Here is a 240,773-nt window from a genome sequence, read left to right on the forward strand (position 1 = left end):
CTTGTAGAGGTCTGATTTTAAGCTGCTGCCACATGTGAGTTAGAGTCCTGAGGTTTTCTTGTATAATTAGATGGTCATCACCTTTAAAAATTACCTGCAGATGTCTGACACATTATAAGTTCTGTAGTTATCCATGTGCTCTTGAAAATGCCAACCTGCCGTCTCAGTGCTTGTAATGAATGACTCATCCACATATATATACTCTAAAATATTTCCTTTTGTTAGTGCTGGGGAGTTGTTAAGGCCTTCTATGCATTTCACTGCCCATGGTTCAAGGCATGCCTCTGCAGTTTACCAAGCCTGCTGCACTCTGACAGGTACCCTTCCAGCTGCCCTCCCTCTTTGAACACCTGCCTTGTCAAACTTGTTAGCCCCACACACAGAGCAAAACACATCCAGTAACAAAGGCAAACCTGCCCCATTGAAAATGCCAGTTGAAAATAAGTTTCCACAGCCCTATACTCCGACAGTCCTTTGGAGTAGTCCAGTTTGTCACCAAAGCAATGAAGTAACCATCTAGGTGCTTTGAAAACATCTCACAAGGACTTGCCTCAATTAAAATACAGCCAGTTCACAATGATACTTTCTCCTGCAGTTGCAGAGGCAACCATGTGGAAAGACATACAGTTTGACAAGAAGAGGAGCAGTCTGTGGTTCACAAGTTCTGCCCATTCAAGTTGTGGTGGACAGAATTTTCTGCTCCCTACCTGGCCAGTCTATCTGCCCAAGTTATGGTAGCTATGAGAAGATGAGAAGATGAAGGCTCCCTGTTCAGAAGCCTTCAATATTCACAGCCTGGTACACAAACAAAAATACCAATATCTATTTTAATTTATGTTACTGTGCTGGTCTGTGAACTGTCTCAAAATCTCCATCAGTTGTAGCTGTTCTGGGTGATGAAGGCGCCATCCAACTGACTTCTTCAGTCAACACAGCTTAACCTCACTGTGCTTGTGAGCCCTGGAAGAGCATTTTTGATTTTAAGACTTTCCTGGAGGGGAAGGCTCAGCATAGCTGATGTCACACAGAGATCCTCCAGTGATCTGAGTTGTACAGATGTGTGGATGCCCCACCGTGATTAAGAGCAAATATTTCAATAGCATTTCCCAATCAGCTACTGTATTTTCAACTCATCAGAATACAAAATGAAAGGTTAGTGTTTACATCTTTGAAAAATAATGAATGTTTCCAATTTGTACCACACCAAACTACTGTGGCACCCTGCTAAAATAACTTTTAAGAACAGAAATTCCACTACCAGATGGGACATCCTCACCACACAATGTTGGATGTGACAATTACAAAGTCAGCAGATCATAACAAGTATGTGTACCAGGTCCAAAGGTCCAGGAAGACCCATGTCCTGTCTTTAACACCAGCCAGTTACATTTTTTGTAACTAAAAATATTAGTCACCTTTTTAATTGACAACCCATTTTTGAGTTTATTGTGGAGTACACTAAGAAAGCACAATGTCCCCCTCGACACCACCACCATGTATTGGAAGCTATCACTGTTGAGAAGCAGAAAGCTTCTGCTGTGGGTTCTGTGGTGTCCAGTGTAAGCGATGTGACCATCCACACATTCTGTGCATTAATTATGCGTTGGGAGATCTTGCCTTAGGGGAGGCTTCCTTTTTTTTTTTTTTTTTTTGTCAGGTATGATCAGTGCTTAATGCTTAATGCATATGCAGTCACATATGACGCCACTTCTAGATTTGTATAGAACACAACCATAAATCTCTGCGAGAGGGTCATTCACTTTGGTACCTGTACGTGCCGTAAGTCTTACTTTAGTTACCTAACCTCAGCGTTAGTGAACTCATCTATCATCTCCTTACCAAACGTGAGATATGGCATCAGAGAACCTGAAGCTGAACTGTAAGCTTTTCTACAAGAAACAGAGAACAGTGACATGTAAATGGATGAGACGGAGTCACAAGAGTATAGGTGGAAGCAGAATTGGGAGCCAGGCTGTTTATAGCACTGGGTTAAACAATTCAGAAGTTACAGCCTGAGTAAGATACCTGAGTCTTTGCATGGGCATTGATATTTTTGTGATCTGTGGAAGTCACTTAGCTTCCCTTAGCTGTACATCCATAAAGCTGGGGTTACCAGTGTGACCTTGCTCAGCACAGTGAGAATAAGTGAACAGAAGATGTAAAAGAACGATGGTAATTGCTATTGTGCAAGTAGTCCAGATATATCACAGGTTTTTTCCTACCAAGCCTTCCCAAAATAAATGTACTGGCATTTATAATTCACTTTCCTGAGTTTCTCTCTTACATAAAGCATAGCATCACAAAATCCTTGCAGGTTGAGTACCATATCCTGCATGGTTACAGACAATGAGTGAAAGTGAGAGCTGGAACAAAACCATCAAGGACTTGATCCAAAAAGGAATTGAATGCTCCAGTCCTGTCCAAAGAAAGCACAAGCACTGGTCACACTGAAGCCAGCAAGTCCTTCTTTTTATTTCAATAACATGCTTAAGTGTTTTGTCAGAAAGGAGCCAAGAGCCCTCAGCACCTCACAGGGCTCTGCACTCCCTGTGTTGCCCAAAGTCATGCAGTGAAGCAGCAGCAGACGTGTCATATTTGGGGAATATCTTTTCTGGATTCCCAAATAGGACAGCTGAGAAATTAAAGGTAAGAATGAGAGTCTGTCCCAGGTTTTATACAAAACCCTGTGCACTCTGGAGAAGAATTTGGAGAGCTTAGTAACTGTTGGCTAAGTACAGAGTCAGAGCAAAATTCTTTTCTGCATGCACCTGGTTTGCATGAATGCCAGGCTTGTGCATGTGAGGGAGGCGTGTGCACAACTGAAAAGAGGGCCTGAATAAAAATGACCCCTAATTACATATGGCTCAGCAGCAGGAAAATGCCAGATCTACACATACAGGTGTATATGACTTCCTTTAGATCCAAAATCTGATATAGGACACTAAGGTCTGAATATGGTATCTCTGAATAACTGGAGTGAGGACTTTCAACTTGAGAATGATACTTGTTGCTTTAATCAGCTGATAAAAAATACATTGCCCACTCTGCCTATCGAAATAGAGGCAGGAAAATAATCAGTCATCAATTTAAGACTTTTCTGTGTTGTTCTACTAAATTCCCCCACTTCTGCCTAAACCACACCCTTTTGGGAGTCAGAGGGCTATCACGACATGCACAGAAAACACGCAGAACTGGAGCACAGCATCTGGAGACCAGGAGAGCTGACCCTGGGACCAGAAGCCCTCAGAGCCACTGACAGCCCCACTCAGGTATCCTCTCCTCCAGGGTGCCTCAGAGCTTGAAAGGTCCTTGAAAGGGGGCTGAGTGTAATGTGCAGGCATTCAGCAGCTTTTCATATGTCTTTATCTCTTCTGCTGTAGGAGGCAGTGCACTGCACAGATTTATGGGAATTCTTTCCATGTTCACAACTTATAAGTATTAATAACCCGTCCAAGTTGGAAAATAATACACCATTCCTAACTCTATTAACTACAGAAAATCTGGCTTCAGTTAAAATAAGATCCCCTTTAGCAAAGCCCAATATCCAATAAATATTATATATAAAAAAAGCCAGGCTGCATCTTATCTGAGGTACGGTAACAGTAATGTTTTTGCCTGAGGCACTGCAAACCTCAGGCTTAAGAAGTCAATATGACAGGGTGCAGATGATCACTTGAAAGTTCTAATTTTTAACCTAAATAGTTACCTTTAAGTCTCTTTTTATCTAATAATGATTACAGACAGGCAAATTCAGCAGGCTCACAAATCCACACTGAGACATTAAACTTGTGGGTAACATTAAAAAACAGATTTCTTAATACTTCTGTTTCTGTTAGTGACCTGCAAGAAAAAATGGCATTAGCATTTCTGCCACTGCTATCCAAAAGCATCTCTGAGTTTCCCAAACAAGCAATTTCATCCAGTTATCAATGGTTTTAAAACTATTTGCCTGCTAAGTTAAGACCAAACCCTTTGGTCCCTATTCTGACAAAACTCCTGCTGCAGTTATTTGAGGTCTTTCATTCAATTAACACTTCAGGTTTCAGGTTAAGATCTTCTGAGGTATTTAAATGCCATAGTTACATGTCTTCAGTAGCTATTTGGTACTTGAATACCTAGGTCTGCATCTTACTTGTACATAAAAACTACATCTGTGTTTTATAGTATCTCAGCATCTTTTGGGATTAAATATGCCAAGAGATGTCCTCAGAGTTAATGAGTCTAAGCTGGAAATGCTTCAGACCAGCACAGCCTCACTAGAGCTATAATTGCATGACCCTCATCCTGCTTTAAACTAGCAGAAGTGACTTGCAACATACTCTGCCTTAGCAGGGATCACTCAAAGTCAGCTGCCAAATCTGTTCTATTGCAACCTGATTGGAAAATGCAAATGACTCCAATTTACTGAGAACAACCTGTCTCTGGCCTCAGAAGTTGAATTAACCTGAGAGCCAGTTAATTAAAAGTTAAAATCAGCTATAGTCTCAGGTTCTACTCAGATGCCCTGCACTAGCTACTGTGCCCCTGTTACCACATTTTACCCTTCCCTCTTCCCCTTTGCTCAGGGAACCCACAGTGTGGTCCCCAAGGACAGTGTCGGGGCAGTGGCCTGTCCAGGAGCTGTGTCACAGACCGCATAAAAAATCCTGCCCTCCAGAAAAGCATTTGTCTGTGTAGCTCTGCACAAGGGCAGGGCTTGAGTGGGAATATCTCTACCATGATCCAGAACAGGGAGTTGGCCCTTGGTTACCTATGGGAAGAGCTGGACATGGCCAGTGTGCCTTGGTCACCCATCACAGGAAGACATCTTGGATCACTAAGGGCTTTTTGTTAATTCTTTCATAAATTTATGCCAGTGGGCATGAGACTCTCTCAGTGCCTCGACCTCATCATCTATGAAAAGGGAATGACGAAATGAGTATATTTCATTATGTAGTGTGAGATCCACAGGTGAAAAGAAACCTAGCTGGAATCACTGCAGCAGCACACCATTGGGAAAATCTGGAAATTTATTAAATATCACTCTATCCATAGCTGTAATTATTATTTTCTCCATTTCTGACATCCTCAGAAATTCACAGTATTCATTTATTCATTCATTCATTCAAATTCCCACTTATTTAATTTTGTGTATTAGCCTATAGGCTAGATGCCATTTTAAAGAGTTCAGGGCCAAAATGACCCAAAATTTGCTTTATTTGAGAGTGTGGAAGAAAGTTTTAAGAAAAGGAAGAAGCTAGTGATGCAATTCACAACAGTTTGTGAAGCCTCCTGCACCTACAGATGTTAAATACAGAACATTTGTTTGATTACATCTTTGTTAATCACACTGGCTGGCTCGGTACTGTTTATTTAAGCAGGTTTTATCTGAGAAGAGGAAGTCAGAAAATTATCTGTTCAGCAAACATGCTCTTTTATTTATTTATCCTCTTTGTCTGAGGTACCAGTCAGCTTAGAACAACTGAAAATTAAAGTCAATGGAGAAACTGAAAGGTTTCATATGCATACCAGAAAGGAAACTTATTTTCAGAATGAGATCTGGACAGTTACCTCATGTGAACATGGCCTCATGAATTTGGCAGTTTTGTTGGCTTCCACCCTTCAGCAGAGTTTGAACTCTTTGGTGGATCAGTGGCTTAATTTCTGACTTGCTTTTCTTTGTAATGGTGAGGGAGAAACCTTAAAAATTTTGCAGGGTTTTGCAAGCAAGTGTGAAATCACTCGTTCGTCAGACTTATCCAGAGCCTGAAATTGCTGTATTGCTGTTGCTTTTTTCCAGTTAAGGTCTGCTCTTTGCCTAGTTTGATTCTTATTTTTGTTTTTTATTTACATGCTTTTTTTTCTGTGAGTGGAGTGAGGAATTGCTTAGGATCCCTGTGAATTCAAAGAGAAGTGCACTTTCACCCCAGAGACACACTCTTAGCTAGATTTCACAACAGCTGAAACCCCCAGGGCCAACACTTCTTAGATGAATGATGTCCATTCAAAACGTCAGCCATGTCACTGGCTTTAGCAGGAAGATTTCAGATGTGCAAGGTTTCACCTGGGATGTGGGCCTCCACGGTTCCTGCACACATTGCTTCCCCAGTGATGGTGTTTTTTTCTGCTGGTCCAAATTTTTCAGATTTAATGAGAAGCAATTTTGGGACACTATGGCATGGTTTCAGACACGCGTCACTTTTCCCATACCAAATCTGGCAAGGACAAACGCCTCATGATGCTATCTTTCCACCTTCACAGCAGCTTAGAAAAATTGGTATTTTTCCATATGACAAATGGCAGCTTTCCAGTGAATGGCCTAAAGTTTTGGTTGGTATTGCCTCTCATAGACCCACCAGTTGGGAAAACAAGGAAAACCTCTTGCAGCTTTTGTGTGATGTTAGGTCAGTGGATACCATTGTCCCTCCTGAGTGTCCCACAGCCAGCTCTGCTACACCACATCAGCTACTCACACCCTTGCAGGGCATCATGGATACAAGTCTTCACACTCCCAGCCACTGAGGGTCGTCATTTTAACCAAGGGAGTGGAAGATTTTACACAAGGATGCTTGTGTCCTGGGAAAGAGCCTGACACCAAGCTACAGGCAGTGGTGGGGCACAGGGGTTTGAATACAGCCTGTTCTCCTCTTAAAGGAATTGAGGACAAAAGCAAAGGAGGAGGTCCATCAGGGTGGAGGAAGCTCTGATTTTTATTTTCCATTATAGCTTTCATCTGTGACAGAGGTTTGGACAAACTCAGTGCTTTCTGAGCAGCAGCAGTCATAGTTAGGGAAAAGATATTGTGAAAACCCTGTAAAACTGAAAAATGCATTCTCTCATAACAAGGTGTGAACTAAAGGCTTGCCTGGGTCTCAATATAATTAACAGAATTCTGTGAAATACAAGAAAAACAGTAAGAGAGTTTGATCAAGAAAAGAGATCTTCAGAAATCCATATTTCTAAGTTATGCTAGACAGTTACACCAGGTTTTGGAAGTCTTAAAGCCTTCTTTTACGAAAAGGGTTTGGATTGGCATTTCCTTCAATAGCTTCCTCTCTCAACCAAATGAAGTTTTTAAAGAGTGTCTTCAGTTATGACAGTTATTGTTATGGAGGCTGGACACGTTTCCTGTTAAAAATTGCAGGAAATAATTTATAGGTTTCAGTTTGGACTCAATGACTGTATCTGCAAAATATCTTAAAAGTAGGTCAGAGCTGACTGAGCCCAGTGACTGCCTGGAGCCAAGGTTGGTGCAAGGCTGGTAGCAGAGAGATGTTCTGACAAAACCTGTGCCTCAAGCTCCGTTCTTGGCACTGTGATATCCCACCTCCCACTCCAGGCTGACCACAAAGCACAGGGCCCTTTCTCAAGGGCTCAAACATCTCCTGCTCCCAGGAATATCCACTTTGTAGACAACATGAGTTAAAGATGCCTCCCTTCATCCTTGTTCAGTCCTGTTTTTATTTTGGGAGGGAAAGCAGCAGCTTTCACATTAATTGGAGGACTCAAACTCATAACATCCAACACACATACTAGTCCTATTGAAGTGAACTGGAATTATTCACTTGTGTGCAGAGATTAAATCTCTTGAGAATCTGTAGAAAAATAGAGTCATGGTCTTGAAAAATACTAGAAACATCCAGACTCCTTAAGCCCTTTTCAGTAATTAATTTGCTATAGATGTAGCTAGTTGATTTAAAGAGTCAGATTTACTCTGATTAAAGCATTTACTTCTATGTCTGCAGAAGGAAAATTTACTGCCTCAGGAAAACATAAATGTCAAAGGTGTGCTTGAATATACAGAGTACGGTAGATAGAAAGAAGACGATGTTTTCACAGGTCATGTGCTTAAAGGTCAGTAGGGTTAAAGAGTACTTTTTTTGTTGTTTTAAAGCTGTCATACATGAAGAAGGAGCTGTACTGCTGAAGGGAAAATGGCAAGAGGGAAGGTGCTCTCAAGTCCATGGGAAGAACAACAACCACTCAAAAGGAGTGCATGGATACAAACAATAGCTGAATTTGCCCCAAGACCCATAAAGAAGACTTTTATATAGTATTGCTGCAGTGCCAGAAATTCTGCTTTTCTGTCCTAATGAACATTGGCAGTTTGGGTTTTTTAGACAACAATAACCATGGGTACTCTTCTCTTCATAGATTTGCAATGTCTAACATTGCTATACTTATGTGAAAATTTGCTACATCGAAACCAATCCAGGCAGAATTCCAGCCTCCAGAAGACTAAGCCAGGAATATTTCACCTGTACACGTACAAGTGCAGCGCTAACATTGGGGAGGAATTATTGCAATAAATTGAAGCCAACTCTTGCTTCCAGAAATTCCTGTTGGAATCAAGGCAGTTGTACCAGTGCCTAGCTGTAGGCATTGAGTGCCACCCTGGACCCTAGAGAGTGCCTAGCATATTAGCACAAGACCAGCAGAGATGACAGAGGGCTCCTGCAAGAGACTCATGCCCTTATGGAGGGGTGGCTGGAAATCACCTATATTTAGGGACCTGAATGTCTCCCTGAGTAACTGTAAGAATGGCAGTTTTTAAAGCAGAAATTAGTACAGGGCTTATGAAATTCAGGCTACCATAGACAGAAACATGAATGGGACAATGACTCCCAGATTTTCTGTGTTCTGGAGACTAGATCCCATGTTCCCAACAAAAATGCTGGCAGGGACTGAAATCCTGCCCTGTATTCCCTGTAACTTCAGGTTTTATCCTAAAACACTCTAGGCTGCTGCTGGATGTTGTCATTTTTGAGGCTGCTCACTCAGCAACTCGCAAGAAGTGCTGCAGGATGAGGCCATTAGCCCGTATTTACATTGCCTGGTAATGCCATCAAACATTCTACTTCTAATCATTAGCAATCCATCCCTCCTGCCTTTCCTCTCCCTGAGGAAGTGCTCACAGAACCCGTCTCATGGATTTCTGTTTTTTCATTATTGTTGTAGTCTCCCCGGTTTATCTTTCCCTTTCATTAAACAGCAAACCACAGATACAGTTTCAACCTAACAGCCTGTTTGCAAGAAACTAACCATTCAGGAACAGGAGCACATCCTTCACACATTCTTCAAAAATTCACTTAACATGATTCATTGCTTTATTCTTTGCTTGAAGCATGTTTCACTTACATTAATAATATTTTACCTTTCACTTATAAATTCAAACACAAAACCGGTTGCAGTTCTCCAAATGATCATATACATAAAATATTACAACTCTATTGCTTTTCAAAGGTCACTTTCTCTCCTTTCCCTTAATTAGGATTCAAGATTTCCAACAATGGGCCGTTGCATCAACTCTTTTATGTTTACTAATTCACATCTCTGCTTTTTCACTTTACGAAGAGAAAAAAAGGAAATGGTTTTAAGTGGGATAAGTACACTTTTTTCCCAAACAAAATAAGAAAAGGAAGTTCAAAATATGGGGGAAACAGAAGCAATTGGTAGTCTGATTCAGTACAAATTTATACAATGGGTCTATTAGTTTTTAAAAAGTTTATCAGTCAGTCTCCATAAAGGCCACATTGAGTGAAATGTTATCAGCATTTGATGTGCTGTCCCATGTGCCTGGATGTGCAAGTCAGAGTTCCTTATTAATAAAGCCCCAGTCATGAAATGGATCTTCTCACATCAAAAATGTCATATCAATATCATAACCTTTAAATGTTCTTGTAGGAGCAGTCCTCATTTTGTGACTGATTAAAATAAAGCCTTGCATTTCATTATGAAAATATATCTAAGTTGTTAGATAATACCTGAAAGGAAGTAATTTTTGTCAGGAATGAAAAAGATGTGTGAAATCAACCAACCTATCTGAGAGGACAACAATAAACATAGTGAGCAGTGTTATCTCCTGTAACCTGATTTTGCTGTACCTGAGCATAAAAATCTCTCGTAACAGGAACCATGTCCTTTAGGTCCCACAACAAGAACCTTCCCAAGAGGGCAGAGAGAAAGTTCTTCCAAAAAATGCCTGCTTAAAAAAAAAAAAAAAGGAGAGAGAAAGAAAAATTCCAAAATGGGGGAAGAGCAAGCAGTCCACACACAATGTAATATCTTAATGGTAAGAAATTTTCTTGATGAAATTTGCATTTTTCTGACTTCCTGTGTATATATGTTCCTGGAATTCCCTCTAACCTGGCTCTGCTACAAGGAAAGGGAGCTTTTTGCTTTGGCTATGTATCTGGACCTCAGGGTCTGCCTCTGTTGGAAATCATCTGTGTCCACGAGCAGATGACTCCATTCCTCCCATGTCCTAATCAGCCATTTGCAAGATACTTGAGTTTTCCTGCTGCATCCCTGTGCTTCCCAGCTGGACCACAGCTCCTGGTGTAACACCACTGCCACATACAAGGACAACAGTGCAACAGTGTCTAGAAAGTGGGACCTGGACCTTGTCAACAGCTCAAGGCACAGCAGCAATTTGTGTTCCAGCCTTGCAGACCCTGGTACCTGCAAAAAACAAAGTTCTTGTGGATGAGGTGGCTACGTAAAATTTCCTAATCTAGATGCCAGAGCTTTGCTTGGGAATCATCGAGCACCTTCTCAGGCAGCGCAGTGGCATTTTGGCCCTGGCTGCACCTTCCAGCCCCATGTCTTGAGGCTTTCAGTCCCACTGTGGAGATGATTCAGTGAAGCTGTATCAAAACCATGGCATTTTACAGCCCATAGTAAACCAGACCTGTCTTCAATTTACCTTCATATATGAGCCAAAACCAGTGCCAGTTCTGATGTGAGTCAGAGCTCTGAGTCACCTCCTCATTAATTCCTAGATACAAGTTTTAGCTACTTTAAACCTTCCTCAAAATTCAGTTCCCCCAGATTCCCAGACACTTTAACATCTCTTCTTTGAAGTCCTTCCAGTTTTTCTAGATCCTTTTTGCTAATAGGGTGCCCAGCAGTGAATGTAATTTTGCTTCCCTATATATTTTCTAAATCCTAGCTCTTAAAGCATTAGGGGTTTATATGTGCATATATATTCTATTATATATTATAGTATATCGTATTATATATAATGTGAAGAATTTGCCTTCATATCAGTGATACCAATTTTATTGGGAGAGAAATATTAGCAGGATTTGATTTTGAGTCACCAGCTGTTTTTTCTTTAAGGGTATTTCTTTCTTATTGATATCCCAGTGAATGACTAAAATGTAAAGTAAGTGAAGATTTAACAAAACACTGGGACAATTCATACATGCATAAAATTATATTGGTACAATTTTTTCTGAAGTCTCTTCAAAATGGTTTCAGTTTACTGGACAGATTTCAGGTTGCTATCGTGCAAAACCAGAATGAACCTTCTCAAGGCTCAGATATCAGGCATCTCAAAGCTGCCAATGCTATTTCTTCTATCAAAATCCTCTTGCTGCCAAGCTTGGACAGAGGACGAACAACAGTAATGGTCACAGCACAAGCTGAGTTTTTGAATCTGTGCAAACACTTTTACTCCATACTTTTACAGCGATATGAACAATAGACTTTCATCTGATTTCAGTGGGAATTTGCCCTTATATACACAGACAAGAAGTGTATATATCAGCAGATACCCCTTAACTGTGATAGTTAACATGCTTTGACTCAGCAGAGGTTTTTGCCCCAGCAAGAAAGCTGTGCCAAGATGTGTAATCTAGGTGGAGAGGCTTAAGCAGAGCTATGTCAGAGTTAAAAGAAAACAGAAAAGTTGTACATGAGACACAAATCTCCAATTCTAAAAGCTACCACAGGCTCCTTGGTGATACTGGCCAATCTGCTTAGCCTTTTCCCAGACTCCTAATCAAAATGGAAGTCTTCCTCACATTTTCTTAAGAAGAGACACATAGGACCCAGTGTTTGCCCACTGTGATTTTCTTGATTATGGTAATGACTGTAATTGATTTCAGTGTCTTTGTTTCTGGAATAATTTCTTAGCACTGTTTGGTGTTTGGGGGGTTTTGTTTGTTTGTTTTGGTTGTGGTGTTTTGTTTTGTTTTTGTTTGGGGGGAGGTTTTTTGTGATTTTGGTGGTTGGTTTGTTTGGGGTTTTTTGTGGTGTTGTTTTCTTTTGTTTTGTTTGGTTTTTTTTTAATATTTGTGCTTGCCTAGACACAAGACTTTCCAGGAATTAAACTGCTTTTTTACCAAGTGAGATGACAGCAAAGACCCCTTGTTTGTACCTCACTTCCAGCTGGAAGGAATGGGATTCACACCTCCTTAGGTGAGGAAAAAAATAGGGGAAAAATGCCAGTGAAAACATTTTGGTTGTGGAGAAGGTGCTGGAAAGCAGACGCTGCCCCTGAGCTCCATTCACAGACAGTCAGAACTGGCCTCATGCCATCTCACTCAAGTGAGCATGCAGCTGGTAGCCTGGAGTGGTATCAGCTGTACTTTGGGGGTACCATGCAGTGAATGGTGAATTGAAACCATTCACCACTGCACAGACCTGCAGAAGTTTTTCTGTTCTGCCCAGCACACTCAGGTTAAGAACAACTTGCTATAACCTTGTTATATGAACCTGGAAAAGGATTGTACAAACTTAACAATGTGTTTTAAGATAGTACTACTTCATTATCCAATTAGCTGAAAAAAAATTCCCTGCCATCCCTTACCCTATGATATAGGCTACCTTAAAGACTTGTGCTAATTTTGCACTGGTGTAAATGACAGCAGAAAGTAACTAAAAAAAAAAAAAAAAACACCTCACAGTACAAGGCTGAAAAAAAGACAAAACTCTAATCTTACATTAAACAACTAAGACTGTGAGAGGGTATTCAAATAATCTCCCCAGCCCAATAAGGTGTTGCATGGATTGAGTTGTTTAGGGTGAAAATCTTTGTCTCTCCTAGAGATAACAGATGCTATTAATAACTTCTAGGAGATCAGTCGGTGCTGAGCTACCTCTGGTTTTTTGAATGCAGAATTTTAAAGGTTTAAACAACCATGTTAAAAAGTCCCCCTTCCCTTTGTAAGCTACACAGTTACACACTCTTGCAACCCACTCTGAAACTATTAAACTAAAGGCAAGAAATAGGAAAACATGAGGACTTTGAATAGTGAGAATTTGCACAGGGAATCAAAGAGGTTTCAAGTTCACTTAGTGCAGATGTTTCCATAATTGAGACACACTAGAAAAATGCATTAATGCACAAATCAGTCTTGCCTACAGTTATCTGAACCATAAAAAAATGTCCATAGTCAGGATATAATTCCCTATTAAATCCTATAGGATATTTAAAAAAAATAACATAGGTTCTTTTTTTACTATTAAACTCTTTAGAATTTTTTCCTTAGGGGAGTCCACAGGGAACACAAATGAACCTAAAATCTGTTGACCAATTCACCCCATAACCTCTTTTTATGCACTTGCCCACAGATATTAAGGACCTGAATTTTAATGAGGCCAGCTAAGTGCAGCTGGTGACCTTAAAGATTTATTCATGTCCCATGTAAACCAGTAAGACTTCCTTTGGAACTGGCTCAAGATCCCTTTACTGTATGTGCCCAGATAGTCTTCCAAATCAAGTGCAAATTCATGCAAGAAAAGGCAGGAACTGCACCTACGCGTTTGCTGCTGATGCAAAATACACAACCTCACAAGTAGAGGGAGAACGTGGAACCTCACAGGCTTTTGACTTCTTAAAACTGTAATACTTGAAGCATTCAAAGGAAAGAAAATGTCTAGGACAGATCTGAGGCAACCTACAAAGAATAACTTTTCTGATCTTTCTCATCCTCACTTTTAGGGTCCCACACATGTAAATAAAACTAGCATGCTCTTCTCAGTAGTAAACTGTTAGCTCCCTATCCAAATCGGCAGAGAACCAATAGCACCTTGCTGTAACATCCTTCAAGTTGTCTTTTATGGAATTCTAAACCCCCAGGAGTGATTCCTACCTGCAGGTTGCACCTCTGTTTGCTCCCTGAGAATGCCTCTGGCACATAGCCTCCTGCTGTTATGCTAAATTTTAATAAGGATCTCCCATCCTCAAATCCAAAGGTCAATTAAGATTATCAGGTGCTGGTTCCCAAACATACCTGTTTACCCTACCTCGCTCCTCTAAACGAAGATCAAGCACTACTTTTTTTACTTTTCATCAAGACTTGCCATGATTGCCTTGATGGATCAAAATAATGATACAAACGAGAAGGAAATTGTGTCTCTCTTTATCTCAGCCCAGCGGGAGGCAGATGGATAAGTATGAATAACAAATTACCTCGCAGTGGATTCCACTAATCAGCCCCAGGGCTGGGCTGGTTTAGTGTGAAACAGTTCTCAGCCTTTTGCAGTGGTAGTTCAGGCTTTGGGCAGAGGACCCTACCCCCTAATTAAGAACCTGAAACAAATTGAAAACAGCTGTGAATAATTAGACAATTTAAGTGCTGTTAAGAAGGAATAATTTTTGTAGCCATCGTAATAAATCTTATGCTGTCCGAACCCATACGTTTTATGTGAACTTTTTTCTGCCGGTGGGTTAGTGCATTACTCATAAAAGAAACAGTATCCCTTTTGTTTTGATTGCGCCTGCTTAATAACAAAAGAGCATATCACTATAAGTGGAAGTGTGATGACAAAGAGAATAGCTTTTACTTTCCTTAATTTTCTGTCGTTGTGGTTCAGATCCTATGTCAGATTCCTGGCATGAGAGTTTGGTGGAAAAAAAAGAATTCTTGATTTTGCACTGTAAATAATACCTGAGCCCAAGCTACTTAACATTTTTTAGATTTCTCTGGAAAAATAAATGTCAGGAAAATACTTAAAAATTTAGCAACTGACCCTTTAGCTTCATGTAGCAGATAAGTTCTTGAAGTATGAACTAAGACTTAGAGAAATCTATTTTTCTGTGAAATTTTCCACCTTTTTCTTTAATCTTCCCACTTGTCTGGAACTCAGTTACAGTGTTTCACAGAAAGTAATTTACAGATGGAAATCTTTCATCCTGCACTGCCAAACTATTCAGGGCCTGGTTCAGCAACACATAACTGGCTTTATTATAAACTAGTTCTTTGAACCCTAAATTTCTATTTAATTTTATATTATGTGTGGCTTTTCTGAAGGCAGTGTATCTGCCCACACACTTAATGGTAATGCCATTCTTAAACCTTTGTAGGATCCAACCTTGGCTTGGATAAGGGCATTACTTGAGAACAGGATATGGAAGGAACTTGATTATTTAGAAGCATGCTTTGGCTTTATTGCTATCTTAAAATAGCATACATTCCTCTGTCATTTTGATGGACTTATATCACATAATTCCAATCTGGACACAAATTCTGAACACCCGGGTTTTTTGAGGATTCATGTGGTCCTGTTTTGTTTTTCTTCCATTTTCAGAGAAAAGAAAGCAGAGCTCACTGTGCCAGCCATGTGTTCACAGTATTTTCAACCCACCCAGCAGAAATGCAGCTGCGAGGAAATACCTGGTGCAAAGTACCTGGTTCTGCACTCTGATGGCCTAGATTTAAGTAGAAAGAAAGGAAACAAAGCACTGTGCAAAGCCTCAGAAAATGAACCTTATGAAAGTGGTGTGAGTGGGAGTTAGGGCTGAGATCTCCCATTTCCCTGGCTCATATGGTGACAGGCAGCTCAGCCCTTGCTGCACACCTTCCTGCTGCAGGCCCTGTGACACCTCTTGCTGTTCTGCATCTGCCTGCACGTGAGATCTGTGGCAGTGGCTCCTGTACTTGAAGCTTTCCCCATCCTTGACACTATTTAGCCAAGGCCCTGGGGGCAGGGATGGGGGGAGGCATTTCTTCAATTTTGAATCACCCTTTGTATGGCTTATGCCCGAAGTACCAGTGGTGTATGACCTCATCAGAATGTTCCCACGGGGTGACTTCTTTCCGAGATTTAGACGACCTCACTTCTGTTCTTACATTGCCATTTGTGTATTCTGCATGTGGAACCAGTGGCCCCACTGGGTATGAGGAGCTGAGATGTAAATTTCAGATGTTGTATCACCTGACTTCATATAGCACTTATGAATCTGCTTTGTACCAAAATATATTTGCAGAAGTTGTTGTGAAAAATCCAGGATGTCACAAAGGAAGGGCAATAGTTCTTTCCTATACTTTCTGTGCAGAACCAGGGCAAACATTTTTTATCACTGAAGTTATTTACAACATTCAAGTTCATTTAAAAACAAAACAAAAAAAAAAGAGAAATAATGTTTTAGGTTCTAATGATAGTTTAAAAATAGTAGCACTATAAATATGTATCCCTGCTTTTCCACCCTTCACTTTTCGTTCACCTGCTTTCAAGGGCATATACAAGTTTCTTTTTTCAAGAACCAAGATTGAATGTCTTCCCCAGAAAAGAGATGCACTGATGAGGAGGGATGTGACAGATTGCCCCCACATGAAGCAGGAGCAGAGGAAATGTCAGCAGGGACATACCTGTCTATTCACAGGTGCTTCTCTGTCATCTCTGACTTCTGCTCTCTTTGGAGAACTAATGACTAATGAAGACCTCTAGAGGTTTTCTAGTTTTGGCCTACGATACAGCTAGAGTTTATAGTGGCCAAAAGAACAACTTGATGTTTCAGCAATACATCCTTTGGCAACACTGAATTCAAGAAGCATTTGGACAATTCTCCCAGGCACACAGTGTGATTCTCGGGGTGTCCTACGCAGGACCAGGAGCTGGACTTGATGATCCTGATGGTTTCCTTCCAACTTAGCATATTTTATGATTCTATGATAACTAGTTTAGGCACAAGTCATTAGTCACATCCATGATTGAAGCTTGCTGTTAACCCCAGGGATGACTTCTGGGTGGGTCAGGGCAAGGCTTTAGGGGCAAACAGCCAAATAGAGGGGGAAACAGGTGGAAATTAAAACCAGCTCCTTCAGTTCTTGATGAAGTTGAGGTAGAGGAGGAGCAGTTTTGGTCACCAAAGGAGAAGCCTGCATGTCTGCCCACCAGCAGCCACCCCTGGCCCTCAGCTTCTTCTCTCATAAAATGGGGCTAATAGTTCCTTACACTTGTACATGGCTCCAAGGCTTAATCGATGGAGGTTTATAAGGTGCTTTAGGAGCCTTGACTGCAAGTTGCTGCAGACTTGCTAACTACATTATTTCAAAATAAAATAAACACATTTTATACAATCAGAAGGAAAAAGGAAAAAAATTCACCACCCTTCCTCCCCTCCAAGTCAACTTCTCAGGACTTCTCCAGCATGAGTTATATTGCACTCCTTACTCAAGGTTTCACGAATAGACATAGCTGGTTGGCCAAGAGATTTTTTTTACCCTGGTGTTTATAATTCCAATTGGTGTAAAATTTCCTGATGGTTAACACATCCCGTTACAGACACTTCTGAATGAATGACTCATTCGCAAATAATTGACTAGCTTTGTAATTTGGGAAGTAAAAATCACATTTATGAGTCCCTAGGGGAAGGGCCTATAATGTTGTGCATAAAAAGTAGATAAATCATAAAACCTGATTTTTTTTTTCTTTTGTAAAAGCTTCCATTAGCCTTTGTGAGCACATTAAAGCAATGCCCTCTAAATGTGTGCAGCTGCTTTAAATCACTGGTGCACTTTAAAATCAAGTCTTTTTATATCGTGATGTTAAAATTACATGTTGGTTACTGTAATTCTGTCTTGTTTTTTGTGGGACATCCTTGGATCAGATCTGCTTTTGGGAAGACCTCTCACTTTGCACTAAGTTTTCTAATCTCTGTAAGCAGAACCCTAAGCATTTTGCAGCCAGTGTAAATGGGGTTTATCAGGTAAACAAGGGAGACAAACAGAAAGGACCAGTCAGTGCCAGTGCAAATAGGACCCCATACGCACTTAGCAAATGCATGCATTTTAGGCTGAGCTTTCAAATAAATGTGCAATGTGATTCTAATGGGATTTGACAAGGGTATTTGATGGTTGCAAGGCAAATCTATTATTATCTACAGAATATCTAGTTACAAATATAACTCCCCAAAGGTGGCACTGAAACTACATAATATTTAAACTCCTGAATGAAATGGCCATGCCACTTGCCTTGCCTTTGCAGTCTGAAAGTCCCATACACCTTTATGCTAGCAAGGCCTTTTCCCACATTTTCAGAGTACTGTAAATTAGTTTAGTATGCTTGAAAGAACCTGTAATTGTAACTGCTCTTGTTGACACATCAGCTTGATGCCACACAGAGCACGACTAGGACCGTATCCTTTGGTTTTGCAGCTACAGTGCATTTCAAGTGCTTGACAGGTCCAGCGCTAAGATGTTCTGAATTAGATTTGAATTACAACCGCTAAATGCCCTTGTCAAAGCTTGTTATGCCTGAAACTAGCCATATACATTTAACTGACTATTCCTATGGAAGATATACTGCTTAAACAAAGACATACTCCAAAGTTTCATGCAGAATTGTCAAAATATAATTGAGTTAGAAAAACAACTAAAGCATAAGAAGAGCAATCTTTACTGCCTTTTCCCCCCTTTTCCTTCTTTGAAATAAATCCAAAGGACAATTTCGTGGAATCTTGGTATAAAATAAAAAGAGCATATGCAGTTCCTGCAGAGACATTGAAATTTATACAAATACCAGATTCATCCATACATTGATCCTAGTGTCAGGAAAAGCCATAGCAGAACTTTAGGATTTTACCCTTTGAAAAACATTTCATATCACGTTGCTGGCATTGAAGAGCATCTGGTGCTTCAGGAAGAAAATGAACTAAAGGTAGCACATAGATAAGAACCAGGATCAAGCCTTGAATTCTAGAGGACCCTAAATTCATTCTTCGTCAAAGTATTTATATATGCACACACGTGTATAGAAGCATATACCTCAATGCCCATATGCAATACACAATGCACATATGCAATGTTTATACAATTTAGCCACACATAATAGAAACTTCCTTCTAACCTGCAGATGCTTCCATGATCACATACTGGTTGTACAAGGCCATAATCATACCTTCTTAGGCTAGAAAACAGCAACCAAAGAGCTGAAAGCTGAAAGAAAAGAGTGTGGACCTCCTGCAGACAAACTATCTGTCTCAAAAGCTTTTTGAGCACAAGAAGCAAGACAGATTTGCTTAATCTAAACCCACAAAGCTCCGGAGCATGGAAGAGGAGAAGTTGGCTATTGCATCTGTCGAACATAGGACAAACACAGACATTCTGTGTACGTGAGTTGGCATCATCAGCTTCTCTTCCAAATTCTCCTGCACAAATGAAACAAAACATCTCAGAAAAGATCTGTTGCTTCATCACAGATTTCCTGGTTGAATTTGAAAGTAACATAATTTTCATACTTCTGGAAGTTTTCTAGACTAGAGGGCAGGTGTACACTATGATGTGCTCCTAGGTTTGCGTTTGTTGACCCAACTGGAGACACAGCCTGTGATGCCCCTGCATATTGCTTCTCCCTTTCTTACAATGAGGACTGTGAGCACAGGAGATTTCAGAGGGGCATTACTCACTAGGGAGCCAGCACATCGCAGAGGCATATGTTCAGAAGGACCCCATGTCCTCCCACCCACAGCTGATATGGATGCAGACTCAACATCAGTCCTTTGTTTCCAAAGTAAGGATGAAGGTTGGCTTGTAGATTGTAGTTTCTACGGGGAAGAGGCTATCCGTCCCTGGGAAGTATAAAAAACACCCAGCACAATGGCATGCCATTTCATCTGGGGCCTCTAGAAGGTACTGTAAGACAAACAGAGAGTAATCCTGCCTTGCAGTGGATAAGGGCTAGACAAAGACCAGGGCAGCTGCAGCAGGGCTGTGTTCCCATCTCCAGTGGTGTGGCAGTGCAAGTAGACTGGAAGTGCATATCCAAGATTTCTCCCGTTTAAAGCTGCCCTAGGCATTACCTCAAAACATGAATTCTCCAACAGCAACAACAACTAAAAGATTTCTAACCCATTCCAAGAGCAAAATGGGGCCTGAACTGGTCAAAACCTGCTGACAGCCTTAAGCAGCATGAGAAACCTGTTTCTTGATGGCAGTTGGTTATTTTAAAACTGAGCTGAAAGATTAATGGTGAGATTTTTAAAAAATGTAGGCTCTCAGTGACAGGAACTGACAATTTGCTCATGCAATTTCCCATCGCTCTGTGTGCAATAGGGAGAAACGGGTGGGCAAAATGACACACGGCCATTCTGTGCCTACACTTTTTCTGGAAACCCTAGCCCTGAAAAGGCAATAAGCAAATAAGCAGAGCGTTTATATGAAAGGCAGAAAGACTGAGGCTGAGAGATACATTGATATTCTTTGTTAATTTTTTTATTCAATTAAAAGGCGCATGCTGATTATTTTTAGCAGTGTCCCCTTGATACAATTCAGATGTAAATCACATTTCTGTAGTCAGCTGCTGCTGTTTAAGCAGAAATATTTTGACACTATAATTATAGGGTTGAAACTATGCTTTACATTAGTGTATAAAACACTCATTAAATTAAAATTCTTCCATGAAATCATGAAAATAAACAGTCTGTCTGAACTAGCATCAACAAATTCACAGGATGCTTCTGCGTTTTCTCAGGGCTGGCCTTCAAGTGACTGTGTAACAAGGCCCTTATTTAACTGTGAAGTGTTAAAGGTTCACATTCTTTTGAAGGTCCTATTCTGCTTATTTTTAAAATTATTGCTTTAATTGTTTTTACAACTTGTAAGATTTTAAAGCTATTAAGCCTCAAAGTTGTGGGAAAAATTAAAATGGTGATTATTATAACTTGCATAAGTCTGTGAGATGGCAACGGTACTGCATTTTTTTTCAGGAGTGGATTAAATAAAACGGGTCCATGGCACCATATGTGGCATGGCACACTGGTCTGTTATGGCTGAGAAGCAGGATACACAATGTGTACATAGTACCTCGTGGGATGGAAAAGAAACCAAAAACTGAAGATGTTAATGTGTTAGGGGATCCTTCTTGTCCTCTCTTTTGCTCTTCACACTCTTCTTACCTTTTGCTCCTCTCATACCCATCATGAACCTGATAGTCTTGTAGACAATGAGTCCAACTGTTTGTGCCTCAAAGCCGGCAGAAGTTTTTGGCAGGAGTTGTCAGAACAAGAGCATCCCAGTGATCCACATTGCAGAAGTGGGAAAGAGGACACATGTCTTAGCCCTACCCTACTAACACGGGGCTTAATTTCTTAGGTCTGTTTACTTTTCTCCCCAAGGATGAGAAGTTGCTCCTCGTGAAACTTCCAGGTATCCCAAACAGAGGTAACTGTCCATAGGAAGAGGCAGTCTCCTCTGGCCTAATGGTCACTTTAGAGGGACCCACTGATGGGCAGTGGCATCAGTCCTGGTTACTCCACCACCCACCATGGGCTTGAACCAATCTCGCTGGGTGGGACCAGAGTCAAGAATCCTGAGCCTCTCCCAGCATTCCCTATACATGTTAGAAGATCTGCATATGTTGGCACACTAATCCCTATAAGCCCTGATTGGGTTTTGTTTGTTTCCTGTTCATCTGTACAGTATCACTGGTCTTTACAATGCACTGAGCATGCTGTGGCTGTGCTGGGGCTTGGGAGCGAATGGCACGGGATCTTCAAGATGCAGATGATGTAATCACAGCGGTCTGAAACATTTTTGCTACATCTATATTCCACTGAAATCCACAATTATGGTTGACTTTTCTTTGATTGAAGATATTCCAGAAAGATGGACTGCAATGGTAATTGCACCATTTTATCTAAAGATACGAATCTGAGACTGATCCCTCCGGTCTTATGAAATTACAGTCAACATGTTATTTTCTCCATTTGTGCATGAAACGTATATGCTACAGTGGTTGCTGCGATGTATATTTAGCCTTAACTTGTCAGAACCATCAGTTAAAAAATATTCAAATCCTTCAACCATTTTATTAATCAGGATTATGCACAAGAAAGTCTGTTTCAGAGTGTAAGTTTTAGTACACACTGTAATTCAATAGTAATTTTTTTTTAAATGCTGTAGTTGTTTTCTTTCAGCAGCCACATGGATGATTTTTTTTTTTTTTTGTCCAGTATTACTAGCATTATGGTTATCCCTCCTCTACCACAGGATGACATATTACACATTGGATAGGAATAACCTTCTTTTCAGAGCCTAGATACTACAGTCCGGGGGGTTCAATTAAAGGAAGAAAAATGGTTTATCATTGGAAAACATTAATATTTTATTCTAGCTTCACATTATCATGAAACCTGTGGGGTATGTTTAGCGTGGTTTTGAGAAATCCCACAAATAACTGAGCAGAAGTTACCCTTTTATTTTTGTTCCAGATCATTCCACAAAATAGCTTTAGTTCTCAAATTAGCTAACTGTTAAGCATAATTTTTTTACTTAATATGTTTATTGAGATGGATTATTTTTAACTCTTGGTCACTAGATTTTCATGTCCTAAACAGAATACCATCAGAATTCCTTCAGATTTTTAAGCACTTCATAGAGAAAGTATGAAAGCCCAAAAGAAGAGAAACATTTCTTGGTTAATACAGGCTCCTTCAGAAGAAGAAAGAAATTTTAAAATCCAAATATTTTTTCTCTTGAAAAAAAAATCAGTGCAAAAATTATTTCTAGTAAGCTATTAAAAATATCCAACATCAAATTTCTTGACCATTTTAAGTGTTACTGCCTCTGTTTGGATTACCAGAGGACAGGTGTTAATGAATACTTCTATGTAGTTATAGTTACAGCATACTTTCTATATTCTGCAGTGCCTGCTCAGCACTCATTTTTCCTGAAAACATCACTGTTAGCAACGTTGTTCTCTACAATAGTCCCAGAGAACAAATACGGCTGAACTCAGAACTTGTTTTAAGAAAAGTATTTTTCTAGAAAATGGGACTATCTTATTAAAGACATTACATACATAAAATTTAATGACAAGTAAGTGATGACACATTAGTGTAAGTGTGAGTGTAAACTCTGAGGGCAGAGTGACTTAAAACAGTACCTAGTGAAGGCAACATAAACAGACATAGTAAACACTTGCCACAACCAATGCCAAATAAATTACTCTGCAGTATATATGTTTATACAAATAGTCATTTTGGTGAATTTAAGGCACTTCAGATATTAACCTTACGTTTCAGAGCGGTGTGGCTGCCTATCGATGTCAGAGGATATAACTGCCTGGTCCTACCTCTTCTTGGCACAGCTTTTGGAATATTTTGAGTAATTTAAGTGGAGGCCAACAGTGATTCTGCCCTCCCATTTCCCCTCTGTGACTGGATCAGCTCTAGGAATGCTCAGGTAATACAGAGCTACTCATGGTTGAAGAAGACCAGTGACTGACCACAAGAACTAAATACCCAGCCCCATCTTTCAAAAAAGGCAGTTTGACACCCATTCTGCATTTAGTATCACCTACCTCCTATAGCTTCCTCTCCCTCAGAAGCAACTCCATTTCTCCTACCCACTGGTAGGTTGATCCATGGGTGGCCTCTTACTTAACGAATGATGATGGAGACATTCGAATTCCTCAGTGCCCAAGGTCAGCAGCTGACACAACCATGACTACAGACTTCATCTTCTTGCCCATTCCTACATTACCTGTGGAAGCCCAGGATCTTGTGACTTCCTCAGCTTTACCATGGCTGGGGGACACCAACATAGTCTAAAACATTAGGAAATATTAGCGCTCCCCCTACTTTCTACGTATCCTTCCACATTTCCTTATATTCTCCTGGAAGAAGTTTGCATTCCTTTACCTTCTCACATACAAGAGTTGAAAGAGTAAAATAGGGACTAAGTCCCTGTCCTTCTTAACATCCTAAATGATGACTCCTGCTGCGGAGAGGCTCAGACACCTGGGTCACCACCCACAGCTGGCTCTGCTGGCAACCGACTCAAGGTACAGACTTTGTCCCAGCCGGAAGGTCTTGGTAGGAGAAAGAAGTGGAGGTGGCAGACAGAAAATCTTTAAAAAATGTGAATGTATCACACACACACACACACACTCCCCACCATGGTGACAAAGACTGTTTGTTAACAGAGGACAAGATCTGGCAGCAGACTTCAATTTAAAGCTCACATTTTTCCTGATAATTGGAGAGGTGCCTCAGGCTCCTCTTCTTCAGAGACTCAGGAAATATTTGGTAGGCAAAGAGGGGGACCAGCCCCCTTTTTGTGCCCAGGACTTCTCCTGGACTTGTTCCAGGATGGCTTGCAGGCCAGTTTCCACACTAAACCTTGGCCCAAGAAAAGTGCAAGGGTTTCCTGCAATACCCAGTGGAGAGCAAAGCTTGAGACAGAGATACAGTGTTGTACCACTCCTCTCGCTTGGTAAGACTGTGAGACAGAAATAAACAACTCAAATGTTGGCTAACACGCTCTCAAGTGCCATTGTGTGCCCACCAAGGGGTTTGGGAGGTGTTGGGCTCCAGGCCTGCTAGCTGGTTGCAGGGAAGGTGCCAGACGGTCACTCCTGAGTGTAAGGAGTGAAGTCTCCTGGGCAGCACCCACAAAGGGACATCTGGCTGCCCTTCTGCCAGCAGGCCTTTGGCAACCAGGCGTTAATGGCCATCATCATCTCAGTTGACTGTCCAATAATGAGGTTAGAGCATTCACATTCACTGACAAAAACTTAGGTGGAAACATTACTTAGCCTTCTGGCAGCTAGAACCCCTTCTCTCCACCACCTCCCTCTCCCTCCCTCCCTCCCTCACATCTCCCCAGGCACACTTGCAGCCTCTGATCACTTTATTGGTTCCAGGGGGACAACATTACTTGTTCTTTACACAGATCTCTCTGCCTTCCCTTACCTCTCTTTCTTCCCATCCCCAACTCCTGAATATGTTAGTAGTATTAAATAAGCAGCACATCAAATGGTTTTGAAGCTTCCTCTGGCAAAACCATAAGATCTGCACTGGTAAAATATATATATACTTCTGTCCCAGACTCCCAATCTGTTTCCTTTAAATCCAATAAAATTTATATCATAGGGCTTAAGGGCAGAGGGCTTCATACAATTGAAACTGATTCGGTAAATGCAAAACATAAAAATAAAGTATTGGTATTTGGTATTCCTATATTTCAATATTGCTTTGATATTCCACTATGAAACTTAAACTGGGTTGGGGTTTTATGCATTCTTTATCCCCCCTCTTTTGTTCCCCCACTTTTTCCTTTGAATTTCATCTCTTTAATCACTGGACCATGGATCAGAAATACTTGCAACTTGTTTGTGGATGGCCGAAGTCTAAAGCAACAGCTTGTTTAGGGAGTTATTTCACCATCTGTTCTTGCTTTTTCCATTAGATGGCTGGTTTTACACAAAGATTCATTTTATCATGCTCTCCTTCTCTGTGTAGTGCATCATCTTGTTTCATTTACATACTCACACAATTGCTCACTTATCTTTCTTTTGTGCACAGTACCTACTCATACAGTGATACACTGAGAATGCACATACCTCAACATGCAATATTCTCCTCTGACTCTCACCAATACCACATGTAACTCATTGGAGTCAGAGCAGGGATTTCTTAAAATTGTTCTGGTGGCTGAACGGGGCTGTTACGATCATCTAGTCTGACTTTTGATATAACAAAGGCAGTAAAACAACAAAGGCCAAGAAGCAATTCCTGAACCAAACCAAAACTCTTTGGTTTAGCTGGAAAATTTAACAGATATATGCAGTTTGGGCAATCCCCTACAACCTTGGAGAAGTTGTTCCAGCAGTCAGAGGTAGCTGACTTCTTTTTGTGAAGAAAATATCACTGCCTTGTAAAGTTTCCCTTTGCAGCCACTGATTTGAATTTCTTTTGCACTGATAAAATTAAGAGCTATCTGATATCCAAAATCATCTTTCTGTAAGAGATTTTGGGTGTGCAGGTGGCCTCCAGATCAGAGGGCATGCACCCAGGCTATCCCTCTGAGCAGCACTGAGCTGCTTGAACTATTCCTCTTTCATCTGCAACCATGCCCCAGTTTCTGTCTGACAAAGTAGATAGGTTTAATTTCTTTCAATTTTTGCTACAAAACAGGTTTTGAAGACCTTATCAGCTGATACATTCGTGAACATTTCTCAGTCATAGTCCTCTAACAGATTGACAAGAAATAGTGTTGTAAAGTATTCTCAATACTGGGCTGAGGAAGCTTTTGCAGCACCAAGGTGAATCGCTTGATTTCTGCCTGCATCACACTAACTCATGAGCTCTGCTGTCTGAAAGCAAGGACAGATGACCGTGTACATAGATCACACACTTCTGGTCACTTCAAAACCTTCATATAGCTGGGAAGATGCAGCTTAGACTCCACACAACACGTGAAGTTGATTACTCCAAAGCAAAGAAAGTTGGAATAGCTAAGTTTTTGCATTTTCTTTGTTTACCGTGAGTCTAAAATACATTTAGTTCACAAGACTGTGTAATTAATGTTTATTTTCGTACCATCACCTGCATTCAGTGATTCAGGCATTTCCCTAAGGTTTACCCAAGCAATTTCAAACAGCCATTTTAATTACATATATACATATACTAGAAATATCCTTTCTTTCCTCCAAAACCCAGGATTCTATACCAATATGATCATTTCTCGACATGTACTCCTTTCAGCTTTTAATGTGATATAATGACACCATTTCCATGTGTAAAACTACCATAAGCTGAAAGGCTAACAAGTCAAAGCCTGAAAAGTAACATGTTGGAGCCTTGCACTTCCGGGAGGATGAATGGAGCTGGAGCATGGAAGGGTCAGCCAGGACTTATCCTGGCCCTGAACTAACAAAGGGATTAGATATTAAAATCTGAACGGTTTTAACTTTTGAAAAACTATTTTTGATACAATTGTTTATTTATTACTTAGTAAAATTTTCCATCCAAATAGTGGTATTTGTCAATGAGGTTTTTTCAGAACATCTAGTCTTTATCTTCTCAAGAAAGTCTTTGTAAGGGGAAGATTTGTACTGTTCACTGCTACAAAAGAAAAAAAAAAATTGCTAAACTTTTTTTTCTGTTTCCTGACTAATTCTTATTTCAAGATAATCCCTTTACTTTCCTGGCTTATTTAATGTTATGAACTATTCTTGAAGTCACCAAGAATAACACCTGGACTATGATTTTCTCTTTGATGAGGGTGAAAGGTTGTGCGTCACCTTTCTTGTCCTACTCGGTGGCTGACGGAATTTTTCAGGGTGTTATCTGATACACAGTTAATCTCAGAAATTCGTTTTTTTTTCATGTATACACAGGCATTTTACAGTGGGGGTCTGAAAGGGACAGACTGCCACTTTGAGTCGTATCATATCTGTTTCCTAGTGCAAATTGCTTAACAGATCCACCTATTTTAAGACAGCAAGAAATAAGTTTGACAAGCATTCATTATTCTGAAATCACATATCAAAGAGAGTAACATTTGCAAAAGTACCACAACTTTTAAGGGAGAAGAACTTATATGAGGTATAACCTTACTGCGCGGTGGGTAACAGAAGCATTAATAGGAAAAACCTAAGTGGAAACAGTTGACAAAATAAATTAAAGCACAGCTCTCCAGTGAAAAGTGACTAAAAATGGCATCCTAGGGTCCCATGTTTATTATGTGTTACCAACTCCAGATCAGATTTGCTCAGTGTACAAATAAGGGGTGAAATTCTAGCTGGGCTGAATTCAACTAGAGCTTTGCAGATTACTTCAATGGGGCCAGGATTTCATTTTAAGAAAACTTTTTTTTTTTCCTTTTTGAGCAGTCTGTGGAGATTTGACTTGGAAGATCACAAGGCTGGTTGAAATGTGAAACAGAAAAATCCTAAGGAATTTCAAAATTGTTTCCATTTTGTAGGGTTGAAAGCAGGCCAGTTTTTCACTTCTGTGTTTTATAGCTGAAGATTTTGCATATGATGTTGTCAATCAATCTTCTTATCAAAGATATCACTGGCATGCTTATTAGCATTCTTTTCTGCTAAAAACACAGAATTTGGAAAAATGAAAGATCTAAATGCTCATGCTGGCATTGATCTTGATATGCTTTGTCAATACAAATATCAACAGGAAGAAGCCAAATCGTGGTGTGAAAAAGTCTATTTTTCTCTAATTTTTCTCTAATTATCTTTGTCTCAAGAAAGAGTCAGGTTTTCAAAGAGGGAGGAAGAAAACAGCTTTACAAAAATGGAGACTGGATTGGTTTTACGGGTGCCTTGCGTAACTTCTCAATCTGCAGCCCATGAAGGCTAGTGGCTGCTTGCCTTGGGTGTTTTAACACATTGGAGAAGCCTATGGAGAAGGATAACCCTCCATGCTTCCATTCTCTCTGGCGCTGCTGGGGCTGGAGAGCAGGCTGGGGAAGGAAGTTTGTTTTGCCGTTTCCCATGCTGTGCTCTTTCTGCAGTTAAGAAGAGACTCCAGATTCCAGAGCTGTCAATCTGGCACTTTTCACTAGCACTTGAAAAAATTTCAAAATCTATTAAAAAACTCGATCCCAAATCTGTTGTATGTGAACAGACAACAGCAAGAGCCATATCAAGGGCTTTGATTGTAGGCGAGGCTGGCTGGAGAGAGTCAGTGCTGTGCGGATATTACATTTTACTCTTGATAGTGCAGGACCTCACTGTGCCTCTGTCATCTTTAAGCTGTCTGTTTCCATCAGGGAAAGGTCTTACAAGCACAAAACACATGGGCAGCTTTTCAGCCCTGTTTCAAATTTCTGCAACACAATAAATCCGTTTGTTTTTATTTCTTCTTTCTGTAAACATTTCTCCGTCTTACATAGTAACTGCTGTTTATACAGTGCAGTAAAAGCACAGGTCAGAGCACAATAAGATTATAGTCTTACTTCAATATGTCCAATCTGTAATAAAATAAAACCTTACAAAATATCCAGAGGAACAGTTTGGGGTTCTCTTCGTATTAATGTATGTCGTATGGGAGGGTTGTATTGGGGCATAATATTTTCCACAGCTGTCAGGACTTATTTAAAAAGCAATATCCTTTTTCTGGGATTTTATTTAGGTTCTGTTTATACCATGTGTAGGATTGTTAATCCCATGATGTATGACTCAGTGGTGTATGATTACTTGAAGGTAATATGTACAAAATGAGCTAAATATTTTGGGATAGATCCTTGGGATTGAACTCACTGGGCTCACAATGGGGGGGGGGGGGGGGGGGGGGGGGGGGGGGAGGAGGGGAGATGATAAGGAGGGAACAGAAAGGTAACTGGAAACTGCTTTTTTGTCGTGTGCTTGGCCCAAAGGCAAACATCGGTCCTGCTCCAGTGCATTACCCACTCTCTATGGCCCCTGTGCTCCCTTCCAGAGAGAGGCATGGGATGGAGGCTCAGATGCTTTGAAGGTCTTGAATCGTTTTTCACAGCTCCCTGTGCTATGCCTCTCTGTGAAGTAAGGGACATTTATCCCTCTGCCCTGGCTCTGTTCCATTCACTGGGGCATGCCTGAAGAGGCTGACATCCTAAAAGGCCAGATACGTCAGCTTTCATGGGTGATTGAACCATGAAGGCTGATACAGCATTCTGAGGGCTATTTGACAAGAAATATGAAACATACAGTATGTCTTCAGACTTTAACAACATGAAACATGGGTTCATTTTGTGCATTCTGTGAATGTACTGAGTTGTGTTTTCCATCAGCTGTGAGTCCTTTGACATGGAAAACAGAGGCATACCTAAATCCACGGAGCTAAACTGGCTAAACTCGTCCCAAGTGTCACTTCACTGGCCTTACATCAGGAATGTGTTTGGCCCAGTGACTCAACAGGTACTTATTTTTGCCATTTAGTCAGGTTCTTTCCAAGTGAATGAAAATGAAAGGACACATTAAAAGGCCGTAAAGTAACCTTCCTATTATGTTGTAATTTTCTCTTAGTTATTCAGTATGCTTGGCAACCAGCTTATTTGGTTAGAGAATTTGCAAAGACACCAAGTTCTGTGGTCCCAAACTCTGGGTGCTCCTGGAAAAAAGGTGAAATATGAAGAGATAAGAGGCTTGTTAAGGTGCCAACAGGCCAGAGTCCTGTAAGTACTTGAGTGCCTGCAGAAGGAGACCGACTTCTAAGAGGATTGTTTTAAAGTGCCCATATGCCTCACTGCCCCAAGTCATGCAAGGGCAATTGAGAAGGGAAGGAAGAACTCAAACATCTGAGTAAAATGCCAGGCCAGGAAGATTTAACAGCTGAGATCCAGCTAAGTGTTTTTGCCATTTTAATGCATATTATAGTCAAGTTTTGAAGGGTATGAAGCAGGACAAGTCTTTTTGAAGCACAGTTCCTGAAAAGGACCTCTTAGTTGCTTGGTGCATCACCAGGAGACACCAATGTGAAGCCTTGACATTTCTGAGACCTTGGCCCATCCCAGCCCTGTGGTTACCTTGAATGATGTTTTTGAGCCCTGGGCACACCTCTGCTCTTACAGAGTTCACAACTGCATGGAACTACTAGGAGCACCATGTGTTGCTGTTCGTTGCTGTACAGTGCTGTACAGGCAGGTGAGGAACAAAGAGGCAACAGCAAAGTCGGGAGAGAGGAGATGGCCTCTGTGGCAGAAATGTCTTGCTTTACATGAGGCTTAGGCAACCACCCAGAGAGATGCCTTTTGTGAGGCTGGAAGGTACAGTCCCCTGCACTGTTGCTCATGGGCACTGCTGGGTTTGGTGCACAGACTGACACAGGGGAGAGGGAGAGAGTCCAGATGGGAAACAGCTCATGAACATTGTGAAATGCTGGAGGAGTGCCAGCATGGGACAGCATGGGACCAGGATACTCAGCTGAGTTACCTCAGCATGAAGGCATTGGGAAGAATATGGCCTGTTTCAGAGAAAGTAGATGGCATTGAGACCCTTCCATCTCTTAAAGCCAGATTCAGAAGTATTTACGTATCCCTAGACAGAGATATGAAACCTGACTAGAGGGGAAGGTTGGAAGACATTCAATGCAGCACAGCTGTGGTAGGCTGCATTTGCACACTCCCTAGACGAAAACTAATGTTCAAACTTTGTTTTTATCATGGAATCATATATTAGTTTGGGTTATAAGAGACCTTTGAGATCAACAGGTTTCAACCCCCTTGCTGTGGACAGGGACACCTTCCACTAGACCAGGTTGCTCAAAGCACTGTCCAACCTGGCCTTGAACACTTCCAGGGATAGGATAGCTACAGCTTCCTTAGAAAACTTGTTCCAGTGCCTCACCATCCTCACAGTAAAGAATTTCTTCCTAATATCTGATTTAAATCTAACTTTCAGTTTTCTGTTCAAGCTCAAAGAAGCCATATGGGTAGCCCTGCACCATAGTTGAGGGCAGGAGCTGAGGGGAAATTGTGGAGAGCCATGTGAAGAAGTGGGGAGATAACTAGGACAGTGGGTAGGGTGATGAAAGCACTCACTAGGCTGAACTTCAGTGATACAGGCAGTCATTTCCCTGCAACATCACTGCATACCCTTACAGGCACTGCTCCCCCAGCAATGCAAACAGGAACCTTGATTACAGCTGAGCACTGCTTTGATGGAAAACAGCTCTTAATGGGATTAATTGGAAGACTGCAATTTTCCTCAAAACTGTCAGTATGAGATTTACTCAGCAGGAAAATGGCTCTTAGGGCGAGTGGCAGGGCTTTTCTCACACAGGATGTTGAACACCACAGGACGCTACATGGGATGTTACTGAAGTGTCTGTAGGTGAGAACCCACCCAGCCCACAATGTGTTGGCCACTGGCAATCCAGATGGCATCTGCTGGTTGCTGACACAGCCTCCTCTTCCCTCTTATTCCCAGATGCTACGCTGCATTAAAAGAAAAAAAAAAAAAAGTGAAATGGGAAGCAAAATTACTCTCCCCATGTCAAGGTGTTTGACGGAAAAAAACAGAGAGGCAACATGATTCCAGAGAGAGGGCAACAGGCAGTGGGATGCACCCTTCCTGTGCAGGAACAGCAATGAAGCCTTGCAAAACCAGGACAGTGACCTAAAAATAATACATGTGTTTGATTTACTCAAAAATGCAGGGCAACTGCTGCCTGCTGTCCTGCTCTTCAATCTGAATAGTGATTTTGCTTCCAGTTCTTAAGTTTTCTGTGCCACCATGACATCTAAAAATTTGCATTGCTTCATTTGGAGTTTAGGGAGTATTGTTTGCTTAGGTTTCCCCTCCTCCCCTCCCTCCCTCAACAAAGTGGAGCATTTTACAGTATACTGGATATCATGATATAGGGTAGTTTTTTAGCATAGCGTCTCTATTAACGTACAACCACAGTCAGAAAAAACGAGAAATCTTACGTAGACCTCATAATCTGACATACCTATCCTTTATTAGATATTTATTAGCTATGGGTAAGATCCTTGATTATTCTTCAGTGCGGATAAAAGACCTTGTCTCAGAGCAGGACCTTCTGCTGGATGTTGCACAGGCCTTCCTTTTGGTTAAGGGAAAAGAAAATTACACAGTGTTCTCCAGGCAAACATTGTCTTGCTCTGCCCATGCTCAAAGAAGGCTGAAAGCAATGGGGTTTTGTTAGCACAGTGTGGTAGCTGGGCTAATCACCATTTCAAGTAATTAATAGGGCTACACTAACCATAATTTCTGGTCAAGAAAGGCCATAGCAGAGAAAACCCATGCTTGTTCGAAGAGAGGTTAACGCCCTTCAGAAAATGGGCAGAGCAGGCTCAGATGTAGACAAGCTCTACAAGTGGCTTGCAGATGCTGTTAGTTTAAGGAGGTGAAGGATGCAGGATTTTGTGCTGCAGTTTAGTATTTTTTGCACATAAAAGAGGCTGAAGACCTTTTGAAGCCATAAAGGTGTGGTGAAATCCACAGAAATCAATGGAAGTTTTGTCTAACCTTTCTGTGGGTACTATTTGATGATGAAGGCAAAACCAGAGTAGTATCTGGTGTTGCTAACTCTTGTGGTTAGCTCTTTGGAGTTCCCCCACCACCCAAAACACATGGTTTCTACAAAGAAACCGAGCACTTCCTTGTGTCCCATATTTCCCTTCCCACTTTTCTGTGGAGTTGACTGAAGAGGAACTTGCCTGGAGATCTGGCATTTGGACACTGACTCGCTCATTTGCTCACTCTTTCATTGTGAGCATGTTTTAGGCCCAGTGAGAAGATGTAGTTTCCAATTTTCTGTGTTGTGCAGCAGAGAAAGCAAATTAAACTCCCATGCTTGTGTTTTTGAGGCAAAGAGGTTCCATGGTGTGCCTGGCATCCAAGGGCAGGGGCTTTCCTCTAATTCCCATTATTTGTGACAAGCTCTGGTTGCATGTAAATAACTCCTGCACACCATAATGCTATTATCCAGTAGTGTCTTTTTCTTGCCTTTCAATATCATTGTCAAGTTTATTTACATGGCCCCTTGCTCTTCAGTTAACACCCTTCCAGACATACTATTTTTTTGCTCTATAATTATCTAGCCATTGTAAAGCTGAATTGGCAGACACCATATTGTAATTCTAGCACTTTTAGCCTAATTGGGGATAACCACATCAAGAGAAGATGGTCAGTGACAAATGAGCACTTTTTTCCCTGAAAAATAATGGATAGTTGCTGCTTCAATCACTTTTTTGACAGGTCAACATTTTTATATCTTTTTGAATATATATTTCTACAAGGAGAAAGCTATTACCAATATATCACACAAGCATATCCTGTCCATATGTCTGTTTGGGTTTTTTTTTATCACGGGATATCTTTACAACTCAAGCCAGTATGGGCAACTTTCTGCATTAATTTCAGTAGGCATGTCCAGCAAGACTGCAGCCTCTCCACCTGGTGAAGCAGGACTAAGAACTGCAAGATGGCCTGTGGGCCATGAAAGGGGTCATGAAATACCTTAATGGACAAACCAGAGAAATCACAGACTTCTGGGCTCAGGAGGAACATATGATAACAACAACATAAAAATCTGGGCCTGCTGTCCCTGGGATTAAAGGGAGTTTTTTACACTTTCATCTCATTAATGACATATGGGCCTTGGAAGTCATACAAGTCTTGTGAAATATTAAATGTGCAATGCCTTGTGGTGGCAAGTATAGGGTGCTGAACGAAGGGTAACAGGGGCCATGTCCCCTGCTAGATCTGTTCAAGCACACCTGTGGCATCCCATGGGAGAGACTGTCACCATGCAGCCTGCCCACACCACACTGCCCCACTGGGCATTTGGCCTTCCTTCTCTGTGGTTTTCCTATTAATTCCCTTGGCCAAAGAGATCAGCTTTTGTGAGAGGCAGCTTATTTTGTAGTCTCTTTGCCGGGGTTGATATGATCACAGCACCCAGTGCTGGGAGATGCCAGTACAAATGTTCACCCTGACCAACCCAGCATCCAAGCCCCCTCAGATCCCCATATGCTATCAGAAGAGACTTCAGATTCTCCAGAAACTTCTTGTGACACCCTGAGGGCCACTGGGATGCAAGGAACATTCTTACCCTCAATAGTCTCCCTTCTCACCTCAGACCAGCTTCAAAACCCCTTTGGTCTGTGGGAACCCAAAGCATTTTCAATGAGCTACCCTCCCATTTCACTCATGTTGGTGTCGAGGGCAGCACAAGAGTAAAGGACTCAAATCTTTCATAGGTTTTTAGTCTAAGTGTTTCAACCTACACATCCACACCTCTCTTAAATTTGTCGCTCATTCCACCTTCCAAATTTCTGCATAATCCATTCATCCAATACACCCTATACCAAATTTTTTGCCTTGTCATCTCCTTGTAAATAGAAGGTGTCAGATACACAGCCAACTCATTGGACACAGCTAGGGGAATAGTTTAGTCTTCCCAGTGGAGTAATTAAAGAAATCATCCCAACTAGCCGGTCAACTCTAGTCACACACCTAATCAGCCTGGCTGGAAGCAGGAGGCTTGTGATAAACATGGAAGGGGAAAGGACATACAGGACGTGTAGTCATACATGAAGAATTCATGTTTTTGGCAACTGCGTTCTCAAGGATGCAATGGCAGGAGTCAGTCTGAGAAAAGTGGCCCTAAATACTTGAAAGCTGTTAAAGGGCCTGTGATGGTATCTCCTGCTAACTGCTTCAGGGAAGGCAAATCCTGAGTTCAGCTGGGATTGTGTACATTGTGTCCCCAGCTGATAAAATTGCTATCATACTTTGGGCAGTAACACTCCAGCTGCAGTCACAAGCAAGGAGTCTTGCCCATCCAAACAAGAAGAAAGTTCTCTATGAAGCCACTTTTTGGCAAATATTTGTGTAGTATTGTTCAAAAAATACGGTATGCCACTGTATCTCACCACATACCTATATCAAACTCTGAGCAAAAAAGATCTGATAACCCAAAGCCTAGAGATTCTTCTTTTCCTCATTTTCTTGAAGTTTCTTTTTGCCCTACTTAGGTTTTTGCTGGATGTCAAAAAAAACACAAACTTTCCAAAACAAAATAGTCTGTTGTGACAGTACCCTAACTCAATAACAAGTCTGGAATTTAATTAAAATCTCTTATTTCAGTCCTTCCATGTACAAGCTAGCAATCCTTGAACTTTTCATGAACTAAAAGTCTTTTTGAGGGGCCTGGCAGTTTGGCAGAGGAAAGGATGGAGATCAGTAAACTTGAGAAGTGTACTGGCATCATGGTTCTTGCTGCTTCTTCAATTCTTTAGGGGGGAGAGACAAGAAAAGAAACTTGACCGACATTGACAGACAACATTCATTTTTGCTGTGTCCCTGTGGCAATGTAGGAATTGTTTCTTATCTCTTTTTTTTTGTTATTATTACTATTTAGTCCTAGGATTTTAATGGGCTTTCTTATTTTTCTTCTTCATCTCCACAGGGAGAGTATTTCTTTTCTTTTCCATTTTATTTTCATTTGCTTCACAAAAGGAGCTCTTCATATAAAGAAAGAGGAAACTACAACAAAACTGTTCATCCTAATGTATTTCAAGCATGGTTCCGTGTTTATAGATGACACTTAGCTGTGCTTCTTTTATGTGCTTTAATTAAGTCAAAGTGCAAAATCCCACCATACCCAATAGAAACCTTTGGCTTGGAAGTGCGACTGGAGTCATCAAGGGAAACAAGGAATTCAGTGGAATGAGGTATTCAGTGCATTAATTAGTGTCCAACAGCTGCACTGGAAGTTTGAAAAATGTAATTTTGAGCCTGTGTCTGAAAGGACATGAAATGCTCTTTCCTTTGTGCTCAGCCACACGTACCTGTCGCTCACTGTGTTCACAGCAGGACCCGAAGAGGTGAGGTCAATTGGATGAGGGAACTGATCTGGCTGACAACTAACCCTAAGGACAGGAAAACCCAATACAACCAATGCATCTCTGGGATGATGAGGAGAGGATGGCTGGCTGTAACACTACACCCAGGTAAATGGAAAATAACATTTAAAACATCTGATCTAGGATTATTTGATGCTGTGCATCAGAATATTCTGTTAGCATAGAATAAATTCACTACAGAGTTCTGCATTAGCTCACCAGAAAACTTGTATGTTTAAGTTCTCAAACTCAAACACAAACATATTTCTTCGAAGATTGAAGTCTGCTTGGAATTCATAAAGAGCGTTCTTGTGTTATGGGCTTTAATATTTGCTTTAACATTCTGAAGAATTGGAAGAAAATGTTCATTTACCAAACAATTTGGTGCATTTCATTATGAGAGAGCTGCTTCCATAGGGGTGATTGTCTGCTGCTGTCAGGAGGAGAAAGGCAGCAGGTCTTAAAACTCAGGTAGTTCTGTCTGTTTATTCCAGAGGTCTCAATTAGGTCAGCGTACCTTGTTTGCCAAAATAGGCTGCAGTAAGACTTCCAAGCTGACATTTCTAAAACACTGTAACAGAAAGAACAACTGTCTGACTTGTGAACTGAAATGAGGCTTTTGATAACTGCAGAACTAGAATACATCCTATTCATTAGTGACATTCAAACTGGCCAAGACATAAAACACCAGCATCACTGGTTAGATATCTGCCAGAGAAAGACAAGCCTTGGGAGAAGACATTTTTCAGTCAGTGAGGCTCGTAACTCTGCCCATGGAAGCTGCTGCATTACAAACAGCACTGTTTCCTCTACCGAAGGTATAGTGGAAACATCTCATTTTCATCTAGCTGATCAGACAACCATTTCTTTGCAAACTAGAGTGTGGTATAAAACATTCAGGATGAGGTCTTTAAGAAGATATACATTTTCTTGGACAGTTTTTAATTTTAGACCTCTGAGTCTTATTACTGTCCAGTCAGAGCTTGCTAGCACTTTGAGAGTGCCAGTTTCTTTAGTGTTTGAAGTGACAGCTACATGAACTGTGACATTTTAAAAGCATGATGTCTGCTAGGCACGTCTCAAAAGTTGTATGTGTTTGTTAAGTCCATAAATCTGCATGCTCACTTGTTGCATTACAGTTTTAAATTCCACCTTTTTGCTTCTTTTTGCCAAAAAAAATGTATATGCCAGTGTTTAATATTTCACTGCAAATTTATTATAACTGGAAGAACTCATGTAGTGTAACACTCTCAGACAGAGGGAATGTCTATACTGCAACCTGGAGGTGTGACTGTGACTTGAGCAGACAGCAGAGTAACTTTCGTCTGGCTTGCTGGGTACTGATAACGATGCAGTCATGGCAGCAGAAGGCTGAATAACCCATGGAGATCTGTGCACCTCTCCATTGTCTCCAAGCACTCTGAGCCTGCTGGTTTCAAGCTAGGTTGGAGAGCTTTCAATCGCCTTGGGTTTCTACGGGTGGATAGACACATGGAAAAGGATATGGACAATGGAATATATGGATATAAACAAATGGAAAAAGATACCTTTCCACTAATATTCAAAACACATTAAAATATATTTTTTATAATGGCCAATGGCTATTATGGTTGTCAGAGGAACGTCAGAGAATGGAATTTCAAAAAAAAGGTCAGAAACCAAAATTCTTACCCACTTTTCCTTGGACCAAGGGTCCTCAAGGATAAGGATGAGTTCCTCCTGCAGATTAATAAATGGCTGAAATAAAAGGTTAAAAAATCCTCATGAATGTGAACAAATGCAACTCCTAGCCAAGAAGTTCCCAAGCCACAGGCTGGTATAATATGGAAAATATGTACAGAAAATTTCACAGTATAACACCTTCTTTCCCTAAGCCTCTGCAAGCCACTGCCAGAGAGTCAGGGCTATGGGCAAGATACATTTCTGGTTTGATTCAATATAGCAATAGTTTCATTCTTGTGAAAAACCTAGAAAAAACTTTTTCACTTCCCCACTAAAGAAAATACCCACAAGGAGTTGTCTGAAGGAGTTGTTCCTGGAGCTGTGTTCCTTAAGAAGGCTCAAAAGCTACTTAAGAAATAGAGCTGGGTCTCATTCTGGTTTGTCCTCTGAAATTATCAGCTCTGGGTTTCACAGCAGTCCAAAGAGCAAACATGATCTTGGGTTCAGGAGAACACAACCACAGTGCATGTTTTCCGGAGGGTAAATGCACAGTGTCCCTACATAGTGAATCCCTGATGCTGTTTTGGCTACCCAGTCTCTAGCAGGATACATCAGAATTCAAAAGGAAAAGGCAACAAGAATACTGGAGAAAAGTCCATGGAGGGCAGTAAAAGACAAGGATGTTTTGAACCTTCATACATGGAAGCAGTCAGTGGAAAAAGTACTTTGACTGAAAAGAAATTACTAAAGTGTATTGGGGTGGCTGAGATGAGGAAATAAATAGAAATGTGCCAAATCACAAATGCTACTGAGAAAGTAAAAAGCATAGCAAAAGATAGCAAAAGCTTTGACGTCTTGCAAGATCAAGGAGGAAAGGAAGTCAAACCTACTGCCTTGGGAATGTGCAAAGCCTTGTACCTCTACTCAGCCCTAGTGAGGCCACATCTGGAATTCTGAGTCCACTTCTGGGCTCCTAACTACAAGAGGGACATGGAACTCCTGGAGCAGGTCTAGCAGAGGGCTATAAAGATGATTAAGGGACTGGAGCATCTCTCTTATGAGGAAAGGCTGAGAGAGCTGGGCCTGTTCAGCCTTGAGAAGAGGCAACTGATAGAGGACCTTGTTAATGTGTAAAAATAGTTAAAGAAGGGGTGTCAAGAGGATAGAGCCAGGTTCTGCTTGGTGGTGACAAGCAACGGGACAAGAGGCAATGGGCAGAAACGGATGCACAGTAAATTCCACCTGAGTATGAGGAAGAACTTGTTTACTGTGTGGGTGCACTGGGACATATTGCCTAGAGAGGCTGTGGAGTCTCCCTCAGTGGAGATATTCCAGAAGCATCTGGACACAGTCTTGTGCAATGTGCTCTAGGCTGACCCTGCTTTAGCAGGGAGATTGGACCAGATGACCCACTGTGCTCCCATTCTGTGATTCAGTGATTCTGTGTCTTTTGCTGAACCTATCTGAGTAGAGGTGCTTCAGCTCTTCTTTGGAAGAGGGGAGTAAGGGACCACCAGAGGCTCTGAATTGCCTCAGGTCCTGCTGGGTGGTAAGCTGGAGGAGGCAGGAAGCAGAAGGTACAAGACATGGCCCTGAGGCCATAATAACTTGTGGGAATGACTGTTACCTCTTGTTCATCCAATGGGACTGGGCCAAGCAAGCTTGGAACAATCAAAAGGAGGCACCTTCTCACTCAGGGTGTGATTACAACATGGGATGTTGTAATGTCACTGCCACAGAAAGTAGTGAAGGCCAAAATATAAAAAGGATTCGAAAAGGAATAAAAATTTAAGTGTCTAATAAGCCCTGTGGTAGGGATGTAACCTCAAGCTCCAGGAGTCCACAAGATATGAAATGCCACAATCAGATTGCTTACCAGGAAAGACAACTTCACTTACTCCATTGCTTATGCCCTTTCCTCAGGCACCTACAGACCACTGCAAAGGTCCATCCTGGGCAGGATGGCCTTTCAATCTTGTCTGTTCTGACATTTCTATGTAGTTCACTTCCTAAACGAATGTCTTCCTCCATTTATATTTTTTCATTTCTAATGAAAAACTTTCCAGTGAGATAAAGTGACAATAAACCATTCAAATAATGGTGATCTACAAGAGTGACAGATCTAGGATCAAATAAGTTATATTTTTTTTATGTTGTTTGAACAAGCAGTTATTTTCTGGAGCACAGTACCCACCAGGGTGGGTGCTGCCCTATTAGCTCTAGAGTACATCTGCAATATTGTATATTTAATAGGAAACATGCTTGACAGAGTGGATCAGACTAGTGGTCTACTCTCTTCTTCAGTAGCTATTCCCAGAACTTCACAGGAAGGTGCAAGACATCCCATAACAGACCACTGGGAAATAATTTATTCATAAGAAAACCGTCTCCTTAACTCATTTTGGTTAATGATGTCCTCCCTACTTTGAAGGCCGATACCTTTTCCACTTTGGACCTCTTATTATTCATATAAATTCCTAACCCTGCAGAGTGGTTGGCCTCAGTAATACTTCCTGGCAGAAAGTTCCACAGGTTAATTATGTGTTAATTATTTCCCATGTTCCCTTTAAAATACCTGCATCCAAGTCAAAGAAAATCCTCACCTCCTTTTGGTTTCAGGAGACTCAGGGGCTGTCAGGCCTTGGCAGTTGGGGGTGGCATTGACAAGGTGGTAAGGAATCCAGCTATACATGTAGTTTACATTAAATGGAGCTACTCCAGCTGCCCTCGTTTTTGATAGAGATCTGAGCACTGTAGAGATTTCAGGTTCCCCACAGTGATCCATCACAACTCTAGACACAAACAGAGCTGCATTCTGGGATGTGCAGCTCCCCATGGAGCATTTTTCCACGCAAACAAAGAAGGCATTGTGTGTGTGTTTTTGTGTGCGTGTGTGTGCAGTGGGTAGGGAAGGTGGTGAGTGGGGAGAGAGCCTCAGCACATAGACTGATACTTGCAGAAGTCCTGAGCAAACTACTTCTATCCCACCCCCAAAGTAACTTGCTAAATGCTTGTTTGTATCTGACATGAACATGATGAGCTGGTGCTTTGATCTGTGCCCCTGTGCAGGTTCAGCTTCACATCACACCTACTCTGACCCGCTGTCAATCATTCCCAGCTTTCTCCCTCACTCACCCATTGTCACCCAATTCCAATGTGTTTTTTGTGGGCACAGGGCCATATACAGACACAATGGAGCTGGTCCTGGTGACGGTCCCACAGCTAGTGTGACGGGAGAGGGAGACACAGGTCAGGAACACACAGCTGGTGGTCTCACAGCAGTTTGCAAACAGAGGCAGGGGAGACTGGTGTCAGCCTGTGCTTCCCCCACCTCCAGCAGCCCTGCCTTCTCCCTCCTGTTGATGCTAGTGCTCCCGAAGTTATGGAGTAGGTCAGATGAGGAACCTGATCCAGCTTAAAGCTAATGCGACCTTAAAACAGCAAAATACCCAAAGACAGGCTGTGATGAAAAGAGTTCCCTTGCCTCGATCACTGTGCAGGCTGCAAACACTGCTGCTGGGGTAGCAGGGGTGGGAACACACTGTTGGGAGGGCAGCAAAGCAAGGTTGGATGTCAGTCTACACAGTGGTTAGATTACAGGGACTGAAAAATCATAATTTTTTCACCTCTTAGTCCTTACATTTGGGAAACTCTAAACATGCTTCTGACACAGCCAGCAGCCTTGGGTTTGCACAGCATGCTGTGCACAGATGCTGGTCTGTCGGTGAGGTTGAGCGCTCCCAACGCAGGCTGTGTTGATCCCAAGTGCCCTTCCCGGCACAGGGGCAGGATGTGAAGGGGAATGTGAGATCCAGCAGGAGGCCAGATAAGGGAGCCTTGCAAAGAAAATGAAAACAAGCAGCACAAGGGGGTTTAGGGACATGAAATCAGAAGTGGACGAGGTGAGGGAGAATCAGATTTGCTTTCCAGAGTACACAAACTTTATCACAAGACCTCTGAAACATTATGTGTTCACTGGGCCTCTCCCTCTGGGGACAGTAGCTGCTAGGAGATGGTGGGAGGTGACGCTTGATAGACTGGAGCCTCTCACCCAGGTCTGAGAGACTAGACAAACAAAATGGCCCTGCTAGACAGGATGGACATTTTTTTGCAGACCAGAACACCAAAGCTATTATAGCTGTGCTTAATGTCACCAGCTTTTCAGTCTTATCTTAATGGATAGGAAGACCCTATTTTTAGAATCAGTCAAGAATCTAAGAAGATCAGCTCAAAGAACAGTTTCCTTCAGCATTCAGATTACATTGCTCTGACTTCAAGGAAATAGAATAAACCCAGAGACCACAGTTTCAAAACAGAAACACACGAACAGGGATATTTTAGGATATAATTTTCACAGGTCACAGAGTGCCTGATGGATGTGCCTGAATGTGCGCTAGCATCAGAACTGCTGGCTCCTGACCCAGTAGCCATTTCTTTCCATATTTTTAGATGCAGAATATTTTTTCCATAGTCTTAGTGACACATTAAGGAGGGCAGCACAGGGACAAGGACTGTTGGCAGTGCACCTACTGAAGCTTTCCTAGGGATAGATGCAAAGACAAATTTACCCATTCAAGCTTTAAAGACAAAGTCTGGCCTTTATTCTTTCCCTCTGTAGATGTTGGGTTTTCCTAGCAAGCTAAAAATTATGGCACCTAATTACTTCGGGGAGAACAGTCATTAAGAACAGTATAAGCAGTTCTGCTACACCTTGGCATTAGCAGTGACTGCACTGTTTTCTTTAGAAGCTTCTGAGTGGCAGGAAAGTGGATATAAAAAAGAAGAAATAGAAATTGTACAATATTCAAGCAGACTGTAATAATGTTAAATTCCATTTTAAAGCCCCTAAACTACTTTAAAAACAACAAAAAAAGAGACTGATTTACAACCTGCTTCACAGCTGAAGGGTGGAGTCCAGTAGGAGTATTTGCCTTTGGATATGCTAGTAAAATAACAAACCTATATTAATCCAGTCTTGAACATAACTGCCAACATTTTGAGTGTGTCCGTCTGTTAACAGCACAGCAAAACAGTCAAAACAGACTTTATTTTTAAAAGGAATAAAAAGATGAAGGAACTATTAAGACAGAAGTCAGTTACTCATTATAATGCTTTTTGCAGCAGTGCTTCACTTCAGAAGCTGGAGAGCTGGTGGTTTTCTCTGTTTTATCATCAGATGGCTTGACATGCAAGTCACAGTTGAGTAAGTCATGTATACGCACTTGTAGTGTGTATGTATATATAGATGTGTGCTAAAGATTGAATTAGTAAACCTTTTTGCTTGGGGAAGAAGCATGAGGTATAGACTTATGTTTTAATGCACAAACAAAGTCATATTTTGTTCTTGGTTCATGGGCACCTTGGTACGATCAGATCACCAATTATGTACCCTCATTTGACTAGGTTACCATTAGCTAATGGGCTTTAAGCAGGAAAGCAACTACCTTCAAAGCTATTGAGCTGAACAAGCATGTTTGAATTGCAATATTACATAGTGGGGCACAATTATGATTGGCCAGCAAAAGGGAGGAGAGTTACCTAATACCAGCAGCTCCCATGTTATTCTGCCCTGTAGGAAGAGATGAACTGCCAGAGCTATGTGACTATGAGCAACATGACGGCTCAGCAACATCCCTCTGCAAAATTCAGCTGATCAGATCATGGTGCTAACAGGCTTACTCAAAATTGCTAACAGATTGACGATTATTCACACCACACAGGCTATTACAGGGTCTGAGTCGACATGTCTCTTATGGAAACCATTACAGAGCAAACCATTGGGCCCTATCTTCTCTGTGTAAGTGAACTGAGTTTGACTGACTCAGATGAGGTTCTCCTTTTAACATAAGCAAAGAATGTGACCCTCCTGCTTCAAACCCTCTGAATGTGCCAAAACTGTCACCTTTGAGGGCTGAGTGATCAAGGTTTGATCTTTGCATCCAAAATGCTTCCTTCAGCAAGTCCTTCAAAATAGGTAAAACAAAATAAATTGAAATATTCTAACCCATAGTTAAAAGAAAATTAAATAATAAAAAAGACAGACTTACAGCAAGAGAAAGGATTGTGCTTGATTCTTGGTGCCAAAGCCTTCCTCAGTGAGAAGTTTAGCTTTTGTCTATTTGACACATAGTTGCTGACAGAATGGTGGAAACTCAGGCCTGTCCCAACACCAGTACCTGGCAGCTCACACAGGACACACAATAGGAGGAAAACACCTTTCTGTGACATTCTGGGATCTTGAAGAACCATGTTGCTTATTGCCCTCACCATCGCTAGCAGTTTGCAACTAAATTTTAGCACCCAAAGATGACAGCTTTTCACTGTGCAGGCTACTCTGAAAATGAGTGAAGAAACCTTCCCTCCACAATGTAACTTCAAAGACAAAAAGCAGAAGTCTAAGGGCGTAAGCACATGCAATTATAAAATAGGCTCATTTTGGGTTGAAAATGACTGCTGTCAGCATGCTTTTGTTTTGCTTCATTGTACAGAGAAGCAGCCCTCCACCTCAACACCATTCTCCAGTTACGCTTCTGCTGGTATATCCACATTAAATTCAGGATGACACTGACACCCCAGCTAGCTATCTCAGTCATCTTCAAAATGACAGTTCTCATTTTAATGACAAAAGTTTATAATTACATGATAATTATCTGTGACTTGGGCTTCTGTGTGCTCTCCTCATGTAAAGTAAAATGCACATGCTTCTGACTAGACTGAAGCCAATGGGTCTGCTGATCAATGGGTCAAGGCCAAAGGTATGAGGTTCAATAAGGCCAATTGCCAAGTCCTGCATTCAGTCACAACAACTCCATGCAATGCTACAGGCTGGGGGAAGAGTGGCTGGAAAGCTGCCCAGTGAAGAAGGACATGGGGGTGCTGGTTGACAGCAGGTGAACATGAGCCAGGAGTGTGCCCAGGTGGCCAAGGCGGTCAATGGTGTCCTGGCTTGTATCAGAAATAGTGTGGCCAGTGATTGTTCCCCTGTACTCAGCACTGGTGAGGCCACACCTTCAGACCTCTGTTCAGTTTTGGGCCCCTCACTACAAGAAAGACACTGAGGTGCTGGAGCAGGTCCAGAGAAGAGCAGCAAAGCTGGTGAAGGGTCTAGAGAGCAAGTCCTGTGAGGAGCATCTGAAGGAGTAGGGGTTGTCTAGTATGGAGAAAAAAGAGGCTCAGGGGAGACCTTATTGCTCTCTACAACTATCTGAAAGGAGGTTGTAGCCAGGTGGGGATTGGTCTCTTCTCCCAGGCAGCTAGGGACAGGAGAAGAGGATATAGCCTCAAGCTGCACCATGGGAGGTTCAGGTTGGACATCAGGAAGAATTTGTTCACTGAAAGGGTTGCCAAGAATTGGCATAAGCTGCCCAGGGACACAGTGGAGTCATCATCCCTGGAAGTGTTCAAGAAATGACTGGACATGGCACTTACTGCTATGGTCTAGTTGACAATGATTGAACTTGCTGATCTTGGAGGTCTTTTCCAAACTAAATGATTCTGTGATTCTGTGACTCTCAGCAGCAGCATCAAAGGATCATGATACCAATCCATACTCTAGTTTATTCCATATCTCTGCCTGGGCAAATTACTTAGCAAGCCATTTAACAATTTATTGCTTTGGGGAGAGTTACTTATTTCCCTCTGGCTTTGTTTTCTCCTCTGACACGGATAACACTCAGAACTTGATAAACTAAAATTAGCAAGTTTCAAAAGTACTTCAAGATCTTGAGATAACAGCACACTACAGGTGCACAGTGTGTTTATTCTTAACATTTCAGGCCACTGATCCCTGACCTAGGAGCTGCAAAGCCATAGCTTACAAAGTTGGGTTGCAAGTTCATTGGAAGTACAAATGGCGAGTTAGTGCTTACAGGTAGAAACTGTGACATGAATCCAGAAGTGGTATTGGGACTGAGGTCATGAACCTGGTAGTGAATCCAGAAGAAAGGTCCCTCCGTTTTGCTAGTTGCAGAACAGCTTAAAATAGTAGGCTTTGCACTGATAAATATGTTTCCACTCAAGGCTACAATGCAAAGTCTCACAAACCTGCTTTTCTGTTGAGCTCTCCCTGAAGAACAACAACAGAAAGTTCTGCCTACGCCAGTGATCTACTCAATTAGATTTTACTTCAATATGTGTTAAGAGATTGGAACAAGATTTTAAACAAATGTTTAACCCCCCAAAAAAGCCTTAACAGACTCAAACTGATATTTCCCATGGGTATACATCCTCTAAATAATAATAATAAAAATCTCTGGGACATGCTGTGAATATCAGTTTGGCTACCAGCTTTATTACATGGAAAACTTCCCGGCAGGTGGTTGTAATCCTTCTAAAAAGGATCAGGGCTGGATCAGCAGTGTCTTGGGGAGTTAGGTGCCCATCTCTTATTGGATTTACACTGTGATAATCTAAGTAGAAAACCATTGCTTCTTGGGTTACTTCATTAAAAAGCTGACATTTTGGTTCATGAAGCCATGTCTAACCTAAGCACTTGGCTTGCAGTCTGTTGATTTTCTGGGTTTTTCAATGGTAAAGGACCATCATCTTCAGATTTTACAAAGCTTACTGGTTCTACCTGGGCACTGGAGTCTGTCATAAAAGCATATTTAATTTTGTAGGAACATTATGTTCTAGAAAGTGTTTTTTTGTAGGGTAATTAAAAAAAAAAAAAAAAAAAAATCCCCCTCCCCTGCGAAAGGGTTTTGATTTGTCAAATATAATTTATGCCCACATAAGATTCATTCCTTAAAATAAATACTGAAACCTCAGAGAAAGCCCTTGTTTGGGTTTGCAAAGGGAAAAAGTGCCGTGTAAATGGGAGTGGCAGTTCACTGCAGCCCGAGCCCCACTGGTACCCTCAGAGAGCAGAGCAGCAGACCGGGGTTTTTACTGGCCTCTGTTGTGTCTGTTGAACTGTTGCTCCGTCTTTAGTGAAATCTCAAGCAACAGAAATCCTCTATTAAAACCACCTGCGCGGCTTTGTCAGCCGAGCTCCGTGCTGTCAAATGACTTAGCTTCTTAAGCCAATACAAGTCATTAAGAAGAAGGTGAATTAGAGATTTAGACGTTGCCGATAGTAACTATCTCTGATCAATTGATATCTTCCTCTGATAAAGCAGCACTCCCCGGCCGACCCCCTCCTCTGCCTCATCCATGCAGACCCCGACCACTGGATCTAATTACGGGTGAGGAACACCAGGCCCTCGTCAGCGCTGAAAGGCCATCAGTAGGCCTATCCATTAATAACTCTCCTGTGCGCTGTACATTGTAATTGTCAGACTGCAATTTACAGTAATCCTCCAATGCAAAAACTTAAATAGCTGCAGCTGATTTGAAATTCATACAACCAGTTGAAAGAGAGAAAAACAAGATGCACGGGTTAAAAGGCCAAATTGTGCAAGTGTGTGCGCTGAGTGACAGACATTTTAGTACTAGCCTGGGACCATATTTTAAAAGGTCACTGAAAACTTTTGGCTTGGGCCCTCTGACAAACAATGAACTTTCCATATATTTATTTGCCATCTCTTTGTTTTTACAGCAAGCAGAATAAATGAGTTAAATGACGTTGTGCGGGTCTGCACATTGTCAGCACAGGTTATAAGTCATTATTAAACTCCATCAAATCAGACCAAACCCGGTCTAGGCAATGAGACTAAAAGTTATTTGCATTCCTTCTGTCATAAAAAATCATATCCCCTTACCCAAGACTTTCGTTTCTTTATTAAATGCAGCCACAAGAGTATTTCAGGTCTGGCAATGTGAGCTCAGGAAAACCTACTCTGTATAACTCAGTGTAACAGCTTAGAACCGATTCCACTAAAATGTCCCAGTTGAGTGTATCTGGGCACTCAATCAAGACACACATATTACTTTTAAATAAGATTAGCCTTTATATTTTGCTGCTTAAGTTAAAACTTTTCATGTCATTCTCTCATTTTATGTAAACTCCAACATAATTCTGTTTTAGAGAATACTTCAAACAAATTAAAATCCTCAACTTGAATGTGTCTAGAAAAGCTTGCCTAATAGCATAGCAAGCTGTTTGGTGACACTAAAACACTTTTAAATAAGATGAATTTCCCCTGCGTTGCCCTGGCTTTGTAATTACTGCTGCTGAACAGAATATGCCTTTGGTTACAATGGCAAAAGCAGCGGCTTGTGCTCTGAAACTTATTTGACAAATAACTTACAAGTGACCTGCAACATCTGTTTAAAAAATCGTCCTTTCGTATCTGCCTCAAGTCGAGTTCAGCATTAATTATGAAATGCAAACATATCATCTGGGGCCAGGGGCAGCTTTTACACATACACAAGGCACAGTGTGGGGAGGGGGGTGGGCTGCAGGCGCCTTCCTTATGCCAGTCAAGGGGAAAGAAAATATTTAAGTAAGACTCCATCCCAGTTACCAGCTTGTAGCGTCGTGCTGGTGAGATCCAGTGACACTCAATGATGGGCCTGATCCCAGTGGTGCTGAGCTCCCAGGTGCTCAGAAAGGCATGAGCCATGGTGGGACAGGACTTGGAGAGGTGTGCAGCGATGACCAGGACCCTCAGCTGCCTGGACATCAGCTGGAGCAGTGGGACTACAGCACCTCCAAGACCTGACCACAGGCTTTGCTCACCTGGAAGGTGCCAGCAATGGCTACAGAAGTGTGTAAGGCATGTCAGCTCCTCCAGAGCTGCAAACACCTACTGGGGAGCAAAGGACTCCACACTTCAAAGAACACCAGCAAAAGGTTTTCATAAAACTAATGACAACCTGGTTTACACTCACAAAATCCTATCATGATGGAGAAGATGTTCTTCAGTCTATAAGTTTAAAGCTCTCCTCAGCCCTACCTCTCAATAGTTTACTACTGTACTGCTTGGTGTAATATCAGTTCAGGATGAGATTTAGCTCATAGCGCAAAAGCAGATGGAAGGGTGAAATACAGCACTTCTCTTTTTTTCATAGACAGGAAAATTTTTTTTATAAGTCTTTTTTATGTGGAAGTCAGTAAAAAATAAAAATAAGAAATTCCGACTGTATGTAATCCTGAATTACATTATTTTGGATATGATTTAAAAGCTATACAACAAAGTTTCATTCAAATAACATGTGCAGTACAGACATCCCTTCACATCAATATATATAAATAGTGTAACTACTGAATATAAACTTTTAGAGAACTATTTCATTATTGCAATCAAAATAGACTGCTCCTAAGCTGTGTGGAAGCACATGTAAAATACAGTTGAACAATACCAAAAATATTGATTTCTGCAGCTTTAAAAGATATTTGCTTGTAAGAGATCAAAGGCAGACCTAAAAGTTAACTTTTGCAGGTCTCTTTTCTCTCTGCTGCTTTTTTCATTTACCTTCTTATACATGAACCTAATCAGCAACCAAGCTCAGCCACCAAGTGATAATATTTCTGCAGTTAATTGTGGCATATTGGAGTCTAGTAAGGAATATTATTAAACTGTCCTATAATTCATATTTTGTGTGAAAAACTGCGACTTGAAAAACACCTGCCCAAACAATTCATAAACACACTGCACAGCAAATACCTATGGTAATTCACTGGATTTACAACCGTCATATTATATTAAACATACAGTATCATAATTTATCACCTATTACACAGATTCCTGTTTTAATAATATCTTGTTCTTGTACAATTGCACCTTCTCTCCCAAAGGGTCCCAAAGCACTTTAAAATCATACATACAGGAATTGCTTCATTCACTGTGGAAATACAGCTGCCTCTGGGGTGGAGTGAGGGTTAGGGGAGGAGAGGAATTGTGCACAGCCATTATAAACACTGACAGTCGAGAGACATGGCTGGGGACGGGGAGCAGAGAAACTTATACCAAAGTCTCAGGAGCATCGTATAAAAGGCATAATCACAGTTGCAGGCGAGGGAGGTGCACAGGCAGCTGTGGCAGAACACAGCACAATTCAGAGCATTCCTGCCCTAACCATCACTGGTGAGCAGTCCTGACCGCAGGGCCAGCCTGCAGCCTTCAGCTCCCACCCTCAGGCAGTGGGTCACAGAAAGGGGTGAGCCTCCCCATGGTGCAGCTGCTGAGAGAGTTGAACTGAAGGCTTGAAGGCCCTCTCTCCAGTATCACCACACTGCATTGCCCAGACTCCCCAAAGATAACCCCAGCTGTGTTTCCAAGAAAATGGGAGCCCACTGATTATATACCTCTGCGGTGGGCAACTGAGTGAAATTGTACAAAAATAATGCGATATTAGAAAAAATCAGGCAGATGCAGGGATTTTTGCTAGGTCATTGGCGCAATCAGAATTTGGCTGTCAAAGACTGATTTTACCTATACCACTGAAAAATGTCTGTGCTCCTCAGTTGACTCCAATTGCAGCTTCATCTGCTTCCTCATACTTTCCATAATTGCTAAAGTAGTCTCCTGTGCCTTCATGTCAGCCCTGAATCTCTTCAGGGCTGGTCTCATCCAGGACCTTTTCAGAACCTCTTTGATCATGGCAAGGAATCGGCTTCTGAACATTAGATTAGATTTAGCTTTACAAGGAAATCAGTCAAAAGCTTAAAACTGTCCTCTGAAAATTGCCACCAATGGGCTTACTCCTGCCTATTAGACTGCAACCAGAGAACCAATATAATCTGCTTCTCTTCAGTTTGAGACATATCCCGGGGAAGACTCAGGGCAGAGATGTATTTTCAAAAGAAAAGACAGAAGGTCATGCCAATGTGGTGATGAGGAAGCATAGCTCCAGTGTCGGGTTGAGGAAGCGTAAACAACCATGGCAAGATGAAAAACAGGAGCGGATTTTAAGCTGAGTGATGTCAGAAGGCCACAACTACAGTCTTACCTCTAACAGCAAAACCAGTTTCCCACCTTCAGAACACAACTCTACCATGCCTGCTGCCTGTGGTGTGGCTGGCTCAGAAACTGTACCTTTACTATTGGCACAGTGAACAGACCATGGCTCTTGTCACCACAAGCTTGCTTTGGATGCAAGGCAGAGCTCTCACTGCTGCAGTTAAGACATGGAACCCTCACAGTTCAGAGTAACAAACTCTTCCGGATTTGGTTTAGACATCAGAGGACTAAGTTCAGGGATACTTAAAGCTAAAGTTTGTTGGAAGTGGCAAAAACTGCTCAGTGATTTCTGCAGCACCCAGTGGCCAAGGTCAACCTCTGCTTCTTGCAAGGCTCTGCTTTCATTGGTCTCTTCTTCCCTGTCCCTTCCTCAAGTCCCACTGCCACCTTAAAATTTGATGTTGGAACGTGCAAACTCTGGTTCTGCCTGTTTCCACCACTGCCCAGCCCTCCCTCGCGATGCTCACCCCTTTCTGGGAAGCTAATTTATGTGCTGGATTGCCCAGGTCTGTTCCCTTTCCTCTGTATATTTGAAGTGTCTCTGAATCTTGGCATTTCTTCCAAAATATTTCCAGTCTACAACTTTCTCTATTTGTTGATAGATTTCAGGTGTTTATGCAGGTCCCCCATCACTCCTTGCCTCAGCCACTGCAGTTTCTTGGATTTCCTGACACACCATATCCTATACAAAAAGCAGCCGCTATACATCTAGCATAGACTATGTACTCATGTCTACTTTAGTTCCTACAGCCCATAAGGCTCTGCTGCGTTTATTTAGCTGCTGCATTAAGTAACCCTTCACCTTAGCTAACCTGCCAATACAGCAACATTACAAGGAACTTTGCACAGAGGCTGCTGTATGATTATTTTACACTAATTCAGCAGCTTGCAACTTAAAGTAAAATAAGGAGTCATCTTGCAATGTGCATGCAGAAGGATGTGTGTTTGATTCAGCCCTGCAAAGTGAATGGGGAAGATCTGACTTGCCCTTCTCCTCTGCCTTGCTGTACCTGCTGAGGAGAGTGGCACTCTTTGGGAATTTAGCCCTCCATGGCCGGTAGTGCTCAGTACTCCATGCAGGAACCCTTCTGGCTCACAGATTCCACAGAAAGAGTAACTTTTTAAAGCCAAACAAAGGCATTTGGTCCAGCAAAAAATGGTTCCTAAATCTTCCACAGATCACTTCCCATCTCCACCACCGGCAATTTCAACACCATATTTGAAACAGTGTCCCAGGAACTTTTGCCCTTGTTTTAAGCGAGGTTTTTGCTGGCTCAGCTCTGCTTAGCAGCCAGTTGGCCAGACAGAGAGTACAGTTGCCTATGCCATGCTTGTTTGTATAATGAGATCTCTTTTGCCTGGAGCACATCTACTGTGTAAAGCTGGGAAAGAGGTGATGAGTGTTGTTGGCAGGAACATAATACCCCGCTATTCTAGCTAGAATCACCCTGAAAGCAATAATTTCTTAACTTAAAATTGGTGCTGCAAAATAAAATTAATTGCTATAGTTGTATGAGAGTAGGGCATATCTTAAAACAGGCAGAGAAGTTGTGGAACTCCAGTTCCCAGTAGTGTTGAAGGCGAGTCTGGATGGAGCTCTGAGTAACCTGTTCTAGCAGAAGGTGTCCCAGACCATTGTGGGACAGGGTGGAATTAGGTGATCTTTAAGATCCCTTTCATTCCAAGCCATTGTATGACTCTATAAATCCTAACTAGCAAGCTACTGAGGCTCTAATGGATTCAGGGCGGGTTTCATTCAGACACTTTGGTCTTGTCTGAAGTCAGGTGACTGAAGAATGAATACACAATAGCAAAAATTACTGATTTAAGTGGCTGCAGTATAAAAACATGGAAGCAGATGTTTGTGCTCAACAAGACCTGTGTTCACTGCCCCTTTTTTGCTAATGATGGTAGTTGACAGGCAATGCGTACAACCATAGTGCTGCTCCTGTCTCTACACTGCTGTATAAGTAAGAAACTAGGTCAAGTTAAAAACCTTCCCTAAAACTGACACCAAGGAGCCATTCAAGTACTTAAGTAAAACTGCTTTTTTAAAGGAATATATAATTGAGGACTGGACTGGTGATCCTGCTGTCCCCTTGTGGAACGCAGTGCTTCAGTTAGGTAAGTGAAGTCCACAACTTAGCACCAGTTTTATCACAAATGCTGGAACAGCTGCAGAGTTCATACTCTCCTGCTCCAGCCAAGTGGCAGTAGAGGGGATCGTCCTCACTTTGGCAAGAGACGAGAGCGTCTCTGCAATAACTTGTGATTCCCTTGCCATGCTGCAGCCTGATGAAATCTCCTTTTCTGCTTGTTCCATCATTTTCCCCGGAAGAACATTTCCAGCTTCAGGCTACCATGTGGGATCTCATGTGGGATCCATGTCATCAGCTGAGTGCCAGCCCCAGGTTGGGGAGGAATGGACCTCTTGCTCATTCAACTCACCTCATTTTGAAAGGATGATCTAAGGGCAGGAAAACCAAATGGTGCCCTGCAGCTACTGATGTGGCTCCACTGACAGCACAGAAATGGTGGGAGTTAGCCCAGGTCCTGCTGTCTGCAGAGTGCACACCTGAAGTAGAACTATCATTGAATCATGGAGTTATTTAGGTTGGAAAAGACCTGTAAGATCATTGAGTCCAACCCTTAAACCAGCACCACCACATCCCCAACTGCCATATCCACGTGCCTTCTGAACATTTCCAGGGGTGGTGATCCCACCACTTCCCTGAGCAGCCTGTTCCAACGCCTGACCACTCTTTCAGTAAAGAAATTTTTGCTAAGATCCAATCTAAGCTTCCTCTTGCACAACTGAAGGCCATTTCCTCTAGTCCTGTCACTTGTTACTTGAGAGAAGAGACCGACCCCCCACCTAGCAACAACCTCTTCAGGAAGTTGTAGAGAGCAATGAGGTCCTCCCTGAGCCTCCTTTTCTCCAGGCTGAATGCCCCTCAGCTGCTCCAGACCCTTGACCAGCCCTGTTGCCCTTTACCTTGCCCTTCTCTGGACACGCTCCTCAATGTCTGTCTTGCAGTCAGCTGAAGCATCCTAGATGCCAAAAAAGTCGTGACAAAGACTGCCCTTGTTCCTCCCCTCTAAATTTTGCCCAAAAAGAAAACAGAGCAAGCAGCTGGATATTCACTGCAGTAGGTGGGTTATCTCAGCAGTAGGCAGTTGGTGAATGTGACTCACTTTATTTAAGAGCCTAAAAAAACAGGATGAGAACAGTAGAGACTGCCTTTGCACATCACTGTTTCTTACCTTTTGCTTGACTGGAATTCACACTAATGTCTGAAGGACTTTTGTGTGAAGTTTGAATGCACACAGGCTACAGAGCCCAAGTGGATGTCTTCCCAGTGACTTCAGTGAGAGCTGGACAGGAACTCAAAACTACAGGAAATTTCCAAGTTACCAGAAGAAAATTGCTTAGATTCAAAAGTTAGCATGAGACTTCCAATAAAATGTACATAAAAATTAATGCTGAAAAAATAGTGTCAGGTAAGTGGAGATGCTTAAGAAGCAAGGTAAATGATACTGTTTCCATAAAACTGGGAAGGTCCTTGGTTATTTTGCTTTTCAAAATGAATTTATTGTTCACATTATACAATAGGAAAGACCTAATCATAGCCACAAGGAAAATAAAACCTGCTTACATGTCAGTACTGCCTGTGTCCACTGACATGGAGATTTCCTCTAAGGAATAGATCCTGCACCTGGACTCTGGTAGCAGCATTAAGGAAGTCCAGACAAGCACCAATCCTGCTCCTCTGTTTCTGGACCTGAAGTTATGACTAACTTTGTTACTACCTCTTTTCAGGGCAAGCATATTCAAAAACTTATTCCCTTCACTTCCCAAACTCCTTTTTCTGTACAGTTTTACTTAAGAAGAACAGCAGCTAACCAAACACATCTTAGCTCTATTGAGGCAATTATGGAACACATTCTTGTAATAAGGAGATGAGAAATCAGTAACCTATAGACTCTTCCTCAGACAGACAGTTCCTACAGGGTAAACACTGAGGTTTGTCAGAGGGATTAAAGGCAGCTATCCTGAAAACTTACATCTTGATGTTATAGCCTTAAAGTTCATTATTCCTCTTTTTAAGTCAAGCCTGATGCTTCCTTAGGGGTTAGGAAGAACTGTCATTGCTACATTCCTAAATTAAAAAAAAAAAAAAAGGATATTTTACACTATACAGTTTCAACACCATTACTATTAAGCTGTATTCAAAATCTACAGTAAGGAGGTGATGCTCCCACACTGGCAAAAAGTGTGGTCACCTGCCTTTGAAGCAGAACCTTTACTGATTTGACACTTTGACTTTCTGGGGAGCTCTGGCTGCTTCACAGTACTACCCAGCAAGGGATGGACCACTTCCTTGCACTGGAGTTGAGATGGCCACGCCTTATATCTCATTTCACCACAATGAACAGGATATAATGGCATCTTCAACTAATTTTCATTATTATTTTCAGACCTATTTGCCTGCACAAAATTTGGGGAAAGTAAGTTTTCTGATCCGACTCATTGGATAGAACAGGGGGGATGGGGGCTGTGTTGTCATTCCATACTATGGCTTACTAGCCTATATGCTGCAGCCTAAAGGGCCTTACCCTTAAAGAGCACTCCTCAAAGTCCCAGAGAAAGGTATCACTGTGCCCAACAGCAGCTCAGCAAACCTTTCTCTATAACCTTAGGCAAAATGTGTAGTAACAGTTAACCACAGCAGATGCCAAGCTACTGACTGCTGCACTGCGAAGTTTTCAGAAAGGAAAACTCCTGATCTTTGTCTGGCAGGTCTGCCTTGTCTCCACAGACACATGACACTGATGTGCCAGTCAGAACACTCTAAAAACACACTTTCAATATTCAGGGTAAGTGAAATACTAATGGAAAACAAATAAAAAAATAATTAAAATCGATCTTATTAATGCTGAGACTATTAGCTAATATGAACACGTTATTCTTAAAACATGTGCCGATTGTGCAAACCTGTGTTACTGAACCCTTGTGCTCCCACAGACATTTTGCAGGTAGAATGCTCAACACAGAGATCAAATTGTACCACATACACCATCATTTTTAACCTGAGTGTCCCTTAAGAGTCTTCGCATAGCTACGAAGACAGTTCATCCATCAGAGAAAGGAGACAAGCAAGACTTGTCTTTAAGCCAGGTCAAGAAATATTGTTTTCACAAATGTTTCCACAATTTTTTTTTTTTTATTTAGACTGAAAAGTAATTTTTTTGTTAACTCTAGAAAATTTATGGAGAGATTAAGAGGAATTAAAAACAAAGGCAAAACGACAATACAAGGTGAACAGACCATAACTTTATTGGAGATATACTCAGCTACAATTATTACAAAAAACTATTAAAGGTAATTGTGATCCATAAGGTGCAGATTGCAAACTTCTGCAGCATGATTACAGTATGAATGAATTACATTTTATGTCCCTTAAAGACAGCTGCAGCATGTGATGGTAAATATTTTATTGTCCATCAAATTATATTTGTTATTCATTCTACTTGATTTTAACCATCTTTTCAGTCAAACTATTTACAATAAAAATGCCTGCAATTTCCAATTATTGTTCACAAATGTTTTGCTCTCCAACTTGCTGCTGCAGTAAATTCTGAGTGCATCTACAAAGCAATTAAAGTAGTCTGTGGTTGCCCTTCAAATAAAAGAGGGGAAAAACCCAAGGACTTTATTGGATAAAATTTATTTTTAAGAAATGTAGTTCGCTTTGACAGAAATTAATTTTAACTGCTAGTGGAGTATACTACAATGACCTCTAGATATTTACTAACATAATTCAGATTTACAGTTGATATTTAGATTACATTTCATGGTCATGAACTGTAGTGTTTTAAGTTTAAAACCTAATAGGAAAGTAAAGACATTAAATTCTTGAAAATTAGAGCCATTGGAAAAGGATCAATGTCAGTAATTAAGTACCAAAAATCAAAATGCTTTTTGCTTCTCTCATGTAATAAATACAGAGATTTTCACGAGAATGTTTTCATGGAGAACCCATCCAAAACACACGAACGCAGAATACTGTCAGGCAGAGGCAAGTGCAGTATCACAGCAGATCACGATGCCATTTGTCATTTGTGCTGCTGTGACTGGGATAAAAAGATTTCACTATCTATACAGATAAATGCATAGAGTATGTAGCATATGTTATGTCATATGCAGTAACATAAAAAACCACATTTTCCAGTTAACGGTTCTGTATTTGCTTACAGGGAGGAAAACTCTGCAACATACACGCAAGCACAAGATCTTCAGGTGTGTAAAAGAATGCAGTTCCATGGATTAAAATGATACCACATCAATTTCCACCAGCTGAGGATCCAGTGCCTCACCCCTGGGCCACTATTATATTCCTCCCCAGCACCAAAACTGGTTCTTTACTCATCAGTCACAACATACTATTGAGACTTAAAAATAGTAGGCTTTTTTTCTGTATGGACTTTTAGCAGCATCAAGCTGAACAAACACTTCAGAAGTCACTACTGGGCACTCATTATTCAGACTGAGCACAGATTTAGTTGAGGTTGACCAAGTTTTTAGGGGCTGTCTTTTCCCAAAAACAATATCATACGTGTAATATGTTGGTTTGTTCAGAGATAATTACTGGAGTGTCAGTCAGAGGTCATTCTAATTTTAATTACTTCACATAACAGTAAAATGATGCAGTAGAAAAATAATAGCTTTAAAATACAATCAAGAGTTGTTACACATCTTTGTTGTATTTTTCCACATACAGTAAAAATGCCACAGACGTTACAAATGACCTATTTAAGTTGTGCAAGTAAATGACACATTGCAGGCATTAAAACTATCTTTTTCAAATTCAGTAAATCAGAACAGCAGCAAGGCCAAACCACATTTTTCCTCTCTGTTAAGCATTTTTTCCTTGAAATGAGGTAAAGCATGGTACCAAGTGCAATGCTTATTTGTGCTACATGAACAGAACAGCGCAAAAAAAAAGCCATAAAAATAAAAACGCAGCATAGTTAGGAGGACTGTTTAAAAGTACAGTATAACAGGACTTAGATTAAAAAAAACAAGGTTCATGCCAATTAACCCCCACACTATTTATGATGAGCCTGTGTGGTTGCTTTTGAAGATGGGCTGCAACAGTCCACTTACACTTGTGCTTATAGCATGTCAAGTGACTTCTACCCCAACCTTCAAATGATCAGATTTAGGTCTTTAATAGCATACTCTGTCCAGTATCAAAATCATATCAACTGTAGGGTAAAACACACAGATGCATAACATGGAAACTAATGTGGATTTTCTGTCTCAAAAGGATAAAAAATATTTCAATGAGGTCACACTGGAAAAAATTGCGGCATTTAAAACGCATTTAAAAACGCATCAGCAGCAGAAACTACTTTATAGTCAGCCACTACACATTTCAGATTTCCAATTCATAAGCTTTATCTAGTAACAAAGTGATCATTAAACTATTCTGAAACACAGAGTAAGTTCAGTTAATGTTCTCTGCATCCAAACACTCTGTAAGCACTTTGCTAACAATTACCTGAAACCCCTGAGAATCTACAACCTTGTAACAATCAGTAAGAAACTTTAGGTGTTCAAAGACTAACCTAAATTTTAGTTGTTCATAATGCAATTAAAACTACTTAAGACTTTCTAGATGGTCTGATTTTATCTGGTGATTGATGTCTGGCCAGAAACACAGAGCTGTTAACATCACCAATCATGTATTTTCTCTACGAAACTTCAGTTCTACCAGAAAGAGAGCTACAGTTTAAATCAGTGACTTAAAAAAAAAAAAAAATTCAACAGCTAACACAAAGCAATTTGCATTTGAAAATTTAGACTGTATGTTTTTATTGGTCTATATCACTTAAACTTGCTGGTCTTAAACCTCCTTGTTATATTTTCATGACTGAAGTACCAAACAAATGCTAGAATTTTTTATAAGCTAGTAATTTTAATTCTTGGTCTGACTACTAAAACAAACCACTTTCAAATACAAGAATGGTCCTTGTCACAGAATGAAAAACTACTGAGATAGAAAATATATGAACTTTTGAAAACTGTATTTCAGAAAAGCTTAATGTCTGCCCCTTGTCACTAAGGCATTTATTTTATTTTTTTGTTAAGAAAGCAAGAGCTGACAGTTTTTGTTTTGTTTTAGTGTGCATTTGTGAGGAAAGGAATATGGTTTAAAAGCAGGAAATACAGTATTTATTTGTAATTTAATACGTAAGACACAGCATCAAGTTCAAACTATTGTGCTGGAAAACGTTAAAACACCTTGCTCTGCTTTCTCAAACTTCAAGCATAATTAACAGGGCAAAATTGCAGCAAACCTCTACTGATACTGGTGGGAATAAGAGACCCACAGCTTTTTTAAAAGGTAAATTAAGAGGTATTATAGTTACAGTGCAAAAAATTAAAATTTCAAGCATAATATATAAACATAGCACCAAAACAGAAAAAAACAATGCATGCAAAAAAACAAAAAAGGAAAAGAAAAGAAAAAAAGAACTGAGGTATTTAAGTGAAGAGTGCCTACAAAAATCTAATTAAAGAAGTATAGGCAAAGCCTAAAAAATAAAAGTATGATTTCCCCCCCATACTCCCGGTAGACCAAAACACCAATGAGCTAGTTTCTCTAAATTAAGGACCTAAATCACAGATGTATCAAAAGTACGGCAGTTATATCTCAAACATCAACTTTCATGTTATTTAACAGCACAGCTTTGGTTGATGAAATATGCATGCAACTCTGAAAAGTACAGTAAGAAATTTACGTGGAAATATCTCTAAGTGTAAAGGTGCTCTGTTTGTTAAATACGTAACCAATTGACTATAAAATCTGCAGCATATCTTAGGTGTGATATGTCTAAGGTTATTTTGTTAGTGACAGTTTGCACTGTGCAATTATTCGTTGCGGTTTTCAGTATTGGAACTATCTAGCTTGCAGGTTTGTGTAAAACTGGAATTTTAGCCAAAGACCATATTTTGTTTATGGTATAAAAAAAACTGTAGACTAACCACCTCCTCAGAATTGTTAAAAATAACCTAATTACATATATATGAATATAATTTCTATTATAATCCTGTAATAAGTCACAGCTATAGTAATGAGTTGTACTGTAAATATAGAGCTGTATCACTGTAAAATGCATAACAAAATGAAGGGAATGTAAAACAGTTTGTTCCAAAAGAGATCAGAAAATAAAGATTATTAATGAGGGTTTATTTATTTTTAAGGCAAGAACCTTTTTTTATGCAAGACTGTGTGGCATAAGGAAACTGAAGTTTCACTCTACCAGTATGCCAGCCATTTCAATTAAAATCTGTCCCTAACAAATAAGTGCAATAATGATTGGGAATGCCATCTTAATGTAAAAAGATGACATGTAGAGAAAAAAAAAAAAAAAAGGAAAATAAAAAGGAGAATACTGGCACACTTAATCTTTCTTATACCCAATCATCCAGTACAGTTTATCAACTGCTTTATGACTGGCACTAGTGCACAGATTGAAGAATTTCAAGATTACTATATATAAATCTAGCAACTGCATCAGGCATAAGCTCCCTCGCCTTCTAACACTAAGCAAAGCTGTACTGACAATAAAAGTAAACCAAAAAGACCTGACAACAATTATTCTGAACACTTGCTAAATGTCATCATTAAAGCACTCTCGTGATTAAACAAAGCAGAAGTGAGGAAAGAAGACAAGATTGTGTTTGCGCAAAAAACTATAACTACAATTAGTTCCAAAATTTTATACATGTTAAATGTTTTGTTATCTATTCTGTTATCAAACTTTAAATTCTGTCTTCCAATTTGTTCCTCTCAACATCAACATTTTTTTAATTTGCTTTAATTGTATGTGATTTTTTTTCCCCATTTCATTATTTTTAAGAGGAGTCTCAGCTGTTTGGGACCTGAGGTTGATTTGCTTTGAGGCTTCGTAGTGCTCTTCTCGCAGCTGCAGATTTGGCAATCCTGTAGCTTCTGCCAACACCTTTAAACTTTCCCTTTCCTACAACTTCCACTGTAACTCTGACCTTTCCATCGTAAGTTCTTTCTGCAGGACTGCAAAAATATACACAAGAATTACTTACTGCCTACGGCAAGTTAATGTGAATTAAGAGACCTACATTCTCTTTTCTACAGAAGTTAAAGCAGTAAAGTTAAACAGAAATCACTACATTTCTCAAAAAGCTATGCGAGGAAAAAAAAAAAAAAACAATCAACGGACACAATTTTCATGTTAGATGCAAAAGAAATTACATGTACTTTATTGATACTCAAAAATTCCCAGTAGCTTATGAAGCACAGCTTAGAAACATCTTCTGTCAGTGTATACTAAAGAAAGTATATCCTTACCTAAATTTGGCTGTCTCTGGCTCCATCTCCAGCAGCTCTCGCACCGGGGAACGGGGCACATTAGCAGAAAATTTTTCTATTTGGAAAAAAAAAGGTGGAAAAAAATTAGCTTTGTTCTTTTTGTAGCAGACGGCACTTAGGAATTAATATTTTTTTGAAAGCTGGTAATACCTATTAATGGCCTCATCATTGGATAGTACACTTGCCAAACCATTTCCAAAGACATTCCACTATCCATATAAATGGCACCAGCAAGGGACTCAAATATATCCCCCATGGCCTTTGGTACTTCAATGTCTTCCTCTTTTTCTTCATCTTCTTCCGATCTTCTGAGCTGTTTGCAAATAAAAAAAGACAAGGGTGGGAAGGGAGAGAGAAGGAGAGGGGAAAAGAGAAAAACAATTGTTTTACTTACAGTAAAACAAAGATCTTCAGAAATGTAAGCGCTCTTGAATCCTATATCCTGTGCTGCTTCCTTTGTTTTTGACTGACAACTTTCTACAGTGAAATTGTTCTTTTATTCCCCAATGAAACCAAGGTGCTAGATATATCATTTTTCAAATGTGGGAAAAAAAAATCCCAAACAACATTGTGTACAGAGGACTTTTATAATAATTCTGTAGGATTTCACCATGGGTCTGTTTTTTCCAATAAGAAACAGACTCTGCTCCATCAGTTAATATTAGAAATCTACTCCTAACAAAGGAGAAGTTTACGCATTATATCTCCAAAATAAAAAGACTATTAAAATCTCTAAGTCCAATCTCTGGATGAAAGTTGCATGTACCTTTCCTTACCTTTTTTACCCCTGAAGACAAGCATGAAACAAGCACCACTAAAATAAGTCATTATTAACTGAAAACCAGCAACACCAGACTGAGCACACAGCTATTTAAATGTAGCAGACAGGGTTTTCTTCTATGCTATCAATTTAAGACAAGTCTGTTCTCATTAATAAAACTAAACATTCAGTGCATTTCTTAAAGGTCCTGAGCTAATCTAATCCTTTACTAAAATACCTCAAAAATATGTAATATACATTCACCTAACTACAAACAAAGTAATCTGAAAACAAAGTTTTTGTCACACTCCTCTATATAAAGAGAAGTAAGTTTCTGTCAGTCTTCTCCCCCAGCAGTTATCCTCTCACTCCATTTGGTTGCTATTTGGGGTTTAAAATCTGATTCAGTCCTCTTAAGAGTGACCATAATACTTCATAAACATGTTCCACCCAGTATTTCTACCTAAAATAAATCAAGCAAGTAGTCAGATCTGATGCATAGAACAGTCCAAATGGGAATTTTGATGTTAAAAAATAAATTCAACTGTTTGGAATAGTGCATTTCATTCCAAGAGCAAACTGTAACGCTTTTGAATTATACTGAAATAACAGAAGGAGAGAGAAACTTAGAGCTATAAGGCAAGGGACAACAGATGTTTGAGGAGTAAGATCTGAAAATAAGAAAAGCAGATGATGTGGAGACACACATGGAAACCACTCTAGCTGGCATGAACTGTAGAAACAAAGAGTCTTGCATTAACTCATGAAATAGGAGTTTCAGTAATTCAGTGCCAGACCAAGATAGGGAGCAGGCATAGGGAGAGTGAAACAAGGATTTTATTTGAAACAGCTATCACACAATTTGGTTGCAACTTTGGTGCAAGCTTCTAGACAATTTTTTGCATACTAGCAAAAACTAAGCAACAAAGCTAAAACGCACTACTATGAGTTCTTAAAATAAGTTCTTAGCCTTTCCACTCATACTGTGTAGAAAATAAGACAAGTAACAGTTCGATCCCCTAACATAAAGTAATTTACACTATCCAAATTGCAGTGACAAATTTCTTAGTCAATGTTTAATTAATTAAGTTTTAAATTGTCTATCAGAAACAAAATTACTAAAAGCAAAGTACTTGAGTATTGCTGGAGTAAATGCTAACTTAGTTCTGGAGTATTCTCAAACGAGTATTTTTTAAGAGATTGGTCAGTGTTTCAGAAGACAAACTATTATGGATATCTACCAGATACACTTTTGAAGAAAAGATAAAGTCCATCTCTTCCAGATCTTGACTAGAATTTGATACACAAGGCCTTTGTTCTCATATTTTCAAAGTAGTTTACATAAATATATTAGTTTTAGTACATTCTCCAGCAAATAGAGGTTCATTATCATCAGTTTTCCTGCATAGCACAAGATACGACCTTTGTTTGCAAGTCTTCAGTGAAACTATTTTTCAAGTGGCTTACTCAAAAGATGCATATAATGTTTCCCTGGCTAGCAGATATGAAGCCTTTAGGAGCATGTCAAACATACTTGAGTATAGTGCAGTAACACTCGCTCCAGTAGAAACCATCAGAAGAAAACAGCAGAAATCTCTTGTCAGTGCACTACCTTTAATAATCCCAGCACTGTGACAAGGCAGTATTTTTCATGATATTGCACAGATATCCTACCTCAGAGTCAGCATTATGTGACTTAGCAACCCTTCATCACAATTTTACGCTATAGCAGTGCTTCCAGTCAGTTCAGGAAGCAAGCAAGCTAAGTATGCGTGTGTGTCCCATGTTGTTCTAACAGAACAAAAGCAAAACAGTGACTAAAATCATGTGTCACAGAAAAGCCTAGAGGCAAACTGCTTTAAAATTAATTAATTTCTGAAAGTTCTAATAAATTTTATACTTTCTGAAAAGTCTATTTTACTTTCCATATTGCATCCTTTATTACTGGAAGCCTGCTCCTTGGCTGCTGTGTTCATAAAACATTACAAAAATGTGCATCACGCTAAGAAATCCAGTGACATGCTTCAAATCAGATACCGAACACATTTCTTCTGCTTCCACTAACCTCAGAATCCATTCCTTGCATTTCATTCTTTTCCATTTGAAACTGCACAAAGTCATCAATAACATGAAACAGTTCAGGAGAGACAGCTTTGAAGTACTTGTGGTAGTCATATTTTACAGCTAATGATGCAAAAATGGTATTATTGACTAGAGCAGATCGTAGGTCAGTAAGAACTCCTGGAGAGTGTTGCCGTGGGTCTTCATAAAGGTGCTTGGTTATGAGGTAGTCCAAAATTGCATCTCCCAGGAATTCTAAGCGCTGGTAACAATCTTAAAGCGTTGGAAATAAAAGAATGTACAACACCACAATTAAGTTTAACACACACATTCTTTCCAGGACTTTCTGGATAAGAGGTTTGGTACGCTGCCACGTAAATTCCACAAACTAACCAATGCTCAGAGAAGACAATCTGTTTTTTAAAACAGGTACCTTTGCATTTAAAGAGATTGCTAATGAACTACTAAAAAAAGAAACCAGGGAAAAACATAAGGTATACCTAATAATAAAGCCAATTTTGAGCTAAATGTTAATTTTTGCCAGGCTAGCAAAACACTTGTGTTTATAATCAACTAATGTTTTTAAATCAAGATCATCACACTGTGCTGAGAAAGAGTAAAATCAAGAGATTCTATCAGCAGGCTGATCTGAAAACTGCTAACAATTAAAACTCAAAATATTAATACAAAAATCAACATATTAAAAGTAGAAGGAACATAAAATCTGAGACTTTTTATCTAATTTGCCACACATTAGAAACCTTCAACAAGGACTCCTGTTTCGAACAGTTCTTTTAAACTGGAAATTACAATTGCCAAGCCTTTGCTTTTTTGAAAATTGACAGTGGCCATGGGAACAGAGAGCTATGAACATCTATTTTTAGAACATAAACAAAGGCAAAAAACCCCCTGAATGCAAATAGGGATAGGCAGGTAGATAAGGAAGGAAGACAACTACTACAGAAGCTAACATGAGAGTGAAGTGGCTAGTACTAAGTTGCTTTTTTAGCAGCTGAACCTAAGACACTGTCACATTTCAAATGTCAGCTGTTCCTTAAGAAAAAAAGTTATAGGTAACAGCAATTCAGTTATCTTACTTGGTAGATAAGAAATCAAAAGTTTCTGCTACAAACAACATAATTTTAAGTAGTCACTATGTCTCAAGGTTTCTGTTAGTCTTTGTGTATATACATATATGTAAATAATCATCTACCTTCCACGTGAAGGTTTTGTGAAATATTTGTAAAAAGTAAATATATATGTGGGTAATATTACCTAGAATGAAAAATCAAAGGAACATTTCAGTGTTTTGTCAGAGCTGTCTATCAATGTAGTAACATTTCAAAATGACTTATTTCTTTAATTAAAGGAGAGCTTTTTCACTCCTTGGAATAAGGGACCAATTCACTATGGAGAAAAATTTCAGACTGCTGACTGCAGAGGAATTTGCCAATCACTACAAACAGGGTTGGAATTTTGCTATGGTTTGCTTTTGATTGCATATTACTGTAGGAAAATATGCAACGTTTTAAAATGAACAAATATTACATTAATTAATATAAGCAAATGCAATTAAAGATTACAGAAATACAAATTTCTACTTATGTAAAATCTTTTATGAGATCATATAGAGAAACATTATGCAGTTAATCTGAAATTAATATTTAGTCAGATTTAGCCAATTACTTCAAAGTTTGACTTTAAATATTTACTGAATAAAATGCCTAGATTTAAATTAAGCCTTCAAGTTCACAACTTCAAAGGGAAGTCTCCATATTCTACAGTCCTATAGATCATTCAGCTCATAAAAACTGTATAGTCTACAATTAATCTTCAGAAGTACAGACAAAGTATAATATTCTTGGAATACAATTATGGAACAGATTTGCTAAATATGACTGCTATTTCCTGAAGTACATGACAACTTTCCAGAGTGCTACAAGAAGTTTTTTCTGTTAAATGAGGACCTAATGCCACTCATACAGCTAGTGATACAGCACATTGGTGACAAATGCTGCTCTTTCTTGGAATTTGGTGAGTCTTGAGTAAATACATTGTCTGCATCAAGTCAAAAGATGAATAATGTCTGGGATACAGACTGAGCAAGTATCCCCCTCTAAATACTAGGCAAAATACTATTTTCTAATATTTTATATTCAGAGACTATTGGCTTCATAAAGTAACATAAGATGTCTAAAAATATAATACATATGGGACCACAACATATACTACTTCTCTTGCATTTACAATATGGGGAAAAACTGTAGAGGTTCTTTAAGACAACTTACCAGTAATGGTATTATAATGGTACGAGGCATGAGTAAATGCCTGAAGAAGGTAAGCCTTGTTCTTAAAACTGTAATTTATTTTCTTCTCAAAGTTTTCAAAACCAGAAATAAGGTGATTTAGGGTTTTTTCAGCATCTGGGTGATCAAACATACACCTTGGTGGAATCTTCAAACAGCCATACTCCAGGTCTTTACACAGAGAAGGCTCTGAATTAGCTACAGAAGCAGAAACAGAGTTTGGTGAAATATTTTTCTGCTCACTGTTACAGTTCTCTCTGGTAGCACATAAAGTGCCTTCCCAATCAGTCTTTTTAATTACAGGGAGCACCTTCAGCCCCAATGAACACAGGAAAAGCTGAGCAGCTCTTTCACCACAGCTGGTCAGATAGCAGCCCAGCAGGGCTTCCACACAGTCTGCAATGCTCTTGTCAGCAATACACTGCTCCGTATGCAAGTCATATGAGATCGACTGTTTTCCTGCATCAACACCACAGTTTTCTTCTGAGGGATTCCAGAAGCCCACTACAAAATCATCCTCTTCAACAGCCTTGCTAGGATCCAGATAGCACATAGCATCCCAAGAGCTATAGTCAAAATCATCAAACTCTGATGAACACTGAACATTACCCAGGGATGACTTTTTGGGTGCTTTCCATTCATAGTTTGAATCAGTGGTTGAAAAGTGTGAGAGCGAAATTTTCTTCACAAAAGCCCCTGATCCCATTAACATATTATCAATGAATTTGATATGCTCCTGATCATACTCCAGAAAATCATCTTCAAAGTCTGTTTCTTCCTTGGGCGACCTCCACATTAGGTCTTCATTCTCTTCATCATCATTATAATCATCAAGTTTACCATTAGCCAACATGTTTTCCTTTGTCTACAAAAGAACACAAAATATACATGAAGAGGGAAACGAGACGGTTTTATTCCAGGATTTGAGAAGTGTCTGCTAAAAATAAGGCTGATTTTTATGTTCCTAATTACATCGTCTGATCAGAAGCACAATACAACCTTTAATTAACATTACTCTCAATTAATTAGTGTTAATTAACTGAGACTAGAATAATTGCCCTGAAATACAAATGCTTTATTACCAACCTATAATAGTGTGTGTTCTACAAAAAACACATGCTGCATTCCATAGGAACCCATGGTTATACTTGAATGTGATGCACATACAACAAGCTTTATATCCACTAAACATTATACACTTGCACACCAAAGTACACTAAGGAAAATTCTGAAAAATTTTAGGGAAATACAAGAAAGAGTTCTAGGTACATCCTTCTCTCTAGCTGCTAAGTAAGGCTACTACAAATGTTGAATCAATGTAATTTTGAAGGTTCTTTCTACATCCTTCTACGGCAAATAAGGAACTTGTAGGGTTTACTGTATTCAAAATAGCGATAATCTCAGTTTTGGGACACACAAATGGAAAACACATTCAATGGGGGTTTATTCAGTCTTTTTTATTTATTTCCAGGCTGTTCTTATAGCCTTAACTAATAAACGAAAAGGCAAAGTTGTCAACAATTTTTTAATATTTACATATGTACCCATAATAGCAAAACTAATGAAGTCTCATGTCTTTTCCCTGCTCATATTGAGCTAACTGGTATGGACTGATGGAAATTATAAGCTGAACACAAATATGCCCAAGCTATATAATGCTTTACAATTTGCCATGGCCCCTATCCAGGAAAGCACTTAAACATATTAGCTAAACGCACGAGTAGTCTTTCTAACATCAAAAGGACCATTCACAGGCTCAACACAGCATCACTGCTGCCTGCAGGGATTCTGCCACTGAATTTGATAGGAACAAGATCAGATTCAAAGCACTTTTCTGGATTGCATCCTGAAAGTCAACACTTTGTGAATCAAGTGAAACTGCCTGCATCTGCCCTCAACCTACTTATGTCATATTGTAGGACTCCGTCACTAAATCCTGCAAATCTGCAAACCAGATGGGGATGCCCTTTGGGAATGTTTCCCTTTGGGCAAAATGCACACCCATCCAGAGGTGAGGGTGGGGTGGCAGCTGTAAGGTGCACTAGGCAGCGCTTAAAACTATCTAAGGATCAAATAGACCACAGTGTTCCTCATCAGGATGGAGAAGGCTTAGTTAAGTAAGAGGAGGGGAAAAAAGAAGTGGCTATAGAAGTTCAGACATTCTGCTGGAAGAATTTCTGCTGCTGTAATTACCCATCTCACATACACACAGCATGGACTTCTGTAACTTAAATTGATCAGAAAGAGAAACTGAAATTGGATTTAAGACAGTTATTTTAGGTACTTGTAATATAATATTTAAAGTAAGATTAATTTAACCAGTCCCAACAAGAGAGAGTACTAATTTTTTCTTGTTACACAACACCTGTCATATCTGTCAGTGAAATAAAAATAACTCTCTGAATGAGATATGTCTGTATGGACACTCCAAAACAAGTTTCTGTGTCTGTTTTTGCAAAGACTCAACAAATTAGAAAATGTAATTTTTTACTATAATTTCATTCACAATTTTCTTAAAGTAAAATTCTAATTAGCAGGACAGCTACATGAGTTATCCTAACATTCTCTGTATATTGTTTCTTGAATATAAAAAAAATTCTGAGTGATGAGAATGATCAGTGGGTAAAGAAGCCAGGAAGAAATTCTGATTGTTGATTTTTTTTATCATTAGCATTTAAAAAATAAATCAACAGTGAACCCCAGAAGAAAGAAATTTTTCTTAAATAATACACATTAAGTGCTTTTTTCATACTTTTTTGGAAATCAGCCATTTGATAAAATGAACAAAGATCCTTTCCCTTAATAAAGCTTGATAATACTAAAAATACTAACATTTGACTAGCATGTTTTATTAATAATTGATCATAATGATATGAGATCTCTAGTTCCAGTTACAGACCATCATCCCATGGATGGAGAACAAAATTTACATCCAAGAAAGCAAATACCTACTTGGCACAAACCCCCCCACTACTTGGTTGCATCACTGTCTGCATTTTGGTCTGAAATCATGTGTTTTATTTACAAATAAACAGTGACTATTCACAAGGTAGAGGCCACTGAAAAACTGACGTGAACTGAAACCTTTTAAAACCCAACAATTAACTCCAGTCCCAAATGTACTATCTCATTTGCCAGAAAGATACAGCGTCAAGTCTCTCTGAAGTGAAATCTTGGCACAATACAGAACCACAATAATCACGTTGTTTTATTCTGCAATAAACATTTATTTGCACAGCATATCCATCTAACAGTCCTCTCATGTGCCCTCTGGTGGTACTACAGTCCGAGTGTGGTCTTCAGAATGGCGAGAAAGAAAAAAGTCCCTCCACCTCCTTCCCCTGAATCCCAAAACCACTCCAAGATCACATTACTGATTGCTCTGATCACAGGTATTTTTTTAACATCCACTTCTACACTCAACATGCCATGCATTTAGTCAGAAAATAATGTGAACCTTTTCTCATTAAAACTTGTCATTCTGAAGCTTTTGGTGATGAAACAGTGGGGGTCTAAGCCAGCACAGTATTTCAGACGAGAAGCAGCTCTCAGTCACATCCACAGTGTAGATACTAGCAATCAATACTGAACATTTTCTTAAGCCAGTTCTACTCTTTGTTCTGCCTCAGCACTATGAAAAATACCAACTCCTTTCCATATATTCTATAAAGGTGAACTCATTATTTATTAAAAAGTAGACAGTGTTCTGCCTAAACATATAAAAAAAGCAGTGATCATAATACTTTATCATTTAAAATTTCCAGCAGAAACTTCAGAGAAACTCCCGAGAGCAGGCTAACTATAAGCAGGAAAGTTTTTCTTCTCTGCTTCTCCGTTAATATCTACACTCATTATTGGATAATGTGCAATAAATTTTCTCTTACTTCAGGTTCAGGATTAGTTTTCCTCTCATTTTCTCTAACTTACAGAGAAGTTTTAGAAAGGAAAAAAAAAATAGATACAGATTTACCTTTTTTTGGTTGATAACACAGCAGAGTATGGGGGGAGGGGGGGGAAGATAGAGGTGAAAGGATACAGACATGTGAACAATTACTCCTAAATCTAGTTAAATCAAGTCTTACCATTTCATCTTTCTCCCACTTATCAGTGTTGCTCTTGTCCTGGTTTACAATGTAACCAGGAGGAAGCCAATTGACCGGGGGATCAAAAATTGACACCACCATGCGACTGGGCAGTCCCTTCTTTTTTCCAAGGCGATACAAGTTACAGTTACTGACCTTTAAGAAAAACATTCTCATAAACCTCTGGACATACATTTACATAAAAATAGGTTAAAATGCAAAAGGAACAAAACAATTTTATGTGTCAAGCCAGATCTTATACCATTATGCATTTTCTCTAGTTCTCAAACGGGAGTTAAACTTTCCTAATGCAGTACAGCCAACTCAAAACAAGATATACGTCTTGCTTTTCATATTTTTTTGAGGCTAAGCATATTAGGTGTGACAATTTCAGTTAAAGAAATGTAAGAGATTATAGTCTAATTGCAAAACAAACTTACTGCTACTTTTGAAATAACAGTAAATAGAACCTGTACAAGTGTCATTAATTACCAGTATAATCAACATTCAGACTAGACCTGGAATGAAAAATTACTATTTAGGGGTACACTGACCTAAACCTTGGCAGTAGAAAGTGTTAAAACAGTTCTGTACAACAAATCTTATTAAGTCATAATCCAGATGTTATTTTAATAGCTTCTAAAATTATTTTAGATATTTTAAAGGGAAGGCAAAAATGCATTCTCACAGACACAAACATACTTCCTTCCCTGCCCTATTTAACTATCAATTTCTGATCATTTTTTCTGCTTTCAAACACACTTTCCATGTTTTAGAATCTTGAAATTTGAACTTGAATATTCAATCACTTCTTTTATTTGAACAGTGCAACTTGTTTCACTTCCACAGAGGTGCATTTTATTAGAGGTAGACAATCAAATTTAATTCAAGTAACCACATTCTGTGGGGGAAAAAAAAATGAACAAAAGCTCACGACTGCTTATTCCAGTAGCAGTAGAACTGAAGACTCTGCTCCCTACTGTTTACATTTACTCTAAAATTCTTTCACAAGTTTTGATGCAACAGTTTTGTAAGATTTTTTTTGTTGTTTCCTTCTCAAGTGTGTCTGTAAGATCATGCTAAAAATTTTCAAGGAAAGGAACTTATTGAGAAAACAAAGGAAAGGCCAAGCAAAGGTATAACCTAAGGCTCTGCGTTGCTAACTCAATGCTTCATTCAAGCATTCCTTTTAAGAGTTTCTACTCAATACAGCTCTAATGTTCAGTGCACCAAATACCCTCACTAACTAAAAACTTTTAGTTCTATACAATCCTGTCCTTTCTAAGGTTTATAATCAGCTGGTTTAGATTTCAAACTGAACTGCAGAAAACAGTTTCAATCAAGCACAGTTACGGCAACATTAAGGCCACAGTCCTTTATTTTTATTCCTAATATGCATGCTGCTTGATGTATAATCAGCAAAGCTGTGGAATTGCATCAACCTGTTCCCACTCAATCTTCTGGCAAAAATTTCATATATATGGCTTGTTACAGTATGCCTTCGGTATAGTATCACTGGATTGTTACTACTCACTTTTTTGCTTCTCATATATGACAGTCGTCCCTCGTGAGCATCAGGGTAAGTGCAAAACAAGTATGTAGTGATGGCATGCTTTAAAAATGAATCACCAAGCATTTCTAGCCGCTCCAGGTTAAATCCATCACTAGCATTTGAAAGAGTCAAAGCTTGAAGAATGAGACCAGGATTAGGACCGAGAGTTTTTGAGGAGTACCCAGTGGAAGGGCTCTTTTCAGATTCTGCTCTGTCTTTTGAAAGATTATTAGCTTTTGAAGTACTGGTGGTCACTGCCATTTTGGGGCATCCATCTGAGGTAGATCTGTTAGCATTTCCATCAAGGTATTTATTACTCAGTAGAGTACATTCATTGCTGGGCTTGGGCTGGTTCTCACTGTTGTATAAATTCTGAATGGGATATGAGGTAGTTGGTTGTACAGGTATTTCCTGCCTGCAGTAATTCAGCTGATTTCCTTGGCAAAAGTCTCTGTTAACTAAATCACAATTGCCATTGGCAAGATTTTTATTATAAGAAACACCATTAATTGCTGCAAGTTCTGCCGAGACATCAATTTGGAGTTTACTGGGTGACTCATTAAGCAATGTTCTGTAACTCACAGACATTTGGTCATGGTTTTCTGCAGAAGAGGTTCTATTAGCACCTTGATGTGCAGCATTTTCAGGGACTACAATTGTGCTGTGCTTACAGTAATTTTCATTCTCTACTACTGAGGAGTTAGGAAGAGAGATGAAGGATTTGCTGTCAATAGATTTTTTCCATCCGAAGTCCAAGTTAGGATATCTGTAAAGATATACACATGGGGTTCATTAACAAAAAATTATCAGAAGACAAGAAGACTCTACATGCACATATACATTTTAAAAGGGTCACAGCTTTCTGAAAAGAACTGTGACTGCAACTTTTAACTTTACCAGTCAAAATCAGTATTTTTCAACTATGTTTCACTGAAAAGTGACGTGAGTTAAGCAAAGGGTATCAGCTTTATAATTCACACAATAATAGTTAAGTTTCCACCTTGTTTTCCACTGAATTCAGATATCATGTTGAAAAAATACGTGCCTGAAATCTGCAGGAAGTGATTTAACCCCTACACCAGCATCAGTGGCTGTTTGAGCTCTTAGTTCCTCTGCTGTCAAAAGGCAGTGCAGGCGGTAAAGTATGCTGGGGAGGCAAACTGCTTTTCTCCACAGTGATGCTGGAATAGGATGTATAGCACAAAGCTCAGGAACCAGTATCTGGGGAGAGGGGAGAAGAAAAGAATTTTCCTTGTAAAGGTAGTTGTCAGATCACTATAGAAAGGGTCCACTTGAATTAGATACTTCTATTTTACCTGCTTATTCTGCAAACTTTCCCACTTTGCCTTCCTCTTCTCAGCACTGCTTAGTGGAAGTGCTTTTCCCTTCTGATTCAAATGGCGAGGAGTCAAAAGATTAAGTCTAAAAACCACATGAAAATACTGTGATGTAAATACATAATTAATGAACAGAACTTACTAGCCTAAGCTTTCTAAAGTAATGACTTTTCTTAGCATTCAACTTCAATGTGCTGTGACGTGACAGTACAATTACCTCTATGATAAAAATGGACCTGAGTTATAGTTGTTGTTACATAAGTTCGACAGGTCTCAAGAAAATCAGTAATTATTTTGGAAACAAGCCCTCAGCTTTATCCCATAATTTAAGGAAAAAAAGGCATTTTACTGTCAAACTACAAACATCAGACAAATAAGACTGTTGTTACCTTGAAGATGTGTGGTCCACATCCAGCAGTGGCTGGTTGAGATTGGTAAGGTCAAGATTATACTTTGTTTTATAATATTCAGCAAAAGTTTCATATTCAGGGGAAGGGAATTTACTGAGTGGAGTAAGATCAGTGTACACATCAGCTACATAGAATCGATGAGGCTGATCAAAATTTCGATACCTAAAAAAAAAAAATTTAATATTTTGGCATTACAGTAAAGCTTTTGCTAAGTTCCTCATGTTCTAATGCGGTCAGGAGTTAAATAAATAGTTCACTTGAGATTTTTGGTTGGTGGCTTTCTTTTTTGTTGAAATCATTTGTTTAGCTAACTCACATATTAAATGAGGCGTACTCTATGATAAGGACAAATAAAGCCTATCAAATAATCTGTGAAATTCCCTCTACAGATAAACATTTAAGTTAAAATGGAGGATCTACGTCTTCAATATGCAATAGAAAAATCAAGCTCTGGACAAAAGTAATGCTACAAATTATAATTTCTTAATTCCAAACACCTACCAATTAAAATTGATAATCTGGCTTTTTAATATCTAGTCTCCTAGTTGGTATTCTACATCAGGAGAGAGTTCCTCTGCATACAAAGACTGTGCTGCCTCACTTCTAAGCTGCCATTTTTAACCAAGTCACTCTCCAAATAAAGTTAAAATACAAAACTTCAAATATGTAGCAAGGTAAGTTCACAAGCCCTTTGAGGACAATGCAGTTCTGGTAACACAGAAGACTGAAATTAGAGCCAGAATGCTGCAACATCTTTACTGTAGCTACTGATGCTCATTGGAAGCTATGGTGATAAACACGCACAGGAAAATAACATAATGATGAAAAATCATGAAATCAATATTCAATAATTAGATTTGCATAGTAGGTGATTTCATACTTTGACCTGGTACATATAACATTTTAAGTTTCTATGTAAATATCTAAATAGACATCTCCAAATAAAATTTACACACTATTAATGAGCCTTTTCAGCTTCTTACCAAAGCTGGGGGAAGGGGGTGGAAAAGGAGGGGAAAAAAAAAGCCTGACACAGGTTAGGCCAAAACGAAGTACTTACATTTATCTTCTACGTATATTCAGCAAGTACTGCTGTTTACAATATACTAAGTACAACACAAACCAGTCAGTCCATAGGGAGTAATTAAGCTTCCACAGAGCCTACCAATTCTGGAGAACCTTTGCATATCCAGTACATAAAATGAATACCACTCAACATAAAGATTCTATTAACCAGTCTTTATCACTTGTAATTTTCCCATCTACCAGCAGCATACCTTCCTTTAGCAGGTCTTTGGTGTGAATAAGCAGTAACCAGAGAACAGGGCTCCCACTCAATCTTCCAAACTAAAATTGGTTTCGGTAGGCCAGCTCTCCATGAAGTCGCAATGTTTTATCAGAATACTACATAAGTTTTGTGGTGAGCTCTACTATTCCTAATAAAAAGGTAATTACTTTTGGGAGACCTAAACACTTAAATCCTACTATGTAAGATTAACTACTCATTAAAAAAAAAACAACTTTAAATGGAGACACAACCAAATACTTCCAGATTAATAGCATACAGTTCATAAAAAGCAATTCTGCTGCAGATACTAACATTCCCTTATTACAAGTGTTTGTATAAATACAACAGGTACATACCTAAATATAGAGTACTCACCGTGGAATGATAACTGCATCCTGGTAATCTTCTAACTTGAAAATAAAAGGCATTTCTTTTGTATACTGTGTACTGGGAATGCCTGTACGTGCCTCAGATTTCTCAATATCTTCCATAAACTTAAAGTCAATGTCCAAAGTGCTGGAGTCATCAACTTAAAAAGGAAAATGCACAACTCAGTTTTCCAAGCTGAGCTTTTCTGAGAAGTTGTAAATTACAAAATTTTTGTTCTTACCAACATTAAGAGGTAGAACACAATAGGCTGAATCAGCTTCTGTGGGTTTGAACTCTAGTGCAGGTTTCTCAAGACGAAGAATATGTGAAAAAATGTACTGGTGGAGTCTCGTTATCAGCTCAAGCATTTGCAGAGACAGAGTAAAACCAGATTTCTTAAGCTCAATAGATATTGTAACCTCTCCAGAGCGAGTATACACAGGAAAGTGAGGAATCTAAAGAACAACAAAACCGAAAGAAATCACAAAAGACAATCCAGAGTAGGACTCCTCTACAGAGCACTGGCTGTTTAGTTCAGATGCTGACGTAATGCTTGCCTGACCCCACATAAACTGGATCAAATTGGATCAGAACTTTGATCTGTGATGACCTTCAACTACAGATGAGATTCTGAAAGCTTAAAGAATGACTGATTTGGTTTTTTTTAAATAGTTCTCTTTGTGCTTTACAGCTCTTCTCTTTATAAAAGGTAAGTAGAAAGGGAATGTTTTCTTATGTGGACAAACAAAAATACAATTTGCAAAAATCATCTTCAATTGAGTCTCTCCAACAGCAAATGTCTATTAAAAATTTTCCAAAGCAAGAGGTGCCAATTTCAATTAACATGGCTGACTTTTTCTGCTGCTGCTGCAGACCAAGAATATCGAGGAGTTGTTACCATAGCTTTTGTACAGATGCGGTTGTGGGGTGCAGGCCATCTCTGTAGCTGATATGTCAACTCCTATCACATCTCATACAAAGAGGGAGGGACATTTTGTATTTGCCAATGCAAAATCCTAAAAAATAAATTTGTAAAACAAAAGTTTGGCCAAAATAGAACAGATAGTTCTATCCATAAATACAAAAAATGGAGATCTGACTGGACAGATACTGTTTATTTCCTTGAGGTTGCCAGACACAAGCAGCACTTGGTCATTTTCAATTCTTCAGTCTGGGAGTAGGGAGCAAGGTTGTAAAGCAACAGGTGGTAAGCAATGTACTATAAGGAAAGGAGATATTCCTTACTTGAGGTATAGGTTTGGCTGTCAATATGCCAAAACATCTTGTTGTATCCTCAGGAGGATATAGTTTTCGTCTCCTGAAGTTGAGCTCATCAGGTAGAGGAGTTGTTAACACCATTCCTATTACATACAGGTAACAGGGCTGATCAGGTTTGGGATAACTATCCCTCAAGCACTCTGGAATCTAAAAATCAAAACAAGAAAAAACATTAACATGATAAAAAAATCAGAAAAGTTCACCTAAATACTACTCTTGGAACAAGGTGTCACATGTTTATTTGGAAAGGCATTGATAAAAATAAGGAACAAAAAAAAAATTAATCTGGGCTCAAGTAGTGGTTTTTTCTTAAGCAAAAGTGTTTGGTCAGCAGTCTGGTACGGTAGCCCCAAAATCTGTCCAAATACTTGCATCAAGGGAACACGATGCTCCCAGGTCTTCCTATTAGCCAAGAGGCAACTTCTACTATATCCCCAATCCCATAACTGTAAAACACAGGCAGCACTTAAATAAATAAATACCATAAATACAACTGAAGTGTTGATGCCAATGTCTGTATTTAACCAGTAACTTTGGAGCACACTATGTCCAAGCTCTTTTGAGCTTGACAGCGGGGGGGGGGGGGGGGGGGGGAGGAAAAAAAAGAAATCTACATCCCAGTAATTCAATTTTCACATAAAGTTTCATTGCAGCTTCATTAACACAGATTCTCTTTCCAGCAGAACTGAAAAGTATCAAAAATGTTTTTCATGCACTTGGGACAAACAAATAAAATTCAGTGGACTGCCCCTTTGCCCAGGCACTACATTATATGAGTTCTCATAACAATTCTAGCTTGCAGATGTGAACACTCACAACAGCCAAAAGCACTTTTAACTCTGCTGTTTGTATTTGTCACAGACATTAAGAAACCATGCTTAATGTTTGGTAGGAGTTCATTACTTTTCAGGTCTCAAAAGCGATCCTCCTGTTCATCTAAAACTAAATTGCAATTCATGTAGTCCCAGATTTTAAAGTTACACTGCAGTAAAACTATGGCCTTGACTTAATGGAAAATTACTCATAAGTTTAATAACTACATTAAGCCCAAGAGGATCTTGCAGACCTTAAACATTTGCCAAACCTTCTTTTCCAGATGTGAAAAGTTGGGACAAAAGCAAGGAAAAGTATTCTTAGCTTCCTTATTAAAAAAAAAAAAACAAAAAAACAAACTGAGGAAGAATGTTGCATCACTAGACAAATCAACTCCTCTGAATGAGATAGAATAATCTTGCATTTTATGAGTCACCCCTAATCCAACAATCACTAGTGAGGCAAGAGGACAGAGAAAGAGAAAAGTTCTTGTAACAAGCTACCAAGAAACACTGTGCAAAGATGCAAAGTGTTTGTGAAGTCTTGAAAGAAAAAGGCTTTCTCACGTGTCATTCCCTCTGTGATGCCATGATATCCTTCACAAAACTTTCCTAATAACTGATTACTGGAACTATTAATAAAATTGGGGCACGAGGAGGACGGTAAGAATGGAATTACTGAAGGGCTTTCACCATAACTGAGGCTGCACATGAAGGTACAACACAGCACTATAGCCCGCTAATGTGGGTGTCCATGCTGACATTCCCCCATATGACAAAGACTATCAGTTTCTCTGTGAAATGCAGATTATTAGATTCTGAACGAGGTACTTGTCCTATTCGAAGGACCTTAGACAGAACCAGTTAACAATGGCAGGGGAAGAAGGAAGGTTCCAGAGTAGTTGCAAAATACTCTGACAAAGCTTCTTTCCTCTGTTTTCCCTTAAAGCATTTTAAATTTCCATACACATAATATTTAAGAAATCCTATTCTACAAGCTGATGTGGTTGAAGCCTCTCAGAACTGTGGATAAGTTACTTAATGCAGCACTGTAGGATACCTTTTAGCATATTAAGTATAATATTTAGAACTACTTGAAAAATGAAAGAATAGTAAAAGTATACTTATTTGATATTCTAAGGTTTAAACCAGAAGTCATGAAATTCTGTGTTCAACCAGTAAACTTCCCAAATTAAACTATGCATCTTAAAAACCCCCACCTATTTCTTTTTTTAGCCCTGTGCATCTCCTTGTCTAGAAAGCCAGCAATTCCTCCTTTGCTCTAGTGCACTTACCAGAGAGGATAAACATCTTACAGATTATTAATGCAGGACAATTTTCCTCACAGTTATTTTCGTACCAGGCAAATAGTCAACGAGCCTTACAGAACATGTATGTTCCTTGAACTTACAGGCATGTTTCCAAAACATATGGTACCATAAAGTCAGGTAACAGTGCAATTTTCCACAGAATTAAAACTGCAAAACATTTTCAATATAAACGCAAGATATGTTGTAAAATATACTTATAAGATTAAGAGTTAGCAACTCTGTCTCATCAGTACATAAGGCATTTGATCAGAGGTGTGGACAGCAGTGAGTGATACTAACAGCTTTAGGATAGCACTGTCTTCGTTTTGTAGAGCCTGGCCTTCCTGGAACACTGGTTTCTTCTTCATCATGTAAATCAAGTTCCTCCTCATATTTAACCGTTTCTTTACCAACTGGCATCAAATGATCATCCAGTTCACCTGATTATTATGAAGGAGTGGAAAGAAATAGCATCATGAACAATCAAATCTTGGTTCCTTAACATCCTACACAGTAGATGAGACTGCTTGTGAAAACACCTCACAGAAGTTTTTAAAATACATGGACCCCTGCAAAACTCCAAAAGCAGAACTTTGGGGAAAGAGTGATAAGACTGAATTTTGGGCAAAAATATTCATTTACAGTAAAACCCATTGAAATTACAGAATTGAATACTATAATGAAAATATCAAAGACCAATGAATTCTTTTTGGTCATAAAAAGCAATCCTTGACTGAAATACTAATTTAAAAATCACTCATATGGAGTGATGCCAAGAAAGAGGGAACAGTTATATTTCTCTATCATTCTAAAAAGTGAATTACTACTGCTGAATATGCACTCTCAAAACTGAGTTGAGCTATTAGGGTGTTATTCTTCGATACATTTATTTGTATACATTCAGTGATCAAAGGGTTTAATTCAGGAAAAAAATACAAACACCAGACCTACAAATTTTTTAACTTAAAAGATACATGAGTACTTCAGTTCTTCATCAAAAAGCCCATAACATGTAATTCTCTTAATGTTACTCAATGAAGAACATGCTTTATTATACTTAATAGAGACAAGAGAGCTGAAGTAGTCCCTCAATGCACTTTTTTTGAAACGTGACTTATGATTCAGTAGAGAAAAACAATAAATTTAGGATTGTGTATTATCTTAATTTTTCACAATTCACTTTAAAAGGCAAGTTATCTTTTGGTTGCAGGATGTAGTTTCTGACCTATAATCAGTATCTTACAGAGAACAAGACTCTTTTCCCCTTTAATAAGTATTTTCAACAGCAAAATCTGAGTCTCCTGTACTAATGTTGCTTTTGCTGTTTAAGACTAAATAAGTTATATAACAAGACTTCCCTGGAGAATTTAACTTTAGCTTATAAAGTCTAAGTTAAATTGATAAGTATCATACCACAAAACAAGGCAAGTGAAAGAAAGCTACAATAGATGGCTACAGCCGAAATGCATGTATATACACCATACATCATCATTTACATCCTCCATACCATATGCAATTTCTCAACTATAAATTATACTTTACCAAAAAAGTTGCTTTTTCAGTTCTTACCAATTTTGTGCAGTTTTTCACAGCAAATAAGAGCTACAACTCTCTCAGCCAGTCTTGCACAACTCATTGGAGGACCCTATAAGCATTTAAATACTTTATCAAAACTTTGGTTAATTAGCATTTTACTTACCATACTTGTTTAATTAGTTTCACACAAGCATATTAGGTAAGCAAAGTTTTTTTAAAAAATACATCGGTGACAGTTTTTTGAAGATATTCAGGCTTATGTTGTTTTTCCACAAAAACCAAAATTACAAGAACTCAACATACTATTGATCAAAGACAATACAGGACAAATGTGTGAAGCAATAAGATCCTGGAAAAATATCTAAATATTTTTGCCTTTGGCATTAACAGTAACTGATGGAAAATGGATTATGATAGAAATAAACACTGATCTAAATACACTTACAGAGTACAATACAAAAAAAATTATTTTCATTAACAACTATGATACTGATTCTAGAAATAGCACAGACCAGTTCTTATTTGCTTATTTCCATGCTTTTTCTTCCCCAAATACCTACAACAATTGAAGCTCGAAGAGGTGAGTTGATTGGCAGGTAGAGAGTAGAGTAAAACGTATGGTCAGGTAGTTCCCGGGTTTTACACTTGGGAGCTAGGTGTGTAAATGGATCACTTGGTAATCTAGCGCAGTACCTAAGTTGACAAAACATTTTACAGATCATCAAAACCTGTGAATTGAAGTCTAAACACATTTCAGTGGAACCTTGCTCTACTGGTGTAGATTCTACAGATGATGATTTCAGGTCATACTGGCCACTGCAAAGGTACACTGCTGACAAATACCCAACTAACTACTGAGAAGACAACCTCCAAGTCCTTTACTATACACCAGGTCTCCAGCAAGGTCATTCCAAGATTGTAACGATGCACAAGTGTATCTCATCTGAGGTCCCAGGATTTGCATTATGTTTCCTGATTTTTCTATTGCCTTATTCCTCCTATTTGTCATTGTTTCCCCTCTGAATGGTAGCCTTTCCTCCCTTGTACTCACTTCCCTCTCTCCCAGCTTAGTATCAAATGCAAACATGCTGATGTTAAACCATGCTGAACCTCTTAACAGCGGAGGAGCAATGCCATGTACAACCAGCTGCCAGACAGCCTTTGAACCATCTACTGCCTACCATTCACCCTTCAAATCTGACTGCTGACAGGTTTTGTTTACCAGACAGTCAATCAAAATGGTCTGCATCTCAAGAATTTAGCTACTACGGTACTTTGGCAATTGCACCAAAATATTTACTTCAGTAAATGACACTCACTGCTTCTCATAGAGTCAATCACTTCATCACACTGGAGATAAGGTCTGGTTGGTCAAAAACTGCCCTCAGTAAAGCTTGGTTGGTTTCTGCCAACCCACTTTTCTTTATGTGCCTAGAAACTACTGTGATGAGGACTTGGTCCCTATTATTCCATGACTACAGTTACACTGACCACTCCACAGCTCCCTGGATCCTCTTACTTGTCTTGTTTTGTGAAGTATTAATAACATCTACATCTTCCTGTCACTAAGAACCTCCTATAATTGCCTTGGCCTTACAAACTTGATACTTGACTAGCTCCCCTGGAAGCATACCATCCTGTCTTATGGACTTTTATTATGTTCAGCTTAATTACTGTGATTTTGTTTTTAAAGATGACAACAGACTGTTATTAAATGTGAATATTAGCATTGGAAGATGTAACTACAGTTTTAACGCTTCTTTTATTTATTTCCAAAATTAGCTTGACAAGCAAAAAACCCAATCTTACTACCCATTTTGAAACTATGCTTTCAGGGAAGCTTTTAATTAAATAGGAATCATTATCACTACAGTTACTATCAGTGCTAGAATCTCTGGTAGGATAAAGATAAAAATAGCAAATAATGCCTTCAAATTGTTGTGACCACTTTCTCTAGGAGAGCAGATCCTGTCAAGATGCCTAAGAGGAAATGTGTAAAACGCTCCAGCCTATGCTTCCATGTTGCGAGACAGACTAAGAAACCTTTTATTCAAAGACATGAAGTAGAAATTAAATATGCCCTTACCTATTTATGTGTCCAATAGCAGTGTTAATAGTAACTCTTGGACTGTTCTCATCTGGCCTCAATACGTAGGGTGGAAATACATCGTCATCATCAACAATGGGTTCAGTTTCAGTTTCATTGGTATCAACAGATTTTGAGCATTTGTTTCTGAGGATCTTAACATTTCAAGAACAGAACGTGAGAAATTCTTCCCTTAAAAAATACTATGAAACATTTAACAAGACTAGGCCCATTCATCTGCCCTCATACCTTCTCAATGGCTTTGTATGTCTTAAGATCTTCTTCAAAACTTTTGATTTTGTCCGTATCTGCTAACATAATGTAATTGGAAATTGGTGCTCTAGCTCTTCCTTTTGACTGTACGTAGGAACGGTACTCCGTAGGCAAATCAAAACGCACCACCAAGTTGCATTTTGGTATGTCAACACCCTCTTCTACAATACTGGTGGCAATAAGTAGATTGGTCTCATGTGCTCGAAATTTTCTAAGAACCTGCAAAAATCAAGAAAATAAACTTGAGAAATTAGTTCAAGATCTGTTTCCATCATAAGATTGAGCAAAAGGCAGTAAGAACAAGGTGAGTTGGTCAGACACTCCGAAAATATGTCTAAATACACAAATGCAAAACTATTACGAAAAAATCTTTTCAGAAATACAACAAGACTATTTACCAGATTTCTAGGAATCAAATCTGATATGTGGAATCATATGAGTCTAAGAAGCTAATATAGCCACTAGCAATGGAGAGGATCCCCCTTCTATTTATTCACAATTTTTCAGTTGTGGTATAAAAGGAAAAAAAAAAAAAAAAGGTGCTTTCAGGACAGTATCTTTTCCCAAAGATTTTGAGGCTGAAATATCTTCGGGGATAGAGTATATTCTAGAGCTGGCACTTCTGATATTTATACTATATATGAAATAATACTAAGGAGGACAATCTAGCTGGGGTGAGCTTTAACTCATTTAAAAATCATGGGGGTTTTAATATTTATATCATTTAATGATTTACCAAATTCACTTTTATTGTAGAAATAATAGAATCAGCTCAACTACTGCAATATGTCTGCAACACTGATTTTCTTTACAGTGTTACTACATTACCACTAACACAAATGCAGAAAAATTAGATCTGACTAGACATAAACACGATTTTACTTGAAGCTTTAATTTCTGTTTGTGTAACATGACATACCAACGTCTCTAAACATGTTATTTTTTTTATGAACAACATCTGTATCTCCAGGAAGTGTGCATATTTGTTAAAGCAAAGGTATTCCCTGAACTTGTAATGATTTTGCCCCAGACTCTGCCTGTTGGTTTTTTTTGTTTTTAAAGACACACACAAAAAAAGGTTCTGAAGGTACTGTTAATTTAAATTTTTTTTCTTGAAGTTACCTCTTCCTGTTTTCTAAATTCTACTTCCATCTGCTTGTTACGAGGCTGGTTCTTGCCAATGCCATGTCCAGTTATAAAATTGCTACTGATGTAAGCCAGTTCCGGATCTTGCTTGCCAGCTTCTTTTATCAACCTAAAAATATTACACGTGTTTTTTTACAAGTCACACAACCCAGAAAATGGAAGAAAATCTTTAGTTTGTAAGACCTATATTAAAAGAAAAAGTGGAAGCATAAGAATTAAGCCACACTAAAACAAACTTCCTGCAGTCTTCTTGAAAAGCTCTGTAAGGTTAACACGTGACAGACTGCATATCCATACGGCATGAGTGTCCCTGCTTCACACACATTTCAGACCTATCACAGTAAAACCAGGTATTTTTAAACCAATCTATTATTCCAAGGTTCCCTGTTGCTAAAGCACCCTACTTACAATTGCTTTTGTTTATCTCTTTTTCTGTTAATGATGCTTGATTTTAGAAGACAGACCTGTAACTGCTCCCTCCATAAAGTACGTTTTCTCAATATATTAAATTTTAGATTAAAACATAATATTGCAATTCTACTTAATATTAGAAGTATACTGTTCAAGTATACTTGTGGCAAAACACTGACCTGTTTTTCTAAAGAGCAGTGCTCAGCCTACCCAGTGAGAAGTTCACTACTTGTAAAATTAACCCAAATAGAAGACTTAATTCAATTTTTTAAAAGGAATACTGAACAGGGATGTGAGGAGCACCCATGCTCTCAATTTATTTCCCCTTATTCTTTAGGTTACAGAAGCAGCAAAGGCTGCCTTCCACAGTGTTCTGATATCAACGACAAGGTAGAAGATTGTTTAGATGAATAATGCAATAAATCTAGAACGAGATATTTACGGATTTAAAACCACAATTACCATGAGCCATCAAACTAAGTACACTATAGCAACTTCAGTTGATCAGTTTTCAGGATGGACGGAATCTGGGACTTCTCAACTGTAACAAGCTTTTGAGCAGCAGATCCAAATAAAAGTATAAAAAACTTAGATCCCTTGCATGTCTCACTATAGCCATCCCAGTACTGCTTTGCTCAACAGCACATGCACTGTGTCCATTATCAAGTGCTCCTCACAGCCAAAGAACAGCTTGCCTCTGTATACCCCCCCTCAACAGCAATTCCAACCTTTCCCAGATAAATCCCTAGCAGTTCTGCCTCACATATAAGTAGATGGGTGCTGTGCCAGCCCCCAGCTACATGCCTACCATCTGCCCAGCAAGCTGCTGCCAAATCAGATGGAAAATGGCAAAGTTCTCCCTGCTCCTTCTACCCTTGAAAAACTACTGGTCTTGCCCCCTTTCCTGGTCCGTGTTTCTAACAAAATCTATGGGAACATAAAACACCTTGAAGACTTTCTTCCTTTGCAGGATCCTCTTGTGCTAAAATGCAAATGTGATTTGTTAGTTCAAGGCTAAACGGAGTTACATTTCTGTATGCAGTCTCTAGGCTCTTGAAACAGACATCCTAAGAAAATATGGATTAATAAGCAGTCAGAAATCCTATTTTTAAAATATTTCTTTTTTCACATAGCATTTCTGTGAGGTCATACAGATTGAGTACCTACTAAGCATCTCCAACATTCTTACTTAATTTCACTTATTATAGAAATGGACAATTAAAAACATCTGAATAAACACTTCACTGTGCACATCTTTGGAAAGTTCCTGAGAAACATTCAAGACTTCAACCTTGAGATTAAATAAGTATTTGTGGCAGGTAACAAGTGCTGTTCTTCAAATAGATACAAGAACTTCTGCTTTTCAACCTCTCCCTAAGGGAGTTGAGAGGTACTGCAATGCAAATGGAAGGAAATTGGGCATTAAAGAATGTCTTCTCTTCTGAAAAGGAGTTTGTACAAACCAGAACTCAACTGTATACACCAAATTAAACAATAAGTGAGTCATTCCATTAGTTGAGTGTAATAATAATCAAAGACCCAGAAAGTACAAACATGCCATGAATCTTGACCTTCCTCAGTCATCATGGATTTAATAAAATGGTATTCTAATCTCTAAATACTACCATAATAAATATATTTTAAGAAAAGTTTTATTTCTAACTTAGTTTCATGTAACAATCCATACTGGATTACTGGAAGCTCAAGTAGTTGTGACACTCATGACTGTCTCATTCAGGAGACAATCTTTCCCCTACATATTAAGTAGCATCAGCAGAGGCCCTTGAACTAAATCCACTGCACTCAAACGAGCCTACAGTGAGGTTCTCCAATGAAGGTTTCCAGTCTTAATTCCAACAGCTCAGGTCTGATGGTCAACCATGTATTCTGAGATCATGTACTACATGAGGCGACGGAGCATTTTGAGAGTCTGGTAGCCAGCTCTGAGAAGGGGACAAGAAGTTCCATATTTTTTTATATTTTGCAGCCAATAACCTCAACCCAAGGTGAGGTTAAAGATGGTAGAATTTGATTACCTATTTTATCTAGACACCATATTCTGTCGGGTTCAAAAGCAGTTAGAATATTGTACAGTGTATAAATCACTGTCTACAAGAATGCCCAGTGGAAAACCAGTATGTTTTAAACCATAACTTAACAGAGAAGAAAAAATTTTTCCCAGTTCTGTTCATTCCCTGCAGGGCAATGAAATACTCATTTCAGCTCAGCAAAAATGTTATCAGATTCTGTTAATATTATTTCTTCAGGAGTTATTAAAAGAATATGTTCATTTCACTGAACAACTTAGTTTGTCTCATATTTGCAGATTTATGTGAACATATCTGAAAATGCAAAAAAAAGGCCAAGAGAAAAGATGAAGCTGACAAAAAGCACATAGGCAAGTCTGCAGATCAAAGAGTATGTTATTCACTTAAACTATTGACTTGGGCAAAAATGTATCAACACAGGGGTCAGATTCAGAGGTATCCAGAATGCAATGAACACTTTGCACAGGACATTTATTACACTGTCTGAGAAACCTACTGAAAACCAAAATCAGAATAGGTGAATAAATCATGTAATTCATAGTTTGTGGCAAACAGCATTTAACAATTAAGTGTTATACATAACTAACATGGGAGCACATTCAGGAATACGAACTGATAAGGAACTAGAGTATTGCAAACTGGCAAACACTCAGGGGTCCATATTTTTCTTGCTGGAGACTGTAAGAAAGCACTTAGTGTTTGACTGAATAGGCGTTTTATAAACACCAACTTTGAAAGCAGTACTGGTAAATCTTAAGAAATATTTGTGCAAGGGTGCATTTGATTTTCTGTAGACTTGGGTCATATAATACTGTGATTTAGTAGGGTAATGATAAAATTTCCAGAAGTATTGCACTCAGTAAGCTAGAGAGGTTTCCAACATCCATGGCTAATATAAATTTAAAGACTGATAAAGACAAAATAGTATATGCCTACTTTACAGGTTCAGTACAGTATTTCACATTTTGCCTTCTAAAGGATTCAAATGACAAACTCAGGACTGAAACAATCCCTTGAGTAAAATTTTCAAAAACACGAGCTCTCCCCATCCACTCCATATGCTTCACACAGATCCAGTATGATCTCCTAAACCAACTTTATAAATAGAGTTATGAAAATACAAGACACATCATAGTCATGATATTATCCCAGCAGCTGAGTCTGCCTTTTTGCTTCAGAATGATTTTTTTCAAAAAATAAAAAGCTTTACCTATTTAGAACAACCGCTGTGTATCTTCTTTCCACAAAAATAATTCCACATAAAATATTAGTAAAGGGAGATGGGAAATTAGTCTCTGGCTTCTCTTTCTCCTCAATTTCTTCATCCTCATCATCATCTTCAGAATCACTCCAAGATACATAATTATCCTGGTTCCTATTGTTATACCATTCAACACTTTCAAACTGCTGCCGTTCATATGGTTTGTATTTGCGCAAGATTTCAAGCAGCTTTATTACTTTTGGGGTCACAAATTTCAGGTCAAGTGAGGCAGGCGAGAAGTGCTCTTCACAGAGTGCATGTATTTTCCTTAGGAAAGTGTCTGTAAACAATAAAAATTTCCTGTGCAGCTCCTCTTGTTCGTGTTTGATATACTTCTGCAGCTCTCTCACCATCATCCCAGCTACCTTATCTGCACACCAGGGTCCCAGAACAACCAACACAGCTCGACAGTCTGACAATATCTACAACAAACGAATTCAAATATCAGTTCAAAGAGTACATTCATGAACTATTCATTTAAGACTAGGGGCTTTTTTCTCTTACAACACAATCTTCGTAAGAATTATGACAATTGTTTTGCTATAAAAAATATGCAGAAGTCTGCTTTTGTTATTTAGATGACCTTGGGAACTTTGGTGTTTCTAATGGAGCAAGTTCCCCCTCCCCCTTGAATTACCATCAAACAACTTCAAACTCTGTACATTTCTAAGTCTCAAAAAAACCCCAAGCTTAGTCAATATTTTGCAGTTTTGTGGAACTGTAATTTGAAATTTACCTGAAGATAATTATACTAATAAGAAGAATACTTCTTGAGGCAGCTAAATAAACAAAGTAGAAATTCTTATACTATATATATAATATAGAACTAACAAAAACACTTAACTGGGCGTTTTTACTTTATTACTGATAGCTGGCAGGGTTTCAAAAGTATGTAACCAGAAAGTTGTACAGTGCCCTTATGGTAGCCTTAGCAAGTCTAGCCTTTCAAAGGAAAAACAAAACACAGTGGTTTGTGTGTGAGCAGAATAGGAAAAAGAAGTAACTACACCCTATTCAGAGAAAACAGAATAGGCACTTGAGTACCATCATCTTACCTGATGGCAAGTTGTTTCCTCCTGAAGAGTCAGGCTGTCAAACAAACTAGGAATTCAGTACCAGGGTACACTGATACTACTTTTAAAAAGACTCATTTGGATGTCCTATATTACAAAAGAAGAACTACAACTCAACTGTAACAGTCAGGATGATACTTCCTGCTTTAATTTCTCTTCCTTCTTCCCTTCTGAGAGGAAGTAAAAACTGGCTTTCATCTTTACATTATCCTCTGTGAAGTGTGTTAGCAGTAGGACTTAAAGGCAAAATTATCTAAACTAATTGCAACTATATATAGAGGCTGGATACTCTCCAGTGCCAAGACAAACAGCACCTCAGGCTAAAACTCTTTCTTTTTCTTAATATGGGTGCCTCCATCTTCTAGGAGAGCTACTGGATCAGAAAACAAGCACAGAGGGTTACAAGCTTTAGAAATCTATCAGCCAATCCACTCTCCTGGACTCTGCAAGTCATGGAGATTGCCTTCAGCCAGCATTCCTTATATATTTTAGCCTAGTACATTTAAAGTTTAGCACAAAAGTAATCAGGACTTCCATTTCCCATGTAGCTGTGATAGGCTGCCTTATGTACCATCTTTCCCTCTGGCTGAAATAGTATTTTATAGAGCAGCAGCAAAGTCCTTGGTTTCCAAGAATATTAAAGGAAACTGGAATACTTCAGCCTGAAGAAGAAAACATACTGTCCACCTTTCTCGTGACTCACTAGTGACTTCTCGTTCAAAGACTTACACACCTATATAGTTGCAACTCGGGAGGCAATTCCAAACCACAGAGCCCAAGTGGAGATAAAAAACATACCTGGACCCCAGGCATGTCAGGTCCCAGCTCAATACACCACACCTTCTGGATTACACTCTGCCATCTGGCATGACAACACAGGGGCAAACACAGAGAAAGTCAGGGGCAAGCTTGAGATTCAAATTCTGTCCCAGAGGTGTGGCACTAGTCCAATGTTGTTCTAAGATAAACTGCAGACATTGTACATCTATGGCTGGAATTTTTGCCTGAACTCTTCCTATCAACTCAATACAACTGAGTACAGTCCAAATACTTCCTGAGGCATTATTTTCTCTTCTATACTGAATTATTCCAAGGTCAAAGGAGATTGTGAAGATGTCAAATTCTTGATTTCAGAGATGAGGGCCCACAACATCAGGGTGCAGAATTATTTCAGTGCTTTATGTAACTCTAAATCTCAAACCAGATGAAGTTCTAATCAATGACTGACATTCAAGCCCCACTCATTTATGAAAAGACCTCCACTGTTAATGAATCCAACAATCAGAAGTATTTTTGCTCAGACAGTCTAGGATGGCTGGGTTTGAAGGTTTCAGTAAGGTAACATTAACAGCAAAGAAAAACAGTTTTAAGATTCCTATTCCCCAGGTTTCTCACATAGCTTGATATCCTTACCTGCTTAGAAATTAAGGTAGAATCTCTTTCTTTTGAATGTACAGATAGGTTGCAGTCATTTAGAAAAGCAAGTGCTTCATCCAATTCCTTTAATAATCTTCCATACAACCCACTTTTGTCAGTATATGGTCCACAGTCTACAACAATCTCACACGGCTGAGAAGTATATCTGAATGAGGGCAAAGAACAAGCTAAATAAACACAGCTTCTGAAAGTCACAGCTTTTTTACTCTCTTAAGGTTATACATCCGATACAACAGCAACATGACATGTATTCAAGAGCATTTCTTTACCCACCATGAATAATGGTTAGTAGTTACACAGCTAAATACTTTAGCAGAGAAAAACCTCCACCACACCAAATACTGAACTACTTAATTCTAAAATACTGCTCTTCCTAACACACTGCTAAAAAATAGGTTAATGTTGCTATATTAATTTCAAATATTGCAAAATTTAAGGCAAAGTAAAAAAAGCAAAATTTCATTGACCATCTTAATTTGTTTTTCCAAAGTGTACTCTTCATATGCAAAACAAAACCAATCCACATACTGTAAATATATGTTTATATATCTATGTTTACACAAGAAAAAATATTCTTGAATATCAGTGAAAAATTCTTAAAAGCTAATGGTTCACACAAGTTCAGAAAAATGCATTTAAAACAATATTTACACACACACGCACCCCTGTTCCAGAACATGAAATAACCACTCTAAAAACTCTGTCTGAAACTCAACAATACAGTACAGCTGGTACAAGAAAACATGATACATGGAAATCACTTCACCCTAATTTTCCCCTATAAAAAGTCATTACATTATCACCACCTTTATTTTACACAACATTCACAGAATTCTAGATTCTGGAACTCAGTTGCTCTGCTGCTTAAATATTTACCACTTCCCCTCATCTTCCACTGTCTTTCATCAGCTTTTAAAACCCAGGCTGCTCATTTGGGGGGGGGGGGGGGAAGAAAAGAAAAGGCAATTTCTCCACAGTAAGAATATACTGTACTGTGGATGTCACAACATTTTTCTAAATGAAAGCATTATAGCATACTCTGGACATGAGCCAGTTACACTCCAAACATAAGAGTGCATTTTACAAGTTCAGAAATGTTTAAAGTAATGTGAATTTTTAAGGTTGGTGGAGTGGTGTTGGGGTTTTTTTTGGTTGCTTTGCGTTTTGTGGGTTTTTTGGTTGGTTGGTTGGTTTTGGTGGGGTTTTTGTTTGTCTGAGGTTTTTTTCTGTTGCTTTGATGTTTTTTTGGTTTTGTTTTTTTTTAACAACTACAGAAAATCTCTGAATATCAAGGCCAATCAGCCTTTGTACTCAAAAAGCCACTGAACATTCCATCTCTGCCCTAAATAAAAGTAGCAGCATCACATACACACAAACTTTTCTAAAATTAAAAAAAAAAAAGAAATACCGCTACTGGTTTATTCCAAAATGAATATGCAAGCATCAATTTAACAGCTGTAATTATAAAACACACCTGTCTAAAACCACCAAATCAGTTGCAGTTTCAGCATTGCTCTTTAGAATTTTCTCCAGTTTCTGGATCTTCTCCTCTAACTCAGCAGGATCACATTTCCCATTTAAAATGGAAGCTGTTAATCCCAAAATTCGTGGACATGATGGATAATCCTCACAGATCTGTGAAGTAAAATCAAATTAAATTCCTTAGGACAGTTATCCTGAAAACCAACCATCAAACTAGCAAACTGCAAACTTTAGATGCTTAGGCTGGAAACAGCAGGTGTTGCAAAAGGAGCCAAACACTGAATTAATATTTTCTCTTCTACTGACTGGAAATTGAACATTCAACAGCCATCATATTTAAAGGTAAATATTTACAACGTAGAAAAAGACAAACAGCATTATACAAAATATTCTTGTGACACAATATATATCAGAATACTTCCACACCATATAAAAAGGCACATGGACTGGAAGAGAGATTTGAAAATACTTTTATTATGCCTTACATGTGGAAGCCAAATACCACATGGAGCCAAAAATATTCTGGAAAGACTCCTAGAAACATCTCTAGAAATCACTGTTTTAAAAATAATAAAAACTAGTTAGTACATACTATTCTCAAACTCAAATATTTTATCGATGAATTTAAAAAATTCCCCTAATTCGATAAATTCAGCTTCTCTGTTAATGCCAGATTTTTCTTTAATCCCCACTACAAAATACAGTAAATACATTATTTTTCTCTCTTTTAATATCACTGAAGTCTTGACTTATTGCAGTAATTTCACAGTACTAGAACATGCTAACATATGCTTCCACTAATATTTTTCCTTAAATGGCTCCCAATTCCCCAGCCTTCCCACCAACTTCTCCTTCCCAACCAAGTATTAAGACATTCAAGAAGTGGAAGCCCACCTTCATAATTTCACGGTATGGGTGATCCTGGATTGCAAGATGGCACTCATCAAACACCAGAAGATTAATATTTGACAGGGATAAATACTCATTTCTCAGAACAGTCAAAGCAACATGACATGTCATAACCAGAACCTAGATTGAATGGGAAAAAACAAGTGTCAGTACAAGAAAAGTACCAGCTGTCTTAGGTCAAGGGGAAGGAAGAAAGCCTTCTGCAAGTCTTGTTAGACAACATGAGTGAATATCAACCCCTACTCATCTACCTACATCAGTGAGGGACAAAAGAGAATAAAACATTCCCTACAGGAGAGAGTAATCTGTCTGAAGGACTTTATATATGTAGCTATAGATTATATACATTCACATGCCTAGGGAAAAACTGAATACAACAGACAATACCAGCTGCCAGACTATACAGAACAAATATCACTAAATTCTTAATAAGTTTGTGTCTCTTATGTGTCCCAACATCATGTCTCTGGAGAGAAAGATAGTTCTTCATAAGCCTTAAAAAAGCAGGAATAAAATGCCAATGTTCTTCATCCCCAGAGAACATTCAATTTTATCAGATTTTTAACCTACTATTTAACAAAATTTTAATGGCATTTAAGGTATAGTATGCCCACTCAAAATATCTTCTTTAATCATCATCATGAACTGCAAGTCCAGAAAATTGAAAAAAACAAAGGACTAAAAGACAGCTTTTACAAGTCATCTCATAACACTTCATATTTTGTTTCAAAATTAATATATAAATAATACCAATATGCTGCATTTCTTTTAGAAAAACTGAACATATAATGGGAAGAAATCACTTCTGATTCAGCCTAACCCACTGTACACTTAGCTTACAGTTTAAACTTAATACATTACCTGATGCTTAGAGAATTCCTGACTCCACTTCTCTTTTGTCCATGATTCAGTTATCTCTAAACTTGAATACTCTCCTACTTTAAGGTCTGAATGTGTCCTGACAGCAGACACTTGTTGAGCAACTTGATTTGCTTAAGAAAAAAAGATAAATCTCATTCACATAAAGGTCTTTCCATACACTTGATTTTCAAGATGTGTGTCATATAATCTAGCACCATGTTTTATAACAGGATCTTCAGCTTAGACTACTGTTAAATCAGGTGTACATGGCAACTGCCTTTATGCAAAACACATAAAGGAAACGGGTAATTAAATTGCACTTCAGATTCAATGTCTTAACTTTAAACTAGCAAACAAAACATGTAATATATATTACGTTTATATTAAAGAGATTATAAATAAAAGAAAAGGTATCACATCCTTGCTGTTGAAAACTTCACGCAAAAATTTCTCCCAGCTTTGCTATCAAACAACATCTGTTCCAGAATACTTAACGGAAATACTAGCAGTGTGTTTAGGAACTTTTCCTCTTACCGGAGTTGACCAAGAACACAGTTCTTTTTCCATTTTTGTTGAAATCTCCCCTGATCTGATAGGACAGCTCTTTAGTGAGTAGTACTGCAATAAAAGTCTTCCCTGAGCCAGTGTTTAAGCAGACTATTGTATTATGATCCAAAGCTGCTTCAAGCAGTTCAACCTAGGTTTAAAAAATAATAATGTCCTTACTTGTGGCAAGGCAGTGAAAAAGCTGACAAAAAATAACACAAGTGATAAATAAACTATAGACAAGTCAAAAGTATCTCTTGACACCTTTACAGTGCCACACAATTAACATTTCTCTTTCATAACAATGTACTGTTACAATCTTTAAAAAATATGAACACACTATATATAGTCCAGCTTTTAAATCTAAAATCCTTCAGTGCCACAATTTGCTCTAAGGTAGTTAACTATATCTTTTTAATAGATGATTCTGCTATTAGATACACTGCGTGAAGAAAGAAGTTACAGCTTTTCAACCTAATTGCATATACCAATATAGCCAAATAAGCAAGTGCACCAGCTCAAGGTGATCGAAGCTCCTCAGTAATACTAACCAAATGTTGGCTTTTGTGCACCCCTGCAGTGAAACTCTAGAAGAGACAGTTTATCTTAAAGTGAAAACCAAAGTAACCTGAAGGGGTTTCTGACTTTATAGAGTTGCTTTGACCTTTTGATTTAAATCAAAAATCAAAATTTACTACATAGAAGACATAAGATAGGGGGGAAGGAGATATGATGTGTGCATACAGTTAAGAGGCACAGTTTACTCTATTTGTCTGTAACAGCATTCTGCAGAGAGCAAGAGGAGAATATTCAGCTTAAATGTTGTTCTGCCCATTAAAGCAAACTGAGAAGAGGGAATGGGAATATAATAAATGTAGAGCAAAGTCAAACTAAAGAATTAGTTTAATAACTTTACAAGTCAAGCAACAGGTGGGGTTGAGAGAGACATGCTTACTCAGTGTGCAACACTGCACATTCTCTACCCGCTCTGGCTCTTTTTCCATTAAATTAATGGATTTAATAGTACTTTTTTCTAACATCACTCTATTAGTACTATCACTAGTACCTGATATTTTCTTGGCGTGTAAATGTTATCATGAATTGCTTCTTGTTGCCATGGTAGTCCAAAAAATGGACCCATTGGGGAGGAAGCAGGGGTCATGAGCTGCAGTCCCGCCATGCTGAGGGATTGCAAAGCAGGGCTTTTCATTCATTCATCCAGTGTTTCTTTCATTGCATTTTTGTTCCAGCACAGCCTACTATGAGAAGAAAAAGAAACAGCATTAGATACAGTTGCAGTCTCAAAAAAGAAGACAAAATTTATTTTAAGAAGAGGACTTACTTGATTTTACTAACAGAAGTTGTTCTTCTCATACTATTTTCAACAGAAAACACTGATTTTAAATAACAGGCACTCTTTCACTTGTAGGTGCATGTTTAACAAAGTACCACAGAAATTCAGAAGAAGCTGTACTTTACAGGGCAAAGTTCATTCCAGGCATTTGGATTTACACACATACGTTTTAATATAAAGTTCCATTTATGTTCTCACAATCTCATTTAAAATATCTTTAAGAACAAATTTTAAAAAGTAAAGCTGCCTTAGATTTACTTCAGGAAAGAAAAACAATGATTTTCTACACCATAGGCATAGGTAAGTATCAGATTTTTCCATTTTTCTTTCCAAAACAAAAAGTCCCTGTGACCAGTTAAAGCCTTTACATGCACACAAACATGAATTTTATTCTACCTGGCAGAGAAACTACACAAGAACTTCAGTATTTTCAAATCAACACATTCAGATAACCTTATCTTTTTGAGGAACTGGCAGAAGCATTATGAATAACTGCTGATGACTCTGATAAGGACTAATGGAGAACTGGGTCCATACCACATTAACCACCTATTTCCTGAAAGATACTCTAATTGATAAACAAACAAAGCATTCGGAACTTCATGGCAATTATGCACTGGAAAACACTTTCCTACTAAGACTATGAAGTCATCACCACCGGGGGGGGGGGGGGGTTCTGTGTACCTTCATGAAAGACCTACCCCAAAGTACAATCATGTCACTGAGATCAAAAAGCATTCTCAAAAAAACTTTGAAGTGCAAAGGAAGAAGTATATGCACATTTGTAACTTGAAAAGTACACACAACCAAAACAGCATTGTGTGCCACTGTAACCATAGCAGACCTGAGCTCACATGAGGCTGAATACACTTGAAATATCATATAATGGGAGGGAATTTAAGCTAATTCAAGTAAAGAGAAAATGTTATCCTCCCTAAACCATCAGTGTTACTTTCTGCTGTAATGAAGTTTCCCAGTCCTGGGTTTCATTTCTATGATTTGTATTGGAAGCATATAAGATCTGACAAGATCAATGTCAACATTATTATGGGAGTAAGCCAATAATTGTATCATTCTAAGTTTTTATTTCAATAGCAAGGAAAAATATCAAGTTCTTCAATAAAAGAAAAGTACTACAGGACCCTCTACAAATAAAAAGCAAAAAAAACACATCTACTTGAAGAACAGATTTTAAATTGAAAACATCTGAGATGTAAGTACATGTGTTCAGAATCTGTAGACAGAAATGACTGAACATGAGCTAACCGAAACTAGCTAACAGTGAAGCAGAAAAAACACCCAAACTACTCCTGCTCAGCCAGCTTTGAGTAATAAATATACTTGCTAGGTTGTTCCATCTCTGTCCACTACATTATTTTGAAATTTAATAGAATAAGAAACTGTAAGAATTTGCTGAAGCTGAATTTGGAGGGAGAAACATATGAAAGAAATCCTGCTTCCTGAGGCTTTAGACTAGTTACAGGAGCTTTAGACAGTTACAGAAGCTTGATAAGGCAGCACAGTGCCCAAGCTTATCTGTTCTGCTAAAATAACAGTGAAAGGTCCAGTTTTACGACCATCAATCTTGACAGTTTAAAGAGCAGAATTAACAATCTGACGTCCTTACTTTAATGCACATTTATGTGAACAGATAGTGAACTGCAAAGCTGTAACTAAACCCTTAAAAGAACTTTATTTCAGAAAGGTATTCAGGGTTGGGAATGAACAGTCAAAAACATCTAACAGCGGTTTCTTCCAGCCTTCAATAACTCTAGAACTGCATGTGTAGGTTTTTCAGTCACATGACTGTATCCAGTCAAGTTGAAGAGACCCCTGGTGCACAAAAAATTCAACATTTGCTGCACTAAGGAATACAAGCCACAAAAGCCAGGGCACTCAGTCAGAAGAAGACATCCTGGATCTAGTCCTGCTCAGAGGACAGTCTAAAACATTCATGGAATGACACTGAAGTAGAGAGAGTTGCAGGGATGCACCTTTCAAGTTTTTACCACCATCTGAGTGTCTGTGGTATATTCATACCAAGTTAACGCAAAACTATAACCATTTCCTATTAAACAAAAACTTCTTACTGCCACATGCAATGTATTTTATTTGCTTTCTACACTGATTCGTTAATTTGCGCCCAATATAATCCTCCTGATACAAAAATTATTTCCAATGCTTTAGATTTTCATCTTTTCCAGGAATGTATAATTTATTCTCAAAAAACACTCTCAGCATCAGTCAAAAAAGCCTCAAGAGATAAAAATAATTTACTTATTCAAAAGGAAATAAACCACAACTATAAAAAAATAATAATAGAATCATATTCTCTAACCTGAACACCTAAAAAGTCTGAAAACAGTTTCTCTATAGCAACTTCTATGTTCAAGTGGTACATGAAACATTAACTTGTTGAATTTTCTAACAAATAGAACTCTTACTTAGGTAAGGGAGAATCAAATATAAAGAAAAATGCAAAATATTACAAATATAAAATACATTGTAGAAAATTAATGTGTTCATTTACAAAATGTAATTGTCACTGAGGGTGTTCCACATCAACTTACACTGTAGGAATTCAGTGGCAAGAATTGTTTTTGTCCAGGTGAGGGTGAACATGCAAGATTTCTACACTATCTGGTTTTTAAACCTCCTTTTAAATGTATACTTTTTAAAAGGATTTCACTTTTCCTGTGATATTCCAAAAACACTACAAAAGTTTGTTTTTTGAATTTTAACCCTGTCATTTCAGTTCTCTTGCGAGAACTTAAAAATCCCAAACCAAACACACCCAGTTTTATTTGGAAAAAAAAAGGCCCAAAACTCAAACATCAAACAACTGTCAAATAATATTACTCAGTAAGATGAATCAGAAATTTCTTACATTATGCTATCTTTAACACAGAACACAGCTGTAGGAGACACTCATCTCTTATCCTTCAAAGATCTTTATCACATGCATCATCTAACAGCAACTTTTATATTTGGTCTTAGAATATTCTTAACTAAAAAAAAAAAAGTATTTCAGATGTGTTCCCTTTCAAGAAGGACAAACAACGCTCAAATGTCAGCGCTCCTATAAGAACCACCTTCCCTGGTTTCCCTAGCTCAATCATCAATATTCATTGTGAATATTCATTTATTTTGAACTAGAAGAATTTTATTTGTCCTATTTTTCTGATACAGAACTAGTCTAACAGCACAAGCAGAACACTGGCCTCTAATAGCCTACCCAAGGCATACCAAAGCCATAAAGTCTGCTTTCTGTTGCTCGGGAAAGTTTCATTAAAGAGCTTATTAATAAAGATTACATTGAGGCTCTACATTTGGATGAGCTGCTTCTGGAGCATTTCTACAAGCAATACAACAGTTAACAGCTGGAATTCCTGGCACACTCCTCCTAAACATCTGTTTATAGGAGAGAAATGGAATATAACATGACACTTTGCAGACTCAGAAAACTGCACAACCCCTTAAGTCCTTCATCTAGTGTTCAATCACCAGTAAGACCAAACCTGGATTTGATGCAAAAGCCCAATAAACACTTTCTGTTGCAATTAGCCTGGCTCTACACCCAGAGCCAGCAAAACACTGTTCACACAACAGTTGTACACTGGAACAGTCTCTATGGTAAAAGAATTATATCACTCTTTATCAGCATAACACACACGGGCCAGTAAAGCAGTGCAAAGTGAAAACAAAAATCAGGTCTGTAGTGACACCAGTGCACGAGGCATTGAGAAAAAACATTCTCCTTTAAATAATACAGATGTGCAGCCAGATTCTGGAACAAACTTTCGTTTTTTAAAACTCTGTGTATAAAGCCCTGTGCAACAATCCTAACTATGCAGTTGCCTAATCAGCGGTGTAGAACCGGCACAGACTCCTTTTACCTCCTTAGCACAGACAACAAAAGATAAAACACGAAGTAAATGGTACTTAAGACACAAGGCAAAGTGAGGAACAGCTAGAACAGGAAACCAGATACCTTTCTGTCTACCCTACATTATCAAACCACACATTCATTTTTCTGCTGTGTAGCTTTAATTGGAAAGCCTCTTTTCATATTTTTGCTGAATTCATAATTCTAACTGACACATACTTTTGAAACTAAGACATTAACAATTTGTCATTTCTTTTCCTCACCATCTCACTTCTCTCTCCTACAGGGAACAACAAATAAATCCAATTATAACTCTAACCTTTTCAATCACCCCTCTTCCCATTTTTTTTTTTTGAAGTGACTGTATTTTGCCAACACAACCATATTGTAATATAAAATCCACAAGAATTACTTAAAAACACAGACATCCTTTAAAAAAACTCAATAGATTTCTAATCATATTCAGCTTCAGAAGAAATATCACAGCATGTGTTTCATGACAAACATCTTTCTCTCTGTTATTAGATAAAATGAAGTAGCTACTTTTATTATTCTTTCCAAGGAAATTCACAGTAAATTTCTGTAACCTCACACAGAAGTTACTTTACTCTATGGTTCTGAAGTAGCTTTAAATACAAAACAGGAGAACATAGTGCAGTGATACATCAAAATCTGCTTCTTCCACACTACAAAGAACAGGCTTACCGTTTTAATTTCCGCAGCCTCTGTGTTTATGCTTCCTGAACTGCATTTTGACATCATGATATCAGCTTGTAGATTAATCACATAATTTGCAAGCTTCGGCTCTTAAAAACAACAACAAAAAAGATCTATGAACTATAAAAATGATTTGAAAAGGGAGCTACAACAGCAGGGTAAATTGGGGTAATTCAGTTGCTCACAAACATTTAAATGTGTTGAGACTACACTACAACTTGCTGACAGAAATAAACTATTTAAGTTCACCTTTAACATGAATTACTTCAGTTTACTATTAAAAACTAAAATTTATAAAAGAGTGATATAGAAGATAATTTTTGGTAGTTTAAATGTGCACGTACTTCCCTAATCCTATTTACAGGTTACTGTTATTAATAACAGGTTCATGCGAGAAATACAATAGTAGTGTTCAATATAATTTTACTATGGTCTGTACAACTGCATTGCTTTTTCCATGCTCATGCACTTGGATTTCACTTCAGTTAAACATCAAAAAAATTAAATCAGGATTCAAACTTCTTAAAACTATTTCAATTTGTAGCTGCAAGTAATATAGTCAATCATGAAAAAGCAACAACCATTTCTTCCTACTACATTACCATGTGTTTATTTAGTAAAAGTAAAAATATTGTGCACTTAAGATGGTGATTTAGACAAAAATAAAACTGATAGTCATTCATGACAATGAATTTATAGATATTAGTCAAATAAATATATTTTTAATATATAATATAAAACTATAACTTAAAGCAAAAATACTATATTTACACAGATCAAAAGTGTCCTTAAAACTCTAAAATAAAAAATTTACACAATATATACATCTAAAAGTATGAGATTCCCCAGACCTGAAAAGAGAAAATTTTTTAAATCAATACTGAAAACTTAAATGCAAAATGGATCTTGATGACAATTTCTATTCCAATCAGTTCCACAAAGTTAACAAGGAGGACACTCCCAAGATTACTTCAGTATGTTCATTTTTACCTCAAATGCTGATGCTGAGCTTTTCCAGAATCTCCAAGCCTGTAATTTTGTTTCACCCTAGGTAACCTAAAAGGCAATATAAAGAGAGAGCACTTTAACATGAACTGCCATAAAAATCAAACGTGCCATGTGGTAGTCTGCTTTCTTGCATTTTAATATTTAGCTCTTTAGCAAGAGCACATGGTCCTTCAAAATCTAATTATCATATGTCCTTTTCTAGTTAGGCATACCAGTCAGTGTCTGAAAGATCAGCCTTAAATGCTCAGGAGATATTTGCATGTTTTGTTTTATCTGCTAAAGTAATTGCAAGCTGAGGTCAACTAGATTTACAGCTTTTCTCCCCTGTGCTCCCCCTACACATTTCACCTAACTCAGTAAAGAAATCTACAAGAAAATTATCATTCAACACATTTAAAAGAAAAATCTGAAAAAGCATATGTTTTTCCAGAAAACAAAATAAATAGTTATTGTTTTACTTTACAGCAAGCATACAAAAGGAGTGCAGCACAGAAAATCTGATGAGAACTGCACTCATGTATAAAATAGACGTACAAAAATTTTATTCCCGGGGCTACATTTTAAATTCGTGTTTGCAGCATATATAAATATATCCTTTTTCAGGACAAAATACAGCAAATTGCTGCTAGGATGCAGTAAGTAGAACTTAGATTTATTATAACATGTTCCTGTTATGCCTAGGTTATTCATTTATTCACTGCCTCTAAACATGAACGAGAATATGCATTCCATTCAACCAGAAAATAACCTAATAACAGAAAACTGCCACATCCACGGTAAAAATACAAAAATATACTCCACACTATATATATTTGCAAGAAAAGCTAAAAGGAACAATATAGCATTTGGCTACCCCAGTATAAAGGAAACACGAACAGAAAAAAAGGTTCAGCCCTTGCCAGTAAAGCTAATGCCATGTGTGGCTTCACAGAGCAAATTTACTTTACTGCCTAATCGCAGATGGCAAACACAAAGCACCCAGATCAGTAGGTAAGATCCGGAAAACCAAAACGCATGTAATTCTCCACCAACCCAAACCACTGCCTTTGGCACATCAAAGCCGGGAGCCAGAAGACCGCGGCTTTAATCAATCGATCGGCAGGCAGGAATTACAGTGGGCCCTTTGAATGCCAACCTAAAACCAGACAGGCCGCATTCCTGAGATGCAGTCAAGGTCTAGTACAAAACAGCGAGCGTGTATCGTATTAGCATCTAAATGGCCTTGGTGCTCCCGCTCAGACAAAGCCTGGTGCGGTGTGGATCCCTCCCGATCCTTCCCGCTGCCGGCACCTGCCGCCGGGATGGCCCTGGGGACAGCGGCACAGTCCGGGGCTGCCCAGCACCGAACATCTCACACGCTGCACGCCCAGCCGGCAAGGCTGTTTTTACCACATTACAAAGAAAAATTAGTTTATATAAAGACAATTTTGCTCTGGGCATCTTATTAAAAACAAGCAAAAGGGACAAAAAGGAAAAATTAATTACATAATTACATTTTAGGAATTCAATTTTTAGCAATGTCAATGTGTTCTATCAAACAGCAATGCTATCTTTTTTTTTTAATGTTACATTTTCTTCTAAGAGCTCAACACACGCATTTTTTTCAAAAGGTAGAAGGTGAGAGTTCCAAGATAACCAGTTACTTGGAGTGTCTAACTCCAAGATACACCACAGACACAACAAATACTCAAAGAAAAAAAGCACCAATGTGAAAAAAAAAATTGGTTCCTATAAAGACATCAAGAGAAGCATCCAGGAAGTGACACAGCAGGCACTTCTGCAAATCTCCAGCACTCTAGAAATCTGCAAGCAAACCACGAATTACTTCTGCAAACCTCAGCCAAGATTTTCAAGTATTTTGGTTATTTGCTACTGAAACACTTGCTAATGCAAAAACCAAGTATCCAACTATACCAGAAGATACAAATAAATTAACAGGTTTTATTTTTATTTCATGGGTTTGTAACTCAGTACTTGAAAACAATCACATTCATAGGATGTCCAAGTTGCTATCAAAAAAAGATGCCTAAAATTTGGAGTAAAAGACCTGCTGTGACACTACAAGCAACTGATTGAATCAAACACAGACTCACAGCGCTGTTGTGCTTGAACATCCAATTCTCTCCATTAATTAAACCATTACTTAAACTGTTAACAATTTGAAAATGAAGTTATCTTGCAAGAAGTTCTATGCAACTGGGCTCTTAGGCTCACAAAAGAGCTATGATGATGTGAATAATCTTCATACAAATACAAATCAATTCTAGCACAAACCAAAGTCTTGCATTATCTAAAGGGGGTAAGGTAAAAACTGCCATTTTAACTGGGAGGAAAAAAATCCTTCTGGGCTGGCATCCCGTCTCTCTATATTTACAGCTGGTCGCAGATGCTGGGGGCAGGGGTGACTATAAAACAGGACTTATCCTTCTCTTCCACGCGTTATTCCAGCAACTTCATATTTCAAATGTTTTTCTTCAGTTTGTTGTGATCCAAACAATAGTCAGAAACAACAGTACAAACTTCTTTCTGCCTCAGATTAACTCCAAAACAAAACACTCTTAGCATCCAAGGAACTAAGTTTCTCCATAGAAGTCAGGAAAAAAAATTACACTTAGGGTACACACTTCTGTTAATAAAAAAAAAAAAAAAGTGAGTTATATAAGCACTCTGAAACACATTTATTAGATTGAAATTAGTTAGAATTAAATTATGCCACATATTTAATTTGAGTTTCTTCAAACTGTTGCAAAGAAAAGTTACAGGTAAATTTATAGATTCCAATTTATAGGTACTACCATACCAGTATCACAAGTAGGGATAAGTGATAATATCTATGAATTTCTTTATCATTTGGTCCTTTACCTGGGTACCAAATTATTTACTTGTGATCATTTACTTTATTTAAAGGTTATGTTCAAGCCTTTCAGGCACCTATGTCTTTCGACTGGAAGGCAATTAAGCAGACATTAGGGCAGGGATTTCTCTCTTCCCCAATTTGGGGGCAAGCTGTGAGGCAAGTACATTTCCAAAGCATTAATTATTCTTGCTTAGGATAAGTAAAAGCAGCAGCTGTCCCCTGAATACAACCCCATGTGGAGAATTCAATCCCATTATTTGCATAAACATAAACCCTTTCTCTCCATGTGGAGTCAAGCTCCCCAAAACACCATATTCAACAGTTCTGTTATCTCTGTGCCACAACATCCAAAACATTCTAAGTGTTCTACATTACAAAAAGCTTTCTCTGAAATCAGTAATTGTATGGTGCAAGACCAAGAGACATTTGGATCAAGCTCTAAAATTTTCACCAACCCTAAAATGAGAGTTCAAATCTCCTATAGTTCGTCATAATATCAATTTAAGTATCACTCAAGAATCAGTGCACAAATTCCAGCCTTAGATCACACAAAAAAAAAAGTATTCCTTATTAACTGTGCATTAAACTAACTCCTCCTAGTGCAACCTTAAAATGCATAAGTATTATATAACAGCACATTTACTCCACATTTTAAGCTTTGTAGCTTTTAATGTCTTCCTAAAAAGGAAAGACTTCTCAGCAATTACACTACTTGTCTTCACATGTTCTACCCTGCAAAAACCTTGTGGAATTTTCTTTTATGTGAAGCTAGGATGAAGTCAATATTAAGTTCATAAAAATACGTAGCATAAAGAAACTATTTTTGCTCCCGAATTCAGAGGACATTCAAAGCTCCACTGATACCACAGAATCCAATCTCCAGAGAGAGAACATCAGAAGGGAGAAACAAAACCCACAACAAAAAATATACTTAATTCTTTCATTTTATTGAAGGAACATTATTGTGAATAATTTCTAAGACATTTCCATAGGTTCCTCAGCTTTGGTTTTCTAATTTTTTCTTTTGGAATATATAAGAATGTCTAAAGATGAAGATGGTGCCCAGTTGACTCCCATCCCTAGCGATATTTCACAGATGTGAAGATGTGGCACTTAGGGACATGGTTTCGTGTGGACTTGGTATTATTACATTGATGGTTGGATCCTATGGGTCTTTTCCAACCTAAACACTGTGAAATTCCATAATTCTACGAAAATGCTCTGTGGCATACAAACGATGTTTCAAGGACTCTCAGAGAAGATGAAGAGAATTTCCCATAATGGCAAGAATGTGCATGATTGTAAAATAATCTGAATTAATTGCAAAATGGAAAAGATACTGTTATTTCCCTCCATGTAAATACATGCATTTAGAATAGAACATGAGCATTCCTTTACATTCTTTTCAGGTAAACAAACTGCAGCAGGTTGTAGCAATTAAGAATTTTAAATTTTTTTTTTTTTTAATGCATCAATCTTCATTTTTCAGTATTGTCCAATAAAGCCAAGATTTGTATACTATCTGGTGTTCAAAAGCGGTGAGAAGTCATAAATATTACATTTTATCAGTATAAAGCTTGAAGCCTCATGCAGTATTTTCATATCACAGGTTATCTGTAGCAGTACTGACCTTCCAGAACAACTGACATGATACTGACACTGAATCAGATATATTCAAAAATTTACTTGGCAAAAAGGTAATGATGGGAGAGTTGAAGTCCTTGCCTAAGATAAAGTGGTAAAAAATAACAGTATGAGATGAGACATACTCGTTTTGTGTAGTCAGTCCTGAACTAGAGGTAGGAAATATTGGAATGGTTTGCAAAGACTTGAGGACTTCTTCTTGTGCGGAGTAACTTAAAAGTTTTCATTGAACTTAAAAATCTTTATTTTTAACAGATGTCTTAAATGGAAGTCTTAGGTTTAGGAGTAAATACAGAATCATGACTGAATTAGAAAAATAAAAATACTCAAGATCCACAAAACCCAACCAGAACAGCTTCCTCTCCCCAATGTGTGGGGTTATAGGTGTCTAAATATCGACTGAGAAGCTTTATATTTTAAAGCCTTTTTTTCCCCTCCTTTGAAAGCTTTTCCCATTCTGATCAACTAGGAAAGGTAGAACAAGGTTGAACAGATAAACCTGCAACCATGTCAGTTGTGAAGTAACCAGTTCACAAGGGTCCTGTTGCTCCAACGCTGCTGCAACTGAGCACCACTAACCCCTGCAGTGCAGGGACCCAAATCAGAAAACAGACCCATTCCTGATTCATCCCTCAATCTTCCACAGAAGCACAGTGAATGCAAAATTAAAAAAGGATAAATTCAGATAAAATAGGTATCCTTAAGAGAGTTCTTCGAATGTGTATTAATAGGTATCTTTCTCTAATGCCAAGTCTACGTTACAGTTAAGAACCTTTTCAGTCCAGTGGAGCATTAGTCCTATTTTCCACATTAGCTCTGCTCATTACATTTATTGTGATGGATACTCTTACCATGTGGCTAAAAAACAGTATCTAAGTTTTTCCTCCCTGTTGAATGATATAACAGCTTGTTTCAGTTTTTGAAGCTTTTCTTGCTACTATGACTTTAAAAAAAAAGGGGGAGGATGGGGTGGAGGGGGAGGTAATTTTTTTCCCTTCATTTCTTATAATGGATTGAAAGCTATTCCTGCATATATGCAAAAGTATTCCCAGCTATGCAAATGGAAGGATTGTTCCAGACAAAGAAGTTGTGGTTTACTGAATACAGCATTTACCAAATACTCATTTAATGATTATAGAGGCAGATTAGAAGGAAAGACAATGAAATTATTGTTAAACAATTACACTTTTTTGTATTATTATTTAAAATTACTGAGGCCTGAGAAACAATGTTTCAAAGGCATTAAGTCCCTGAAAGTGGTGCAGTTGACAGCTTCTGACACTAGTTTGGGTTCAGGAAGCAATATAACTAAGTTAATACAGTACTGGACCTGCTAATTAACTCTTCTGCCAAGCCCAACTCAAAATTAATATATTCCTATGGTTGTTTCAATTCCAGACGCTGTCTGTATAAATGGCACAATAGTGCATTGAAAAAGACACAAATATCTACAGGACCCTGGTCCACAGCCATCACTCAAAGAGAGCTACTTCTTTCTGTAATACTAAAATACAGTCCTGTAATTCAATCACTTGTAAACTGCATTTTCAGGGCAGAACACAAACATACAAGTTTGAGCAGAGACCTTTTCCTAAAAATAACAGAGCAGATTTTGCTTTATCTGGAATTACCAGCTCCACGAGCACTGGTTATCAAAAAACAGAAATTATGAAGTCAAAGAAAGAATCCTTTTCTTAGTTGTAGTTCACACAGAAGTTGCCTAACCACTGATCATTATGCCTAGTATCATTTAATAACCAAAAGTATAGTAGCAGACATTTTACAGGTTGGTTGATTGCAGCAACATTCAATAGCCAACATCAAACAACCGTCAGCAAAAACTGAGGTGTTTTCTTATTTCATTAGTTCTTAGTTTTCAGAAAAAAACGAGGCCAAATTCTGTGAGGCTGACCTTACAGCTGCATCAGCAGCCTGGTACAGCTCCCCTTCCTGCTGGTGTCCTAAGGTTCTACTCCGGATACATTAAGACCTACCAAAAAAAAAAAAAAAATAGTGACAGCCTGGCAGGTAACATTCAGACAGAGATGACAGGAGAATGAGACAAGCAGTGGAACACATCTCCACCATTGTGAATCTGGGAAAAGAAAATTCAGATTAACACACAATCTTTTGCAGTTCTCACTGTATCATTCCTCCAGTCTGGGCAGCTCTGTAAACACTTTTAATTCTTTCACTTAACAATGAGTACTGGAATAGGAGTACTTTTTCACCCTAATTTATCCTCACAGTACTCTGTAGATGACCAATTCCAGGTCAGACTGACTATGTTTCTCCAGAGGTCAATCAAATCCAGACTCTCTGAAGACATCCATGAAGCAGCACAGCACAGAAGTGGAGATCAGGGCCACTGTAATGAATACACAGCCAGATATGTTGCATAAGGAGCAGCACTGCCAGCATTTAAGTGACAAAGAACTCGATCTAGCTGTGAAGGAGAGGAGCAAGTTTCTAGAAGCAAACCAGAAAATACATGAATGCGATCAAAGTCTTGGAAAAGCAGAGATACTTCAGATCAAAAAAAACCCCAGCCACCTTACTACAATTTTGTCTTTAGATACCAAATAATTTCATTTAAAAACAGGGTAATAATCAAACACTTTAAAGTAAGTTATTTCACTACTAACACCCCAGTACAGCAAGTCCAACTAGATCAGAGGCATTAACACCCCTAATTTAATCTTGATTTATATTGGGAAGGCTTACATATAAAGTTGTTGCATAACTACCCTTTCTATCAGTTAGGAACTTATCTTGCTTTTGTAGTTTCCTTTAGAAACAAGTTGTCTACATATTGATATCATTTAGGTTGATTCACAACCGTCAAATACAGGTATCTCATTAATAAAGAGAATAGCATCACAGCCATTAACATTCAAGTAATCACAGTATTTAGCTTACTAATGGGTATAATCAATTACGCAGAACAATTTTCCCCTGCATACTATGGTCTATTTGGAAAGAATTTACACCTTAATTCATGCCAGCACATCTTACATTTTTAATAATAATAAACAAAACTTTAAATTATGCAGGATAAATATTTAAACACAACTGGCTTTCAATTTCATTGAGTAATCACTTCCTTCTATCAGCTAATGAGCTGCTTATTTGAGTAGGCATACACAGATGCATTAAGATGCCCAAAGAGGCAGATAATTGATTAGTATGACTTTCACAATGACTTAAGCAGATTACATTCCTAACTTTCAATGGAGATTTCCCTCTTCTTCCCTAGCACTGCTTTCTCAACACTGAACAACAGGAAATCTCTCACTTCTCTTCAACTAACTACTCTAAAAATGTGCATTTTCGTAATTTCATAATTTACAATTTACAAGGTACCTCAGCATCTTTCAAATACATATTAAAAATGCTGAAAAAGCATCACAGGCTCTAAGTCTAGGAGTTTAGGACTTGCAACAGAAGAACAGTTTTGAAATTAAATTTTAAAGGCATATAATTTTTACAAGTTTGACCTTGCTGCATAGACAAGAGGTTGGACAAACTGAGACCAATCAACCACAGCAATAAAGCTAATTCAAAAAGTACAAGTGTGTTAAACTTTTATGAACAAGCTGTCACTGAGAAGAGGGACCTTACTACTCTTCTTCTAATAGGATTAAACACACAGTATATGCAGAAGTTGGACACACCATCATTTCACTAGACTGGTATTTCATTAGCTTTTTCAAATACGCTCAAAAAAATTTGTAGTTGGTTGTACAGTCAAAGTAATCACAGAAGAAACACATTCCTGATGCAGACAAAACATAGGAAAGTGACTTTACATTTTATCACTTCCCTTTTATTTTCACTCAGCAGCAAGACAAAATGCTGTATGATAAAGGTTCCCAGGCCTCACTTTAGCGTGCATTTAATATGGCATGGTTATACACCCAAGAGCACCACTCTAACTCTTCACTCTACATGCTACCTCCACAACTGTTTCCAGGTAATTTGTGACCACATCTAGAGTCAGACCATAACAATAAAATTAAAGAAATCACACAGAGTAAACTGTTTCTTAGACGAATTCATCTCGCTAATTCACTTTACCATAAAACTTCAGAAATGAAGCTTAAAAACAAATACCACAGCCTGAGAGGACACATGTAAGGGTTTTTTTTTTCTATGGAGAAATGCCATCTAAAATGCATGTCAAACTACAGCCCAAGATCCAGCTTACACTCCTGACATGCCTAACAAGTAAAAGAATTTACTGCTTTGAGCAGCACCTTCACAGTCATGTACCCTCTAATTAGAATGCAAACTTTTAAAGAATCTATTTTATATTAAGGTTTCTTGCTTTATCTTTTTAATTAACTAATTAAATTAATAAGATATCTGGCTTTATCTTTTTTATTAACTCTCTAGACAGTCTCACAATATCAACTGGAAAAATTCCTGCATTAAGTATTGGCTACTACTTCATATGAAAATTACACATACAGTCAACCAATACTCTTAGAAGTATGCCTATAAACTTAAACGTGTAAATATTGTTTACCCTATAAATCCAACAGGAAACAATAGTTGAGTTTAGCCCATACCTGAAGCACTCAACTCGTAACATTGAGAAGCACACTGTTTACATTCTGGATAGCCTTGCCTAAAGATCTAATATAACCAGTTAATACATATCACGATTCAATTCTATACTATATCAAAGATATATCACCATTCAATTACATATTTTAACAAAAATTGCAGTCAGTTTTCACCACAAAATTGAGTTAACCCAATGGAAAATAAAAATCCAAAAACCATGGTCTGGAAAATTTGTATAGCCTAAGCCCATCCCTAGTTCTGCTCTGAAGGCACATTTATGGGGCAGGGAGAAACATCTCACTCAAGCTGCTGAGAAAAAAATCAGAAAACTTTCCTGATTTACAAAGGTAACTTGCCTCTCTCAACTAGTCCAACTTGTAACTTTTTAACTTCCAACATAATTATTTAGAGACTTCTGCTCTGGATAATCTGGGGTCGTAACGTTTTGATTTCAAATGAAGGATTACAAATCTCTACCAGGTTGATGGTGAACAAACTAGGGAATTGTTTTGATTTGGGTTTTGTTCAGGGGAATAGTGGTTGGTTTTAGGGGGTTTGTTTGTTTGGGTTTTTTAAATCAGGACAATATTTTCCCCTGCCCTCACTAAAATATAAGCACTTTCAAGAGCTTTTCAAGCTAATCAAATTATACCCAAGAACTTGAACATATAATTACAAAAAACCCTCATCCCATCACTTTCATAAGAATGGAAAACTGGATAAAGGAAAACATTCATTTTTTATGTTATTAGGCATTGATTTGTATCTGATTTTACTACTGTCTTGAAATATATAATCAATTTCATTAGAGGAAAAATGGAAAATAAGTCCTAGCATTTTAAGCAGTTTCTTCCACAGATCCCTAATGATGGAGTCACAACTACAAATTACCATTAGCTAAAAATGAGAGGTTTTAAAATAGGCATGACTTCAGATCTGAATTTCCCAAGCTAATAGCTAGAGCCTAAGTGTTCCATCTTGATTGTTACACTATGATTATTGTTACCTTTACTAAAAAGTAGTTCATATCTCAGAACAGTACTCACTAAAGAAGTGTCCTTAAATCCAATTGTATTTTTATTCCACTTTTGCAACATAATGTAAGCTTTTCCCCCCCACTTTGGTTCATATCCCAGATTTACCACAGCTGACTTTCATATACAAAACAACAAGGTTACTGTAATAACACAACTGATTATAACAGAAGCTATTAACAATAAGTAAGAAAGCAGACAGATGAGAAAAATATGAAACAAATATTACAATTATTAGGTGAGAAAAGTCAGTATTTGTAAAGGAACACAAGTGGAAAGTGGTAATTTTAGATTAGTTTTCATGAGATTGCAGATCCAATCTGACAGCAACCTAGTGCTGGAAGCAGCAGCCCCGCTGTCACTGCTCCTCCTCTAACAGCTTTGACACTTGCCTGACTCTTTGGGAGAAAACTCGTTCAGCATGCTACAGCCAAGTGATTTTTTTCCCCCTTGACCTAGGCAAGTTTTCTGCTGGTACAGCAACCTGAATTAAGTAGTTGATGGGAATCAGAGGATTATTAGAGCTGGCATGAGGAGAAGGTTGTCATCCATTTTGACAGCCACTTGACTGCCTATGTTACAGAAAACAAGGAAATTGGAATCAACAGGTTTTTTACTGTCATTTAAAATCACAAACCAGCTTCTCTTCTCTACTGCCAACTGTTGCTGAATGTTGTTACACTAATGACAATAAACCTAAAACTTCCAAATCCAAAACTTCTGGCTGTGTAGTCCATAACTATTTGAATGGTGCACAAGGAAACACCTAGAGACAACAGACAGCAGTAACAGGATGAACCAATAAAAGGTTTTAACAACTATTAATAGCTGGCAATCAATATACACATTAGGAGCATTATTGGCATACCACTCCAAATGCTTGCCAGAAATCAGCACCTGCTTCATCATTATGCCAGTCACTACATTTCTCAATAATTCCTTGCAGACCCTCATACAGTGAGATGGTCAACAGATAGTTTTAATAAATCACGAATTTTGTCACTAAAAACTCATCTTCTATTCAGTTTAGGCAATAGAATATTGAGAAGACCATTTTCCAGACAATTTAGTATTAATCAAGGCAGGTTTAACTTCTCAACTTCGACATAGCAAAGTATTAACTATGCAAAGATTGCCACAGGGAAAATTGCTCATCTCCTGCAAGCTGACTGTATGTTTTTCAAAGACCCAGGGAGCTCATAAATGGTTTTGGCATTCTTCCAGTCCTTTTTTCAATTAAATACTTGAAGGCAAAAATGAACTGCCTTCCTAAAACCTACACAATTCCTCCTCCAGGGCTTCATCACCTGTCACTACTCAAACTCATTCCTATCAAATCCCTCAGTAGATGGTGTAGCCACACTTCTTTAGTGGAAGATTTCACTAACTCATAGTCTTTGTGATTAAACAGGAGACAAATCAACTGATCTATTCAGCATATAAACCTATGGACTTGAATACCTGGGCATACATTTATTCTTTATTTATAATCTTTGAAAGTATATGGACAGCTTCTTGTTGCCCAGTGACAGCTTGCTATTTTTCTTTAGTGTCCATGAACCCATGAGGCTGACGCCAACAGAGTTCAATATTCTCTAGAAATAATGAAGAAAGGGAAAATTTTCCCCACACACTTTTTTTACAAGTAGCAGAAAATTGTAAGGCAGTGTATGAGACCTTGCTGACAGTAACTGTAGAAATAATGAAAGAGATAGCAAGATAATCCCATGGCTCTCAGTAACATGCTTCTGTCACTTCCCCCTTAGAGTCTCTGCCGTTCATGCTGATTCTGTTCATTACACTGGTAGAAAATATTCATATTCCAATTTTCTTCTTATTTTGCTTCACAGAAATAGGGAAGACTAAGTAGCAAGAAGAATAAATGACAGATATACACACATCTTCCTGGGGACTCAAAGAACATGCAGAAAGAGGTTCAATTGTGGGTTTGTTTGGGACTTTTTATGTTTTGAGAAGTAGTATACTTTTTCATGTTCATAATCCATCTCCAAGAGTAATTTGGTTCCTACAGTCTTGGAGGTCATTGAGGCAGCACTATGTTAGACAGCAAGAGCCATGAACAATGATCTTCAGTAACTGGGGGGAGGGGCATATGACTTTTCTCCCCGCCCCCAAAAATAATTTTCCACAGACCTCACATTACTTCTTAATAACTTTACATAGCAAGTTACCAATATAAGTATTTACCTTTAGGGGAAAGATAGCAAAAGGCTGTGGGTCATTAAAAAAAAATGACTGACCAAAGCTTTTAGTTGTATTGTAAGCATTTTCTTTCATTTTATGTCCTCCTTCAAAAACAAAAGCCTACTAGCCATCAACCACGAAGATACAGCAAGGCAGACAGGTTTACCTGCTCAGAAATACAAAGCTTCAGTGAGAAACTAGAAGTCTTACTTCAAATTGATACCAGACACTAATACCCAGATTAAAGAAGATCAGATATAATCAATGAACATTATGAATTCATAAATCCCCAATTCATAAGTCAGCCTATATATATTTAAATGTTTGAATGTGCAGAGGCAAATATATAAACATCTAAAAACTGCCTTGTTTTTATGCACTTGAAAGTTCAACTCAAAGGAGGGGGTGAAAACAAAGATACCTGAATTAACTTGCCAAAACTCAGTCAGTGAAGTAAGTTAGGTCTTCTGAATCCTGGGAAACGTCCTAACCCCAGATAACCTCTTAAAAGTTTTTACTTCAGCTACAAGGCAACTTTACCTTCAGATAGGTAGGCCTTGCTCATTTCTTCCTGAACAAGAAAATATATAGGAAAAAAAATCATAAGAGGCCAATAACAGTTGAAAGAAGCTCTAAGAAACCTGATCTAGATAAGAAACAAAGTAGACTTAGTAAACAAAGGAGCAACATGAATTGCAAAGGTAGCCAGTCCAGACATGCTTGCATAGCCAAGTCATGTCAATGGAGTCAAACAAATTAACTTCAAAATGCAAGATGTATTTGCCTCACTTCCTAAGGAAAGGGGATTTATATAGTCAGTAAGTGAGCAGGTCAAAAACTCCAACTAAGTTTTCAAAAATAAAAGATTAAAAAAAAAATCCAATCAAGGAGACCAATTACTATTACCACTACCCAGCTACTTACTAGCTCCTCAGCTGAGGAAAAGGCTGCTACATGGTTTGACAATTTATCAAGAATCAGATTCAAAAGGAGGAGATAGACACTAGCAATCAGTTTTTAATAATTCACAATATGGGGGTTTTGGGGTCTTTTTTTTTTTTTTTTGTATGTGTGTGTGCACATTTGTACAAATGATAAACCACCAGGATATTGATAAGCAATTTAAAACATCCCCAAAAATCCCAAAGTGAGTTAAAACAGCCCCAAACTTGTTTCGAGTCACTCTGCTGCATCTCAGATCTCTCACACTTATTCAATGCATCCCAAGAAACTGAACCTTTATGAAGAGTAACAGAACATTTGAAACACAGGCAGAAACAGATCATGCCTGCTTACATCACAGAAGTACAGAGCCACTGACACAAAGAGAAAGAAAGCACACCAACCAAGTATCATGTATTAGCAAATATCAAGAGAGAACACTTTTGGTTCTTTCCCTTGGTAAGAAGGGACTCAAAAGTAACACCTACATCAACCAAAACAGATCAGATTCACGACTGCGTTGCACTTCAAGGAAAGGTCACGACAAGTGGTACTAAAGTTTCTTGAATCCAGGAGTATTTATGAAAGGAGAAGTTGCTCTTCCTTCTTTTTCCCACCAGAGAAGGGCATTTCAACATCTGCAGCTGTGCAACAAGGCAAGTGAATTCCTTGATACAAGTTTCAGTTCTCTGCTTCATGACCTCATAAATTTGAAGGTGACAAATGTCATGGAAAACTGATTTAACTAATGCAGTCTACAAGACAGAGCAGAAATAACAAGGGAATTTGAGAGACACTGCTCAACAAACTTGAAAAATTATGATGTTACTAAGTAAGGTGTGCAAGACCTACCAAAACCAAGGGTTCACCTAATATAATACTATGGCATACATTAAAGTGGGCACTGCTTTGTTGCCTAGGTTATGCCTTCTAGAATGCTTACTTCAATTACATTCCTAAATCCACCACATCCCCAAACGATTGACACAGTTTGAACACGAAAGCTTGCACTTCCAATAAAGACTGCAGTAACTTCAGCTAAAAAGTTAACTTTCAGTTTTTGTTATGTATCAGATTTCTTCTCTTCAGGTTTATCATGATACATATGAAAGTCATGAAAGGATAAAGGATGAAAAAAAGATATCTGGAAGGTGTAAAGAAAAATCATGCTTTCTGATCTACACCAACTATTCTTAGCCTTCAGTATGGGGTGTTATAAAAGCATAATGCACTCAATTATATAGACACTTCTGCTCTACACAACACTATAATTACACTTCTACGTTCTTTAAAGGCAGCCACTTCCTAAAAAATAAATAAATTGATAAAATCAAAGTTTTGTTCTCAGTCTGAAAAAATTACTGCTGAACACATGAAGGTGACAGGATACAAATGGTCAGGGATTACACAGTGAGGCATTAGGACATAAGAGCCAACAATCTAGCAGGCTCAGTGTACCCTGCAGTTTGTATTACCCACAGGAGAGGGAAAAAAAGGTCACAGAGAATTATGGAATAACAGAACAAACATCTCAGAATGTTCTGATGTTCTACCTGCTGCCTGATAGACTTAAACGATGCCCTGAAATAAAAATCCTGTCTGCAGTTGTAGCATTTACTATAATGCTCATCACCCCTAAAGCCTAGAATCCTTTACAAAATCTTCCTGAACTCTTGCTCTCACTTATATACTAGAGCTTATCTAAAGAGAAATCAAGAGTATTTCAGCTCTATTATCCATTTTACTAAAGGACTCCTTGCTCTTCCAGGAAGAATACACATGTCTGCATTTGGTTTTGCCAGTAATTTGCATTCAGTACAGATCAATGCACACTTCTTAGTTCATATTGAAAGCAAACATGGGTCGAGTACTGATACTTGGATTCTGATCAGTGGTGCTAAAGCAAATCCATTCACTTCGCTGAAAAACTGGCAAAGTACAAATTTTCAAAGTGGGAAATGAGAAACATCTATGGACTGCACAAAGAAAAATTACAATATACTGGGGTTTTGAACTGCAGGGTTTGCTTTTTTCCTTCTCATAGGCTACAGATGACCAAGGTATTAAAAAAAAAACTTCTAGAAAAAGATTCTTGTAATATATCAGACAAAATAGTTTTGTTGGCTTCCCCCTACCAGTAACCAGTGGAGGATGGGTATGAAGCAGAATAATCATAGGGCAAGCAGGAGAATCATGGACCAGCCACCTTGCTGTTTGCCAATACAGTTTGAATAATGTTTGAAAATACTCCTGTTTTTACAGTCTGTGATGATTTTCAGTATAAATTCATTGATTCCACTTTCCTTTAAACTTTTGGCATGCCCAGTAGGCTGCTGCACCACGTCTTTTAGTTACAGCGTAAAGGAGTATGGCATTTGTTTCCAATCTGCAGAATACAGAAATCTTTCAAAAACAGGGCAAACAAACAACATTTCTCTATGCTACTTTATTCATGACTCTCTGTTTCATATGTCTGCTATCCCTTCACTGGTATGTCCTTCATCAGGTGAAAAGCCTCAGTCAATTTTCCATCTACCTTTCTCTTAGCCTAATAAGGTAGAAGAGAGATGAAGAGAAAGTACCCAAGCCGCATTCAGCATTGCCTATATGGACCCAGAACAGATTTATACAATGGCATAATGATGCCATTTCTTTCTCAATTAATTGTTAATTTTAGTATTCAAGTACTGAGCTGCCACTTTCACAGAACTGTATCACCAAGATGCTTGAAAGAACTGCAGAAGCTAATTCAGGGTCAACACTTCTGAATAAATATATACATATTTTTTAATTCTACACATTAATCGATAAAGTAACAATCCAAATACTATACACTGTACCTTCCATCTGAAAACTTCTAGTAGCATCTTCAAAGCTCATAGACCATAATGTATCTTATAAAGACAGACAATGGGAAAGACTCTCTTAAGAGAAGAATTTAGAAGAATAATTATGGCATAATAGAAATCAACTTCAGTTCGTGTCTGTATGAACTTGCTAAAACAAGCACCACCCAGCCTACTGAACACACACGTGCCATCAGCATTTCAACAGAGCATACCAAGTGGCTTATTTAAAGAAAACGCATAAAGTACAGTAAAAGAATGCAAACCGAGCATCTGCAAAGTTAACTGGTTTTGGTTACCACGTTTAGGGAAACAAAACAGAAAATAATCTCCCAACCTAGACACTTTGACCACTTGAGTCCACCATATAACTTGAAGTCCAGAACCTTAATACCTTCTCCTTAAATATAATATACAAAAAACATCCTTTTTTTTTTTCCAAGTATCCGTATCACAACCCTTTTTCTACTCATTCAGGCTACCTTACCTAACACAGTAACAAACCCCTGTGCAGTAACATATATCTTTTTACCCTTTCTTTTTTCAACGCACGATCACGCAGCACAACGTCTGCTTTCATTTACACTCGAAGAGAATGGAAAGGAAGCAACGTGCAGCGCCAGGGGAGTTTCTCACATCGCCTCTAACACCGGCGCTGCAGATGGGAAACTCCTTTAGCACCCCCCACCGCTCTCCCCGGGCCCACGAGGACACGGCGGGAGGGCCGCGGAGCCCTTGGGGGGCGCCGAGCACAGACAAAGCCGAGCGGGGCCGGGGCGCGGCCCGGCCAGGCGGGCCCCGCCGCCGCCGGGGGAGCTGCCCGGGCCGACCCCGGGCCCGGGGCCAGTGCTGGGGCCGCAGGGGCGGAGGCGGGGCAGCGCTGCCCCGGCCCCGCGGGAGGGAGGGAGGGAGGCACCGCCGCCATCCCCCCGCGCCGGGGCCGCGACACACCCGCGCTCGGCCGCCATGCAGCTCCCCGGGGCGCCATCTCCTACCTGCTCGGACGGGACCCAGCCTGGCGCTTCCCCCCACTACAGGCCGCGCCTCATTGTGCTCCTGCCGCCGCCGCCGCCATTTGCCCGCCGCCACCGCCACCGCCGCCGCCTCAGTCCCCGCAGCTGTCAGGCCCCTCCATTCACCTGGGCCCGGCACGGCCGCCCCTTTCCTCCCTTCCCTTCCCCCGCGCTCCGGCCGGCGCTACGCAAAGGGAGCGCCGCCCCCGCCCCTCCCGCCCGTACCGGCGGGGCCGCCCAGCGCCCGCGGCGCAACCCCGCTCCGAGAATGCCGCCCTGCGCAGCCCGCGCGCTCCGCACCCCCCGCGCGATGAGAGGAGCCCGGCGATTGGCTGCCGCCGCCGGGTAAAAGGTGAAAGGTTCGCGAGGCGGCCAATGGGACAGCGGGACACAGCGGCGGCCTGGCCGCTCACGTGCGTGCGCGCTCCCCTCCCCCGCCGCGGGACTGCGAGGCGCTCGGCCCCGCCGCGCACGCGCGCGGGCGGGCCCTGGCAGGGAGGCGGGAGGTGGTGCCCGCCATGTTTGTGAGGATGAGGGACTCGGTGGGTTTTGGTCGGTCACGGAGAGATGGATCTTAGGGAATGGCGTTGTTCTGTCGCGTGGCAAGCCGTAGGGGAAAAGGCCATCCCCTTCTGGCAGTGTGTGGACAGAGCAGCGCTGATCTCTGTCATGACTGTGTAACAAAATGCCACTGCTACAAGCACGCAGATGGCCATTTCCATCAGAAGTGACCTTCCTGCTAAAGGCAAAGTGCTGCTTTTCCATGTGGGAGCTTTCAGCCCAGCCATGCTGGGCCCAGGCAGTGAAAGAATAAAGGATGGCTGGAGGTTGGTTTTATATGGGCTCCAAAAGCAGCATCTCCTGTTGTTGTTGCTTGAGGCAGATTGTTGACTGTCTGCACCACTGAGCTCACTCCAGTTTCTTGGCAACGCTCCCTTGCTTGAGTAGATGTTATTAACTACTACTATATTTTTTTTAAAAAGTGTCCTAAGATGTCTGGGATTAAACAGGTGATGTAGGGTAAGGCTTTTCCACCACCAAAACCCTTCAGCCACAGGTGAAGAACCAGTTACACTTGTGTTAAGCCAGGTGGCCAAGAGACTCCTCCCCTGTGATCACGTACACTTGCACAAGGACTAGTTGGCGATCGTCCTTGTTGCCTGGTAAAGAAGATGACCACAAATGCAATGCAAAGCCACTTCTGAGCAGCCACTGCCCTTGTAAGTTTTGCTGAAGGCAGTGTGCATCCAGTGGAAGTTCTGTGGTGGGAGGTTCAGCCTCACTCATCCCATCTGCTCTCTAGTAGGGACTCACCATCTTCCTTAGTGTAACTGTGCACACAAAATCAGTATGAGAAGATAAAGCTAACTGGAGCACTCTAAGGTTCATTTAAACCTACATTAGTAAAATTATTGGGAGCCCCTGGTGGTCTAGTGGTTAAGGATGCGGCGCTGTCTCCGCCGAGGCCCTGGTTCGATTTCCGGTCGGGGAAACTCCCCGGGCAGATGGAGCTCGCTAGCCCTGTAAGGCAATCCATCTACATCCTGAGGACCTCGCTGCCACCGTCCAAGCGTGCTTGGCCCCGGCAGATGAACCTCAGGATTAAAGGGTGGGCTCAGTTCCGCGCACACTGTGTCTCACCTAAAAAATCCAATGTGCAGGCTGGAAGGTGTAAAGACCTTCCCCGGTTCTTCGTTCGCGAAGAGACTGGCCATTATATAGTAAAATTATTTCAGATTAAAAGTGGACAGGCTGGAGACTGGACATATTATCAAATTAAGTATTTTCTTGGCTCAAACCTCTGTTGCTGTTTAGAGCACATCTTCTGTAATGCCCATGTTGTTAAATGTTACAGTATTAGGTATTTTTTTAGCATTGAACAGGCATCCTTCTGTTTTTTTATGGATGGAAGAATAATTATATCCCGTGACAAAAGCTGAGGAAGAGGGGCAGCTGTTCAGTCTTATCCAGGGGGAACATCAGAACATATGGGTCTATTTTTCCAATTTTAGCTGAAGTACTGAAGGAAATTGGCATTCTTTATCATTTCAACATAAAATAGAGCAGAAAGAAACCCTTCTTAATGCAGGCCATGGTTAAATAGTGAATTTTTCCAATTCAAGTAGGTTCAAAGAGAAAGCAAGCAGAATACTTAGAAAACAAAACAGACGAATGCCAGGAGAATTCTGGAAGTTATTTTCATATAAAAAAGGGTGTCTTTCTCCACAGCTACTTCCTCCTTGAGCCTGCCTGCTGACAGGAGTTTTTGATTTAAAAGCACAGTTAGGATAAAATTTGTGCTATTCCTTACAATTCTATCCCCACTACCCTCTCTCCATTTTAAGAAACAGATATTCTATTCATGGTTGCATAATGACAGCTAACCTTCAGAGTTTAAGCCTAAATTAAGAATTTACTTTTATGTTAAATTCACAAATTCCTTACAAAGATATTTAATGTGAGATGAAGTCATCAATCTAATATGCAACTCTAAAAAAATTCCACATACTTCAAACTGGTTGGCATTCAGATCTTGGTTAAAAAAACCCACAACCAACCATAAAAGCAAAGCAAACAGTCTGTGGGATGAAAAGAATACAATAGCCTATCTATTAAAATCCAGAAAAGAATGAGTAAGAATGTGCCGAGTTACAACCTTCCCCCTGTCTTTAGTACTAGACATATTGATCTTTATGGAGTAACTGTTAAAAGACAACAAGAAAATACAGACATGTATCTCCCCCTTTTTGAAAAATCATCAGTAACCACTGGGGGGATGGTGTTTCTGTTTCTTCCTGTTGAGTAACAGTAAAACAACATTCTGTTAGAGAAGAGGAAAATTTAAAAAATCACAATGTCACAATTAATTGTCTTTGTTCATGCTGTAGTATTCTGTAATCACACCAGTGGAAACCAGGCTTTTTGGCTCCACTCGTCTCATCGGGTTCTAAAATGGACTCTGAAGAGATTCCTTCCTGCGAGACAATGGTGACCTCTGTTGTTCCCTCTCGTTGGTACCAGCCATGATGCTGTTTTGGCCTCGTGTCACACACTACTTCAGTAGTGCACTTTGAAACAAGCAGGCAGTTACTGAGAAAATCTGGGCTGAAGTGTTGCATTCAAGTTTCTGTCCAGGAAAGGATGTGTCTATTCTGCACTCCGCTTGAGAAAATTTTCCCTGCGGGTTTCCTCTCAAGCAGCCCCTAGTCTGGCTACCAGGTTTTCCAGTTCGTAGCTGTGAATCACTGCAGGAAGGAGCAGTTGCAAACATTTTAAGCCACAGTGCTAGTAATAACACCTGCAGTGTATTATGAGAAAAAGCTGCAGGTATTATTATAGAGAAGGAAGTTGGAAGAAAGAAAGAACCTGTTTTGAGCAGATTCCATTTCTAAAATTGGAGCTGAGATTTTAAAAAGGCGTTAGGTTGCACAAATCTTTGTTTCGCCCTATGATGCTTTTAAAAAAGTTTTTTTGCGTGCTTCCACACTTCAGTGACCCAGACTTCATAACTCCAAGGATATTTTCCCTGGTGCAAGAGAAACTTCAATAGTTTTAACTGCTTTATTTCTTTTTTAACCTCTTTAAATTGCTGATGTGAGGACATAGTTTGGAAACTGACCTCTCTCTCTCCAGAAAACTCTTCCCAGGCAAACTTCCCTACTTTTTCCTTGGGTTTCTCCAGACTGATGATCTCCTCCATCATCTCCTACCTGTGCTACGGTCTCTATCACAGTGACACATCAGTAAAGAAACTACTCAAATTCAGATGACTGGTAAAAAAGAAAAAGGATGGAGAAAAATAAATGTTCTGTTAGGAAAGAAACCCATTTCTGACCTCCTATAGTTAGTTACCAATGGATGAAAAAAATGGGAAACAAAATTCAGGTCAGCCACAAGACTTGTAGTTGTGTTGGCTGTTCTGGAATGTCTCACAGGGAAAATATTTTTAAACCAAAACTAGCTTCCACCTGCTCTAGAAATAATTTTTTCGCTGCTTTTGATGCCATCAAACCTACTATGGGTTTGGATGCCCTAATTTTCCTGTAAATTAAGAAATACATCAAAACAAGAAAAAAGGAAGAGAGTCACAAAAGATTTTGGTGTGACTAAAAAGTCTCCTGAACACAGGCAGCAAGGAAGAGAAGTTTTGCCCAGGTTTCCTGATGATGTCAGCCCTTGAAGAGCTGAGTATTGCACTGTTTGTTTTCAGGTTTGTACCAACAGGGAAACAGAAAAGCAAGTGGGAAAGGCGAGGGATCACTAAGGGCAGTGACTAGGATGAGAGGAGGAACCCAGCTGAGCATGGGCTTGTTTATACAGAGGTGGGAAATCAATGAAGGCATCTTCTCCACTAGAACCACCTTCATGGGAGGTGACAGATAGCAGCATCTTCCATCTTTGCTTCTGCACCACCACACCAAAGTGCAATCACACAGCTGACAAAGAAACCGAGATGAAGACTAATGTCTGCAATTTCTTGAGACAGAGGCATTTCCAAAAGAGGGCCAGTGGAAATTCTCCTTCTTGTTGCCAAGGGAGAAAAGGCTGAGAGAGCCAGCACTCTTCATCTGGGAGAAGACTGGGGGGAGTGTGAGTGTCTTAGCTTGTGCATAAAACCCTTCTGAGAAGGGTGAAGATGAGGGAGCCAGGCTCTTCTCTTTGAAGATCCTGATTGCCCAGGCAGGTTGTGGAGTCTCCATCCTTGGACATATTCACAATCCAAGGGTACATAATCCTGGGACCCTGCTTGAGCAGGGCAGTTGGACCAGAGGACCTCCACAGATCCCTCACAACCTCAGCTGTTCTGTGTGATTCTTTGGTTTGGTTTGACTCCTAAAGTCTCTGAGCTCAACCCTGACGTCGACTGGCAAGGATTCTGAGGCAAAGGATGATCCCAAACTCCTCCGTTAGGATCCATCACCAAACAGCGTCTCCCCAGTCCAGAATATCATAATACAGACACAGTCAGAAGAGACAAAAGATCATTTTTTTTCTGGACATCAACTCTAGGGTGTGGAGGGAAGCCCAAGAGTCACAGGGGTTCAGACGGTAACAGGAAATTGGCACCTGCAACAACACAGTCAGGGAGCACTTGATAAAACCACCAAGGCAGGAATAGGTAGGACTTGCTTCCCCTTTCCTTTGGAAACACAGTTGACAAAGAATTGTGTATGGCCCAGAAAAAAGAGCTATTGCTTGTTGACCACTACCCTTCAGGTGCGACCATACAACTAGTTCTTTATCCACCGAACAGCCCACTGTTGTGGGGAACTGGGTGAAAGGCTTTACAGAAGTCCAGATAAATGACATCTGCATCCTTCCCTTGCCCACTGATGCAGTCACTCCATCACAGAAGGCCACTAGGCTGGTCAGGCAGGACTTGCCCTTGGTGGAGCCCTATTGGCTTCCCACATCACCTCCCTGTCCTCCATGTGCTTCAGCATAACTTCTAGGAGGATTGGTTCCTGATCTTCCCAGGCGCAGAAGTGAGGCTCACAGGTCAGTAGTTCCTAGGGCCCTCCTTCCTACCCTTTTTGAAGACGGGTGCAATGTTTCCCTTTTTCCAGTCACCTGGGACTTTTCCTGAGGTTTTTTTTACTGAAAGAGGGGAGGAATTTCATAAGTAGCTGCAATGAAAAAAGATCTGTCATATGACACTTAACATAAGTTCCTAATGTCCTTGAGAAATACCCTTTTTAATGCTTCTCTTTGCCTGAGAACCAAGAAATGCCACTTTGCAATGTATAAATCTGTATTTATGCTGATTCTTGCTAACATGCAGAAAATACCTATCAACAAAGTGATAAATCAGTTCCCCAGAGTACAAAGCAGCCCTAAAAAAGTATCAAAAAAATAATCAATTCAAAGTATTTACAGCAGATGGAGCTATATATTTTGCTTTGATCATACGTTACGTGATATTCCAAGATAAGTGTACAGTTTGACAAGGACTGTGGTAAGGCAGTGGTATGATCTCATCAAGGATTGGATTGGTCACAGAAGGCATTTCATAAATTGCTGCAATTAGCTCTCCTGGAAATAATCCATGTAACATCAATAGAAATAGCAACTCCAGAAAATATCGCTGTATTTTGGTGTCTTAATAGAAATCACAGCTCAGGTCTAAGGGTTTGCTGTATCTGCTCACCAGCTTGAAGGTTCTCCTGCCCCTGCTGGCTTTTGTTTACCAGCCTGGTAAAATGAGCAGTGAAGAGAAGATGAAGGTTTCTGTATACAATACCAACCAGAATCTATGTGCGATGTCCACAAATTATCCTTCAGAGGTCTGGACTTCGGCATAATCAAAGTGCTTACTCAGTGTATGTGTACGTGCACAGGGTTCCTTGTCTGAAATGAACCCTCTTCTTGTCTTTATTGCTGCCAAGATCCACATGGATGTGTTTCCCAGGCTGCATTTGCATCATCTTTAAGCTACAAAAAGTTTGATTGCACACCAAGGATAAGGGGCATTATTTTTGCAGTTTCTAAGAGAATTACTTTTATCCCAAAGTAGTTAAAAGAAATCTGGTACAATTCCTGTCCTTTTATGTTTGAGTTTGAACTAAAGTTTGGATCTTATACTGTTGTAAAAGCTTGCTCTCTTTCCACATTCTGAGATGACCCATCTTGCCTATTTGAACTTCACACCCTTCACTCCCCAATCCACTTTCAAATTCCTAACCACGGTGTCAATTGTAAAAAAAATAATCCAATAAAAAACCCCACAGCATTTTTATTCTCCACCTAATTGTCATTCATGACAGCAAAAAAAGCTACTGGTTTCAAACTGCATTTAGAGATTTTAAAGTTATGGTAATGAAAAGGTGGGAGATGCCCCATACCTGGAAACATTCAGATCAGACTGGAAGGGGTTCTGAGCAGCCTGATCTGGTGGCAAGTGCCCATTGCAGAGGGTTGCACTAGATGACATTTAAAGGTCCCTTCTAGCCCAAACCATTCTATGATTCTAGAAGTCTGCACTGCTAACAGGACTGCACCCTAATATTCCAAATTCTCAACAGCATCATGAATATTCTCTTGCTGCCTATACTTAGGTGTGGGGGGAGGATGTTCCTGCAGGCAGGTACCAGCTAATCCAGGAGTGGTTAGAAACACATTGAAAGCTTGTGGGATGACGTGATTCTGTAGCAGGATAGAGGAATATTTATAATTCCTAATACATGAAACTTAGAGAAGAAGCATTCCTACTCCTTTCTCTATATACCATTTCCTTTCTCTGTGTTTATCCAATTTAGATATATTTCTCAGGAGACACATCATGGGGCTGAATCCAAACTGTATTGCAACTCTGTTGTACTTTATTTTCCTTTTCTCATATACTGCAAAGGCAATAAGGGGTAGGGGGAAGTACATAGTAAATATGAATGGATACTGCAGCTAGTAATTTACTAATCCACAACTCTAAACGTACATAGAAGCAGTCCAGATAAACTGAATTGTAGAACAGTAACTAATTAAGCACAACTGTTTTTGTAAGATTTCCCATGCCTTGTCTTTATAATGCCAATTTCTGTGCATTAATAAACTAATAATTCTTCACCTGTATAAAAAATTAAAATCCATCTGTTTATTGACCAAAATAAAAGTTTAGATTCATCCTCTAAAATGAAAAGTCACTTTCTGGATAGTTGGGAAACAACATACTTTATGAATTTGCAGTGTTTACTCTGCTAAAAAGTGAAAATAACTTCTGGGCATGAAAATGCATGAATAGATAAAAATAATGCATACAATAGATAAAATGTATAATAATAACAATGAATAAATTAAACAATTAGAACTAAATGGTGATCTCTCCTAAACTATGTTTTAAGGTATTTTGTTGTGAGAAAAAGGACAAACCCACAGATAACAGATTTTATACAGGAAGCCTGTCCATTTATTTCAAATTGGAGATTTTGTAAAATAAATTGGAACTATTAACTACTAAATACTATTCTTATTACAGCATAACAGTTTCTAAAAACACTTGCTTTTCTAGTGTACCAGCTATACATAAGAATATAGTTCTTTCTCACAAAAATTAGCTTTGAGCAACTAGTGCAAACATCCAATACAAACTTGACTGAAAGTGTTAAGAAATGTATTTGAAAGTACATGAAGATGCATCTCCTTCAGTATATCTGGATACCACTCAAATCCTCCCAGCATTTGTTTGTATTAAAAAAAAAAAAAAATCATCATTCCTCACCACTTGCCAAAGAGGAACGTGTATTTTAAGTATTACATTCCTTACTTACAAATTATTTATTTAGGATGAAGTCCCTCATTAACTCTTTAGCAAACTAGCAGTTTACATTTTAAACCGGAGAATTTTAACAAGAAAGGGTAAACCAGTTTATTCAGCTTTTTACAAAGCAGTATACAATAGCACAAAGTGGTATGCCTACTAAAATGTTTTTGTTCAAGACAAAAGCAGAAGTTGAATTTTTTATTACAATAAAAATTCTTATTTGCCTTGTGTAATTTATTTGGCAATAAAACAAGACTACATTGCTTCTCTCAAAAACTGAGCAGCATATACTTTGAAAGTTACTTGATTTACATCAAACCAGAGATTTTGAAGTAAACAATGGCGATTTTCTGTCACAGTCTTAATCATGGCCATAGACCAGGACCCCCCTGTACAAATTGGTCCTTGGACACACAGCAAATCTGTGAATCAAAGAGATTCCAAGAAGGCCCAGTGAAAGTAATGAAACTATTGGGGGAATAAAATATTACCTGACCTGAACATAGCAGTGAAGGCAAGTATATAGTCTTTCTTGGAATGAGAGATTTTAGTATTTCTCACCAAGACAAAATTAATTATTTTTATTGGTCCTTCTAGCCTTTTAAAGAATAAAAAACCCCCAAACATTAATCACTCATGGGCCAGTTTTATATTCTAGAGACATAAACTTAGATACTCCCCCGCTATGGGGAGAAAATAACTGGGTCTCATTTTCCAGTATCAGCAGTGGCAGCTGTCTGGAAAGGAATCATCGAAAGTGCCACTGAGGTGGAAGGAGGTTTTCCATGTGTTACATTTAGTGGAGGAAAGAAATACTTTCATGCTCCACAATTTCAGTTAAGATAACCCTGAAATTACTATGGCATTTGGAAAAAAAAGGTTTAATTTTTCACCCTTCATGGGCTCTGCAGGTGTGTAAAGCGATGGACAGCTATGCCACTCAGAACATGACTTTTCCATACCATTTAATGTGCATGCACCTCCCATTCTCCTGCACGAACAGCTTCACAATCTTGGGGTGGTGTGGGTGGGAACAAGCCATACTGTATGTCCTGTTTATATACAAACCTAGAATGTGAACGATCATAAGTTGGGCGGCTGCAAATTATTGTTATCAGTGGTGTGCTGAGGGAAAGAATCGGAAGTTATTTACCCGCCAAAAAACTGCACAATGCAGAAATACAAAGAACTCAGGGGGTTTTTACCTCCATTCAGATCTGCTACCTATTAGGTCAAGTGAAACAGCAGACAACCTGTTGTCAGGGTATGAGCTTTCAGCTGTAGCCGTTTGGGAACTTCCATGGCCATATCCCAGCCTGAAACCTCATCCTCATCTTCCAGTTATTTGTTTCCCACTGCTGTTCCAACTTTCTCTCTTTAGAGGGTTGATCCTGAAGAATTTAGACAAACAAACGCTCTGTGTACAAGTGGAGGTAACTAAAGTGAGTGGTAGGGTTGGTGTATGTGGATTTTTGAGGGGATCCAGCGCTAAGGGCATTGCATAGGCTTCAGGGGACTTCCTGGCCTATGGGGTTAATGTTGATTTAAGTGCCCTCAGGGCCAGGTCCTGTAGTGTGTGCTTAGCACACAGATGTGTTGCACTGACTTCCACAGAAGTAGAGGAACTGAACACATCATTGGATGCATTCACGTTTGTGCTTGGCAAGAAGGGACTCTTAAGTATTTAAAGCTAGCATAAGTGCTAATGCACAGTTATTATCATCTTAGATGGCTGAATGTGATACCACATACACTGGCCAGATTAATCTCCTACAGCTCTGATTCTGTGAGGATTGTTGCAGAGAACCCTAAAAAACCCAATGGGTATTGCATGGTACCCCCATAAACTCAGTGGGGCATTACTTGGGTAAAGAAGTTACAGTCATACTGAGCTGGAATAAACTGAGAGTGTCCATAAGATGTAGAGGATTTAAGTGTGTTTAGACACCAAATATCAACATGTAGAAATTTCAGCTTCCGGAAGTTTTAATGGAAGAAAGTAGCTTAATCACTCAGTATATTTTGCAACTGTAGCTGAAAGTTTAACATTACAAAATGACATATTGCTATGCAGCTTTAAGAATCACACAATTGTATTCAGTCATTTCCCCTGCTTTTCAAGTCTGCTGTTCATTAAAAACTCTTCACCTGCTTGCAGTTTCCAGTTTTCAAATGGATGACACAACCAATGCATAGCTTAATGCTTATGAGTCATAATTAATAAATAATTGTATCACATACACAGAATTTTACAGGTACTCTTAAAATGGTTTTACAGTTCTATTAAATATATAGATAAAATAATCACTGCTATATAAAAAAAAATCATTTTCAAACAGCTGAACTCTCAAACTCTGCATAAAATTCTGTAGACACATTCATTACAATCTAGAAACTCAATAAAAATACATTTTAGAGCTCAATCCCTCAAAAATATTCATGGCATCGAAAACTGATTGTCATTTTTACTGTAATCTGTGCTTCCCCTACCTTTGTACTGAAAATTTCCTACAATTTGGCAAAGGCTATATCCGTGTCAGTTTGTAGTTTATGTGACTGTTTAACTTATTTCCCCAGCTCTAAGTCATCCGCCCCATAAATGTTTTGTGGGATTCTGTCTTTAATAGTGTATCTTTCCTTGCACTTTGTATAAAATCACAATGAAACACTTTCCAGTTAAGTTACAGGACTACAATAACATTGAGCCATCCTTTTATAGTTGTCACTTGGCCTTTAATGGTGCTTCTGTGAACACCAAACATCCTTTATCCAGTGATCCTCAAACACTTCCTGACACTTACACTTCACAATAATCTGCTACCCACATTTGCTCAAAACCAGTGGGTTTTACAAACAGTCTTAACAAATCAGTACCCTTGTGCATCTGAATTCTGCTGCTAAATCAAAATACCAAATGTAGTCAGTTCAAGGTTGGCGTTTCTCAAAAACCCATTCAAAAATTCAGGAAAAACTTCCCTATTAGGACAGTGGACATACCTCTTGGAAAATGGGTAGACAACAGACTGCCCATCAACCTTTAACCCCCCTCTACCCCAAGCCAGTCCTCTAGGCAGCAAGTTAAAATAGGCTTTGCCACAAGGAATGTTTCACAATCAGGCTTTTAGATGGTAGGTCAGAAGAGGCCACAAAGCCCAGCAAGAAGCAATGTTCTCAGAACAGGGCATTTGCATTGAAGGATTGGATCTTGGGCTGTGGAAGAAGAGGTGCAGGCTCACAAGTCAATTTAAGTAGGGGGAAACTGCTCCTTATGCAGATGTCACACTCTTTGCAGTTCCAAGTAAAGGCAAAACTCCTGAAGAGTTCAGACTTTTTTTTAATGCACAATTGACAATACCAGTATCATCACTCTTTAACTCTTTACCTTTGATCTTCTCACCCAAGGAATGGATGAGTAAGGTACACTGCCTCTGTTATAGCAAACCTACAACCAAAATGGAAAGCAACATAACACCAAGTGTCATAGACTAGTTTAGTATTTCTTTTTCATCTATTTTGGATGGAGGAAGCAATGTCTGTCTCTCAGTGGGATAGGATGAAAAGTGTGTTTGGGCTGAAACACTGGGTGAGATGACCGAGACAACTGCTGGATGCTGTTTAACATTTAAACTGCTCGTTTCAATGTTTCAGTCACTGTTCATCAGTGGGAGGTAATAAAGAAAACCTTGAGTTTTTTCCCTCTTGGATGAAAATACTGTGTAATGAAATGGCCAGCATCAGTGCATTCCCACCTTTCCATTCTTCATGGATGGATAAGACATCCAAAGAGCTCCTCATTCTGATTAACATTCTTAGAAGGAAGGAGAGAAGACAGAAGGGAGCATACTTGACTTGACTGAACTTCGATAGCTATAAAGTCCTATGAAGAGACTCTAATCCAACTCCAGATAACCTCTGCTGAAGATCAATAAATATGGAAGGATCAGAGAGTAAAGACAGAAAGAATCAGAAAAGGTTGTCATTAACCAAAGGAGCCTGTGAAGAGTGGAACATAATGAAGAGCTGCCAACACTTTCACTCCAAACTAGTGTACACTGCTACTTGCTGCAATTAGATAGATGCCATACCCCAACCTACTATTCCCTGGTTTTAAGGATAAAGATATAATGTTTCTTGTATTAAGTTTTATTCTTTCAGAGGGAAAAGCACTAATTCTTCAATATTCTGTTTTAGCCTACTTCCAGAAAGCATCTTCAAAAATAAAGGTTTTCTTTTGGAAAGACTTCAGCTTTCTCTTGAAACATTTAGAATTTTATCTTCAATGTTTAAGATCTCCTGTTGAGCCATATTGCTGTTGGATTCTAACTGCAGCTCAGAAGAAAAAATCCCAGGGGGACAAAAAGCTTACGAAGAAGAATGAAGTGTGATGGATGGTTAGGATTACCTTAGAAGATAACATTACTACAAACGTGTTTGAAATACCTGCAAATAAATTGGTATATATTCTGATGTGTCCTGATCCCACGTACTATTAGTTCATCTGAAAACTTAGCCAGGGTAGGGCTACACCTTATGCTACAACAAAGTATGTAACACTTATAGCCATGTGATTTTTCACTCAGTCTAAAATGATGAAACCCCTCATGCTATGAAGCAGTTTGAAGTCAACCTTCTAAATTTCCAGGTGGAAGCAGCAATGTGATGTAGTCTCATAAAGCATACTATGGAACTAAAAATGTGTCAATGAAAAGTAGTGACTTCACTAAAAGTCACACAGAGAAAAGTTACAGCTAATGAATTAGAAGACTTCTTTTTTGTCCTCCAAAGCATGGGTTACACCTTGTCTGGCAAAAATCCTAAATCAAATATCCTAAAATGATCACTGATGTGGACAAAAATTACAAGAGGCAGAAGTGGCTCAACTGTGCCTGTGGAAAAACCACTAGAGTCTCTTTAGTTGCACTAGAAAATCAATGCTGGCTGTCAGCATTTCTCTGTATTTAGTTTTACATCTGTTATTTCTTTCTCTATTGATTTGGACACTTAAAGGATATTTCTAATCTTTTTACCATACAATTATGCCTTTAACAGTAGCCTCAGCAAATTAGGTGACCTATTATTTTTTGTATCTTCAAAAAAGAGACATTTTCACATGATCTGGTAAGTAAAAGCAGCAGGGAAAATGAAGCAGAAGCAGACTCAGAAGCACTGAGGTACTTTTAAAAAAACTTTAGTTTCTGGGCTAGGATTTCCCATATGACCACTCCTGTGAAGCAGTGAGTGTGTATGTGCCTCACACTTCTCCACACCCAGATTATTCCTTCAAATAAAATATAACAAAAGGTGCAGGACAAAAGTGAATTTAAATCCTAAAAAAAATCAAACTCTCCTACCCCAATAAACCCTCAACCTGATTTTGCTGCTCCACTGGTTTTGCTACTGGAACTGTAATTCCTGATGGGTGTTTTACCACCTGTAGCTCTGCTCTGCCTCCAATTCTTTCAAATAATTCCATGAAAAACGTGAAGAAGCATTTCTAGCCTTGCCTTTGCAGGTGGCCAGATCCAGAGGCAAGTCAACACCACCCCTCTTCCACAGCTATCAGGCCCTACATAAGAAAATGAAGCCAGAAGAATAATTTTTGAAGACTAGAGCTCTGAATTGTTCATATTTCTACTGATAATTATCTGGTTTTATTTAGCATCTTATAAAGCAAGGCACAAATGTACAAAATTGCGTCTACTAAATCAGGTAATTTTTATATATATTTACACAATCATCATAATATAAAACGTGCTTTGACACTGTCATAGCACAACAGTAGAGAATTTGAGGACAACCTGATAATAAATGGAAATACCAGGTCCTGGATTTCTGTTTGTGCTTCACCTGAAGGAACATATTCATATGCAGATACACAAAGCAATCCAGTCACCATCCTTTATTTTTCCACACCTCACACAAATCAAACTTTGTTACTAAGAAGCTGTGGAAGGAGTAAAAGGCAGTAGATCAGCACCCAGAAGAAAATGATGAAGTAAAATAGCTCTGGCTGTTCAAAAATTGTCATCTCATGAGTTGGTGGTGGAGCCTCACTTGCTTCTGAGTCCTTTTTCTTCCTGTAAACAGGAAAGAATTCAATAAGAGGCAAGAAAAAGAAGAAAAAACCTTCATTGTTAATATTTACTGTGAAGATCAGAGGACAGACTAACAGACAGCAGTTTAAAGAACCAATTCAATCTAGTCAGCTGGAGTCCCAGCTAGACCTGGAGGGGCACAACAGGCTAAAGCAGTGTGCTCTTTCCAGAGCCAATGTACATATCAATTAATCCTCTGAAAACCCTGGACAAATTCTCAGGTAGTATAAGGAGATTTCCACCTGTCAAAAAGATGCTCTTTTGTTTTCAGAACAGTAAACATAGCTCTGGGCAACACACATCACACTTTCACAATTTTCCCTATACACTGGATCTGACTTGATATACTTCCCCTAAATCATCTACTTTCAGAGTTACTCATGTCAGAATATTAAATGGAAAAAGCCCAAAACTTCCAGAAACCAACTAGCAGTTGGGGTTTTCCAGGACAACTCCAAAATTTGAACTTTCCAGATTTCCAGCTGCGGTTCATAAGGGCAAAGCCCAATGGACTCTGCTGGTACCACTGAGCTCCCACAAAGACAAGGAAGGGTCTTATTTAAAAAGGCACAAGATGGCACACTCATTTTATAATTTTACAATACTATAAGAATAACCCTCAGGTTCTAATCTACTTTTGGAGAAAAATGTGTTTTGGCATGCTTTAATGAGTCCCTTTTTTTGGTTGGGGCATCCTACTTCCTCAGATACTATACTGGATATATACCTGAGTATTACTCAAAATTTGCTCAATATCAGCAATCTGTAAACAGTGATAATTGTAACAGCTATTTATGTATTTTTTTAACAGAAGCATAAGTCAGACCAGGACAGTGGATCCTGATAATATTTTGTGGGTTTAGTGTATTTAAATATAACAATAATTTTAACTAGAAGTTCTGAGAAGTACTACTCAGTATCAGCTAAGAGGGAAAACCTAACGTGATCCTTTGTTTTTTCTAGACATTTAGACCCAAATAACAAAGGGATACACACTCTGTGTTCAGGGCCCATCCCTCTAGGTCTAGACTAAACAAACACACACATGTACTCTAACAAGGAGGCCTGACCTGCACTGAAGTTATTGATTTTCCTTAGCATTGACCACACTAAACATTGTCTTGACAGTCTTCCAAACATAGAAAGAGTCACCACTGCCAGAGGGCCTAACATTTGAAGTTCTCCCACTCCTTTTTGGCCTGACATATCCACTAAGTACGGAGAACACTCAGAGTCTTGCTTTGACGGCTGAATCTTTCAACTCAAGAAAAAGCATTTTAGTCAAGGGACAGATTGAAATAGGCAATACAGGAAATATGGACTCCAAGCCATTACAGAAGACATCCAGTCAGTTGCTACCATTATAATTAATTTCCAATTCCTTTTGTAGCACTCCTAGTAGTACCTAGCTAGGAGTTATGGATTCCTTGCAAAAGTCTTTGTCTGAATAAGAACCACTTACCTGATGATTAATGTACTTTCACCCATATCTGTCATCTGCTCGTTTACACCATAAGTTTCCTTAAACAAACAAGAAATAGATTATATAACAGAAATAAAATTCAGCATCTCGTAAAGGTGGTACTTGTGTGTGTATTTTATGCAGAATATATCTAATGCTTGCTCAATTAAAACCAAAGTGTGCTTATAAATGTATTCCCTGTCAGCACATCCCGCACTGCAGTCTAGTACACACACACAGAAAAGGAAAAAAGTTGTGAAATAAGATTTTTTTGCTTTCAACTGCTTTCACTTAGTTGAATAAAGATCCCCTCATTCATATGTATTTCTGATAGCTCTGACAGCACTGCAGAACTAAAGCATCTGTGTGAAACCTCAGTTTGATTGAACACTCGTGGCAGCATTTCTTTAAAACTCCACGATAGTCAGAATTCTATTTCTATGCTGAAAAAAGCCATATTCCCATCCCTGCTCAGCGTGCCCACATTGCTGATATTGTCCCTTCCTTCTGACTTAAAAAAGTAAAAATCCAGACCTCACTTGAGTGCTCTCAAGAAGCCAGTATGAATCACATCTGTCATTAGAGATGGAGTTTCATGTTACAACTAAAATTCTTTTAGGGTTAGCTGCTGCTACTGAGAGAATATAACACTGCTACTGCAAAGGAGAGGGAAAGAACACAGTTTTTCTGAAACAGTACTCTTTAGGAGACACCCAGCATTTTTGCAGAGTTGAGACCAGGGCACCAACATACATACAGAGAATGCAAAAACTGAAAGAAACTGGGGCAGCAAGTAAAGGAAGCTTCAAAGAAGCAAAATGTTGCAGCTATACAGTTAAGATGAAGTAAGATTCAAAGTTAAAACAGATTAACTGTAGTATGAGGGACTCCTCTGGGGAGTTGTTCAAGGGGCAGTGAAGTTCAGTTCCATATATTTAGCAGATATAGAAGCTATGCCTGGTTTTGACACTAAAATTATTAGAAGTCACAAGACTTTCATACTGTCACAGAGCTTTAGAGAGAGAGTAGATCTTTTTACAGTGTGTGAACTTTTGGAGATTAGAGAAACAGAGAAACAGCGATAAATAAATTTCCACACTTACCTCCTCAAAAGCATTAGGAGACCTTTTTCGGAGATAAACATTGGCATCATTGTCACCGGTTCTGAAACGTATGTAAAAGCAAGTTTTTTAAATTCATAAAGCAAAGTTAAAGGGAGCCACTGCAATTGCACATGCCAGTTTTAAGCTGTGCAAAACCACAAATATGCATTGTTGCATGTATTAGAGTATGAACTGGAATTTATCAGTAACGTTATAAAATAGCTTTGGGAAAATCTGACTCATTTTCAAAATTCATATGCTCAAAAAGGAATCTTTTGTGAAAAATGCCATCTGACAGCAGTTTTCTACCTTCAACATCACTAACGTTTCAGTGAGAGTATTCAGGTTTTATGGCATCAACATAAATTAAAAATGGACAGACCTTGCAGGGAACAAAAAGCTTGAAGGGGACAATGGGTTTTTCTAAGCAAACTTTCAAACTCATTTGAGTGCTACAGTGATAAGCATCAACAAATTACAGTTCATGTCCCACTCCAATACATTACCGAAGAATCAACTGGAACATAAGAAGGAGCAGAAATGAACTGAGTAAGATTAGCTGAGTGTCTCTATACTGGCTCTGGCTCGAGTGCAGTTAAATTACTCCACAGCAGCCCCTATAGTGCTATGCTTTGTACTTGCAGCTAGAAGGGTGTTGGTAAAACGTGTGTTTTGGCTGTGGCTGAGCAGTGCTGGAACAGCACTGGGGCCGTCTCTCCAACCACAGCCCTAAAGGCCAGTGGTCTGAGGTGGGACAAGAGGCTGGGAGGGGACACAGCCAGGACAGCTGACCCAACCTGACCAGGGGGCAGTGACACACTCATACTTGTTATTATATCTGTCTTCTGAAGCAATCACTACACCCTGCTTCCCAGGAAGTGGCTGGACATCGCCTGCTGATGGGAAGTAGAGAAAAAATAATTCTTATTTTTTTGGGCTTCTCCTAATTTTCTTTCCCATGTGGCCTTTGCTTTTATATCATTAAAATGCCTTTACCTCAACCCACAAGTTCTTCATATTGTTTTCTCTCCACAAATTCATTTACTTGATCATAATCAGAAAAAACACCCAAAAAAATATCTATTGGAGTGAATCAGTGCCATTCTTCCATGTAGTGTCACAATGCACATGGATTATTTCATCTACCTTACAAAATACTCTTTCTGTTGGAAAAGCAATTACAACACTGCCATGTTCAAAATGCACTGGGGTTCCAGTTGGGCTCTGTGTAGCGAAGTGTACAACACAGTCAAATCAAGTTTCATTGGCACTGGATCACCCAATATGTTTAAGAGAAGCACAGGAAGAAGAGAAACACAGAATGAGTCCCAATACACTGTTCCTAAAAGAAGACTACAAGAAACATCCAATGGACAGGGCACATTTTCAAAGATTAGTCAAGTGTATTTAAGAGAAAGTTAATGTGAAATACCTGGTAAATTCCTGACATTCAGCAATTTCTTGCAGATTATCTTGTGATAGAGTAGTAGTGTCGACTTCTGAGATCTGCAAATCTTCTTCGATCACATTTTCCCCTTCCTCTTCCCTATTACTACTTTCTTCTGGTGTCTTTATGGCTATTGATAAATCCTCTAGAGGTTCTACTATGGCCTGTTGAAGTTAAGAAACATTTTGCATTAAACAACAAGACTGATTCTCCACCCTTCCAAATACCTTAGTGGTGCAGTCAATTCAGATGCTACATTGCAGGTAGTATGGGACTGAAAGTCTCACTGAAGAGAATTAAAAAAGCAATTAATTTCTTGAAAATCTTTTTGGATACATTGAACTATAAGGTATCATCAGTGCAACATACAATCGTCATACTGACAGTTGTCAGTTCTTTCTATTAAGAAGCCATGACATGACATGGCTCTTTGAAGCAATCCACCAGACTTTTAAAAATCTATCCCAAATTAGCCTTTCAAGCTAACAGCAAACTGACTTCATTACTGTAGTAAGTGTCAGGACAAAAGCATGTTGAAGCAACTTGTCCAAGCAGCATATAGAGAAGCATTAAATGGACACTCATTCCCAAAAAAACGCTATCAAAAATTACTGCACTGGAAAACATGTAAGGCGCTTCAAAATTGGTGTCTGCAAGAAGAGATGCAGGAGCAAACTGCCTAAACCAAATACCCCCCAAATCCCTCTCTCTTTCTCCTCTTCCAGTGTAGGCAAGCCTTCATTTTACCCACATAATGTATCCTACTCAAATTGGTTTTTTAAGCTTTTGTAGGTAAACTTATTTGGATTCAGACAAAAATTGTCGTTGCCTTTATCCTTTCTTTATAAGCAATACTACTTTCTGTTCATCTCTTTACAAATTATTAAAAATACCCTCTCTGGTAATCTTTTATGCCTAGGGATTACAGAGAAGCCTCAAACTATTTTAAAACATAATAAAAAAAATCAGTTTTGCTGTACTAATAATCTTAGGGCTTATTCTCTCTTTTAATGTCAGATCTTCTGAGGGATCTGCAATTCCACTCATTCCAGTAGGGGGCTGTGGGAATCAGTGTTATGGGACTGGAAACTAAGTATATTTTAAATATTTCTCCCGAACACTGCAAAATGAAAGCAAATGAAAACCTCTAAGGTCAGCTGCTAATCCCCTACAAAGAACTGCTGGTAAAAAAAAAATAAAATACCTCAAGGTTTTGTGGAATAGTGGAATCTTGATCATTGGTGGCCTTATTGCCGTCTTCTTCAATTTCTAACTCTTCTAATAGTAATGGCACTTCTTTTTCATCAGAAGAATTCATGTGACTGTTAATATTTGTAGTTTCCTCCTCACTGTTCTCAGTATCTGTTTCTGATGGAGGGGCACTTGGCTTATTCTCTAAGTCTGGTTCTGGAGCATCTTCCTTGCAGTTCTGTTCTGGTAAGCTCTTGTCGTGTAAAACATCCTTTAGTGTTTCAGAAGAAGCTTTGCCATTTCCAGTGTCATAACCTTCGATACAAGGCTCCAGGTAAGCGTTCAAAACTGCTGATATAGGGACATTATAATGTGGGTAGTAAAAGAGATCATGGGGTATTACAGATACTTTGGAAGAACTGGGTAACACTTCAGCTGAAGAATCAACTTCATCACAACTGTCCAGGTCATCTGGAGTTTTGGCCACATCTGAGAGAGAGTCATCAGATGTTTCATGCTGTGTAGACAGTTCTTGGCTTTCGAGATTAGAACTATTCAGTGAACAAGGGCTTGTGTCTGTTATCTCGAAGGCAGGTGATTCCTTTGTATGTTCATCTTCTGGATGTTTCTGTATTTCCTCATTTAGAAGATGAAGAACATACTTATGCGTATCTTCTTGTTTTGAGGTATCTTCTGGTAAAAGAATTGAAGACTGGGGTTTGCTTTCTTCTACTTTATTAATAGAATCATCTGTAAGTATACCTGAAGTCCAGGATAATGGACTCAAAGAAGAAGTATTGGCTGAAAGGCTCTTAGTTTCGTTGTCATATTCAGTGGGGGTTTCTTTAGTTAATTCTTCAGAGTATTCTTCAAAAGAGTCGACAGAATTTTTCTGATCTGTCAGAACAGTTGGAGAAAGGTCATTGTTCTGTTTCAGTTGGTCATCAGAGATGCCCCCTTCACCTGACACGAATTTATCACTTAGAACCTCCCAAGAGGAACTGGATTCAAAACTGACAGATCCTGTGATTTTCAGTGAGGTAGGCCTCTGAGGCTCTTCTTCAGGTGTTTCCTGTGAATCACCTAACACTTGATTCAATTTCCCATTACAATTTTCAGCAGCGGTTTCTGAGGGGATTCTTTCAGGGATGTCATGAATATGGACCTTTGGAGGAGCAGGATGACTCCTCTCATGATTAACAGTATACATGTTTTCTTCACTTTCAGTTAAAATCAAGATTTTGCTTTCCTTTTCTGATGGTGTGTCTTTGATGTGGACATATGTGGACTCAATTGGAAGCTCCTTGTCAGGATCTGTAAAGTCTTCCTATAAGTGATGATACACCATTAAGTAATAAATCCTACCTCAAATACCATTTTACATTTCCCAAGCACAGGGGAAAGAATAACCACCTAGCCCATCACCCCATTAGCTTCTAAATGGCCAATTAATGACTCACATTTTGAAAGTAGGAAAACTAATTTGGCAACTCAAGTGCCTTGAACAAAGCTCAATGTCAAGAGGCCACTTGTACAGGAAAATCAGAATGCAGACAAGCCTAATCCTCAGTTGTTAACGTATTCATCTCTCCCTGCTGCACCTGTGGAGACAACTGTCGGCTTTTTGACATAATCTCAAACCCTAGGAATAAAATAAATCTAACAACTCCAATAAATCCACTGTGAAATGTATTAATATATTAGATTATTTCATTCCAACAGACTGTATTAAAAGAAAGGCAGGTTTTTTTCCATGTCCATTAAAACGCCAACAAGTCTTAATGTCAGCAGATCTTACTGCTCATCTAATTTAATAATAACAATTAGATTATTGTAATAATTTCAATTCCAACTACTTCAGTAATTACCACTAATTTTATCAGCTACAAAATATATCCCAAGTGGAACCTTCAGTTGAGAAATGAGAGGAAATGCCTGTTTCTGCAAAAGATCTTTGGCAATCCCTGGCACTATCAGTCCCCACTTAATTCTCAACTCTTTATTTTTGCATTAAACTCCTAGTTGTTTAAGCTGCAGTTTATTTCATGCATACAGTGAGTGCTTTTGAGTGTTGTATTGAAAAGATTCAGCCTGTGATATCTCAGTGGTATCAGGTGTCTCATACCTGCTAAATTCAGATTGATCATGGCCCTCAAACTTGGGAAGATAGATTAAAATTAAATGCAAAGTTCAATGAATCATCATAGGTGAACGGATAAATTTCAGCCTTATTTAAGACAAATACAGCAAAGTGGTAGAGTCCTATAAAACCAGTTCTAACCTCTGAAAGTTACAATTGGATGTAAATGTTTAAAAGCACAATTCTACCTAAAGCATTTAAGCAATCACCAATGAAAGCCCATTACACTGGATTTAACCAAAATGTGAAAAATTAAATCTGAGTTTTTTATTTTATATAGCTTAGAAAGAAACCTAGAAAATAAATATCTGACTTTACTAAGTACACCAAAGCAAATTAAAGAAATATGATCTAGGAGAAAACACATACCCCTTCCAGCTCTGGGAAGTGCTCCAGAAATTGTGCCACATATGTGACGATTGACTGTTCATCAGGTGATTCCACCATGATATCTATGGAGACAGACAAAAGGGCCTTGAGCACACGTGGATTTAAAACACTCTTGCAGAGGAACAGCTCATCAGACATTTATCCTGCCTTTGTGGTGAGAGAATTAACAGCTAACAAACACTTTTCTTTTTCCAGCAGATAAGATAAATGCTCTCCACTGCTGATGGCACTCGACAGAGTTCTCGACATCTTGTTCACATTAGTTTTTTCCTATTTCCAAACACACAGCAAATCCCAGTTGAGGTCCCTTTTCATCCACCTTTGTACTGTCATTTATGCTGTTGTCACTAGACAGTTGAGTGTTGTTGAGTGACAATACAGAGGCTTATTTGTGGCAGGATGGCCCAGTTTTCTGACATGTGACCCATGAAAGTGCAGTTGGGTTTTCAGTAATAACATCAAGGCCTAATACCTGTCTAGTAGAGTTCAGTAAAAAGCACCACAAGAAATCCACTTATATACACATATTTATATACACACACATATGCTTACATTTAAATATATAAATATATGTGTGTATATATGCATTGTAAAGTGAAAACTGGGAGATGCAAATGCATTTGAACATGTATCTATCCATTTTCCTGGTACAGCAGCCTTACACACTTTATCATGGAGTGACACTTAGTCTCTGCAGGCTGAGGGGTAACAAAACAGTGCACTGAGACACCCTTAAGCACAACAATTATTGCCACCTAGTAATGCAGATGTCACATAACATCTAAATATGAACCAGGACCAGTGTACATAGCTAAAACCATGGTAAGATCTCTGCCCCCAAGGAGCTTACAAATATGACCACCAGCATACAACTATAAGCCGCTGACCAATTCATTTCTATTTTTCTAATCAGTAAGCTCAACACACTGATCACATCAACAGCCTAATCACTGGGAGGTTTTTGGTGAGTATCACAATGCAATATTCATGAACTCATTATAGTTTGAATGTTACCCAACAGAGCCGATGTAGGCGTTTTACCTTCTGGTTCGAGGAGCCGAGGAACACCCAGCTTATTCTGTGCTATGCTGAAAGCATCCTCCAGGTTTTCTCGTGCTGATTTCTCCAGTGCTTGCTTCATGTCCACCAAAGTGCAGTCTATGGCTTTTATGATGGCTAAGAAAGCAAGGCCACTCCTCCAGCTGCTGGTAAAGTCCTGAACTGCAACACCGTACCTAAACAGAATTACATACAGTTTACCTGGGTGGCTGTGTTACAAAATCCAAAGTAAAGGCTCCTAAAAAAGTTCAAAGACTCCTAAAAGTTAAAACTGAAGGTTGCTGAGTTGTACTTGTCACATTTGAGATATTTTTGGATTTCAAAATGCATCAATACAGCCAGAAAACACACAGATTCACAAACTGGATTGGTGTGGCTAACAGCTGACATCAACCTGCTTGTAGGAAGCAGTTAGTGAAAACAAAGCCCTCAAGAATTCAGCAACCACAATTAACATTCACAAAACCAAATGTCTCTGTGAATCCCGTTTCTGTTGCTCTCTAGCATTTTAATGCCATAGCTTGGGAAAACTGCCAAGATTTAAATATTTAAACACATAAGCATAAATGATTCACATTCCTGTGTACTTGGCCTTCTATAGCAGAAAATTTGCCAAATGCAAATGATGTCAGCATATCCAGAAACCACAAGTTTATGTCCAAAGTTTTGGAGGAAAAAACCAGCCATCAAACTTGCAATGAAATACAGCCCCAGAATAGGAAATTCTGCACAGATCATGGGATAACAGTATTATAATGATGCTATTATGTTTTTAAAATAGCACAGTTGCAAGAACAATTTTCTTCAATTAGATGTTTTTGATTTGTACTCTTTGACTGGGCTGAAAAGTCCATGGCCTTTACTTCTCAGGTCCTCACTTTCCTTGTATCACCTCCCTGTTAATGATGATATCAGCATTAGTTTGGGACTAAAACTCTGCCTCCCCTATGGTCCTCACTGGCAGCAGTGAACTGTGAATCTCACTGGGACAACTTTATCTGCTCAACGAGCACCCTTAGCTTCACTGGAGATAACCAAGGGACGATGTGGTCCACAGGACCAAGCATTTAAGGTCTAAATTTCTGTCTCCAACACTAGACACAGAAATTTGTGTTCAAAAGCAGATTTGGACATACGAATCAACAGATAAAAATGCCAAATATTCATCTAACCATCCTGTGTAAGTAACTTTGACCCATGCCTTCTTTAAAACTCTCTGCCAGTCATTGCTTCAGATAACAACATATATAAAATACAGTCCAGGCATTTGCATTTGCACTAGATATCTTACACTACAGCTTTTTAAACTGACAGTAACTCTGCCAGGATAAAGCATTACTAGAAAAAATGCTTTGGCAAAAGAACCATTTTTTTAGGAAAGAGGAGATGTGTTGTGCAATGGAAATGGACTCAAATTTCACAAGTTTGAGAGAAGTGACTTAAGTTTCACCACCTTCCCCCTTGAATTCTGAGGAACGAGGAGGTCTAGTAAGGTCTCTGTCCTTCATGGCACTCTGCAGCACACAGAGAAGCTTCCTCAGGGCTGTTGCTTAATTTAAAAGGCTGTTGATAAAGTCTTTCAATACATTTATTTTTTCAGTTCACCCCTTGGTTATACCTAGCCTTTAATTAGCAAAAGATATCAAACAGACTGCACGAAAGCCCAGGGGTATGGGGAGGAGGGAACGCCCCTGTTTTAAACAGCACCAAGCAGGTTAGTGGAAGTTAACATTTAACACTCAAGGTCAGACAGCTGCTGTAGACACACGGCTGTACTGAAACACCCCCTGCAGGGACCCAGCACATAGTAACAGACCCACAGGGCAGGACAGAGAAAAGAGACTCAGCTTCGAAAGGGCAGGTGGCAAGACACGGTTTTATACAAGGGTTTGTTAGCTTACTTTCTGGTTTTCCTCTGAACCCAGATTAGAAGGGCCCTGATGGCTTTCCGCTGATCCTTCACCGTAATAGACATGTTTCTCTCCACGCTGGGAGTGCTGGGGGATGTGTCTGACTCTGGACCACTGGGCCCAGAGGACAGGCTGGAGGAGGAGGAGTTCCTGTTGAGGTTGCCTGTCAGCTCCTTAATCTGTAATAAAAGGCAAAACACACAATGCTCTGCTTTATCACGGGTTGCATGGTGTCCTTGTTTACATGCAAACTTTAAAGAGATCAGTGCCGTAACTGAATTTTAAGAGGCAATTAGAGTCCTGTCCATTTTAACTCTCGGCTTGTATTGCACAGGCGTGACAGCCAGCAGCAGCCCAGCTGGCAGCCCCAGGCAACAGAAAGGGCAGGGTACTGTTCAGGCTGAACTGTGGAAATTCCTATTAAACAAAAAGCAAAGAAATGTGTCCTTGAAAGAAAAGTTAGTTTAACTGAATTTGTTCTCTTCACAGGAGTTGCTTGCGTGAAATATTTTTAGTCAAAAAATAGTGACCTGCAGCAGCATTCCTGTCCTTGGTCAGCACTGACATTTGAGTCCAAATTATCCACTCTGCTGCTTTTGGGTTCTCTGTGCCCTCTGCTGCCAGGGTGACAGATCCTGGTCGCAGCATCTCCACCTGCAAGTCTGCCTGGCCAAACCGGTTCTGTGCAGCACTGCTCAGCTCGAGGAGCTCAGCCAGGGAGAGAAGCCCCTGTGTAAATTCAAGATAACTTTTTTACCCTTACAGCCATTTTTTAAATGAGACCAAGAAAATGAAAGGGCCTCACAGTCTTACAAGAGCTGCAGAATCCTCCCTCCATCTTTCTCCGTCCATCAGAATTTGGTATTGTCTAGAAGGTAATTTTCAAACTATGTGTAGATTAGGGCACAGTTTTAATATAAGCCTGGGGCTAAATCAATTTTCAGGCTCAAATCAGTTTTGTCAGTTCCAAGCCCTTCGAGATCTTTCATTCACCAGTTGTGAATTTTTGCCATGTTGAGTAAGTCTCCAGAGATCAGTGATTCTAAATGGAATTTCCCACCACATTGGACCAAATCCATAAAGGTTATTGAAAATAAACTGTGACCTGGAACCAAACCCAGGACATTGGTTCAGATCCAGGGAATCTGGAACAGAACCCTGAGAAGGCAAGGAGAGAAAGCAAAGTAGTAATCTGAATCTCTAATTCGGGTCCAAGTCAAATGAGGGTTTAAATTATCTCCAATTTACACCAAAATAGGTCAAATGAAGTAAAACGAAAGCAGCTGCAAGTATAAAATTAGTGTATATTAGAAGGGCAAACCTCAGGTTTACTATGACTAATTATGTTCTTTAGGGCTAAAAATCAATTTAAAAATCAGTATTCAGCTGGAATAGATTGATACCATGAAGACAGTTCACTTATGAGTAAAGTATTCAAATTTTATTACCTGAAAAAACAAGATTATATTCCATATTAGTCCAAGAACCAGAGAGGAATTTCCATCTGCTATTTCTGCTGCATCGATGCTAACAAGCTTTACCTGTAAAAGAGATAAATCCAGAGCCAAATTCAAAAAACCAAGGATATGCAAAAAATGCACTGAGACTACTGGATATGTCCACAGCACTTCTGCCACTGACTGGCTGGCCAGTAAGCAATACTGAAATCTTGTGTTAAGGATAATTTTCCCTGATGACAATCACTCCGCTTCTGGATCTCCTATCTGAAGGCCCCAGCATAGTCTGCAGTACAAAAGTGAACCCAGTTCTGCAGTCCTGGGACCACAAATGCATTTCCTGCATATAAAAATGGAAGAAGACAGAACCCACTACAGTGGATCCTATTCATCTTTCTCACTTCTCATAGAAAAATTTAAAATCCTAAGAGCCTAGTAAGATCTGCTTACTTCTTTTTTGCTATGCATCTTGTTCCTCCTTCCTTACCCCACCTTACACAGCTTGTCACAGAGTTCCGATTAAATCAGTGAGCAAAGGATAGGGTTGCCTAATCCAAGCAAACTCTAGACTTTCCCACAGAGGTTTTTTCCAGCTGATAACACCAGGATGTTATTCTCTTAGACAACACAGACTTGGTTTTGGCAAAGGTCACAGGGGAGGGAGGAAACAAGGAAGCTGTCAGTACTGCACAAGGCACCAGGCCGAGTTAAAGCCCATTTATCTTGGAGAAATCCCGGACATGGTGAATCACTCAGCAGTGCTTTGCCCTGCTGCCCCAGCTTGACAGAAGCGTATGCTGACAGGTTCCACTGTGGTTTAATATCTAACCCCGAAGCTCTTGGCAGCCAAGGCATTTTGCCAACACCTTCATCACCACCTTTCACTAACCGGTTTGGTTAAGCTGAAAAAATGAAAGCAAAATAACTTTTTATCTAGTGGTCTGCACAACATTTTCAATCTTAGCAAGAAGACACCTCTAGCTGTCATATTTCAAGGCTCAGATTTCTTGCTAGCTCCAAAGTATTTGGCATGGGAAAACCTTTAAGACTTGATGCATTTGAATAGCACTTTCTCCGCAACAGGGAGCAAGTGGCTTTTATCATTAGACTGCTCAGTGTGAGCTCTGTCCTCTTACTGCTGCTTAAGCTTGTCATCCAGCTCAGTAGAAATACTCTGCTGGTAATACCAGCTGCTGGTATTACCTGGCAGCAATATTAAAATATTGGCTGCTTACTTTTAAGGGAACAAGAAATCCATAGAAAAGGGGGTTTAGCACTCATAATTAAAAGGCCACTGGTACTCCAGGCTCCTCTTGCCTGGCCTAGCCCACTAAGGTTCTAGGTTGTCCCCTGGTGAGGTCCCGGCAACCAGACATGCTTCAGCTGCAGCTCTGCAATGTGCTGGTACCAACAGAGAGAAAAAAAATCTCATCTGCTAGTGGGCCTTAGCTGGTTTTGAGTAGAAAGCATCAACTGGGAAACTGTTAAGAAATATGTGAACATGTAAAATATTTTTTCACAGTTCTATAGTAGGATGTGTAGATGTACACATTTAGGGTCAGATCAGCCTCTACTGATGGGTTTTCCATACACCTGGAAGTTAGTGGACTCCTTGACCTTTCACATCTCCTCCTGAGGAAAAAGGCAAAGGATGTTAAACCTCCCACAACACAGGGGTTATAAGAGATGTGCTAAGACCTCACATCATGCTCATTCCTGCACTGGAGTTTTCAGCAACTCTCCCGCAGGATCTCTGGAGCAAGAGTTAAGCTCAGCGCAGGGAAGCAGCAAAGTGGCATCAGTTGTGTTTGGGCATTCCATGCAAGGCAGGGTTCTGCTCCTATGCTCACACTCAATCCCCTTCACCCATTAAGATAAACCTTACTGCAGTCCTTTATAGGAAATAGCTCATTGTCTCTTTCTGGAAGATCTAGGTATATGACATATATGGTTGTATATGAGTTGTTACATGGCTGGGACTTCTCTTGGCCCCATTACTTCTCAAATTTTTTCAAGAGCAGAGAGTTTTCAATACACAGGCCACTTCAGCAAGGCTTTGGAATAAACCCATATTGGGAGAAATAAAAAAAAGGAGTGAATAATTTCAAGCTACTGGGTCTGATCACTCTTGGTCACTCGCAACTTTAGGAAGTGATGCTGCAGTACTGCCACACTGACCATGAAGGAAGTTATATTCCCATAAGGCTTTGATTCCTGGAATTATGCATCTATGTCATGTTCCCAGATTTCATTTTCTCTTGCCTTTGACTCATTATCAGCTGCTGCAGCAGTCACTTTACCAGAAAAATACATGATTTGTAATATTCAAAGTATTCCCCACAAAAGAAAGTCACCTACCTTCAGCATAACTGAAGCAGTGCCACTAAGACCCAGCTCATAAAAATTATTTGCATTTCTTTTTGTTTTCTTTTAATATTGCATTCCTGATCCTTTAATCCCATTGAACTTTTACACATAAAATGAACAAATAATCCTTGTTTTAGACTCCATAGGTGTTCTTGTTGCGCATTTTTATGTGGCTTTTCAGCCTTGCTTCTGAAAGGTAAGTAGTCTCAGCCGCTTTAAGCAGTACATTCCTCTTACGTACATGCAGAATATCTGACTTTACTACAATTGCAGCAATTGCAACTTGCAACATACATCAAGAGAAAAATATTATGACCAGCCTTTGGAAATACTCACATTACTGTCCTCCAAGAACTTAAGTGCTTTGGCTATGTTGTTCAAACGAAAAATGCGATGGGTTGAAGATTTGTATTCATGCATCTACATAAAAGAAGAGCCACAGTTTTTAAAATGGTGGAATTATTAAGCAGGTCATACAAAACTTAAAAACCTACAAGCACTGAGGCAAAATAAAGCTAGGGAAATCTACCTATGTAAAATTATTGCCATCTTTGGTGAGCAGTAAAATGCTTCAACTACATGATTGTAGCAAAACAGGGTTAGCAACCAGCTTTCCTGCTCTCCAGATGTTATCACTCTCTTGGACCCGTCACATTGATTATTTATGTAATTATTCCCCAACCGTGTTCAGTCACGGGATCAAATTTGCCTGAAAATCCATAATAATAGATTTTTTTTCTTGAATTAAATAAATGATCCTAATTAGGAAGTATGAGCAATTTTCATAGCAGGCACAGGCAGGTGGGAGGCAAAACCCCTCACTTTGGCAGAAATGAAACAGGCTTTGCATGGCTGTCGCCCTGCAATTCCACTTTGGCACACTGTTTTTATCACATCTGTACAGAAACACCTAACAATAAGTTTGGGCAGCTGACCTTGCCCCCTTCCCTGACCTCCTCTCTGACCTCCTGGAGCATATCCTATGGTTTACCATGATGTATCTCCCCCTTCAATTCCTTTCCAGCCTGGCTCTCAGTGCAATCTGTGTGAAGACACATAGAGACACTGCTGCTTCTGCTGCAGCTCTGCAAAACTCCTAGAATATTAAAAAATAGGTGGTTCTGAATGTGTGACCACACATTCAGGGGCCGTTCCTGCTGCAGAAGGCAGGTGGTCAGTCTCTACAGAGCATCACCAGGTGATCACAAGTGCATCTGCAGGGGTGAAAGCAGGCCCCTCCTCTTGTCCAAGTCTGATACACACACACAGGAGAGTCCTTGCTGACAAGATTGATGGAGAAAGAAAACATTAAAGTCAATTGTAAGTGGGCTTTTATATTTGCACTGGGTGTTCCATTTCTGGTATTTGGAACTTTACATAGCTCTTACAAAAAAAGGAGGAGAGAAAAGGTTCTGATTAGTGAACCTTTGCCCTGCTGATTTAGACCATATTAGTAAGACTAATGAAAACTGAGGGGTAGGAACATTAACACTGATCACACACCATTTGCACCTCATTGTTATGTATTTCCTTGAAATCTTACAGCTCAGGGCACAAGCCTGTAACATAAGGAAATTACAAGAAAGCTGCTGAAATTCTTATTACTATACCCAAGACATGGCACTAAATGCACCCTTATTCCTTGGATATCTATATATTGTTGCTCATAACGTACCAAGCTCCATCCCTATGGAGGTTTCTCCCTCTCTGTACATACCAACTTTTGTCCTGACAGGACTTCCAGGAGTGCCATCAAGATTTTTCCATCTTGTATATCAATAAACAAGTCTTTCACTTTCAAAGGAGGCTTGCACTGTGAAAAAAAGAAACCAAGTAGTTTTTAAAGCGTTACTGTTTGATAAGTCATCACGATTTCAAAGAGTCAGAAGGAGAATTTTACAAGACAGAGATACTAGAAGTAAATCATAGCCTGCAGGAAGAAAGAGCTGACTATTCTTCACAGCAGAGGCAATTTTGTCCTAGGAATGCTGGAGCTAAAATTGAGATACTGAACTCATGTAATTGAGATCAGACAAGGACTAATTCCATATTTCCCATAACAGAATCTAACCCTAAATACTCTGCTAAGAAATGACCACCCAAGGGTTGGGTGCTGATCCCTCAGACTACGACAAGTCTACCAGAAGCAAATACCACTTTATACAGAAATTAGCTTGTGATCCAGCCACAATGCCCTGTCTCCTCTGAAAGGTTTCTGGTGTGCTATTCTGCTTCCCTGTATTTTCTAAGTACTTTAAATAGCCACTTCTTGTATTGTGTCTCTTTCTTCTCAGCAAACTCCTCCAAAGGGAACCACGTCCTCACCTCACTGAGGTGTGGGATGATTTGTGTGCTGTGAGGCGCACAGCCAAATCAGCTCAGCCCTTAGGGGTAGTGTTAGCTGCAGCAATTACGCTCTCTTCAGGTGTCACTCACTCACGTGCCCCTAAAGACCCCAATCTTTTTATCTTTGGATGGGCAACACACTACTCTTTCATTAAGCACTATTCCTGGCAAACCCAGACCACACATTTTCATTCCTGGTCCCTAATCTAGCCAAGAGTACTAAACAATGCTCCATGAAAGAAAGCAAGATATCATTCATTTCAAAATTAAATAACCTATCTGAAAGCCTCAAACCCAAACCTTCTCTATTCCTTCAGTACTTAAAGCAAGAACAAACAGAACTCAGAAGTGCAGATTACTTCCAAGTATCCCATGACCAGCAGAGCCAGATCCTCTCAAAAGATGACCCAAGTGGGATGGTCTGCTCCAAAAGGAGACACACCACACCATAAGTTTCCTGAAGAAGTACAAGAAGACTTCCTTGCTGCCTCTGAAAGGAAGAAGCCACTCTGCAAGAAGCGCTTCCTTGAGGCAGAAGGCACAAGGCACTTTTCTCAGTGAGTGTCCTCAGGGAATCACCTGTAATTAGAGACAGCTTTGATGAAGCTCTAATTATTTACATGTGTATGTTTATTATGCCACTTCCAGGAAAAACAATACAGCAGAAGACTTTTGCCCTTTCTCCAGAAAGGCATTTTGCGCTGTTGAATCAGAGAGGAAAAAAATTTGTATGCACTCCAGAGAAAGCTGACCTGCCTGCAAAGGTTCTAAGTCTTCATATGCTTGGCACAGCAGAATTAACAGCACCCTACAGCCTTTTTCAGGATATAATTCCTTCTGTAAATCAAAGACCACCCTCTACAGTCACATATTTGACAACCCTTTCTAACAACTTCCAAAACTGCAGTTAGTTTAAAGCCCTAGAGCCTGATTCACAAAGGCATCACGTAACACTGTCTTCTTTCTGAGAGGCCTTTGGGAGCAATTGCTAGTCAAAACATTTCTAGCTAGCCGAATTCTGATTTTCCAGTGAGTTTTAAGAGGATCCCTTTATGCCTTCAGCAGCACTCACTGCAGAATAGTGGACTTAGGCATGATACCTTTCTTCTAAAATCCCTTTACTTTCCTGTGTCTGAAATGCAATCACTTCCCAAGAACTACAGGAGCTAAACTTACAGTTTGTGGCCCAAACTTAGACCCAGTCCATTCTTTTTGAAATTTAGCCACAGATACTAAAGCATTGTGAAGCTCAAACACCGGTCCAACTTGGGACTTGTCTAGATTGGGAGCTGGTCTTGTTTCTTGATCCTGCACTAAGCATTGCTACTGTCTCAGTAATATTAAGGGGTTTTTTTTCCTCTTTTCAACCACAACAGCAGGAAGAAGGTTCTCAGCATGACAGACCACTCAGGAGAGTTAGCACTTACCTGCTATAAATAAGAACAGTAAATTGAGTTTAATAGCCATATTATGTTGTGATTAAGAAACAACTAGAGCTTAAAGATATGAAGGGATGTCCAAAAATTAGTTCTCTGATGTAAGTGGATACGTGAAGATCCCATCATACCGCCCCTCACAACATGGCTGACAAGGAATTAATGTTTTCCATCTTCACATCTGGGATGAAGACGGGTTCTGAAGAACATCTGTCTTTGGCCATGATGCCTCAGATGTTCAAATTTCCAGATCAGGGAAGAACACAGACATCATCACCAGAGCAGCCTCAACCACATTTGATTTTATGTGGGAGCATTCTATGGGAAAATTCTAACCTCATGGTAACAGTCATTAGCATTAAAGACTTAAATGCACCTAAGATGAACTGAAGCTACCCAAGCATTGATTGTGCCTGAAAACAAATTTTAATTTAGTCAGAAACAGGCTTTAGCTTTCCATCACCCTCCTCCAGATGTGTCTGCAAGCACAAAAGTCAACTTTGTTTCCAAATTTTAACTCCTTTAAAAGGAGTTAACTGCAATCTGTCTGTGGCTATTCCTTGTATCCCAATATCACGACTGTCAAGTCTTACCTTTCCCAAATGCAGGTTTATCCATCTGGTAAAGGTCCTCTTCTGTACATTTTCCCGTTCAACTATAAATATCAGAAACAAAAAACAGCACTTCAGTTTTCAGGAAAGGGAAAACTGGTAGGAATTTTCAGAAACTGATACACAAAACAGAATTTGTGAGAGCCCTGTGAATAAAACAAATATATTCCAAACCAGCAGACATAAGTTTGAGCTACAGGGTTTTATTCAATTTCTTTGCCCAGACATGAGCTATACACTTGTAGATGCATTTTTAAAGACAGGAGGAAGGAATCTCTCTTAGGTTTGCCATCTTCAATGCTCAGCTTCTGAGAGGTGAACATTTATTTGCGTGCTGTGCACAGCTCTCCAGTGATGTCATACTCTGAGCAGGCAACTTGACCTTTCTGTGTGAATTTATAGGATTATTGCTCTGACACCCTCGTGCAAATTGGGCTGGCACAGATTCCAATATACTTACTTGCATGCACAAGGAAACAGGACCAACACAACAATTTTGTCTTCATTCTTATGAATGGAAAAGCCTCATCAAATCTCATCTTCCCAGTCTCCTAACCAGTACATTTAAAATCAAAATTCCAAGTCCCTAGATTAAAGAATCATTTTATTTATGTTGGAATAAGACGAGGAGTTCTTGTTTCTTGCCAGAAGTGCTGTATGCTAGGTGCTGTACAAACAGCTCTCAGGCCAGCTGAAGAGTTTTTAATCACATCTGCCATTTCCTGAATCCATTTCCATAGTGAACTACAGCAAAAGTGCAAGGGGAATCATATTACCGACCAGCTTTCATTTACCTTCTAATATAAAAAAGTAAACCGTATATTTAATATAAATGAAGTAGACTGTCAAAGTAATATTTCATTTTAAAGACAATTATTCTCAAGTGGTTCTCAAGTTTCACTTGAATTAAGGAAATCTGGCAATTTATGAACAAAACCCATTAAAACTAGTTATATGCTGTATTTCAATTTACTCATAGAGTATATCAAATACATTTTAAAACCATTTTGTGTTTCTTCAGCTCTACAAAAATAGCTAACCCATCTACTGGGAAATCACATTCTGTAAAAGTCTGGTTTGTTTTTATTGGTCAGACTGATTACAGGCCAAGCAGTAGCTTCCGTAAATCAAATTTTAATATTGTTCTTTTTGATCATTTTAACTGAAGGGTCAGCAGCCTCTAACCATATGTATAATTGTTTTCCTTATTTTGATGCATTGGAATAGAGCTTTCAGCATGAAGCACATCTGTCACTTTTAAGTCCTCTTATTCCATAAAACCTGATTTTATATAAGATTTGTTTAAAAAAAGTCATTCCCCCTTAAGTGCTTTAGAAAACATGGAAAATGCCAAACTAATTATTGCTGTTGGCTTTTCTTTTAAAATGTCTTAGAAGAATGTGCACAGATTTGAAACAGCTCTCTACAAATGAAACTGTAAATTATATTAGGATTCCAGAGTATCTGTAAAACACCCACAGCATTTACCACCTACAAATCCCAAAGTACAACAAACTGAGAGATGTGTCACATATTTCTTGGGCTACCTTTCCTTCACCACCTTGACCCCAGAACTGGCTTTCCATGCACTCCCACAGCCAAGGCTGAACAGAAGTGCTACGTGTCACCCAGGGTGTAACTTCCACAATCGATCTGCTAAAATTAACCTTTGAGGATGGGCGGAGGTTAATGTTTAGCCAGAACTTCTTCCAGATATACTCCTTTCTGTTCAAATACAGGTGTTGGTGCAGAGGGGAAGGCAGAATAGACACAACAGCTAGCAGTAGTCAATGGGGACACCTCTTAAACTTGTCCGAAATGCTCAGGAATGCTTGGATGGGCATCAGTGCCAGGCTTTGGGAAGGAAAGGAGACCTTATCAAATGGGGCTGGATATACAGACTTCCAGTGTCAACCAAAACCAAAGTGGAAACACAGAGGGTACACAGAAGCAAATATGTTTTCTGGTATCATCAGAGCCTTGGTTTCTTGTCCTGTTTTTCGCCAGTCACTTTGACAACCTTCATTTTCACAGTAAATAAGGATGCAAAAGAGAGCTGTGTTTATTTACAGACCATCCATGAAACTGAGCATACATTAGCTCCTAATTTGGCTGAAGAAATTCTGCCCTGATGCAAATTAGGAGTTGCACATATGCCNAAAAAAAAAAAAAAAAAAAAAAAAAAAAAGGGAAGTACTTTTATACATGGACAGATTTCTGAGATGAATCACAGAACATTTCTATAGCAAACAGCCTCTTTCCAGGAAGAGCAACGATTCCAGAATGGGCACTATTTGATTCTGTAATAGTCTAAAGCAAGAGTAACTGGACCGGAAGAGGAGAAGGGAGGAAATGTGTTTATAAAATCCCTAAGGTAGACAAACCTCTAATGCAGTCCATATGCTCAATGGCAGAGTTAATGGGAAAAGTTCAGCACAGGTATTTACTGATGTGTGCCTTTAACTACTATTCTTCTCCAGCTTTGTGGACCTCCCAGTTTTAGTACAGCCCCTCTTCTCCATAACATTTTCATTTAAGATGATTATAGAGACTCTATAAACTTTATACAGTTTCTATAAATTAAATAGAATATTTTTTTCTCCTTCACACCTACTATGATATAAAAGTGAAGAAAATCATTCAAGTCTAAAGTTTCTATGCTTATGTATATAGTTCACTGAAACTGCACTGTGTTTACTGGGCAGCTAGAGAGCAATAACACCATTATAAAATAATTACACCCACATATAGCTGGCCTGCACACAAATACCATGCTGGAAAAGAAGAATTCTTGCTGTGAGAGTTGGATTGAAAGATCTAATCCTGGAAGGTAATAAAAGTTAGGAATCGCCATCTTCATTCAGCTCATACCTTGCCATAACAGAAAAATTACACAGAGAAACTTTGACCACCACACACAGAAGCTGGGTCTTACATAGTCTTCCAATAAGCTCAACTGTAACTTGTTTTCACAGGAGGGTTGAAGACATTGCAGAGGCACAGTATTAATATCAAAGTGCATGTGTAAGACACTGACAGCCATTAGCTGCAATAATTTAGAGGAGAAATAACCCCTAGAGAAAGAAAAGGTGTGCTGTTAGGATGATGAACCTATTCCATAACCCACACAGTTCTTTGCCCCCCAACTGTGTCCAAGAGGACAGGAATTTGGCAGAATTTGGCTCAGCCCCAGTATCTGCACCTTAGTAAGCCTGCAAATAAATATTCACAAAGATACACTGCTTTGTCAAGTCTTATGGCAAAGGCAACTAATTTGTCAAAGACTAAAAGTAAGCTATTTCAAAAACCACTTGGGCAGAATTCAAGGTTAAGCTGCTAATGCTCAAGGGAGTTCAGCTGCTTTCCTGTGTGGCACTGTTTTCTTCCCCATCAGTCTAGAAATTCCTCAGGCATTTACTAATGCCATTTTTTTCCTCTCTCGAATCTCGTCAAAGGTCATTACTGTTGCGTCACCTACAGGAAGCCAATCCCTAGCAGCCTCTACATTCAACAGCAAATTTGAGATAGCAAATATTGATTTGCTTCTAAATACTATTTATTCTGTTGTTGTAGAACCAGTTATGAATAATCCTCTGAGGCACACCACGGTGGGGCTGGGCAGATCAAGGAACTATGAAACGTGGAAGTTGATTTGAGTGGAACACTTGTCAGTGTGTAATTACATAGCTTCAGAAAACTGCTTGATTTGCATGTATGGATATTACTCCCAAAGCAAAGCATAAGGACACTTAAATTTGCTTCCAAACCTATTAGCATTTCATCTAGGATATCATCATCAGATGACGTTAAAGCCTTCACAACAGGCCAAGCTGGCTTTTAGATCCACTTGCAACTTACCTTCTGGACATCTTGCTAAGTACCAGTTTTATAATATGCACAAAAGCCAGCTTCCTTGTTTCTACCACAATTTACAACCTCTATTGATACAAGCTATACCTGTTATTAACAAGAAGCAAGTTTTCAAGATGGTAAATGATGGTGTTGGCCGCCTAACTGTGACAGAGGATGCTTTAACTGCCCTTGGCTTGAGAAGCCCATATTCACTTCATAAGTAACCAGTGGCCACCACAGAACCAGCTCATAACATGCATGGCTCTGGAGACATCCCAGCATTTGCCAAAGTCTTTGATCTGAAGAAAATGGCACTTCTTATTACACAACAAAAATATATGGGGAAATGTATGATAATTAAATACTACAGCCTAACTCCAAAGTGGAATGTGGTTCAGACACCCTAAGTCTTGGGAAATGCAAATTCCTCTCCTTCTGCCTTCCTCACCCCCAAATCCTCATTCACACAGTAAGCAATCAATCAGTTTCTAGTGAATATACACTAAACAATCTACTTTTGAACTATGGGACAATAAATAAAACACGAACTGGATTTTAAATTTGACTTCATAGTGTTCCTGCACTGTGACTCAGCCTAGATATTTCTGATTACTAGGCAACATACTATCAAATCTGAATACTCTCTTCTCTGCAAACAATGCCCATGAAGGAAGCCAGATTGACATCTTAGAAAATTGGTTTTACCTCAGATTGCTTATTTGCGATGCTAAGAGATGCAAGTAATTGCTTGCAGGCAAATAAAGGCCATGCCATTAGTTACAGTAAGTGGTCAGGCACTAGATACAGGATGTTGATGCCAGATACCAGATACTGCATCTGACAACTGTTAAGGAAGCACAGACCCTTGTCCAGGAGTCCTTCTACTGTTCAAACATGACACGTGGGACAAAGTTCAAATGCAAACAACAAAGACAGGGCACATGCAAACAACACATCTGACACGGGAAGGCTGATTAAAGGTGTGCTGTAACAAAAATAAAAGGGGGGTGAGCAAGGGAGACTGGGTGGGGGGTAGCAACTGACAGCAAAATAACTGGAGAGTAGAAGATTAAATGTGTAAATTAGGGCAGGGAAAAGCGCAATTACATTTTCCACTTTTGTTTCATCTCAACACAGAGTTACATTAAACACATTGAATGCTCAGAGACTTAGTCTATATTATATGAGATGAAAAAATATCTCACAACGTAAGAGAATATATAGGAAAACACATTCCTCTCATGTATATGGTGCAGCTCAGCTACACTGCCCTCTGAGTACTCAGTATTGCATGTAAAAATCTCCATATTTGTAGGAGTGTGAATTTTAAAGGCATAATCAAAGAATAAGGAATAATTTTATCCAAATTGCCCACAAAACTCATTTTACAAGCTTCTGAATTCCTGTGAATTTTATATTTTCCTTGTGCTTAAGAAACCCCCAAACAGCTCAGAAGATTAATATAAATTTTCTGTTTGATCTATACAAGGGTTGAAGACTTTGTTGTGTACCATATGCCAATTTGATGTAATTTGGAGCACATGAAATATTAAATCTTAAAAACTCTGGTTTAAAGGAAACATTAACTATGCTATATAACATGAGTCTGCTCTCAAGTTACCTCCTATGAAACAGGGCCTCTAAGCCTTCCAGATGAAGTTGTTAAGTTAATTGTTTGTTGAAACTGACCCATTTATTAGGGTCCTTATTAAATTTCTATGGCAGGTGTTGAAAGCTTGAGGCTTTTTCATTCCATAGAAGTTGCAGAGTCTGAGTCTTACTGGTTCAAAATTCTTTAAAACTCAGGTTGGTCCTGCAGAACACAAACATCATAAGATCCCAGGCGTTACATTTTCATTAGCTCAGCTAAATAGGTTTCTTTTGGAGTTCAATGTCTGGTTATAGCAAAATATTTATTGCTGCAATTGGTATATTGGGATTACATGCACCAGATGAATATTACAGGATGAATATGAGATTTCTAAAAAACTCTTAGTGCTTCAATCCTCACAATGTCTGAGACAGATGTTCCTCTTACCAAAGCATTAGAAAGATGAATTTACTTGTAAATTCTACTAGGCTCTGGAAGAGAAATCCTACATAAAATATTACTATTAGAGCTGATCAAAATAGCTTCCAATGAGAGGGATTTATATTTCCCCCTTGAAAACTAATTTGGTAGTGGCAGATGGTAAAGATTCCCCTCCATGTACCCTTCAATCACAAAGCAAACATCTTTGTTCTCATGACTCTTTATACACATGGAAAATGTTATTGAGTAGATTAAAAAAATTTCTCATTTACATACCAGGAATGTTATGAAACAAAAATATGACAAGGTTAAAAAAGAGAAACACAGTTCCTTTCTGAACACTCTGAATGAAACAAACATCAGTGTTTACTGGGAAGATTGCTGGACTCAAATAAAGTATTAATTAGGTTAAATTCAACGGTTTTGGAATTGATCTAACAAGTGACCTAGGTATTGATCCAGTAAGAGTTTTTCAGGCTGTGCAGAGCACCTCTTCTGGTTTATTAGACACTGTTCAAGGGTCATCATATCTCCTTCTGCACAAGAAAAGAAACAGAATTTGCCGTTACCAGCAGTGGCCATTAGGAGAAATGCAACAACAACCAACATCTTGGTTCAAGAGTTGCTCTTTGCCCAGAGTTCATGGTATTCCATTGCTGTTTGCTGCACTAGTCCGGTTTCTCCAAATGGTTCACCTCCTGAGACTGCTGGAGTTTCTTGGAGGTATTGAGGTCCACAGCTCTGCAGCAGGCAAAATGTCCAACCCTTGTCATTGCTGGAATGCTGAACTCTGCTTCAAAGCACAATGCTTAACTTCCGTTTCAACCTCCTGCACCTTTCCTCCCTGAGTACAGCAGGTCTGACTCTCTTCACTTGCACAAAAATAAAATCAGGAGTGCCCTTTTGAACCTAACAAAATTATAGTGGCTACACTCAGCCAGGTACCAGTTAGCCCCATCTTCATATCAGTCAGAGAAATGGCTCTTGAATTGTGTTCACACTGACATGGTTTTACTAGCATTAGCACAGCCCTTTCCCTCCCACACAGAGAAAAATGCCCCATACCCATACCAATATCTGCATCAGTATCTATACAGCATGTCTAATATGTGATCTCCACCCTCATCCTTTGGCATCTAGAAAGAAAAATACAACATCTTCCAGAAAGCATCCTACATCAACCAAGTAAGAGCTTGTCACCGAATCGAGTCCATTTCATCTCCATTGCTCTGCATTTACCTTTAATTGTTGTGGCAAACCTAGAAAGCCTAAACTGTGAAATTTTTCAAGTTTTTTGACTTCCAGAAAGGAAAAAAAACCACCTTTTTGTTGAGACATCAAAATCTGAAATGCACTAAGGTATTCTGCTATGCATCATATTTGACAACAGTGCTAAAGCCTGAATAATTTGAGATGAGCAAAGAAGCCAAACAAAACCCACACTATGTGTCAGGGTTATTTGGTTATTTCTTGACATTCAGAGTCAGATGAGAACTAGAATGTGTCCAGAGTCCCACTGTTTCCTATATTTGTCAGTTAATGTTAATAAGTTGGTGCTGAACTGTACTTTTATGCATTTAAACCATTGTAACTGAATTTGTGAGCAGAATGAAGAAAAAAGGTGCAAGAGGCTTTAACACAAATTTTTAACTCTCACTATTAGTAAACAGGACCTGTAAAGCACCACAGGATGGGACAGAAGAGCTGAGAAGACAACTGCCAGAGGTGTATAATCCTCTTTGCAATTTGCCTTTACCTGTGGCAGACTTAGAAGACAGAAGTTTCTCCTTCTAAAATCAGGTATTGAAAGTCAACCACAAATGTGTCACAGAATTACCTTGCAGGAGCCCTGAAATCACAAAGAATAGCTTTTTGGAGTGCCTGTGTCTTCTGGATTTCTCTTTTTTACTTCTCCCACTGTCCCCAAACAACTCGAGATTACCCAGCCAGTACATCATCCAGTACTCACTGCAGGGACCACCAAAACCTACTGGTGTGCTCAAGAAAGGGAGAGGCCTTGGGTGGGTTTTCCTAGTGAGAAATATGAAGAATCCAGAATCACACTCTCTTCTGCCTCTCTCCCACTTACCCATCCCTTTAATGTCTCTTATCAAAGCCAATAAGCAGCACAGAAGAAATAGAGTAAGGAGCATGGTAATCAGGTGAATATTAGAAACATGTGGAAATACATACAACTCTGAGAGCAAAAGATTGGAGAGATTTACGGAGATTAATATTAAATAGAGAAAAATCCAGTGGCTTTGGAGGAATAAGCAGATGCTTTGTTCATTGTGGGCCAGACATGTGATCTGAAGTAGAGGGTACGAGACTGTTCTTGGAGGGACGGAGAGGAAAACAAAACCAAAAACACAACATATGAGATGGGAGCTACACTGATAAGGTGCTGTATTGCAGAGCAAGGCAACCACCATTTAAAAATGGATGAAGGCAGAGTGTAAGCTGCCAAAGTTAGGTTAAAATGGATAAAAAGCTGAACTACAGCAAGAGGTCCTTTTGAGATGCATTTTATAAAATCCAGGAACCCAGCAGTGACCAGTATACATCCCTGGGAAGTTGCCATTTGTGTGAAATGACCTGTTGGAAGGCATTCTAGGAGGCTTCAAGGGAGTCGTACCTCCTTTTCTAAGAAAGGGAACCTGCCACAGGAGTTGTGGGCAGACCAAGGATGGCAAAGACCCTAGCTGACCCTAACTCTGTCTTGCCTCTAGCCCAAACAGAGGCTCCATGCCCAGCACAGCAGAAAGCCTGGTCCCCTCTGCACACTGGTGAGCACTGCTTTGTAAGCACAGGGAACTGTGAGCTGGAAGTACTGGGCATTATTCTGGGTGATACTATCCAGCTGCCAAAAGTTAGCAGATGAATTATTTTTCTGAAGTCAGTAGCAGTCTTTCTTTTGCTCCAGAAGGCTTTAAAAACAGGTTATAATGTGTGAAGATCATTCGGAAATAGTATTGGCACAGCTTACCAATTAAAACTAGAACGTGTCAGACAAAAATCTTGGGACTGGGCTTGGAGTAAGGCCTGTGGTAACACTCATGATCCCAGTTCTTCCTGAGTCTCCCAGAATGTGGCAGTGCAGCCCTCAAGTGACTGATGCTCTTGATGGAGCTCCACATTTTTAGCTGCACGCCTGAAGGCAGGATTAACAGATCTGCCAGGATGAAAACCCAAGGAAAAAAATGTGTATATGTGCTCTCTTGTTCTGAGGATCCAACAGTAAAATAGCACCATTTTATGGTATTAAACCAATGTCATGAAAAACCACAGCACAGTGAGCTATAGACATTTCACACATCTTCAACACTTACACTGATATGCCTCCTCACATTTGTTCACCTGTAGCCTCCAGGACAAAAGCCAACTCTCTACTTTTCTCTTTTTTTTGTAACTCTTTTCCAAATTTCAAATGAGAACACGGAAGGGACCATGAAAATTCACCCTTTGTCCTTCACGGCCAACATGGAAAATCCACTCATAAGGAAAGGCAGACATAAAAAACTTTCGATTTAAGTGCCAAGCAAATATTTGTGTTATTTACAGACATTTCCAGAAACAAAATTACTCATAGCAAGAAAATCTGCTTTCAAGCGAAAACCCTGTTATTACATAAGTATACTCTGTGTTTGCACTGCACCTTTAACCCAATTAGCTCTGTGATTCTTCTTATCAGACTTTCCTATCCCTGGGGACAAGACAGCATTGTCTCCTGTTACAAAGGAGAAAATGGGAGCACCAAGAACTTCAGGGACCATTTATCATGCAAGCAACAAGCCCTTCCTTTGATACACTCCATGGTGATCATTTGGCATCACATCTTTCCAAAAGGCAAGTTTAAATTAAAAAAAAACCCAACCTTGTGGAAAGAACATTATTTTGTTGCTTTGAACTGTGCTCAACATGCGTAACGATCCATCCTGAGATGGGTTTAAGAGAGATACTTCAAAACGGGACATAAGCCATTTGTTTGCTATATTGGCTTGTACTAGGAAGAAGTTAATCTGACATTCCAGAGAAAGGTGGACCTTCCAATATGTATCATAGTGCCTAGTACAAGCACTTTGGCAAAAGAGGGAAGGTCAGTACAAAGGAGGGTGTCAAATAGCTCTTTGGCGGCAGAGCTGGCCTAGTGTGTTAAGCAGCCCTTGACCCAAGAGCACTTACATATCTAAACGCTATCATATTAGCTCACTAATGCTCCCCTTGCATCTCCCACCCCACGCCCTAACAACAGGATTCTGGTCAATGCATGTTCCTCACATTTTTTATCCATTTGCCACATCAAATCATGAATGTTGTGCAATGGGAATAATGCAGAGCATGAGGGCTGACAGCATTCCTGTTGCCGTAGGAGTCAGAAGAGCTCTAATCAGTCAGCTCCTGTTCTGCCTCTCTTTCCTCTCTCTGACAGGCATACCTGCCAATTTCAGCCCAGAGGACTGCTGATATATGCTGGATATGGTTAACAGGTGATATATCCACCTTCTTTAGGCTTCCAGGTACCTTCAGAACTGGAATGTACATGCTCTCCAACAGAAAAAAATCACTATTCAGCCTCCATTTTTCTTAATCAATAGGATGTGAGATGGATGGATGAGCAACAGAAGAGGACAGTGAGGACACCACTGCTGTCAGGACTACACACTCCAGTTCCTTATGGCAACTGAGCTGGATAATCCAGTAAAATAGAAAATGACACCAAAAGCACCAGGAAGGCTGTGCTGCACACAGTCTGCAAGTCCTTATCCACATTACTGAGATCAGGTGAGCTCGTACAAGCATGGACATTGCATACAGGGCTACAGGGAATGACCAGACGTTTTCCTCACTTGGGCCATGTCTGTGCTCAGACCAAGAGACTTCAAAGCTGTTTTAGCACTGTTTGTATATAACTTCTATAAGATTCTTTTATTGAAAGCCCAGGTACCTCACATAGCTGTACTGGAGCCAGGTCAGAGCCATTCTGCCTTCACACAGCACTTTCAGCTGAGAAGCCTTCACAGGTGGTCAAGGCCCTGTGCAGCAATCAGTGCCTTGCCTTGCTCACGTCATCTGGCAACTGCTTAGTTTTGAGAGCCTGGTCTTAAGCTGAGAAGCTTAACTCTTGTGAGGAGTTTCTGCTCTTTATGGCTGTATGAACTGACCCAAGGCAAACGAAACATGACTCATGGATTTCGAGAGCCAGAGTCCACATATCTCCAATGTGTGTCATTTTGGGATCACGGAAAGACATTATTAAGTATTCCAAGGACTCTGGCAGGCTTGAAGTGTGCCTAGCAATGAGCTTCGTCAAAGCACTTGCAGCAAAGTCAGACCAGAGAATTGAGTAATCATGACTAAAACATGCTCATACAGTCAGTTCCCCTCAGGATTAGAAACAAAATGAAAGGTTCTTAGAGAAAAAAAATCAAGAACACAACTACCTGATTGCAGCCTCTTGCATGGCAACAGGGAAACAGCAAGTCTTTAAGCAGAAGATGCTACTTTGAAACTGAGGTATCATTAAAAAAAATAAAAGGACTCTTGATGCCAAACAGCATGTAGACTCTGCTACAACATATTGCTAGGAATGTCACGGATACCAGAGTATGAGCTCTATTAAAAAAATCCTACGTAAAGTACGCAAGGAGAAGGCTCAAAGTCCTAAATATCTGCAGGAATTCCTTTAAGACCTTGGGCAAATTTCTGCGATCTCTGTGCTTCTCATCTGTAACAGTGGAATCATTCACACTTTGAAGGCATCAGTTGAACCCACAAACACTGACTGCAAAGTCAGACCCCAATGTTTAGAAAATATGGAATTCATAGGACGATTTTTGTGATGCATCTGTCCAACAATATCACAATTGCTGATCAATAACATTTACACAACTGAGGAAGGAATGGCAATAGGACTTGATACAACAGTGTACCTCTCATGCTAATTTTGTTTGCACATGTATGAAGTTTGACCCCAGTGCAGTAAAGTTGTAAAGACAGCAACACCTTTTGCCTACTAACCCTGTGGTACTGGAAGCAACAGGGAAGAAAAAGTTACAACTCAACTTCATCAGCAGACCATTCTTCCCTTGCTCACCAACACAACATTCATAAGCAAGTCACTTGAAAAGTCAGGACAGGAATTTTGTTTTAGTGTAACTTCATTTGGAAGAAGAAAGTGAAACTTTTCATGATTATCTTTTAGTTTATTTTTCCATTAATAATTATGACTGCAATTTAGTTGCAAGAATGGCTTTGAAAATATACCTTCTCCATTTCAATTTATTTCTACAGCTGCAGAATTACATTGTTTAACTTTTCTTTCTTAAGTGGATTTCCTTTAGCTTTGGCTCCTATTTAATAAAGTGACTAGTTTACTGAAAACAGCCTCTGCAATTTCAGTGGATTAGTGCAGTAAAGCCTAACTTGATTGAAAAATAACTTTGCTCCATGTTGCTTTACTGCCAGTCAGCTCACACAGACTACAGCTGTGTCTGGCCAACAGACCAGTTATTTCACGTTTTGTTTGTTTTCAAATGGTCAGCAACGGCAACACCAATAACATGCACCCTCTTCATTTTCATGTTCTGTGGTGTGTGCAGAGTAGGTGGGAATCATCTAAGTGGAGACATGTCAGTAGAGGGTTTTGCTGCTCTGCTGAAGATCAGCAGTTGATAAAAGCAAAGAGAGCAAGTATGGACCAAAGACAGCAACATAATTACTTGCAATTCTATGCCAGATGAAACACGTGGGTGGCAATTAAGTACAAAAAGCTTGTCAGAAATCCCTAAGCACATAATTTAATCAGGATTTGATGCTATGACACCACAACATGCTGCACACCTCTCTAAGGTCTGCAAAGCCTTCATCCCTCACTTATCCTATCCTGCATCACTCTGGGCACAGCTGTGCTCCCCAGAGACTCTTCCACAGAGACAGCACCCACAGCTCAAGATAGGCATCAGGATTTAGCTTTTATTTGTCTGCTAAAACAAACATATTTAATCCATACATCACTTTATTATGGTGTAAATAATAGTTGCTCTGTTCTTTCAACAGTGAAAAGGTTTAATTTTAGAGCTGGTTTTTTTGTAGGATGGTTACACTAAACCCTACACATGTAAACAAACAAAGACTCTTTGACATTAGGAGATGAGAAGCAAGGACCATGGGCCTTTCAAACTCCCCAAACAAACCTTATCTGCCCTCTCCTACCTTGGCCAGAAAATTAAAAATTAAAAACTGTTGACTTTTACAAATACCAGTATTGGCTCATATATCTCTGCTGGAAAAAAAATTAACCAACTGATTTACTTCCATGTCCACTGAACATAGGATTTCAAAGCTTAATCATATTAATCCTTCCCCTTATATGCTTTCAGACCACTCTCTCCATTAAAAAAAAATTTAAAAGACACAGTCAGGTATAGAAGAGCAATTATATGGCAAAGGACATATTTTTGTCACAAACAACATGCAGGCAAAGTACAGACTTTGAGTTTCTGAGTAAGCAAATTTAAATTTACAGAATAATGACAAAAAGTACATAGACAAGTTCATAATATTTGCAATTTCAACTGAAATCTCCTTGGTATAAAGAACATAAACTTTGCTCACTAAGTGAGAGACAACAGAACTGGACCGTTAAGGAAGATGTGAAGGGGTTAGGAGATGAAACCACCTGGTTTCAGGAGGAATTGCCAGTCAAAGGAAAAGCTTTCTGCTGGTATAACCTCACCCATTTCCTCTGGATTTCTAGAAACTTAGTAAATTGATCCATGCAATCAGAAGAAGTTATCACTATACTGATTTTACAAAAATTTACAGTTGACTGATTTGTCTGATGTCACACAAGAAGCCAAGTGACATCTTGAGCCTTGCTCTTTAAGTCACACTTTCCATGGTATGCAAGGATATGCTTAGAAAGCATTGTTTGATTTGAGTTGCTATGAAAACGATGGATCTTTAAACTGCAGCTTGTGTGGGCCCTTTTCTTAATGAAATCCACCGAGATACTGGACTCCACAGCTAAAATAGGTTTTGCCATACAGGTTTGAAGCGAATGAATCTGGAGCAGAATGTACTTGCTATAAAAAGTAAGGGAAAAAAAACTCTTCAAACTTACATTTGTCCCAAGAGTCACATAAAATTTCATGTCTCAGGGTTGTCTTCCAGAGAAAGGAATGTTTCCCTGGAAACATGTTTCTAAATACAGTTTCTCTACTCATATCTTGCACTAACAGTTTGTTCTTCAAGTACAGAGATGGTCTAATCAACGCTGAGTTGGTATCTCTAAAACTTGCCTGCTCTAGTCAAATCCCACAATTTCTCAGGATCCCCCTATTTTTAATAACTAGCAACATAACAAAAACATAACCTGTGGTCCAAGTTACTTCCAAAATGGATGCAAGTCCTCATCTCATCCTTTATCAGTAGCCCTAATGCATCTTTAATCTCTGGCATAAAAAACAGATGCCCTACTGCTAAATACTCTTCACATCTGAGAGCTGGTGCTCAGTCAGGTACCGCAGGCATTCCAAGAAAGGGACCGTATCCTGACTTCATACCATGCCTGGCACACCAGAGCACCAATAACATATAAAAGGATTCAGAGCTGTCCCAGTTAAGCTATGACTAATTATACATTTCTGAGGAGATCCTGGTAACCAGCAGAGGAAATCTGTGAAGTCACCATGGTGTGTGGTTTCAGATGGGTTCCGTTCTTTATCCAGGCACTAATGTAAGCATTAGTGTTCGTTTGCTTATGGACAAAGCATAAGTGCTGGTGAATACTTCATTTTTAGAGCACAAGAAGGAGCTGTGTATTTCCAGCATCCCTTCTGATTACCCTGAACTTCTTGCCAATATCCACCTACAACTAGGAGGCAGCGCTGGTCCTGGCAGTGATCTAACAAGATCTCCAAGTTTGCAGTGGGTTTGGCAGAGTGTAATTGCTGTCTTGTATCTCTGCCTAGGAAAAGCCAGCTCTGAAAAAAGTGGATGGGTGATACCAGCCTTTACCCTATCATCTTTATGCTTTACCAGAACAGAAGTGCTGGAAGACAACATGCTTATCTCTTATGATGTTAAGGAACATCAAATGAAAACATCAGGGTTGCAGGTTTAAAAATAAAAGTAAGGGGACTGCCTCTTGACACACAACATAGTTGCGCTGTGGAAGTCCTCACAGTCTGAGGATTCAACACATTTAGTGAGAGCTGAAGGGGAGACACAGTCACAGAAGGGAAATTCACCTGGGCTTATTCACCAACAAACTCCCTTCTGGCTCTAGAAGTTCCTGGTTTGCAAATGGTTGCAAGGATAGACAAGGAAATTGTGAAAACTTCTTGCTCTGTTCTTATACTAAGTAGGTACCTCCCTTTGGCCACTGTCAGACAGAGACACTTGGCTGAGCAGACCTTTGGTGTGACTACACGGCCCCCAGTACATTCTCCTATCAGGTATTGCAGGGGACACGTCTCAGCTGTGGGACAAGTCAGAGAGAACCTGAGCTGGAAGGCAGTCTGACATATTCCTAGGCTGAAGCAAAAGGCTTTTGGACAAAAGGCCCCGGGAGATAGAAGAGAAGTGAGAAACCTTTGTTGTTTTATGCTCGTATAGTGATAGGAGGGCAAGAGGTTTGGGTTTGGTTTTCTTTTCCACTATTGCCCACTCTGTCCAATCTACAGTAGGACTTCTGCCACTGCAAGTAAGTACATGATTGTTATCATACTCGACATCAATTGATAGTCTTCTTTAAGTGATCTTGGATGGTCTCACCCTTAGATGAACTGAAACAAAAAAAAAAAAGCAGGGAGAGGGAAGGATCTGAATAAGACAGTCCTTTTTGGCTACCTGCTTCAAGGGCCTTTCACTCACTTTTACTGTTAAAAAGTAACACGCCTTGTTAAAGTCGACTGCTTAAAAAAATTACTTTATTAATTTCAAATGTACTACCCTATTTATAAAACAGTTGGCCTTGTTAAACCAGCTGTCTGTTAATAAAAACTTTGCACTGAAAACTTTGCACAGTGTATGTCTTACAGGGTGTAGCTATCACAGAGCCCACGGGTGGGAGAGAACTATCGGCATCCAAAGTTGGACACACACAGAAAAACCCCTACAGTAAGCACAAGAACCAAAGTAAATAAATAGGTCTCCTGTCACACCCTGAAGGTTGCCACCACCCAGCGCTTGCCAAGGAAAGCACATTCCAGATACAGGGCCCTTCCTGACTGCCACAATTACTCCCAGAAACAGGTCTAATCCATCAGACTCCGGATCTCTATGGGAAATCAAAAGCCAGAAATAAAGTCAGGAAAGTGATAAAAAAATTATTCTCAGACAGGTCACCACAGAGAATATTTTTAGACCAGAAACAGTCTGCTCAATGCGGGCTAGAAGCAAAGAGCAGTAACTTTCTCTTACCCTCATAGCGAGCACTATTTCATTGATGCCAGCATCCTCTGGAGATTTATTTCTCTATCCCCTTGTAGATCTGTTTAGCTTAGCCTGACCCCTAATTGCATCCCAGAGATCAGAAAATGCCACTTCTGCCTGCTTTGCCTTGGGCAGTCCCTGCTTTCCCTTGGGCTGACTAGGCTGTATGAAAATGTCTCTTCTTTCCCTCCCTTCATCAGCAGAGCTTTTTGTAGTGAAGTGTAGGTTTGCTGAGCAGCTAAGGATATGGAAAATCCTGCTACTGAAGATTTTCCTAACAATGTAAATGCTTGACAGACAAGGTCACCATTGTATTTAGGTGCTTTAAAAAGCAAACATTACAATATCAACAGAGTGTTTTTAAAGAAACCTACAGCTTCCAGAAGTGCCAGCATCTACTTTCCAATGCCTTTGACCCATAAGAGCATCCTGGGACTTCTAGAATAAGCTCTGGGCAGAGAAGTTATCAGTCAAAGATAAGAAGAAAGAATTTCAAGCAAAGAATTTGACTCTGAAAAATTCTGCACATGTGGTGCTATATGAGAATGCTGTTTCAACTCAAAGCATCTCTCTGCTGCCTCTGTTCTTTTCTGAGGGGAGAAAAAAAAGTATTTCTTAACTGGTATTTTTTGAGGAATTGCACCTGGAGCAAGAGAGTGCCACAGTTATCAAAAAGGACTCTGTGTTCTTACTGAGGAAGCAGTTCAGTCCCCAAGCGCTGCAACTACCCATCTCATGACCTACACATAAGGTGCATATCCAAGCACTTTTCCCACAAAGGCACCTGTGCTGCACTCCCAAGGACACATCCCCTTCAGCCTATCTGCCACCACTTGCAGTTTCTGGGAAGGAACTTCTCACACCGGAGACCTTAAACCTCAGATGATCTGCATTGGTCTTGAGACACTTATCAGCAGTTTCTTACGGCTTGGAGACTTTGTATTCACTTCAGACACTGAGGTGAGAAGGAAGAATTGTTTTGCACTGAGGAATGCTGTCAGCAATCCACATATTTTGGAGAACACATTTCTTTAACAAGTTTATAGTTTCTCAAGTTATAACATGGATCAATGAGATGTTGATGGCCAGTATGGCACACCTGAATTTTTGCCTTCAGTTTGGAAGCAAACCTCTCACTTTTCCTTCAAATGCCCTTACAGTTCTTGCTTCAAATTGTACGAAAACATTCCTGAAAAAAAGCTATTGTTGTTGTCAGTACTGAAAAGGTTCATGAGTGTTACCAGGTGTTTCAGCTAGCTCTGCAAACCACTACGCTCATTCCTGGCAAATGCTCATCCCAGTGAAACTCTCTGCTCTAAATGGGAGTTGGTGGTATGAGTAGTATCAGGCATATCAGTCACTGGAAATGGATAACTTTTGTCCTCTGTTGCTTTTAGACAGTAGAAGTTTCTTCCTCGTTATGAAGTTACAGACCTAACGAGGCCTAATTTAAACCCACATGTCCCCTGGGTGCCCGTTCACAAATGCCCTTGTGCTCCACATCGCTACTGTCAGTGTCCCAAATCACCGTCCCAGATTTGAGCCCTCCTGCCAATTCTTCTCAAAATTGCAGAGGCACTCACTGCTAACCCAGTTCTGTCAAAACGATCCCCATTTGCTAAATTACCTGTGCAGCCACAGCGGCCACGCCATGGCAGGAGGTCCCAGGGATGCAGCAGCAATGCCTTGGCCAGAGCACCGTCCTGCCCAGAGCTGGGCACCCCTGACCCTGCAGGCAACCAGAGCTGCTCTGCAGGACTTCTGCCAGCCTGGGACATATGGGGAACTGCCCTCCCTCCCTCCTTTGCCCCAACCTACAGTGAGGAGTTTTACTTGATAATTTGCGTGCCACTGTCTAACATACGCACACTGGATAAGATGCTACATTTTCTGTCTTTGATAATCTCTTCGAGCTCCTTTAATTGCAGCCTGGAAGCTTTTTCCAGACTAGTGGCTGGCATTATTTTATCCTTTCCCTGAAGAGTTCAGCTGCCTTTGCTATTTACAGGCATTTCTCTAGGGCTGAATCTCAATTTTTGCTGGGATATGGAGTTGCATGTTCCACAGATTATCGCACCATCCATCCCCCTTCTGCGTCTTGAGTCAAGTCAGAAAAGAAAAAATAATGTGCATACTTCTCTCACCCTCAAAAGTACACTCTATCCCATTAAAAATTGATGCAACATGTACTTTAAACAGCAGGAATAAATACTGCAGATTCACCATCTCATTATCTGCTCCACCATTTTACCACTAGACCATAATATTCAGTGAGGCATTTTAATGTTTTTTTTTTCCTACAGTCTTCTCTGCACTCAGGCTCTGTTCTTTTTTCCACATGCAAGCAAGCATTTTTTGCCAAGAGGTCCCTTTTTCCAGGTAGTTTCTGCTGGATGTACAGTCCTTCTAGTTATTGTTACTTTGTTTTCTATTTTTTATTTGCTAAACTGAAGATTTGACTCTATTACATATATATCAAGTACCAGAAAATATAATGTTTCAGAAAAGATCAGAAAAGGGTGGTTTCAGAAAGACCTGGGCTAATCCCAAGACCAGCTTGTGCAAGGATAACTTATGCCTCACTAAGTGCACACAGACTCTTGTTGGGGCTCTCCAAATTCCTCCCCTCTTTAACCCGAGTTTCTTCCTCAAAGTTGAATGCAAATTGCTCCATCTTGCTTTTAAGCAGTTCTCGTGGTTTCTCACAGGCATGCTGCTTCTCTGGCTCTTTCTCCAGGTTTGATAATTTGACTTTCAATAGGAATGTACCTTTACCCCATTGTGTCAGAATCCAAGGGCAAAGAAAAAATGTAGGTGCAAATGACATGCACTTTATACTTTTTTTTCTGCACACATATGAAAAGCAGATAGAAAAGCAAGCACAGCAGACCAATATCATAAATAATTCAGGGACATGAAAGGGTCCTCTACAGAACCATCATTATGTTTTAAACTGCTTTCAGTTTAAATGTTTTCAACAATTAGGAAACAGCTATGCAGGCCACTTCCTTTAAAAAGCGTCACTCTCATTGGTAAGTACAGTATTCCTCAGCTGACTTAATGCTGTTTTTTAATATTTCCAAAAGGACCACTGACTCCTGTTGCATAATTTGGGTAGGACTCCTTAGTAAGATTAATCAGCAGCTCAGAGCTTGTGGGAAGTGGGAAGTGTGATGCATCAAAAAGAACCACACAACTGCAGTGTGATGGAAAGTAACACTTTCCGTGCCAAAAAGATATTGGGTGAAAGAAGACAAAAAAAGGAAGGATTTATGCATATTATTAAGTATACAACAGTCTCTAGATTTTACTTTTGCACTGGTATCAGCATCTCAGAAATTTTTCTTGCTCCAGTGATGACTATCCAATTCAAGTCACTGAAGCCTTAAGTTTCTGTAAGTTTTGGTTAAAGTTGCACTGTGCTGCTGATTCCTTTTTTAAAATGCAAAGTGTACTGAGTTTTACTGACTCATAATCCATTAAAAGATCTGTTGTTTTTTTAAGTAGTTTATTCTCTCTATCCAACAGAAGAAACTTCTTTATTACAAAATCCAAAATCTAATCCTGCTACTTGCAAAATATCCTTGAACTGTGAATAGGATATAAGCCCTGCAGCCACACTTACAGAGAGACACCTTTGACTCCTCTTTCTGGTATAGTAGCAGGAAGAGAATGAGGCAAGGAGGTGCCACAGGAAGGCTGGTGGTGTTCATGGGAAAGGACAGACATCCTGGTGCACCTGTGGAGTCCAAAGCATTATTTGAAGATTTCAGGTCATCTACATGTTATGAGCCCAAGCAATATACCTGTTGTTTAACAAATGATTGAAATTACTCACTGGATATTTCTTTACTAAGTTGCAAATGGTTTTGGTTGTTTGGGTTTTTTTTAACAGGATTACTTCCATCATCTTTTATTCCTTTGCCAGTTTAGTTTTTAGGCTGCACTCTGAAAGTATTTGCTTAATGCTTTCAAAAAAATGCACTCCTACCCTTACAAAAATGTCATTTTTTAAACATTTATTGATGTTTCAAGACACATGACAAGAAATGCAATTAAAGACTGTGATTTTCTCCATATGCATTCAATTTCACTACTCCCCACAGTAATTTGGGTCCCAAATGTCGATTATATAATTTTTCCAGAAAGTCATTTAAAAAGATACTCTTAACAATGGGTAGAAGCTGTTTTCCCTATCCAAGAGTTTGCCTCCTAAAACCTTTGCAAAGCAAAGTCAATTTTTAATTCATTTTCATTATCTTCAGAGATAAACATAGCAACTTAATAGCATAAGCAGCAAAGAACAACACTGTAGTTCAACAGTACAGTAAATCCATCCTAAAGCTTTTGGAACCAATTTTTTTTTTTTTTAACCTACATCCTACAAAATGCCAAACTAATACAACTTAACCTAGCAGCTTATTATGTAAAAAAAGCTGGAAGTTAACTTTGCATCACCACGTTTCAGATCACATCAGATATTATCTGGTCTCCTGCAGCCAGCAGGTAAACATTGAGCTGTCGAACTTCATGGCACATTCTGGTGACTGCAGCAGAGAAATAAATGTGAGTCCACGTGTGATCTCGATTACCTCTGAGTTGCTCTATCATACAGTAATAACATATAATCATTTTTAACATCTATAGGCTAGGTAATGTTAAAATAACTCCTGGCTTTAATGAGCTGGGGCATTAGGAAACACTTCCCCCCTGGGTTAGGTTGCCACCCATTAGCCTGCACATCATGTCGTGGCATCCACTAAAAGGAGGGAAAAATTTAATGACAGGTATTTCAGCCAGTTGCAATCCAACACAGGAAAGCCTCAGACTTCCTTTTACAACCACTGAGGGCACCTGAATGCCCAGCAAGAAGAGTTCATCCTGCCTGCCTCACTTTTCCCCCAGTTCCTTGACCATGAGAGTCTGGAAGCAAACTAAAGCCCTTATACCTGTACATTTTTGCCCAGGAAGGTGATGGATTCACCGTTCCTGGTGGTTTATAAGATGAGACTGGATGTGACACTTAGTGCCATGGTAATGAGAAACAGTCTTTAAAGGGGAAAAAGTTTTATATACTACTTTTAATGTGAATAACATACTTGAATAGGTTTATAACTCAGTCTTGGAAACATAGGTTACAAACAGCACAGTAAACTACCTCACTAACTCTGAAACATTCATGTAGATGGATTCAAATCTTCACCCTGGGAAGCAATCAAAAGCAGAAACACACAAACACAGAAATATCTGCCTACAGCAGGCTTCATCAGCCACCTAACATGTACCTCATGACACAGCTGCAACTCTGCAATACCCACCAGGTAGAAGAGACCCAACAGAAGGACGATTCGCTTTCTTTTTTGTCCCTTAATGCTACATGACTAAACCCGACGTGTAGTACATCTGTCTCTCCCCAGCTTTGTCACCGAGTCACAGTTTAACACACCTGATGAGGGCACACAGACAGCTCTTGCGCAAAGATTTGCCTAATGTTCTCCATCAGTTCACAGACAGACTGGCCTGCACAAAGTGGGAGATAGGGAAGAGCTGTCTAAATCCTTCTGTGATTCTATGGGAAACCAGATGCAGGATTTGATGCCAGATAAAGGTAACATGGTGGACAAAAGGGTTTATTTTAACTTGGTCACTTGATCCAATTCACTGCACAGTCACACAAACACTTGTGCCAGTATGAGCCAAGGGGGAAAAGGGTGTGTTATAGCTCTGCCTGTCTTGGCAGCAGCACTGGTTTATTTCTATTTAAACTGTATGTTAAAGTATGTCTTAATAGCCTTTGAGCCATTTTATTTAGTCTCTTGAGTCACACATACATCACACAGATTTTTGCTGCTGTCCAGACTGGAGACACTTCATAAACAAAGCATGAGTCCTCACACAAGAGGGAAAATTATGGTATGTCTAACCAAATACTCAGTGATCCGATGACTGCATACAATGGTTGTATTTTTAGAAATAGTTATAGTTTGGTAGTTAAAGCAGAAGATTGCTGAGATATGCTACCAACATGAGAGAAGCAAAAAAATGAATCTGTCTCCATGCCCCAGTCTCACCACCATTCATAAGCACTTCATAAGGTCTCAGAATGAGAGCTAACATTTTCATAGCATGTCTATGAAAAATTAACTGGCAAAACCTTAAGATTCTTGAGATTCTTAAAAGCATTTAAAAGTATAACATAGAGCTATGATAAAACCCAGGTATGTTTAATGTATGTTAGCAGGAGGCTGTCCATTCTCTCCTATGTATTTGCAGGGCCTGCACTACAGGAGAAGTCCTTATCTTAGGAGTTCATTCATTTTTTCTCTACCTCATCCTTACCTTCACCTATCCAGTGATAAGTCACAGAAAAAAATGATATGTACTTGATTTAGAACATTTAAATTACACATTTAGTTATGTCAATCCTACTCCAAATGATAAAATGGAGGAATTTGTTTTGCACAAGTGGCTGAAGACATAAGGATCAAGAACCACCCTTTCTCCTTGCCTGTTTTGCATTTATCATTCCTACCTCTGTGTTTTGCTGGTGCTGATTTCCCCATTCAGTCTTTGATCTTGGCTGTAATCTTGGCATGCAGTTATCTCTTCCTCTTCCCTTCACTGTTCATTCTTTCCGTCTCACAGCAGATAATGTGGCACAGCTCTACAGAGGTAGTTCCCTTCCTTACCAGTCAACAAGTTAGAAAACCAGAACAATCATAAACCATTTCTGATGCTGCTCTGTGATAGCTCTGGTTACAGGAGCATTACACATACCCAGTCACTCCAGCTATAGCATTTCAGGCCAGCACAAAATGAACATCATGTCCCTCAGGCATCTCTGAGTTATGCTGCCCAAAGGCAGTAGCTGATGCACCATCTCAGGAGGCCTGATAGCAGCATTCAGTCCTCGCTCATGCATTAAATATTAGAATCACAAGGGGCTGCTACCTTTTAAATCCAGCTCACTATAAAAGGATTCTCTCTGTTGGTTATTTCATAGCTGAAGGAATGAATAATTAAAAGGCAATAGGTATTCTGCGTAAGAACTAAATCTTTAGTAAGGAGCAGAACAACATTTAATAGATCCAGATTTTCATATATAAGAAAGAGCTTAGACAGGTCAGAGCTCCCTTGGACATATGCAGAGCAGGCTGGCAGTGGAGGTCTGACATGCAGAGCACACACACACCAATCCAGAGACACTCTTGCTCTCAGCTGGGGAATGTGTTCATGGCACAGGCACGTCCCTGCCTTCCACAGGGCTTGCACAAATGTCCTGTTTTCCCCATGGTCGTGGCACGTTACAGGCAGATGAAGATTCCCTCTTTTTCAATTTAATTTACAAGCTGCTCCAGGATGAAATGTGCCACATGGTAAAACAGAAGCTGGGTTCAGGGTGTGGGATTTGACTGGCATTAGCTGCAAGATGCCATATCAGTAGAAATGAACAAATAAACTCATCTTGTTCCAGTGACTTAACACTACACAAACAGAAGCTGGTAAAATATAGACCACGCCTGAAAAATCATTTCCCATAGGTGAAGCTACTAAAGTCCCTGCTCTCAGTGAAGCTGCAAAGCTGGCTGCAATTTGCCATCCCTGGCAGCCTCTCCAAGGTGGCTGGGTACTGCCAGCTCTGCTGGTGTACACTGGGATGGACTGGGCACATACTGCATGATCCATGCCTACCCAGGCAGGACAAGAGGTGCAACAAATGCTTCTCCAGTCCAGAAAGCCCAGCAATGGAGGCTGGCTCTGCTGCCCACAGACACGTGCAAAGTCTGTAGTGGAGCTGACAGCCGCACTTTCCTCCTTAACACCCTGACAGCTTTGAAGCACCAATGGCACATTCAGAAGTTGTCTTACCCTCTTTAGTGGAGGAGAAGTACTATTGATATACCTCAGGCTAAGAGGTGGATTATCATTTGAGGTAAGGATGTAAAACCAAGAAAAATAAGAGAACAGCTTTTGAAGACAAAGTCCCTTTGAACGAATATTCGGCTTACTAAACTGAACTAAAACACTTGAAGGCTGATCATAGGAGAGTCCTCTGTTTGCCTCCACTTAGTAGCAAGTCCTCGCTAACATAGGATGAAGCGTTTCAGCATCAGTCACAATCAATATTCTCCAAGGAGCAACCACACTGCAGCTGGCATTTGCTGGCTGTGCAAGGGCAGCCCAAAGGGCAGTGGGCACAGGGTTTAGCTGTAGGTCTTGGCCTCTGGAAAAGAAATTCCTGAGCACGTGCAACACTGCATGTCTTCTGACCAGGGCAGGCAGTTCTGTAACGCTAAGAATAGGTGGCATAAAAATCACTTGTATTTCTTCCTTCAGTTCTTTTTAAAAACTAGGCTATTTTAGACAATGAAAAGCCATTATTTTAAGGATTGGTGAATACCCAGTAACATTTTCCCTGCCTTGGCATATTAATATTTTTTCAGGTCTCTTACAGAACTACAAACAGGCAGATCTCAAGAAAAACAGGGTGAAAACATCAACAAATGCAAGTCCTCAGACAAATGCAAGTGCTCAGGAATTTCTTGCCCTTCCACAGCCAGCAACTGCATTGTGATCGTTTCTCAGAGAATATTGTCTGTGGCCAACACTGAAACACAGAAGGCTTCTCAATGTATCCTAGAAGAGGGCTTCACTTGTTCCCAGTCAGGGTCCACTGTTGGGTTGTTTTCAGCTTTCATATATACTGGCATCTTTTGGCATCCACACTAATATCCACATCCATATCAAGTGGACTACAAGTCACACAGTCACTTCCCACCCTCTACCAATGCGACAGTTTGGTCGGGCTAAGGCACAGACTGAACTCCACAAGCTTCTTGTTGGTCTAGTCACCAGGTTTATCCCTGGGGATTTAGGTTCTCTCATTTGCCATGCCAGTTGCTACCCCTAATTTAGTGCCATTGACACATTTGGGGAAGGCACACTCTGTGTCTTCACCAGCCTGCTGATCAAAATGTTGAACAATGTGCACTCCAGCACCAAGCCCTGAGTGTTCCGCTCACTACTTGAAACCAGCTGGATGCCAGCCCTTTGATCACCTGGAGTCCAGCCAAAGGTGGCCCTATCAGTTTTCAACCCACCTAACAATCTGTTCCACCAGACTGTGACTGCTGTATCGGAAAGGCCATTTCCCACTGGCAGAATCTGGCAGTTTTGAATCTTTCCTACACTGGCAAGGGTGAAAATACGAAGATAGAATAAGAAGCCATGATATCTCTGAATTAAATTTTTAAAGTCCAAAACCATCTGAAACCTGGGGTTGCAATGGTCAGTGTTGAACTGTACCATGAATTTACCAGCACAAGAACAGCTGTCTGTGTGGCCTTTAGCTTACTGAAAAAAGATGATGATGTTCACAGATGAAATAGAGATCCAACACAAATGGAAGTGCATTTTAGGCACAACTTGCAAGAATTGATTAATTTCCCATGTCAGAGACTGTAATTTAAACATTCCTCCAAACCCGAAGAACATCTCCTCAGTGAGGCCCTCTTAACACTTAACAAGACCACACTTTCAAGGTCACAGAACTTGTAGGAAGAGATTTCATAGCTTTCAGAGAAGCCATTAAAAAGAAGGACTATCATATGATCTGAAAATGAAATAAAAAATGGTAGCAAAACCACTGACTCTAGTGAGAACTGGGTGTTCAGATGAAGAGATTACCATTTTGGGTATATGTACACAAATTAGCAATTAAGAGTAATTGCTTTCAGCTGCATTTTTCTGTTAAAAATATTAATAACTTGTAATTAACACTAATTTAAGGACAGATGAAAGCCCATGTTGGTGCTGATAGTAGACACGTTTGACAGAAAACAGCTACCTCATATGCAGTGCTGGTGGTTGTCAGCTAGAATATTTCAATGTGTTGCCAAACCAAAATTATAACAGCTTTAATCTCTATGTCTTCTCAGGCACTTCCTGCCCACTAATCTCTCCCTTTAACCATGGTCAAATCTTCAACAAATGTACCATAGGGGAAGAAACTCACTGTGCTTCCTGCGAGTCCTCTGCACACACTGCCAGGTATCAGCCCGATATGGCAGGTTCTGATGATCAGAACCTGCCATGCCCATGTGAGCTGCCCAACTGAACTCCAGGAGGAAGCCTGTGAACCACACTGCCCTGCCACACATGCTCTTCTACAGCTACACAAGAAGAGATAAACATAGCCAAGATCTAAGATTAAAATGAGATTGCTGGAAGATTTCCTCGCCATTTCATGTAATCTGCCCTGACAGCGCTTCCTGCCTGGAAATAAGATCTGTCCAGCCCCAGGCAGTCCTGGTTGTGTTCCTCTGCACATCACTGAGTGAGGCAAGCCCGTGCACAAGCAACATGATGGGCAGGGCAGCCACTCAGCGGGCCATGCCCAGCTGAACCTCTAGTTGTGCTTCAAGGGCAAGCCACTGAAGTGCCAGGGTGATGCTGGGGAAGAAGCTTATTGGCCACTACAGAGGTGTGGCTCTGTGGCTCTCCTGCGATGAATGACGAGCTACATGGGACAAGGCACCATGCCTGGTCAGCACTTCAGCCAAAGGCCAGCTCATGAGTACCCCTTCCACAAGTTACAACTCAAAAATATCACTTTGAAGTGATATTTTCAAAAGTTTACCTCCTCCAGTACTTCACTCTGTAAAAGCACATGCTTGTTACAGGCTTTAAATGCATCAGGCTTGTAGACTTGTTCTAAAGAATTGTGCTCCCAGCATCTGGTTACTCAAGTTGTAAAACCCTCATCCAGAGTGGTTTAGAATGCACTTTTCTGGACAGAATGCTGGATCAGACCTAAATGCCCATTTGACCCAGAATCTCACCTAGGTTAAACAGAAATGGACTTGGTCTCATCAACAGTGGCCAATAGCACAGATGTGTCAATACACAGGACAAAGGCCAGCAGGGATAGTTTCTCAGCTGAGCTCCAGTTTATAAAACACCAGGCAAGTCAAAAAAGGCCAAACCCCAAGAGAGTGATGCATCTGTCCTACATGGCCAAAGCATGCCCATTTCTATTAACTTTATTCCCTCCTGTTGACTACTGTTGAATTCCTTGGTTTTTTCCCCCTCAATCTAACCAGCATTTCTATTTAGTCAAGTAGGCAGCCTTCACGAAGAGATAAACATATCCCTGGACCCATGGGAGCATTCTCAAGTCCTCCAGCCCTGCTTCCTTGAGCAGGTGCTGAGGTTTCCCACTGGGGCTGGAGCTGTGACTGAGGTTCATTGCCCAGTTTCCCACACCATTCCAGCACACGTCTGGGTTCAGCAAACATCACCTTCATTAGTGGAGCTGAGCAGATTTAGGTCCTGCAGTATAACTGCTTGTGTAAAAGTCATGTGGATTCCCTAAAAAAAAAAAAAAAAAAAGAAGCCCCTAATAATTAGTATTATTCTGAAGACCCAACTAGGCATTCATACTCTTCTGACAGTGGAGAAGCTCAGACATCTCATTTGATCTCTATTTCTCTAACTCCTATTTCTATAGTCTGAGGTTCAAGAATCTTTTATCAGTAACAGGCACTCCTTATGATCACTCCTTATGATCACTTCAAGGGGCTCAAACAGACTCAGAAGAGAATTCAATCTCTTTTGTCACCAAAACTTCACAGCAGACAGAGGTTTCACTGTAAACAGGATTGGCAATACATCACTGAGACATTCTGATGCTTTTTGGAGCGGAGGAAACCCCAGTTCTGACTGTGAGTTTCAGTTTAGCCATGGGTAAAACATTTAAACTTTCCACACTCCCTCTATTCTACTGATTTTGCAATCTACACCCCCCTTACCTGTTACAGACCATTAACAAAGCGCCCTTTTTGTGCTTCCATGGCATTTGGAGAAATGCTGCAAACCTGTGACCCTCCTCAGACTCACTGTTGTCCACAAGCAGGAGAAGCCAGAGTGTCCTCTGCCACAGCTGAGCAGGGGTGCAGGAAAACAGGAATTTCCCTTTAGGGATTGGCTGCAGGGAATTACCTGGTTGCTTAGAAACAAGAGATTAACTACAGCTCAGTTTTCCCCTTCCTTCACACATGCACTTAAAGAAAGGCCACAAAGCAGCTTGGCGGGAGACTCCAGCTGGCTGGCAGGTGGGGTGAGATGCAGGGTCACCGTACAGGGCAGGTGGCGGGCACTGGGGAAGGAACATTTTTGGGTCCCCTTCCTGGGCTTGTGAGTGACCTTTGGTTTGCAGTGAAAAGTTTGTCCTTGCTGAATTTCAGCCACCTGGATGACAGACAGTTGTGGAGCTCCTCAGCCAAATCGCCCATGCCAGGATTTTGGCTTTGATGACAGTTGAGGGAATGCAGCTAGGGCACAGGAAATAAGCATCCAACAAGAAGGAGCAGATGATATTTAAAGCAAATGATATTTTAAGCATAAACAAAAGTTATATTAATTCCTGTGCCTCTTAGTAATGTTTTCTGTGTGAGCTGCCAAAGCATCAGTGATTGGCAGCAATAAACAGCCTATGTGCATCTTTCATACCTCAAGGAATTGGACAGGAAGGGTGATTGGAAACACGGAGACCCAACTACTGCTTTTCTTACCCACCAGCATGTAACACAGAAGAAGGAAAAAACAATCTAGATAAAGCAGACGTGGACTTAATGTCATACAGTTTACAGTCAAACCAGTTTAACATGAAAAAGCTCCCTTGCTAATGCAAACAGGAGAGCAGAGCCCACAGCATGTGCTCAAGAGCTTTAATGAAGTCTCTACAAGAAGAATGCTCTCCAAACCTGACATAGCAGGTCAAAGGACAGATGAACTGGTATCTGCCTATAATATATTAGAATTTGGAAAGAGATACTGTGCCTAATTTAGACTCTTTCACATTCATTCACAGGCATCACTTCTCAGACACGGAGTGGAAGGGATATGCTGTGCACTACGTACCTAGTAACCTTGTGGACAGGAGCCAGCGGTGTGGTTATCATTATGCTGGATAGTTACTACAGGCTGAGGGTTAATTATTAGCAGAGCTTAAAATCAAAGAGGGTTTGATCCAGACTGCATAGCTATACACACACACACACGCACTCAAAGCTACTACCCTAAAGCACTTCCAATGTCTTTACAGACAAGTTCAACATAGTTTAGACACGTCTCAGGGAGCACACCATGCCAAGGTAGCAGTGACAGGGAAACCATAGCCAGGCAGCTCTTGGAAGAGCTAGCACTTAACTAAAAGGGTGTTGTGGGGGCTTTCCACTGGTTGTTTTTTTTGCAATACCACTTCAATGGGTTTTTATAAATAGTTATCATGATTAGAACAAAGTTGTGTTTTGAGTATTATTTAAGTTCTGCACGCAAAAATTCTCTCTTTGACCTTGGAAATATTTTTTTCAGGGAGGAAGGTCTAGTGTTGCCTTCTGCTCCACACTTGCATCCTTTGCAATGAAAAACAATGTGCTCTGCAATAACAGACTTGCAAGGATCAGAGCTCTGATTTTGTTAGAGGTTATTTAATGATATTCAATAAATTCAGGCCAGTGGGATGGGGAAGAACTGGCCAAGGGAACAAAGCAAGAACCAAAAACTGAAATAATCTGATGAGCTTTTGTTCTCTCAGAGTAACAGAAACCCAGATTTGGCAGAGTTGTTTGTTCTTTTCCACAGCAAAATGCAATTTGGGCCTACACAATACATGACGGCTCTCTGGCAGACAGGTCAGAGCACTCTGCCTTGCTCCAGAGATGAACAACTCCAACATACCTAAGGTTTTTCATTTAAGTTTTCCATTAATTCAGCATTAACCTGATTGACTCGATTTTAACAAACACAGTTTTATCTGTGCATAAGCACTCGATACTCAGTCTGCATTCAGAAAGAAAACAAGGAATGAGGGAAAGCAGATCAGGCTGAGTTCAGAATATGCATTGACTGGTGAATTGCCTCTGACTGGTGATGTTACAGTCTTCACCTGGGATGGTGCCGATATTCCAACCTGGAGGTTTCTAAGGCAGACACAAGGGGCAAGCACCACATGTAACTAATAGATGGTTCATGCTCACCACAGAAGAAAAAGGAGTTTACTCCACCAAAATGAAACAAAAATGACGAGCCAAGCTGCCTAAACAAGGCAGTGTTTGTGTAGGATGGGGGGGCTCAGCTGACAACACTGCTCTTTTATGTGTTCTCATACCGTGATCGGTGCATAAACATGGGCTGACGTGACCAAGGGCTCCCCACGAGTGAGTGGAGCAACTTTCCTCTGGCAGAGAAGGATTAGTGTTTGCTGACTCTGTCAAAAGGAAATCAGGGTGACCTCTGCCTCCCCCCTGCTGGTCCGGCCACCCCGGTAGCTGCAGGGCTTACACTGTAGTCTGCAGTGTTTACAGTGCTGGCCCCAAATCTTTTTCTGTGTCTGCAGAGTTACAGCAGAGTCTGATATTGAGCCTAATTCTCTCACGGCAAATGAGAGTCCTTTCCCAGCCTGGCATTTGCATTTCACATTCTCACGTACTGCAAAAAAAACCATCAAAACCAGGGAGGAATCACGGCGGCAGAGGAATCCTATATGACCAGCTGAGAAGGTCCAACTTCCAGATAGTGAGGGCTTAAGAGAAATGACACCCATTAAGCCAAAATTACAAAGAGAATCCTGAGGGTCTTACGAGGCAGGGCAGCTAGGTTCAGGGACTGCATCCAGCCCCTGCCAAGTGCCACGACTCAGTGTTTGTCATTAGGAGTCACAGCTGTGAGATGAGGGCTAAGTCAACAGGAGGGACCTTTCAGGCGTGTAATACCGGCAGCTACGGTGACTGCGGATAGGAGTAGACTTCATCAAGGAAACATTTGCTAAAATAGTTTTGAAATGAGCAGTCCAAACAACCTCCCCACTGTTTACACCAAAGGTCTCCCAAACACGGTGCTTTCATTAGTAAATCAAATCTTGCTTTAGTAAATTAAAGTACATTTTCACTTTGCTCTGCTTTAGCCATCATGAGAACAGAGGAGGTGAATTAAATCCTAACGCTATTCTTGGGAACATCTGATCCCAGGACAACATCAACAGCCTGGCAAGGGCTTGGGAAACACTGAGATATCTTCCAGTCTTTGCTCGTGTCCCCTCCCTCTTCAAGGACTTCCCATGCATAAATAAACTAAGGTAGGATTAACTTCAAATAGGCCTCACCCTACACAGTCAAATAAATTAGGGAAAATGTATATATGATTTGTAATATTTGCATTTCAAGCAGTGAAACTTCTTGTTTTGATACATTATACATGCTGGGATTACTACCAGCCTGCAAACTGGAGAGGTGCACTTTATGCATTGCTTTTTACCATGATGGGTGACTTTGTTGAGGGACCAGGTAGAGCTCAGAAAACTCAGGTTATGGCACTGTAGCTAAACCACGTTCTCCTGCTTACAGCTGTAGTTTAACCAACATTCATATTTTGCAACTGCAGTCAGGCTGGGCCTTGGCCATGCTGTTCGATTACTTTTCATTCTCACACTGTAATCATACTTATTTGTAGTCATGCTATTCAAGCAATGATGTACTTTCAAGAGATTACTCTGTATAAATAAAAGAACCTAATTTTTTCTCAGTGGTCACATATTAGATAACAAAAACAATATAAGAAAGGCAATGAATAGACAGAGTTTATACAAATTAACAATGAATTTGTTTGTTTCATAGTTTGCAGTCTGGAAACATGACCACTTGCACTAGGGTACTGTCATTGATTTCTCTTACTTAGATAAGCATGCCACCAAAAAAGTGTGAGGTGAGGCAGGACCTTTTATAAGGCCAACAAACAGGAACTGGAAAAACAACAAAGCAACTTATCAGCCAGCCTAATGAAAGAAATTACTTTTCCCTACAAACCTTGCCTTTGCCAGGGCAGCAAATTCACTACCCAAACATTTCTCATACTTACAATTAAATTTTACATTTACTAGAAGTTCAAGAGCAGCCTCAGTTTATTATCGACTTTTGTAACTAAACAAGATTTTCGGTGTAGAAGAGCAAAAAAAAGCACAGGAACACTGGTAGTGGAAACACAGCTTCTTTAATCTGGACAGCACAAGCTTTGGATCTGTGAGTTCCTCCACCCCCACATGCTGAAATACCAGCATCCAGGGAGAATCCCTAGCAGCAAAATGATGGGCCTCGGGACCAAATTACCTCCCAGCTGACACTGCCCAGAATTACCATCACTAATGTGAGTGGGTCTGTATCCCAGATAACTTATCCAAGAGATGCACTGGCTCCCTCACAAGCGTGCAGGATTCCTTGGAGACTCCTGAGAGGAGGCAGCAGCAAGCTCCTGAAGTGGCTGAAAGCCATTTTCCATTTCACATTCACTGCCATAGCTCTGAATGAGGAGAGCATTATCTATGAGGCTGAAGGAATAATTGCATCCTGTGGATCAGCAGATGAACAGGTAATGTATAGCCACAGGGCAGTGTAGGGATTTTCCCTAGAGCATCCATGATGTCTGGAGAGGCCTAATAAACTGCTCACAGGAACCATTATGGGTATATAACCATTAAGGTATATAACCTTGCTTTGTCAGCTGCAGAGTAAACACACCCACACACATGTGGTCCCTTTTCAGCATCCTTGTTATTAAGAGCAGCTCAGGCATCCCCAGCGAGCTTCTGGTTGAGACAGAAAAGCAGGGAAATACTCTTGAAATTCACTCCTAGCCTATTTTAGAGTAGCCACACAACTGCTCCTCCCTGCCTCAAGGCAATATCAAAAGCAAAAGCCAGAATTACAGACAAATGAGCCTCAGCCCCACTGCTCTGGCAGGACAGGGCTTTGTGCTCAGCCTTTCCAGCTAAACCACTCCTCTGCCTGCCTCTCCCAGAACAGCCTCCAACACCAGTGGCTGCGAATGAGCCCGGCTCCACAGGTATTGATCCTGGTACAAAAAACACACGGTTGGCCTGACTGTCTGATCTCAGGGTCCTCTCCTCCGCTGCCCTCACTGCATCCACCTCTGCTGCCAGGACTTGGGTCAACTTCAAACAGACCCACACCACTAACCCTTGTCTCAAATAAAACAGCAGCAGAGGAAAAAAGTACCCTTAATTCAGTTTACATTTAACTATGAACAGCTGAGGCAGAGCCACCTTTATTCTGCAGAAGAACACTTACATCAGTATCCAGAGTGGTTTAGTTAATTGACTTTCAGGAAAGTTAATTTACATTAACTTTTGAAACTACCTTATTCCTTAGCTACACCATACCAGAGTGGCAGGTTCATGGCTCCGTGGTACTGTAAATAAACGCTAAATCTGTGCTTTAATGGTGTCAAGCAGGCAGCAGCTGTTGCTGCTGAATGCCCAGCAGATTGGTATTGCTGTCAGGGCTCTCAGAAGGCAAGGCACTGAATAGCCTAAAGATACTATTGTCTGCAACAAGGATTTTCTTTCATAAACACCACCTGAAAAAAACAAACAAACAGACAAAGAAGTTGTATGTTGGGAATAGATGACAAAAAGGCTTTCCTGTGCCCCTGCTCTGGGCACCAGGCTGTCAGATTTCATGTGAAGGGAAAGTAAGACATTACATGATCTGAAAGAGCATGTAAGAGAAAGGAAAGGCAGGATACAGAATTAAATGCATAATTCATGGCTTGTGAAAGCCTTGAGGCAAGACCTTTTGGACTTGCTAATTGCTTTGCTGAGAAGTAGGCCAGAAGCCATAATAAAGACTCCTACACCTAAGCAAATGAACCCATAGAGCTGTTACAACGTCCACCCAGGGGCTCCCACATCACCCCTCTCGCACAGATGTGCTGCTGGCTCACCTGACAACATGCCAGCCAAGGACAAGTGCATGGGTGATCCAAGGATCTAGATCCACTTCTGGTTTGTAGATCTGTATATTCAGGGTTTTGGACTGCAGGCAGATATATTTATATAAACTGGCTGCAGCCATCCTGTAGCCCCTAGAGGACCCTCACTGTGTGCTCAGAGCCTTAGCATGCAACTCTGTGCATGTGAGACAGGCAGATGAGCAGCTCCTCCACTGCAGTGGCCAGATTTAGCCACACTGAGCTCAGTGGCAAAAAATTCAGTGGGTGCAAGATCAAATCCCAGTTGCAGGCAAAGAAATTTATATGACAAGTAGGGAGGATGAAGGCAAGCCTAACAGCTTATAATTACTGAGGGTTATGCATGTTCATGATTGGCGGATCTAAGCCATGAACAAAGCATTAAAATCTCTTAGCTTCCTATGCTATAACTACCTCCTCCTCCATGTCCCTAGTGAACAGCTTTGGATTTTCTCATCCCAGGAGGCAAAATCATAGGATTTTATCTTCCTACATGTTCAAGTCTCTGCTATTGACATTCATTTCAGAAAACGCTATTCCAGCACGTTCTCTGGTAATATCCTGCTGACCACCACCAGCCCCTGCACTTTTAACTTTGCAAAACCTCACCAGAATTTAGCCTCAAGGACCCAAAAAAGGCTTCACTATTGCTCTTTCCAATTTGTTACTGAACCCAGTTAGAGTCATTCACTGTGTCTGAAGACAGATGGACCTGTCTCCAAAGAACAGTGATCAGGCACTTTCTTGCTCCGCCAGCTTATCCAGCTTCAGCCCCTTCGGAGCAGTTGTCTTTTTGCTGTCCTATTTTTACTGTCTTCACCTGACTAAGAGAAGCCTAACCCCTCAACTGATACTGAATCTTGTTCACAACATATGAGAAAAAAATCTCTTTTAAAGCCCTTTCCTTCCCCTTTGGTATTATTTACTGATGTATACAAATTAACATCAAAATCCTTTAATAAAATATCCCTTAACTGTACTGTGCTCAGTCATACTACATCAGGAACTTACTGATGCAGATTAAATTTTTACTGCTAATATACTTATTTACTTACCTAAATACGTTTCTCAGGGTCTAGAATATGGAAAAGCAGAAGGACTTGAGAGAGATGAAGAAAAAATAAGATGGTTAGAGATCCCTGGGTTTGATGGGTTTCATCTGGAAACCATCAGTGCCAGCTTGTATGAATGAAGCTATCAAATACATAATAGTGGAATAAAGTTTCAGAGCATATAAAACATCTTTTTTGTGATACTCAAATTACATGATGGTGAAAAGACAGACTGCTTTGCAACACGTTCTATACAAGAATCTTAAATATTATTCTGGAAATATAAAAGGAGTTGCAATTAAGGCAGACGAATTTAAAGAGCAGTTCAAACATCAGTGGAGAAGTACAGTTAACCTGGGGATCCCCAGACTTAGATCAGACCCACAATGCCAATGCCTATCTCTGAAGGTAAATAACCTTTAAGTTACTTTGAAAATTGATGTCTGAAACTAAGCTGCAACACATTCAATGGGCAAGACTCACCTACACCATTTTAAATCTGCCTATAACATTTTAACTCTTAATGTTACTGTCCTTTACACACTCCCCGATTTAGGTTTGGACATCTACAAGGGGCATACAAGGAACTCACAGTTTCCCCAAGACCAGGGGTTCACAGCCCAAATAAGCAAATGAATGTTAAAGCATGGATAAGTGGGAATATCAGAAAAATGTCACTTAATCTTGTGAGTTTCACTTTTAATAAATTTTGATAGCTCTCACATTGGATGTAAGGTAAATGAGTATTAGCAGTAAGTACTGTTTGGTGTAGATTTACCCATTTGGTCCAAGAGAGAAGGCAGTAAAAGCAGAATAGGTCCACTGCAGTCACAACACAATGGTCAGTCTTTCACTTCATACACAGAATACTAGCACAGATGGTGAATCCACATTTTGCAGGAAAATCCATGTGCTTCCACATTAATGAGACATCGGTTAGAGGAACACAGTATTATACACTTTCGTCATTATGTCAGAAGTGATTTGTTGTCCAAGCTTTAGGTATCCAGATGGTACCAAAAATACTCCAAACTTTCTATAAGCACAGAGCTTTCACTGTAATTAAAAATTGGTTTCAGAAAATATCCTGGGTTTTCTGAGTATTCCTAGTTCACTTTTAACTGCTGAACATGCCCCATTTTGCTCGCTGTACCTTAACAAGAAGGATGCACATGCACTAGAAAGTCTCAAAAGGTGGAGCTGGGGAGCAATAGCACAGGAGAGGGGAGCTGGGCATTGTCGCCACATTCCCAAAGTGCGGAGAAGAAGGAACCAGGAAGCCAAGAGCTACAGGGTACTTCCCTGGTAGATAGACTGGCAAGGTCTTCAGAAAAGAAAAGGTCTCTGGACATTCACAGTGGCACCAAAACAAAATTAGGGAACTCCATGATCCATGTTCACACAATTAAAATTAGCACCAACCAAGAGCAATGGCTTCTTCTGATTCAGACCAGGTTTAACCCACTTCTTCCATGATGGGTTTATCCATATTGGAGCCGAAGAAATTGTACTTTATAACTAAGTCCAGTTATTAAGACACTTTATTTTCTGAAAGGAGCCTAAAAAAATCTTCATAAAAGCTCACAGTGAAATAATTGCTTTCTTTTCACTTCATCCTAGCAGGCTCCAACAGGTTTGACTGTATTTTTTCTCTATGAAGTAAATTGTACAGCCTCTCTTAAAAGGCTCACATTTAAAAAGAAGCCTAGAAACTACCAGGCTAAATTTGACATGTTTTTCCCTATGTTTCAAAGCCAGGGAAGGGTTTTTCTAGAAGAAGATGGCACCTTTTCTACTCAAGAAGATTGAAAATCTGCTGCAGAAAAAAAAGGGGTAGAAAAACAAGAAAGGAATAAACTGCTGGGAGAATATGTGGGTGGCAGGATTCAGTCTTTAATCTGACAGGTGTATGTCAGCACCTCTCCACAAACATATCTGTAAGGGATCTAATTGTTTTCCTCTTTGTATTGTATTGCTTTCTAATGATACCCATGGTTTTTAGGTTAGCTTCCTGCCAGTCTCTTTGTCTGATGTCCAAAAACCAAACAGGTTAACAAAACAAGAAAAGCTGATGCCTTTCTTCATCCATGCATTTGCTTTTCTAAGTGTCTCAAACAAATTCATCTTGAAATTAAAAACAATGTTGTCAACCATGAAGTAGGCAACAGGGTCCAAAGAGAGATTTACAGACTGGTAACTAGGGAGCAGGCAGAGGAGGTGGCTGCTCAGCTGATGGATATAAATAGTAAAATCCTAGTCAACAGGATATTATTGTTCTTTGGGGTTCCCAAAGAAGCCTTAAGCGATGGATCAGCTCCTACGCACATGCTGATCGCAAGCCAGCACCCATGTGCAGTGCGGAGGACCTGCCCGGGGAAGACTCAAGGCTATTTCAGGAGTTACCAGGCCTCAGCACTTCTCATACTCTGGTAGGAGGAAAGATTGAGAAAGTGGTGGGAAAGTGCTCAGCAAAGCACCTGTCATTTATTCATTCCTTTTAGTATTAGTAACTCATCTCTAAGAATCATGGGACTAAATGGCAATGCTTTTTCCTCTGCTTATTCCATGAAGCCAAGCCTAGATGGAGATCACCAGACAAATACCAAAGAGCTTGAGAAACTGGGAACAGAGAACAAAGAAGGAACGAAATCTTCCAGGAGCAGGTCAGAATGGCTTATTTATCAAGTCATAACTCCACAAGACACCAGCTTCAACTGGCTTCAAGTCAAAGTCGCTTACGCTCTCAGATATTGCAGAACTTCCATTACAAACCACGTTTAAAGGTTAGGCAATTAATTGCCTCATTCCTCTACGACCTTTGCACTAAGAAAAACCAGAATATGATTACTGTCCTGTTTCTAATTTTGTTTAACTCTATGACTTTCTCTCTTACAGAACATATTCCTATAATAATCCAGGGCAGGCAGACATCTTTAAGTAGGTATTTCTCTAAATTCACACATGACAAATGTCTTATCCATGCCCTAAGCAAGCTCTTCCTCAGTCTTCCTCTCTACCCCACCAAGCTCTTTCAGACCCATGCATGAGGCAGACAGGGTTTCAGGATGGTGGATATAGCACTGTTCTCGTAAAACAACATTTGGATGGTTCTGAGACCTGAACTGAAGAGCATGAATTGACAGCAAGTTCATGCTGGGATAAAATTTAATCTGATTCATTTATGCATGCAAGCGGAAAGCTTTTATTAGCATACATTCCTCAAAGAAAACAAATTATAGTTCCTGGAGATGTTCATCATTAATTACCCTCTTCCAGCATCTAGCAGCAAGTTTTCTTCCTTCCTCAGCTTCACTTTATCTTCTTTCTAGAAACACATACTTAAAACAAAGCAAACAAACTCCTGGAACAAACTTAGAGAACTGATAATATAGTAAGAAGAGGCAGAGCAAGCACGGCTAATTTGGATCTTGACTGAGGTAATTCCAAAACACTTGAAGGAAAAAAAAGTTCTACCTGAAGATGACAATTAGCAACTCATAAAGATGATCAACATGAGACATCAAAAAATACATCGTCACAAACAGGAAGAAGTAGAAGAAAGCTTTATTTCACTCTACAAACATTTTGTTCTTCTTGTATTCTAAGTCAAGCCTAAATTAAATCTGATTGCAGACTCCCACCAACTGGTGTGTAATGGAGAGAACCCCAACAAGGGCAAGCAAACCCAGAAGGAAACCACCTGCCACCAAACACAGGAGCACCACATGCAGGGATGAAAAATGGCTCTTTAGCTTCATGGTAATTATCAAGTTGTAAAGGTTTACTACAGAGAAGGCAGTATATTACAGTTTACATGAATTGTTAGAGGACACTGTTAGCTTTTGCTGTCACATAGTGAAGGAGAGAAGAAGGTGTGAAGAGAGGAACTTGGTCAGGCAGTTACAATGGTCACCCTGAAAAGAGAATACCAAGGTTCAAGGCCCGCTGCACCAAAACTTTCCATGTTCACACATAGAAAAGCATGTCATTAGGCTGTCTGGATAAGTTCTGAAGTAAATCCTCTGGCTCTGGCATTCATGTGTCTTTGATCCTCAAGCCTAACATAAGCGTGTCATCTAGAGAAATACATCAAAAACAAGAGACACTCAAACACTAAAAAACAGAAATAAACCCCTGCTAGAATGCATTAAGAACACATTTCAGCATCAGTCAAGACAAATGCAAAGCAGTTGGAAAGAAAACCTATGGGCATCCATATTATATGAGTACCAGAAATCAAGCTTGGACCCTCTCTGTAAAACCACAGTTACTAAATGCTACTTCCACATCCAGAACAGCCCCTTCATTCCTCTGCAAGGATGCTGCGTGCAGGAATACACATGTGTAGCAGGACCAGAAAGCCAAGAAGAAGTGGGCAGTCTATGCCAATCTTTTTGTCACGTGGACATCACATTAGCACATTACGCCATATTTTCCACGCACCTCCTGTGTTTAGGCTCCAAAACTGATCATTAGTATGATAAATTAAATGAGTGGAAACTTTGGCTCAAAGAGCCCAAACTGCTGCAGCTCTGAAGTCAGTCACTCTTCCTAAGCTTTGGTTCATTAGTGAAACGAGAATATAAGAGGTCAAGTGAACACTGAGTTCGCAATTAAGTGCCTAAATGACAAAACTGTTTACTGGCTTGAGTGACGCAACATGGGGTCTCATTCAGAGCTTTCTGTAGGCATTCAGAGCGCTTCTGCAACTGGCTTTTGTAATCAGTCTCAGCATAAAAGCAAAGGACTCAATATGCATGAAAAAAACCTGAGATCCTAAGTGAAAAAAAAATTGCTCTAGAGCCATCTGTGGGATAGGCAATGAAATAATGCTTAGACCTTCCCCAAAACTAAAGGGTGTCAGGGGCTTGAAAGTTGAAACAAAATCTTAATGTAACTTGCTGCATTAATTAGTTTCCAAACAGTTTTGTAACAGGTGGGTATCAGGTTTCCAGACCTCCCCAGCTACATCAGGATCTCTCAGCACCTGAGGACGGCCCCTCTTGGTTATGCCTGGGACTGGACAGGAAAAGTGCACTGTCCTTCTCCTGCAGAAATGGGCTACCATCACCAGGGTCACAACTGCTTCCTCACTTCAGAGGAGTCACACTGGTGCGACCTCCAAATTCTTAAACTAACATAAACTCATGATGAGTGATGCTGTCATCTGCAGCTTAGAGGAAGGATTTTATAGCGTCCTTAACTTTACTAGAAACCAAAACATGGTGCTTCCTCTTCATGAACACTGCTGTTGAAGACAATTAAAACTTCTATCTCCTTTGATCCTTCTGATAAACACATAATGTTTTAAAGTTTTGAAAGGCCAACACTGAATACATCAAAAAGACTGTCTACCTTTACAAGAAGAAATGCAGATTAGGCAGTAAAAATTCATACTCTGTCTTCTTTCAGCCAAGGTCAATAACCAGATGAACTTCTGGAAGAAGACTGAACACAAGTTCTTTTAACCAACATTAGGTCCCTTAACAACTTTTTTATTTATAACAGGCAGAAGCAGAAAGTCTTGCAAGAGTTGCTAAAACTTCAAATCACTCCTTTTCCTGTATCCACAGAGATCTTGAAACAAAACAAAACAAACAAAACAAAACAAGCAAACAAAAAAACCCCCACAAACAAAACAAAACAAAACAAGAACCACACACACACACACACACAAAAGATAGCAACAGGAACTAAATGTTGTTCAGTGGCATTAATCATCAGGAAGTCCCCTACCCAGCCTGGAACCTGAGAACAAGGAGAGTGACCAAATGCTTCCCAGCTACTCTGAAAGTTCCTCTACAGTTACTCTTGGAATCTCTCAGGTTTTGTACCAGAAACAGGCCTACAGAGTACCTGGTCAAAACGGGGGAGTCGATGGGAATTCTGTCTCTAGAGGGTCACCTTCTCTTTTGGGCAGGATTTTTGTCACTCATAAGTTCAAGTATAACATGAAGGTATTGGCCACTGTCCCTCCCTAGGCTTCTGAGGACCACGCTCTTCCTCATGTGCCTACTTCTGTTTGCCTTGCTACTCTCCCTGGGCAAAAAGCCCAGACAGATTTATGTTTCTTTCCTTATATCCAAGACAGTAAGTCTGAAGTGGACATTTCATATTACATTATTTGTAAATATTATATCTTTATTAAGTTGTAACTGCAGTTCATGTTTATTGTGAATCTCAGTAACAGCCAGAAAATTTTAGTCACATGTCCAGAGACAGTCATATGAAGGATCAGTTTTTAACAGTTATCTTTGTTGGCATTGCTTTCCTTTGTCAAGGAGACAGGTCTCTCTTGCCCTTCCCATTTTTCACTGAGCCAAGAAAAGCATAATCAGCCTTTAGTTATGAACTACCCTGACTGCATACACCAAACACTTATTGATATACATTAGGGGGTTCTTTGCAAAGACTGAAACAAAATGCCAAAGGACTTCTATCTGACCATTAACGCACAATAGAAAGACAGCCTGTGCATGTAAATGCTCCCTCTGCTTTGGCTGCAATTCAGAGCTTCAACTGGAGACTTGTGAAATGGACAGTTCAGGCTGTGACATGGCTCTCACAACGTATGAACAACAGAGGGCCAACTGATAATTGAAGCGTTTAGTGCACTGTTATGTGGTTTTCTTGAAGAAAACATATGGAAAAAAGGTCTGGAAGAATAAAAATGTAGCTGGCAACACTAGCTGATTTAGCTGGGCTATTTTATGGGTATGGGTAGAGCATCTCTGACCTTAGCAGGGCTCTGGATGAACTCAGACACATGGAGCATCTATACAGATGTGTTTCCTGGTAATGGACACTGCACAAGAGCAGGGACTTCATTGCCCAGCTTGGGACATTACAAAATGCATTCATCCCCAGTCTTAATTATGATAGGATGAAGATCTAAGGGGATACAAGCACTACATACAGCAAGGACTGGAATATAAATGTTTGTATTTAAAATTCACCCTGTCACACATATTTAATGAACATTTATTTTGTAAACAACTGCGATTATACTACCAATTACACTACCAAAAGAGAAAAAGATAATGAAGCAAATCAACATCAGCCTAGAAAGGTCTCATTTCTGACTACCAACAGTAAAAGATGCCAACATTAAAAGTTTAAAAAACAAGGTAACTCATTTTTCATAGATACACTGGTTCTGAATTATGTTGACTTATATCAGGAGTAACTTTCAAGATACTACAACATAAAACATGTTCTAATTTATGTCTGAAATTAATTTGTAGAAAGTAATTAACAGAATCCTTCAAAGTATTACACTGTTTCAACAAATATGTCTCGAACCATGCCATTGAATTAAGTAATGGGCATAGAGATTAGAGCTATCTTTTAGATGTTTTTGATAACATCTATTCAGATTCAGTGGGATTTCTGGTTTTATAAAGAATTCCTCTGCCTGCAGCTTACAGGTCCACAGGCATTCACTCTGAAGACATCCAGGCTGTTGCTATTACGAGCATCCTTAGATGATGCCAATTTGAACTTGTGTTCATGGCCATGAAGCCTCGAACTGCAGCTAAAACACAGCTCAGCTGTTTCCACCAAAAAATGCAGCAATTATAATAAAGTCAAACCCATCCTGCAATCCTCCACCTACAGTCCCTGCATTTAACTGGTTGGGGAGATATAAAAATAGAATAGCAGGTACAGAGACATGTAGAAGATGACACTTGTTTCTTAAAAGGTGCCGTGATGCCCTTCACCACCCCAGCATTGACACAAATCTCACTGCTTATCTGATAATTTCTATTCCTGAATACATTTTTGAAATCTTTTTGACTTCTACATGACAAGACAGATTTTTTGCTCTTCCCCTTTAGACATTTGGCCTTAAGAATCATTCTGCAACAACTGAAACTTTAAACAGCATAGGACATAAACAAATGTTTAAATGGACACTGACAAGACAAAATGCCCAAGGTTGCTTCTTCTAGTCCAACAGAAGTTTCTCTTTAACACTGAAAATCAAGTCATTCTTTTGTAATATTTTCAAAATAGATGCTACATATACTTCATGAGGCAAGTGGCATAACCTTGAAGTTGTCTTTAGGAGAAACCAAATTGCTTGAATTTCTGTCCAAGTCAAGTGAACAAAAGAAAAAACAAGCTATGAAAATACATTATGTTTTTAAATCATCTCTAGTTTTAACACAGTGTTTTGAAGACTGTAATTTCTTAACCACAACTTCAGGCAACTGATACGGTCTGAGGTGTCACCAGTTCTCCTAATGCTGAGGTTGGTCAGAGTCTGAACAACAGCTCACCCAGGAAAGACAGAGAAGGGGATGTTGGCAAGTGACAGCACATCAACCCATGCCTCAAGCCAGGTCCATGCAGTTGCCAAACAGTCTCTCTTAAGACAAAGTGTTAATACACAAGTGTATGAGTTCATTTGACTGCGGAGCTACCAGGCATGATTTGAATTTGGTGTCATTTCGTCCATTCAGGGGGACAGAGAGCCCAGACTTCTAATTTGTTAGAGAAATTAGGGACTGACCTTGTTAAAACTGCATGCTGAAACATGCAATCTGCACTTCGCCTTACCTCTCACTGCTCCTTTATTTCACTGCCAGGGTTTCCTACATCTGGAGTAGGTAAGTCTTCCTTCCGTTGCTGACAAATACTGTCAGGTATGAGGCTGCCATTACAAAGACCATCCCCAGCAGAAAATGTATGTTTCCAGCTTTAACTTTGGCTTCTTATATCTGGATCTGAATCTTTATTTTGGTGGGGTTCACACTTATAATTCTCGGGCCTATTTAACTGCACTTTTTACAGAATAGGATCATTTTGTGACTGTACAGGGCTTTGCCTAAGGTTCTCCAGGCAATTTCATCCTTCCAAATGTCACTGAAATCTACAAAGAACTCCACTAAGTGAGCATGCCTACAGACAGAATGAAATCCTGCTGAGGATGGTGACAAGTTTTAGAAGAGTTAAAGTAATGAACAGTTACAGCATGTTACTTTTGTCAGAATGAATGGATACATAAAAAAGGTTTCCTTCGATTTGTAAAATTTCCATGTATTTTAAAAGCATGTCAAGCTATAGCAAACAAGTTGAATGCTGCTGTATCTTGTAATTAAAAGAAAATTATTACTCTCTGTAGCTAAGTGCAAAATTCGTAAGAACTATGCTTCATACATAAATGAAAAATACAGAGAGAAACATTTTCAAGACTGACTATAGCACCTGCCCTCCAAATATGTCTCACGGCCATGCACCCCTCAGCAGAGCAAGGCTGAGACTCAGAAAAGTATTTAAATCTCAGAAATCAAGGAATAAACATCTAGGAGTTTCTGTAGTTTCTGGACCAAACCCTGAGTGAGTAGTGAAATGACAAGTAGCAGGCCCTTGTCTAGTCTTCTGACAGCAGAATGGTAGAGTTCTACCATCTCAGCCCATCTACTCTATTATAAATATACAAAATGAACATTCAAACAGTAATTATTTTTAAATGGTGGTAACAACACTTGTTTGCCAGAGGTGAACAAAACTTCTGACTGCACAATTATTTATCTCCATATTTCATTCCAAGGAATGTTAGGAAGGATATGTACTACTCAACATACATTCAGACTATTGCAAAGCACACAACCAAAATATCATCTAAAAGAGATTAATTCCTGCTGAGGATGTTGCCTCTTTCTAGCGATTGCAATTTGCCACATAAGGAAGTATATTTTTGATTATCCTAAATCAAGCTTCCAATAGGGAAGATTTTAAAATATTCTTGTGCTCTAACAAAATGTTCCCACTGGTGTTGTAACGAAAGAAAGAGAGAGAGAAAAAAACCCATCCCCTGGCAGGAAATTAATTATTGAGCATTCCACTGCTTGATGATGCGCTCCTACATTCTGCGCAGGCTTTCCATTTTTCTCTCTCAGTAAGTGGAGAAATTCACTATGGAGAATGTAAAAACAGAACAAAGAGCAGAAGAGGATCAGTTTATTGAATGCATTTAGAAACCGAACAGACCTCGAGAGAGGAACTTGGTTTGTGCATCACCACACCTGGCATTTGTTCCCTCTTTACATTCCTCTTCCCTCTTCTCTACTTCTGTTTTCCGAAGTCACCTCTGTCGAGAACAGATGCACCTGGCTTTTAGCATGACTTAGCTGCAACAGTTTTGAACTATCACTTCTTTTATTTAAAAAATAAAATGGAAACATCTCATATCTTGATGGAAAGGGAAAATAGAAACCCATCATTATGCACCTATGTCTAAACATCCAGATGTAATCCCATTTTTAAAATCAACTCCCCTCCCCCCCCCATGTCCAGCCCATTTAGTAAATTTCACCCCTTTCTGCCAGTTTTAGTCTCACTGTGAAAAAACTGAAAAACCTACACAGGCCATAATTTCACCCATTAGTTACATGACAAAACATATAGTCCCTGAGGCTACTTCTGCACCCAGCACATGAGCCTAGAAAAACTTCTCAATTTAGTGGGATCGTGCCACTGCAAAAGCCTCTCCAGAAGAGCAGACACTTCCCAGTAACCAGCATCTTGGATCCTTCCTGGATGTGGAACTACCAAACTAGAGAAGGAAGATGCAACAGACTGAAACAGCATATGCCATCTTCAAATATGCCATCTTCACTACATCAGAAGTGCTCTACAGCTTAGCTAAGGCATAATGAAGAAGTGTTCAAAACAAATGAACAATTTTTGCTTTTAAAAAAGGAGGTAGAAAGGTTACGGAAAACTACTACAGCAGATGGCTGTATGATTCCTGCAGAAACTTTATCACCAGCTAGGCTGCTCAGGACCCTTTTGCACGGTCATCACCACTTGGGCTCTTCCATCAGCTGCTGGGCAGGATGGCTTGCACTGTACTGCCTCTATCTGCCTTGCAGACTTCACATTTGTCTGGCTCTGTGCATCAGCAGCAGAAGTCTCCATAGCTGCACACAGAAATTCAGTGTTTTCATGTGTTGTTCATATCTGCAAATATTTATCTGCTGCCTCCCATCCTCTCCTTATTCCTCCTGGGTCTGTATTAATATAATGGGTTCCCCAGAGACCAGGAAGAACCTTCACATATGCAGAATGTCCCGCTGAAAGGGAGCATTCTGGAATAAGACAAACCATCCACTTCATAGCACCTACTCTAAGCACAGCTGGTCTTGCAAGAGAGCTCTGCAGGAGCTGGAGATGCAGCAGCAGACGAGGCCCCTCACTGCGTGAGGTCCTTCGTGTGGCCCTGGGAAGCAAGGCCCTGCAGGAGCTCTGATGCTGCTGATGGAAACTCTGCATCATGCTCACCTAGTTTTTCATCGCAGACTCTTGACTTTTTAGCGCATCCAGGCTGTTACTGATTGTGTAACTGATAGGGAATGATACTAGCAGTGCTTTGGATCGCATTGTTTTGAGAGGAGGGAATGAATTTTGAATTATAAAGCAGGAGCAAGTTTAATTACTACATAAAAACATGGAGCATATGCTGCCATTTTACAAGAAACTGTTCTGAAGAGAAGCGCCATGCTCTGCCACCAAGCTCCCAAGCGACAAAAATCACACTCTCATGAGTATCAGACTCACCATCTGTAAAATGTTTTTCATCTCTAGAAGATAATGTGAGAACTATGTGTTACAAATCATATATTTTTTGACAGATATTATCACTTGCTTTGGAGCAGCACCTTAGAACAAATGCTTTTTCTCCCCTATAAGAGCTCACATGAGGCATAAAACTTCTTAAAACCCTATTTAGCAGTGCAAGCGAGGTGACAACTAATATATGTCTCAGAATTTCTCTTGTGTGGTAAGAAGGGAACAGGAGGTTTTTTTCATGAACATAATGTCATTCAAAGGAATTTGCTCTGTAGGATGACATTCTCCTACAGGACTGCAGGAATTTTTGATAAGGCTGTGTGTATCTCTATAAATGAGTTTTAAGTTCCAGTTTTAACTCCTTCTTCTACAAATAACTGACAGGCAAAGCCAAAAACCTATTACTCTTTTTAAGAGCAGTTTACTTTTGTATTCCTTCTCAAAATATGTCCATGAATTAATGATTAAATCTGCTACAGTTTTGAGCAACAAGAGATCAGCCATGCTATCACACACAGAATCCAAAGAGACTGAGCCAAGAGTCAGAAATGTAGAATTACACTGTAATGAGAGACAGTCAAAACCCAAGGGGAGATCAACAGCTCTTGCTGTACTCAAAATCTGAATTTCAGAGGTTAGGATGGTGCAGGTCAAAATGCTGTGGAATGAGCCCATCAGCAGCTAACTGCATTAATACATCAGAGCTTAAAGAATGGCTAATTTGACTCTCTTCTGATAAATTATACATCTTCTATAATCAATCCAAATGAAAATTAATTTCCAGCAACTGCACTGCTCTGCCAGTAGACAGTGCCTTAATATAATTATGCATAGACAGGAAGAGATAATGATCTCTGATTCAAGTCTATTATCTGTATGGAACATAAAGATACATCACAGTATTATGTGAGATATTGATTAAGATTGGTATGTTACATTAAACAAATTGTTCTCCCATAAACCACTGCTGCTTTTTCCTCTTCCATCGATTCTTGCTGTCCTTGCCAATCACGACGAGTTACCTAGTGAGGGGCAAACATAACTTTGGAGAAACTACTACTACGCTGACACCGATCTACCTTCAGACTCAGGTGTTTGCATCTCTTCCGCCTGAAAAGCCTGTGGCAGAATAGAAGAGCATCTCGTAGATGATTTATCCAAAAGCTCTGTCCATGTTTATTCAACAGTAGCTTTCTAGAAGATACATTAAATCGAGTCCTCTGATAGCCATCTGCTTCCGCTCAAATCGCGCTGCTCCAGACCCGGAGTCGTGCCCTGACCGCGGCCGAGTGACCCCGGATCGCCAGGTCGGGGAGGCGGGAGGGCGCCTCTGTCCGGCGCCACGGGGACCCCGCACCGAGGCTCCCGTTACCCACAGCGGCACCGTGAGCCCCGCACCGCCCGGCCGGACAGGTCCCCCCGGCCGGGAGCGACCCGAGCCGAGCCGGAGCCCGCAGCTCCCTCGCCGACGGCGCTCGGGGGCGGCTGTGGGTGGCAGCGCCGCCCGAGGGGAACACGGGTTGAGCCGCCCCCGCCGCCGCAGCATCCCCAGCGCCCACGGAGCGCCCGCGGAGCGCCCGCGCCCCGAACCTGCCCCGGGCCCGGCGCCGCTCGCCCCAGTGCCGGGGCTCCCCGCGGCCGGACGGGCCGGCGCCGCGCTCGGGGGAAACTTTGGCCCCGCCGACCTCCTCTCCTGGCCCCGCACCCGCACCGCCCCCGCTCCGCGGGGCCGGGGGAGCCCGCGGGAGAGGCAGGAGCAGCGCGGGGAGCAGCTGGGGCAGGGGAGCGGGGCGGCGCGGGGGCGGAGGGAGGGGTTTCTGCGGGGGTGTTGGTTTACCTTGGAGGTTCTGCACTCGGATGTCGCTGATGTGCCCGATGAGCTCCTCGCGCTGGAACCAGTCCCACTCCTGCCCGGCCATGGGGACGCGGGGCCGGGGGTGAAGGGGGCGGCGGGAGCCGGCGGCGCCGCCACCGCAACCGCCGCCTCCACCGGCACCGACGGCGGGCGCGGAGCGGAGCGGAGCGGGCGGGGGGGCGGCCCCTCTCCGCGCCGGCTGCGCCCCGCCCCGCGTCCCTCCCTCCGCTCCCGCCCGCGCCTCCCTCCCTCTCTCCCTCCGCCCGCCCGGCCGGGAGCGCCGGAACGCTGGCGCGGGGCGGAGCGGGGCGGGGGTCCGGCAGTGCCCCCCGCGGGCATCGCCCTGCCCGCCGCCTGTTCCTCCCCGCAACAGAGGCGGCCGCGCCCCCGCGCCGCCCCCGCGCCGGCCGCCCCCTCGGGAGGGGATCCCGCGCACATCCCGCACAGAGCGACCCGTGCGCGCTGCCGGGGGGCTGCGAACAACGCCGAGCGTGTGTCCTGCCGTGCCTGGGGACTGGAGAAGGGTCGTCCCTAGAATAATTGTCATGCAGCCACGGCAGCGATGGAAGAACGAAAGTATGAGCAGCAGAGGGGTTTTCCTCGTGGGGATCAAATCAGTGCCATTATACATTGTAAACACTTATACTTGCAGACTGATTTAGCTTGTCTGTTTGGGCTGTCAAATTTCCTTTGAGGTACATTTTCACATTGGATGTCTTCATTTACACCTTTTTTCATCAAACTTGGACAGTAATTGTTACCAAGGCTCTGCAGTGTCACTAAGAGCTGTTCGCTAGAAACCTGGTGAACAGCATGAACATTTCCTTTGCATACGAGGCGTTTCATTACAATATGCTACTATTTGTACTTATGTGCCTGTTTTCAAACCATGACGACTGTATAATGTAAACAGCAAACTTTGACACGATCCAGTCAGACCAGTATAGCATCAAGAGTTAGATCAGCAGAACACACAACAGCAGATCTACAAAGTTAAATATAAACAAACTGGGATCTAGAAATTGTGGTTCTTTCAAGTTGGAAGCGTTTATGTGATCCCAAGCAAACACTTATTCCACAAAACCAGTTGTTTCACCCAGCTCAGGAATGCTGTGCTCTTCCCACAGCCTGCTCTGGTGATTTCTCTATTACTACTCAAAATCAGATGGAGATGGTAAGGAGGCAAAGTCATCCCTTAAGCATCTAATAGGGATTCATCACCACTATAGCATGCAGCAGTCAGCTATCCTAAAATGCGGTCTCCAAGAGTGGAGCAGTCTTCAGCTGCTTACATACCCAGATTGGAAAGTTTTGCACAGGTGTAAGGACAGATGGATGCCATGAGAAAGAGCTTATAAACCTGAATGCAAGGAGCAGTAAAAACAGCTTGTGAAAAAGAAAAAGTGTCTCAACTCAGACAGATCTGCAGAAGTCAAAATGCCGGGCTTTGACTTCATTTTGCACTGGGAGGACCTGTTTTTTTCCAGGAGTTATCTGAGTGGGCTGAATGCATCAATACCACATTTAGAGGTGGAGCTGGAAACTGAGCCAGTGTGGCTGTGGGAAAAACATGTGAATGACTTCACAGCATCAGTGAAATAGTCCGCAAGAGGTGGCTAGAGGTCCCCAATCCTCGCTGCAGCTCGAAGCAGGACTGCCGCCAGTGCCACATGGGGACAGCTGAGGTTTGTCTGATTGTGTGTGGGCACCCTCCAGAAGCTGGAGTGTCATGAACTCTCTAGATAGCCAGTGCTAGCCTGTCCCAGTCTGCACTGGCCTGCTCTTGAGACCTCCTAGTGGCCATTTGCTCTGGTCAGCATGCCAGCTGGAGAAAGGGGGATGATATGAGAGGAAGGTAAATGAGCAAGGAGTAACAAACCAGTCAGCAATCTTCAGTAGCAGACTCCACCACTTCTCTGGGCAACCTGTTCCAATGCTTGACCACCCTTTCGGTGAAGAGGTTTTTCCTAATATCCAATCTAAACCTCCCCTGGAATAACTTGAGAGTATTTCCTCTTGTCCTATCACTTATTGCTTGTGAAAAGAGAACGACCCCCATCTGGCTACAACCTTCTTTCAAGTAGCTGTAGAAAACGATAAGGTCTCCCCTGAGCTGCCTTTTCTCCAGACTAAATACCCCTAGCTCCCTCAGATGCTCCTCATACAACTTGTGCTCCAGACCCTTCACCAGCTCTGTTGCCCTTCTCTGGATACACTCCAGCACCTCAATGTCTTTCTTGCAGTGAAGGCCCTGAAACTGAACAGGATTTGAGGTGTAGCCACAGCAGTGCCAAGTATAGGAAGACATTCACTGCTCTGGTCCTGTTGACCACACTGTAACTCCTCACTGCCAGCCCCACCTGGGGTGTGATGTTGCAGCTGTGATTCATTGTTCTTGCATATTTTCCTGGAATAAATTACTGCCTTCACCCTCCTCCCTATCCTCATGCAAGAGGTGCCCAGCTCCGCTGTCATGGTGGCTGAGGGTGCATCCCATACCACTGACATCTCCAGGCCTGCCAGGTGGCTGCATTTGACCTGCACAGCCTGGATCTCAGAGTCAGGCTGGGTTTAAGATGTAAATGATTAACACTGCGGGCACAGGGAAGTTAAAACTTCCGCTTAGAGGGAGGAGAAGGGCATTAAACCTTTCTTACCTGGGAAAGCACCTGCTCTGTGCTGACCTACCCTCTGAAGGCACGATGGCAGAGGTTGGTGTGGTCCAGCAGCAGCACAGGCTGGGACTACCTGCTCTTCCTGCGCCAATGGAGGCAAGACCATCAGCACAGCAGCCACCCCTTCTCCTTTCAGAGGGTCAGGCCGGACCTCAGCAGGGGGTTCAGGCCCATCTGCCTGGTCTGACCACTCCAGTTTCTAGTCCCACACATCAATATAAGCTGCAATGACCTCATCTTAATACACTGGGCTGTGAGCTGCTGTGAATGAAAGCCGGTTTCACTTAGCAGGTGTGCAGTTCTGTCCAGGGAGACAGCAACCATGTCACCTGCATTTGTCCATCCAAGACTTTCAGATGGCTCTTTAGCACCTTCATCAAACCGGCTTTGTGGTTAGAAGAAGCCCTCATAGGTAGAACCTCCTCCTAGATAGTTGTAAAAATAATTGCAATATATGCAGAACCAAGTACTCCAAAATGGAAAGGTAAGTGTCTAAAATTATAAGGACATTAAAAAATTGTGAGATCCAAAAGGGCATCCTTTATAAACATTTCTCTTTAATTTTTTTTACATTCTTCCCCGCAAGCTGGGGTCTATGAATCAGCTCAGCAAGAAAGTAGGAGATCTGAGATTCTCACATAAAGCCAGAATATTACTTGTAAAATCTGTAAATGCTTGTGGGAAATTATCTGTGAAAATGCTATATGCCTTCTAAGAACTAACTGATTGTATACAGTGAGGAGTAAAGAACTCTTAAACAAAGAGTGATTTCAGATTTTATTAACAAAGTCCACTTGCCTTTTGATGTTTAAGGACTACTCTATAACTGAAAAAGCAGGTTACATTTAATTAAGTCCCCTGGCTCAGACTTGTTACTTAGGGCAACGCTGTAAACACTTGGCAGAGACTCTGGACTATAATAACAGGTTTATTAAAAATAGAGTTTGGTCACGTATGAGAAGCAGGGAGTCTGATAGGAAGTTCATGGGGAACCTACCACTGCTCTGCATAACCTTCATCTTTTTTTTATTAGTGTATGTAGAATAAAGATGTTAGAAATCTTTTCGTTTCCCATCCTTTACATATCTTACCTGTGAGTGATTTAATGAGTTGAATTCTCAGTTTGAGAATAAAATCTCTACTTGTAGATTGTGTGATAGTAGGAACAAAACGGTGAAATCCTACAGCTCATCTCTGTGCCTGGCCAGATGGAGGGTGCCTTGTGGCTCCTGCTAAAATGGCAAGGGAAGGTATCTGACACAAAGGACGCTATTTCTGAAATTAAGGAAGATACTTATGCCATTGTAGCTAAATTGTTTTTCGTTTATAAACAGAGTTCCACATATGAACACTCATTCCAGGAATCAGTTTTTTTCTGGCTTTGTTTAAACCAGAAAAAGATGCTATCTTGCAATAGGTACACCTGTGTGAAAATATCGTGTGTATTCAACCCAAATCTCAGAGAAGTGTAAATTCCTATCCTTAGCCATCCATGGCTGCTTTGACCAAAGAGCTACAAAACCAGGTCTCCACTGATCCTTCCTAGACCTCCCTCTGCCTACATTCCCAAAACATCCTTGTTGAATGCCACAGATCTGCAAGGTACTTCTCTGCCCACGAATAACAGTGTTTTGGGAAAGGTCGTGGGTGTTTGAGTCCTACCCCTGCACTACTGGCATAGCCCCTGATTTTTGCATGATTTTATGGCTTGTTAAAGAGGCTACAGAGAAAGTGAGAACCTCACTAATTTTTAAATCCTTTTAGTCTTTCTGAAGCCTCCCAGAAAGAGGATGTAAAATCTTACCCTAAAGCTGAATGAGAAAGAGGGGGGGAAGTTAAAGTCTAACAAAGAAAAGTAATCCACATTCTTATTTAACTCTCATATTTTACAGATACAGATGTAATTTTATATTACAACCTGACCTGAGTGGTAACTCACTTTCAAGGTAATAATCATGCCACTATGGGTCTGACCAACACCAACACTTTATTTTCCTTGCTGAGCCCCTATCTGAAACACCAAGGAGTGCCAGTCATGAGAAAAGACTCATCAGCTCTCCCAGATGAATAGGTAAGTGAAGATTTCAATTCTATTACCCTGTCTGACAGCAGCCACCACTTAGTCTGGCTCCTCTGCCCACACACATGTAAACAAGGGGAGGGGTACCATGTAAAACAGACTTTCAAAGCAAAACACCAGAAAAGTCAGGAGAAAAAAAGACAGTCTAATTCAACCAAGTAAACAGGAGACACTCAGAAAAAGGTGTGAAAGGAATAAAAGATATTGTAATAAGAGCAGGAAGTAAGGTCATGTAAAAAAAAAAAACCAAATAAGCTATGAAATGTAAGTGCTTTATGACTTCTTTAAAGGCGAGGGAGAGTATTATTAAATGTATGTTCTACTTCTCCAGCCAAAGTTTGCTAACAAGCAATGACTTAATTTATAAAATTTATAAAGTTTATATTATCAATAAAGTGAACACCAGCTTAAAAATAGGAGTGCTGTGCCCCACTAGACCCATCCTCCTCTTGGTCCCTTTCTGGTGCTAAGAGAGGAAGAGAGGTGGTGACTCTTGGCCCTGCCTCAGTGTACCACTGAGCAGAAGTACAAACTCTGGTTGTTGGCCAGCCTCCTTTCCATTGCTCTGCTGTGTCTCCTCCTTCCTTGACTCCCAAAAGTCCACCGTGTAGGCCACACTGATGAACCACACTGATTCACAACTGTTGCCAGGTAGTGGCAATAAATAGGCTATGGAACTTGCTGGAAGGTCTCTATGTGTTGTGTATATGTTTCATCACACAGTCCATCAGTAATACCAGGAGTTACAGTGACTTCTAACATGGGAGCTGAATTTATTTTATTTGCTTTCTACCAAGGTAAAGTTTGTTTGAACCAACTTAATAGCAAAATGCGCTACTTTCAAGCGTTGGTCTTTTGGGGTGACGGTGTGACATCAGAGGAACAGCTTCCATGGGCAAGAGCTGTGCAGGTGAGGTCCTTCTGATCCTTCACCAGGGCAGCTGGTGTGATGGGAGCAGGGTTGTGTGGGTCACTCTCAGTCCTTCCTCTGTTGTTTTTTTCATTTGCTTCAGTAAGCATAGTTTATTTTAAGGTGTGATTTATTGAAAACATGCATGCTTTCTTTGACAGAGGCAATGGGAAAGGTCCTTCCCTGGCCTTCAGGCTGGTTTACTTACATTCTGTTTGGTTTTGTGCTATTCTTTCACCCAGATGGAAGTTGGAAGAAAAGGAGAGTAGTTATGTAAAACTCATTTGAATATTATGTACTTGTGGAGCTGATTTGTTTCTGTTGCCATGAGCTTTTCATTCAAAATCTCCTCCCTTACTAGGGCAAAACCCTTCCTTGATTCAGAGAGGGCTTGACGCAGGAAAAGATCCATCCAGTTTTTGGAAACTTGTTTGTTATTTTCCCCCTTTATTCCCCTTCTGGTTTTCCTCTGTTTCTGATGGATGCAGGATGCAGTTTTCTCATCCATGTGACAGGATTGTGTAATTCTGTCCCTTTGAGCCTGACTTGCTCTCAATCGTCTGTGACCAACTGAATTCAGGACCTTCAGATTCCCTTCTGCATGCTCCAGCACGCTATGAAGATTTGTTGCCCCAGTAGATACTGAACAAAGGTTACAATGTTTACCAGTAAAGCAATTGTTTTTCCATCCTTAAGTGTTGTATAGTGCCCTAAAGGCCGAGCAAAAGACCCAAGAAGTAAGTAAGGCTTTCACCCTGGGAGCATCCAAGTGTCTCCTAGGCTTTTCCATCTCTTTACAACCTGCTCCCGTAACATGAGATTCGTGGTTTCATCCTATCTGATCCTCATGCAAAGGCAGAGTTGCTGGTCTGGTGCAAGCAGAACCTTAAACAACAACCCAACAAACAGAGGGGCCTACGCTGTGCCACACTTACTGCGTGGAAGGAGAGAGGGACAGCAGAGCAGTGGCTCAGTGTGGTGGGTGTCTCTGCAGACCATGATGCCTGACAGCAGGGTCCACAGGGCTGTGTAAGGTGGTGAAGCTGTGCAGGAAGCAGCAATCCAGCTGAAACTTGCTCAGGGGCGACCCTCTCTGTGGCACCATGTTCAGCTTCAAGTGACTCTGGCTAGACAAGCTACCACCTTCTGCCTGAATTATCCTGATCAAACTTGTGGTACTTTCGTTGTATTCCCTAGAGATAAAAGGCAAGGCCCCTGCAATAATATTCACTGGCAAAGACTATTTCTGGACATAACTACAAATATTTAATGTGGGGTAAATTATAAATCAGCCTGCTCTAACACCAACCAGAAATGAATGCTGCAAGTAGAAAATGGAGATTGCCAGGTCTGTTTTTTACCCCATGAATATAAGGATTGGAAGCAGGGCAGCAGGTAGTTATTAGTGTTCAAGCACTACAGTTGCAGATGCTATAAAAATAATGCTACTATTGCTGGCTTGTATACATAGATTTCCATCTGCAGATTTCAAATCTCTTGTAATTTTCTGTAATTTCCTGGCATAACCTGCCTAATACAAAAACTACAAGCCCTGAAATATTATTTGATATTTTAAAAAACAGCTAGTGTATCTTTGCAATGAAATGTTTGTGGAAGAATGAATTATGTGTGATCTATTCTGAGTACTTCATCATAGTAACAAAATGAATGAGTTTTTTAGAAGCCAGCAAGCAAGAAGGCTCCTTTTGAACTGCCTGACCTCTTTCACAGCACTGGAGATGTCAAATAATCTTCAAATGCAACAGTCAGCTAAACTGCCTGTCAATGCAGCACCCCACAGGAGAAATTAAACCTTTCTCCTGTTTGTTTGTTTCTGTTTGAAGAAGGGGTTTCAATTTTACATCCAGTGTCAAGTCAGCTTGACTTTGGAAGAGATGCGAGAAGAGATTTCTTCCCTGGCCTTCCCAAACAATATTAGCTTTGGATGTAAAGTAGCAGAAATATATAAATGCTTCAAATGGAGGGCCTGTTCCCTGTAGCTGATAAATAAACTGAATAATTTTTTGAGGTAAGAAGTGGATGACTCTGATGCATAATCTGCCAGGCAGAGGCTTTTGCAGTATGAGATGCACTAATGGTTCCAAGCTCTTTCAGAGCAGGCATTTTCAAACCTTACTTGTATTTCCCTGAATATTTAATGTCACAGTTCTGCCAGAAGCCTCTGAAAATAGGGAGAATTAAAACCCATCAGTCGTTCTGTAGCAGAAGGAAGTTGATGATTTAGAAAGTTTCTCTGTACTATATTTCAAAGTGTGACCTTGAGGAGCTCTAGAAATGTCAGATGTGTCCTTGTGGTGTCTGTAGAAGCAGTTTAGAAGTCATGGTTGGTGGTACTTCACCTGAGCACAGTTAACTGCAAGCATCTTCCAGGGTTTATCAACCTCTAACCAATACATTATTAAAGACTAATCACTTTAAAAGTCACGTTAGAGAACACACAGTGGAGCTTTTGCTTAACGAAGTTTTGATGTCCCTGCTTTGCTGTGGTCAGCAGGGCCCTCAGGTGGTATCTGGCAGGTATGGGTCACCAGGAAGAATTTTCTGTGCTCGGTATGTAGGTATTTGTGTGGGCATGAGCATAGAAATGCAGGCTGAAGTGGTAACTTGCCAGTGGTTCAGCATGGGGATTTCATCAAAGTTGCCTCTTCCCATGTCCAACTTCCCCCTGCATCATCCAGTCACACCTGTATCACAGAGATGAGTTGAGGAGCTAAAAACTGGATTGATTTATATGTATTTATTCATTGGTTTCCCCTGCCTAATTACTTCTTTGTAAAAATAAACAACAGATAAAGGCAAAGGCAAGAGTATGAGCAATGATCACTTGGCAAATATTATTAGGTCAGCTTTGATGGAAATATCTGTACTTTGCTTCTGAGAGAGGTTCAGGAATGCATCCATTTACATTGTAACACCCTTGAATTGGCAGATGATCATAGATATCATAGTACAAATTTCAGCTGGTGTAATTTGAAAAGAAAGCTTGAAGATGGAAAACACTCTAATTATACTCTTAGAAGAACTGCTAAAAAACCCATTTGGTGCAATCTCCTACCTCTCAAAACCAACACAAAAGTAAGTGATAAGTTTGAATCGAAGTCCCAACATCAATAACTGTTTCCAATACTGAGAACTGTTGAGGTAAAAATGAGACAAATCTCCTAGATTTGTTAAGATCTGATAAGGCTGCCAAATTGCCCAAAACTTGAACAATCAAGGATTTTCTGTAGTATAGTCACGTGTTATTATACAAGTCAATAGCTTATCCCATTTGATCCAAACAAACTTTTATGGGAGCTTTTTGAGATTCCAGGATGAGGTGAAAGTGTGACCACATGTACTCATGATGGAGAGTTCTGCATTTTTTAATTTTTTCTGAATTTTTGTATTCAGTAATTTTTACCAGCATTTAAAAATTGTGTTGCATTTTATTGAACAATTGGTTTAAAAATATGTATATGCCCAGGAGCTCCTTCTTATGATCATTGGTGAGAAACACCACTGAAGTGTTTCATGAAGAGGCAAAGTGTTCAGGGCTCTTCACACATACAGTTAATTTTCCTCTTAAGAAGAAAACACCAGGCCCCAAGGGTTTTTTAAAAACACTGGGGAAAAGAAAGACAAAAACCAATGGCCAGAAGCTGAAGCCAAGATGAATCCAAATGAGGAGATTTTAATAGTGAGTCAGTCATCCAGAGAAATGATGATTTGCCAACTCTTAATGTCTTCAGAGAGAGAGCATGCCTTTCTGGAAGATGTGCCATACTCACAGTACAGCGTATTGGAAAGTGGGTTAATTGAGTGAAGTATAATGACTTGTAAAATAAAAGCCATATCAGAGGATCTGTCTAATGGTCCTTTGCCTTTAGTTTTGTGAAGTTTATCTTAAAAGGATATTGCTTTTCTTTTCATTTTTCCAGCTCTTACACAGACTAGCTCAAAGAGTTTTAATTCCATTCCTTACAGATTTCTACCTAGGAAAATGAAGCCATTGAGCAAAGCAAAAGTCATAAGAGCAACTGTGAAGTGATAACAGTATGCAGTTAGTGCTCAGCCAGTGGGAACTAATTCACTCATTCACAAAGCTACAAAGCTGCCGTCAGACGGCATTTTTTGTTGCTATCGAACAGATTGCAATTAGATCCACTGACAAAGGTGAATGGTTTGATAATTATAATTTAATCCTCTTCTATCAATTCAGCAAGACAGTCACTAAATCACGCAGTCCATTTTTTGTGACATTATCTGAATTTATAGTCAAAACCACTGGCACAACGTTTGAAAATACATGTTGCTAAATATTTGTTGTAGCACAGTTCGTAACTCTCTTTGTGTCTAACCTGTAGGACCTCTCTGCCACAGGTGTGTATAAAATAATCTATGCATGTACCTATAAACACACATACATAAGGAATTAGTGAATATGGGAGTAAACAGAAGTGTTGTTGGAGCATGAACATGTGAACATCTGATTTGTTTGGTGCTATTTCTGTCAATCATAGACACCTGTGTACAGGAACCCACTGCCTCGTGCTCCTCTCACGCAACTTCACAAAGACTTATAACATTGACATGGCATCATGGAGAGGCTCAGGGAGTCAGTGGGTACCCTGCTACCAGGTGATACTTGTCAAGAGCTCATCTTCCCCATTTAGGTGTGTAATGAGAGTTAAAACACAAATAGTGACACACCTGAAGGATATTATCATCATCATCATTCACTCAATTCAGAGCACCTGAATTTGGAAAAATCTGGACATTGTTTTTGCTTTGGCTGTGGCATAGGGCATACATGATCATGTGTAAGACACTTAATTTCTCTGAATTCAGGACTGAATTTACAGGACTGTTTACTATGCCCTACTTAGAATCATAGAATTAACTGGGTTGGAAGAGACCTCTGAGATCATCAAGTCCAACCCTTGATCCAACCCCGCTGAGCCTCCTCTTCTCCAGACTAAACAACCCCAGCTCCCTCAGCCTCTCCTCATAGGACTTCCAGTTCTTATAAGCTGCTACATTCATATGTCTTCATGTGGAGGAAGTTTCAGGAAAGCCATGTGGTTTCATTATTGCCTGTATAAACAGAAAACAAAGCCTGTATTTTGGCTGGTAAAAGTAAAGCAACAGTGATCAGAGTTTTTATTTGTTCGTATTTTGAGGTAGGGTATCAGATATACCTGTGCACAATTCTTTTTTATATATTCTTTTTGAGCAACTCGGTACTGCACATGCTTAACCCTTCTACTCTCACCAGGAATGGTTCCAAAGTTCTTAACCAAAGGCCATCAGTAGCCTCTCCAGATTGTGGAAGGGGTTGCACCTCTGGTACCAGAAATGCTCAGGCTTCTTGTCACTGCTACTGCAAAAGATATTTGCTTAAAAGCCTCTTTTCCTGCCAGGAAGAAAATTTGGGGGAGGGATGAAGTATGTTTTTGCTTCAGCAGTAGTGGAAGAAACCTAATAAAACATGCTTCACTTGTATCCCAGAGGTGAAAGTGCAAAAATGGAGTGGAGGGGAAATAAAACAAACAAACAAACAAACAAAGTAGTGCTTATTGTTTTGAGAAATCTCATCATCTCTGAGCTGACTTCAATGATTTTTGAGCAGCTGCAAGCACAGGGTTGCTCTGCCTTTCCTGCACAGCTGAACAGTCAATATATCAGTTTTAAATCAGTTCCCAACCGATAGGGAAAGGATTGCAATCTGCTTAATAGTGCCTTTGCTGCAGACAAGTAGATGTCATTTCTGAAGGAAAAATACTGGAAGCACAGCTATTTCCTGAGACCGAAGGAGACAGGCCTGCAGCCATCGGTTATATTTGGGAGCACCATGTCGTGTGTGTGTGTGTGTGTGTGTCTGTGTGTCTGTGTGTCTGTGTGTGTGTGTGTGCGCGTGTGTGCAGATTCCCCGCCCCCGGAGCAGTGGCCTTGAGTGCACAGCCACAATCAGTGTCAGCTCTCACCTCATGCATTTTATGTGCTGTAAAAGCCACAGTTTTATTCCCACCCTGGTCCTCAACTTCTAACAGCTCCTCTTTCTCAGAAAGCTGGAATAGCAACACACAATGCACAATATAACACCTCTCTCCCTGTTTCTTCCCACAGACCAGTCATTGAGCACTGGTCAGGAGCCATTAGCACCCAGTTCGAACACAATGTAAATTCTATGAGAACTCATTGTTTTTATAAAGATCGCATGCAATTTGTTGCCAAGCAGCCTCCACAAATATTTAAAGCCTGCCTCTTTGTCCACACAGCTTTTTCTTTTAAAAAAAACAACAAAACAAAAATAACAAGAGCTTTTACTTTGTGCCATAAAGGCTGAGACATAATTAACCTCTTCCTGCACGGGAACCAGACACTGGAATGCTGAAATTATTGACACGTGCATGTGTTCCATGGGGATGATGCTGGAGAGGACTTGACTTGGAGGCTGGCTATGTATTAATATATGTATTATTATGCATTTTACCAGTATGAAGTAAATCTTCCCGGTTCCCTCTTCTCTTGAGAGGTAACATTTTTCTGGCTAACCCTGATGAAATTACCTGATTTCTAATGAACACCTCCTCATCACAAATATCTCCAGGGTCCAGGCCCACCTAGGAAGAACAGCTACATTTGATCATATTTTCCTCTCTCCTTCCATCCCTGCTGTCGTTCATATCTAAACACATGCTCAGCTGCTCTGCTGAATCATCAGACAGGAACAATGTCCATTCTGTCAAAATGTTATAGCAGTGCCAGCTCTAGATTTCTATGTAGAAACTTAAAAGTACACAACATATTTAAAAATGCTTGTTATTATTTTTACTCCTATCACACTTCAGTTTCACCAATATGAGTTATCAGGCTGGGTTTTTCTGTCTGTGGGAACAGTGTCCAGACACAGAGCTGTCTAGCCACACAAGAATTATCATCAGTATCACACAGGACAGACCTCATGAAAAAACAGACCAAGCATAAATACAAGCAACGGCTCAAATCCCAGCTGCACTTTTTCGTAGGAACAAGCCTTCATACAGTACGTGCAACTGCAGTGCTCAGAAGGAGACAATTCCCAGCCAAATGAAACATGTATCAGTGACTCCAGGGTGTGATTGCAAGGAGATGTCTGTGATCTCTGAGGAGTCAGGATTATGAAGGTGATGAGTGTGGCCCTAAGAACTTCAGCGAAAGTTTGGCATTCATTCCATCCATACATACCTATAACATAAGAGAAAGACTGTTTCCAGGACATTTTCTGACCAGCTCTTTCTTGCATTTATTTTATTAGGTCCAGGTGTTATTCTGATTTTTGAAACCAAAGTTTCATGCTTAGAGCAGAATCACAAAAATGCGATCTGAGTTCCCCAAGCTTGTAATTTTTAAGGATGTATCTCATATAACTTTTAAATCAGTTCCTCCAAACTGATTTCATAATTGCCTGAAATGCCATTTAGTGTGGCCCGACCTATTTTTTTCTAGAAAAACTTTAAAACTGGTTGGAAAGTATCCCCATTTTAGCGATGACCTTGTTATTTATAATCAGGTCTTGATCCTATAATATCTATTAATTATAATAATTTTCCTCAAAATGCTATTCCTCCACACATTCATAAGGACATAATATCCTGCACCTGGCCTGACTGAGGTAGAACTGAAAGATCTTATCATGGCTTCTTATGGTGGCTTTTTATAAAAATGCAAATACCTACAGCTCATGGGCCACAATGGGATTATCAGCTTGGTAATATTAATTATATGCATAACTGTTTTCTGCATTGAGACATTAGTGTGTAAAAGCACAAACTATTTTCTAAGATTTTTATTACTTTTGACTGTATTTACCAACTGTGATTTACTCTTTTTCCTTCTGTGAGAGCAAGAACCATAGATCAATAGACAGGTTTTTCTTTTGTTGCCAGTTTGCTTCACCTGTGGTTCTCATGCTTTGCCAATGAGATCTGCAGTAAACACAAATAAAAAGGATCATTTAAACTCACAAGAAACAACTGAAAGAAACCAAATAAGAGCTTTTTAGAATCATAGAACAGTTTGGGTTGGAAGTGACCTTTAAAGGTCACCTAGTCCAAACTCCCTGCAATGAGCAGGGACATCTTCAACTAGGTCAGGTTGCTCATAGTCTAGCCCAATCTGACCTTGAAAGTTTCCAAGAATAGGGCATCCACCCACCTCTCTGGATAACCTGTGCCACTGTTTCACCACCCACACTGTAAAAAATTTCTTCCTTATATCTAGTCTAAATCTGCCCTTTTTTAGTATAAAACAATTATCCCTTGTTGTATTGTAACAGGCCCTAGGAAACCGTTGTTCTCATTTTTTTAGAAGCCCTCTTTAAGTATAGAAAAGCTGCTATAAGGTCTACCTAAAGCCTTCTCTTCTCCAGGTTGAACAACCCCAACTTTTTCAGCCCTTCCTCCCAGGAAAGGTGTTCCATCCCTCATTGTGGCCCACTCCAACAGCTCTATGTCCTTCTTATATTTGGTGCTCCAGACCTGGATGAAATACTCCAGGTGGGTCTCACAAGAGCAGAGTAGAGGGGCAGAATCCCCTCCTTTGATCTGCTGGTCACACTGCTTTTGATGCAGCCCAGGATACAATTGGCTTTCTGGCCTGCAAGCACACACTGCTGATGCATGTCGAGCTTTTCATTCACCAGCACCCCGAAGTCCTTCTTGGCAGGGCTGCTCTCGATCTGTTCATCCCTCAGCCTGCATTGGTACCAGGGACCCCTGAGGGGCAGAACTTGTCACTGATCTCTATCTGGACATTGAGCTGTTGACCATTACCCTCTGGATGTGACCATCCAACCGGTTCCTCATCCACTGAACACTCCATCTAATAAATCTATCTCTCTCCAATTTAGAGAGAAGGATGTCGTGGGGGATTTACAGAAATCCATGTAGATGACATCCATAGCTCTTCCCTTGTTCACTGATGTAGTCCCTCCCTCCTAGAAGACCATGAAGCTGGTCAGGCCCTCGGTAAAGCCATGCTGGCAGTCTTGAACCACCTCCCTGTCCTCCATGTGCCTTAGCACTGTTTATAGGAGGATTTGTTCCATGATCTTCCCAGGTACAGAGCTCACAGGTCGGTAGTTCCCAGGCTCATTCTTTCTACCGCTTTCAAAAATGGGTGCAAGATTTCCCTTTTTCCAATCATGCAGGACTTCACCTGACTGCCATGACTTTTCAAATATCATGGAGAGTGTCTTGGCAACCATGTCAGCCAATTCCCTCAGCACTGTGGGATACATCTTGTCAGGTCTCATAGACTTAGGTATGTTCAGGTTCCTCAGGTGGTCATGGACCTGATCTTCCCTTATAGTGGTAGGGGCTTTGTTCCCTCAATGCCTGTCCTTCAGTGCACTCCTTAGGAGGAGAGGAAAGAGAGGTTTCCAGTGAAGGCTGAGGCAAAAAATAATTGCTAAGTACCTCAGCCTTTTCCTCATTCATTGTTACTAGATTGCCAGTGCAAAAAAACCATACACGGCAACTTTTCTTCACTGTGGAAAATGGGAACACAGAACTGGTCAGATGAGGTCAACCAGGAGGAGCATCTTGTCCAGTGTCCTATCCTGCACCCATGACTAGCACTGGGTGAATCAGAAGATGCAAGAACCTCTTGCCAAGCAGACATGAATTAGTCTGTCCTGTGTCAGAAGCCTTCCTGGTTTCTTAAACAGAGATTGGCATAAAAGCTTTCACATTATTTGAACGTTACTTCTGTGGTTTTGTTTTGTTTTGTTTTGTTTGTTTTTTTTTTGTTTTGTTTTTTTTGTTTGTTTGTTTGTTGGTTTTTTTGTTGTTGTTGTTAATGCTAACTAAAGTAATTCTGGGTATTAGTGCTACCTATTTCTTTTCAGGCAAGATATTCCCTTCGGATATTATATGATGGCAAAAACCAGTGTTCCAGCAACAGCCTTGATCTGTAGTTAGCTTTGTTATATCCACCCTATAACCCTTTGGCTGTCAGCCTGGCTGCTTTTCTGGGAGAGTGGTCTTCATGATGGCTAAAGATCACTTGTTTTCTCTTTCCCTCCTCTGTTGCTCCTTTCCCTGCTCTGCACATGCACACACACTTTCCCTGGCTAGGAATGGCTAGGCCAAGCTGGTGAGAGTCCTATGGGGAAGAGAGAACATGCTGTCATGAGGAGAACCATCACGCGTCCACTAATTCAGAGAGGTCTCTGCTGGGCTCTGTGCTGTTTGGAGGCATCACGATCCAAGGCTCATTTCAGACAAGAGATGGGACTGCCTCACTGTAAAGGTCCCTTCTGGCCCTAAAACCTGCAACTCCTTAAGAAATGGCTTGTACTGCAGTCTGGGGATTGAAGATGGATATCTGTGTGTGTGATGGTTTATGTGCCGTCTGACCGTCATGGGAAACATGAACCGCAGCCAAGAAGCAAATCTAAGCCCCTACGGTCGATACAGAAAATCTCCTTTAATGCCCCTGTGTCCTCCCTGGTTCGGGGGCCGGACGGGGAGCGGCTCCGAGGAGGACCCTCCGCAGCCCCCGCAGGCTCCGCTCGGCATGCGGGGCGCGCACCCCGCGCAGCGCCGAGCCCAGGGCACCGCTGCCCTCTCCTGGCGCCTGCCCGCATCTCGGGATGCTTCGGGCAGCCTGTGCACTCTCTGGGATGGAGCACCCGGGAGGGGGTGGAAGTGTGAAAGCCGCACCACAGGGGCGCACGAGGACGGGCAGAATAAAGTGAGGTTTCCTGGCTACAACCCAGCTCACCAGTTTACGAATAACTACAGGTGGGTGTTAAAGACAAAGACTGTGGCAGTACTCAGAAAGATGGTTTTAGTGCTTCCCTGCCTTAGGGGACCAGTGCCACCCATGCTCTCCTCCCAACCTTCTTGCCCTCCCCAGCAGGACATGCCAGGGCAGCCTGCTGTCCTGCACCGAGAAAGGCAGTGAATAGGAGAGCTTTTCATTAGTCAGAGCCCCGAATTTGGGGATTGTGTGAAGCATTTTCCCATTCCTGTAGTCAATCCAAACGCCTAACACATGGACTGCCAGTCTCAGAGGAAAAGAAGTCATATGTTGAGTGTTGCAATGCTCCACTGAGACTTCAGGGAGAATTTGTCAGCCCAGGATCATAGAGATATGCAGGGCCTTTTTCTTATCTCGACTTTGAGCAGTCATTTGCAACTGAGTCAAGAGAGCACGAAGCTCTGCCACCCATGTTTTTCAGGCACTTTGCACAGGTGCCTTTGCCTGTACTAGGTGCAGGGAACTCAAATCAAGGCACTGCAGATTGGTCCCCTGTGCTCATCTTCTGAAGGGCAGGACTTTGATTTTTACCACATCTCTGCCTTTTCTCATCAGTGTCCACTCCTGCTGAACTTCTGAGGGCACAGAAATGCTGCACACCTGCAAAATGCTTGGTGACTTCTCTCCAGTCAAGCCCATCTTCAAGGCTCCTGCCTGATCCGGGGCAGCTTTTCCCTGCGATACAGAGAATAAAACAAAATGAGAGAGGAAAGTCCCTCACGCCTGGCTCTGGCCAGAGGTGGAACCACAAGAACAGGAGCAGCCTGTGCATTTGAGAAAGATCAGAGGAGAAGGCGAGAAAAATCACAAATATGGCACGTGGCTCTTGAGAGTACCTCACAGCCCTAACCTGTTGAGTGGTAAAAGAAATGTTCTCCATTCCCTTTGTTTTTATTTTCCTTCTCAGGGAACTTCACATAGCTGGAGGAGGAAAAGAAAAATAACCTTCTTAGATATTATTTCAGTACTTTAATTTCTGTTTCAAAGAATCCAATTTATTAAGCAGCAGTACCTGAGATTATACTCACCAAACAAATTCTCAAAGGAAGCCTCACCATCTAGGTGTATTTTTCATTACACAATAAACTCTGAACTTAACCAAAGGTGTTTTCTCATAATGTTAAACTCAGTGCCTGACAATTATTGTCCAGCTCCATTTGGTGCCAGAAGTGCATTCAGTGAAGAAGTAATAAATCCTTTCATGCTGTTTAATAAAACAAGAAAATGTGTTGCTCACACTTGGATGCTAGACTTTATTACACAAACACAGCTAAAAAAATAAATGGAGTATTTCCTGTTTAGAAGTGCCTACAAGTCACATGATGTTGATTTTCTCCAGGTGTTGCAATTCTAAATGAAATTTTCACTTAAGTTATTCTTAAAGAAGTGAGTTATTTCAAAATGCAATAATCAACATGTTGTTAAAGGTGCAAAAACCATTGTAAAAAACCCCCAAACATTCAATTGCTGTAATGAAATTAGATGTGAAACACTGCGGTTGCCAAATTATACAAGATATTTGTGAGACACTTTGCCATCCACTTGAGTGCTTTTCTGAGTTTCCACTGAGAGAAGAAAAAAAAAGCAAAGAAAAATCCTTTGAGGTCTGAGAAACTCTTTCAACTCCTCAGTTGGTTTTTTCTCTTTGTAAGGATTATTATCTACTCTGGTGGCCTGGTCTTGATTAGAGGTGCCACTGCCATTGTAAAATAAATACCTGATATAAATAGATGCCTTTATCGAGGTACTCAGCACTGAGTGGAAACAGGTCCTTAAGCAGGATTGTCTGTTCCTTCATTTTCACTAATTTAAATGAAAAAGAAGTCAGTCACACATTGTCTTTTAATGGATGAATCCTACAGTTTTGGATGTGTTCCATACTGCTCATATTAGCATGGCCCATGTGAACCTCATCCAGTGACGCTTTGAAGAATGTGATGAATATCTGTCAACCATGCTCCATTCCTCCTCTCTCTTGCTTTCCATTTATGGGCTTGTGTGGGTGAGTCTCTCCCCTTTGGGGGGCATTTAGAGATGCCCAATAGTCTGTATATCTGTGGGAGACAGCAAGATTAAAAAGTGCTCCTAACATTTGGAGCAAGAAGTGCTGAGCATTAGGATGGGTCTTAGATCTTGCTGGAGTTTCTCCCACAGCTTATGAACAATGGCCAGAGTGGAGACTTTTGCCCAGAGTAGCTCTATCCACACGGTAAATTCCCTGAAGACCTAAGAAGGAGAGATCTCACCCCAAAACTTCAGAGACATCTAGACACCTTCTGAGCCCCAATCATCTATTATCTCCATCCTTGATAATTTTTTGATATACCGTGACATGAACTTAACATTGCCTCTTTTCTACTTAATAGCTGAAATTGCATCTCTCTTCTGTTAACCTCTTGTTCAGATTTTTCCCAGTTTAAAATGGCTTACACCACTGGGGTTAATAACTCTTGTTGACTTTTTTTTGTATAAAAAAGAAGATCTCTATCAGTGGGTAGCTCAAACCTTCCCTGCAGACTAACTGCAGCCTTTATAGCCATAAGAGGCACTGACACTGCACATCCGTGAATCTCAAAGAACATTATCTCTTTAGATATCCTCCAAAAATCTCTTCTACCTGAAAGAATGATGCAGAGAGCCACAATTTCACACAGAATGGAACAGATCAAAAATGACTGCAAAGACTTCCCAAATGATGTGAACTTTGTAACAGGCTTCAGAGCACATGAGGTTTCCCTTCCAGCTTGACCAGCTGATGACTCTGAGCCACCAGAAGAGGCTGGATCACCAAATCCCCTCACATCTCCATTTTGCAGGCCAGTGCCTGCCACCAGATGAGTCAGGGAACACACCCATCTGAAAATGATTGGGTTTTTGGGGAGATTGGTTTTTCTCTAGGTCAGTTTGCTGATGCAGTTGGCCAAACGACGTGGTTGGTGGCTGTGCTGGGGAAGCATGTCAGGGAAAAGAGGTGGGACATGCCTTTTTAATAACAGTGCAGTCATTGGATGGCTGGAAGGGCTTGTGAAACCATCTAGCGTGGTGTGCATCTCCCTCGGTCCTTTCTTCCCAGAAGCCCCAGTTCAACATTGCATTTAAATGACTGAATTTCAAGCTCATGAGTAGTTCCCAAGACATTTCATATTTAATTTCAATTCAATTATATTCTTAAATTCAGTGATAAGCACTGATTTACTTGCATATGCAGAGTTAGGCATGTGTTCATGTTCTTCTCAGGAGGAATATCCCAATCGCATGTATAGAAAGTAATTGATTTTTCATAATGGGTGATTCCAGTTACAAATTTAGTTACCTCATTAGCTGAGAACTGATTTATTCACTCTTTCTCTTTACTGGCAGCAGCAAGTGTCCTTCCACCTGGATGTAACTCCAGGACTCAGAACTTTCCATTTAACTCCCTCCGCAGATTTAGTCAAACAATCCATTATCAGAGTTGATCCTACAAGAGGGTTTTTGTTATTTAAAAATTTCCAAACATAGCAGGCTCAAATGTAGCTCCTCCATAGACTTTGGAGGCTGTGAGCTTCCTTCATCTTTTCCAATGACAGATGAAAAAGAAAACCTCTGAGTCTTTCCCTGGTGAGTGTGGGGACCAGAAGGGCCATTTCACAGCATTCCTTCCTCCTTGTTGGGCAGTGGGGTCATGGCACAGTGCAAAGAACAACCCCATACCCTTGTGGGGTTAGATGAGCATAAGTGAGGTGGGAAGCAGTGATAATAATAGAAAAAGAAAAGTGAAAATCGTTGGGATTTGAAAGGGATTTCAAAGACACTCCAAGAACACTAACTATTGGGTATTATGCAATTAAGTGAAACCTTCTGCTGGTCTAAAATATATTAAAAAAAAAAAAAAATCAGCCTGTCTGAGTTGAAGTGTGATGCCATGCTGCTTACATTATATATGAATAGTAATTGGAAACAGGACATCTGCAGAAATTAACCATTAACTGTTGAGCACTAAAATCTTTAATTGAGTTTGTAAGCCCTTAATGGCACAGTTAACCTTAAACATAGCTCAGTGCACACACTACCTGGTTAACACTGGTTAATAACTCTAACAGCTGATAATATTTCACACCCATGAGAGCACCAGATTAGCAAGAGACTTGGTGGAATGAGCTCAGCTCACCACTCTTCTGGACCACAGACATAACAGCTTAACCTTTCTGAACTTAACCTTTCTGCTGTAACTGGTCTTTTTGGGTTTTCTTCCTTCCAGACCTGCACGTGATGAGAGCACCCCTGCACGTAAGGCTTGCTGAACTGCAGACGCTGCTGTGCCCTTGGAGCACTTCACATTGAAACAACGATGGAAGTGATGGATAAATCCACATCAGGTGGGTTGGAAGAAGGGGCTTTAACTTGAAGTCTCCTTGGCAGGGAATGACACTGTAAAGAACCCAAGAAGGGCAAAATCTCCCCCAAAGTATCTGTGTGAGCTGAAGAGATCCAACCTGTGAGGAACAGCCCAGTATATGCTTGGCTGAAGATTCATGCCTGTATCTGAAAACCACCAAACTCTACCATTAAACCACGTGTCCAGCAAACCCTAGGACTCTGCAGCCCGGGTAGCCCAGCTCAGAAAGGACAGTTTGGTGGTTTAAAGCGATTGGTGCAAGGAGCAGAGCTGACAAATAGATGGAAGGACAGTTGTTGAAAAAGCACATACTTCTTTGTCAGCAATGAAAAGCAAAACTTGACAAGTGGATTTATGGGTCTAACTTAGCACTGTCAGCTTTAGGTTTCCTAATAGAGAGGAGTGTAAACAAAAAATACTTTCTACTGCCAACTTCTAGCACATTTCTAATAAAATTAATTCTGTTTCAGAAGAAGTATATGTTTTATTAAAAAAAAAAAAAAGCAAAACCTCTAGATGTCGATTGAACGAATTTTTGAAGAGACTCAGAAATCTCAGCTGCAGACCGGTGTTATTCATAGCACAAGTATGTGCCACATCTCCTCCAAGGATGGAATTTATTTGGAGAAAACAAGATGATGTTTGCACCTTGAGTTGTCCTGAGGGCATCCCTGCAGAACTCAGGCAGAGCTGTCACACTGCCCTTGTCCCCTGTTGGTAAAACCAGGAGCAGTGATGACAAATATCTGGAGCCGACCTGCCTCTGCAGCAAGCCATGCTGCACTGCCAGCATCCAGGAGGATGTGCTGCTCAGAGGCCGGCCTGGACCTGTCCTGTCAGTGCAGGTTTTCTCTTGGCCAGGCAGGGGTGCAGGCAGCGGCACAACCCGAGAGCAGGTCCTTGCCTTGCGACAGGCAGCTCTGTTATGGTCATGACCTGCAGCGTGTGACTGAAGCCAGGAAATGAAAATCACCTTCTTTCTCAATTTTCTCATTTGCCTTAATAAAAAAATCTTGCTTGTTCTTACAAACCCTTCTTTTTTAAAATTTTTATTAACAGTACTTAACATGACAATGACTTTGATGATAATTGCCCATTTTTCTGGCTGCCTTTGTAGTACATGAAAATTCACAATAAGCAGGCTCAGATTGAACCCTTTGAGTGAGAGGACACCTCTGAAACCACTTTTGCCTGTGCAGTTTTGATAGAAATTTTCTAGCATTTTTTGTAACTACCAAAAAGTTTTGCTGACCAAGATAAATAAAACAAAACCTACAGCTCCGTGCAATGTGGGGTTTGCATTTAAAATAAATCTCTCTCCAATGCAGAGATTTAGTCCCTCTGAGGCCCCTGTTTTGTCACCTTTTACAGCCTTGTCTCCTAGGCACCCTCAGAGTTTACTGCAGCTGACACGGCTTCCTGTGGACTTTCACCTACACGCTGCCCTTAGGTACCTGCAGGAGTTGATCACTTTGCAGACATTACTCTTTTCCTATTTTCCCATGTGTTTTTACGGCAACTTGTGGTGGTTTTCTAGACTAGTTGGGGTATCTGGGGCTTCTTTGTGCCTTTGTTAGATGTTTTGTTTTTCTTTCTTTTTCCCCAATGGCAGTTATTTTATTACATCCCAGACTGTGTCTCCAGGCCTTGTGCTCTGGGATTCTTGTTTGGTTTTCTCATGGAGCAGCCCTTTTCCCTTACCATTTCCCTGATGCCTTGTATTGCATTTTTATTACAGCAGAGGCTGTGTCTACAGGTCCTTCAGGCTATTTGTTCTGAGACTTTTATTGGATTCTCAATAAATATGTTTGCCATTGGGGGTCCTTAGCTGGTTTCCTTACCTATTTTTATTGAAGCTGTGCTTCCAGACTAAATGTTAACCAGCTATTTCAACAGCAATCTGGTTTCTCTTCTGAGCCCTTGCACTCTTACATGTTTGCATTGGCTGAGCTACATCTCTTCTTTTTTTTACTTCTTTATGTTTCCTTCATGTTTAGGACCTTTTGTTGATGCAGTCTGGGTGCTTTTCTGCAGCTGTCTCCATTTTACATGGCAACACAGCTATAACTTTGTGGCAGGCAGCAGGTGGAACGAAAACGGTTCTCAGCAAAACTGAGAAATCCTCGGCTTCGGGTAAACAAAGACAAGCAGGTCACATTCCTGCAAAAAGCTGTTCTTTGCTAAATTGACCCGATGTTTTTTGCTTGGGCAAGCCCTCCTCCGCTGGGGTATGTTAGGGTGCATCATCTTCATTAAGAGAGATGGATTTGGTGTCTTACAGGCTGGTGTGTTTGTTGTCCTGGGGAAGATCCTATGGGGAAACAGTGAGACACCCTTGCAGGCGCGTCACCAAGGCACTGATGCTGCAGGCTCCCAGCTGGCCCTGCCATGAGGATTTTGATCCAAATTTTGATGGAAATTCTCATCCAAGCCTTGCCTTAGTCCCATTTGCATGGTTATTTGTGGTATCAATACATGCAAGTTAGCGAGCAATGGCACTCTCTGGAGAGGCTCATGTAGAAAGAATGATGTGACAGTTCAGCTACGCAGGACAGGAACAGCAGTTTTTCCTCCCCAAAGGCAACCGTTGTACCCTTGTATTAGTCCTTTGGGGAATGAGATTGTGGTACAACTACTCAGCGTTCATATCACAGAAAATACTGTGCCAGGGCTGGTAGCTTACCCTGCACCCCATCAGCATGCTGAGGCTGGACAGCCAAATACTGATGGGTAACACTGGAGAGAAAAATGTCTGTCATCAGCCTAAACTTTATTTTTAAAGTAGGTTTTGAGTATTTCACTGGTTTTTCTATTTTTAACTTGGGTGAAAAGGCTTATGTAATCACCGTGTATGTGTGTGTTTGTCTCTAAATGCCCTTCTCATAGTAACTTTTGAACTCATGGACTGGTTTCAACCAGATTTGACCAAGAAAGAGAAATCACAAAGATAGGAAGCTCCTGCAATTTCTATACTAAATAAGTAGCTGGGTAGAGGAGAGATACCAGAGAATCCTCACAGGAAAGAGCCATTCTAAATACTTTAGCTGCAGGGAAAGTTTAGATCACAGTTAATGTTTTATTAGACATAAAAATCCACCCATCATTTAAGTTGTCTTTCACAGATGAAGAATATATTCTGTGTGTAGTAAAAGGTAATTCTGATTGAGCTTCTTCCATTCATAAAGTCTTCTCCCACAAACACATGCTGCAGCTTTAGCTTAATACAATTAAAAAAAAAAAATCAACAACACGATACAAATTTGCTTGAAACAAGATCTGCTCCTTATAATACAGGTAGACATGGATATTTGCTTAGAGCTAGTTATAAGGCTGTTCTATGGCATTTTTTAATCAGTAGTCTCAAAAATATCAATAGATTTTTTTTCCATTTAATATGACACATACCTTATTTTTGAAGGGACTATTTGTATTTTGGGACCAGGGAGTTTGTCTCAGAACAATGAGACATTGATGCAAAAGAAATGAAGACAGTCGATATCAAATGAATCCACTGTCTTACCTGGAAGACCATTTCTCCTTGAGCATGAAGCTGTTTTCCAGGCATAGAGAAAGGTGGAAGTGTCTAATGTTACACTATAATTTACCTCAGAAAGGGAAAACTAGAACACAGTGAGACTGATACCCTTGACTTGCCTGGTGTTTACAGGTGATCTGTAAACTGACTGAACCATTCCCAGGTCAGCAGTGAGACTGGAAGGATCCTGGCAGTCACATCCACCCAGATGAAACTACTGGGACATTACTAGTAGGAAGAAGCTCATTAAAAAAAAATAATAATTTATATGCCTATTTTGCAAACAAGAAAATAAAATTGAACCGATCAACAGAAATGAAAACAGAAGCTGTAAATGCTTATTTTTTATCCACTGTATTCAGATCAACCAGGAGAACTTTGGATGAGCTGTTGGAGACTTCTTGACCCATTAAATTATTGGCTCTTCAACATTTTGCCAGAAACCCTGTTCCTACAGAAGCCATGAGCTTGATTCCTTCGAGTGAGTCAGAAACCAGGTTTGTTTTGTGCACTGCTGTGGGAGATGCAGTCTGCAGTGCAGCACAGGGGGGAGGAGCATTTGGCATCCAAGTGCCATCCCAGGCATCTCTTTCTCTAGAACATGAACTGCCCATCTTCCTGGGGCAATGTTGGCTCAAGAGGGTTGCTGGGCTCAGGAAAAGCTCTCCCACCCCCAAAACTGGATTTCTTGTGAAGGATTCATCACACCAGCTTGTCATCCTGAGGCCCTTGCACTGCCAGGTAACCCTCTGCAGGGCAGCCCGTGGCTTCTCTTTGTTCCTCTGTAGGTGAGGACAGTGACACAACCCTTGAAGGGGATCTCCTCTCAAGTATTCATGATTATTTCTAGCAACATAAGGAGCTGGGCGTGGGTCACTCCAGTGACACTGCAAAAGAACTTTCTGGCCTCATCTGCAGTGAGAAGCTAAGGGCATCCTTAATCATGCCAAAGCCAAGTTATTTGCTGCTGAAGTGGACTGTTAATACACATCAAGCTTCATTTGTTTAGCCCATTGAACAACAGCCTGGACTTGTACTAAAACATGCTCAGATGTTTCCCTCTTTCCATGTGCTGGGAAGAGCCACGAACTTCAGCCTGGTGATGACACCGGACTTCTGAAGCGAACAAAAGCCTGAAACCTCTAGTGTGAGTCCATGCAAAACAGATCAAGTCCAGCTTGTTTTGTGTCAGAATTTGGGGAAAACACAAAATGACAGTGATAATGTGCCTTTCTCTGGCAGCGCAGTGCTCGTGGAACAGCCATTAATGGTCCTGGTGTGAACATGAGAAGCTCTCCAGGATGCTGCAGAGGCTACTGTAACTCACAGTTCCTAGCAAGAAACATCTTTAAAAAAAACCCAGAATGTTTTCCTGCATTTCTCAGACTCTTTTATTGCAAACACTTTTTTTTTTTCTTTTCTTTCATTGCAAACCTGCAACTGTCTGATAGAAAATGCATCACACGTGGATGGTCGGTGTTCCATCCTCCATGGGACTGAAATACCTGAATACTTTGGAGCAACAATAAACACCTGACTAGCACTATGACTGAATAAAATTTGGGGCACAATAACAACAGCAATTTTAATTTTTTCTTAAATGAAAGCAAGTAGCTGTACTCTTAAGGGCACAACTCCAATGTTATTTTGAGCAAACGAAAGGTTCACTCTCTTAGCCAAAATTTTTGGATATTTTTTTCACTCTTAACAAAACTATAAGCTTTTATTATTGTATCACTTAATGTATCATGAAGCAAAGCCCTCAAATACAGGTCTTGACATCAGAGGCCAACAATATTTACCTAAATTTGGGACTCTCAGATGCATTTACAGTACTACTTTTTTGCAGCAACCTTTCCTATTGTGTGGTCATCTATGTGGACAACCTGCTGGGATGGTCCATGGGGCTGGTTGCAGCTGGTGCCAACCACAGTAGCTGGGCTGGTCATGACTGTCCCCTGAAGGCATTGGGATACTGCTGCCCCGTTTCAGATGGCTTCTAGCATTTGGGGTTTATTATTTATCAGGAATTATTGTTGTCTGACTTTAACTTGAAGTTATTCCCTACCAGAGACCAAGGTTTCATGCTGTACAAGTTGTATAGCAGTACAGCTGGCCAGGACAACTTGAGCTATAATGCATTTTTAAATTATTTTTTAACTTTTTGAAGAGCTTGTCCCAAATGTTCGTGGGTTTTTGTGTTGTGGTTTGGTTTTTTGTTTGTTTGTTTTTTGTTTTGTTTTGTTTGGTTTGGTTTGGGTTTTTTTCCTGTTGATTTCTTGCAAAAAGACACTTCAGGTGGTGTGAATTAGCATAGCTCTGGAGAGACTTAGTCTCAACAACTATTGTTTTGTGCCTTCATGGCTTCCATGAAATCCACAGCAAACCTCAAATGTATTTTACTGACAGGAGGAGCAAGTCTAACACATCCCTCACTGGGGAACAGGAAAGCAATTCTCAAAGAACTCTAAGTTTTGCTTACTGAAGTAAATTTGACATGAACTACTGAATAAGCAGAGTCCCGTGACTAAAGGCATCCTGAAATGTGATAAGGGAGACAGAAGAGAACTTACTGCTTTTCAAAAGAGCACACTGGAACTACACAAGCAGAAAATGTATTACTTGATAATGGATACCCTTTTTGGCAGGAATATCTCATGAGTCTACAAGGTCATTTATGTTCTGTAATAGTTGCTTTATAATGAAGCGGGAGGAAAAAAGAGTAATTATATCCCCATGCTTTAGGAAGGCAACAGATCCCTCTCTACTGGCAGATTTCAGATTCTTTTATCCTCTTGTGAGTGACCAAAATCCTCACATGTCTTCTATATTAAGATTCTTCTCCTCATCCCTTCCACCTTTTCTCTTACAGGAAAATGCACATAGAACTTTTATCTGCTTTTGTCTGAGCTGAGCAACTTGATTTCATTTTTTGTACTACTGACAGCTGTGCGTGACACTGTAGTTTTGGAGTGCATGGAAAATGAGGACTCCATCCTGCAGATTATCTGTGACACTCTCAAGAATTAAAGTAAACACTGTTTTGCTTTGCTATTTCAAACAAAAGAAGAAATAGCAGCTGGTTTTGGCTGGCTGAAACAGAAGAGGTTTTGCACGATGTGATGGAATTTAAACACAAATATTTCAGGCTGTGATATAAAAGGGGCAGAGGAAATGGAGCCTGCCACCTTCCCTTGGGAAGCATGCACAGCCTCATGAGTTCATGCACACACATGTGCCCCAAAAGATCTTCCCGTAGCAACACTGCAAATTAGAGAAATAAACTAGGAACTTGATTGCATCCAAGGTCAGCACACGGCCTCTCTCAGGAGGGTCCTACCAGCCAAGCCCTTCAAACAAAAAACATTAAAAAACCAGATTATCTCTTCTTGTGCTGATCACAGTCCATTCCCAGCTGTTCTCATTTGGCACCTTTTTACTGAGTGAATGTCCAGCACTATGGGAATACATCTCTGTGTGAGGGTTCTGGGCTCCCAGGCGGGTGGCCCCGGTCCATAGACCTTGGGAACTTCTTGGCTTGTGAAACTGCCCAGCTTTTCTCACTGCTGGCTGCACGCTCAGGCTCCTCATGGGTAAGAAGCTAATACAAATAGGTTTAAAAACAGAACTGATCCTTTTTCTGCCTGCTGCTGGCACTCATAACTGCACTGACCACGGCAGAGAGTGAGCAGCACTGTATGGACACATGGGTGTGGTTTTTGTTCGATACCTTTTAGGTGCCAACAGAAATGTTCTGGCTTTCTTCTCCCTCCAATATCAATAGATTTGCACAAATGCAAGAGCTGCTTGTGCCCTAAGACAGCTAGTGGCCATTTTTATGGAATACATAAGTTTTTCCCCAAGAATAGGCAAAGACATCCAGGACAATGTGACATCCAGACAGTGATAGCATGCAACCTGTATTCACAGTAGCTACCTTGATTTACCAGCTTGATCCAACACAGCTCTCCAGGATGCTGGCTTCCATTTTCAGAGGCTGGGACAAAAGTGGCACCAAAGAAAATACTTATATTTCTCCTCCTGCTTAATACAAGTCTTCTTTTCTCAGCCCTGTTTTCTGTCATAAGAAATTAGACCCTTTTTGCTGTCTTGGAGGAATGGCCCAGCAATGCACATATTGTCCATTCCCACTTGCATGACCCATCTGCCAGCTCACAGGGTCATGTACTCTGACACATCAGGTGAGTAGGGGAAGGTACTGCCAAACACACCACTTAATACTGTGACACTGTTTTGATTCTTTCTAATTGCTCCATTTAGCTCTTCCCACAGTAAAAGCAAGGTGGCTGACTAGTAGTTAAAATGTCATTAAAAAACTCAGACAAGGAATGGCTTTTGTCAAGGACAAATAAGAACCATTTGTCACACTCTGAAAAGCCATGGCATACAAGAGTGGGAACAGCTCTTCTCAAAATTTGGGCCTCAGGAAGACAATTATGGCCAAGCTTGCTTATTCTGAGTGTGAAACCTTGCATTTTGGGACTGCTCTGAAGCTAAAGGAGATACCCAGACTCACCAGTTGCCCTTCCAGCACAGTGGGCGTGCAGGTTAACTACTTTCATACAGAAATTTAACCTTACTCTCCATCAGACCTTTCCCTCTAGCTTTCCTGAAGCTTTGCCAGGTGCCCTCTGGAGAGAACTGCACTGCTGCCCCTTGCCAGACTGTCCAGGGCAGCTGGAGATGGCCCAGGAGGCAGGGACACAGCCTGTTGGGTGCCCTGTGGCAATGGGCATGGATAGCAGCTCATTTCTATTGGCCTCTGCCTTCAGAACAACGCTGGAGACCATTTTGGAGGGAAAATGGGTATAACTGCGGGTTATAAGGATCCCTTGGGTATGGGTTAATTCTGCCAAACATCTGATGGAGACCAGCCTCACAGGTTCCCTGCCAGCCCGCCTGCCAGCGGGGCCAGGGCCAGCTGCTGCACAGCCTCTGGCTCCTCTGTGGGGGATTGGACATCCCTCTGTGCCAGGAGCACTTTTTCCCTCACTAGCTGATGAAAGAGAGCTGGAGAGCCAAACACAGCAAGACAGCGACAATGTGAAAGAAGATCAGTTTGGATTTTCTTACCGTGAGCAATGTGATTCCTGATTGAAAAGGTTATTAAAAATTATCTCTAGACATGATTATTAGCAGAAAGCATTTGGCTTTTCTGCTGAGTGCTGAGGAGACAAGCTGAGGCCTGGGCAGCAGATCCCTTGCATGTCTGTGCCCCTCAAAGCTTATGGCTATGCCCAGGCTAAATCCTGACTGCCTGAGATGCTTCGTCCTCTGCCCTTGGGAAACCCAGCACTGCTTTAGGGCTTGGAGCTGGGACTGGAATTTGGTCAGACCCATTGGCAGGTCTGACTGTGGAATCCTGTTTATCCCCTTTTTGCACATCAGCTCCCCAGGGTCTCACCACAGCTTAGCTGCATGGAGTGGATGGGAGGTGGTACAGCAACCGCTGGCAGAACCAGGATGCAGCTTCCTCGCCCAGTGGGGCACCTGGTTGTGCCTGAGACTGTGCCTTCACTCTGACCCTGAGCCCTGTCTCTCTTGGGTCTCTTGCTGGTCAGGTGTCCACAGCTGGTCATAGAAAACATCGAGTCTCCCCCAATTGCTCTCCACTTTTGTGAGCTAGATTGCTGAAGTGAGAAATCACTATTGCCTTGTGAAATCAAGGAAAGTCAAGGGGAGTTCTAGCAGTGACTTCCTGAGGAGAGCAGGATTTGGCCGTTTCCCCCTGTGAGCAGAGGACCCCCATGATGGAGACAGAGGCAGAATGGAAATCCCAGCCCCATCCAGTGCCTCCATAGGAGGTGTGTTGTGGCATCAGGCTGTTACCTCTGTGCCACCCTCCCGCCAGGCCAACCCTTTGCTCAGTGTTGTGTACAGCCCCATCCTTCCTGCCCCATCCCACTCCTGCTCCCACTCCCACTTTTGCTCCTTGCCACATTTTTCCTCTTACCCCTGGCACAACATTTCCATCTGCAGCTCAGCCTGCTTTCCTCTTCCCTTTCTTAGAAAGCTGCCACTTCATTCATCATTTACCCTTTTTGTTTTCCATACAAAAATTACATTATTCTTTGCTTTTAACCTTGCTGATGCATCTTTCCTTTATTTTAATTTCCTTGGTTTGGCCTTGGACAGGTTGAGTTTTGGATGAATTTTGGTTTTCTTTGAATTTGATTTTAGTTTTCTGGGACCAAATTGCCACTCTGTGTAAATTAAGTGATAGTACCAAAGGAGTCAGTCACGTTTCTCACCACCTTCCCATTTTCTGAACAGTAGCAAGCAGAACTGAGACAGGGAGGAGCTTACAATGGTTTTAATTACTAATCTCCTGCCTAGTTTCTGTATTCACCGAGACAAGCATGACAATGTTGCTGATCATGGGTATCACTATATATATATATAAGCATGCAAAAAAAAGCTTGTTGCATAGATATAGTTGCCCAGTAAAAGCATATTTCTGTCTTAGTTCTCAAAGGGAAAAATAAATTGTTAAAAAGATACAGTTTTGCTGGTGTTTACCAAGTCTTTTCACTGAATGTTTTGCCAGTATTGCATTAAAAAAAATACACTCAGCATTTTGGGCATGCTGCAAAGTGTTTTATCTGCTATAGATGTGAAAGTGTGAGCAAAAAAGAAATACAATCGTCAATTACTTCATCCCTAGTGAGCTGTGATGGTCATGCTGAAAGTAGTAATGTAGCAGTATTAGCAGTATTTGGCTCACTCGGCCCCCAGGCAAGCACACTTGGCTTGCTGTGCACAACTGAGGAGCTGTGACTCCTTCTCCAGAGGCTGGGAGCCAGGCTGTAAATGCTCAGCTGTACCTGCTCTTGCCCAGCCCTTCCTCAGTTCATACCCCAGAGTGCCCAAGTGGGTTAGGTGAGGTGTGTGTGTTCATAGTCCTTTGAAGGGGAGGGAGAAGAAAGTGGTTGTGTGTGTCTTCTTCGCTGCTGCACTGACTCAGAGAAAGGTAAGTCAGGGCATGATGCATTAGGAGGAAAAAGCTGATGCTGGATCTTGCAAGTGCCAGGGGCGGGTGGAGGGCTCGGTGCAGCACCTTCTGTAGATTTCAGACTGGTGGCAAGGTAAACTGCTCCTTTGGAGTCTTGCTCCTTCCCTTGCCCTCTCTCCACTCCTCTCTGCTCTAACATAGCCCCTTAATTACTGTGTGGAGGTGAACAGTTTCCTTCTTCAGCCATAGTGCTTGATCAGATGACTACAGAAAACAATTTTTGAAAGTTTGCACCATTTCCATCTTCTGCATGGTATCACTTTATGAAGAAACACAGAACCTAGTGCAGAATGAAAATCCTTCAGTGGGTACCAACATGACCCACAGAGTAAACATGAACCAACCCTGCCAGCTGCCATGGACTGAATTAATTCCTGCTGCACCTTCAGTGACATCCTTGGAATTACTCAGGGTGGAAATCTAATGCTTACAGCCACATAACCAATTGGCTGTTTGTGAGGATGTGTTACTAATTACAATTACTGAATGTTAACAGCACTGTAGAAATATTAAGAGTGCCCTACATATAAAAATATTTTTGTAGCAGCTAAAATCATAATAGAACATACTAATTTCAAATTTAAAAGCAGAAGCCAAGGGTCTGTAACTTTGCCATGAGGCGTCTTGTGGTCTAATGCAAATGAGGTGGGGGCTGTTGGCACTTGGAAAATAATAGATGAAGAAGAAATGTAATTGCTAGTCCTGACCTGTCAGAGCTGCTCCTTTGTGCACCATGTCCAACTTCCCCTTACACTTCCAAGTTATCTACAGCACACTTTCTTCCAAACTAAACAAAATCAGAGGCTTTTAGGAACTTAGAAATGTCTGCTTAATTTCAGTGTCGATAAGCCCCTGCTCCAACTCATTCTTAATGTATCAAAATTAAATGTTTTAAGCATATTTATCTAGTTGCTATGGCTTTGCCTGGTGTGTCAGACACTTTATCCATCAAATATGACAATTGAATAATATTTTTACTTTTAGATATGGATCACAGATCCTTCTCATCATACTCTTCCCTTCCCCCCTTTCCCGAGTTTTGAACTCACTGGAAAATCTGCTCCATAATACAGTGGGTAAATGAATTACAGTCACAGATGGCCTCTGGAGATTTCATACATGCTGCAATTCATTTGTTTAGGAATGGGGGGGGTGGGTAAAGAGGGACCCTTGTCTTGTGAGGGTATTATCAGAGACAGCAGATCAGACACTGTAATGCTGCCTTGCACTCTGATTCGACCCATTTCCTAAGCTTTTATGACTCGGCATTTACTATTCCTGGATTTGAAGTTTTTTAAGAGGAATGTCAAAATCCTCAAGGAAAAGATTGAATGCAAGGAACTATGGCTGTCAGATGTTACAATTTATTTTTACAGTCCTGAGTGAAACTATTGTGTGCCGTTGTAGGGAGATGCTCAAGAACTGCAATATAAAGCTCTGGCAGTAGTGTTTCAGCTGTAATTAGCAAAAAGAACTTAATGCACAGATGACTGCTGAGAATTAGTCAAACCTTGCAGTGGGCCTTGAGATCCTTGGGAGGCAAATGCTAGAAAAATAAGAAACATAATATAGAAAGTGGTATATGATTTTACTACTTGGGTGTCTTGCTCAGCGTAAGTTATAAAGCCTATTTGCAGGCAAGCATTAGGGTCAAGCCCCAAGATTCACTTTTGCCTCTGAATTTGGGCCAGCGATTACGGGAGAAAGCGATGGGATGGTTGACGCATCAACCATCAGGAAAAAATTCATCCTGCAATAAATGCAGAGAATTCAGCTCAAAAGTGGATCAGACAAACTCATTTCTGTTTGTGCAATGATATAAGAAGTATTACTATGTGGTCAAATGTAGCATGGTGATTTAACTATCTGCACTCACACACTGTCACTCCATTGCAGGGTCAAACGTCAACAGACTGAAAGAGGGAGCATTTATATTGTCTTAATATTTACTCTGCTCTCGTGAGACCACAGCTGGAGTGCTGTGTCCAGCTCTGGGGCCTCAACATAGGAAGGACATGGACCTGCTGGAGTGAGTCCAGAGATCGGACACAAAGTTGATCAAGATGACTGGAGCATATCTCCTATGAAGACAGGCTGAGAGTGTTGGGGTTGTTCAGACTGGAGAAGAGAAAGCTCTGGGGAGACCTTGGGGCACCTTCCAGTACTTAAAGAGGTCTTACAAAAAAGAGGGAGAGAGACTTTTTACATGGGTAGATGGTGATAGGATAAAGGGTAATAGTTTTAAATAAAATGAGAGTAGATCAGATATTAGGAAGAGATTCTTTACTGTGAGGGTGGTGAGGTGCTGGAACAAGTTGCCCAGAGAAGCTGTGGAAGTCCCATTCCTGGAAGTGTTCAAAGACAGGTTGGATGGGGCTTTGAGCAACCAAGTCTAGTGGAAGTTGCCCCTGCCCATGGCAGAGGGGTTGGAATTAGGCGATCTTTAAAAGTCCCTTGCAACCCAAACCATTCTATGATTCTGTGAGTGTTCAGCCCTTTCCGAGTGACACTTCACACATTTTGTCTGATGCTGCAATTAGGCTTCTCAGGTAAAGTAACCCACTGAGTGCCATAATGAAGGTATTTGCCCAAACACCAGATAAACCAGCCAACACCGCAACTCAAGTGGAGCAGCATCACCCAAGATACTCTGTGTCAGGGTGTGCTTTGGATTGCAAAGGAACTGCTCAAAACCTTCGTCCAGCATGTCCACAGGTCACCTGAGGGGAGGCTGTACGTCCCAAGGAGGCTCCTGACCTTCTCCTCACCTCTGCCCTGTGGATGGAGCTGGGTCATCTACATCCCTCTGGGGCAGGGGCAGCACCTGCTGCCAGAGATGCTGAGTGCCCACAGGAATGCCTTCACTCATCCATGTCAGTGGGAGTTTAGGGAACTAGGAGGTTAAAATGTCGGCTGAATCCTCCCAGAGCTGTTGTCCCCCTCCCTGTAAAGGAGAGGTAATTAAACAGACTTGTTGCCCCCTGGTTTAATGGATGGCTCTGGCTGCAGTGCTTGGGGACCCTCTGACAGGGCGCTGTGAAAGGGCAAAGGGGGACTAATAGCTGCTGTGTTTTCCAGCAGCCCCAGCCAGAGATAGCTCTCTATATAGCTGACAAGCAGTCAACATCTGCTCCCTGTCTCTGTTTGCACTTCATCGAGTTATCTCCTCGCAAGCAAAGAAATCCCAGCTGATTGAACAGCACATTCATCATCTGGATTTCTCCCGTATCTTTTCCTGTATCAATGGTGCCATAAAAAGCCCACCAGAAAAGTCGACAGAAATCTGCCCTATCTTCCATTAAAAGCTTTTGCAGAGATCTGAAGAAAAAAAAAAAAACAAACCCAAAACTTTTTTTTTCCTCCTTGAAACGTCGATCAAGGAACATTAAACAAAAAGATTAGTTCTGCTCTTACTTGTTTGTAAAACAAAAAGCATGAAATATTTAGCAGTATTGTAATGAAAAACAGATGGGAATAATGCCGGCTTTCAAGGCCTCTGGTAACCACCTCCTTTTCATGCCGCGGCAGCAGCAGGACGAGGCAGGCAGCCCATTAGGACAATTTATGAACTGGACTTCCACAGAGGGAGTTCTAGCAAGAGGTCCACAGCTCATACAGAGCAACTCTGATAACATCTGTTAGGGTTATTCATTGAAGAGGATTATATTACAATCCCTCTTAATACTACGAGTGCTACGGTAAAACCGGATGAGCCTTCAGTTTCATTTGCTCCAGCAATATGTGTTTATCAGAGCATTTTTCTGAAGTTGGAAACCTAGGCTGCATTCATGGTAAGTCACAGAATGAAATTTAAAAGCCTGAAATATTAACCTAGAAAAAACCCTCAGTCCCTGCTTTTAATTCCTCATGGCTGTAATGCTCAGCTTCTCTGTGCAGCATCAACACAGCATCAGCCTTTTTCCACAGAAAGCCACTCCCCATTAACTCTCCAGGGCTGAGTTTGATTTTATTTAAGTAGTTCTCACTCGCTAACCTTGCTCCATCCTTTATTTAAGACTTTGCTAATGATGTATTTTTTTTCCCCTTAATTTACCTAAGCATATAATGAACACTCACATCCGAAATGACCTCATTATACCAGCAAGGACTTTCATGCGGATACGATTTAGGGCACAGGCCTAAGGCAGAGGAGAACTCTCTAAATGGAGAGGTTTCAAACATTCTGAAAAATCCCTGCTGACTACTAGCCAGATTCTTACTGCAGTAAATTGACTTAGTTCCAACAGCTTCAATGAAGCTGCACTGATTTACTCCACTTGAAGGTCTTACTCTATTATTCTTATTTATTGAACTTGCCACCTTTTGCTGCTACAACCTAAACTTCCATCCTCGAGCAGCAGGGTTGCTATCTGAAACAGGTGTTTCTCCAGTAATGTATGACTTAAGAGATTTATAACTGCCTGGAGTATTTCATTGTCCTCTAAAAGTGTTTGTAATAATTCTTGTTGACTGTCCCAGCTCCCACCAATCAGCTGTAGAGTTGTTTGCACACTGATTCTGGTCAACAAATATTCATTTCCCATATAAGTATGAGCTGTTTTATTTGTTTGTAGGTACTTTTTCTTCCTGCTGGATGAAGGTCTTTCCTGGTCTCTGTACAGTGTCCAGAACAAGATGAAGCCCAAGTTTTTTTGCTGGTTCCAGAAGAACCCTGATGTACACAAAGCAGCCTACTTTCTGGCTCCATAAAAAATAAACTGCAAGATGAAAAAAGGCATTGCAAAGGAAAAATAAAAAGCTGTAAGAACAGAAATTTCTTCTGTGCATCAATCGTAGCCCTAATGGGAATGCAACTGTCCCACCATGACAGTTTGCTGTTCCTACAGCCCTGGGCTTGTTTTACCCCCTTCTCTTCTGGGAGGGATTTGGGCTGCTGCTCTGACCTTGACACAGTCATGATCAGCTAAAGTGTCTGCATTTGTACTTTTGGGGGCTTAGCAGGACACAGCTCATAGGAAAGCACAAGATCACATGGTCCAAATACTGGAGAGAAGTCAAAGACCTGGATAAAGCTCAGTGTGTTCATAAAAACAACAGGGAACCCAGCCCACAGGTTCACCAAAAAATCGTAGTTGCTTTATACTCGTCCAGAAATAACTGCCTGTGGAGCCCTTTGATGTCAGGGATCCTGGCAGTCTCTGTCTCATAAAGGAAAGAAACCAGCAATTACCTGGATGCTAATGAGAGTTGTGCATCCGTACATACATGGCTGCAGTGATTACTCTTCAGAGAAATCAGCAGTGGTTATGCTGATACATGTGGTTGGTATTAACTTCAAACCCGAGGGTCTCAAAAAACCTCTTCTTTGTCTTAGCAGGTTTGAAATTAGCAGGTTTGGGATTGAGGGGAACCCCCCAGAGAGTGTCACAGACCAGTGCCATAAGAAATCATACTGAATCATAATATGATTTAGCAAATTCACATTTTCTTTGAGTCCAGTAGAATTCTATGTAAACAACTGAAGGAAAAGCTGACATTTTCTATTAAATCTCAAAGGATTAGAGTGAAGTAGGTACATTGAGTACAACCATCTTCCAGTTTTACCTGAGCACAGACGCAGGCAGCAGAAAATTTTATCCTTGCTTCACTTGCTCTGGCTGCTTCTAGGTCAGTCCAAATACTCTGATGGTAAGAAATAAGCACAGCAAAAATATGCAACCACCCCCCAGAATAATTTCAAAGTCCTTAAAAAGAAATGCACATGTGTTTATTTACTGCATTATAATTGCAACATCAAATACAACTATATTTTTATTTCAAAAAAGGACACATGCAATAAAATACTCTGATTTTATAATCTGATTCAACATAGTTCATTGGTAACAGTGGAGCATCACAGAAGAGTCACAAGGGCTTGGGGTGATGAATTTCCAGCCTCTTTATCCTACTTCCAAACAGCAAAGTTACATCATATTTTATTTGTCACTGAGGGATAAACTTTTGGAATAGTGTGGCCAGATCACAGAATGTTCCAGCTGCCCCTTAACTCCTGGATGAGTCTTGAAGAATCAGACTTTTTACTTGAGAAAATATTATGCTTTGACAAGGATGAGGAATAGACAGTATTTTCCAGGCAGAGAGCAGAAATCGTCCTATGTTATACCACAGTAGAGGTACAAAGCAAGGGCTCCTGCTTCACAGGTACAAAGAAGCCCAGGCTGTGAGTTATTTTAACTATGGCTCTGAAGAAGGAAATCAGGCCATTTTCTGCAATATTTCACCACAGCTTTCTATTATGTTCATCTGCACATGGGGCTTCAATCAATTTAATCTGGCATTTCAGCTATGGAGTAAATCCAGAATAAACAGGAGGAGTCCACAGCTCAGAAAAAAACACAAAAAGTTGTCCTGAAACACTGGAAATATAGCCTCTTAGCTAGTTAAAAAGCCCTGTTCTTCACTGGAAAATGTCCTTATTCTATCACAGCAATTCACACATCATAGGCTCTTATTTTTAATGTTTCCCATGAAATTCCACAGCACTAATTTTGAAATAAGATTCTAAACAGTGTGAAAAAACTATAGAATCAGGGCCCAAAACGGTACAATTTTTAATGTAAATTCTCCTGACTCTCCGTCAAGATTTTTTAGGAAGTGTCACATAACGCTGTCCAGCCTTCAAAACAATGACCTGATTTCTTTCCATACATCTCACGTGGCATAACACTAAGGATGACTTAGCTCTGACAATTTACATAAAAAATAAAGTCAGTCTTTTTATGTAGCTGCATTTTTATAGAACTTCATAGAGTCAGTATACAGAAGCTTACAGCTTTTTGAGCTAATTCTAGCAAATAGGAAGATATTTATGAAAACAAAGAGTTCTGAAAGTACATGGAAATCTGTAGAGTAAAATATATATCTGTATATCACTTCCCAACACAAACAATAGGCAGTTTAGAAAAATATGATTGTTACAGTCTTTCTGAATCAGAAAAGAAAGGATTTAAAAAATAAGTTCAGCTTTTCACAAAGCCATATTTTTAATAAGAAAATAGACTGGTCCACATTTCCCTGAATAAGCCAGAAAGGTTAAAGAAAGGTCCAAGCAAGACAAGGAGTCTGACTTGGACTTGATATCAGCTGTGATAACATGCACATGTACAGAGGCAGCTGCTTGGCTCCAGTATTGTTTATCTTAGAAACGAGCCTAATTTATCACAATTGTATTTAAAAATCATAAATAACATGACAAAACTGGAGCTGGTCCCTGTAAGGCAAATAATTATATTCATACAAGCAAAAAGTGACATCAATCCAGTTATTTTCTTGTGACAGTTAAAAGGTATTTTGTACCCAACTGTTACATTAAACAGCACATGTATAAACACAGATTATTATTGCAGACGCTGCTATCAGCTACTATACATAAACAAGAAGAGATGTTCATGCTGTAATTGCCTCTAAGGTTTTTGTTCTACTTGAATATTAACATTTACAAGAAGCTGAGGTGGAGACCTGAATTCAAGCCAGGATTTCAACATGCAAACTGACAGGGTTCAAAGGAAGGTTTCTGATCCTTCTCATCACTGACATTTGAAAGTGGATAGGAGCTCTGAGGAATTTTAAAACTATTCATAACATGAGTTTCTCTTGTGAACAGCCTTTGGTTTTCCCTCTGCCCAGAGGCGGGTGATCTAACATGGGACATACTGGAGCAATTTAGATCCACATCAATAAATCTCCTATTAGGGAGGATTCAGATTTTAATTTCAGGTCACTTCTAAAAGAAGGTGGCAAAATGTACCTCATTTGTATTTGCTGATTTTTAAATTAAAAGCAGAGAACAATTTGATTGCAGAAACTTCTCTCCAGGCTGTTCTTAATAACTTCTTAATATTTCAGTTAGAACTTCTTATTAGTTCTGTTCAATGTGAGAGCAAATCCCTTAATATTGTTGTAATTTTGTGAAGCACATGGGATATTTACTCACCCTACGTGGGACTCTTAGCACATTTCTTTAAACTTTCTTCTAGCTTGAAACTAAACAAAAGCACAAAAACTGATAGAAGCAAGATTGATGGAGTGTTGGTGAAGAGATCCAAAACTGTTTATAATCCAGCCTTGTGAATTAAATTGGGACTGAGACAGCCAGCTGCTCTAAGGAGTGAGGACAGGCCCTCTGTAGGAACACTGTGCATTGGTTATATTGTAAGCAAACAACAATGCAGCTTCTGGGTCTCCCACCACTTTTCAACGTCAATGGAGAGCGTCTTACAAAAGGCAATGACAGAAAAATGCAACACCTGCATTATTGCTTGTGTAATTGCTTCACAGTGGTCCAGTACAGTCAAGTAAACAAATGAGAAGAAGGTATGTTGCTGGAAGGGACGCTCTGATGCTGGGCAGATGGAGTGTGCCTTCCTGGAATCACCTGATAAACTTACTTAACACAAATTAGAAGTTAAAGAAACAGGACGAGTTACACTGATCAAAGAGAAAATATCTGCTGAGGCAAAAATTACCATCAGGGTCTTGGAGCTAGACAAAGGTGTGTCCTTCACCTCCCAGTCAAGCCCATCTACAAAACGGAGGCTTACATTTGAGGACAGACACAGAGTTAGCACATGCAACATCCAAATACCTTCAGGGACAGCCAGTGCTCAAGCACTGTCTCCCAGGTTAAACTCTTACAGGGTGTGATCTGGGAAGGTGATGGGAAAATCATCTTGGCTGCTTTTTGCCCTAGAGACTGAAACCCAAACTCAGAGCTTATTAAAGCTCATTAAAACACATACCTCTAAACTCTTTCAGCTTCCCTTTAAGACACAGTTTCTCTTAAAAGCTGCACAAGTTACACTGAAGTGGAATGTCACCTTTCTTTAAGTAGAATAATTACACTCCCCATTACATATATATATATATACATATATACACATACATACATATATATTTCATAGCAATGGAAAGTACCATACAGAGGCATTCATTCGTATCTGTAGTGAAACAAAGTCTGTGGTGTTCAGTGCTTATTAGACTTGACAAAAGAAATAATTTGATTGTGAAGGTGAGATTCATCTCAGGGGAACTTACAACTCCCACCCCGGAATTCTAGCAGGAGGCCTCCCGGCAAAGCGCTGGTGAGGGCGGGTGGCACTGCATCCGTCAGTTCCCAGCCCCTCAAAATCCACCTCTGCCTTTTAACATACAGCTTTTGATGGAGCAAAAAGGAGCTAAAATAAATGGTTTGCTATAGAGCTTGATAAATGAGTTGTGAAATCAGCTTGTTAAAAGTGCCCATTTTAGTTTTCTTTTTTTTTTTTTTTTTCCCCTCTGCTCAAAAAAATGGGCCCTGGCTTATTTAGGGTGTATATATTCAAACACTCCTGGCAGCTCAAGGGCACAGACCCTGGAGCACTCAGCCCCAGCCCAGCAGCACATGTGAGCACTTACACTGGCAGTGACAATGTGAGGATAATAGAGCTGAAACTGAAACACCGCCCGTCTGCACTGATTAAGGGGCAATTTTCTGCACTCAGTAATTGGATTATACATCAAAACCTGCTTAGAGAGGAGAAAAGGGTCTGGGCAGGATATGAACAATGCTAATAGCTAGGCTTTCATTATTAATAATTGTTTGTTAAGCAACACCCTCACACTCCTGTCTGCAGATGTGAATATTAAGGGCAGTTCCTGAGCCAAAACAGAAGGCAAATGGAGGTAGAACATGGCCAGGAGACTTGGAAGAGATGGCTGGCCAGGACCAGGGTCCCCTCAGA

The 240,773-nt window shown here is 40.3% G+C and overlaps 2 protein-coding genes and 1 long non-coding RNA gene across 6 annotated transcripts; 1 reads left to right on the plus strand and 2 right to left on the minus strand.

Moving 5' to 3' along the window:
* Positions 1–37,277: 37,277 nt before the first annotated feature.
* On the minus strand, positions 37,278–117,858 carry DICER1 (dicer 1, ribonuclease III). 4 transcript variants are annotated; one of them, XM_027892813.1, is made up of 30 exons: positions 117,700–117,858; positions 100,590–100,655; positions 99,588–99,688; positions 94,709–94,901; positions 93,631–93,793; positions 93,097–93,227; positions 92,221–92,355; positions 91,319–91,479; positions 89,821–89,989; positions 87,284–87,756; positions 83,591–83,723; positions 82,445–82,687; positions 82,196–82,350; positions 80,670–80,802; positions 80,143–80,218; positions 78,874–79,013; positions 76,419–76,598; positions 75,415–75,628; positions 75,180–75,333; positions 73,496–73,678; positions 73,086–73,191; positions 72,815–72,990; positions 71,752–72,535; positions 70,218–70,373; positions 66,118–67,000; positions 63,834–64,102; positions 61,159–61,321; positions 60,988–61,063; positions 37,755–37,820; positions 37,278–37,556 (listed from the first exon to the last, which is right to left on the minus strand). In XM_027892813.1, exons 4-30 carry the CDS (start codon positions 94,850–94,852, stop codon positions 37,439–37,441), a joined length of 5,784 nt encoding a protein of 1,927 aa, XP_027748614.1. In that variant the 5' UTR covers positions 94,853–94,901; positions 99,588–99,688; positions 100,590–100,655; positions 117,700–117,858; the 3' UTR covers positions 37,278–37,438. The 4 variants fall into 4 exon arrangements, with proteins under 4 accessions (XP_027748614.1, XP_027748612.1, XP_027748611.1 ...); XM_027892811.1 differs by lacking the exons at positions 37,278–37,556; positions 37,755–37,820 and adding an exon at positions 55,906–60,693 and having other exon boundaries at positions 94,709–94,898; XM_027892810.1 differs by lacking the exons at positions 37,278–37,556; positions 37,755–37,820 and adding an exon at positions 55,906–60,693.
* A 13,732-nt stretch (positions 117,859–131,590) lies between these two features.
* CLMN (calmin) lies at positions 131,591–199,754 on the minus strand. Its single transcript, XM_027892814.1, has 13 exons — positions 199,596–199,754; positions 150,968–151,029; positions 148,310–148,405; positions 146,929–147,012; positions 144,217–144,309; positions 142,760–142,947; positions 140,841–141,034; positions 139,779–139,861; positions 137,283–138,596; positions 136,064–136,242; positions 134,632–134,692; positions 133,529–133,587; positions 131,591–132,048 (listed from the first exon to the last, which is right to left on the minus strand). Exons 1-13 carry the CDS (start codon positions 199,675–199,677, stop codon positions 131,895–131,897), a joined length of 2,649 nt encoding a protein of 882 aa, XP_027748615.1. The 5' UTR covers positions 199,678–199,754; the 3' UTR covers positions 131,591–131,894.
* Positions 199,755–205,328: 5,574 nt separating this feature from the next.
* On the plus strand, positions 205,329–211,513 carry LOC114061899. Its single transcript, XR_003572248.1, has 3 exons — positions 205,329–205,380; positions 209,266–209,454; positions 211,408–211,513. It is a non-coding gene; the product is annotated as an uncharacterized LOC114061899 (long non-coding RNA).
* Positions 211,514–240,773: the final 29,260 nt, after the last annotated feature.

The sequence above is a fragment of the Empidonax traillii genome, unplaced genomic scaffold (assembly GCF_003031625.1).
Source record: "Empidonax traillii isolate 1590-97213 ecotype Southwest subspecies unplaced genomic scaffold, ASM303162v1 scaffold370:size553598, whole genome shotgun sequence".
NCBI lineage: Eukaryota > Metazoa > Chordata > Aves > Passeriformes > Tyrannidae > Empidonax > Empidonax traillii.

Excerpts from the sequence above, each read along its gene's own strand:
- CLMN (XM_027892814.1), bottom strand. The coding sequence starts at position 199,677 with ATGGCCGGGCAGGAGTGGGACTGGTTCCAGCGCGAGGAGCTCATCGGG. Across the intron at positions 147,013-148,309 it reads TCCTGTCAGGACAAAAGTTG|ATGCATGAATACAAATCTTC; the intron begins GTATGTACAGAG and ends TCTTTTATGTAG. Across the intron at positions 138,597-139,778 it reads ACTTCCCAGAGCTGGAAGGG|GAAGACTTTACAGATCCTGA; the intron begins GTATGTGTTTTC and ends CATCACTTATAG.
- DICER1 (XM_027892813.1), bottom strand. The coding sequence starts at position 94,852 with ATGAAAAGCCCTGCTTTGCAATCCCTCAGCATGGCGGGACTGCAGCTC. Across the intron at positions 61,064-61,158 it reads AATGATGAGGCCATTAATAG|AAAAATTTTCTGCTAATGTG; the intron begins GTATTACCAGCT and ends TTTTCCAAATAG. Across the intron at positions 37,821-60,987 it reads CCAGAGACAGCCAAATTTAG|CCATTTATTAATCTGCAGGA; the intron begins GTAAGGATATAC and ends CTTTTATTTCAG.